Raw genomic sequence first — 288,358 nt, 5'->3', positions numbered from 1 at the left:
CACGGTTGCGATTTCTCAGTTTGGAGCTGCCCTGCACATTTTCCTCAAGCATGGCAATGAAGGGGAAATTACACTACGGTTTGTCGACAGCAGCATGGAGGTCCTGGTGGATGCGCTAGTACAAAAGGGGACCATTCTCTTCCCAGAGGGGGCCACACTACCAGATCCACCGAGCATGGGCTGAGCTCTCCACCCAGCTCAGTGCAGTTTCTGGGGTCTGAAGAAATGTCCAGCAAAACAGGACAAGCATCAATAAGCTTCCCCACTCTGTAGGGATAAGGGTCACCATATTTCCTCTGCTCCCTCACACTCACTGTATATCTGTGAATGCACCGACCCCCCGAACAAGGCTCATGCTCCACCACTCTCACTACTGCATGCAGCACCTACCCTCTGTTTCTGTCTTACCTTTCTAATGCCCCCTACGTAGATAGGGAATATTCTGCAGAATGTCAATTATGGAATTTTCCAGGTATTGTTCCAACTTCTTCCCAGTTTCAGGAAAACGGCTGTGCCCCAGTGCGTAACACGTAAGAGAATGGAGTAGAGATGTACGTTTTTCAAATCACACACAATTAAAATCCAGCATGAGGCCATTCAGTACTTCAAATATGCTCCAACATTCAACACGTTTGGGGGTGTTCTCAGCTCCATGTTACAGGAACTTCCAGTCATTCAACCCTCAGGTTCCTGTTAGCGAGCAGAAGATTCTCAGATACTTCATACCACGGGTTTCTTCTAGCATGTGTTCCGAATGCATTTCTCATGGGGACGGACTCTCTTTACAATATATTTCATCTGATTTATAAATTCATGCAACAGTCAGCATGCTTTCCACAGACCAATCAAAAACATGCACTCATTTTATGGTTATCGATATCTAATCATAATTATCATTCTGGTTATTTCACTTGTCTCACCTTACTGTATTCAGCCAAAGGCAGCTTCCAAACACTTGTCTTATTATAAAATATAATTTCTAGCAGAGAACATTTTTATCTCGAATCCATCTTTTCCCTTGTCATTAAAATTTCTCTTGCCCTTTCTTTGTGACTGATTCTGTGTGCAACATTACACAGTCTCCCACTCAGTTGGCTGGATGTTTGGTTTGTGATGCAGAGGAAGGCCACCAGCGCAGGTTCAATTCCCCTCACTGACAGAGGTTATCATGAAGGGGATGCTCTCCCAACTTCACCCCATCACCCGTGTGGTGACCTTCAACGTAAAGCACCATGAGTGGTTTCTCTAATGAGAGTTATTTGGGACTCTAATCAATCAATGTTAGCATTTTAATTTTTTAACAAAACTTTTTATTGAATAAGATATTTTATTATTATATTAAACCAATAACAAACCAATTAAATAACTGAACAAAATTATACCCATGTGCATGTATATACAAAAGAAGTTGAAGTCTCTAGACGGACAGAAGAAAAACAAAAATAAATAATAAATAATCAATAAATAATACGGCTCAGCATAATAAAGTGATAGCTCTCGTTCTTCGAGAGAATGAACTGATACACATTCATACGTTCATAATTCTTCAAATGTGATTCATTATACAATATCGTCATTGCTATATAAAAGCCCTTTTTAGAGTGGCAGATAAGCCTGTATCGCGGTAATCCAAAAAGGGTTGCCATACCTTGTATAAATCTCTGCTTTTCGGTGCACCATACTGGTGAGAACGTCCAAAGGGATATTCTCCATGACGAGCTTACAACCACCCAACAGACCCGGAGGGTTTTCAGACATCCAACACAACAGAATATTTTTACAAGCACAGGAAGTATGGGGGAGATACTAAAGGAGTATTGTGCATCAGTATTTACTGTGGAAAAGGATATGGAAGATATAAAATGTAGGGAAATAGATGGTGACACCTTGCAAAATGTCCAGATTACAGAGGAGGAAGTGCTGGATGTCTTGAAACGGGTAAAGGTGAATAAATCCCCAGGTCCTAATCAGGTGTACCCTACAACTCTGTGGGAAGCGAGAGAAGTGATTGCTGGGCCTTTTGCTGAGATATTTGTAGTATGGATAATCACAGGTGAGGTGCCAGAAGACTGGAGGTTGGCTAACGTTGTGCCATTTTATAAGAAGGGTGTTAAGGACAAGCCAAGGAACTATAGACCAGTGACCCTGACTTTGGTGGTGGGCAAGTTGTTGGAGGGAATCCTGAGGGACAGGGTGTGCATGTATTTGGAAAGGCAAGGACTCATTAGGGATAGTCAACATGAATTTGTGCGTGGGAAATCATGTCTCACCAACTTGATTGAGTTTTTTTGAGAAAGTAACAAAGAGGATTGATGAGGGCAAAGGGGTAGATGTGATCTATATGGATTTCAGTAAGGGTTTTGATGAGGTTCCCCATGGGAGACTGAATGGCTTGGTGAGATCTCATGGAATACAGGGAGAACTAGCCATTTGGATACAGAACTAGCTCAAAGCTAAAAGACAGAGGGTGGTGGTGGAGGGTTGTTTTTCAGACTAGAGGCCTGTGACAACTGCAGCGCCACAATTATCGGTGCTGGATTCACTAATTTTTGTCATTGACATAAATGATTTGGATGCGAGCATAAGAGATACAATTAGTAAGTTTGCAGATGACTCCAAAATTGGAGGTGTAGTGGAAAGCAAAGAGGGTCACCTCAGATTGACGAAATGGCCAATGGGCTGAGAAGTGGCAGATGGAGTTTAATTCAGATAAATGCGAGGTGCTGCATTTTGGGAAAGAAAATCTTAGCAGGACTTATACACTTAATGGTAAGGTTGCAGGGAGTGTTGCTGAACAAAGAGACCTTGGAGTGCAGGTTCATTGCTCCTTGAAAGGTGAGTCGCAGATAGATGGAAAGTGAAGAAGGCGTTTCCTTTATTGGTCAGAGTATTGAGTACAGGAGTTGTAAGATCATGTTGTGGCTGTGCAGGACACTGATTATGCCAGTGTTGAAATATTGCGTGCAATTCAGGTCTCCTTCCGATCGGAAAGATGTTGTGAAACTTGAAAGGGTTCAGAAAAGATTTCAAGGATGTTGCCAGCGTTGGAGGATTTGAGCTATAGAGAGAGGCTGAACAGGCTGGGGCTGTTTTCCCTGGAGCGTCGGAGGCTGAGGGGTGACATTATCGAGGTTTACAAAATTATGAGGGGCATGGATAGGGTAAATAGGAAAAGTCTTTTCCCTGGGGTCGGGGAGTCAGAACGAGAGGGCATAGTTCTTAGAGTGAGAGGGGAAAGACATAATAGAGAACTACGGGGCAACTCTTTCACACAGAGAGTGGTACGTGTTTGGAATGAACTGCCAGGTGATGTCAGGGAGGCTGATACAAGTGCAACATTTAAGAGGCATTTGGATGGGTAAATGAATAAGAAGGGTTTGGAGTGTTATGGCCCAGGTGCTGGCAGGTGGGACTAGATTGGTTTGGGATATCTGGTCGGCATGGACGGGTTGGACCGAAGGGACTGTTTCCATGCTGTACATCTCCATGACTCTATGATTCTATGACTTATATTAATCTCTATTTTTTGGTGCACCATGCTGGTGAGAAAGTCCAAAGGGATATTCTCCTTGATAAGCTTACAAAGTCTCAACAAACCCGGGGAGTTTTCAGAATTACAACAGAACATAATATTTTTCCTAGCATAGAAAGTAAGGATATACTTTTTATTCCCATGTGCATCTGTGTAAGATACCCTGGGCAGGCCCAGGAAAAGAAAAACCGGGTCCATCTTCAATTCGGTCCCCAAGACCCATTTTACCACACCGAACACAGTGCTCCAATATATACGAAGCCTGCAGCAGGACCACATGCAATGAGTAAGAGCGTCTGTAGTCATTCTGCATTTAGGACACGCTGAAGATAATCCCACTTTGAATTTTGAGAGAAAATCTGGGGTCAGATAGTACCTATGAAGATTTTTCAACTGCATGGAATGGGTTCTATTGCAGATCAAAATCCTTCGAACATTTTCACAAATATCCTCGCATGTTTCCGAAAAGATCTAAATCCCCAACTCTCTCGCAAAGACGTCACGAAGCTGCACAGTCTTTTCTGCGGGAACACTCTCCAACAAATGGTAAAGGGTACTGACAGAGAGTGTATTCTTTACAATAATCACCTGCTTATCTGTACTGGATCTATAAGTGTCTTTTAAAATTGTGTTTTTTAATCAAATCTCTAATCTGGAAAAAAACAGAAGCAGTCTCTACTAGGTAGTCCATACTTACGAGTTATTTGATCAAACATTCTCATTGTTTCTCCTTCTAGTAACACGTGGTGGCTCGGTGGTTTGCACTGGTGGCTCGGTGGTTTGCACTGCTGACTCACCGCACCAGGGTCATGGGTTTGGTTCCAGCCTTAGGTGACTGGCTGTGTGGAGTTAGCGTATTCTCAACTGTGACTGCGTAGGTTTCCTCCCACAGTCACGAACATGTGCATGTTAGATGACTTGACCATTGCTCAATCGCTCATAGTGTTCCAGGATCTGTAAGTTGGGGCATTAATCGGGGTAAATATAAGATGGTAGAGGAATGGGTGTGCGTGGGTTACTCTTCAGAGGATCGAAGTGGACTTGCTGGGCCCAAGGACCTGTTTCCACACTGTAGGGATACTATAATTCTAAATCACCCAAACAAGGTATTCCCCTCGCTGACCACAGTTTAAACCTGGAATACATTATCCCCGGTATACCAATTATAGGGGTAAGAAACATGGTTTTGGCTGTATTGCCTCGATCTGACGCATTGTCCTTCAAGTTTTAACAGTATTGATAATCATTATTTTATGACAATATTCCATAAATGTTGTCATTTTATCTAAGAACAACAGACTAACAAGGGTTCACTTTGTCTGAGAGGGCTCAATGTCTAGCCATATTGATGCCGAGACCTCAGCGGCCCAGGCACTAACATACGATGAAAAAAAACTTAATTGCTTGCTTTTAATCGGGGAGATCTACTCCTCACAAGCTGTGGGGCAGTTGCAATTTTGTTAGCTAGATAAAGAATCGCTTATGGTGCCAAATAAAAGAGCTAAACCAGCCATTATGTTTCCGAAATATCTGTCTGGGAAACATCATAGAAAGCATTTGAACTGGGTGTAGGAAATGAGCAAGGACAATCATTTTAATAACAGCTATCTGACCGAGCCAGGATATTGGAAATGCCTCCATCTTTGAAAGTCTTGTTTAATTTTGTCAAACAAATGGACATAGTTCACGTTAAATACATGATCAAAGACAAATGTAATGAAGATACTGAAATAGGGAAACGACACCCGTGACCATTTAAAAGGAATCCAGGATTTGCCCTCAGTATCAGGTATTTCCCTAAGACCTCCCGTAGGCATGGCCTCCAACTTTGTAAAATTAATCTTATCGCCCGGAAAGGCAAAAAGCGAATCAATGCATTGCATCACATGAACTACCGAAATTGCGGGATTTGACAAAAACGTAAGACCCTAATCTGCATATAATGTAATCTTTCGTGACTTCGATCCCACCTCTCAGGCAGATATGTTGGCATCCCTACGAATGGCCTCCGCCAGTGGCTCAGTTCCCAACGTAAACAACAATGGTGAAAGGTGTCAACCTTGTCGGCTGCCTGGAGAAATACTAATATTACTGGTGGGCACACCATTACTGAGAACTGCAGCCAGAGGATCGCGGTAAATGACCCTTACCCACTTGATAAAAACTTTGCATACACCAAACCATTCTTATGTACAGAAGAGATCCGGCCACTCAACCCAATCAAATGACTTCTCTCATCTAAAGAGATCAATAATCCCTGGACAGATTCTTGTTGACACTATTGGATCATATTGAGTAAATTCTTAACATTGTAGGAAGATCTGCGGCCCTTTATAAAGCCGGTTTGGTCCTCTTTGGTAACGGAAGGCAGCAAAGATTCCACCTTAATGCACGGATCTCAGACAGGATTTTGAGACCAACATTTATAAATGAGAAGCACCATCCTCCGGGGTCTTCCTTTCTTCAGCATCAGAGAGATATGAGCCTCTATTAAAGATGGAGGGAGAGATTCCTGACTGTATGAGTGACGGAACACGTTAAACATCAGCCCTGACAATAGGTTTATAAATTATTTATGAAGTTCACCAGGAAATCCGTCAGGAACGTGCGCCTTTACATTCTGAAGCTGCTTCACAACCTCCTGTGCTGACAATGGTACATTAAGGCTCAACACTTCTTCAGGGATTACTCCTGGAAGACCCAGGTTCTTGAAAAATGACTCCATCTTAATCCATCTATCCTAAAAATGTTCATTCTGAAACAATTCGATGAAAAATCTCAGACAGGAGACGTTAATCTTTTGGAATTGAAGGTAAGGATCCCAATACCTTCCCTAATTGAGGTAATGGCTTAAGAGGGGCGCTCGTTTTCCTGGCAATTTAGAATAAATACCTGCCTGGCATATCACCATGTTCAAACAGTCTTTGTTTTGCAAAAGTAAGTTCCTCCTTGGCTGTCTGTGTGAGGGTGGAATTCACTGTAGACCGAAGCGTTGTAATCCTCTGCAGCTTAGCCACTGAGCGACAATCACAGTATGCACTCTCAGCTGCCCTCAGCTTTGCCTCAAACCAGCGTTCCTGCTCCCCCTTCTGCTACACCATAAGGAATAATTATTCCCTTGGCATAAGCCTTAGCAATTTCCCATAGAGTGGATGAGTTACTGGTTGAATCTGAATTAATGGCTAAGAAAAATCGGAGTTTGTTGTAGTGGTCAGCACAGTAGCACAATGGTTAGCACTGCTGCCTCTCAGCGCCACAGACCCGGGATCAATTCCTGCCTCAGGTGACTGTCTGCGTGGAGTTAACACACTCTTCCTGTGTCTGTGTGGGTTTGTTCCCACACTCTAAAAATGTGCAGGTTATGTAAGTTGGCTATGCTAAATTGCCTGTAGTGTTAGGTGAAGGAGCAAATGTCAGTGCGTGGATCGGTGTGGACTTTTTGGGCCAAAGGGCCTGTTTCGACACTGTAATTAATCTAATCTAACTACTCAATTAACCAACTAGTCTTAAGAACAAAGGGATACATTCGGTAGTGTCTCGAATCTATTATATTGCACTTATGTTAATCAATAAGTATACTGCTTCATGGTCAGAAATGGTAATATTTCCAATTGTGCAGGATGCCATCGAATCGAAGATTGTTGCAGGAATGGGGAAAAAATCAACCCTCGTGTGGCATTTATGCCGGTTAAAGAAGAAAATAAAATTCCTACTTGTGATGTGGATCTGCCACCAGACATCCACCAGCTCTCGTTCTGCACACATATCCACTAATTGCTTACATTATAACGAGGGTATTGGGGCACCTTTCGACATTCTGTCCATAAGACTTTTGAAAACTTCTCCAATCATGTGCCACGATGCAAGATAACTGAATTTGGAGGGTACGCTAGGAGTGGGGGGGCGGGGGGCAATAAACATTCAAAATACTGTATTATTTACTATAGTTCAAGGCTTTGGGTATTATGAGCCTCCCGTGAGTGTCAAATACAATCTAGTAGGTTAAATGGAAGATTCTTTTTATCCATTATGGCTTCTCCCCTCCTCGTAATATTAAAAGTCGAGAAATAAACCCGATCAAGCCCGACCTGCTGTAATATCAAATGTTCCTTATCATCAAGGTGCATCTCCTGCAATAGGACAACATCCAACCTCTATTTTTTAGACTAGAAAGTAAATCTTTCCTCTTTTCTGGCCAATGGCTCATCTTAATGCTCCAGGTAGACCATTTAAGCACATCATTACCCAGAACACATTGTAGCAACATTTGAACTCGGGAGAGGAAGAACTAGAATTACTGATCATTACTAAACAAAGTCTCATAGAGCTTAAAAACTACACAAACTAAGGCTACTACAACTGCTAACTCTCAAAACTTTCCAAAACTAAGCATTTTAAGTAAATGGCTGGGATGGAGTGGGTTAGGGAACCACTTTGCCCGTGCAGTGATGCAGAGCCCAACAAAGCAGACCTTCCAGATCGCCACCATCTGGGATTTCCCCTTAACATTTTATCGATATTATCATTTCATTTTGCATTGTATTCCTGGATGTGCTGGAGCAGTGTGATTTTGTACCACTATCAGCATTTCCCCAACACTGCCCATTCCTGCCATTCCCCGATAATCCTTGACTCCGTTATTCTTTATGCACCTTCTGTCTGTGCCTCAAACACATTCAATATCTCTGCCTCCAATACTCTGCAGGGAAGAGAGTTCCAAATACTCTCACCATTGAGAAAACAAAAAGTAACCTCATGTGTGTGTGAGATTACTTATGTCTCCTTACCTGAGAAAGGATATATTAAGTTGGAAGCAGTTCGGAGGTGTTTCACTTCATGTATTCAGGGATGAGGGTCTTACATTATGTAGGCTTTTAACAGGTTACTCTTGGAATCAGAGGTGATCTTATTGAAACATACAAAACCTAGAGGAGAGTGGATCAGATAGATACCCACTGGGTGTTTGTATCGTCCAAACTTCTTGTTGTTTTTATAGAATCTCTACAGTGTGGAAGCAGGACATTCCGTCTATCATGTACACATTGACCCTCGGAACAGTATCCCGCCCAGTCCTGCCCCTCTACTCTATCCATGTAACCCTACATTTCCCATGACGAACCTATCTAACCTACACATCCCTGGGCACTATGGGCAATTTAGCATGGCCAATCCGCTCTAAGCTGCATATCTATGGACGATGGGAGGAAACTAGAACACTGGGAGGAAATCCACACAGATATGGGGAGAATGTTCAAAATCCACATCGAGGGTTGCCCGAGGTTGGAACTGAACGCAGCTATTTGGTGACGGGAGGTATCAGTGCTAACCACAGATCCACCATGCGCATCCGTTAGTTTTATTAGTTACTTGTGGCTAACTAAAGAAATCTGCCTGACTTGTTCCTGTCAATGAACCTTACTCAGCCTGAGAACTTTATCATCGGCCATATCACCAATCTGGTTACATTTAAAATTTAATGTGAACAGTGGAGGAATGGGACGAGAAAAGGAAACGGTGACATCCTCCAACATCTATCAGAGCAGGAATTCGAATATATCCACAAAGTGGGATTTCAGTCAAGTAGGAATTCTCTTTCCCAGAAGTTTGGGGTGGCTGGACTTTATATTATATTGAAGCTGGCTTTGTCTGATTTTCCATGGACAGGTGAATCAGGGATAATGGTACATGGCAAGAAAAATGCAGCTGGCATCACAGTGAGATGAGCCATGACCTTATTTACTGGTGGGGTAGTGTGAAAGGGCCGAATGGCCCACTTGTGTCCCTCAGCCCTATGTTCTGATGTTCCATTCAGCCCTCGGACATGCTAAACAGGGGCAGATCGAGGCCACTCCGATGGTTAGGTGTAGCTTTGGAAATGTACTTGTAAAATCCAGGCTGGCTCAGGAAGTGACCACCACCCCCACTCCCCAGTCCCTGTTTCCAGGCTTCCCCTCTCTGTAACGTCTGCTCCAGATGTCGGTCATGTTGCAGACCCAGATACGCTGGGAATAAAACAACAAATCCTCTGCTCTCCCTGAATGCAACATTGTACAACACGATTTCCAGCAAAATAACCCGTTACTTTCCAAAAGCATAACATGTGAAATTAATAAATAGGAACAGGAGTAGGTCAATCGGCCCCTCAAGCTAACACTTTCATTTAATAAGATCATGGGTGATCTACTCCAGGGCTCAACTCCACTCTCTTGCCGACTCCTTGTATCCCTCCACACCTCTCAGGGAATTCCAGACATTCACGATCTTCAGAGAGAAGACATTAATCTACATCTCAGATTGAAATCGATGTTCCTTATTTGGTATCTATATCATCGAGTTCGACACTTTGCTCAAAAATGGAAAAAACTTCTCAACATCTACCTTCTCCAACCCCTTCTGTGTCTTTAGGTTTCAGCATTATCACTCCTCATTCATTTAAACCCCAATTAATTATCGCCTCATAGAGATTCTCAATAACACAACCCTTTCTTCCCAGGAAACCGCCTAATGTACCAACCAAGTTACTTGCTGCATCAGCATGCTGACTTTATTTTTCATTCATAGGAAGACTTCAATGCCTTTCCTGTTCCTTTTCTGGAAGTCTTCTCCATTAAGTAACAGCCTGCCTTTTGATTCTCAGTGTCATCCTCAAACTCGGATGTATATTGCACTCAACTTCCTCCTTCAGGCTGTCAGCATAGATTGTAAATAACTGATGCCATCAGACTGATAGTTGTGGTACTGCAGCAGATAAACCTTTACCATAAAGATCCATTAGCCCTGACTCTCCGATTTCTGTGTTAACCAATCATTTCCCTTTCACAAAACCACCCTGACTCTGCGTGAAGCTTTTCTAAATGTCCATGCTTGCCAGGTTTTCCAAACTGTACTAGTCCTATCTGTTTTCATTAGGTCCATGTGCCTCTAAATGTTTCCCATTCATATGTTTGTCCAAATGAGTTTTAAATTTTGTAGCTGTCCTTGCATCTTCCATTCTTCTGGAAGCTCATTTCACACCGACACCGCTCTCTGTAAAAAAGCTGCCCCTTACTCCCTTTTAAATCTACGCTCTTTCACCTTAAACCTATTCCCTCTATGTTTGGATACCCCTACCCCTTGGCTAATCACCCTATCCATACCTCTCATGATTTTATAAGTTTCTATAATGTCACTCCTCAACATCTTACACTCCAACTGATGCTAACTTCAAGAACAAGCGTTTAAAGATAAGCACTGCAAAACTGAAACAATATTAAAAATGACAGGTAACCAACACTGAGCCCAAATGTCATACTATGATGTATTTTTCTCCATATTACAATAATAAGGCAGCATGAAACGCTTACTAGTGCCAATAAGAAGTCAAGCACCTGAATTCCTTTATCTAAAGGGGGTGATGACGACGACAGTGAAAACGTATCTGTGGCCAAATCTATATAATACCACATCGTCAACATTCTCCCTCCTGGCCTCCGTATAAATTTGTGTGGTTGTGTCTTTGTTATCTTGCTTTCAATAGAGAGAACCAATTTCCCCCATTCACACCTTAAATTCGACCCATTATACAGAATATCTTCTTTCACCACTGCTAAAAGCCCGTTTTTCTTTTGCCACACCCTCTTTTCCCTGCCACCCATCCTCCACATCTGGCAAGGGATGAAAAGACCATTTTGCAATTGTATTCAGTTTTGAAGAATTGTCACACTGGACTGGAAACGCTAACTCTGTTTCTCTTTCTCTGCAGATGTCGACAGACCTGCTGAGTTTATCCAGAAATGAATAGGCGCAGAACATTTTTTCAATTAAATAAATAATTATGGATACTGGAAATAAAAATTTAAAACCTTTATGGAAGGTTCACTGGACCTGAAATGTTAACTCTGCATTTACTCCAGAAAATTCTGCAACATCTTTAGCAATTTCTTCAGCAATTTCTGATTATGAACAATTTCCAACGACAATTGTCAAAGATGCCCAAACATCCTGTCCAACATGGAGCGTCGTACACTGGGAGCTGAACAGTAACGCATGGTGACAAGTTCCTTTACTCTGAAACTGCATAAGGCTGGAATCACTGATACTGCAGAGATCTGAATCATGGTCAGGGAGAAAAACAGAAGGAAACACATTCACTTCAAATCCAGAAGATGGCATTACTGAAAGGAAAAGATTCAGATTAGTACCTTAAATGGGTATTGTTTATGTAACAAATTGGAGGCGTGCCGCCAAGGAAAGACTTCCAGCAGAATGAGAATATGAAAATGGAAGTATTTCCGCATCAGAAACCAGAGCAGGTCACTGAGTACAGGGCTAATGGGTGAATGGGTCTCGCTGCGAACTGCGGAGGGGGGGGGGGAGGCAGACGGTAGAATTGAATTGTAGATATTGCAGCTAAAACTGGGTTATCATCTGATGCTGTAGATTTTAATGACAATCTGTAACTTTTTCCCCAGGATAGTCCATCCATCTACCATTTCAGTCAAGCCGATCCATGGGTCAGTGACGAGTGTGGGTGAACATAGTCGGGTCTGAATCACGTGCACCTACACCTATGACAATCCATTAAAGCTACCGCACTTGACTGGTTATACTACGAACAGCAGGACTAACATCTGATACAGAGAGAGAGAGATGATCCCAAGACTAACAAATCAGATGTAAGCTCTCTCGTCCTGTCAAATCCATGCATAAATGTCGATGGACCATTAAACAACTTACTGGAGAGGACTCCACAAATATCCCCATCCTAAATAATGGAACAGCCCTGTCCATCCATGTAAAACATGCAGTATCTGCACCATCTTCTGCCAGAAGTGTTGATTCGAGTACCCACCTCACCCTCACTATGATACCCTCAGAATCGCAGATGCTCGTCTTCAACCAATTTAATTCACTGCACGTGACATGAAGCAACAGCTGGACACTGTAGATACGACAAAGGCATTTGGCCCTGACATCATTCCTACAATAGGACTGAGGAGTTGTGTTACAAAACAAGCCGAAGGAAGCTATTTCATTCCAGCTCCATCTCTGACAACTCCCTGGCAATGTGGGTAATTAGCAACTGCAGTCCTCACTTTCTCCTAATGTGGGTAATTACTCAACTATGTCCCTTCCCCTTAGAAGGGAATAATTACAATCGGACCAATTACCACGCCCTCAGTCCCATCACGATAGTCAAATTGGTTGGGGTTATTTTTGATAGACCTGTCACACAGCACAGAAATAATCGGTTCAGTGTGGTTTCCGATAGACCGCCATGTGGAAATGGTGCTGTTGTGGAATTGTCATTGGATTGCTAATTCTCTGGCAACTGGTGCAAGTTAAAAACAATTAATAAAATATCGAGATCTAATACCTGGTGTCAGTAATAGTGATCGTGTATTCGATGTCGATAAGAGATGTTGATCTCCTTCCCCAGCGTACTTTCAGGAAGTGAATCCTCTGTGCTTTCCTGTCTGGCATAAAAGTGAATCCAGACATGTGATACAATCTTCAATGGCGTCTGAACCGGGCAGGCAAGGCACTCAATTGTATAAAACTGCTCCGAGGTCTTAAATGATAAACCCGGAGAGAACACCCGGCACCAGCCTCGTTATCAGAAAACGGAACGGGAAACACAATCCTGTCGACCCTGCAGAGACCTCCTTCCTAACATCTGAGAGCTTGTGACAACATTTACAGAGCTTTCCCACACACTGCACAGAAGCATCGGGAAAGGAATACGTCATACATCTCATTGAGCTTTCCCTATTCTAGTTAATGGCCGAATATCTCCTCAACGCAGTTTTCCCCATACAATATACATATCCCTTAATATGTTTAAACATTGTGAAACATAAAATGAGAACTGCTGTAGTCCATTCAGCCCATCAGTTTTGCGCCTCGATTCTATGTACAGGCAGTTCACTGATAATGCGTGTTAATTAAGTAGATTTCGGCTGCAATGCAATTCATGAACCATTTTCTATAAAGTGAACTGGCGTTCACTGTGACGCGATTCTTTGTCGGGTACCAGTTGAATAGCAAATCCTGCCGCAGAAACCCTCTGTCTACAAAAGGTACAATCAATGTGTTCAGCAAAAACAGGAATGAAATCGTCTCTGCAGGCCTTGAAACTGAGCCTGAAACTGGGAATTGTAGTCTATATTTCGAAAGAACTTTATTTCAAACTGTGGGGAGAATCTTGGGGAGAACTGGAATTCGGCATCGGCATCACATGGTCAGTTAGCCCCCGCGCGCTTTCTGGTGAAGATTGTGGTGAAAGATACGGTGCACCAGTAACTGACTGGAGTGTGAAAGCATTACATTTACAGCACTGTTCCATTACAACATGTAATTTAAATATTTATTTAGACTGTTCTACTGTGTGTTCGATCAAATTTGTTTTTTTACTGATATTTTTGGGGGTTCGCCACTTACCCTCTTTTTTCCATAGACCCCATTATTAATATTGCACAATTTTGTATAACACAGTGTTGCACAGGAACACAATTATTGCGTTATTGGAGAACAACCTGGACTGATATCTGATTTTCTATCTTCACACCATACTCCTGCTCTCTCCATAACCCTTTTGTTTCCAGAAATCCTCATTTATATTCAGCCCCGTGACTTCCACAGACTGATCTGGGAGAGAGTACCCCTGGTTCGCCAGTCTCCGAGTGCAGGCATTTATTCTCATCTCAATGCAAAGTGGCCTGTCTGTACCTAATATTGTGGCCCCTTGTTTTAGACGTTCCAGCCAGGTGGCACAGTGGTTAGCACTGCTGCTTCACAGCGCCGGAGACCCGGGTTCAATTCCCGCCTCAGGCGACTAACTGTGTGGAGTTTGCACGTTCTCCCCGTGTCTGCGTAGGTTTCCTCCGGGTGCTCTGGTTTCCTCCCACAGTCCAAAGATGTGCAGGTCAGGTGAATTGACCATGCTAAATTGCCCGTAGTGTTAGGTAAGGGGTAATGTATGGGTGGGTTTCGCTTCGGCGGGTCGGTGTGGACTTGTTGGGCCGAAGGGCCTGTTTCCACACTGTAATGTAATCTAATCTAATCAGGGGAATTACCATCCCTGCTTCTAATCTGTCTCGCCCTGTCAGAGTGTTATATATTTCACTGAGATTTCCACTAATTTTCCAAAACCCCATTGAATACAGGTCCAGTTGCCCCAAACGCTGCTCCCACAACAAGTCTGTCATCCCAGAGATCAGTCTGGTCATCCTTTGCTGCTCTCCCTCAATGCCAGGTTTGTCATCTATTAGGAAAAGAGACCAAAACTGCACACAATACTGCACAATGTTCGAGATGGGGTCTCACCAAGGCCCTGTACAGCTGCAGTAAGATAGATTTACTCCTGTACTCAAATCCCCCTGAAATGAAGGTGAATACATCATTTATCTTCCTTCCTGCTTTCTGCTCCTGCAATACTGCTTTAAGTGATTGGTGTACAGGGAGATCCAGATTCCTTTCAAAGTTACAGTTCCCCACCTGCTGGGCCTACATACAATGGTCAACGTGCCAATGCCATTCCCAGTATTGACTTCTGGCTTCAGAACTCACTGCCACACATGGACTCGGAGGGCGATGCAAAAATAAACAAAAATCCAGCTTAAGTTCATTTATAGTGCAAGATTTTTCATCCACTCCTTTTTCAAATGAGAGGCTGCCCGTCCATTGTTCCCATCAAAGTACACAACATCGAGTGGTGCCGAATAAACCTGTTAGACTATGGTCTGGTGTTATGCTACTTTTAGATTTGTCCACCGCAGCCCAACACTAGCACCTCCGAATCACAAAAATAAGGGACCCTGTACTGATGCCCGTGGTGCAGCATTGGACACTAGTCCCCAGTCACACAAACAGCCTTCTACCACTCCCCTCTTTCTCCTACTACTAAAGTTGATTTAAATGCAACTTGGCAAGTCACTAATGAGTCCTACGTGTTCACTGGTTATTCTGTTCCGCTTCACACACTTGTAGGTTATCTGGGGATTTTCTGTAATCTTGTCCATAAGACCATAAGACATAGGGGCGGAAATAAGGCCATTCGGCCCATCGAGTCCACTCCGCCATTCAATCACGGCTGATGGGCATTTCAATTCCACTCACCCGCATTCTCCCCGTAGCCCTTAATTCCTTGTGACATCAAGAATTTAACAATTTCTGCCTTGAACACATTTAGCGTCCCAGCCTCCACTGCACTCTGTGGCAATGAATTCCACAGGCCCACCACTGTCTCGCTGAATAAATGTCTCCGCATTTCTGTTCTGAATTTACCCCCTCTAATTCTAAGGCTGTGTCCACGGGTCCTAGTCTCCTCGCCTAACGGAAACAATTTCCTAGCATCCACCCTCTCCAACCATGTATTATCTTGTAAGTTTCTATTAGATCTCCCCTTAATCTTCTAAACTCCAATGAATACAATCCAAGAATCCTTAGTCATTCCTCATATGTTAGACCTACCATTCCAGGGATCACCCGTGTGAATCTCCGCTGGACACGCTCCAGTGCCAGTATGTCCTTCCTGAGGTGTGCGGACCAAAACTAGACACAGTATTCCAAATGGGGCCTAACCAGAGCTCTATAAAGTCTCAGTAGTACAACGGTGCTTCTATATTCCAACCCTCTTGAGATAATTGGCAACATTGGATTCGCTTTCTTAATCACGGACTCAAACTGCATGTTTACCTTGAGAGAATCCTCAACAAGCACTCCCAGATCCGTCTGTACTTTGGCTTTCTGAATTTTCTCACCGTTTAGAAAGTAGTCCATGCTTGTATTCTTTTTTCTTTATTTCTTTTGTCCTGCCTTGCCCCTGTGTTAGTCAGTCCCCTCTACGCGTAGAATTTCCTCCTTCTTGCAGTCTTAAATGGTTTGTCCCTTATCCTGTCATTATTTGCCTTGAATGTGGATTAGACAGCCTGATAAATTTTCTGTTAATTTCCAACTTGCCGTATATTTTGTGATTTTTATGAAGTTCACAGTGATCCACCACTGATTCGTTGAAACTCTAGAGAACATAGACCGAGTTTCCTTATCACGCAATCTCGCCATCTGAGGGATCTATCTGGATAATGTCCATTACACTTCCTCTGTGGTCAGTATATTCTTTCTTAGATTTGGTCACCAAATCTGTTCTCAATACTCCACGTACAGTCTCACCAACATTCTGTGAAACTGCTTCAACATGTCTTTACATCTATATTCTGACTCCCTTAAAGGAAGGGAAACCAAACTTTAAGTTTCCACTTACATATATTCCTCCAAATACCCTTCATATCATTGCATTTTCGAACTCACTGTGTGAGTTCTTATAGAAAGCCTTCTGATAATCTAAAATCTATACCAATTCTACTGGTACCCCATTATCTATGCTGTAAGAATCAACTTCAAACAATTCTAAAGTTTGTCAAGTATGATTTCCCTTTCAGAAACTCATACTGAGTCTCTCAAAGTTTGCTGTTAATGTCTAAACATCCAATATCACATCCTATATAATATATTCCAACAATTTCCCGACAAATGTCAAGTTAATTTGTCAGCAGTTCTCCACATTATCTCTTCTTCTCTTTGTAGATGCTTGGATCCCTACCATTCATCTATAGTGCTTGAATCACGTTTACTAATGTGCATTTGTCAACACCAGCTTCCAGACTTTGCAAAATGTACAGGAAAATAGAACGCAGTCATCGACAACGCAATCAATACTTTTATTTGTGATTTATTTCTGAAGATTTTGGTATGAAGTACATCTGGTTTGTCAAGCTTAGCAATGCTCAATCCAGCTGCATGTTCAATATTGCCTTGTTACTGATATGAATTGACTTTATGTCTTCACTTCCACAAGTCCGATACGATCACTTCGTATTTCTGGGTGATTTTCTGGATCTTACTCCATTAAAACAGATGTGAAGTAACTGGTCATTTGCTTTGCCATTTCCCTGTTATCCACCATAAACTCGTCTCTCCCGATTGCAAACTTCCACATTTGACTATGTTTTTCTATCTTTTGAAATATAGATAATAGATTTTTTGCAGTCTTTGTGTTCCCGTTTGTTTGCATGCATGCTCGCTTTTTGATTTCCTGATCAGTTTCATGGCCCTCCTTTTCTGGATTGCAATTTTCTGAGAATTCTTAGGATTCCACAATGTCTGGAATTCTTTTGAAGTCACTTCCTGTCATTAATATATTCTTTAGTTTGTTATGTTAATCATCATTGAGTCACTTACTCACTCTTTGGTGTTTTCACCTGAAATAAGTAGATATATCTATGCAGTATTTCTACTCAGTAATCTATTCAGACTATGCACTATTTCTTTAAATCTCCTGGTCCTGACCAGATATATTCAGGAACACTGCAGGAGGACAGAGAAGTGATAGTGGGGTCCCTGGTTGGTGCTTTTGTATTATCAGTAGCCAACGGATGAGGTCCCGGAGGACTGGAGGATAGCGAATGCTGTGCCCGTATTCAAGAAGAGCGACAAAGAAAAACCTGGGAATTATGGACCAGTAAACCTAACATCTCTAGTTGGTAAGTTTCTTGAGAAGACTCTGAGAGAGACGATATACATGCATTTGGCAAAGCAGGGTGTGATTATGAGCAGTCAGCTCATCTTTGTGCATGGGGGATCATGGCTCAAACATTTGTGAGAGTGCTTTGTTGAAATGACCAGTAACGTTGACAAGGGCATGGTGGTTACGTAGTGTAGATGGATTTCAGTAAGGCCTTCAGTAAGGTTCCACATGGTAGGCTGCTTTCTAAGTTTAGATCATATGGAATTGAGGCGGAGCTGACAAATCAGATTCAAAATTTGCTTGATGTTGGGAAACATAGAGTAACAGTGGAAGCATGCTTGTCGGACTGAAGGCCTGTGATGAGTGGAATGCCTCAGGAGTCGGATCTGGGACGATTATTGTTTGTTTTATGCATGTACATTGTATATATATTTACAGATAAGTGTCAGTTCTTGCATTTTAGAAAGTCAAATCAATGTAGGCGTTTCATGGTGAATGACAGGGTCTTAAGGAGTGTATTGAGACAAAGGGACCTTGGAATTCAGGTTAAAGGTTCTCTGAAAGTGCAGTCACAGGTAGATAGGGCAGTGAAAAAGGAATTTGGCACAATGGCCTTCATCAGTCAGAGCAATGTGTATCGAAATTAGGGATTTATGTTGCAGTTATACAGGATGCTGGTGAGGCAATACTGGTAGTGTTATGTTCAGTGTTGTTCACTTTGCTATAGGAAGAATGTTATTAAACTGGAAATTGTGCAGAAGAAATTTACAAGGATGATGCCCGGACTCAATGGTCTGAGATATAGTGAGAGGTTGGTCAAGCGAGGAGTTTTTACTTTAGAGTGTATGAGACTGAGGGGGATCTGATAGAAGTATCTCGGATCATGGGAAGCATGGATAGAGTGAATGCACTCAGTCTTTTTTTCCACAGGATTGAGCAACCCACGGACTAGAGGGCATCAATTTAAGATCCGTGGGGAAAGAGTAAAAGGGAACCTAAGGGGCAATTTATTTTACTCACAGGGTGGTATACATATGGAATGAGCTGCCAGCAGTAGTGGCTGAGGGAAGTACATTCACAAAATTTAAAATGCATTTGGACAAATACATGGATAGGAAAGAATAAGAAGGATATGGGGCAAGGGCAGGGAAATGGGGTTAATGTGAATCGACATTTTGTTTGGAATGGACCAGTTAGGGCTGAAGGGCCTTTCACTGTGCTGTCGGACTCTATGACTCTCACAATCGTTGCTTCTCCGATTGAATGTTATATTATACTTGCCCAATTCATTGGAGCGTACTTACCCTCTCGCCTCTGGGCTTCCATGATGTTTGACCAGAATGTTTAAACATTCGATATTGTATTCAGACGCCGTGTAAAAATGCAACATATTATGTCACTATTCCTCCAAAGCTGCTTCAGAGCAAGGTTATTAATTAGTCCTCCTGACAACACAACACCAAATCTGAAATAACCTGCTCTCTAGTTTGGTTCACAACATACTGTTCAACCTACCTAATACACACCTACGGAAGTTTTTCTTCACAGTATTAGTAGTCACTGCAGTTTTGGTGCAACTTGAGACCACCCATTATTACTGCAGCACCCACGGTTATTTGTAACTCATTAACATGATGAGAGCGTCGCTGGATAACCAGTATTTATTGCTCATGCCAGAGGGCAGTTAAGAGTCAGCAGCGTTGTCTTGAGTCTGGAGTCACATGCAGGCCACACTAGGTAAGGACAGCAGTATCCTTCCCTCAAGGACATCAGTGAACCAGATGAGTTTTTCCAACAATCGACAATGGATTCCTGGTCATCATAAACCCTTGATTCCAGATACATATTGAATTCAAATTCCACCATCTGCAATGGCAGGATTTGAATTCATTTCCCCAAAATATTACCTGTGTCTCTAGGTTAAGAGCCCAGCGATAATATCACTGTGTCATTGCTCCCCCTTGCATATACTTGCAAACCTAATTTCCAGAGCATATGATGTAAAGTATTTACGTGACAGATTTGGTTTTGATATATAACACAGTAATGTTTGCATCACCTTGCTATTTGCAACATCCACCCAAACTGATTCTGTGGGAAGTGAGGGAAAGGGTCGGTGGCGTTATTAGCGATAGACTTGGACAAGATGTTCAGGGAAACTCACCTCAACGCTGAGATGATCTGAAGAATTGGTCAGCAATACAGGACAAGCATCAAAATTCTTTCCCCCCACTTTGCCAGGATAAGTATCACCATATTCTTCTTCTCCCTCGCACTCACTGTATATCTGTTATAGCAACTACCCCCGAACAAGGCTCACACTCTATCTCCAAATAAGGCTCAAGCACGACCACACTCACTGTTAATTCAGCACCTTCCCTCCCCAAGTTTTTCTGTCACTGACGCAATAGCCCCGCACACTAATACTACTACATGGATACAACATTGTGGTCAGACTCCCTCCGGATATCTCACCCTTCCCCCTTCCCCTATACCAGCATTAACAGCAGGGACACCTACTCCCACCCTCACTCCCTCCCTCCTCTTCTCCCATTCCAGGAGAAACATCCTGGAATAGGACATAAACAGCCAAGCAGGTGTTAGAGTGCCCGATATCCGTTCCCTCACACTCTATGTCGAGATGTGGGGAGGATCCTGGAAAGAGCCAGAGAGGACCAGGACACCTTGTGTGGAGATTCTGAAACATCGACGTCCCACCAGCCAAGTAAGCAGCAATGTTCAGTAAAGAGCAATTCTCAATTTAAACTCGTTGGCATTTCTAATCTCATCTCTCTCACTTTTCAGGCTTAGTTAAAAGCATTAATGAAAAACTAAAAATAAAAATAATGTTTATTCTCTTCGGTAAAAATGTTAAAAAGAAAAAAAAACGATATAAGTTCATTGCGAAAAATTTAAAACATGACGTTCATTCAAAATTATGGGCAATCCTCGTAAATACTCGACATCATGTCTCTCACTAAATCTTCTTACGAGTGTTTGTATTCAAGCATCTGCTTCTTTAATTTCAACGGAATATCGTGCCTGCTATCAAATGCTCATAGTAAATGTCCCTTCCCCTCTGAACTTTTCGTAAACTGTCAATATATTTCCAAATAACTGGATGTTCCACATCAAGTTCGCACTGTCAGCACCTGTGTGCAGCTTTTGCATTATTGTTTGTTTTGTCCTCATTGTTTAAAGTTCTTTCATACAAATTCCACATTCCAACTGGAAAAAGCGGTGAACGCCGACCATTTCCTCTGTCTAATCTTCTCCCTCCATAATTATCCTCGAACCAGTCCAGCAGCGGATGCAGTTCATCTGGAAGCGCATCAGACAAATGTTCAATAGCTTCATGAATGCTTTCAATGTGAATAAATGCAAGGCCAATTATCATTTTATCTCTGAAAGAAAACTCTGAGTCAATGTTATACTTACTCAAGTGTCTTTTTAACATTTTTACTGAAGGGAATAAACATTATTTTTATTTTTATTGCTTTGATTTATGCTTTTATCTAAGCTTGAAAATGAATAAATATGAGCTGCACTCAAATAGTTCTGCGCCTAAATGGGTCTGCGGCAAAATGGGCTGCACCGAACAGGCTGCACCAAACAGAATGAAGTACTCAGTAAATTACACAGCACAGAGGGACGCTATATAACCATCCCAGGCTCTTATGCAGAAGCAGGGACGCCCTGGGCAGCTGTCAGGAAATTCAGAGTATAGATCATTACTCATTTTGTGTTTGGAAAGCTGTAACGAGTGGAATTCTTTAGGGATCTGTATGAGGTCATCAACAAATTACAATCTATTCTAATGAACCGGATGAAGGAGATGGAGCTCAGTTTGCTCATGCACCAGGATAGTCATTCAATAAGATGTCAAATGGAGACAGAGCGTCTGCAATGGGATACAGACAGGGGACGGCAGAGAGTCTGCAATGGGATACAGACAGGGGGAGGGCAGGGCGTCTGCAATGGGATACAGACAGGGAACGGCAGAGCGTCTGCAATGGGGTGCAGACAGGGGGAGGGCAGGGCGTCTGCAATGGATTATAGACAGGGGATGGACAGATCACCTGCACTTGGATACAGACGGGGGAGGGCAGAGCTCTGCAATGGGATACAGACAGGGGGAGGGCAGAGCCTCTGCAATGGGATACAGACAAGGGAGGTCAGAGCGTCTGCAATGGGATACAGACAGCGGAGGGCAGAGCGAGGGCAGTGTGTCTGCAATGGGAGACAGACTGGGGGAGGGAATCACCTCTGCAATGGGATACAGACACGGGAAGGGCAGAGCGTCTGCAACGGGATACAGACGGGGGAGGGAAGAGCGTCTGCAATGAGATACAGACAGGGGGACGGCAGAGTATCTGCAATGGGATACAGACAGCGGAGGACAGAGCGAGGGCAGTGCGTCTACAATGGGATACAGACAGGGGAAGGGCAGAGCGTCTGCAATGGGATACTGATGGGTGAGGGCAGAGCATCTGCTATTGGATCCAGACGGGGAGGCAGAGCATCAGCAATGGGATACAGACGGAGGAGGGCAGTGCTTCTGCAATGGGATACAGACAGTGGGAGTGCAGCACGTCTGCAATGGGACACAGACTGGGGAGGGCACAGCAACAAGCAATGGCATACAGACAGAGGATGGCTGTGAGCAAAGCTTCAGCAGAAAAAAGCAGTACAATATATATGTGATGGAAATTTTCTGTTTTGTGAAAAAGAAGAAACAGCAGAAATTTATTTAAATGCAAGGAGAATAGAATGCAGAACTCAGTGTGACAGAGGGATTTGTGTGTCTTAGTACATGAATCACATCAAATTAACCTGAAGATGTAGCAAGTGATTTGGAAGGTAAATGTAGTGATCCTGTTTCGTGCAAGGTGTGTTGGGTATGATCTTAGCGATGTTTTCTGCATCAGTACAGGGCATTACTGAGATTACATCTGTTGTATTATGTGCAGTTATAACTGTCTAAACTGAGAAAAAAAAACAAAATTGCTTACAAAACGTTTCAAAGATATTTCTCTTCACTCATTCTTGGGATGAAGGCATTATGTTATGAAGAATTAACAGTTCGGCCTAAGAATGAGGGATGTTTTATTGATCATATAAGACCTTGAGAAGAGTGTAGTTGGTGAATACCGGATGGATATTTCTTCTTGTATGGGAGAATAAAACCGGGGAAATACTTTAAGAATAAGTCAGGTTCAAAGGAAAGGTCATTGGACCGAAAAATTGAACATTGAATTCTGTTCCTACATGCTGACAGACAAGCTGAGTTTTTCCAGCAATTACTGTATATGTTTAAGAATATTCATTTTAACACAGATATTGTGAAGACATGAAACGCTTATTTTTACATTATGCAAGTACATATTAACACATCTTCAAAACAATTATGACCATTTATTGTTAATGAATTGATTCTGCAATAACACACTGACCTGGAGTCGAGAATGTGATGCAGTCAGATAGTTCAGACAATGTTCAAGAAGAGCTCACAGAGTCCAGTGTGGGACTGATAACGTTACTGATTTAACTTCCGGATGGAAAATGTAGCGAATCTGTGGAGAAACATTCTATTGTTCCCTTTCTGTTTCCCTATCGCTCATCACTGCAATGTGTGGGAGTGAACAAAAGCCCAGTCGTCTTTCCCACTAATGGAGGATTCCTGATGAGGATTCATTGGAATCTCCACATTGCCTGAAGCAAAACAATTCAGCCAAATTCAACTGTTTCAGGAAGAAAACCCATTGTCAGAAGGCTGTGAAAGCAGAATAACAACAGAAGTAATTATCCGACTCGATAGTGAGGGGAAGAGACAGGAGATTCTGTGGCTGCAAATGGGAATCCGGAATGGTGTGTAGCCTCCCACATTCCCAGGGTCCAGGATGTCTCAGAGCGGCTGCAGAACGTTCTCATTGGGGTTGGGGTGGGGGAGTGGGCAGGAAGCAGCCAGAAGTCATTGTGCACATTGGTACAAAGGCTAGAGTGACACAGGCAGAAATAGTGATGACATCCTGCAGAGTGATTGTAGAGAGCTAGGGAAAAGGATAAAAGACAGTGGTAATATCCAGTTTACTTCCAGTTCTCCGTGCTAGTGAGGGTACGAACAGGAGGATATGGCAGATTCAGGGGTGGCTAAAGAATTAGTGCAGGCGGCAGAGATTTTTGGATTACTGGGATCTTTTGTGGGGCAAGGTGACGTGTTCAGGAAGGACGGGTTGTACCTGAGCTGGAAGGGGACCAATATGCTGGCAGGCAGGTTTGCTACTGGGGCAAGGGAGGGTTTCAACGAGATTGGCTGGGGTTGGGGAGTGGTGGGATCCTCAACAGCAGGGAGACAAGTGCGAGGCTGGAAGGAGAAAGAGTAATCAGAAACAGTAAAATGAAGAGACAGGTCAGGCTGGACAACGACAGGGAGCAAGGAATGCCTGTTGGATTAAATTGCAACTGTTTAAAATCAAGATGGCTGACAGGTAAGGCCGATGAACTCAGGGCATGGATCGATGCGTGGGACTGGGATATTATAGCCATTACTGAAACATGGCTAAGGGAGGGACAGCACTGGCAGCTTAATGTACCAAGGTACAGGTTCTTTATGGGGAACAGGGATGGTGGAAAGAAGGGACGGGGAGTTTCATTTTTGATTAAGGCGAGTATCACAGCAGTAAACGGAGATAAAATAACTGATGGATCATCCTGTGAGGATTTGTCTGGTGTGCTAATAAATAAGAAGGCAATGGTGATAGGATTTGGATTGCAATATAGGCCCCCAAATAGTAAACGAGCAATTAGGGGAACAAAAGTATGTAGACAGACTGGGGAGACTTGCAGGGCTAATAGGATTGCATTAGTAGGAGATTTTAATTTTCCTAACATAGACTGGGAATGACAGAGAATTAAGGACTGAGATGGGGTGTATTTATTAAGTGTGTTCAGAATAGTTTCCTCAAGCAGTAAGTAGAGGGTGCAACTCGGGAAGGGACGAAACTTGACCTACTCTAAGATCGAGGGCAGGACAGGTGACTGAGGTGACGGGGGGGGGGGGGGGGGGTGGGGTGGGGGGTGGGGAGCACTCTGTGACCCGTGAACATAGTTCTATTAATTTGTAAATAATTACGGAGAAGGACAAAACTGCTCCACATGTTCAAGTTCAAACTTGGGACAAGGCGAAGTTTGGTGGAATTAGACAGGAGCTTGTCGGGGTTGGTTGGAGGAGTTTGTTTGCAGGCGAAAGGACCTCCTGCAAGTGGGAGGCCTTTAAAAGTGAAATGTCTACAGTTCAAGGTCTATATGTTCCTGTGATGGTAAAGGGCAAGGTTATTAGGAAGAGGGTACCTCGGATGTCAGGAGATATTGAGACTTTGACCAGCAAAAAGGAGGCGTGGCTCAGGTCCAGGCAGCTGGGATCGAGGTGTACAGGGGATACAGTAGTTTACTGAAGAAGGAAATCAGGAGGTCGAAAAGTGGGCACAAGATAGCCTTGGCTGAGAAGATTAAGGTGAATCCAAAGAGGTTCATTAAGTACATTAAAGTAAAAAGAATAGCTAAATGAGAATATGACCCCTCAAAGTCCAAAATGGACATGCATGTCTATAACCGTAGGAGATTTGCCAGATTCTCAATGAATATTTCTCCTCTGTCTTTACCGTGGAGAAATACATGAAACTTAGGAGGTTAACAAAACTCTTGGTGTTATCTTGGGGCGAGTCAATATCACGGGAGAGGACGTGTTGGATGCATTATAATGTATGAAGGTGGATAAATCTCCTGGTCCTAAACAGATGCATCCAAGAACACTGCAAGACGCTACAGAAGAAACTACCAGGACCCTGGTTGATATTTTTGCATCATCGTTAGCGACAGTTTAGGTTCCAAATTATTGGAGATTAGCAAATGCTGTGCCATTATTCAAGAAGCAAAGAAAAATCTGGGATCGATAGACCAGGAAGTCTAACATCTGTGGTACGTAGGTTGCTTGAGAAGACTCTGAGGGATGAGATATGCATGCATTTGGAAAGATAAGGTTTGTTTAGAAATAGTTTTTTTTGGCAGATTCCCTACAGTATGGAAACAGGCCGTGTGGCACAACAAGACCACACCGACCTTCCAAACAGTAACCCCCCCAGTCCCATTTCCCTACCCTATATTTACCCCTGACGAATGCACATAACACTATGGGTAACTTAGCATGGCCAATTTACCTGATCTTTGGATTGTGGAAGAAAAATGGAGCACCCAGAGGAAACACACACAAACACAGTGAGAATGTGCAAACTTAACACAGAGAGTCACCCGAAGCTGGAACCAAACCAGGGTCCATGGCATTATGAGGCAGCAGTACTGGCCACTGAACCACCATTCCACCCTTCCTTTTTTTTCAACACAGTTCAATGACACAGGCACAAAATCTATTCTGCCCTTCACTCATGCTGCACGTTCCAATATCACATACCATGAATAATTTATTCTCCACTGAAAGTGTCATCTTATTATTATTGATTAGTTTGATATTATTAATTTTAATAATTAGTATTAATAGTTATTTTTAGACTGGAAAGATTGCATGGCTTTGTGAGTGGGAGATCATGCCTCTCAAATTTGTTTGAGTTCATTGATGAAGTGACCAGGAATGTTGATGAGGGTAGGGCGGTAGACTGTGTGGTTTTCAGTAAGGCTTTCACAAGGTTACCATTGATAGGCTGGTCTGGAAGGTTACAATCGCATGGAATCCAGAGGGAGCTGACAAATTGGACATACAATTGGCTTGATGGTAGTAGGCAGAGGGCAATAGTGGAAGGATGCTCTCGGACTGGAGCCTGTGACACATGAAGTGCCTCAGGGGTCGCTGCTGGGCCCCTTTGCTGTTTGTTATCTGCATCAATGATATTCTTGCGAATGTACAAGGCATGGTTAGGAAACTTGAAGATGACACTAAAATAGGTGGTATCGTGGACAGTGAGAAAGTATATCAGAAATTGCAGCAGGACCTTGATTAAACTGGAGAAGTCGACTGAGGAATATTTTGGCAAAGTTAGATCAAGGTAGGAGTTTCATGGTGATTGGCAGGACCTTAAGGAGTGTAGTTGATCAGAGGGACATTGGAGTTAAGGTCCACCGTTCTCTGAAGGTGGGGTCATAGTTAGATATGGTAGTGAAGAAGGCTTTTGCCACAGTTGCAAGCATCGGTCAGGACATGGAGGAGAGCAGTTGGGAAGTTATGTTGCAGTTATACAGGATATTGGTGAGGCTGCACTTGTAGTGCTGTGTTCAATGTTGGTCACATTGCGATCGGAAGGATGTTTTTAATTTGGAATGTGCGCAGATGGAATTTACAAAAATGTTGCCAGGACCCAACAGTATGAATTATAGGGAGAGGTTGGACAAGCGATGACTTCTTTCTTTAGAGCACAGGAAAGGGGTCTTATAGAAGTTTACATGGATAGGGTGAATTGACCCAACCTTTTTTCCCTAGAGTTGGGGAATCAAGGAGGGGAGAGCATCAGTTTAAGGTCAGAGGGGAAAGAATAAAAGGGAAACTGATGGAAACTGTTTTACACAGAGAGTGGTACACAATGGGAATGAGCTGCCAACGGAAGTAGTTGAAGCATTTATATTAACGATATTTAACTGGCATTTGGGCAAGTACATGGGCAGGAAAGGTCGCGAATGCTATGGGCCAAGTGCTGGGAAATGAGTTTAGTGTGGTTTGATATTTGGGTCAGCATGGACGAGTTTGGGCCAAAGGGCCTCTCTGCCTCTCTCCATGACTCTACTTGATGACTCTACAAATAGAACAGCATTTGGGTCAAACTCTCATTTTTCCTTTGGTCATAAGTTCGAATATTTGGACAATGTTCTTTCAAGTTAACTTTGCAGATATTTTGTTTTTCAGTTTGTTATTGACAATATGTATGTGTGTGCGCGTGCGTGTGAGTGTGTGTGTGTGTGCGTGTGTGTGTGTGTCTGTGTGTGTGTCTGTGTGTGTATGTGTTTCTCAGTATTTTTCAAAGGCAAATATCACTGTACATATTTGCAATATCCTCTCGTCATTCCTCTTTCCTTCATAGTTTGTTTTGGTCATAGACATGTTGTTTTAGTAGATTAAAGAAATCTGCCTGACTTGTTCCTAACACTGACCCTGACACACTCTGAAAACTATATCATTGGCCATATCACCAACATAGTTACAATTATTTTTTGTGGGCAGTGGAGGAGTGGGGCTAGAAAAGGGAGAAGTGAGCCGAAACAACACAGGGAATTATCGACTCAATCAGCCAACGCCAGAGACGAGGAGTTCCTTGGAGGGGATTCTGAGCGGTAGAATTTGCATTTATTTAGAAAGACAAGGAATGATTAAGGATAGTCAATATGGATTTGTGTGGTGGAAATCATGTCTAATTAATGTGATTGAATATTATGAAGAGGTGACAAAGAAGATTGAAGAAAACACTGTGGTGTACAATTTTTACACAAACTTCAGCCAGGCATTTAATAAGGTTCCCCATCGTAGACAGATTACTAAAATTAGGTTATATGTAATCGAGGAAAAGCTAACCAATTGGATACAAAATTAGATTGAAGGTAATGGATTGTTTTCCAGACTGAACACCTGTGGCCAGCGGTGCGCTGAAAGGATCAGTGCTGAGCTTACTGCTTTTCATCACGAACATAAACAACTTTGATGTGATTATCGGAGGCATGGTTAGTAAGTTTACAGATAACATCAACAAAGTGGTGCAGTGGGCAGTGAAGAAGATTATTTCAGAATTTAACGGGATCCTTGGCCATCAAGGAGCCAAAGACTGGAAGATGGAGTTTAGTTTAGATATTTGTGAGGTTTTACATTTTGGTAAGTTAAAGCGGGGCAGTGCCCTGGGAATGTTGCTTAACAAAGAGAACTACGGGTGAAGATTCATAGTTCCTGGTAAGTGGAGTTTAGGTCGGTAGAGAAGTGAGGAACGTGGTTGACATGCTTGCCTTAATCGGTCAGAACATTGAGAATAGGAGTTGGAGTAGCGTGTTGCGCATGTACAGGACGTAGGTGAGGCCACTTTAAGAAAACTGCGGACATATTAGTTGACTCTATTAAAGGATGGATGTTGTTAATCTTGAAAGGGTGCAGAAAAGATTAACAAAGATTTTCTGGAAGCTGAGGTTTGAGCTACAGGGAGATGATGAACAGGTTGAGGCTTTTTCCCCTGGATTGTCAGAGGTTGAATGGTGACATGACAGAGGTTTTAAAAAGTCCTGAGGGGCATGAATAGTCGGAATGGGCAAGATCTTTTTCCCAGTGTAGGGGCGTCCAGAACTAGATGGCATAGGGTGAAGATGACAGGGCAACGACTTAGAAGGGACCTGAGGGGAAACCTTTTCATACAGAGGCTGGAGGGTGTACTGTCAGAGGAAGTGGTGAAAGCGGGTACAATTACACGTTTAAAATGTAACTGGATAGGTACATAAATAGGAATGGATCATGGGATGTGGGCCAAATGCTGGCAAGTGGGACGAGATCTGATTAAGATGCCTGATTGGCATGGACAAATTGGACAAAAGGATTTGTTTCCACGCTGTATGATTCTCTTATTCTCACAGCGGGATGAGGAAGAATTCTAAAAGGGCCATTCGAATGGGAATTCCCTCCCCGGAAGTTTGTGGTGCCTCGCTGATTACAAGTATTCACAGCTAAATTAGTTAAAGATTTGACAGAGAAGTCAGTCACGGATAATGGGACACAGACAGGACGATGAGGCTGAGACCACAATCTGATCAGCCACAATTTTAATGCCTGGTGGAGAAGGCTCAAATTCTCTAATGACACACTCCTGATCCTCAGTCCCATGTTTCTGTGTTCCATTCAACCCCTCTAGCCTGATACACAGGAGCAGTTAGAGTCCACTTATTATTATAGCATGGTGCACAGAAATAGAGGAAACAATTCGGTCCCTCAAGACTGTCCCACTCGGTTTTGGAGATATGGAAAATGTAATTGAAAGACCCAGGCTGGATATGGAAGAGGTTGCTCATTTCTCTTTACAGGGCTTCCCCTCTCTGTATCTTGTGCTTCATTTGTTGATCATGTTGAAGAGCCAGATTCACTGTGAATATAGCCCCCAAATCTCACCCAGTGATGGCTCACAAAATCCTCAGATCTCCCTGATTGCAACATTCCATAAAAGACCTTCCAGGAAAATAACACCTACTAACTTTCCAATAACAGAATGGGAGAACATCAGGAACAGGGGCAGGTCATTCCCATCCCAAGCCTGCTTTGCACTTCACTAAGATCAAGGCTGACCTGCTCCAAGTCTCAAATCTTCCTCAATGTCCAAGTCTTCTTGAGCACTTCCATAGAACACAGAACAAAGAACAGTACTGATTTGGAGATGCTGGTGTTTGACTGGGGGGTACAAAGTTAGAAATCACTTAGCACCAGGTTATAGTCCAACAGGTTTAATTGGAAGCACACTAGCTTTTGGAGAATCGCTCCTTCATCAGGTGATTGTGGATGGCTCGATCGTAACACGGAATTTATAGCAAAAATTTACAGTGTGATGTAACTGAAATTATACATGGAAAAATTGATTGTCTGTTAAGCCTTTCATCTGTTAGAATACCATAATAGTTCCACTTCTTTCATGTGTAAATCACAAAACTCTTTTTAAAAAAAAGTTGCATTCTCAGGTGAGCTGTGAACAATGGTGATAGCTAGATAAAATGTTGAAGGTGTTGGTCCCCTGTGTTCTCTGACTATGCCATGATGTTTAGATTGATTCTAAGCTAAAAAGTGAGATAACGGAGTTTTACATGAATTCATGCAGATTTTGAGCTCAAAGTTCGACATGAATGCATACAGTTAGGACCTTCAGCCCTGGACAGTGTGTTGTTTGTCCTACTCTAGCCTAGATGCTCCCGTTCACTTTGTTCCATGTGCCTATCCAAGAGACTCTTAAGTTTCCCTCACGTATTTGACTCGACTACCACTGATGGTAGTGCATTCGACACACCCACCACTCTCTGTGTAAAGAATCTACCACTGATATGTCCCCTAAAACTTCATCCAATTACCTTAAAATTATGCCACCTAGTGATAGACATTTCTGCCATGGGGAAATGTCTCTGGCTATTCACTCTCTCTCTGCCTCTCATCATCTTGTACACCTCTATCAATTCACCTCTAATCTATTTTTCCTCAAATGAGAAAAGCCCTCGCTCCCTCACAGTTTCTTCGTAAGACCTGCCCTCCAGTCCAGGCAGCATCCTGGTAAATCTCCTCTTTACACTCTCGAAACCTTCATTATCCTTCCTATAATGAGGAGACCAGAACTGAACACAATATTCCATGTATGGTCTGAGCAGGGCTCTATCGAGCTGCAGCATAACCTCGCGGCTCTTAAACTCAATCCCCCTGCATCTGAAAGCCAACACACCATAAGCCTTCTTAACAATTCGATCAACTTGGGTGGCAACTTTGAGGGATCTGTGGTCACGGACACCAGGATTCCACTGTTTTTCCACACTGCCAAGAATCCTGCCTTTAACCATGTATTCTGCATTCAGATTCGAGCTTGCAAGGTGAATTACTTCAGTTTGAACTCCATGTGCAACTTCTCAGCCCAGCACTGCATCCTTTCGATGCCCCATTGCAACCTACAATAGATCTCCACATTCTGTACCACTCCAACCACCTTTGTGTCATCGGCAAACTTACTATCCCACTCTTCAACACCCATATCCAAGTCATTTTTGAAAATAACAGAGCTGAGGTCACTGAACTGATCCCAGGGGGACACCACTGGTCCCTTTCAGTGAACGAGATCCCCGAACTCTCTGTGTAAGAGAATTCCTGACATTCACTATCCTCTGTTTGAAGAAAACCTTCTGTGCTTCTGCACCATGACCAATTGATATGAACAAAAGAGGTAACACAGGGGCTCAGGTAAGAGAGACTGACCGTGAACGCAAGGCAGTATTTGACTGAGGATGACATCAAGGAGCCTGAACAAAATCACACTAAATGAGAATTAATTATGACCTCTACACTGCTTGGAGTCATTCACGGCACAAGGGAAGATGATTATCATTGGTGGGCATCAATCATCTTAGCCGTGGGGCACATCTGCAGGAGATCCTCAGCGTAGCTTCCTCAGCCCAGGCATCTCCAATTTGTCATCATAGAATCCCTACAGTGTGGAAGGAGGCTATTCAGCCCATTGAGTCCCTACTGAGCAGAGTAGATTCCCTACAATGTGGAAACAGGCACTTCGGCCCAACCAGTCCATACCGACCCTCCGAAGAGTAACCCACCCAAACACATTTCCGTCTGACTAATGCGCCTAACATTCTGGACAATTTAGTATGGTCAATTCCTCTGGCGTGCACATCTTCGGACTGTGGGAGGAAACCGGACCACCCGGAGGAAACTCATGCAGACAAGTGGGGAATGTGCAAACTCCACACAGACAGTTGCCCAAGGCTCGAATCGAACCTGGAACCCTGGTGCTGTGAGGCAGCAGTGTTAGCTACTGAGCCACCGTGCCAGCAGACGATTGGGCATTCACTGAAGTTTACAAACTTTTCAGGACAAGTTGTCCCTCTTCAGCTCTTGAAACAGTCTGTGACCATGTGCAGCAAGACCTGGACAACATTCAAGATCGTGCTGTTAAAGTCTGGGTAACGTGTATGTAACAGCACAGTACATTTACACAGTGAAAGGATGAGTTCGTTCAGCACCTCAGTCTGGTTTCACAAGAATGTGGTGAAGCCATTCATCCCATCAAAACTACTGGGCAAAAAGAGGGATAGACCATTCAGTCCCTCCTGCCTGTAACGTACATGGGAACAGAAAGAACCATTTCACATCCGGAGTCACTTGCAAAGGAATAGGAAGAGGGAATTCAGCTGGCCAAGCCACTAACGCAGGAGCAGGAAAATGTAAGAGATGCTCCTACATCACAAACAAATGGAGCAGGGGCTACACAGGCAGACTGCTCCAAATTGATCCACATGGCTTAATTACTCATGGTACATATGTGTTACTTTAACATGGTTTTCTGCCAGTCGGAATGAAGCCAACAATTTTTAGCCATTCTCCAAGTTATCTTCCATCTCCAAGAAGGCAGTCCCATGGTCTCCGTGGAAGTCAGAAACCGGTGGGGAATAACTAACTGTTTCAGAATGAAGGCATTTTGGCTGATGACAGGGTTGTGTACAAAGTGACATTCAATGCAGTGTCACACAGTAACTGTGCATTCAAGTGTTCAGAGTTCATTCAGAGCATGTACTTCTCTGTCAATCGACATGGGGGCTCTGCGGATGCATGTAAACTGTCGTGAATCAAAAACCTAATGAAAAGTATGAACTTTTCACCCTATTCAGTTTCTGTCCATACCCATCAAGCTTCAGCTTCTTATTCTCTCACACCGCTTCAGATTAAACGCATAGTTGCTGCAGTCTCACCTCATGGTAACATCGTGCCAGTGTTTACTCTGGTCAAACTACTTTGCACTCTCTCAGTGACAAAGGGATCATTGTTTATAAAGCAGACCAAACCTTTACACAATGCACCAAATACTGTCTCAACAAAACACGATCAGTGGGAAAGATATTCTAACTTTTGTACTTCAATAATTTTGCCTGAAGAGCCACATATAATTTACTTCCTGCCCCTGTATGAATTCTGTCAGTGACGTATGACCAAGGACATCCAGGTCCTTTTCAACAAAAGCACTCGCCAACCTCTCTACCGTTTAATAAATATAAATGTACATGTTGATATTTGTTGTTCACATCTAAATCATTTTTATACCCATTGAACAGCTATTGTCCAAACACTGATCCTGCTGCCACCCATTAATCCTTCAGTCCAGTGAAAAACAGTATTCGTCTCGTATCTCCATTGCCCAATTTTTAATCCATATGGTATATATTCCACCCCTACCTACCCATGGACTCGAATGTTCCCCAATCACCTGTATGCAAACATGTCAAGCGTCTTCTAAAGATACAAATACTCCATTCCCATTGGTTCTCAACTGTCGATGTCACAACGGATAGTATCCCCAAACAGGTTTATCAAAGACCATTTCCCTTTCCTGAATCTAGGCCGAATATACTAATCATATCATTATTCTCCAAGTATCTAGTTGTCACGTTCCTTATATAACGTTCCAATATTTTTTCTCATAGCTGACATCAAGCTATTTAGTTTTCTGTTTTCCCTCTCCATCCTATTTTAAATATTTAAGTTTACAATAGTTGTTTTACAGTCTGCAGATTTTTTTCCAGAATCTAACTAGCTTTGAAGAATAATCAGTAATTCTTTCATTAGCTCGGTTCTCATCTCAATCACTCTGGGATGTAGCTCATCAGATGCAGCAACTTATGAAACTTCAATTCAATTAGATTTCCAATAACATACGCTTCAATTCAAATAGATTTCCAATAACATACGCTTCATTAATTCGGATTTCCTGCAGTTTCCATTTTTACCAATCACTCTGTTCCCTAATATTTCTGGATGTTAGTTTCTGTACCTTCCCCTGTGGAGATGGAACCAACGCATTCCTCTCAGCAGGCAGCTGGTTTCTGATCGCTTTTGAATACATTGGAGGACTGCACTTCAGAGATGGTGGATATCTTACCCACTGATGCCTGCAAAGTTCCAGAATCAATCCAATTTAATTCATCGTGAGTGTCAGCTCAGTCCTGTCCCTGGTGTGAGACGATAGGTTATACTGAAGGAGGGGATACAGCTCAATGGCCACCTCAATTTTGAGACAAGCTGGTTTTAATTTTTACACCAGAATGGGTGCAGCTTACACAAATCTTCCTGGAAATCCCAGTTTACACAGCTTCCCTTCTTTGATTGGATTAGATTACTTACAGTGTGGAAACAACAAGTCCACACCGCCCCGCCGAAGCGCAACCCACCCATACCCCTACATTTACCCTTTACCTAACACTACGGGCAATTTAGCATGGCTAATTCACCTGACCTGCACATCTTTGGACTGTGGGAGGAAACCGGAGCACCCGGAGGAAACCTACGCAGACACGGGGAGAACGTGCAAACTCCACACAGTCAGTCGCCTGAGGTGGGAATTGAACCCGGGTCTCTGGCGCTGTGAGGCAGCAGTGCTAACCACTGTGCCACCGTGCCGCCCACAGAAAGAAGACTTGACTCAGCAGATATCCGGAGTGAGCGCATGCTTTTCTTGATTGGGATTAGGCGAAGTTAACTTCAGTGAACCTGACACGACTTGAACGCGCAACCTTCCAATCGGGAGTCAAACACGCTTACGTTGTGCCACAAGCTCTCAAGGCTTTGGTCTCAGCTCCATTTGTTTACTATGGACCCAGCCTCACTGTAAATGCAGTGTTCAGAGTGGGGTCTCCAGACCCTCGGGGCTCCCTGAATGAACACAGTAGCTGACATCACAATCCTGAGAACACCATCCACAGAGCCTCCACTGACTTTCCAGATGATAGCAGCAAGTCAATTCCCCACAACTATAGTACATCCATTCAATGTTGAAAATGCCTCGGTCTCCTCAGTTTCTATTCCTGGCTGAGAAAGCTGTTACATCTCCACACAGTCGCACAGTAACAGTTCCTCTCTCCAGAGAAACAGTTGACAATGGAACATTACGTTTCTCTCTATCTCAGCGACTATAAGTATTGCTGATGGAGTTGATCACCACACTCAGAGACGAGAGATAGTGGAACATAACTCACGGTAAGCAGGGACATCCCATAATAAATATGATATTCAGGAATATGTGAAAAGGGGTATTGTTAGAATAACTTCCCATTCTGTTTTCCTTCCAGTCCATCATCAGCAATCATGTTGCTTGCTTTTCCTCTCTCTCTCTCTCTCTCTCTCTCTCTCTCTCTCTCTCTCTCTCTCTCTCTCTCTCTCTCTCTCTCTCTCTCTCTCTCTCTCTCTCTCTCTCTCTCTCTCTCTCTCTGTCATACTGGACATCATCCACTCAATACAAACCTCCCGCTCAGCCTTCCAACCATCCCTGATATAATAATATTATTTCTCGATTGTATTCAGTTTTGATAGGTTAACCGAACTCGAAACGCTATTTGTGTTTCTTCCAACAGACTGCCATACCTGCTGAGATTCTCCAACATTCTTTCAGACGGTGGAGAATTTTATTTCAGATCGCCAGCAACCACATTTCCTTGGTTAATTCACCTTTAATGTTGTTGTTTCGCGGGATGCAAGCATCACTGGCAAGGGCAGCATTTGTTGTCCATCCTACCTGCCCTTGACTACGCGGCCATTTGTCAAGGCAATATGGAGGAAAGAGCTGAAAATGTGTTGCTGGAAGAGCGCAGCAGGTCAGGCAGCATCCAGGGAACAGGAGAATCGACGTTTCGGGCATAAGACCTTCTTCAGGAACCTCCTGAAGAAGGGCTTATGCCCGAAACGTCGATTCTCCTGTTCCCTGGGTGCTGCCTGACCTGCTGCACTTTTCCAGCAACACATTTTCAGCTCTGATCTCCAGCATCTGCAGACCTCACTTTCTCCTCAATATGGAGGCAACCATATTGTTGTGGGTCTGAGGTGACACTTAGTTCAGACAGGGCAAACATGTTAGGTTTCTTTACCAAAGTTTATTAATAAAATAAGAAAATAAATCCTGATGGTTTATGGTTGCCATGAGTGAAATTAGGTTTCATTCCAATTTTTGTCATTGGAATTTAAATGTAGTCATCGACTGTGATGGGATTTCAGACAATGCTTTTAGAGTCATAACCCGTGCCTCTGAGTTACACAGCCAATGACATTATTACTCTGTTTAAGAGTCCCTCTTGTGAAGCAATGCAGAGACAAGAACAAGCTTGTGGTCAAACTATTTGTAACTGGAAGAGAGGTCAGAAGAGAACTGGAGCCATAAAACCTGTTGTTAACGAAGGAGTAGGTGATGGCGAAGTCAGCAACAGAACTCAGGCAGACCTGGAAATTGTGGATATTATGAAGGGGGTGTCAGCAGGTTTGATGACAGAGAGAATATGGAGGCATAAAACAGTTCACGGTAAAAAGGGACTCAACGTTCCGAACAGTCTTGTTCCTTATCTGATGTTTATGAGTAAGTCGTTTGGAAATACTAGAGAAGGGAGTGGCGTTTGTGACTGAAAGTTGATGTATTTGTTAAATATAATCAACCAGAATAGCAATAACATTCAGCATCATTTATAGAATTGACAGAGATAGACTTACCAGGAACACCAATAACAGCGAGGATGGGACAGTACCCAGCTTGAATAATCATCAGTACGGCTCGTATCCGCAACTTTAACCGTGGCCAATCCTGAGAAAGCCAATAAAGTCCCCAGGATAAACTCCTGTCCATTGTTGGAACATTCCAGTCTAATGTTCTCAGATTCTGATCCATTGATGGAAGGTTCCAGTCTAATATTCTCAAATTCAAATCCATTGTTGGAACATTCTAATGTTCTCAGATTCCGATCTCTCTCTCTTTCTCTGTAGCTTCTGATCCCAATCTTGTTGAGGTTGACTCTGCGCCGAATATTATGGCATAACAAGTTGAAAAAAGTCTCTAATTATGGAAGAGGGAATTACTCCAGTGACCAATTAGGTCCAGGAAGACTGATATTAATCACAGTCACTGAACAAACAACTCCAGTTAACCCATTTCAGGGCAACTCTGATATATCACAATAATACTTGGTGTGGGTGGGATTTTGAAATCACTGATTATTGGTCTAATGGCATATCCCCAGTTGTAAACGTAGAGGTGAAGGAGCGAGATAATTCTTTCTCTTCAAAAGCTCGATGATTCTGCTGTGTTTTGGCCGAGTAGGAATTGCTGGGCTCCCGAGGCCGTCTGTGTCTGATCACCAGGCCTGCTGCATCTTTTAATTTTATTGATTTGTGCTTATCTTTGACATTTGTCTGTCCAGCATTTAACGGCTGAGGTGGTTTAGGAATTTTTGAGAGACACAGAGCCATAGACGATGTAGATACAGTCCATTCCTTGTGTTCTTGCAGCCACGGCATGGTCCGGTGAATTGATAGTCAAACTCTCACAGAACCAGGCTTCTTAGTTTTACATTTCAGTATGTATTGCTGGGGTCTCAGCAGCGTTGGAAGTCAGGAAATCTCTCCCGGGTGCTACACACTCTATCTGTGATTTCTCTCGGAACTGTCTTTTGATGTTCTTTTCTCCTGGATTGGACAACTGCAAATGAGACAATCTGTTTCCTGCATTTGCTTTTTGATAATTGTGTGCTTATTGGACGATACCATATTGGAGCAGTGACTATACAGCTATTACGTAAACTATTATTCTTCTAAGTTTTCCAACAGAATTAAATTATTGCAAATTCCTCTTCCTTTTGTTATCTTTTATCGACAGTATTCGAATAAATTGTGTTTTGCTTAATGTCGAATATTTTGACCAAGTAAATTCTAACTGAAACATATCACCTCACATTTACCAGCGGAATGGGCCGAGCTGGAGGAGTGGTAATCATGTCAGGAATTATATCGGATACTGAATCCACCTCTCAGATCCAGCCCGGAGACGTATTAGCTTCTTCAGCATGAAGCACTGCGTAGACCAGGCTGGTGTACTGCTCAGCAATCCGTCCAGGATCGAACACTGTTTGGAACACACCAGTTCACTACTTATCGGTCCAACAGTGCACTGATCTATAAACTTGGACTAGATAATCTTTTCAGCACAGGGCGTTGTGCAGAACACACAAAGGCATTGTTGTATACACACGGACTGGACATCTGTGCAGCATGGGGAGCTGTTTAGTGAATAGCAGTGAATTTAACGATTAATCTGGAGCAGTTACCTTCCCAGCATACACAGCTGTGTACACCAATCACTGCATTGCTGAGTAACACTGTGTTAGATCACTGTCCAGCGTGGGGAAACTTGCAGCTCATGTTACAAGTGACAGGATGTGCAGCTCCCTCCATTTACAGCTCCATATCAACATTGTGGCATGACACAGGAGTGCTTTGGATGTGAAACTCTCTGCCAGAGAGAGATGGCGGGGAAATCAGTTTTAATACCAACAAATGGGAGGAGCTTGGTTAAAAGCGAGGGGGAGATTGAGAGAGAATTTCACAAAAGGATCTGATGGTAGGTTTAAAATTGTGAAATAAAAACATTTCGGTAGCATTTTGCAATATAGGTCACTGTTTCCAGGAATGATGGGTGAGCAGGATATTGGTGTAAGTTTAGATGATGGAGAGTTTTGGATAAGCATTTGTCCTGCAGTTTTGCAACTGGGAGTAGGATGAGCAGAGTCTTCGACTCATTGGGCTAAATCGAACAATAATTTGTCTCAGTGCCATTTTCATTGAGTGCGACAGAAGGAATGTCTGCACGAGGCAGAGCTAATTTCCTTGTGTTATCTTACGAACTCACCTCATTAACTACCCACCCCACCCCATGATGTCCCTCCCATTCAATACCAGCCCGACTTTCCCACCCATCATGGTTGGAGTTACACACCATCGCCCGGGTATCCCTGGATATTCTATGATCCCTGGCACTGCTGCCAGTATTAAAAGGCCAATGGGCACACGGTTGAGCTTTCTCAGTTTGGAGCTGCCCTGCACAGTTTACCCCGAGCATGGCAGATTAGGGAAATTACACCACATCTTGTCATCAGGGGCATGGAAGTCCTGGTGAATGGTCTAGTATAGAGCGGGGCCATTCTCTTCCCAGAGGGAGCCGCACCACCAGACTCATCGAGCATGGTATGAGCACACCACCCAGCTCAGTGCAGTATCTGCGGTCCGAAGAAAAGTCCAGCAATACAGTAAAAACATCAATAATCTTCCCCGCTCTGTCAGGATAAGGGTCACCATATTCTCTCTACTCTCTTACACTCACTGTATATCTGTTAGCGCCTTCCCCAGAATAAGGCTCCATCACTCTCACCAATGCTATGCAGCATCTTCTCTCTCTCTCTCTCTTTCTCTCCTACGCAATACCCCCACATGGTTATAAAATGTTCTTATGAGTGCTGTTTTTTGAATTCTCTGGATGATGTCGTTTGTACAATGTTCCAGATAATTTTCAAAATAATTCAACTTTAGCAAAGTGTTCATCCCCGAATATGTAACGCATCAGAGGAAGGAGCAGAGGTTTACATTTTTCAAAATCACTCAGGATGAAAGTGCCTCATGAGGCCATTAAGCCTCTCAAATATGCTCCATACTTCAGACAAAGGGAGCACCTAAAAACTTGAAGACTCACTCTCTTCGCGAAGACAGGCGCCACATTGGGGTTTCGCCAGTTTCACTGGAACACGCCTGTAATCCCGAGAGTAATGGCATATTTCACATAGTACCATCAGTCAATCTGTAACCACTTCTATTAAAGCAAGCTATGAATTGCTAATGAGTTGTTTACCCTTGGTCTTTTCTGTTTGAGAAAGGCCTTGTTCGTTTTGTTAGAGACTATGCAAAACATTCATCTGACTACAATTTTGTTTATAATGTTGAAACACTTTGTGCCTTCCCCTGTCAGGAACGATGTAAAATACTGTTTTAAATTCTCTGCCTGTTCTCTGAAACCAGTTCCCCAGTCACATCCTCCAGGTGTCCCACATTTTCTTTTCTGCCTTTCTTCCAAGGGTCACACATACATCATGAACGTTTTTTTTTATTTGATATGCGAAAACTCTTGCGGTAAGTTCCTTTTCATATTTCTTGCCAGTTTTGGAATATTTGTCTTTGTATTTTGTTTTATACAATCTGCTCTGGTTCCAAAAGTAAACTTCCCAAATGTGGCCGACGCCAGAGCGCCCCAATCTGAATTCTTCAGCTTGTGATTGATTAGTATCCTTCACAGTCTTTGTGCATCATGGGTGGTTCATCTTCACATCTTCATATCATCTTCTATTTGACCAGAGTAAATCAATACTGAGCGTTATTAAGCAGTACCTGCTTAAATGTACCCCCCTACACACACACACACACATCTGCTGACCTTCACCTATGTCTGTTTTCACACTCCTTATTTGACCAGATATATGACATAAATCTGCATTGTAATGCCTGGCACTTTTCACTCATTGAGGGGGAACCTACGTATGTGGCTGAACACATGATCAGCTGAGGATGCCTCCATTCTCCCAGTTTCCCTGCCTCTGTCATTTCTGCTCGATAATGCCACATTCCTTTGAGAAGCTTCACATGTCATCCTTTTCACTCAAACGAGTAATCCCTTCACTCTGATGGACTGAGCTTTCAACTGTGTCTGTCCCGTCTCCCTCACTTCTGCCCTCACTCCGTCCCCTCCTTCGCAGAACAATGATAGATCTCCCCTTGTCCTCACTTCCTACTGCACTAGAATCTACATTCACTGAATAATTCTCCGCCGCTTCCACCACCTCCAGCAGGACAGCACCATCCCCTCCCGTCCACTTTCAGTATTTCACAGGGACCACTCCTTCTGTGGCACCCTCCATTATCCCGAATACTTCCCCACATCTCCATTGCACCTTCCCATGTAAATGCAGAAGCTGCAACATTTGCCCATTCACCTCTTCCCTCCTCACTGTCCAAGGCCCTAAACACACCTTCTAGGTAAGCAGCATTTCACTTGTACACTTTCAATCCAGTCTCCTGTCATTGCTGCTCACAATGCAGTCTCCTTTACACTAGTGAGCCAAAGAGAAACTGTTTTGAGGAACATCTCCACTCTGGCTGTAGAAATGACCCTGGCCTTCTGATTGCTCCCCATTTCAATAACCTACATTGCTCTCACGATTATGAGAATTCTTTGAGGAGTTAATGATGGGTTGGACCAGAGAGAGTTACTTCTCTGAACTTCCAGAAGGCCTCTGATATGTTAACGCACAGGAGGCTGCAGAGTAAGATAAGGACCCATGCCGTCCGAGGCCAGGTACTAGGATGGATAAAAGGTTGGTTCTCTGGCAGGATGCAGAGTGAGGATAAAATTGTCCCTCTCAGGACGGCAGCCAGTGACTACCAGTGTTCCACAAGAGCTGAAAATGTGTTGCTGGAAAGTACAGCAGGTCAGGCAGCATCCCAGGAGCAGGAGAATGGACATTACGGGCATCAGCCCTTCTTCAGGATTCCTGAAGAACGGATAATGCCCGAAACGTCAATTCTCCTGCTCCTGGGATGCTGCCTGACCTGCTGTGCTTTCCAGCAACACATTTTCAGCTCTGATCTCCAGCATCTGCTGTCCTCACTTTCTCCTCGATGTGTTCCACAAGAGCCAATGTTGGGACCACAACATTTCACTTTATAGGTTAATGATCTGAGTGGCGGGGCAGAAATCATTCTGGCTACGTTTGCAGATGATGCAAAGGTAGGTGGAGGGGCATGAAGTTTTGAGGAGGCAGGGAGCCTGCAGAATGATTTCGACAGTTTAGGAGAGTGGAAAAAGGAGTAGCAGGTGGAACACAATGTGGGAAAGTGTGAGGTAATGCACTTTGGTAATGAAGAACACAGGCATGGACTATTTACTAAATGGGGAAAAAATCAGAAATCTGAGTAATAAAGGGACTTGGATTCCAAGCCCAGGATTCGCCTTAGATAAACTTGCAGGTTGAGTCAGTTAAGAAGGCAGATACAATGTTGTCATTTATCTCGAGAGGAGTAGGATATAATGGTGGAGATTCTGAGACTTTCTCAGGCTCTAGTCAGACCACATTTCCAGTATTTTGTGCCTCATACATCAGGAAGGATGTATTAGCCTTGGTGTGTCAAGAGAAGGTTCACCAGAAATGAAAAGCTTAACACATGAGGAACATTGGAGAATTCTGGGTTTATACTCGATGGAGATTAGAAGGATGAGGGGTGATCCAATTGAAACTTACAGAATACTGAATGACCTGGGTACAGACAACATTGGGAAGCGGTTTGCACTGGCAGGAGGGAGCAGGCTTAGAGCAAAGGGAAAATCCATTAGAATGAAGATAAGAAGAAACGTCTTTAACCAGAGAGTGGTGAAATTGTGGAATTCCTTGCCACAGAATGCTGTGGAAACCAGATCATTTGGCACCAACGATATAGCCAGGAAAGGGACTGAGGATCTGAAAAGTGACTACAAAGAGTTAGTTTGGAAGCTGAAGAGCTGGACGAGTCGAGTAGTAATCTCAGGTTTGCTACCAGGGCCACGAGCTAGTGAGATGAGGAACAGTCAGCGAATGCAGCTTTACACGTGGTTGCGAGGCTGGTGCAGGAGGGAGGCCTTCAGATACCTGGACCATCGGGATAGCTTCTGGGTAAGGTAGGACCTGTACATGAAGGACGGGTTGCACCTGAACTGGAGGGTCACAAATGGCCTGTTTGGGAGGTTTGCTTGTGCGATTCTGGCGGGTTTAAACTAGTTTGGCAGGGGGGGGTGGGAATCAGGCCACATGTCTGAGAGGGGGTTAGTTGCAGACAGGACAGTGGCAGGATATATTGAACTTATCAGGAAGGTTTCTCACTCGATGAAACAAAGTGATCAGGTAAATTGCATCTGCTTTAATGCAAGGAATGTCCGAAATAAGAGTGACAACCTTCGAGCATGGATCAGTACTTGGGGCTACGATGTCATGGCCATAGCGGAGACGTAGGTTTCACAGGGGCAGGATGCTTGCTTGATGTTCCAGTGTTTAGAACGTTTAAAAATCTTTAGGGGCGGCACGGTGGAGCAGTGGTTAGCACTGCTGCCTCACAGCGCAAGAAAAACGGCTTCAATTCCCACCTCAGGGAACTGTCTGTGTGGAGTTTGCCATTTTCCCCGTGGGTTTCCTCTGGGCGCTTCTGTTTCCTCCCATAATCGAAAAATGTGAAGATATCCTCTTAGATGTAGCGGTAAATGCAGGGGAATGGTTCTGGGTGGTTTGCTCTATGGAGGGTTGGTGTGGACTTGTTCGGCTGATGGGCCGGTTTCCACACTGTAAGTAATCTAATCTAAAAAAGAAAAGGGTGGTGGAAAATGAGGAGACAGTGTACCATTACTTATCAGAGAGTGCATCACAGCTACAGAAATGAAGGTTGTTGAGGAAGATTTGTCGACTGAGTCAATATAGGTGAAGTTAGGAACAGCAAGGGAACAGGCACCACATTTGGAGATTTTCTACAGACCACCTAATAGCAGTAGAAAGATTGAAGATTTCATAGGCGGGAAGATTCTGGGAAAATGCAAAAGTTACAGGATTATTGTTATGGGTGATTTCAACTTTTCCAACATCGACTGGAACCTCCTAAGGTGCAGATGGTATGGATGAAGCCGTTTTTGTCAGGAGTGTTCAAAAGGGTTTCCTTGCTCAGTATGGAGACAGACCGACGTGGGGAGAGGCCATTTTGGATTTGGTGCTCGACTACGAGCCAGGACAGGTGTCAGAAATCACAGTGGGAGACCACTTTGGTGAAAGTGATCACAAATGCCTCACATTTAGCATAGTCTGGTAGAGTAAAAGGAGCAGTTTCGGAGGCAAGATATTTAATTAGGGAAAAAGAAATTATGATGCTATCAGACAGGAGTTGGGAAGTACAGGCTGGGAGCAATTGTTCCACAGAAAGGGCACAGCAGACATGTGGAGACTATTTAAGGAGCAGTTGTTGCGAGTGATACACAAATTTGTTCCTCTGAGACAGGTAAGAAGGGGGAAGATTAAGAAACCTTGGATGACGAGAACAGAGGAACGTCTCGTCAAAAGGAAACAGGCAGCTTACGTAAGATGGGGGAAGCAAGGATCTAGCACAGCTTTAGAGGATTACAGGCTTGCTAGAAAGGAGATCAGAAATGGACTAAGGCGAGCCACGGTGGAGCACGAAAAAGGCTTGGCAAGAAGGATGAGGGAGAATTCAAAGGCATTTTTCTCATACGTGAGGAACAAGAGAATAATCAGTGAGGAGTTCGGGCCGATCAGGGATAGAGTAGGAATGTATGCGTGGAGTCTGAGCAGATCGGGGAAACCCTAAATGAGTTTTTTGCTTCGATTTTCATCAAGCAAAGGGAACTTGTTGTAAATGAAAACTTAGAGGAGCTGGGCTAGATCAGTCTTGACCAGGTCAAGATTGATGAAGTTGATGTGCTAGAAATTTTGGAAAACATTAAGATGGATACGTCCCCAGGGCCAGACGGTTCACGGACTTCCCTCCTATTAACATTTTGTTTACATCATTGAAATACTTACTGTACCTTCCCCTGTGAGGAATGCTGCAAAATATGGGTGTAAATTATCTGTCGGCTCCCTGTAGCCAATTCTTCAGTCACACCCTCCAATTATCCTCAGTATACTTTCCTAATTAATTTCACCTAAGATCACACACTCATCTTGAACTTTTTTTATATGCTCCGAAAAGCTCGTGCTGTTTGTTTTTGTATTTCTTGCCAATTGACTACATCATGTCTTTTCCCACTTTTCCTCGCTTTTTAGATTCATACAGTCATATAGCGCACAAACAGACCCTTTGGTCCAACTTGTCCATGCTGACCAGGTTTTCCAAACTAGCTAGTCCCATCTGATTGCATTTTGTCCATATGCCTCTAAACTGTTCCCATTCATATGTTTGTCCTAATGAGTTTTAAATGTTGTAGCTGTACTTGCATCTCCCACTCTTCCTCTGACAACTCATTCCATATATACACATCACCCTCTGTGTGAAAACATTGATCCTTCGTCCATTTCAATCTTCCCTTTTTCACCTTAAACCTATGCCTTCTATGATTGAACTCCCCCATCCCGTGGAAAAGACCTTGGCTGGTCACTCTATTCATGCATCTCATGATCTTATAAACTTCCACAATATCATCCCTCAACCTCCTACGCGCTATCTGACACTAACTTTATGAACAAGCATTTAAAGATAAGCACTGCAAATTTAAAGCAGTATTCAAATGGCAGGTAAATGACACTCAGCCCAAGCTTCATACTGTGATTTGTTTTTTCTCCATGTTATAATACTAAGGCAGCAGGAAACTGTTACGAGTACCAACAAGAGGTCAAACACCTGAATTGCTTTGTCCAAATGGGGTGATGATCTCTACAGTGAAAGCGCACCACTGGCCTGAACCATGTTAGAAGGGGAATTCTTGTACCATACAGTCAGCGTGCAGTTGCCTTTAGCAGAGTGAGATGAAGGCTGAGTATACCTTTTGAAATTTGGATCACAGTGTGAATTCAGTGCAAAGTGGGAGAGGTGTTTTCAATAAGGTTTACTCAAAGAAGGAAACTTTCCGGAGTGAGATGTGTGGGAGGTGTAAAACAGCATGAATGGAGAGGCCGAGCCACACTGACACCAAAGACTAAGTGACAACACTAAACGCAGCTTGATGCTACTGAAGAGTAGGTAGACTTGATCAAGGAGATTCAGGTGAAGTGATGAGGGACCATAATGTAAGAGAATATACTCTACAATTTGAGAGGGAGAACCTGGAATCACGAAGGGGACACAAGCAGGGAAGAGGATGGAGCAGAATGGCAGCAGTTTCTGGGGGGAATTCAGAAAGCATAGCTGAAATTCATGCCTAGCATCTGCTTCTGGCCCCTGAAATAAACATCCTAAATCTGGAGCTGCACTAATGCTCATCAATGGTATCCTTGAGAGCCTTTGTCAACCATGGGTGCTTCATCTTCTTATCGAGTTCTTGTTTTGAACAGAAACAATAATTACTGAGCGGTTTGAGATATCTGTTTGAATGTCTGCTCACGTATACTCACTGGCCTTCCTCTGGGTCTATTTTCACATTCCGTTTCAGACCAGATGTGAGGTCGAAATCCTCAAATTAGATGCCTGGTTCATTTCAATCATTCAGGGGGAACTTCTGCCTCTGGCTGAACAGCGGAGGCTGACTCCATTCTCCAAGTTTCTGCATCTCTGTTGCTTCTGTTTGACGATGCCACATTCCTGTGAGCTGCGTCTAACGTGACCTCATTTTCCTTCAAACCAGAAATCCCCGAACTCTGGTGGACAGGGCCTTCAGCTATGACTGTCCCATCTCCCACGGTATTGCCCTCAATCCGTCCCCTCCATCCCAGAACAATGATAGATCGCTCCTTGACAACATTTCCTCCTGCACGAAAATCCACATTCACATATTCATCTTACGCCATTTCCACCATCTCCAGTAGGTCAGCATCATCAAACACATCTTCCCCTCCCACCCACTGTCAGTATTTCACAGGGACCATTCCATCTGTGTCACCGTCCATCACCCCGAACGTTTCCCCACTCCCCCATCGCACCATCCCATGCAATTACAGAAGCTGCAACACTTGTCCAATAATCTCAGCCCTCCTCACTGTCCAACGCCCCAAACATAGCTTCCAGGTGAAGCAGCATTTCACTTGTAAATTATCAATCTGATCTCCTGTCATTGCTGCTCATAATGCAGTCCCTTTATATTGGCCAGACCAAATTGAGATTGCTTTGAGGAACACACACACTCTGTCTGTAGAAATAACCCTAACCTTCTCATTGCTTTCCATTTCAATAATTTACCTTGCTCTCATGCTAACATTTCAGCCCTGGGCTGCTGCAATGTTCCAAGGCAGCACAACCCAAGCTCGAGTAACAACTCCCTTTACATTTTCATACGTTACAGCCTTTAGGAGTTAACGTACAATTTCATAATTTCATAGTCTGACCCCATTATAACTGTTCTCCAATTTCCGTACAATCTCCCTCCTGGCCTCCCTATGACCTTATGTGGTTGTATCTTCTTTATCTTTCACTGAATAGAGAGAACCCCTTTTCCCCATTCACATCTTAATTTAAAGCTATTTCACATGATCTTCTCGTTCACCACTACTAAAAGCATGTTTATCTTTTGCCATACCCTCTTTTACCGGCAAGCCTCTCCCCACATCTGTCAAGGGATTATAAAGGTCATTTTCCAATCCTTTTCAGTTCTGAAGATGTGTCATACTGCACTTGAAAGGCTAACTCTGTTTCTCTGTCTCTGCAGATGATGCCAGACCTGTTGACTTTCTCTGGAAATGAATAGGCTCACAACAAGTTTTCAATTAAACAAATAACCATGGATACTGGAAATGAAAATGCAAAAATTGCTGGAGAAAATTGGAGCTTTGTAGAATGGTCACTGGTCCAGAAAGATTAACTCTGCTTTCACTCCACAAGATGCTGCCAGACCCGCCGAGTTTCGTCAGCAATTTCTGTTTTTGAACAAGTTCCATAGACGTGTGTTAAAGCTGCTCAAACGCTCTGTCTCACACGGAATGCACTGGGATGTGACCGATAATGCAAAGTGCACAAATTCCTTGATCTGAAACTGCATAAGGCTGGCATCTCTGTCACTGCAGAGCTCTTAATCATGCTCAGGGAGAGAAACAGAGGGGAACACATTCACATCAAACACAGAACATGGCATTGGGGGACTGGAAAATATTCAGATGCATATGTTAAGGGGTTTAAGTAAAGTAACAAATTGGAGGCGCGACATCAGGGAGAGACCCTCAGCAGAATCAGAATAGGAAAATGGAAGTGTTACCACATCAGAAACCAGTTTAAGACACTGAGTACCGGGCTGATGTGTGAATGGGTCTTGGTGTAAACTGGGGGACGTCGGTAGAATTGAATTGAACATATTGGAGCTCAAAGTGGGCATTCATGTGGTGCGGTAGAATCACAGCAGCAGCAGAATTGTATTCAACTACAATCTGTAACATTTTCCCCAGGATAATCCCTCATTCTACCATTACCATCAAGCTGATCTATGGGTCAGCGACGAGTGCGGATGGACATGATAGGGTTCGGAAACATGTGTACCTAAACCTGATGACAACTCATTTAAGCTACCGCACTTGACTGGTTACATTCGCAACAGCAGGACTAACATCTGACACAGAGGGCGAAATGATCCCAAGACTAACAGATCATATCGAAGTTGTGCAGTGCTGCCACATCCAGACATAAATGTCGATGGACTATTAAACAACTCACTGGAGGAGAGGATTCCTTAAATATCGCCATCCTAAATAACGGGACAGCGCTGTACATCAGTGTAAAAGACATGGTTGTATTATTTGCACCGTCCTCAGCAGAAGTGTTGAGTTGATGATCCACCTCACCCTCGCCATGCTGCCCGCAGAATCACAGATGCCAGTCTTTAATCGATCTGATTCACTGTATGTGACATGAAGAAACAGCTGAACACAATAGATACGACAAAGGCAATGGGCCCCGACACCATTCCTGCAATATGACTGAAGACTTGTGCTGCACAACAAGCCGTGTATCTGGGGCAGGTGTTTCATTCCAGCTCCAACTCTGACATCTCCCTGGCAATGTGGAAAATAACTCAGTTACGTCCAATCCCATAACAATGGAATAACTACAGTCAGACCATTTACCATGCCTTGAGTCCCATCGCAATGGTCACATTGGTGGGAGTTCTTTCTGGCAGATCTGTCAAGCAGCACAGAAATAACCTGCTCAGTGTGGTGTCAGATAGGTCCCCATGTGGAGATGGTGCTGTTGTGGAAATATCACTGGATTACTAATCCAGACCAAGCTAATGCTCTGGCAGGTGGTGGAAGTTATAATTAATAAAATATCGAGACGTAAAACCTGGAGTCATGAACAGTGACCTTGAAGCCAATGTCGATTGTAAACACTAATTTCCTTCCTCAATATACTTTCAGGAATTGAATCTCGGGTGCTTTCCTGGTCTGGCCTAAAAGTGAATCCAGATATACAGATATGTGGAAAACTCGTCAATGGTCTCAGAAACGGCCAAGCAAGACACTCTATTGTATCAAACTGCTCCGAAGTCTTAAAGGATAAAGCCGTACAGATCACCCGGCACCAACCTCAGTATTGGAACGGGAAACACTATCCTATTGACCCTGCAGAGACCTCCTTCCTAAAATCTGAGAGCTGGTGGTTTCACACAGACTGCACAGAAACATCGGGAAAGGAGTAGTTCATTCAACACACAGAGCATCCTCCATTCTAGTTCATGGTGAAAATCTCCTCAATTCAGTTTTCAACACACATATCCTTTAGCATGTTTAATCATCGGAACACATAAAATAGGAACTACTGTATTCGCTTTGGTCCATCAATTTTGGTCCTCCATTCAATATACAGGCAGTTATCCAATAAGGTGTGTTTATTAAACGCAATTTCGCTGCAACACAATTAGTGAATTGAGCCCCTTTCTTTATAAAACGAGTTCCCGTTCACTGTTATGGGAGTCCGTCTCTGGCACCAGCTGAACAGCAAATCCCAGCCTCAGGATCCCTCTGTCTGCCAAATGCACCCTCAGTGTGTTCAGATAAAGCAGGAATGTAATCCGCTCTGCAAGCCTTGAAACTGTGCCTGAATGTGGGATTTGTAGTCTACATTTAGAAGGAACTTTATTTCAAACCGGGAGGGGAATATTTTGGAGAGAACTGTAATTCTGCATCACGTGGTCTGTCAGCCCGCGCGATTTCTGGTGAAGATCTTGGTGAAAGGTACAGGGCTGTAGTCAGTGACTGTAGTGTTAAAGTGTTGCATTTACTGTACTAATTCATTACAATATACGGTTTAAAGATTTATGTAGCCTGTGCTATTGTTTGCGTTAGGCCAACTATTATTTTTGTTTTGATTTTTACTTGTAATTTGGGGGGTTGCACCGAAGCCTGTTTTTTCCATTGGCCCCATTATTTATATTGCACCGTTTTCTATAATACGGTATTCCACAGGAACACAGCTGCCACAGTATCGGATAACTACCTGTAAGTATTGCTGATTCTATATCTCCACACCAATTCCTGCACTCTCCCCATCCCTTCTGTGTCCTGAAATCCTTATTTATATTCAGTACCTTAGCGTTCATAGCCTGATCAGGGAAATAATCTCCCAAGTTCATCAATCTCTGAGTGCAGACATTTAGTTTCGTCTCAACGCACTTTGGCCTGGCTGTACCCAATACTGTGAGCCCGTGTTTTGGACATCCCACCCAGGGAAATTATCATCCCTGCTTCCAATCTGTCTCGCCATGTCAGAGTTTTATATAGTTCACCCATTTTCCTAAACCTCATGGAATACAGGCTCAGTCGCCCCAAACTCTGTTCCCACAACAAACCTGTCATCCCAGAGATCAGTCTGGTCATCCTTCGCTGCTCTCCCTCAATGTCAGGTTTGTCCTTTATTAGGTAAGGAGACCAAAACTGTACACAATACTGCACAATGTTCAAGATGGGGGTCTCACCAAGGGCCTGTACAGCTGCAGTAAGACGCCCTTACTCCTGGACTCAAATCATCCTGAAATGAAGGTCAGCACACCATTCATTTTCAACAAAATTGTGTATTCCCGTGACAGCTGAGCCTGCTCTAACCTGAGTGGGAACCTTACAACAAGCTGGTAAAGTGTGGCTGCTGCTGTACAGGGTCTTAGTGAGATCACGTCTGGAGTAATGTGCACAGATTTAATCTCCTCACTAAGAAAGGGTATTGGTATTAACTCAGATATTATTCCCTCAACTGATTTCTGCAATGAAGGTGTTAATTATAGAATCCCTTCAGTGTGGAAGCAGACCATTTGACCCATCGACTCCACGCTGATCCTCCGAAGGCCATCCCATACAAACCCCATTCTCCAAACCCCTTCCCAACCCAATCTCTGCAATCTAGCATTTTCCAGAACGAATCCACTAACTGGCACATCTGGGGACTGTGGGAGGAAACTGCAGTACACGACAGACACCCTTGCAAGCACAGGGAAAATGCGCAAACTCCACACAAACAGTGACGCGAGACTGAAATTGAACCCAGTTCTCTGGTGCTGGGAGGCAGCAGTGCTAACCACTGAGCTACCCACTGTGCGCAACGCAACCTGCCTGCACAATTCAACACTCGAAATGTGGCATAACAGCAGGGAGATTCCATAAGTCCCCAAACTTGTCATTGTGCAACAGGATGAGGACAATGATATCTTGAGTGGCTTGCTCAGGAACAGGCGCAGGACATGGAAGACATCGAAGCGAAAGTGTAGGATCACCAGGAGGACATTCAGCCCATCGTGTCTGTAAAGCAGGAACACAATGAGTCCAATCAGCCACCCATGCATCTTACACAGCAATTGGAGCCGATCTTTTACAGCCTCGTGCCTATTTCACAGGAATTGAAACGGACTGTCGAGGTTATGGAAAGGGAAGAAGTTAGGATAACCAACTTCAATCGGGAATGAAAAGTTATGAGCAAACGATTGAAGACAAATTGTTTGAATCTGTTATTAAGGAATTAACAACGGGAGACTTTTAAAGTCAAACCACAACCCATCAAAGTCGACATGATTGTATTAAGGATAAATCATGTTTGAATGATTTTCCGAACTTTATTTTAATTAAAACGTGTGACAAACAAGTTGAATAACGGGGATCTGAAAGATGTATTATATCTGGAATTCAAGAAGGCAATGCTTGACGAAAGATTAGTATGGAAGTCAAGAGCACATGAGTTAGGACAATTTATTTGCTTGGAGAGAAAATTGGCTAACCAATAAAAAAAAACATGATATAGAGGTGCGAGCTTTGGACTGGGTTGAGTAAAGTCAATAATCATATGGCATCAGGTTATAGTCTGACGGGTTAATTTGAAAACACAAGCTTTCATTGTCCTTGCTCCTTCGTCAGGTGTTAGAGAGAAAAGACCTTAGGCACAAAATTTATAAGGAAAAGATGAAAGGCTTGTACAACACATGCACATGAATTGAACACATCTAAGATGGTTGCTAAATCTTTAATCGGTTAGAATGGAGATGCAGATATTGATTGATGAATATGCAAATCCAAGAGTTCCTTTCAAGTCCTGCCTGGAGATACCTTCAAGTATTATCGATGTAAAGGAGGTGACCCCTCCAGTCAGATATCGCATTTTAGGCATGTTTGGAGTCTGTATGTGTCTTCACCTGGAACCAGACTAGGTTTATTTCCAAAGTAGGAGTTAATAAAATATCATATTGACAGACTGTCTACAAATTGTATTCTTTTGAGAAAATATAATGCATCTGGAAATACAAACCAGCAAATGAAAATTCATCTTACAGATTAGATGTGTGTGTGTTTGCGCGCACGTGCGTGTGTGTGATTGGGTTGGAGTGCAAGACATTTCTGTAGTGCAAGTATAGTAGCAATATGCTAGCAAAGGTTCCCACTCCACAAGGTGGAGTGTCTGTGGGAAGGATAGAGAGTGTGTGTGTGCGTTTGTGAGAGAGTGAGGGGGAGTATGCAAATTAGATTACTTACAGTGTGGAAACAAGTCCACACCACCCCGCGGGGGTTGCAACCCCACCCATACCCAACACTACGGGCACAATTTAGCATGGCCAATTCACCTGACCTGCACATCTTTGGACTGTGGGAGGAAACCGGAGCACCCGGAGGAAACCCACGCAGAAACAGGGAGAACGTGCAAACTCCACACAGTCAGTCGCCTGAGGCGGGAATTGAACCCCGGTCTCTGACGCTATGAGGCATAAGTGCTAACCACTGTGCTGCCGTGCCTTTGGGAGGGAGAGAGAGGGTATGCGTGCGTGTGAGAGTGGGGAGAGTGTGTTTGTGTGCATGTGAGAGATGGAGAGTGTGTTTGTGTGCGGGAAGTAGAGGGTGAATTTGCATGGGTGTTTTTAAAGGGGAGAGGGAAAGGATGTGTGTCGCCTCGTTAAAACACAGGCAGGTTTGGCAGATCCCTTTCCCCATAAACACTCTGTGGTTTCAGAGCTCCCCCTCTCTGCAACCTCTGCTCCATTTGTTGTTCATGTTGCAGACCCAGATGCTGTAACTACATTCCCCATGCTCCATCCAGAGTTGGTTCAACAAATCCTCAGGTCTCCCTGAATGTCTAAGGCAGCTCACAGCACAACCTCCAGCAAACCATCTCCATCACCTCCACTAACCTTTCCATGACACGAGGCAGTCAGATGCCCCTCAGCTCCTGTTCCTTGACAATAATACTCGAGGGGTTTCCTCATGTTATGGTCTGCACAATCAACTGAGAGGGACATACACAGGCCTTCAGAGGTCAGGCACAGACCAAGTTTCAAAGACGTGTCTCAAAGCTGCTGGAACCCTCTTTCCAACTTGGAGCAACAGCCTGCCACATACTATTTCATTTTTTACTGAGCTTCACAATGCGAGCACTCGATACACTCGGGAGTGAAAAAACAACACCAGGGAAAGGTACAGAAAAACAAACAATTAATTAACTGATAACATGTTGTGAAACTATGGATAAGGAGACAGGGGAGTGAGAGTAACTGGAGAAGTGAGACAATGGTGGGTCCAATCACAAGAATTGGAGCATTCAATAAAATTACTGCCAGATCGGTTGAAATGGTTAGTTACATCAAATTGTGAATCTGTCTCACAGAACCATCCAAGACACCATAAACTAGGACAAGGGACTAGCCAGAATGGAGAGCTGTGCAGACCATGCTAGTGGACTACTCTATAAACTGGACTACAGCATGGGAACCATTGCAAACCTTTGCCAATATATTGCTACTATACTTGCACTACAGAAATGTCTTGCATGGGAAGATGAGTAACCCATGCAGTGACAGTAAATGGACTCCCACAAATGTATGGCTCTGTATCTCCACTGCCGAAATATAAGATAAGAGATCGTGTGTGTGTGTGTGTGTGTGTGTGTGTGTGTGTGTGTGTGTGTGTGTGTGTGTGTGTGTGTGTGTGTGTGTGTGTGTGTGTGTGTGTGTGTGTGTGTGTGTGTGTGTGTGTGTCTGTCTGTGTGTGTGTGTGTGTCTGTGTTTGTTGGTGGCAGTAGATATGAAAATTATTATTTGAGAGAGATTAGACATAGAGGAAATTAGTTTAAATGTGAACAACTGACAGGGTTTTGTGTCATTAAACGAGGGAGACTGAGGACCGTGTTATAGACAGAGGTGACAACATGCTTGTGAATACTAAAGTAAAGGCATTGCCAGACCCAACAACAATATAAAGCAATCCGTACAGGAATGATGGGATTTTGGTCTGCCTTTAGATACAAGCCATGGAATACCGACTCAGATTTGGATAAACAACAGCAGATTATTGGCTTTATTAAGATTGTGTTTCATAGCTGAAGGTTCAAACAGCAGATGGGATGAACCAGTGAAGTATATTCTGCAGTTGTCAATAGTTAAAATTAGGAATGGTCAGGATATGGTGTCAGTAATCAGCTTGTGGCCAAAGGGATCACCGTAGTTGTGACTCGTCTGTTTCAGCCTCAGTTATTGGCCAGATATGAGATGGAGGTTGAAACTTTATTGCTGGAACAGCACAGCAGGTCAGGCAGCATCCAGCGAACAGGAGATTCGACGTTTCGGGCACAGGCCCTTCTTCAGGAATGAGCAGAGAGTGTTCAGCAGGAGAAGATAAAAGGTAGGGAGGAGGGACTTGGAGGAGGGGCGTTGGAAATGTGATAGGTGGAAAGAGGTCAAGGTGAGGGTGATAGGTCGGAGTAGGATGGATGCGGAGAGGTCAAGAAGAAGACTGCAGGTCAGGAAGGCGGTGCCGGGCTGGAGGGATCCGGCTGAGACAAGGTGGGGGGAGGGGGGATGAAGAAACTGGTGAAGTCCAAGTTCATCCCCTGCGGTTGGAGGGTTCCCAGTCGAAAGATAAGACGCTCCTCCTCCGACCGTCGGGTTGTTGTGGTTTGGCGGTGGATGAGTCCAATGACCTGCATATCCTCGGTGGAGTGGGAGGGGGAGTTGAAATACTGTGCTACAGGTTGGTTGGGTTGGTTCGTCCGGGTGGCCCAGAGGTGCTCTCTGAATCGCTCCACAAGTAGGCGGCCTGTCTCCCCAATATAGAGGAGGCCACACCGGCTGCAGCGGATGCAGTAGATGATGTGGGTGGAGGTGCAGGTGAATCTGTGGCGGATATGGAAGTTACCTTTGGGGCCTTGGAGAGAAGTGAGGGGGGAGGTGTGGGCGCAAGTGTTGCCCTTCCTGAGGTTGCAAGGGAAGGTGCCGGGAGTGGAGGTTGGGTCGGTGGGGGGTGTGGATCTGACAAGGGAGTCGCGGAGGGAGTGGTCTCTACGGAAAGCTGATAGGGGAGGGGAGGGAAATATATCCTTGGTGCTGGGGTCTGTTTGGAGGTGGCGGAAGTGACGGCGGATGATGCGCTGTACATGGAGATTGGTGGGGTGGTAGGTGAGGACCAGTGGGGTTCTGTCCTGGTGGCGGTTGGAGGGGCGGGGCTCAAGGGCGGAGGAGCGGGAAGTGGAGGAGATGCGGTGGAGGGCACCGTCGACCACGTCGGGGGGGGAAATTGCGGTCCTTGAAGAAGGAGGCCATCTGTGTTGTACGTATTTTGAACTGGTCCTCCTGGGAGCAGATGCGGCGGAGACGAAGGAATTGGGAGAATGGGATGGCGTTTTTACAGGGGGCAGGATGGGAGGAGGTGTAGTCCAGGTAGCTGTGGGAGTCGGTTGGTTTGTAGTAGATGTCCGTGTTGATTCGGTCGCCTGAGATAGAAACAGAAAGGTCTAGGAAGGGGAGGGAGGAGTCCGAGACTGTCCAGGTGAATTTGAGGTTGGGGTGGAAGGTGTTAGTGTAGTGGATGAACTGTTCAACCTCCTCGTGGGAGCACGAGGTAGCGCCGATACAGTCATCAATGTAGCGAAGGAAAAGATGGGGGGTGGGGCCAGTGTAGTTGCGGAAGATGGATTGCTCCAGATACACTACGAAGAGGCAGGCATAGCTGGGGCCCATGCGGGTGCCCATGGCTACTCCTTTTGTTTGGAGAAAGTGGGAGGATTGGAAAGAAAAGTTGTTCAGGGTGAGGACCAGTTCGGTCAGTCGAAGGAGGGTGTCGGTGGAAGGGTACTGGGTGGTCCGGCGGGAAAGGAAGAAGCGGAGTGCTTTGAGTCCTTCGTGATGGGGGATGGAGGTGTACAGGGACTGGATGTCCATGGTGAAGATGAGGCGTTGGGGACAGGGGAAGCGGAAATCCTGGAGGAGGTGGAGGGCGTGGGTGGTGTCACGAATGTAGGTGGGGAGTTCTTGGACTAATGGGGACAGGACCGTGTCGAGGTATGCCGAGATGAGTTCGGTTGGGCAGGAGCAGGCTGAGACGATGGGTCGTCCGGGGCAGTCAGGTTTGTGGATTTTGGGCAGGAGGTATGAGATGGAGTCAGAGGAAGGAAATGGAGTTTGCATCCAGAACCGAAGACAGTGACCTCCAAGCTTTCAATATTTAAATAGCAAGCGCAGTGATGCAATGAATCCTGGTTCATACCTGAAAGTGAGTCGGTCAATCAACAAGGCCCAGTGCCAGAACTAAAGAAGGAGACCCTGGTGTTGTTTGTTGTGGTTTGGACCGTGAATACTTACAGAGTAGAGTAAATGAAAAGAACAGTAATACAGTCGCACATGGTTAATGCAAATAATATATCGACAGTGAAACTTACCAGGGACACCAACAATAGCCAGGATAGGATAATAAAAACATCGAATAATGTAAAGTGCATATTTGATCCGCGATGTTAACGGCCACCAATAAAATGTGGAAAGAATCCAAACATAATAGGATAACCTCCTGTCCATTGTTGGAACATTCCAGTCGAATGTTCTCAGATTCTGATCCACTGTTGGAACTGTCCAGTCGAATGTTCTCAGATTCTGATCCACTTTTGGAACTGTCCAGTCGAATGTTCTCAGATTCTGATCCATTGTTGTAACATTCCAGTATAACATTCTCAGATTCTGATCTACTGTTGGAACTTTCCAGTCCAATGTTCTCAGTTTCTGATCTCTCCCTCTCTCTGGAGCAGTCGATCCCAGTTAGTGCTATCTGTGATTCTCCCGCCCATACCATGGGATAACATATTGAATGGAGCCCTTTTATCTTGAAAAGATGGAAACCCTCCACTGGGATAATTAGAATCCATGGAGACTGACATTAATGACAGTCACCAAACAAACAGGTTCAGTTAACCAGTTCCTTAAATCATTTTACATAACACAATAAAAGGGAACATTTACTTGGTTTGGATGGAATGGATGAGGGTTGCTGAGGGATAGACCATAAATCGTTCAATCTTTATAATCTGTCTTCCCTGTATGTGGGAGTATTGTCGGACCACTGCACTGTTGTATACGTTTCACCCTGTTTATAAAAGGAGGCAGGAATAAAGTAACAGCTGCATAAAATGTTTGGTGGAGACGTTTCTAGATATCTTTGTGTGATGCTGCTTCAAGTTTGAAATTCCCTGTTGTCAAGTCCTTTCTTAACCTTGTGACATCATTCAGAGCATTGAAACTGCTGCTCAGGAACAGGGAGATACAGGAAGTAGTCACTCAACTGCTCAAGACTGGGAAACAGGGACGGGGGTAGACACTCAACTGCTCGAGACTGGGACACAAGAACAGGAGACAGTCTTTCAACTGTTCGAGACTGGGACACAGAGACAAGAGACAGTTTTTCAACTGTTCCAGACTGGGACACAGGGACAGGAGGTAGACATTCAACTGCTCGATACCGGAACACAGAAACAGGAGGCAGTCACTCAATTGTTCGAGACGGATACAGGGAAATCTGGAGGCTAGTGAGGCCCCAGATTTCTGTTCCCCAGGAACAGGAGGAGGCGACTCACTATCCACCAGTCTGGGACACTGGGAGAAAAGGGAAATTGGCTTGTTACTAACAGGAATATCTGAATAAGTTGCATTAGCGAGCAATTCAATCCTGCTCCAACGGTTTTCAAAACCATGGCTAATCTGATTGTGATTCCCTCATCCCATTTTACAGAGATTCCCCTCTCTGCAGCCTCTGCTCCATTTGTTGGTCATGTTGCAGATCCAGATTCTGCAACTACAGTCACCATGTTTCATCCACGGTTGGGTCACCAAAGCCTCTGGTCTTCATGGATTTCCACAGCAGCTTAAAACCCAGCCTCCAGGAAACCAGCCCCAGCATTTCCACGAAGGTACAAAAATTAGAGTTAAGTCAAATGTCAGTCAAATTCAAGTGAGAAGTCTGGTCTAAATCACTAACATGTTACTGAGTACATGAGCAGCAGAGAGTGATTAACACAGGCTTTCAATGGTTCGGCACAGAGCAAGTTACAAAGGTGTGACTCAAAACTGCTAAAACCCCACTATCCAACATGGAGCACAGGGCAGGACACTGGGAAGTCAAAGAAAATGCAAGCAATGCTTTTTGAACATTGTTTCTAAGCTTCTTAGTGTTGGAAGCTGATGCTCTTGGATGAGCAACATTCAATGGCAGTAAAAGATATAGGACAATTATTCACATTAAAACTGGACAATTAAAACTGGATTGTGGGGAAGCAGTTTAAACACCAACCAATGGGAAATAGACAGAGGGAGAGAGACTCTGAGTCAGTGTTATGGAAGGATGTGTTTGCAGGCTTCAGAATGCTGAAATGAAGACATTTCGATCATATCTAGCAATATAGGTTAGTATGTTCGGGAATGATGAATTAATACGATATTGGTGCAAGGTCAGATAGAGTCAGAGTCTCGGAGGTGTACAGCACGGAATAAGACGCTTCAGACTAACTCGTCCATGCTGATGGGATATCCCAAATTAAACTAATCACATTTGCCAGCATTTGGCCAATATCGATGTAAACCCTTCCTCTTAATGTACACATCCAAATTCCATTTAGAAGTCGTAATTGTAAAAGCCTCCACCACCTTCTCTGGCAGCTCATTCCACACATGCAGCACTCTCTGTGGGAAAAAGTTGCTCCTTAGGTCATTTTAAATTTTTTTCCCTCTCATCGGAAATCGATGCCCTCTAGTTTTAAGGAAAAAGACCTTGGCTATACACCCTATACATGCTCTTCACGCTACAGGAATAAAAGAACCTAACCTACTCGCACGCTCCCTATAGCTCCAATCCTGGCAACATCCTTGTAAATCTTTACTGACTCTCTTCAATTTTCACAATATATTTCCAAAAGGAGGGAGACCAGAATTGAATGCAGTACTCCAAAAGTGGCCAATGTAATGTGCTGTACAGCAGCAACATAACCACCCAATTCAAATAGTCAAAGCACTGGCCAATAAAGGCAAGCATACCAAATGCCTTCTTCACAATCCTATCTACTTGCGACTCTTCTTTCAAGAAGCTATAAACCCGCATTCCAAGTCTCTTTGTTGAGCAACACTCCCCAGGACCTTACCATTAAGTGTATATGTCCTGACCTGATTTGCATTTCCAAAATGCAGCACCTCCCATTTATCTAGATTAAAACCCAACTGCCAATTCTCAGCCCATCTGCCCATCTGATCAAGTTTCCATTGTACTCTGAGGTAAACCTTCTTTACTCCCCACTACACCATCAATTTTGGTTTCAGCTGCAAACTCAGCAACTATTGCTGCAATTTTCACATCCAAATGATTTATGTGAATAGTGAAAAGTAGCGGATCCAGTACCAACCCTTGTAGCACACCAATGGTCACAACCCTCCTGTTCGAAAAACAATCCTTCACCACCACCCTCTGTCTCCCGCCTTCGGACTAATTATTATACCTATGGCTAGTTCTCCCTGTATTCCATATGAGCTAAACTTGTTAATCTCCCTACCATGCAGAAAGTTGTCAAATGCCTTACTGAAGTCGATAACAACAATATACACCTCTGCCTCAATGAATCCTCTTAGTCACTTCTTCAAACATACTCAGTCAATTTAGTGAGACACAACTTTCCATGCTTCGAGCCATGTTGCCTATTACTTATCAATCTTTGCTTTTCAAATTCCATGCAAACCTTGTGCCTCATAATCCTTACCAACAACTTGCCCTCCACTGAAGTCAGGCTCACTAGCTTTTCCTTACCATCCTTCTTAAACATTGTCAGTAATCGCACCAAGTTCGCAAGCCTCCTATCTTCCAGAATCTCATCTGTGACAATTGACGATACAAATATCTCAGCAATGGGCCCATCAATCACTTCACTCGCTTCCCACAGTGTTCTAGGGTACATCTGATCAGGTCCTGGAGATTTTCCCACCTTTACGGGCTTTACGAACTCCAGCATCTCCTTCTCTGTAATGCAGGTACTTTTCAACATGTCACGGTTTATTTCCAAAGTTCTTTAGCTTCCATGTCCTTCTGCACAGCCAATACTGACTCACAATGCTTGTTTAGTATCACCTCCATCTCCTACGGTTTTGCACATCGGCAACCTTGCTGATCTTTAAGTGGCCCACAACTCTCCTGAGTTACTCTTTTGTCCTTAATGTATGTGTAGAGTCCCTTTGGATTCTCCTTAACCCTATTTGCCAGAATTATCTCATGTCCCCTTTATGGCTTCCGGATTTCCCTCTTATGTATACTCCTACTAGCTTTCGACCCTTCTCGACAGTCACTTTAAATCTGGAATTAAGAGCCAAATGACGATGATGAATCCATTTTCGATTTTTGGAAAAGCCCATCAGCTTCGCTGATGGCTTTGAAGGAAGCAAACTGCCTCCTTACCCGGCATGGGTTACATGTGACTCCAGACCAACAACAATGTGTTTGTGTTGAGTAATGAATGCAGGCCCAACTAGTGATACCCGCATCCCGTGAATGAGTATTGAAAAAAACCTTGACTCCTGCTCTCTCTCTCTCTCTTTCTCTACTTGACATATGCTTCCCTCTTATTTGTAACCTGATACTCAATTTCTCCAGTCCTCCAGCATTCTTATACCGACCAGCCTTGCCCTTCACTCTAACAGGGATAGACTGTCTCTGTGATTTTGACATCTCATTTTTGAAGGTTTCCCTTTCTCAGCTGGCCCCGTAACTGCGAATATCTGTTCCATACCCGTTTGGAAGTTCTTGCTAATATCATCAAAATTGGCCTTCCTCCAATTTAGAGCATTATCTTTTAAACCCAGTTCGTCCTTTTCCATCTCTATTTTAAAACTAGTAGAATTATGATTATGTGTCCAAAAGTGCTTCCTCACTGATACCTCAGTCTCCTGCCCTGCCATATTTCCCAAGAGGAAGGTGAAATTGAGTTGCTTCTCTGTGATGGAAAGCAATGATCAAGCAGCTGCAACGTTGTAACTGGGAATGGGGTCAACAGTATCTTCGTCTCATTGGGCTGAATCGAACAATAAATTATCTCAGTGCCATTTTCATTGAGTGTGACAGAGGGATTGTCTGCACAACGTCGAGCTAGTTTCCTGGTGCTACCTTATCGAACTCACCTCATTAACTACTTCCCCTTCCCATGGTGCACCTCTCATTCAATACCAGCCCTATTCTCCCACCCATCACGGCTGGAGGTACTCACCATCGCACTAATACCCTTGGATATTATGTTATCCCTGGCACTGGTGCCATCTTTAAAAGTCCAGTGGGCACACAGTTGAGCTTTTTTGATGTCGGAGCTGGTTTGTACAGTTTACCCCGAGCATGGCAGATAAGGGGCACGGAGGTCCTGGTGGATGGGCTAGCACAGAGGGGGACCATTCTCTTCCCAGAAGGGGCTTACATTATCGGACACACCTGGAGTGGTCTGAGCTCACCACCCAGCTCAGTGCAGTACCTGCGGTCTGAAGAAATGCCCAGCAATACAGCACAACCATCAATAACCTGCCCCGTTCTTTCAGGATAAGGGTCACCGTATTCTCTCTGCTCCTTCACACTCACTGTATATCTGTTGCAGCAGCGACACAGAACAACGTTCATGCTCCACCACTCTCATTGCTGCTTGCAACACCTTCTCCCTCTCTCTCTCTCTCTCTCTCTCTCTCTCTCTCTCTCCTCATTATTCCCCCTCCCCCGCCACACGCACACACGAATAACATTGCATGAATACGCCACTGTGGACTGACTCCCTGCAGACACCTCACCATATCTCCCCCCACCTACACCAGCACTAACAGCAGGAGTACCCACTCCCACCCTCCCTCCCTCCCTCCCTTTCTCCCATTCCAGGAGAAACATCCTGGAATAGACAGAAATGACCAAGCCTCATGTGGAGATTCTGAACTATCCACGTCCCACCTACTGAGTAAGGAGCAATATTCAGTGAAGGGCAATTCTCACTTTAAACTCACTGTCAGTTCCGTTTCCCCCCAGCACAATTAGAAGCCGTGGCCCTGATGTCATCTCCCTTTTGTGTCGAGCTGGTATAAATGGAATCCCCACGGTCTCGGTGGGCAGGAAGGTGGACTCACATCACATCGTCTCCATCACATCTCAGGAAGGGAGCACGGAAACTCCCTCGTACACCTCCTCCTGTAAACAGCTCAGATGCTAAAACTAATCTGTGAGATATACTGCTCTCCCCACCTGTCCTGACATCTTCAATAATCGGTTCTCATATACACCCTGGGCCCCCTGTTCCTGCACCTCCTTTATAACGGTACAACCTATTTTATGTTGTCTTTCAATGTCCTTTCTACTAAAGAGCATCACCTCACACTGCGCTGCATTGATCCTCATCTGCCATACACCTGAACACTACACCAATTTATAACTTTCCTGTTGGAGTTCCACAACATTCTCAACAAACTTTACAATTCTTTCAGGTTTGGTATCTGCAAATATTGAAATTGTCCTACAGTCACACTCCACCCAAAAATAATGACACACACCAGACAGAGCGAGTGAAATATTGACACACTCCCCATGTCTGTATTACTGTCAATGTATAGTGAGTGCCTCTATGTGTCTGTATTCGTGTGTGTATCTGTGTGGGGCGGGCTTGGCAGTCTGTGATGTTTAAAGTGATGTAATATCCCCCGATATGAGTTCTGAGTAAGGGTCACTCGATCCAAAACGTGAACTTTCATTTTTGTCCAAAGATGCTTCCAGAGCTGCTGAGATTTCTGTTGTTGTCAATCTCTGTTGCACCCCCACCCCGATGCCCCACCTCACTGTAGTCGTGGTGCTGAAGTGTGTAAACGACCAGGGATTCAGTCTGAGAGGGAGAGAGAGAGGGCAGCAGATCACCGCACAATCCAACCTGAATTTTGATTGCACCAAACACACACACTCGCGCATACACGCGCGCTCGAAAATACATACACGCACATGCACACACTCGGTTGGTTTGGAGAGGATTGTCATTGCACTTAGGCCCTCAGAGTGGAACACAATCATGTGGAGAAATGTCTGCCCTCTTTCGGCAATGTGGAAATGGTTTGTCACTGGGTAGTATTTCCAACACACAGTGTACACATTAAAGCATATTTCCATCGCAATTATAACGAACCAATTCCGAGTGAGCCGTTTTCCAAGGTGATGAGATTAATTTTAATGCACTTCCTTTGACTTGGAATTATTAATGTTTTACTCTTACAAGTAATCTTACCTTTGAGAAAGGATTGAAACGACCTAAACCAGACCAGCAGATTGTGGACTTGTATCACTTGAAAGAAAAGAGGGAAAGGGAGGGGAAGGGAGAGTAGTTTTGACCCCGTTTCAGTGATTCACACCAAAAACAAGGAGAGTTCCCATTGCACAGAGATGCAGAGACAGAGATCCACACACTAATGCAGGAACATATGTACCAAGCACAGAGAGATAGACATGTGCACAGAGGTTGGCAGAGACATATATAGACACACAGGAATCGACAAACACGAACAGAAGTGTGCAGATACATACTTGGACATACAAACACACATAGACTCATCGAGTTTTTCAGGGTATTGGCAAACAGGCCTATCGGCGCATAAGTCCATGCTGACTATAATCCCAAACTAAACCAGTCCCACCTGCCTGCGCTTGGCCCAAATTTGTCCAAATGTTCTCTTATTCGTATACTTAACCAAATACGTTTTAAATGCTATAATTTCACCCACAATCTATCACTTCCTCAGGAAGTTAATTCCCTTCACGAACCACATGCTGTGTAAAAAAATGAATCACCTCAGAGGTCCTGATCAGGTGGACCCAAGACATTTGTAGGAAGCTAAGGAAGTGATTGCTGGGTCCCTTGCTGAGATGTTGCCATCATCAATAGCCACAGGTGAGATGCTGGAAGTCATGAGTTTGACTAATAATGCTGTTAAACAAAATAGAAAGAAAAGCCAAGAACTATAGATTGGGGAGCCTGACATCAGTGGTGGGCACTGTGTTGGAGGGAATCATGAGCTACAGGATTTAAATTCATTTGGAAAGGCAAGGACTGATTAGGGATAGGCAAAAGTGAGGATTACAGATGCTGGAGATCAGAGTCCAGATGAGAGTTGTATTGGAAAAGCACAGCAGGTCAGGCAGCATCTGACGAACAGGAAAATCGACGATCTGGACAAAAGCCCTTTATATGGATAGTGAAATGGGGGTGTGCGTGGATAATCATTTCTCACTAATTTGATTTTGTTTTTGTTGAGAAGTCACGGACAGGATTGATGACGGCAGAACGCTGGATGTGATCTATATGGACTTCAGTTAGGCATTCGACATAACTCCCCATGGAGTCTGGTTAGCAATATTCGATCACATGGGATACAGGGAGAATTACCCGGTTGGATACAGAACTGGCTCAAAGGTAGAGGACAGACAGTGTTGGTGGAGGGTTGTTTTGCAGACTGGAGGCCTGTGACCAGTGGAGTGCCACAAGGATCTGTGCTGGGTCCGTTACCTTTCGTCATTTATATACATGATTTCGATATGAACATAGGACAGTTAGTAAGTTTGCAGGTGACATAAAAATTGGAAGTATAGTGGCCAGCAAAGAAGGTTACGTCAGATTACGACGGGATCTTAATCAGATGGGCCAATGGACCGAGGAGTGGCAGACAGTGTTTAATTTAGATAAATGTGAGATGCTGCATATTGGAAAGGCATATCAGGGCAGGACTTATACACTTACTGGTAAAGTCCTGGGGAGTGTTGCTGATCAAAATGATCTCAGAGTACAGGTTTATACTTCCTTGAACGTGGATTTGCAGGAAGATAGGATAGTGAAGAATGTATTTGATATGTTATTGGTCAGGTGCATTGTGTATATGCGTTAGGAGACTGGATTACGACTGTACAGGACATTGGTTCGGCCACTTTTGGAATACTGTATGCAATTCTGATCTCCCTGCTCTGTAGGAAGGATGTTGTGAAACTTGAAAGGGTTCAAGAAGGGTTTACACTGAGGTTGCCATGTTTGAAGGGTTTGGGTTGCGTGAGAATCTGAATAGGCTGAGACTGTTTTCCCTGGAGAATCAGAGGATGAGGGTTGATGTTAGAGGTTAGTAAAATCATGGGTGCAATGGATAGATTGAAAAGCCAAAGTCTTTTCCCTAGGGTAGTGCAGTCAAAACCTAGAATGCAAAGGTTTAAGGCGGGATGGGAAAGACAAAAAAAGGGCTCTAATGGGCAACATCTTCATGTAGAGAATGGTCCGTGTGTAATGAGCTGCCAGAGGAAGGTATTGAGGCTGGCACAATTACAACATTTAACAGGCATCTGGATGGACAGATATATGGGAAGCTTTTAGATGGAAATTGACCAAATGCCGGCAAATGGAAGGAGAATAATTTTGGCTATCTGGTTGGTATGGACACGTTGGACCAAAGGGTCTGTTTCCATGCTATACAGCTCTATGACGCTATGACTTTTAAGAAACTTCCTCCTCTTATCTCAAAACAATCCCCCACTCGAGGGAAAAGACAGCTACCATTCAAAATTACCGATACTGCTCATGATATTATAAACCTCTACAAGGTTACCTCTCAGCCTCCTACGCTGCAGTAGAAAGTGTCCGAGTCTGTTGAGCCTGTCCTTATAATTCAAACACTCCATTCCCAGCAACATCCTGATAAATCTCTTCTGATCTCTCCCCAACTTGATAATATTCTCGATAAAACATGGCGACCAGAACTGCACACAGTCCTCCAGGACATGCCTCATGAATGTCCTCTGCAACCTGAACATACCGCCCCAACTCCTGTACTCAAAGGACTGTCCACTGTTATTCGTCATTTATATAAATGATTTGGATGTGAACATAGGAGATATAGCTAGTAAATTTGCAGATGACAGCAAATTTGGAGGTGTAGTGAACAGTTAAGAACGTTACCACAGAGTAAAATGGAATCTTGTTCAGATGGGCCAGTGGACTGAGGAGTGGCAGTAGAAGATATATTAAGATAAATGAGAGGTGCTACATTTTGGAAAAGCAAATCAGAGCAGGACTTATACACTTAATGATAAAGTCCTTGAGAGTGTTGCTGAACAAAAAGCCCTTGGTGTACAGAGTCATATTTCCTTGAAAGTAATGTTGCAGGTAGAAAGGATAGTGAAGTAAGTGTTTAATATGCTTTCCTTTATTATTCAAACCACTGAGTACAAGAGTCGGGAGGTCATGTTGCGTCTGTACAGGACATTGGTTAGGCCACTTTTGCAATATTGTGTACAATTCTGGTCTCATTCCTATCGGAAAGATATTGTGAAACTTGGAAGGCTCAGAAAAGATTTACCAAGATGCTGCCAGGGCTGGAGGATTTGAGGTACAGGGAGAGCCGGAATAGCCTGGGGCTGCTTTCTCTGAATCATTAGCGGCTGAAAGGTGAATTATAGAGGTTTATAAAATCATGAGAGGCATGCATTTTGTAAATAGACAATGTCTTTTTCCCGGGGTGGGCGAGACCACAATTAGAGGGCAAAGGTTTAAAATGAGAGGGGAAAGATTTAAAAGCAACCACAGTGTCAATTTATTATCCATAGAGGGTTGTATGTGTATGGAATGAGTTGCAATAGGCTGGTAAAATTAAAGTATTTAAAAACATCTGGATTTAGTATATAAATAGGAATGGTTCAGAGGGATATGGGCAAGTGTTGGCAAAATTGACAAGATTAGGTTAGGGAATCAGGTCGACATGGACAAGTTGAACCAGAGGGTCCGTTTCCGTGCAGTACATCTCTATGAATCTATGTCTATATAATGAAGGGCATCAAGTGAAACACCTTCATAACCGCCCTGTATATATATGAAGCAAACTTCAAAGAATTATACATGAAACCCTAGGTTGCTCCGTTCTACAACACTACCAATGGCTCAACATTTAATTATATATGTGTTTTTTTAGGAGAAAGTGAGGACTGCAGATGATGGAGATCAGAGCTGAAAATGTCCCCCCACCTTGTCTCAGTCTCAACCCTCGGACTCAGCACCACCTTCCTAACCTGCAGTCTTCTTCCTGACCTCTCCGCCCCCATCCCCATTCCGGCCTAACACCCTAACCTTATCACCCTCACCTTAACCTGCTTCCACCTATCGCATTTCCAACGCCTCTCCCCCAAGTCCCTCATCCCTACCTTTTATCTTAGCCTGCTTGGCACACTTTCCTCATTCCTGAAGAAGGGCTCATGCCCGAAACGTCGATTCTCCTGCTCCTTGGATGCTGCCTGACCTGCTGCTCTTTTCCAGCCACACATTATCAGGTATGTGTCTTTTTAGTTTGTTTTACCAAAGTACAGTACCTTGCATTTATCGACATTAAACTGCATCTGCAATTCTTTAGCCCGAAGAGTGATAATACTGGGGAAGAAAGGCTGGAAAGTAATCAGTTGCCTTGTATCATTTAATGGATTTAGGAAGAGGGCAGTCACACGTTAGAGATGGGAAACAGCGATCGGCGTTTCAGGCCAGAAAGTATGCTCAGTCTTTGTCTATGATGTTCAGTATTGCCATCTATTCTAGATCCTTCATAGTGCAGTGTGTGTCTGCAGGATTTCATTCCCTCATATTGCAGGCTACAGATAATGGCCATTTAAACTGGAAATAATAGCCAAGTATTTAAAGATGTTCATAGTTTATCTCGAAGGCAGAGCACATAAACTCGACATCCTACAGTTGAGGCAAGTACTTTGCATTTTTTAACAACGTTATTACTTTTACTGGGTAATTCAGTAAAGTGAACCAGATTTCAATAAATGCATACCGATCTGAAAGCTGACATTTAATGTTCAAAATTTGGGCATGGTTTAGATTTTGTGTAGTCGGTAGTTTCCCTGCTTATGAGGCAGAGCTCTGGATTCTCTTCCAATTCCTGAACTTGTCTGGGAGTGTCCCTAGCTCTAGACCAGATTGTCTGGATTCAGGTGCAGCATGTCAGAACAGGCTGATGAACGAACACACAGGAGAATAATGTTGCAACGTTTGGGGCTATTGTGGAGTGGTGGTAGTGTCCCTACCTCTGGCCCACTAAGTTCTAATCCTACTAGAGGTGTTTGATAATATGTCTGAACGCGTTGATTAAAATGATTTCAAAATTGTGGTTTGATCGAGATGGAAGAGGTGTCAGTATTGAATTTCAGAATTTAAGCGCCGGATGACTGAAAGCATAGACCCAGGCTGGGAGGCTCATTTGCATCTTCGAGAGGTTTATAAATTTATGAAGTGCTTGGATAGGGGATGAGTAGTCAAGATCTTTACCCCATGCTTGTAAGTCCAAAATTAGAAGGCATAGGTTTAATCTGAGAGAGGAAATATTTGAAAGTGACGTCGGGCAACTTTTTCACTCAGAAAGTGGAGCGTGTACCTAATGAACTGCCAGAAGACGTTTTCGAGGTTGCTATAATCACAACATTTAAAAGGCACCCAGATGGGTATATTAATAGGAAGGATTTAGAATTATATGCTCCAATTGATGGCAAATAGATTAGATTCCCTACAGTGTTACACAAGTCCACATCAACTCTCTGAAGGATTACCCACCCAGAACCATCTCACCACATTTCCCTCCTGACTAATGCACCTGACATTATGTGCAACTTAGCATGGCCAATTCACATAACCGGCACAACTTTGGACTGTGGGAGGAAGCCCACTCAGACACAGCAGACTCAGCTGAGCCAGCAATCAAACCCACGTTCCTGGTACTGTGATGCAGTAGTGCTAACCACTGAGCCTCTACAGCACCCCAAGTAGGGCACGATTATTTTCAGAAATCAGGTTGGCATGGACGAGTTAGTTAAAAGCGTTTGCTTCGGTGCCGTACAACTCTTAAGATTCATCAAGCCATTTGATCTAGGTCCCTGTGCAACCTTCATTGTCCACTATATAGCCAAACTTGGTTTCATCCACAATCTTTCTAAACACGCCTTCTATAATACTCATCTGAATCAGTTGCATAAATGTCAAAGAAAAATGGATTGAACACAAGTCCCTGTGGAACATCACTGTGCACAGTGTCACAAAGCTGGTACCTTTTCTCTAAAAGCTTCCTTTTCTCAAAGATACTGCGTCCTTGATTTTTTTTTCAGAGGGGGCGTAAATAGTTCCCGGCTCCAAGGTGACTGGTTTGGTACAGAGATTAAACGGTTTTGTGATTAAAAGTATATTAAAAGGGGAGTGGTCAGCTTTCGAGTTAAGCAGTTCAGTTCTGAATCAGTTTGGAGTTCAGCTGTGTGGACAGTCTCTCTCTCTCTATCTATCTATCTCTCTCTCTCTCTCTCTCTCTCTCTCTCTCTCTCTCTCTATCTCTCTCTCTCTCCTTCTGCCCTTCTAACTTCAACCTGAAAGCATTTGTTCCATTTTAACTGTGCTTAATGGAGGGTTGCTTATTGGAATGTTTGTGTACTTCCAGAACAGCTAATTAAGTCTAGTTTGAATAGATTGAGTTCTGTAGGGTTTCTTTATTCTGTTCTTTGTGTTTCATTGCATAGTTTTTTGTGAATAATTTTTGTCTATTTGAAAACCTGATAATTTTCACTGCGCACTTACTCAAACAAATTTCAAAGTTATGGTCAGCGCTGCCTGACTAAGAATATTTTGAGTGGTCTGGCCTAGTCCATAACAACAGGCCTCCAGTCTGAAAAACAACCCTCCTAGATAATGCTGTCTCCTGCTATTCGGTAAACTCACACACACATACACTGACACATACTCACGCACACATACACACACACCCAGACACACACCCAGAGACACACACAAACGCACAGATGCACATACACAGATACACACACGTTCAGATACACACACAGAGGCAGACATGTGCATGCGCATACCACACACACACACATACACACACATCTTAGCGGCTTTAGGATATAATTCGATAAGTTATGATTAAAGATGGGCTCAAGGCTTGTTGTGAGAGGGTAGTAGAACTGGCTTGAAAAACATGGCAGCCATGATCAATAGTTCAGTAAACTGGATGGGCCAAATGACCTTTTTTCTTCTCTAATTTTGTACGCTCTATGGTACGTGCATTTGTCTGTGCTAATGTGTGTATTTGCATCTGCATGTGTGTCTGTGTGTTCGTGTTTTTGTGTGTCTGTGTTTTTGTGAGGTTGAGTGTGACTGTGTGTGCACGTCTGTGTGTGCGTGTTTGAGTTTGTCCGTGTATGCATGTCTGTTTGTGTGTCTGCATATGTTTGTGCTCATCATTATTTTTAGAAATGGAAATATCAATATACATTTTTGTAATTTTTATACTGTTTGTCATTCATCTTTTCATCAAAACTTGAGGAAAATTGTTTTCGTCATGAATTTATTATTTTAACAGACGAAGGAAATCTACATGACTTCTTCCTATTACGACCCAGACCCAATGTGAGGCCTATATCAGAGGCCATATCATCAAACTGGTTACACCGATAATTTGCTCTGACCAATGGAGAAGTGACAGTATAAAAGAAAACAGTTACTCAACAACCCATGGAACTCTGGATTCGTGAGCCTGACATCAGTGGTGGGTGAGTCATTGGAGGGGATTCAGAGGGATAGCCAATTGCATGCATTTTCAAAGGCAAGGATTGATTGGGGATAGTCACCATGGCTTTTTGAATGAGAGTTCGTGTCACAATGACTTGAATGAGTGTGTTAAAGAAGTGACAAGGCAGATTGATGAAGGCAATGTGGTAGATGCTTTCCATATGGACTGGAGCATGTTCTTCGATAAGATTCTGCATATTAGGCAAATTAGTAAGGTTAGGTCACATGGGAACCAGCGCACCCAAGCCAATTGAATACAAAATTAGATTGAAGGGAGGCAACAGAGGTTGGTAGAGGATTGGATTTCAGACTGGAGGTCTGTGAACAGTAGTGTGCCTCAAGGATCAGTGCTGAACCCACTGCTTTTCGTCATTTATATAAATGAAGTGGATGTGACCATAGGTGGTAAGGGTAGCAAGTTTGCAGATTACACCAAAATTGTTGGTGCTGTGGGTAATGAAGAAAATGATCTCAGAGTGCAATGAGACCTCGATCATATGGCAATGGGCTGACGAGTGGCAGATGGTGTTTAATTCAGATAAATGTGGAGTGCTGCATTTTGGAAAGCAAATCCGGGTACTTAATGGAAATTTCTTGGAGGATGTTGCTGAGCAACGAGAGAGAGAGAGATGCAGGTGCAACGCTTCATCAAAGTGAACAGGATAGTGTACAAGGTGTTTGGCATGTTTGACTTAATTGGTCAGAGCATTGAATTCCAGAGTTGGGATGTCATGTTACAGCTGTACAGGATGTCAGTGAGGCCACAGTTTGGAATACTGTGTGCAGTTCTGGTCTCCCTGCTTTACGAATATTGCTGTGAAACTTGAAAGGGTTCAGAAAAGATTTATAAGGATGTTGCCAGGTTTGGAGAGTTTGAGCTATAAGCAGAGGCTGAATAGGCTAAATCAGTTTTCCCTGTAGAATCACGGGCTTAGGGCTGATCTTATAGAGTTTTATAAAATCATAAGTGGGATGGATTTTGTAAATAGACCAGATCTATTCCCAGAATTGGGGATTCCCAAAATAGAGGGTATAGGTTTAAGGTGCGAGGGGAAATAATTTAGATGTAACTTAGTGGCAATATTTTCATACAGAGGAAGGTGTACATATGGAATTATCTGCCAGAGAAAGTGGTGAAGTCTGGCATCTTGGTATCTGAATAAGGAGGTTTTGAGGAATATGAGCCAAATGCTGGCAAATCAGACTCGATCAGATTGGGATGTCTGGTCAGCACAGACGAATTTGCATGCTATATGACTCTTATAAGAGGGATGAGGAGACATTCTAAACAGGCATTTCAAGTGGGAATTCTCTTCCCCATAAGTTTGAGATGCCCCTTTGTTTGCATTGATTCAAAGCTGAGTTAGTTAAATATTTGACAGAGAAGTGAGTCATGGATAATGGGATACAGACGGGAAAGTGGGGCTGTGACCATAACCTGATCAGCCACAATCTTAGTGCCTGGTGAAGAAGGCTCTGAGTGTCTAATTACCCATTCCTGCTCCGCAGTCCCATTTTCTGTGTTCCATTAAGTCCCTCAAACCTGCTAGACAGGAACAGTTGGAGGCTACCTACTGCTATACCCTGGTGCACAGAAACAGAGGAGACCATTCAGCCCCTCAAAACAGTCACAAACAATATGGGCTGGTTTGGAAAATCCAGACTGGGTATGAAAGACGTCGCTCATCTCTATCTACAGAGCTTCCCCTCTCTGCAACTAACTCATTTGTTCGTCATGTTTTAGACCCAGTTTCACTTTGAATACAGTCCCTCCCATACCTCAACCAGAGGTGGTCCAGATAATCTGGCAACATTCAGTAACAGAGCTTCCAGGAAAATAGCACCCTCTACTTTCCAATAGAATGTGAGCACGCCACAAACAGGGGTATGTCAAACATCCACACGCCCCCTTCCCACCACCACGCAAACATATCTTCACCCTCAATAAGATCATAAGGTCTAATATCCTCTTTCATGTCCAATTCTTCACAGCCCTCAACTCTGACTGATCAAAAAGCACTCCCACACACTGCCCTCACACTGTGATCTACTGATATGAGCAAAATACGTGAACACATGGGCTCAGGGAAGAGTGACCGTCCCTGTCATCAAGGCAGTATTTAACTGAAGTTGCTCTCAAGAAGCCTGAGCAAGATTGCACTTAATGGCAATGAATTTTAAGCTTCCCTGGTTAGAGTGATTTAAAGCATAAAGCACAATGATTGTGGGTTGTGTACAAAAATCGACGCAGTCTTGGACATGTCTGCAAAAGATCCTTAAGGTAGCTTCCTCAGCAAAAACATCTTCAGCTGCTTCATAAATGTCTTGCCCACATCATAACATTAGAAGTGGGGGTGTTCACTGAAGATCACACACGAGGATCACAACCAGCAGAGCACTGCAGCAATGGATACGCCCGCGGCTGTGACGTCGGCCTCTGCGAACGCCCCAGGGGACTTATCTGTGGAGTAGAGCCTGGTCTCGGAGTTCAAAGCCTGCGAGAGAAGATTGATTCAGTATTCTATCTATGGCCTAACCAATGGTATGTTTAACTCATATTATGTCGCCTCGATGAATAAACATTAAGCCTACAGTCCCGTGTGATTTCTTAACTGGCTATTACACTGTCCAGTCACATTCAGGTACGTGTGGTGAAACACCCTCTGACCTCCAAGCATTAAGTGCAATCTTGCTCAGGCTTCATGAGTGTTCTGCTATTCATTGAGTACTCCCCTGTCTGGTTCCTTCTTCCAAAGTGCATCACCTCATATTTATCAGGGTTCTATTCCATCTGCCATTGATCTGACCATCTGACCACTCTACCTGTATCTTCCTGTAACATAAGGCCTTCTTCCTCACGACCAACCACCTGTCCAATCTTTGTGTCAAACACAAAATTCCTTATTACGCTCGGCCCCCACCCCCCACCACCCCCTCCACATTCATATTTACAAAATTTATGAATACCACAAGTAATTATATACACTGCCTTGTTCGCTGTGAAACACTACCAGACACAGGTCTATCTCTACCACATTTCCAGTAAGCTGGGACCACACAGCTGTTCTCCAGTCCTCGAGTACCTCCCTTGTGTGGTCAGATTCGACTTAAACATTTAGGTCAGCACATTTCCTCTCTCGTCTCCAACAGCATCCTGCGATACAACTCATCTGGACTTTACATCATCCAAATCCATCAATCACAACTTGCATCTTATATCAATCTGTTCGAGAGCTTCCCAGTCCATGTTCTTGAATTCTGTGCCTGTATCTTTCTTCTCCCAACTAAAACAGGTGTGAAGTTCTCATGTCACAGTCTATCAATGTTCCCCAGTTTCATATACTGATTACTCCCTTGGTTTCGAAATGGGTCCTAATTTTTCCTTGGTTATTCTGTTCAGCTTGATGTTTGTGTAGAACATCTTGGTTCCCCCTAACTTTGCCTGCTGTAATGCTCCATGCCCCTGTATGAGTCAGTCTGCTGTGGGTGAATTTTCTAAGATCCCCTGACATCACCTTTCATTGTTTGAAACAGTACAGAACACAGGTATAATCTCATCCACACTGCATGCAGTCTGTGCAGAATGCCTTTATTTCGATATTCCAATTTCCGTTAAATGAAGGCCAAATTCACTTTTACCTTTCCATTACCAAAGATCGCCCCTGACCCACGTTGATTCAATTTTATTCACTATTCACTTTGTGAACTCTTAAACATCCACCTGAATTTTTAATTATATCACATCCAATAGTTCTCCATTTTCTCCCCCGACAAGGAACATCTTCAAAACATTTCAAAAAAAGTTTGTTAACATTGATTATTCGGGTGAGATCCAAGATGGCGGCGATCCAGTAGGTTTACCCTGCTGAGCTCTGCATCAGAACCCAGTCAAAGTGATGCATTCACCCTCTCTTTCTTCCCTATTGTGGTAAAATCGGTCCTTTTTGATCCCCAGTATTGCTCTATGCCATTTTAAGTGAGTAAGGAAAATGACTAAGGGAAAAGGACCACGAGGATCACAACCAGCAGAGCACTGCAGCGATGGATACGCCCGCGGCAGTGACGTCGGTCTCTGCGAACGCCACAGGGGACTTCTTTGTGGAGTAGAGCCTGGTCTCGGAGTTCAGAGCCTCGGAGAAGATTGATTCAGCGATGGATCAGACCAGAACCAGGCTGGAACTGCTCTCAGCCAAGCTGCAGAAGCAGGACCAGGAGACGAGGCGTCTCGGGCCGCGCATCATCGAGGTGGAACAGCGGACCGCGGCTTCGGAAACCATGGCAGAATCCTCGGCGGGTCGGGTCCAAGCCCTGGACTGGTAGGTTACGGCCTTAATAGAGTAGGTCGAGGACCACGAAAATCGGGGCCGTCAGAAGAACATCAGCCTGGTCGGGCTGCCGGAACGAGAAGAAGAAGGCAAGCTCGACAGCTTCTTGGAGCAATGGCTCATACAATTTTTGAAGCTGGAAGTCAGGGGCAGACTGGGTGCGGGTCGAGTGGGCCCGGATCAGACCAGCACCCCCACCCAGTTCAAGTGCAAGTCCAGCACGATAAACAAAAAAAAGTGCCGTACGCTTCTCGAGCTCTGGGGAAGGATCCATAGGCTCTGATCTACTAAGGATCTCGAATTATGTTTTTCGAAGACCTTTCTACGGCTGTGACCCGCAAGAGGCAGGTCTATGATAAGATAAAAAGGAGGCTGAGGGATGTGAATATTCTGGTAGGGTATCCGGCAATATTATGTTTTAGCCATGGAGGGTCGGTATTTAAGTTTGACTCACCGGAAAACGCAAAGGACTTCCTGTACACCTTAAAAAGTCTGTCTGGTTCAAATAATATGGAAAATGATGTTCTCTTTGATTTCTCTGGGGTTTGCCTGGTTTACCTCGCTTTCCTTTTTAGTATGTGGATGTTCCATTTTTTCCCTTTTCTCTCTTTTCCTTTCTTCCTCCATTCCCATTATCCTTGGTTTTTCTATCATTTGCTTTTCGTTTCTCTCACTGAGCTCTGAATGGGAAAGGGTTTGGGGGATGGTGGGGGTGGTTACATTTTGTTTCTCCAGGTCAGCCTCGGGTCAAAGTATGGATTGGACGGATTGAACACCCACTTTTAATTTTCTTGTTGTAAGACGCGTGCAACTTTTTTAAACTTTGTTTTGCCTGAGTTTGCGGAGCAGCTTCAGCTAGGAGGAGCCATGGGAGATTAGTGGGTAATATGAACACTGTCTGCAGGAAGGGGGAAAGTCTCCACTTATTTGTGTTATATGTTGGTTCTTTGTCGAAATAGTTGTTAGAAGTTTTGATTTGGATGTTATTGTAGTTATATTTTCAAGTTTGTATGAACTGTTTACTGCTTTCTCTTGATCCGCTATAAATGGGTTTCTTCTCCCAGTGGGTCATGGGCTGCTTCGGATGGCTATGGCTAACCGCTCGTTTAAATGCTGCACTTTGAACATTAAGGAGAGTCGCGCACCGATTAAGAGAAAAAGATACTTTCAAGCCTAAGAAACAAGGGGTCGATGTCGCCTTTCTATAAGAAACACATCTAACCGATAAGGAAAACTTACATTTACAGCAAGGAAGGTTCGGACGGGGGTTTATTTAATCCTTTAATTTGAAAAGTAGAGGAGAAGCTTCACTCATTCATACAAACCTGCCACTTCAGTTGTTTGACCAAATTAAGGACGAACGTGAGTTGTTTCTGATCCTTAAAGCTTTAAAACATGGAGAGGAATACGGGACTTTGTATAATATTGCCCCAGCACACCCCCTCAAATTTCTAATGGATGCGCTCTTCAGGTTGATGACCTTTGGGGAACATTGTACAATTAAAGGGGAGACTTTAACCGACTTATGGGCGCCGAAGTGGATAGGATGTCAAGGGGTCTCACGGGTATTACCCGCCACCAAGGCAGCTGGTGGACCTGAACAGGGAGCTACGTTGGTGGACATTTGGGATGTCTTTACCCTGAGGGTAGGGACTTCACCTTTTTTCTAACCCACGTAAGTGCTATACCAGGATTGACAATGTTTTTGCCCCATTGGCCTTTTTAAATTCGATGCTGCCCTGCAAAATTCTGATCATGCAGCAGTGTACGTGGATGTTAAGGCCGATGGCGATGGGACAGGCTCACAGCACTGGCACATGGATCCTTGCCTCCTGAAAGATAGCAAATTCATTGAGTACTTTTCGCGGGAATTTAAGTCTTTATTGGGATATTAACTTGGATACGGCCAGTAATCCATCTGTGTTCTGGAAGACTGCCAAGGCCTATGCCAGGGGTTTGATTATTTCTTAGTCGGTGACTCAGAAGCAGCAGAAAGCAAAGCAGTAGCGTATGCTCAAGGCTTGGCTGAAGGCAGCTGTGACAGCATACTTTGACAGGCTGTTTGTTACTAAATTGCAGCAGATTACAGTCCTCTGGGCTGCTCTGAACACTGCGCTTATCCAGACAGCAAAGAGGGAAATTTCCTTTGCGAATCCGAGGTTATTCGAATATGGTGCTAAACCGAGAAGGTATGTGGCGCACTTGGCCAGAAAGAATAGCGCCCCCAATCTATTACATCCATTAGAGAGGGTGCTGGTAGTATCACCTGCGCTTCCAAAAGGGTTAATGCAGCATTCAGAAAGTTCTACTCTGGGTTGCTCCAATCAGAGGGATGTGCGGACAGATTGGTGAAAACGGAGTCCTTTTTAAGACCCTGGACCTCCCAGGAATAACCTCCGAGCAGGAGTCTCTTTTGAATGCCCCTCTGTCATGCAAGAAATACAGGATGCGGTACGGCAGCTCCAGAGTGGCAAGCCGACCGGCCCAGATGGCTTGGGAGTGAGATTTATAAGTGTTCATAGACATGATGGTTAGGCCAATGTTGTATGTATTCAATTATTCTTCTAGACAGGACAGCCTCACATCCTCTCAGAGAGAAGCAAACACTTCTCTTTTTCTTAAGAGAGGGAAACCCAAGAGGATTGCCCATTTGTATAGGCCTATACTGTTATTAAACGTGGAATTTAATTTTTTTCGAAAATACTCGCGTTGAGGCTGGAGAAGATCTTGTCCTTCATTGTGAAAGAGGACCAGACACGTTTTATTAGGAGCTGCAGGTCCTCTATTAGTATTAGGAGAGTGCTAAATATGGTTCAGGTGTGCCAGCAAGGTCGATTCCAGTCTCCCTGGATGCAGAAAAAGCATATTATTGGGTGTAGTGGCCATACCTTTTTTTTATGTGTTGGAACCGTTTGGCCTTGGAGGTGTCTTTGCCTGGTGGATGGCTAAATTATATAGTGACGCAAAAGCAGCAGCAGTTCTCACTAATGGTATAAGGTCTAATGGTATAATTTTAGCACCAGCAGAGGCAGCCGACAAGGGTGCCCCTCTCACCATTATTATTTGCATTCGTGATAGAGCTGATGGCGGAGGCCGTCCATAGGGACCCCAATATAACTATCTTGGAGGTAGGGTCAGGAAGGCATAGCATCATCCTTTACACAGATGACGTTTTTCTCTTTCAAACTAACCCGATGACATCTGTGCCCCGTTTAATAGAAGTGACTGATTTATTTCGATCTTTCTCGGTGTATAACATCAATAATATGAAATTGGAGGCCATGCATGTTGGGGGTGTTATTCGAGTACCTGATCATGGGGGTGCAATCCGATTCCCTTTCAGATGGTCACAAGGGGGCTTCCTCTATTTAGGTATTTATATTGCACCGGCCTTCGGTCGATTATATAAAGCAAACTTCGTGCAGGTGCTCGAGAAGTTAAGACAGGACCTTCGGCTCTGGGAAGATATTCCAATATCCTGGTTGGGTAGAATACCTCCGGTTAATAGGAATGTAACTCTTCGTTTCTTCTATCCCATGCGAATGGTCCTTGTGATGCTCTCCAGGCCGGTGCTATGGAGGCGTTACAGTTGGTCAAGCTCGTTTATCTGGCACCACACATGTCCTCTTATGAAGCTCGCCAAATTGCAGCTTCTGCAGGAGATGAGGGGTGTTAATTTTCTGGACTTTAAGAAATACCAACTAATTTCCCTGCAATCGTATGTGGCTGATTGGGCTTGCAAAGACTCGCGGTCAGTTTGGATGGACATTGAGACATCCTCGGCAAAATGCCCCCTCATTAATCTATTGTTCATGGACAAGATGAGGACTGTTCTGGACCATTGCAGAAGTCCAATTGTCCTTAACATAGTTAAAGCATGGAAAGTAATGCGACAAAGTGAGAGCAATGTACAAGAAAACCTCCCCTTTTAGTCCCATTGTAAGATTGGTAGGTTTCCAGCTGGGATTGATGGATTCTGGCTTTTGGATCTGGGGGTCCAGAGGAGTTTCCTGTTTGGGAGAATTATTTGACGTGGTGGTCATGATGGCTTTCGAGCAGCTGAGCCAGAAATATGAGTTATCTTGAAGGGGCCTCTTTCGTGAATCTCAGATGAGGAATTTTATACAGAAAAAACGACTACATTAATGGTCAGTCCCTAAAAGTCGGAAATGGAGAGAAGCATGCTTCGGTCCACAGGTGCTCTCTTGGTCAGTGCCCTTTATCATTTATTAAGAGGTAGTGTCTCAGAGGACATAGAGCGGTTGTATTGAATCTGGGCTCAGAATTTATGGATGGAGATCTCACCAGAGGAGTGGGAAGATATTTGGGAGAAGGTAAGGAAGATTCCAATTTGCAATAGGACGTAGGCTATGTAGTTGAAGGTACTCCATTAGGTTCAATTGACGCCGGTACAGCATTTCATATTTAAGACAGGAGCGTCCCCAGTGTGCCCCAGATGTACAATAGATGTTGGTACTCTTACTTATTGCTTGTGATCATGCCACAATCTTCGTAGGTATTGGTGCACTATAGCAAGTGTTTTGGAAGGGGTCTTGGGAACCGAGGTCAAGGCAGATCTGGTGTCCATCCTATTGGGTTCGCTGAACCTCCCCTCTTTGGACTTGCATGGGAAGAAATTATTTTGTATTCTTTCATTTTGTGCGAGGAAAAACATTCTGATGAACTGCCTTCCAGTAAACTTCCCAGGACTCTCATCGTGGTGCAGGTTAGTTATAGAGCCCACCCCCTGGACTTCCTTACGAGCATGGGCATCAGAAATTGGAACATTTGTATAGGACGTGGCGGCCCTATTTCAACCTAATAGACATGGTTTTATTGGCTATATTGGTCAGGGCATTTGTGTAACAGTGAGGGCTGTGTCTGGTGGCCCAGGGGCCTCTGAGAAGAAGAATTCTGAACAAATACGGGTATAGCAACTCATGCTACAGGTGATGGGGAGCTTTGGTATGATTGTGCCGGGTGTTATAACTTCATGTAATTTAATTTAATTTGCCTTGGTTCAGCTCGGTTTAATCTATGTTTCGTTTTGATTTTGTTTTGATTTTGTTTTGACATCAGCCCATTGATTTTGTGCACAAGGAAGAAAATGAGCCCATTCAGCCACTCATGGCTCTTACACAGCAACCAGAGTAGGTCATTTCTCGCCATGTGTCAATTATACAGGATTGGAGCGAACGAAGAGAATATAGAGAAGTGAGAATTCAAGCTTATTGCCTTCACGGTGGAATATAAAGTAGTGAGAAAACTGCTGGAATTTGAGAAAATTGTTAAAATCGATTATCCAGGAATTAATGAAAGGACATTTGCAGAGTCAAGCCACAATCCATCAGAATCAATATAATTTTACAAAGGATGAATCGTATTTTCATTATTTTATTGCGTCTTTAAGAATGTGACAAGCAAGCTGCATAATGGGGATCCTGGAGATGTAAAATCTGGACTTGCAGAAGACATTGAATAAGGTGTGCACAAAAGATTAACCTGCCGAATAAGATCGCATATGGTTAGAAGTAATTTATTCACTTGGACATAGAATTAGCAAAACAAAGAATTGCAGTGAGATGGAATAACTGGTTCATTGTCTGTTTCCAAAAATACCATAGGGCTCAGTTCCAGGCCCCAACTATTAGCAATCAATGCTATCACTTGTTTGAGGGGATAGACAGCTATAATCAGTTTTTCAGAAGACACTGATTCAGGTGAGTAATTTTAATGAATGGATAAGGATAGGTTGGGCCATTATTTGGCAGAGGAAACGAAACAGTGAAAAGTATGAGGCCGTTTTGGTCGGTGTTACAGAAGGCAACTTATTATCCAAACAGAGGGAAACTACACAGTGCTTAGGTGCAGAGGGATCTGGTATCCTCAGCCATATCGCAAAAAAACACAGATGCAGGTTTTGCAGATAATGAGAAAGGCAACTGCAAATTTGGCATTTATTTCTGAAAGAATAGATTATAAAGCGAGAGGGGTGTTGCTGCAATAATGCCAGGCATTTATAAGATCGAAATTGAGTACTGTGTACAGTTTTGGTGTCCTGACTGCAGGAGGGATGTAATTACCATGGAGGCAGTTCAGCAGACGTTTACTAGATTTATTCCAGAGATAAGGAGTTTGTCATCTGAAGAGAGATTGAGAAGTTCAGGCCTATACTTTCTGGAGTTTAGAAAAAAGAGAGGAGATGTCACTGACGTCTGGACAATGTTAAAAATGATTGATAATGTCAATATCCATTGGGTATTTCCTCATGTGGGACAACCTACATCAAGAAATCATAGTTTTAGGATAAGTGGAGAGGAATTATAACAGTGATGAGAGAACTTCTCTCAAAGGATTGTGAATCTGTGTAATTCACGGTTCCAGAGTGCAGTGGATGGTGGGGCATTGAATAACTGAAGGAATATGGTAGGTGGGCCGGAAAGTGGGACTGAGACCTTGATGACATCAGATATGACTGTATTCAATAGTGGAGCAGGCTGACATCAGATATGACTGTATTCAATAGTGGAGCAGGCTGACATCAGATATGACTGTATTCCATGGTGGAGCAGGCTGACATCATGTATGGTTGTATTCAATGGTGGAGCAGGCTGACATTAGCCATGATTGTATTCAGTGGTGGAGCAGGCTGACATCAGCCATGATTGTATTCAATGGTGGAGCAGGCTGACATCAGCCATGACTTTATTCAATGCAGGAGCAGGCTGACATTAGCCATGATTGTATTCAGTGCTGGAGCAGGCTGACATCAGAAATGATTGTATTCAATGGTGGAGCAGGCTGGAGGGGCTGGATTGCGGACTGATGTTCCTCGTCCTTTTTCAGCCCTTCGAACGTGTTACACAGGAATGGGGGAGGGCTGGTTATCGGACAGAAAGCAGGTACTCCGGATAAATCAGATTTAATCAGTTTAAAACCGGTAGCGTCACGCAGTGACCAGTGCAGGGTCCTGAGCTATTTACCATCTATATCAATGACCTAGAGGTGTCGAACAAATGTACTGTAACTAAGTTTGCCAATGGAACTAAGATAAGCAGGAAATTAAATAATCAATGGAAGTTGTAGAGTCTGTAAATGGATATGGACAGGTTAATCAATGGATAAAGTTTGGCAGGTTGGATTTAACGTCATATATAACCTGTCATTTTCTTCCAGGAAGAACGGCAGGCAGTATGTTACTGAAATACAGAGGGATTACAGGACTTAGTGACACCGTGTGTACTGGAGGGTTCACTCTGAACCGTTCAGACATGGCAAGTGTTGCTCCATCACACTGATCGTCTGCTGCCTGATGTTCCCAGCGGGCCTATTGCTCTCATCCATCATATATCCTCCGTCACAGAATGCTGGCCCTGATGTTGAGATCGGAGAGATGATGGAGCTGTCACCCACTCCTGCCTGGAAAGTTCTGGAACATAGAAGCTGAATGAAACTGTGACCTAAAAGCCACTAGCAGCACCGTCCTCCCCCTCGTGTGAAGCTGTAGGTCGTGTTAAAGGTGGTGACACCGCTCTGTGACCAGCTCCTTGTTCAGTCAGGGCCCCTCACCCTCTGCTCCTGGCTTAAGTGAAGCTTAGGAAGCTGTTCCTGGAAAACCCGGGTGGATCCAGCAGATCCCTTTCCACACACACACTCACTCCGTAGTTTAAGAGCTTCCCCTCTCTGCAGCCTCTGCTCTATTTGGTGTCCATGTTGCAGACCCAGATGCTGTTACTATCGTCCCCATGCTGCTTCCAGAGTTGGATCACCAAATGCTCAGGTCTCCCTGAATGTTTGATGCAGCTCACAGCACAACCTCCAGCAAACCATTCCCATCACCTCCACTAACGTTCCAATAACAGGAGTCAGTCCGGAGCCCCTCAGTTATAAGTTCGATGCCTGGTACTTAACAATATTAATCTAGTGGCTTCCTCGTGTAACTGACCACATGATCAACTGAAAGGGACAGACACAGATGTTCAGTGAACAGGCACAGAGTAAGTTTCAAAGACTTGTCTCAAAGCTGTTAGGACCCCCTGTCCACCATGGAGCACTACATGGGACACACCGGGAAGTGAACAACAGCCCAACACACACTCCACTGTCCATGGAGCACCACATGGAACACACCAGGAAGTGAACAGCCTGAGACACACCATATCATTGTTTCTGAGCTTCACAGTGCCAGCTCTTGATACACTAAGGATCTAAATGGGACCCACAGCCGTGATGTATAGAAGAGCACGAGCCATGCACTTTGCACATTATTTCTGACCTTCGTAATTACATCCCAGGGGATTTAGGGATATGAGCACCAACGCCCAGATGAAGGTACGGAAAGACGTATATTCATGTAATATTTGGATTATTGCTTGATCAACAAGTTGAATAAATATGGCTCTTCTCAGAGAAATGGGATTAGCTGGAGGAGTCAGAAACTGGCGGATCCAGTGACAAGAATAAGAACATAAAAGAAATATGCTGACAGATCAGCTCAAATGATCAGTTATGCCAGACACCAAATCCACCTCACAGAATCAGACATCATAATCCAGATGAGATATCTATTCAGCGAGAAGCACTGTGCAGACGAGGCTAGTGTACTGCTCAATACAACCCAGCAATTTGTACAGACTGTGCAAACCACATCAGTCCATGGGGAGCTGTGCAGTGAATAACTCTCTAAACCTGGAGCCGTTACCTTCCAGCATGTCGAGCTGTGTCCACCATCCCAGTGCATTGCTCAGTAATATTGTGTTTGATCACTGCCCAGTGTCGGGAAACTTGCAGCCCATGCTGGAAGTGACAGGATGTGCAACTCCCATCCATTTACAGCTCCATATCTTCATTGTGCCAGGCGCTTTAGAACATCTAGTCAAGAGGAAGGATGAAGCTTACTTAAGGTTAAGGAGGCAAGGGTTAGACAGGGCTGTAGAAGGTTGCAAGGTAACCAGGAAGGAACTGAAGAATGAACTCAGGAGGGATTAAGGGCATGAAAAAGCCTTGGTGGGTAGGATTAAGGTAAAACCTAAGACGTTCTACACTTATGTGAGGAACAAGAGGATGGCCAGAGTGAGTGTAGGGCTGATCAGGGATAATAGAGGGAACTTGCGCCAGGAGTCGGAGGAGGTAGTGGAGGTTCTTAATTAATGTTTTGCTTCAGTATTCACTAACGAAAGGGACATTGCCGTTTCTGGGGACAGCATGAAACAGACGGATATGCTAGAACAGGAGGATGTGCTGAAAATTTTGAGAAACACACGGATAGATAAATTTCCTTGGCCAAACAGGACAAGCCCGAGGATACTATAGGAAGCGAGAGATGCATTTTGCGATGATCTTTGCATCCTCACTGTCCACAGGAGACTTGCCAGATGAAAGGGTGCTGGCAAAAGTTATTCCCTGGTTCAAGGAAGGGATTAGGGATAATCTTGGGAATAATTGGCCAGTCTTACGCCAGTGACGGGCAAAGTATTGGAGAGGATTTGAGAGGCAGAAATTATGAATACTTGGAAAACTATAAATGATTAGAGACAGTCAGCATGTCTTTGTGAGGAGCAGGTCGTGCCTCATCGATCTTATTGAATTCCTTAAGGATGTGACAAAACACGCTGATGAATTAGAGCAGTGGATGTGGTATATATGGATTTTAACAAGGCTTTTGATAAAGTTCCCCACGGTAAGCTCATTCACAAAGTAAGGAGGCATGGCTTACAGGGAGATCTGGCTGTCTGGATGCTGGATTGGCTGGCCCACAGAAGACAAAAGGTGGTGGTAGATGGTGACCAGCTTGGTGATCTGTTCTGGGACCTCTGCTCTTTGTGATTTTTTTTAAAATAAGAGAGTTGGATGACGAATTGGAAGGATGGGTTCATAGGTTTGCCGATGCCACGAACTTTGGTGGAGTTGGTGGTTAGTATGGAAGTCTGTTGTAGGTTGCAACAGACATTGTCAGAACTAAGCTGATGAGTGACAGATCGAGACAAATCTGGAACAGTGGGATCTTGGGGCCCATGTCGATAGATCCTCAAAGTTACCATCCAGGCTGATGCTGTTGTTTAGAAGGCGTATGATGTGTTGGCTTTCACAGCCGAAGAGCTCAGTTTTGCTGCAACTCTATAATTCCACTGTTTAACCCACTGTGATGAAGTTGAATGCTGTTCTGCATTGAGAGCTTGCAAGTACTTGTCATATGGCTAGCTAATATTTTCACAGTGTACTGGACAATTGAAACTATGTTACATTTGGCTGTGAAACAGATATGCTGAGCATTGGTTGCTCTATTGACAACTATTCGAATTTAACCAAACAAGTTGAAATTATATCCCACTATACTAAACCCAATCGATTTTAAGTTTATTGTTTGCCAATATCAGACCAAGGAGATGAGCTGATGTTGAGGGAATAAAGAGGCGCGCATTTCGAAAGTTAGACAGAGAGTAAACTACCATCGTGAGAGTCTGCCATGAACAACATTTTCTGCGCAAGATACATTTTTTTGGACGAAAACCCCTTGCATTAAAAGACAGAACATGATCCTGGGAGATATTCAGTGGACAGAAGGAGGGCATTGGAGACTACAGCCACTGTCTGGTTTATGTAATTTTAATACAGTTTTTCTTTAATTGGAAGAGTATATTGTTAAAGGTGGAAGAAGGTAACAAACAGTTCAGAGAAAGGGAAGCTTAGAGTTGGGAATAATTGTTATTATTCAATGTTCACTTTTAGAATTAAGGAATACAGTGATATTATTTTCTGTTAAGTAGTGGAATTTGCGAGCTCTCTGTCAATCGACTTTAACAGATTATGAGCGAGGTCAGCTTTTCTGAGTGTTTGGTTTCATTATCAGAAGGATTTATCGCCGTGTCATAACACTACACTTGTCATACCGTGTTCTAGTCACCTCATTAAAGGAAAGAGGTGGAAGCTATAGAGAGGATGCAGAGAATTACCTATGGAACAGCAGAAAGATTGACACAAGCTACACAGAGTGAGTGAAATATTGAGAAAGTCACCACGTGAAAAATAAACACTGGCAGATTCCCGATGTGTATATAAACGGCAGTGAGGCAGTGGGTGTAGTGCGTCTGTATTGATGACTGGGTATCTGTGTGTGTGTGTGCATCTGTGTATCGGTATTTGTCTTTGAGTGCCTGTATTAGTATAGGTGCTATTGCATCAGTCTCCGTGTGTGGCTATGCATCTATATTCATCTCTGTGTGTCTCTGCATGTCTGATTTTGTCTCTGTGTATCTGCGTTTCTGCATTCATCGCATCGCTGTGTGCATCTGCATGTCTGTATTTGTCTTTGTGTGTATCTGCATGTCTGTATTTGTCTCTGTGTGTATCTGCATGTCTGTATTTGTCTCTGTGTGTATCTGCATGTCTGTATTTGTATCTGTGTGTATCTCCGAGTCTGTATCCATCTCTGTGTGTATATCTGTGTGTTTCTATTCGTCTCTGTGTGTATCTGCGTGTCTGTATTCATCTCTGTGTGTATCTGTGTGTCTCTATTCGTCTCTGTGTGTATCAGCGCATCTGTTTTTGTCTCTGTGTATATCGGTTTATCTGTGTTCAACTCTGTGTGTATACGTGTATCTGTATTCGTCTCTGTTGGTATCTGTGTGACTTTATTCGTCTCTGTGTGTAACTGTGCGTCTATATTTATTTTCTGTGTATCTGCGTGTCTATATTTGTCTTTCCGTGTATCTGCGCGTCTGTATTCGTCTCTGTGTGCATCTGCGTGTCTGCATTCATCTCTGAATCTGTGTGTCTGTATTCATCTCTATGTGCATCTGCGTGTCTGTATTCATCTGTGTGTGTCATTAAATTCGTCTCTGTGTGTATCTGCGAGTCTCTATATGTATCTGTGCGTCTGTGTTTGTCTCTGTGTGTATCTGTGTGTCTGTTTTCATCTCTGTGTGTATCCGTGTCTCTGTATTCGTCTTTGTGGGCATCTGTGTTGCTCTATTCGTCTCTGTGTGTATCTGAGTGTCTCTGTGTGCATCTGCGTGTCTGCATTCATCTCTGAATCTGTGTGTCTGTATTCATCTCTATGTGCATCTGCGTGTCTGTATTCATCTGTGTGTGTCATTAAATTCGTCTCTGTGTGTATCTGCGAGTCTCTATATGTATCTGTGCGTCTGTGTTTGTCTCTGTGTGTATCTGTGTGTCTGTTTTCATCTCTGTGTGTATCCGTGTCTCTGTATTCGTCTTTGTGGGCATCTGTGTTGCTCTATTCGTCTCTGTGTGTATCTGCGTGTCTCTGTGTGTATCTGCGTGTTTCTGTTTGCCTCTGTGTGTATCTGCGTGTCTGTATTCATCTTGCGAGTATCTGTGCGTCTCTATCCGTCTCTATGTGTATCTGCGTGTCTCTGTGTACATCTGAGTGTCTGCATCCTTCTCTGTGTGCAACTGTGTGTCTGCATTCATGTCTGCATCTGCGTGTGTATATTTGTCTCTATGTCTATCCTTATGCCTGTATTCATATCTGTGTCTGCATGTGTGTGTTCGTCTCTATGTCTGTATTCATGTGTGAGTGTCTGTATTCGTCTCTGTGTATCTGCGTGCCTGTGTTTGTCTCTGTGTATATCTGTGTGCCTGTGTTCATCTCTGTGTGTATCCTTGTGTTTGTATTCATCCCTATGGGCATCTGTGTGAGTCTATTCGTCTTTGTGTGTATCTGCGTGTCTATATTTGTCTCTGTGTGTATCTGCGTGCCTGTCTTAATCTCTGTTGTGTATCAGCCCGTCTGTATTTGTGCCTGTGTGTATCTGTGTGCCTGTACTTGTTTCTGTGTGTCGCTGCACGTCTGTGTTTGTCTCTGTGTGCGCCTGTGCATCTGTATTTAGCTCTGTGTGTCTGTATTTGTCTCTTTGTGAATTTGCGTGTCTGTTTTCATCGCTGCGTTTTGTCTAAGTGACTGTATTCGTCTCTGTGTCTATCTGTGTGTCCATGTGCACAGCGGATCTGTCAGGCTCTCTGGTGTTTACAGTGATCCAATGTCCCCCTCTGCCGACCTTCACACTCCTCTGCGTTGACAGCACCGCAGGGTGACAACCATCAGGGAATTCAGTCTGGGAGGGAGGGGGAGGGAGGCCCCTTCATACTGAGGACCCTTAGAGTGGAGAATGTTCATGTAAATTAATGCCTATGCTCGCTCTGCAATGTGGAAGTGATTTGTCTTTGAAGATTATTCATGACACAGATTGCACAAATTAAAAAGTATTTCCACTGCAAATGCTTCCAAGCAAGGTCGACGGAACTATTTGTAAGTTGATGCAATGAATATATTGCACGTTAATTATCTTGAAATGTTTTACAATACACTCCTACAAATGATAAATGAGAAAAGATTGAAAAGTCCTGAAACTGACACAGTGGTGGTGGTAATATCTCAGGAACGATATCTCTAGGTATCAGATGAAACTGCTCTGTGCTTCCAATGACGTTATTTGAAAAACGAAACAGCCATGCAATGTGAGAGATTGACAGTATTTGATGTCCTCTGAAAGAAACAAAATAAATGACACTAGTGCAAAGGCATGGGGAGGCGAGCAGAGGGTGGCATTGTATAACTGTAAACTTAACAGGGACAGATGTAGAGGTGTGGAGGTGGTGAGGGGTTGATCGCAATTTTAATGGATTTACCCCAAAAAACGGCAAGACCTCATCTCACGGAGATTCACACAAACATACACAGACGCGTTAAGCACACAACACATATACATACAGATATGGACACACAATTAAACACATGCACACTCCTGCACATAGTTTCTTTAAGATAGTGATGAAAACGCTTATCATTAATTCGGGAATCAATTATCATTAGGGAAGGCAGGAGAATGTAGGTAAGAAACATTTCAGCTGTGATCCAATGGCACAGCAGATCCAATGGGCTAAGTGGCCTGATTCTGCTCCATTTTCCCATTTTCAGGAGAGAGTCGCTTTCAAAGGTTGAATTTGAATTCAGATTTCAGGGTTAAAGGTAGGATTCTTGGCAGTGTGGAGGAACAAAAGGATCTTGGGGTCCACGTCAGTAGATTCCTCAAAGTTGTCAAAGTCCTCAAAGTGACAGGGCTGTTAAGAATGTGTATGATGTGTTGGCTTTCATAAACTGGGGGATTGAGTTAAGAGCTGCGAGGTTATGCTGCAGCTCCATAGAGGCCTGATTAGACCACACTTGGAATATTGTGTTGAGATCTGTTCGCCCCATTAAAGGAAGGATGTGGAAGCTTTAGAGAGGGTGCAGACGGGAGTTAGCAGAATGTTGCCTGTCCTGTAGGGCATGTCTTATGAAGAAGGTTTGAGGGAGCTTTAGCTTTTCTCATTAGCGTAAAGAAGAATGAACGGTGACTTGATAGAGGTGTGCAAGATAATGAGAGGCACAGATAGAATGGATAAGTAGAGTCTTTTTCATAGGGTGAAATGGCTAACACGAGGGAAACATAATTTTAATGTGACTGAAGGAAGGATTTGGGGAGAGTCAGAGGCAGGTTGTTTATACAGACAGTGATAGCTGCGTGGAATTCACTGCCAGCAGCGATAGTAGAATCAGTTACATTAGGAATATTCAAGTAACTCTTGGATAGGCACATAGATGATAATAAGATGAAGGCTCTGTAGTTTAGTTTAATCTTAGAGTAGGATAAAAGGTCGGTACACCATTGAGGACTGAAGGGCTCTAACTGTGCTGTACAGTTCAATGTTCGCTGTTCTAATTTCGTGAACTCTTGTGAACATATTGTACCTGGAATTCCTTTAACTTCAGTGGAGGTTAATCTGGTCAGTGTTTGATTGTCGAGGGTTAATGGAAATTTGGGGAGGTTTGAGGGGCTTAATGGACTATATCTGTTCCTAACCGTTGTGTCCTTGTGTCAAAAGAATGATGATTGGTTTGAGGGGAACTCATTTTGAGAATAAAATCATTCCTATTTCAGACTGTGAAAGGGATGTTCCTTTCTCTTTAGGATTGTGTGGTCTGTGGTCTTCTCATACCCAAGGAGCAGTGAAGACTGGGTTACTGAAAACACTCAAGGCGGAGTTATATAGATCTTTGATGAAGAAGAGAATCAATGTTTATTGGGAATCAACAATGAGCATTCTGAATTGTGCAGCAGGCTCGAGGGGCTGAATGGCCACCTTCTGCTCTTACTTCATGTGTTGTTCACTCACTCAACCCCTCGATGCTGTTACAGAAAGTGAGGAAGATCGCATTCAGCCATTTAGGATCGATTTACTGAGACATGAGGAGAACTTTCTGCCCCTCTAAGCATTTACAAAGCATTAGGATGAAGTTCTTCAGCCATTTCAGTACATTACGCAGCACAAGAGGAGGTCACACCTACTTTCTAGTTTGCTACACAGGAACAAGGGAGCCCTGGGTAACTATCAGAAAATAGACAGTCGGAGGAAATGTTTATTTTCGGGGTTGGAAATCTTTAACTTGGTAAAGTGCCTCAGAGACCAGTGCAATATCAAAAACTATGTAGAATCTGTCAATGATTTGCGTGTGGGAACTGATTGGATGGAACTCAATTGGCTCAACCACTAAGATAGTCATTCGATAAGATGTCAAGTGGAGGTAGAGAGTCTGTAATGTGATATAGACAGGGAAGGTTGGTGTGCAAACCTTCAGCAGAAACATGATAACATGGACTACCGAAGTTTGTGCTGTGGCAGAAGGGTAAAACAACAGTAAACTAATTAAAAGAAGAGAGATCAAAAAACTCAGTTGTACAAAGACATTTGTTCACCCTGGTACATACATCACACGGGGTTATTATGCAGATGCTGCATGTAATTAGGATGGTATATGGAATGATTACTTCATGAAAAGGCTATCAGGATGTTTTACTGCATCTGCACAGGGGATTTATGAGTCAATACCTGATGTATTGTGGGCAGTGATGATTCCATAAACTGAAAAATAAATATACCCAGTAGCTTTGCGAAGATGTTTCACTGTAATTGCTCCTGCATAGAAGGCCTTATTCTGTCATACAGCACGGAAACAGACCCTTTGGTGCACCATGTCCATGCCGACCAGATGTCCTAAATTAATCACGCTCATTTGCCAGCACTTGGCCCATATCCCATAAAACCTTCGTGTTCACTCAAATGGCTTCATTCAAATAGCTTTTAAATACTGTAGCTGTCCCAGCCTCCAATATTCCCTCTGGCAGTTCATTCCATACTCTCTGTGAAAAGTTACCACTTTTGTCCCTTTTAAATCTTTCTCCCCTCACGTTCAATCGATGTGCTCTAGTTTTGGACTGCCATAACCTAGGAAAATGTTCTTGGATCTTCACCATGTCCTTGCTCCTCATGATGTTATAAACCTCTACAACACTAGAGCATTTCAGGGTTGAGAATGAGAGGCGTTCGTATTGAACCGGATAAGATATTGAGGAGAGTGTATGTGGTGCATAGCCTATGGACATTTCCTCTGGTATGGGAGTCTAGAACTGAGGATTCAAGTTTAAGGAAACAACATGTATATGTTTTATACTCTTTTCGTAGTATAAGAAAACAGATACGATGAAGACATGCTTTTATTGGACAAAAATATGAGGACACATACAAACGAAAAGAAAGAGTGGGTGACGGTGTGAAACAGCGTGCTCCTCTCTCTTTACAGAACTGTCTTCATTTGTTGATCATGTTGTAGACGTAGAGTCATTGTGAATACAGCTCCCATAACTAACCCAGCATTGGCTCACAAAACCACCAATCGCCCTGACTGCAACATTCAATAACAGGAATTCCAGGAAAATAACTTTACAATAACAGAATGAGAGAACATACCAAACACGAATAGGCCATTCAACTCCCTCAAGCTTCTTTTTCCCTTCAATAAGATCATGGCTGACCTGCCGAGATTTCAACACCTCTTTTATCCCCAATCCATGCAGCCCTCGACTCTCTGATGCCTCAAATGTTCATTGTGCCCTCCTTCCAAATATCTCAGTGATCTATGTACCCTAAATCTCTGGAATAGAGAAGGCCCGACCGTCAATACCTTCTGTGAAAAGGAAACACGCCTCACATACAAACTGTGACATATTGACATGAATAAAAGATATAAACAAAATGTAAGGGTTACTGGCCCTGTTGTCAAGACAGGATTTAACTGAGGATGGTATCAAGGAACCCGAACAGAATTCAATGTAATGGGAATGAAGTGTAAACTCCCCACTGGCTCGAGGCCATTCAGAGCACAAGGGAACATGTTTGTGTTTGGGGAGGATCAACCATCTCAGTCACAGGACATCTCCGCAGGCATCCTCTAGGTAGTTTTCTTCAACAGCTTCAACGTCTTTCCAGCATTATACTGTCAGTAGTGAAGATGTTCACTGAAGATCACATCATGTTCAGCTCTCTGCCGCTGAAGAAGTCTGTGTCCATGTGCAGCAATAACTGGATACCATTTAAAATGTCCTGTTAAAGTGCATTCATGTAACAGTCCTGCTAGACATTGCTCATTTCCACAGTTAAATACGAGGGGATCACATAGCACCTCACAGTGGTTTCAACAGAATGCAAGGATGCCATTCAATCCATTGAAACTATTAGACAAGAATATGGATAGCCCATTCAGACCCTCCTGACTATTACACAAGGAGGGAAGGAGTGTACTCAGCACATCGAGATGTTAAACAGGAATCGCATTCGCCTTGTCAGGTCCTTGAGCCGCTTTCATGTGACCAGGACGAGGCCATTCAGCCTATCAAACCACGTATACAGAAATAGGAAGATGTCTTTGATGCCCCAATATGACAAAGAGTGAAGCAGAGTCTACACAGATAGACTGCTCTATGTTGTTCCTCCTGGTTCCTTTGCTCGTGGTACACATGTGTCACTTTAACTTGGTTTGCTGAACGTGAGGGGGGAAAGAGAATGGTTTTTGCCAAGTCTCAAGCAAATACCTTCTATCTCCGAGAAGACATTATTGTACTCCTATAGAGGTCAGAAGCTGGTGAGAATGGCGAAATATTTCAGGAGTAAGGCATTAAGGATGCTTTACGATTTATGAACAGTGCAGAGATACACACCCACTGCACATTGAGACTGTGAGAATTCATTCAGAGCCTGGAGCTCCCTCTCAACCAACATGGGTTTCTCTAAACTGAAATGTGAACTATTGGAAATTACATATCATGGGGAAAATGCAATTTGTCACAAAATCACCATCTTTTTTCTGGACATAATAAATATTAGTCCATAATCCTCAAGTTTAAATGTTATCGCTTGTTATTCTCTCGCAGTGCTACAGATTAAACATTCACTTCCCTCCCACTCTCCTTATAAAGCAGGATTTAGTCTTCTGAAACTCCTTTGCACTCTCAGTTACAACTAAATAATTCCTTATAAAAGTGAGAAAATCTGTCACCAGTGCCCCAACACTGTCACAGCAACACTCTACAACTGCAGGAAGATGTCGTTCCTCCTTTACTTGAATCATTTTCCACTGAACGACAACATGCCATTCACTGTCCTGATTACTGGCTGGCCTTTATAAATTGTGTTAGTCACTCAAGACCAAGAACACACAGGTCCTATTCAATAACTGCAGTTGCCAATCTCTCATCTTCGAATAAATACAAAATGAAAAGGACTGCATTTGTTGCTCACATTCAAATCATTTCTTTGCCTTGTGAACAGCAGTGCTCCAAGCACTGATAGATGTGATCCCTGTGAGCAATGAATTTCAGTCCAGAGCAAGACTTTGCTCTCTGTATTCTCCCCATTATCCAATTCTTAATCGATGTAGGATATTCACCCGTTAAACAAGGACTCTAAACTTCTTCACTCACTTGTCAAAAGTCTTCAGAAAATTCAAACAAACCGTTCCCATTGGTTCTCATTTGTCCATGTCACAATCAACATCCTCCACAAACTCCAATTAATTTATCAAAAATGATTCCCCTTTCCTGAATCTAGGTTGACTCTGCAAATCATATTATTATTCTCGAAATATCTAGTTATTATTACTTACTAAAAGCATCTAATATTTTCCTGACAACTGGCATCAGTTGATATTCTGGTTTCCCTCTATCTCCTGTTTTACATATTTGCGATCACAGTCGCTACTTTCAAGTCTGCAGGACCCTTTCCATAATATAAAGAGCCTTGACGAACTTTGACCCCCCTCATAGAGTTAAGGAATTGACAGTACAAAAGAAGGCCATTGACCCATTGTGTCTGTACCTACTCCTGAAAGAGCTACCCAGCAGCGCAACTCTCCAGCCCTGAATCTGTTGCCCTCTCAGTCAGTACACAGAGACAATCGAGACGTTTCTACCACACTGAAGTCTCCTCTACCACAGCAACATCCAATATAAAAACTGTCTCTGGGCACAACTGCCCTGAACATATACAAGAAATACGGATTTTACTGGATTCTACTCTCATACCTCTTATCAGTTAATTACCATTTACACACTGTAATTCAATAATTTGTTTGCAAAGGTGCAAACATCTTATTGCACAGCCTGTATGCCTTTTCTTTTTTAGATTTGTTGCAGCCTTAGCCCAAAAGCAAATGTTTTGCTAACTGAACAGCGTTGGGTAACTGTGTGACGTTTGCACATTCTCCCCGTGTCTGCGTGGGTTTCCTCCGGGTGCTACGGTTTCCTCCAACAGTCCAAAGATATGCAGGTTAGGTGAATTGGCCATGCTAAATTGCCCATAGTGTCAAGGGTGATAGAGGGTAGGGGTATGGGTCTGGGTGGGTTACTCTTCGGAGGGTCGATGTGGACTTGTTGGGCAGAAGGGCCTGTTTCCATACTGTAGGAAATCTAAAAAGAATTGACCTGTTTATTGGGATTCAAGGGTCAGACACAGTATGTATTTCTCATGGGCTAAGAAACAGAAAGGAATAGAAGACAGTGACTGTGGAGACTGATGAATAGTAAAGTAACATTCCCCCCAGTCAACAATGTCTTCCTGACAGACAGAATAAAATCAAATATAGAGAAAGAAAGAGGATCGGTTGTGTTTCGGCAAGGCGGCACAGTGGTTAGCACTGCTGCCTCACAACGCTAGAGACCTGGGTTCAATTCCCGCCTCAGGCGGCTGACTGTATGGAGTTTGCACGTTCTCCCCACGCCTGCATGGGTTTCTTCTGGATGCTCCGGTTTCCTCCCACGGTCTAAAAATATGCAGGTTAGGTGAATTGGCCATGTTAAATTGCCCGTAGTGTTAGGGGAATGGGTCTGGGTAGATTGCGCTTCGGCGGGTCGGTGTGGACATGTTGGGCCGGTTTCCACACTGTAAGTAATCTAATATTCGGAAGAAGGAATGGCAAGTGACAGTGTAAACAAAACAGGATAACTTGAAATGGAATGGCCGAACAGTGATTGATCTGTCTGTGTGTGTGCAGATAGATAAGATTGTTCATATGTGTGCACCATATTCAGAATGAACAGGAGAGACATAAAAATTATGCATGCGATGTATAAAATATTAATATGTTATTTAATCTTCAGCTGAGATGTTATGTTCCCCTTCTCTCAACGCACCCTCTGCCTCCTGCCTCTTTCTTGTATTCCAAGACCTAATCTCTCATTCTTATCGGGATGGATGTTATAAATTCCTGCTTCTGGTGTTCCAGTTTATTTCCGTTAATAAATTTTCTATCGAGAAACATATACATTGGCCTGCTGGTTCTGTCAACAGCTGTTGCTTGTCATATTGATGGAGATAAAAGTTCTGGCATCAGACCCACATTTCAACATATTAATCTGTTGCACATATACTGTACAAAGGACCACGGTACACACGAATTATCAAACCAAATACAGAAGTACATCTACTTCTATCAGTCATGTAGTCTTCTCTATTTTTACATCTCCATGTCTATATTGTCTCTCTCTGTCTCTCTCGATCTCTCTTTTGAACTAATTAATAAATCCTCCAATCGATCTTTCAGTCTCATGCCTCAGACGTCCCTCCTTCAGTTTACATCTATTGCTAACTTTTGGATATGATGTCTTATAATTGAGTAATGTAACTACAAACATGAGGGAGCAGTTGGCCAGAGTTAGTTGGAAGGGAAGCTGAGCACGGGAGGATGGTGATGCAGCAAGGACAGGAGTTTCTGTCGATAATTAAGCTGCACATCAGAAATTCATCCCAAGTAAGAAGAGCGATATGCAGCAGACGACCAGTCAGCCGTGAGTAACAACGAATTCAGGGACAGCATAAAAACATAAGAAAATGTACACAATGTGGTGAAGATTATTGGGAATCCAAAGGATTACGAAGTCTACAAAGTCAAGCACGGATAATTAATAACAGCAAATGTGAGGCTTCTTACGCTTATTACGCTTCTTAATCGTGTAAAAGAATGTTGAAAGCGATTTTTAGATATATAACAAGGAAGGTAAGGAGTAAAGAACAAACAAAGGAAAGTTGTAAAATGAGGCTGGAGTAGTTATGGGAAGCAATGGAATAGCAGATGAATTAAATAGATACTTTACATCAGTCTTCACGGTGGAAGACACCAGCAAAATGCCAGAACTTCAAGACAGTCAGGGGATTAAGGTGAGTTTAGTGACCTCAGTAAGGAGAAGGTGCTGGGGAAGGTGAAGTTGGATCAATCAGCGAGACCAATTGGACAACATCTCGTATCGAAGGTGATTGTGGAGGCTTTGCTGGTGATCTTTCTGGAAATTTTGAATTGAGGGAGGACTGGTAAAATAACCTCCCCGTTTAAGGAGAGAGGGACACAGAAGACAGGAAATTATAGAAGCACTTAATGGATCTTTGGGTTTATGAATAGATGTGTGGAGAATAAGAAAACGGAAATTGTGAAGTATATTGGAAATGGTGTGATTAAGCTACAGCATAACAAGAGTTACACTTACAATGCCATTGCGAACAGCAGAGTTGAAATACGGTTAACACAAAGGAAATCAGTTCTAAGCACACAGGAACATTAGTGACAAAAAGACTGTTTCCTAGATCCTGCAGTGAGAATGTTGAGATAAGCTTGTCAGTAAACAGACAAAAAAAGAATGTATGAAAAGCACAATAAAATCTGTTGCTGATAAGATCTCAACGTGCAACTATGTAGCAAATACATATGAAGCTGAAAAAGCACAGCAGGTTAGAAAGACTTCATCAGGATTGGAGTGGGGGAACGGGATCCCGGCAGTAAATAGAGAGAGGGGCCTATGACTGGTGAAAGGATAGGCGGGATGACGATAGGGGGATGCCGGCAGTGGATTATTGTGATTGGTCAGTGGGAAGTGTGCAACAGATATGCGAATGGGAAGATGGACACCTTAGGTCAGGTCAGGGAAGGGAGATATGGGGTAAGGCTGTGGGTGAAGAGACTTTGAAGCCAGTGAAGTAAACATTGAGACCATGGAACTGTAAGTTCTCCATCTGAAATATCAGGTTGTGTTCCCTAGTTTCTGTTTGGCCTCACTCTGACAGTGGAGGAGGCCAAAGATGGACCTGTTGCCGGATGAGCATGGGGGTACGGGGAGTGATTGAAATGAATGGCAACTGGAATGTTGGGTTGGTTAAAGCGTGCTGAGAGCAGATGCTCCATTAATATGTCCCTGAGTCTCCCTTTGGTCTCCACAACATAAAGAAGACCACGTTGGGAGTTGGAGACGAGCTCTGTGGGCTAGGATCATGATCTGTGTGGGGCATCAGTGCTTTGCACGAAACAACCAACCCGACTTTCCAGTTACTATTCATTTTCATTCCCCCTCCCAGTCGCCCGGCGACATGCCCATCCTTAGCCTGTCCACTGTCAGAGGAACACCACCTGAGAGTTTACCTTTGAAGCTGATAGCCGAATGGCCTCAATATTGACTGAAGCTGCTTCAGAATCCCTCCACCCACAGACTTATTCCATGTCCCTTTTCCCTGACCAGACCCACCTGTCCATCTTCTCACTCACGTATCCGGTCCACCCTTCCCACTGACCAATCACAGTAAACTCACACCTGCATGTACCTACCACCACCATACCTACTCGCCGCCCTTCCAAATCCCATCACTCCACCCCGCCCCCCCCCCCATCCCCACCAGTCCTGACGAAAGGTCCAAGATCAAACTATTGCCTTTGCTGCTCCTCTGATTCTGTCTGGTCTGCTGTGTTGATCCAGTTCCACGTTTATTAACTCTGGCCTCCCGCACCTATAGTACTTACTCTCTCCAAGTTGTGGAACTAGGTAGTCTACATATAAGAAGAAATAAATTTGGACATTTGAAAAGATCGTGGACACATTCGTTATTTCTTAACAAACCAATACACGCCTTCCAGATGAAGCAGCATTTCATTTTTACTCTTTCAATCCAGTCTCCTGTCATTGCTGCTCACAATGCAGTCTCCTTTACATCGGGAGACCAAGCAGAAACTGTTTTGAGGAACACTCCCACTCTATCTGTGGGAATAATCCTGACCTTCTTATTGCTTCCCATTTCAATAAATTACCTTGATCTCATGCTAACATTTCAGTCCTGGGCTGCTGTAATGCACCAGTGAAGCACAAAACAACCTCGAGTAACACCTCACTTTAGACTTTGGTACGTTCTACCTGAAGGAGTTTTTATTCAATTCCATACTTCCACAGCCTGACCGCATTATGGCTGTTCTCCATTCTTCACACATTCTTTCTCCTGGTCTCCCAATGAACTTGCCCTGTTTGTGAATCGTTTGTCTTGCCCTTAATTAAGGAACCCATTTCCCCCCTTCGCAATCTAATTAATACTCATTTTACATTTGATTCTCTTTTACCAGAAATAAAAGTCAATTTGTCAGTGGCATTGTTCCTCCACACCATCTTGCTTCCAGTCACCCCTCCTCTACCTCGGTCAAAGGAGTTAAAAGCCCATTTTCCAATCCTTTTCTGTTCTGAAGAGGAGTCACACTGGACTTGAAACGCTAACTGTGTTTCTCTCTCTCTGCAGATGCTGTCAGATCTGCTGTGTTTCTCCAGAAATGAAAAAAAGCACATTTTCAATAAAACATATAACTCTGGATACTTGAAATCTGAAACGATAACAAAACAAACCTGTGAGCCTTGAAGAACGGTCACTGCACCCAAATGATTAAGTCTGCTTTCACTCCACTGAAGCTACCAGACCCGCTTAATTTCTCTTGCAATTTCTGCTTTTCCCCACGTTTCAAAGACATGTGACAACGTAGCTCAAACGCCCTGTTCAACCTGGAGCGCCATATACCGGGAAGTGAAAGATAACACAAGATGCACAATTTCCGTGTCTCTGAAATGACGTAAAGCTGGCGTCACTGACACTACAGAGTTCTTACTGTTAGTCAGGGAGAAAAACAAATGAACATGCATTCACTCTAAACACAGAAGGTATCACATACTGGAAAGGAAAGGATTCAGATGATTATGTTAAAGGGTGTTGGGCAATGAGACAAATTGTAAGTGTGACACCATGAAGAGACCCTCAGTAGAATGAGAGTATAAAATTAGAAATGTACCACATCAGAAACCAGAGTAGGTCACTGAGTACAGGGTTGATGGGCGAATGGGACTTGGTATGAGATGGGGGACAGGCAGCAGGACTGTATTGGCGATATTGCAGCTCAAACAGTGTGTCCATGTGATGTTGCAGACCACAACAGCAACAGAAGCAGAATTATATTCAACCATAATCTGCAACTTTATGCACGGGATAATCCCTCAGTCTACCATTCCCAATAAGCGGATATCTGCTTCAGCGACGAGTGTGGTGAACATGCGAAGGCAGAATTATGTGTACCAAAAACTGATGGCAAACCATAAAGCTACCACACTTGACTGTGTACATTCCAAACAGCAGAACTACCATCTGATAGAGAGGGCGGAATGATTGCAAGACCAAAAGATCAGTTCGAGGCTCTATCGTCCTGCCACATCCAGTCGTAAATGGATTAAACAACTCACTGCAGGAGAGGGCCCAACTCATGTCCCCCTCCTTAATAATGGAACAGCCCTGCACATCAGTGCAAAAGGCAACTATACTCAGCCAGAAGTATTGAGTCAATGATTTACCTCACCTCGTCAGGATGCCAACAGAATTACAGATGGTAGCTTTCAAACAATCTGCTTCACTCTATGTGACATGAAGAAACATCTGAACACAGTAGATATGACAAAGACAATGTACAACAAGCCGTGTCCCTGGGGAATCTGTTTCATTCCAGTTCCAACTCTGACATCTATATGGCAATGTGGAAGATTACTCAACTATGACAAGTCCCTTAAGAGGAGAATAATTACAGTATGACCAACATCACCCCCTCAATTCCATCATGACAGTCAAATTGTTGGGGGTGCTTTTTGACAAAGTTGTCAGTGTGGTTTGCGATAGGTCCCCATGTGGAGATGGAAATGTCACTGGGTTACTAATCCAAACCAGACTAATGCTCTGATAGCTGGTGGAAGTTAATAACAATTAATAAAACATCGATATTTAAAATCTTGTGTCAGTAATAATGACATTGAACCCAATGTCAATTGTAAATACCTATTTGCTTCCCCAATGTACTTTCAAGAAGTGAATCTTCCGTGTTTTCCTGGTCTAGCCTAAAAGTGACTCCAGACACACAGACATGTGATAAACTCTTCAATGATCTCTGAAACAGCCAATCAAGGCACTCAATTGTATCAAACTGCTCCAAGGTTTTAAAGGATAAAACCGGACAGAACACCGGGCACTTCTGTATCGGAAAAGGGAAACAAAGGCCAGTCAATCCTACAGAGACTTCCTTCCTAACATCTGAGAGCTTGTGACAACATTGACAAAGCTTTCCCATAGACTGCATAGAAACATTGGGAAAGGAGTAGGTAATTCAACACAGTGAGCCTCCCACGTTCTCATCATGGCCGAGAATCTCCTCAATACATTTCTCCTGCAGCAGACTAAGATATATTGCAATTGATTCCGTCACCAACTGTTTGAGATGTTTGCAAATAGCTGGGACCCAAGGACATTCCTGAGATACTCCACGAACCTTCATCTCCAATAGAAGGATCATTTTATTCCTGTGTTTCCGGTCCAACGGCTCCTTTGCTGGAGCCTATACACTCTGACCTGCTTTCTTTTTCTTATTTTCTCCTCCACTTTTCTTTTTGTAATTTACTGACCTCAAGCTGGACTCAGGGTTTGGACCTCAAACTGAGCCCAGTGAGGAGGAGAGTGAGTCCTTACTTAATTTTCTGGACAAGGACATGACCTGGAATTGGCAGCTGCTACATCAGCAGAGGCAACGTGAGTGAGATAGGGCCCAGCAGCACTTTGTGGCAACAAGTGAAAGCTTTTCACTGTATTTTATTGTATTTCTCCTGTAAAATACACCTGATCATTAAATCAAAATCAAAATCTTCTACTCACTCTTTCCTGCCATCTGTCCAATTCTGAAACTTTGTCCAAATATTTGCCACAATCCCAAAATATTTGATTTTGTACACTGGGCTTGGGATTTCAGCAACAGTCCTTGGATGCTGCCTGACCGACTGTGCTTTTCTGAACTACACTTCTTGATTCTGATCTCAAACATCTGCAGTCCTCACTTTTTCCCTAACCTAGTAACCTGTGCAGTCACATTCAGGGATCTGTGGAGAAACACCGTCTCAGCTTCCTAGTATGTTGCCATTCATTGCATACCCTAATTTTTGGTTCCTTCTTCCAAAGTACATCACCACAAGTATATCAGGGTGCATTCCATCTGATGATCTGACCATTCCATCTGTATCTTCCTGTAACATAAGGCCTTCCTCCTCACTGTCAACTACCCAGCCAATCTCTGTGACAAACACAAACTTAATTATCACACTCCCCACACCCCTACGCATTCACATCTATCTAGATCATTAATGAATGCCACAAATAATAAGATACGCTGCACCAGCAGACACTCGTCTCCATCACACAAACAACCTTCTGCTATCACCCTCTGTCTCCTGCCACTAAGACAATGTTTGATGTAACTCACCAAGTTACTCTTGATGTCATGACTTTTTAAAAATCAGTTTCCCATATGAGGCCTTGGCAAAGGCCTTGCTGAAAAACCATATAAACAACATGCTCAAAAATATGCAATAAATTTCATTTGGTAAGACTTCCTCCTGATGACGTCATGCTGACCATTCCTGATCAAACCTTGCCTCTCTAAATGGAGGTCAATTTTGTCCTTTCCTATTTCCTCCAATACTTCTCCTAACACTGATCTACTAGTCACTGGACTACAACTTCCCGGTCTATTTCCACCAACCTTCCCATAAAGTGGGACTACATCCGTTGTTCTCCATTTATCTGGCATCTACAACTTCTCTGTGGCCAGATTCGACATAAACATTTGAGTCAGGGCATTTTGTCCTTTGTCTCCAACAGCAGCCTGTGATACAACTCATTCAGACCTGGCAATTTTATACCAGCCAAAGCCTCCAATCCCTGCTCGCATCTTATATCAATCTGTTCAAGCGCTTCCCAATCCATCTTCTTGAATTCTGTCCCTGCATCCTCCTTCTTCCAAGTAAAGCAGATAGGAGCTTTCATGTCACAATCGATCAATGTTCTCCAGCTTCACACACACAGCGTGCTCCCTTGGTCTCTAATGGGCCCTGGTCGTTTCCTGGTTATTCTGTTCTGATTGATGTACGTGAAGAACATCTTGGGACTCTCCCTAACCTTGTCTGGCAACACTTCTCCATGCCCGTGTGTCAATCCGTCTCTCTATGTGAACTTGCTAAGCTTCACTGCGATCTCCTTTCATTTTTATCAATCATTGGAGAACACAAACTGAGTTTCTCCGTCAGTTAATCTTGCCTCTAATAAGATTGACATGAAAGTAACTGTTTAGTTTCTCTGTAATTTTCTAGTTCTCGCAAGGAATTATCTTGTGTGGATATTCACCATTCCGCACGTGTCCTTGCCTTCACTTTCCCATCAAGTATCGAGAGAAGGATTTGGTCATCCTAATGTTTCTTGTTCGTTTGCGTTTCTTTAAATTTCCTTATCAGTTTATTGGTCCTCAAATGTCTCTGAATCCATGGCATACAACAGTATCTGGCAATTTCCTGAGCTGCTTCCTTTGATCTAATGCAACCTTTAATTTCATTTGTTAGCTATTGTTAAGTCACCTCACCCCTTTGTTGTTTGAACTGTGGTGGTCATGTGCATATTGTACATTTTAACAACCATTGCCTGTCTTCCAGAAAATCTTTTTCATGTACTTCTCCAATTCACTAAAGCTAATGTGCCCCTCATACTTTCGTAACTTGCACGACTCAGATTTATAAACACAATTTCAAAACAAACTGTTTATATTCAGATGTCATATAAAGTTCAATATATTATGATTACTTCCCCAAACCTCCTTTTCAGTAGGGTTTTAAATTAGAGCTTCTGATCACATAACATCAATTTCAAAACTGCCTTACCTGTGCCTCAGTGCTCAACATAGTGTTAAAGGAAACCATCTCAAATACGCTCAAAAACCTATTTTCACAGCATTATTATTCACGTGGGTAACACAGTTTAGATGTAGCTTGAAACTGTTCATTATTACTGTGGTACCCACAAAGCTGGATATCTAATTTCCTGTTTTATAACATACCCAACATTTGTATTGCAACTTCCGCTTTGATATATAACTCCTATCAATCTTTGCTTCTCCTTGCTGTTTCTAAGCTTCACCCTACCAGATCATGTGGAATCTGAGTGATGTGGCCTCTGGGGAGATTATTGGTAGATTCAGGTGAGATATTTGGTGAAGCCTATTTGGACGTTGAGTTAATTTCTTCACGTTATTCATTCTTCTCAAGTGTTATTATGACATTTTCACCAGATCTCTCGTTGTGCTGGTGGGGTAGAGAAGGACAATGATCTTTCAACAATGCTTGCATTCCCTCAGACAGCTGAGACTGCTCTAACCTGGGTGGGAACTTTACAGCAGGCTAGTAAAGTGTTGCTGATGCTGTACAGGATCTTAATCAGATCACATCTGCAGTAGTGTGTACAGATTTAGTCGCCTCACTGAAGAAAGGCTGTTGTTACACTGGAAGCAGCTCAGATATGGTTCCCTCAACTGATTCCTGCAATGGAGGTGTTATATTATATTGGAATGATGATCAAGTTGATCCAATACGCATTAGAGTTTACAAAATGAAAGATGATCTTATTTTTACATCAAACACCGGAAAGAGTCAGCAACAGAAGTCAATTACAGAGCCAAATCCACTTCTCCAGTCTGTTACACAAGAATAGCAGAAGAATATTCAGGCATTCGACCCTGTCACACCAGAACAGGACGAGGTTATTCAGCCCCTGGAGCCTGCTATCCAGTTACAGGAGGAGGCCAATCAGCTCCTTGAGTCTATAACACTGCACTCAGAGTAGGCCATGAGGCACCGGTATCCTGTTATACAGCAACATGATCAGTCCATTCAGCCTCCTCAAATGTCTAACACAGGAACTGGAAGAGCCTGGCACACTAGAATAACAGGAGGCTATTCAGCACGAGAATTAAAGAATGAGATAAAATTATTTGAGACTTGTTAAGGAAAGGAGGAGGCAATTCCCTCATGTACATGTTGTATGGGAACAGGAGGAGACAAATGAATCGTTCGATCCCATTTCAGGGATGCAGGAGTTGATTGTTCAGTATCTCGACCCTGTTAGGAAGGAATATGAAAAAACCGTTCAGCTCCTCAAAATGTTACACAGCAACAAGAAGATTCCACAAGCCCTCAGGCTTCAGACATATTATCAGGAGAAGCAGATCATGAATCTGTAAATCAGGACATTCCGGCCATCGACTCTATAATGTAGGAACACCATGGGGACATTCAGCCCATTGAGTGTGTAAACCAGGAACTGAGTGAATCAATTCTGACACTCATGCCGCTTACACACCGATTGGAGTAGATCTTTTAAAGCTTTGTACCTGTTACAGAGGAACACGGGAAAGGGAACGTAGAGGTTACAGAAAGATTAGGAATTAGGATAATCATCTTCATTTGTCAATAAAAGGTTGCCGGCAAACTGTTGGGAATTAAGGGAAATTGTGAGAATCCGTTATAAATTAATTAACAACAAGGGATTTGCAAAGTCGAACAAGAATATATCAGAATCACCATGATTTTTTAAGGTTTTGTTTGCTCGAATTCTTTAAAGATGTGACAAGCAAAGTAGCCAATAGAGATTCTGTAGAAGTATAGTACCTGGACTTTGAAAAGGCATTGATTAAACGCTGCACAAAATACTAAGCTGTAAAGTAAGAGGACATGGTTTTGGGAGGAAGTTATTCGCCTGGATAGAGGGCTGGTGAGTCAACAAAATGCAGAGATGGATTAGCTATTTCGTTAATGGTTGGCAATTTTGGGGTTTGCATAGATCTCAGACCACATGACCCGACAATTTACCATCCATTGTATTACTTGGCTGAGAGGAGAGAAAACACTACATCTACATTTTCAGCTGACACTAAAACAAGTGGAAAAGCAGGTTGATGCAATGAAGATATAGAAAATTTGCATATTGACGTGAACAGTTTCGATGAATGTGCCGACATCTGGCAGCTAAAGTTTAACGCGGATAATATGAGATTAACCATTTTGATCAGAGGAATCCAACATGCTATGGAAATGGAGAACAACTTCAGAGTGCTTACGTGCAGAGGCATCTGGGTGTCCTTGTGCAGACCACAGAAAACGCATATGCAGGTAAAGCAGGGAATGAGAAAGGCAAGTACGATTTCAGTATTTACTTGTAAAAGAATAGAGTATAAACGGAGGGAAGAATTACTGAAATTCTGCGAGGTATTAGTGAGACTGTAACTGACGTACTGTGTTCAGGTTTGTTGCCCTGACTGCAGTAGGGATGTAGTTACAACGAAGGAAGTTCAGAACAAGCTCATTAGATTGATTCCAGAGATGAATTTATATTTTCAAGAGAGTTTGAGCAGTTCAGGCCGATCCAATCTAGGTTTAGAAGAATGAGAAGAGACATCATTGAGGTCTGAAGGATGTTAATGGTGATTGACTATGTCGGTGTGGAGTGGATATTTCCTCATGTGAGGCAGACTGGAACAAGCGATCATAGTTTTAGGATTAGGCAAAGCAGATTTAAAACAGGGGTGAGGGGAACATATTTCCCTCACAAGGGTTGTGAATCTGTGTGCCGAGGATGCTGGGGCATTGAGTCAATGAAGGTATATGGAGAGCAGGCAGGGAAATGGAACTGAGTCGGCGATTACATCAGCCATGATTTTATTCAATGGCGGAACTGGCTTGAGGGGCTGGATTGTTCCTCTTTCTTATTCAGCCCTTCGACTGTGCTCCACAGGACCGGGGAAGGACTGGTTATCAAACAGGAAGCAGGCAGTCTGGATAAATCAGTCTTAATCAGTTTGACAGAACGTAACCAGTGGAGTCACACAGTGACCAGTGCTGGGTCCTCAACTATTTACAAACGATATCAATGATCAGGACGATAGAACATATGTACTGCTACTAAGTTTGGTGGTGACACTAAAGTAAGCAAGACATTAAGTTATCAAGAGAATATGGAGAGTCTGCAAATTGATATGAAAGATAAAGTCAATGAATAATTCTTTGCCAAGTGGAATATAACGGAATGTATAACCTGCCAGTTTTTTTTCAGGAAGAATGGAAGGCAGTATGTTACTGAAATGGAGAGGGATTACAGGATATAGTGATACAGTGTGTTATGAAGGGTTCACTCTGACCCGTTTAGACATGGGAAGTGTTGCTCCATCTCCCTGATGGTCTGCTCCCTGATTTTCCTAGCGGTCCTATTGTTCTCAGTACACACGGGATAGTTTGATGTGATTAGTTGGCGGTGGAGAGTGGTGAGGGGGAGGGTGTTTTCAGCCGTGTATCAAGGGGACGGCCTTTAGCCGACAGGCTAACCTTTCTTTCCGAATGGAGACCCAAAGACGATGGGGATGGCTGGCTACTTCTGAATGAAGAGGCTTCGGCTGCTGCCAGGACATTGGGTATTCACCAAAATAATGTACTGTGAATAGACACACTGTAATATTACTGAGGTGAGAGTTCCTTCAGTTCCTCTAATTCTCGCTACCGATATTAGGACCCTGATATTGTCATCGGGAATCCTGCCATACTGGGAAAACATGGATACACCTGGCATCTCCTTGCTGAGGGAGAAAATATTCACCTCATCCAGCATATATATCCTTCATCACTGAATGGTGACATTGATGCTGAGATACTGGGAGATAATGGATATGTCACCCAGTCCTGCCTGGAAAGTTCAGGAACATAGAAGCTGAATGAAACTGTCATCCTAACAGCCACTGGCAGCACCGTCCTCCCCCTGGTGTGAGGTTGCAGGACGTGTTGAAGGAGATGACACCGCTCTGTGACCAGCACCTTGTTCAATCAGGGTCCCCTCACACTCTGTTCCTGGGTAAATTGTAGCTTGGGAAGCTGTTCCTGGAAAACCCGGAGCAGATACAGCAGACCCCTTACCCCACCCACATTCACTCCGTGGTTTCAGAGCTTCCCCTCTCTGCAGCCTCTGATCCATTTGTTTTCTTGTTACACACCAAATGCTGTAACTGCAGTCCCCCTTGGCAAAATGTAAATTCAAACACAAAATCGTACGTACAGTACTCCAGTCCAAGTGGACGCAACTTCAAGATAGTTTTCAAAGAGATTAGCTGTTGAGGATTATGTATTGAAACTTCCTACCCTTCTGGGACACCGAGCTGCTTCTGAATGCTGCGGCTAAAAATAAAACGAGAAGACCTGGTCTGGGAGAGCTGGCCGCTGCCCTTCCATTACTCCCACCGTTTTAATAAAACAGAAAGGCCTCCTCAGTTATTTACTTCAGCCGTTTTCAGGCGGAAGTTCTGCATCTCAGCCTTTAAGATGTCTCTTCAAAAAAACACAAGAGAATTTTTCATTTTTAAAGTGACAGTATCGTCACCCCTCCCCTTTGACAAAATAAACCATCAATACACAACGGTGGTTTTATTTTAAACACATTATTCTTACTGTTTTAGTAGACTATAATACTTATATATGACATTGACACTAAGCATGCAAACATTCAGAACTCCATTCTATTTCAGCCAGTTTACACCTGCCACAGAACACCTTTGTTTTTCTTCATCCAAGTCTCGACAACTTGTCAGCAAGTACAGCTATTCGTCCAGTCACCTGTATAACTTCCAAATTGAACAGACTAGACGTTTCCTCCCTAAATTTCTCCAAAACGTTTCGGCGTTATGATCAGTATATAGATTCGTCTTAGACACGTTATTGGCAATTTAAATTCTGAAATGTTGTAACACCAACACCAAGCTTAAAGTCTCCTTCCCAGTTGTGAAATATTTCTCTTGATGGATTCACCGGACACTCCAACCACACGTTACATAATGGAGGACTTGTCATCTCTCCAATAGTCAATGACATGTCTCCTCATAAACGAATTACACGCTAAATGCTGTAAATGTACCTCTAAATGCTGTAACCTCTTTACCCGCTACTCCTGGTCTATGCCAGTAAACCTTACTCACGCAGGTAGATATTTTAAGAAGATCTCACACACTCTTCTCAATCCTTCATGAAATCCAAACTTTGATTGTGGATAAAGTCAAAATCATCACCCATTTCAGTCATCTTGCCATTGTAACTCTCTGCTCTGCTACACGAGTTCTCACTATTCCAGGAAGTGAATTTTTGAACTCCTTCGAAATAAGAATTTCTCTAAGACTGTCATGGGTTTGCTCTGTTTTCACTATCCTTACCCACTTTTCAAAGTTACTTTGTTTGATTCTGTCAAACTCACGCTTAACCAGGGACATTTATTAGATTCCTGAAACACTGTAGGTTTCTGGCACAAGCTCATATGCAATTCAGATGGCTTTCTTCAACTTCTTATACTCTTCAGATACCTCCTCCGATAGGGATGCAAATAAACAACAGCCTGACATATACCCCACTGTCCATGGAGCACCACATGGGACACAACGGGAAGTGAACAACAGCCTGATACGCACCCCATTGTCCATGGAGCACCACATGGGACACAACGGGAAGTGAAGAACATCCTGATACACACCATTTCGTTGTTTCTGACCTTCACAATGACAGCTGTGATACACTAGGGAGCCAGAAACCAAGGCCACGGAAAGGTACAGAGGGTCAGAGGGATCCACATTAAAGACAGAAACTGATAGTTAAGTACCTGTGAACATGTTGTGGAAATATGGAGAAAAAGACAGGGCAGTGGGGCTAACTGGTGGAGTGAATCCTTCAATAGCAAAATTACAAGATTGAGAACATTGATTAAAGGTATTTTCAGATGAGCTGAAATGGTTTGTTCAATCAAATTCTGAATCTGCTTCACAAAACCCTTTAAACAACATAAGCTAGGACAAGATGACAAACCAACACGGAGAGCTGTGCAGACTATGCTTGTGTATTCGTCAGTAAACTGCACTATCTGCCCAGCATGGGGAGTATTGCAAGACATTCCTATCATATAGGAACGATACACACATCGGATTACTGTCTATAAGAGGAGAATTTCTATCTCCATTGGACCAGTATAAGGGAAGGTGTGCGCGTGCGTGCATGTGTTTGTGTGTGTGCGTGTGTGTGTGTGTGAATGTGTGTGTGTGTGTGTGTGTGCGTGCGTGTGTGTTTGCAGGCGCACAGGCGCTTGCGTGTGTTTGTCTGTGTGTGATGCATTTGGCGTGCTTGAATGCAAAAATCATTGCGTGAGAGAAAATACACATGAAGTAAACCAGGAAACCAGGGATTTGGATAATCGACACAGAGAGACTGAGGGAAGTTTCATGAACAGATGAGTTGAAGTGTTTGAGAATATTTAAGTAGAGGCATTTGCAGACACAATAGCGATATGGATCAGCGTGCACAGGAATGTCAGAAGGATGGGATTTTGGTCTGAATTATAATCAGATTTGTTTCTCCAGGTTTCAACCTGCGAGTGTCAGCAGCAGATTTTTGTCATCATTAATTCTGTATTTCACAGCTCAAGGTTCAAACAGCAGATGAGTCAAGCCACTGAAGTATACTCTGGAGCAGTGAGTAGTTAAAGTAAATAATGTTCAGGGCATGGTGTCAGAAATCAGCTCATGGCCAAAGGGATCATCAAAGTTGTGATTTGTCTGTTTCAAGCACCACCTGCAAATTTCCCTCCAAACCACTCACTACCCTAATTTGGAAATATACTGCGGTTCCTTCACAGTCCTTGGGTCAAAACCCCTGGAACTTCATCCCGACCGACATTTTGAGTCAACTGACAGGAAGTGGACTGCAGCAATTTAAGAAGGCAGCTTACGACCACCTTCTCAAGAGTAAATAGGGACGGGCTATCGATGCCAGCCAGCGATGCCCAAGTCGAAGAAATGAATGAAAATAAAGTATATTGGCCAGGGATGGGATGGAATCCGGGAGAAAATGGAGTTTGTAAACATAATAGACGACAATGACATCCTAGCTCCCAATATTTAAATAACAAGGACAGAGAGACAATGGTTCACATCTGCAACAGAGTAGGTCAACGTAGAGACCTATGAGTAATACAGCCAGATGCAAGGAGGGAGACAGGAATTGAACTGGATTCAAAGGATCAACAGGAACACTATTGGTGGCAAGAAGTGTAGATTATATGAAGCAACAGAAATACAGTTGTAACTGGTTTTTAGAAAAAAAAATATCTGGACAGTGAGACTTACCAGGGACACCAACGATAGACAGAAGAGAAGTGCATAATAGATTCGCGACGATAATGACCACCAATCAGAATTGGTCGAAAGATACCAAACCAAATTGGATAAACTCTTGCCCATTGTTGGAAAATTCCAGTCTAATGTTCTCAGATTATGTTCCATTGTTGGAACATTCCAGCCTAATGTTCTCAGATTCTGATCTCTCCTCGTTCTCTATCTGGAGCCACTGATCCCTGTTCGTGCTGTTGGTGATGCTTCCACTGATACTGAATGATAACACATTGAACGGAGCCCATTTATGATTAAAAGATGGAAACGCTCCACTGGATAATTACAACCCGTGGAGACTGACATTAATCACAGTCACGGAACAAACAGGTTCAGTTAACCACTTCCTTACTTTACATTTCATATCACAATAAAGGGGAATATTTACTCAGACTGGATGTAACGGACGAGGGTTACTGATGGATAGACTATAAATCTTTCAATTTTTAAATATTTTTCCTTGAATGTATGGATATTGTAAGAGAACTGCAGGATCATACATTTCTCACTCTATTTATAAAAAGAGACAGGGATAAAATATCAGACTAACTGCGTAAGATGTCTGGTGGGTAATTTCTGGATACACTAAATCAAGGGAGAAAGTGAGGATTTCGGATGCTGGAGATCAAAGTCGGGAATGTGGTGCTGGAACAGACTGCTGGTCAGAGAGCATCCGAGGAGCAGGAAGATCAACATTTCGTGTGTAAACCTTTCATTAGGAATTAAGCTTGTGGCCCAAGGTGGCTGAGAGATAAATGAGAGGGTGATGGGGTTGGGGAAGGTAGCTGATAATGTGATAGGTCGATGAAGTTATGGTTGGATTGATATGCGGGTGGAATGGACAGGTGGGAAGGAAGATGGACAGGTAGGACACCTCAACAGGGCCGTACTGAGTTGGAAGGTTAGATTTGGGATAAGGTGGGGGGACGGGAAATGCAAAAACTGGTGAAATCCACGTTGATCCTGTGTGGTTGAAGGGTCCCAAGGTGAAAGATGAAGCTTTCTTCCTCCAGGCGTCGGGTGGTTAAGGAGTGGCGGTGGAGGAAGCCCAGGTCCTTGGCGGGGTGGGAGGGGGAGCTAAAGTGTTCAGCCATTGCACGGTGTGACTGGTTGGTGCGGGTGTCCCACAGATGTTATCTGGAGTGTTCCGCAAGGTGGCGTCCTGTCTCCCCAAAGTAGAGGAGACAATATCGGGAGCAAAGGATACAGTAGGTGACATGTGTGGAATTGCAAGTAAAAATCCGGTGGATGTGGAAGGTTCCTCTGGGGTTTGGACGGAGGTGAGTGGGGAGGTGAGGGTGCAGGTTTTACAACTCCTGAGGTGGCAGGGAAGGTGATGGGAGTGGAGGGTTAGTTGATGTGTGCCATGGACATGACAAGGGAGTCGCGCCAGGAATGTACTTTATGGAGCACAGACCGGGGTGGGGAGGGAAATACATTTTTGGTGGTGGAGTCTGTTTGTAGGTGGCACAGTTGGGGAAGGATAATGCATTGTATCTGGAAGTTTGGTGATGTGGAAGATGTACTCCCTGCATAACTACGGCTCTGTCCTCAGGCGTTACTTCCCTGTTGCGTTTGGAGGGGTGGAGGTGTGGGAAGTGGATAAGATGCACTGGAGGGCATCAACCAAGTGGGAGGGGAAATTGTAGTCTTTGAAGAAGGAGGTCATCTGGGATATACACTGGAAAAACACAGCAGGTCAGGCAGCATCAGAGATAGCTTTTGTCTGAAACATCGATTTTCCTGTTCCTCAGATAATGCCTAACCTGCTGTGCTTTTCCACCACCACATTATCGACATTAATCTTCAGTATCTGCAATAGTCATTTTCGCCTGCACACTAGCTTCAGCGACTTCTGTAATACTGCCTTGAGTTCTGTTCTCCCTGCTATAGGAAAGATGCTGTTAAACTTGAAAGAGTGCAGAAAAGTTTTCCAAGTATGTTGCTGGTGTTAGTAGGGGGTAATGTTGAGCTACACTGAGAGTATGAATAGGCTGGGGCTATATCTCCTGGAGGGCTGAGTCTGAGGAGTGACCTTACTTTTTTCGCGATGAATCCCGATGTTCCAGGGTGAGCAATGCCAAAGGCCAGGAAAATAGAAAGAACAGTTTTACTCACATTAGAACTTGACAATTACTCATGGGACAACAAGTTACTGAACTATGGAGGTCGACTGAAGAATGGGACTGGCCGGAGGATTCAGAATCTAGAGGGTCCAATCACAAGAATTAGAACAAAAGCAAAGCCATTGCCATATCAATTGAAATCATTAGTTCTATCACATTCTCAATCCACCTCAGAGATTCAGCCCAGACAACGTAAACCCAGACGAGATAACTATTCGGCATGGAGCACTACGCAGACCAGGCTCGTGTATTGCTGAACACAACCCTGCAATCGGTACAGAGTGGAACACTGTGCAGACCTCAGTAGTGCATTGATCTATAAATCCAGATGAGATATGTGTTCACCAGGGAACACTATGCAGACCTGACTGGTGTACCGTACAATACAATCCCCAATCTACCCAGGGTGAAAAGATATGCAGACCACAGCAGTGCATTGATCTATAAACACAGATGATATATGTGACCAGGGTATGGAACTGTGTCCACCATCCCAGTGCATTGCTCAGTAACATTGTGTTAGATCCCTGCCCAGTGAGGGGAAACTTGCAACCCATGCCAAAAGTGACAGGATGTGCAGTTCCCATCTATTTACAGCTCCAAATCTCCCTTGTGCCATGACAAGGGGTGCAGTGGGTGTGAAAATCACTGCCAAAGAGAGATGGCGGGAGAAATCAGTTTAAATACCAACACATGGGAGAAGTTTGTGGATAGACAGAGAGGGAGAGATTGAAAGACAATGTAATGGAAGGACTTCATCCACTTTACTAACACCTTCCACTCCGACCTCAAATTTACCTGGACCATCTCAGACTCCTCCCTCCCCTTCCGAGACCTCTGCATTTCTATCTCGGGCGACCGATTCAACACAGACATTTACTAGAAACCGACCGACTCCCACAGTAATCTAGATTACAACTCCTCCCACCCTGCCCCCTGTAAAACGCCATCCCATATTCCCAATTCCTTCCCCTCCGCCGCATCTGCTCCCAGGAGGACCATTTCCATGACCGAACACCTCAAATGGCCTCCTTCTTCAAAGACAGCAGTTTCCCCTCCGACGTGTTCGACGACGCTCTCCACCACATCTCCTCCACTTCCCATACCCCCGCCCTTGAACCCCGCCCCTCCAATCGCCACCAGGACAGACCCCATCTGGCCCTCACCTTCCACCCCACCAACCTCCAGATATATCGTATTTCCGTCATTTCCGCCACCTCCAGACAGACCCCACCACCAGGGATATATTTCTCTCTCCACCTCTATCTGCATTCAGGATAGACCACTCCCTCCGCAACTACATCATCAGGGCCACTCCCCCCACCAACCCAACCTCCACTCCCTGCACCTTCCCCTGCAACCGCAAGAATTGCAAAACTAGCGCCCACACCTCCCCGTCAGTTCCCTCCAAGGCCCCAATGCATCCTTCTATACCTGTTGCAAATTCACCTGCACCTCCACACACACCATTTACTGTATCCACTGCACCCGATGTGGTTTCCTCTACATTGGGGAGACAGGCCTCCTACTTGCGGAAGGTTTCACGGAACACATCTGGGACACCTGCACCAACCAGCCCAACCGCCCCGTGGCTGAACACTTTAACTCCCCCTCCCACTCCGCCAAGTACATGCAGATTCTTGGCCTCCTCCATCGCCAGACCCTGGCCACACGACGCCTGGAGGAAGAGTGCCTCATCTTCTGCCTAGGAACCATCCAACCACACAGGATGAATGTAGATTTCTCCAGCTTCCTCATTTCCCCTCCCCCCACCTTATCTCAGTCCCAACCCTCGGATTCAGCACTGCCCTCTTTACCTGCAATCTTCTTCCCGACCTCTCCGCCCCATCCCCTCTCCAGCCTATCACCCTCACCCTCACCTCCTTCCAACTACCGTATTCCCAGCGCCCCTCCCCCAAATTCCCTTCCCCTATCTTTTATCACAGCCAGCTTGGCATACCAGCCTCATTCCTGAAGAAGAGCTTATGCCAGAAACGTCGATTCTCCTGCTCCTCGGATGCTGCCTGGCCTGCTGTGTTTTTCCACCACCACAATTTTCAACTCTGGTACTCCAGCATCTGCAGTCCTCTCTTTCTCCTGATGTAATGGAAGGAGGTGATCACAGTTTCCAGAATGCTGAAATGTCGACATTTCGTCAGTATCCTGTAACATGAGCCAGTGCTTCGAGTAATGATGGGTGAACAGGATATCGGTGTAATTTCAGGAGAGTTTTGGGTTAACATTTGTTCTGCAAATTTGTAACTGGGAGTAGGGTCAGAACAGACTTCGACCCATTGGGCTGAATCTAACAATAATTTGTCTCAGTGGCATTTTCATTGAGTATGACAGAGGGATCATCTACACGCGGCTGAGTTAGTTTCCTGGTGCTATCTTATCGAACTCACTTCATTAATTACCCATCTCACCCCATGGTGTTCTTCTCATTCAATACCAGCCCGATTCTACCAACCATCATGGCTGGAAGTACTCACTATAGTCCGGATGCCCCTGGATATTCCGTGATCCCTGGCATTGGTTCCATCTTAAAAAGCCAAGCGGCACACGGTTGACCTTTCTCAGTTCGGAGCTACCCTGCAGAGTTTACCCCGAGCATGGCAGATAAGGGGCAATTACACCACGGTTTGTCGACAGTGGCACGGAGTTCCTGGTGGATGGGCTAGCACAGAGGGGGACCATTCTCTTCCCAGAAGGGGCCACAACACCAGACCCACCGAGCATGATCTGAGCTCACCAACCAGCTCAGTGTAGTAACTTCGGTCTGAAGAAATGTCCAGCAATACAGGACAAGCAACAATAACCTTCTCTGCTCTGTCAGGATAAGGGTCACTGTATTGTCACTGCTCCCTCACACTCACTGTATATCTGTTATAGCACAGATCCCGAACAAGGCTCATGCGCCATCACTCTCTCTACTGCATGCAATACCTTCCCTCTCTCTGTCTCTCTCTGCTTCTCTCAAATCCAGTATATCCCCTACACTAATAACACTGCATGTGTACATCACTGTGGACAGACCCCCACCGAAAACCTCTTCATTCCGCCCCCCCCCCCAACCCCATCTAGAGCAGTATTATCAGCACGTCCCACATTCACTCACTCACTCCCTTTCTCCCAATCCAGGAGAAACAGTCTGGAATAGGACAGAAAGGGCCAAGCCGGGTGGTGGAGTGCCTGATATCCGTTCCCTCACCCCCTCCCCCCGCGATGTCCCTGGTACGAGCTGGAGAGGACAGGGACACCTAGTGTGGAGATTCTGAAACATCCACGTCCCACCGACCGAGTAAGGATCAATGCTCAGTGAAGGGTAATTCTCACTTTAAACCCACTGGCAGCTCCGTTTCCCCCCGGCACAACTTAGAAACCGTGGCCCTGATACCATCTCCCTTTTGTATCGAGCTGGTACAAATGCAATCCTTACGGTCTCGGTGGGCAGGAGGGTGGGCTCATAACACATCGTCACCACCACCTTCCAGGAAGGGAGCACGAAGGCTCCCTCCTACTCTACTCCTGTAAACAGCTCAGATACTGAAACTAATCTGTGAAAGTTACTGCTCTCCCCACTTGTCCTGACACCTTCAATAATCTGTGCTCAAATACACCCAAGTCCTTCTGCTTCTGCACCCCGTTTATAACGGTACAGCCTGTTTTCCTTCCAAAGTGCATCACCTCACACTGTCCTGATTTGATTGTCGTATGAAATATACCTGAACCCTACACCAAGTTAGCGTTGTCCTATTGTTGTTATACACCGTCCTCCACACATCTTACTATTCTTCCAGGTTTGATGATATCAACAAGCATCGAAGTTGTCCTAGTGTCACACTCCAGTCAAAATAACTGAAAAAGAACGTGGTGCTGGAAAAGTACAGCACGCCAGGTCAGAAGCAGGATTACAGACAGGACTGATGAACGTCTTATGCCTGTATTGCCAATTCACCTGGTCTTCGGATGCTGCCTGACCTGCTGTGCTTTTCAGGCACCACACTCTCAGCTTTGATCCCCAACATCTGCAGTCCTTACTTTCTCCTGCAGAACAATTGAAATACTGACAGACTCACTGGTGTGATCAAGGCATACACTGATACCACACGAGCGTCAGAAATAACAACACACAACGCAAGGACCCAGAGAAAAAAAAAAGACATGCTGCAAAGAGAGAAATAGAAACAATGTGGCACACCTTACAGAATGGGTGAAAATTTGCCACAGAGCAAGAGAAATACCGATCGACTCCCGTGTCGTCTCATGTCAGTGTATCTGTGTGTGTGTGTGTGTGTGTGTGTGTGTGTGTGTGTGTGTGTGTGTGTGTGTGTGTGTGTGTGTGCACGCATGCCCATTTATTAGTATGTCTGCATCTGCGTGTATGTATTAGTGTGTGTAACTGTGTATTAGCTTTTGTGTGTATCCCTGTGTGGGACTGGTCTGATGGTCCCTGCGTTGCTTAATGTGATGGAATTCGACATTCTGCTGGCCTCTCTACTCTACTGCACAGACAGTGATGGAGGGTGAAAACCGTCTGGAATTCAGTCAGAGAGGGAGGGCAGCAGGTCACAGCATCATGCAAGCTAACAGCAACATCAATAGGGATACACACAGACACACACATACACCAACATATACACACACACCAACACACACACGCTCTCTCACACACACACACACACAAACACACACACACACGCAGTCTCTCTCCAGAGGGGTGCGGAGAGGATTGCAGTTGCACTGGGGCTTATATAGAGAAACGCCTGGGCTCCCTCTGCAAGGTAGAATTAATTTGTCTTTGGGAGGTATTAATGACAAACAGTGTACATATTAAAGAGTGTTTCCACAACAGTTGTCTTCAGTGAACCATTGATGAAAGGAGACGAGATAATTTGATTGCACGTTCTGCTACTTGCATTTTATTTGCTCTACACTCTGACAAATGATAACTGTGAAAGCATTCTCAATTACCCAATGGTGCCAGCAGGTCAATGCTAGACATGTCCACCTCCTTCTCTAATATCTCAGGGACAGCATTGCAAGGGATCAGACAAACTCCTCTCTGTTGCCAAGGCTATTCTGTGAAGCATCGCACAGTCGCACAATGTGGGTGATGCACAGTCATTGATGCATTCTCAAACAAACGATGTAGTCTAAAGATGGGCACGTTAGGTAGATTGACCATGCTGAATTACCCATAATGAATAGGGATGTGCAGCTTAGATGGATTAGTCATGTGAAACACAGGGTTGCCGGGATGGGAAAGATTGTACGACATTCTATGGCAGATCAGTGTGAACTAGATGGACTGAATTCCTCACTGATCGGATTCTATGAAACGTGCTGCTTGCACAGCGGGGTTGGTGAACCAGCAGAGGGCGATATTACATCATTTTGAACACACGAGGAAACAGGGTTATTTCCCCCATTTCAATTAATCCACTGTCCCCAAAATAAGAGTGATCCCATTATGCAGTGTTACAGATGAGATCAGAACTCTGAAAAGGGATTAAGAAGTTAGCCTGGACCCTAACGTTTTCTTATTTTAAAGGTAAACGTAAGGTGCTGTGTTCCAGATCCAATTCAATTGATCAAACTAATTGACATTACGCAAAACACAAATTATTCGAGTACTACAGTAAAAGTATAATCAAAGAAATATTAACGTGGAATAACAACTCTATTGGAAAACTTAGCAAAACTTAAATAATTATTTTACTACTAAACAGTAACTTTTCCAATGTGGGATCAGCTCATAAATGCACCCTGGGCAAAAAATTCAGAAAAACATATTGCAGGACACGCAACTCCTGCAACCCTGAAGGGAAAATTCAGAGAGAGTAGCAGCCAGCGACATGTAGTACAGTTACCAACCCTGTTGAGATTACGGCTACAACTGCTGCAAACTGCCGACTATACGCCCTGGTTCTGTGAGACCTTGACTGTACTCATTGAGGCTGCTTCTATTGTGGGACAACTTTAAGAAAAAACTAAGGCCTCACAAACTATTTGCTCTTTTTGCTCTGGAAGATTGCTCGGTACCTGTGCCTGGAAACAACTTTAAAGAGTCCAGGATAACATAATTTATCAAGATAGCCATTCAATACATTGTCAACTGGACGCAGAGAGTCAGCAATGGGATGCAGACAGGGGTAATCTAGTTTGATAACCTTCAACAGAGACTGCTTAATGTGAATTATGACAGTTAGTGTTTTGGCAGAAGGATATAAAACAGTAACTGTTTAAATGTGAGAGATTGCGGAACCTGGGACAGAGAAGGATTTGTGAGTACAGTTGTATGAATCATGTAAAGTTAGTCAGCATGTGCAGCAAATGATTAGGAAGGTAAATGGAATGATGCTGCAAAGGGTATCTGGTTTAATCATAGGAATGTTTTACTGCATCAGGAAAGGGAATCTCTGAGATCACACCTGATGCAGTGTGAACTGTTTTGAATCTTAAACTGACAAAAAGAAAGGTTCAATCTGACGAAGAACACCATTCAGAGGAAGGTTCACCAGACCCAAAATGTTAACTCTGATTTCTCTTCACAGAAGTTGCCAGATCAGCTGAGATTTTCCAGGAGATTCTTGTTTTTTGATTGTTTCTGATTTACAACAGGATGTTGTGAGTAGAGTTTTATATTGATTTTCTGCTTGGAAAACTGAAGCCAGTGGAGTGCTCCAAGGATCAGTCTATATCCGTTATCAGCAGTTTTTTTGGTTACCAGAAAAAAAAATCATTTGATTTAGAAACTTCCAAAGGTACTTCCCTTTATTGTTTCTGAGTTGCAGTCTTGTATTATGAAAGATGTGCATTTTAGGTCTCTGTATAGGTGATTTTCTGCTGTACTAAACAAGATCTTGAAAACCGTGTATCAGGTGAATACCTGATGGACTTTTCCTCTTGTATGGGAGACTAAAACTAGGAAATCCATTTTAAGAATAAGTATTCACTTTGTCACAGATATTGGAAAGTCATTAACCTTTTTTTTATAAAAAGCAAAAGAATCATAGTCACAGAATCGAACAACATGGAACCACACCTTTTGTTCAACTAAAACTACCAGCCTAAGTTTGGCCCATATCCCTCCAAACCTTGCCCATTCCTGTACGTACGCAAACATCTTTTAAATGTTGTAACTGTACCTGCACCCGCCACTTCCTTTGAAAGAGCATTACACACACTAATATCTCTACGTAAGAACAAATTGCCCCGCATGTACTTTTGAAATCTTTCTCTTCTCACTTTAAAGTATTCTCGCTGGTTTAGAATTCCTCCGTCCGAGGGAATAGAAACATGCCATTCACCTTATCAATATCCCTCATGATTTTATAATGTTACCCTTGGATCCTCTGTGCTCCAGGGAATAAAACATATGATACGATCCAATCTCTCCTTGTACCCCAATCCCTCCATTCGTAGCAACATTCCGGTAAATATATTTTAACCCTAATCAGCTTAATAATGTCCTTCCTCTGACTGAGTGATCAGAACCGGACCCAGTACTCCAAAAGAGGCCTTATCAATGCCCTGTACAACCTCAGTATGAAATACCGCCACCTATAGTGAAACGTCTGAGTGACAAAGGCAAACGTACTAAATGCCTTCTAACATACTTTTACACTTTTGATATAAAGTTCAAAGAATTATGTACCAACATCCCTCGATCTCTATGGCCTAAAGTACTACTTGGGACCACATAATTATTTGTTTTACGTCATGCACTTGTTTATTTCACCAACATGCAGTACCTCACATTTACTTTACTTTATCTAATCTCCATCTGTCACTCCTCAATCTATTGACTTAATTGAACAATATCTCTTTGCAATCTCAGACAATTGTCTCACTGCCCAATATAACAGCAATTTTGGTGTCATCTGTAAATATACCAACCATGCCTTCGATAATATCATCGTGACCTTTTACATTAATGACAAGTGAAAGTCCAACCAGTACTGATCCCTTTGGAACACTGCTTGTCACAGGCTTCCAGGCCAAAGCAAAATCCTCTATTCTGTCTCCTTCTGTAAAACCGAATTTACATCCAGTTGTCAAGCTTACCCGCAATCCCATGTGCTCTAACTTTATTAATTAGTCTACCATGCAGAACCTTATCAAAGGCTTTGCTAATGGTCATTTAAACAACATCTACCATTTTGCTACAATCAATCATTCTGTTCACTTCATTTAAAACAAACTAAAATCATGTTTTTAAGACATGATTCCTCTCATACAAAACCTTTCTGACCAACACAAATCAGCCCTTCCCTCTCCATGCATGTAAACCTTATCTTTCAGAATCTCTTCCAACAACTTACTCATCACCAATATCAGACACAGTCGATCGTTTCCATGCTTTTCCTGCCAACCTTTCTAAAGGCGCAGCATTAGCCACCCTCCAGTCCTGCAGAACTTCACTTGTGTGTATTACTGATTCAACTATATCTGCTCGGTTCCCATAGTTTTAAAGAACAAAAGAGCAAAGAAAAAATAACGAAGAATATTACAGTACAGGAACAGGCCCTACATCCCTCCAAGCCTGCGCCGATCCAGTTCTTCTATCAAAGCATATTTTCTAAGGATCTGTATCCCTTTTCTCCCTGCCTGTTCATATAGTTGTCTAGATAGATCTTAAATGTCGCTATTGTGTCCACAACTAAACCACTACTGGCAATGCGCTCCAGGCACGTCCACCCTCTGCATAATGAATCTACCACATATACCTCCCATCAACATATAAAATCTCACGTTGAACTCGTGGCCCCTAGAAATTCAGTACGCCACTCTGGGGGGAAAAATATTCTTGCTATCCACGCTATCATGATTTTGTAGACCTCATTCAGATTCCCCCTCCCCGACCATTGTCTTCGTAATGAAAATAATCCTAATCTACTCAACTTCTCTTCATAGCTTGCACACTCCATATCAGGTAATATCCTAGTGAACCTGTTCTGCACTTTTTCCAAATCATCCGCATCGTTTTGGTAATGTGGACGACCAGAAATGTACCAGATATAATGCTGAACCGTAGTCTTATTGAACTGTAACATGACCTGCCAAATCCTGTACTCAATACCTCGTTCGATGAAAGAAAACATTTCATATGTCTTCTTGATAAATCTGTTGACCTGCATTGCCATCTTCAGGATCAAAGGACTTGAACACCCAGAGATCTCTCTGTACGTTAATTTTCCTCTGGACATTTGCACTTACTGTATAATTCGCTCTTGAATTGGATCTTCCAAAATGCATGACCTCGCATTTGACAGGATTGAACTCCATCTGCAATTTCTCACTCCAACTCTCCAAGCTACATATCTTTCCTTCCACAATACCCTTGCATACACATGATCCAGTCCTGGAAATTGATCAATCCTTATGGTTTCTCAGACCTTGCACGCACAACAACACCCAAATCTCTCTGCGCGGGTCTTTTGTTTTCACAGTCTCTCTCCATATAAATAATCATTTGCTTTCTTATTATTCCTTCTGAAGTGCTTGATCTCACACATTATTACAATGAACTCTATCTTCCAATTAAATAGTGCAGATTTCTTACATCCTTATCACACCATGCACTTCACCCTATCTTTACCATCATCAACTATGCATTAATTGCATTTTACATTCCCCCCAAAAAAACCTTTAATGCAGAGAGTAAGCAACTGGGAGTCCAAGGGCTGACATTTGTGACACTCCACTTATTATATCTGTCTGAACTCACACAGACATGTTCACTCCTTTGTGTCTTCACAAATGTTCAATCTCTGAACAATAACCCACAGGTTCCTACCTTGTGCAATACACGCTTTATATGGTACTTTACAAACTGCTTACCAAATCGAATTACACAATCTAAGGGTTCAATTTTATTATCACTGCTTCTCCTTTTCAGATAACTCAGTTGAGTTTGTTTGATTCCATTAAATTATTGTAAATCTCCTCTTTTCTCCTGAATAATGGACTTGAGCAGTTTCCTAATAATAGACATAAGGCTACCTGGCCTTTATTTTCCTGTTTTCAGCCTTCCTCCCTTCTTGAAAACAGGCATCACAGTAAGACCTTTGAATCCACTGACATCCCCTTGGACTGTAGTGATATTTCAACAAATGCCAGGAAGATGTCTGGAGCACGTTCTTTCGAAATCCAGGAAACAGGCTTTTGATGGATAGTTTATTGTCATCATATCCTTTATCAAAAAGGTTGTCCTGAAGATAAGGTCTGCGATCCTTTGGGATCTTCTCTGTCGAAACATTGTCACAACCAATATAAAATAGTTGTTTGAGTTATTTGAGAGTTTCCATTTTTCCTGTATGGAATTCCCCGATGTCATCTTCCAATTGTTCCAAGAAAAGGTTTTAGCTATTCTTTTTAATCTTATTTTTATTTGCACATGGAGCCTCGTGCTATTTTTGGTTATACTTTGCAACAATTGACCTTCCTAAATGAATTGTCTCCAACTTTATTCGCTTTACGTAATTCAACTGGTGGGCTCTAAATAAAAGTCCCAAACCTCTGGTCTACCAGCAGTTTTCATCATTTGTGCGCCTTTCTTTTCATTGGGTACTCACCCTGAATACATTTGCTTATCATACAATTTTTCCATCTCATCACTTTTTGATGTTTTTTAAATTTGTTCTCGGAATTAGGGAATCAGTGGCTAGGTCAGCATTAGTTGCCTATCCCTAATTACACAGAGGGCAATTATGAGTCAACCACATTGCTGTGGGACTGGAGTTACATTTAGGCCAGACCAGGTAAGGATGGCAGAATCCTTCCCTAAAGGACTTTAGTGAACGAGAGAGGTTTGCCCAACAATTGACAATGGAATCATGGTCATCATGAGATTCTTAACTCGAGATTTTTAAAATTGAAATCAAGTTTCACCATCTGCCATGGCAGGATTTGAACTGGGGTCCCAGAACGTTATCGGGGTCTATGGATTAACAATCTAGCGATAACACCACAAGGCCATAAGACCATAAGACATAGGAGCGGAACTAAGGCCATTCGGCCCATGGAGTCCAGTCCACCATTCAATCATGGCTGATGGGCATGTCAACTCCACTTACGCACATTCTCCCCGTAGCCCTTAATTCCTTGTGACATCAAGAATTTATCAATTTCTGCCTTGAAGACATTTAGCATCCCAGCTTCCACTGCACTCTGTGGCAATGAATTCCACAGGCCCACCACTCTCTGGCTGAAGAAATGTCTCCGCATTTCTGTTCTGAATTTACCCCCACTATTTCTAAGGCTGTGTCCACGGGTCCTAGTCTCCTCGCCTAACGGAAACAATTTCCTAGCATCCACCCTCTCCAAGCCATGTATTATCTTGTAAGTTCCTATTAGATCTCCCCTTAATCTTCTGAATTTTTTGAATACTATCCCAGGATCCTCAGCCGTTCCTCATATGTTAGACCTAACATTCTAGGGATCATCCGTGGATCATCCGCCATCGTCTCCCCATCATGTTGGATCATTGTGAATTATTAATTTAAATATCTGCCAATGTTATCAACTGAACTTCGTTTCAGTCTATTTTCCCAGCTCATTTTCCCAACAAGTGCCTAAGCTATTGATTATAACAGAAGAACTAGGAGCAGGAGTAGGCCGTCCAGCCCTTCGACCCTGCTCCATCATTCAATAAGATCATGGCTGATCTTTTTGTGGACTCAACTCCACTTACTCAACCTCTCACTGTATCCGTTATTTTCTTACATTCTTAGAAAAAAAAACCTTACTTTAAAACAGTTTCCTGAATAGCGTCAATTACTTCACTGGGCATGGAATTCCACAGATTAATAATCCTCTGGATGAAGACATTCTTTCTTAAATCAGTCCTAAGTCTGCTTCCTCTAGTCGTGCAGCTGTGCCCTCTTATCCTAGCTTCACATGTCTGTAAAAACATCCTCTCTATTTCTATCTGATCCATTATCTTCATTATTTTATATGTTTCTATAAGATTCCTCCTCATCGTTCTGAATTCCAATTACTATAATCCCAATTTACTCAGTTTCTCCTCATAAATCAACCCCCCTCAACGCCGGAATCAACCTTATCTGCACTCCCCCCCCCCCCCCCCCACCCAGTGCCAGTACATGCTCTCTCAAGTACGGAGACGAAATCTGCACACAATACTGCAGATGTGATCTCACCAGCACCTTGTACAGCTGCATCATTACCTGCCTGCTTTTAAACTCAACCCCTTTAGCAATGAAGGAGAAAATTACATTTACCTTCCTAACCACATCTTGTAGCTGCAGACCAAAAGTCATGCCTGATTCTTCTCAAACCTCCAAGGGGCTTTCTCATGTGGATTCAAGTATGATCAGCTGACGATGACTAACATGGAGTTTCAATGGATTGACAGAGAATAATTGTGAAAGTAATGAGTCAAAGTGTGCTGATATCCCAGTCTGACAGGGAGCTTCACATGTGATGCTTTGGGAAGTGAATGAAAATACAAGCAATGGCACAGTACCACCAACTGTACAGGGGCTCAAATCATGGTCAAGGAGGGAAACAGAGAGAAATGCATTCATTTTAAGCAAAATTCTGGAAGCAAAAACAAATTTGTGGGATCTATGAGAAATGATTTGAGGAATGAGACTAATTGGAGAAGTGATGCTCGCGCGAGACACTGATAAGAATGAGAACTTTAAAATGAGATATTACCACACCAGAAGCCACTGTAGGTCAACGATAATAGGGGTGATAAGTGAATTAGACTCCGTGTGAGTTGATGGACAAGCAGCAGAGTTGAGGATAAGCTGAGGTTCATGGAGGGTATAAAGTGAGACGCCAATGAGACAATTATTTGAATAGTTGAGACTGGAGCAGACCGAGACATAGATGAAGTTTTCAGAAGCAGAGTGTCTAAGGCAGGGATACAGATCGAGGCTGCAATAGAGCTGGGAAATGGGAAACGTTTTGGTGACAGATACGAAAGTTAGGAAGAAACTCAATTCACTTTAAAATAGCATGCTGACATTATACACAAACTTGTTCAGGCTCAGGTAAAAGCTGGGAGAGGAATATAGTCAGTACATGTGGGAGATCACAGCAGAGTTTGATGATACGGGCTCCTGTATAATAACAGAACAGTCAGTACTGATTAATACAGGAATCATCTATGGAGCAGAAGGCAGAAATAGAAATGAATTTATAAAAATAGAGCATGTCACTAATTCTATCATTTTGATACGATACTTAGAATAAGGACTTAACTATTTAGACAACGTTATAGCTTCTAAACGATTGATCATCAAAACAAAAGCATAGCCTGTGTAAGATACAGAGCAAGCTCCCTCATTGTATGTGTGTGCGGAGATGGGGGTGGGGGAAGTGGTATTGAACATTTCAGTAAGGATGCTGGACTACAGTTGTGTAGGAATTCGTGAGTTTACATCTTGAATCCTATTTGCAGATTTGGTAAGTCGCTTTTGTAAGTATGCAAATACCTTGTATGCTGTCCAGAGGAAGTTTACTCATTTGAAGCTTCAGATATTCAAGTTATCTTTTGAGAAAAGGTGATAGCTGGCCTTGTTTACATGACTGTGCTCAGGCGAGAGGAATGAATTTATAAAGCACTGTATAATATTCACAATGTGCATATGAAAATGATGATGTAAATTATTGGTGGGTCCACCTACAGTTTTAACATTGCTATTTATCTTTTGATATCATAGATGAGTTGTGTACGATTTTTTAACACTATGTCAAAGAATGTACAAACGTAGGCAGCCGAACTGGGAGCACGCCATTCAGCTCCTTGTGTTTAACCTGATTGAATAAGGTCACGCTGAGCTGATTATAGCATTGAACCTGCATTCCCAACTATGCTACAAATCTATTCAGCCCTTTCCTGACTTAGAACCTATCTACTTCTGCCTTAAAAAGGTGTTTTGGGTCTTTGCTTCCACTAAATGTTCGGGTAGAGAAATCCAAAATAAAATCACCTGCAGAAAGGAAAGTTAATTGATGTTTTGAATGGATGATCCCTCATATTTAACAAATGAACAATCAGCTTGCATGTTATACATAAGTCAAAGCATTCTATTCAGAGCTAATCTGACAGGATCCAGTAGGATGTTTATCAGATCGTGAGTCAACATAGTCTATTCAACAAATCAAGTCTGCTCCACAATTCATTACCATCATGGCTAATTGATGATCCTCAAATCCGCCTTCTTGCCTTATCCCCATAGCTCATGATTCCCTCACTGCTTAGAAATCTGTCCACCATCTGCATTGATTAGACTTAGCGACAGGGTTTCAACAGGCCTATCATTCAGTAACCCTCTGAGAGAGAAGGTACTCCTCACTTCCATCATGAAGATATGCTCCCTTTGATTGAGGCTATACCCTCTGGTCCTGGACTCTCCCACAAATTGAGCCAACCTTGTTGGCAATGAGCCTGTCAAGCCTACTAAGAAACTGATTTTGTTTTCATTAAGATCTCCTCTCATTCTTCCAAACTCCAATGAGTTTTTGACGAAGCTACTCAAGATCACTCCATAAGAAAATACCTCAATTCTCAGGATTAATTCTGTGGAGCTTCTCCCATCTGCTACCAACACGTCTGTTATCTCCTCTACATATTTCCTTCGAAACGTAGACCAGAACCGTTCACATTTGTGCAGGTTCAGTCTGCGTAGAAACGTGTACGTGTTTAGAATGATATTTATGCACCACCACGTTTGAAATAATAGATAATAGTGCAATCCAATTTTCTATTATTGCTGCATTGCAAGCCAACCTTTTGACTGTCAAGCCGAGGGCCTGAAATTCCTGAGTCCTTTCTCTTGTAAATTAGATTCAGCTCTTCTATTTTGCCTGACAATGTTAATCAGTACAAACTTTCCAATGCTATATGTCAGATGCAAAGTTTGTGTGCACTCACCTTATTACTTTCTATCTCATGTTAAACTCCTTGCATTATCCTCACCATTTGCCTTCCCACTTCTGTTTGCGTTACTCGCAGATATGGAGGTAGTACTTTCTTTTGTGTCACCCAAGTCAATGTGCATTTAATAATTCCGGCCCCAGCACTGATCCCTGTGGCACTGCACTGGTTAAAGGTCATCATCCCAAAAATAGTTTCTGGATGCTTCTCTTTCAGCGGATCCTCTCTGCAGACATGTTATACTCAATTAAATTATCAATTTCCACAGAGAGAGCAGGAATTCAACCCATGCTATTAGTATCGTTCTGTTTGATAAACTAGCTATCGTGGCAACTTAACTTACCAACTCCTTCCCAGTCCCTGACACAACTGAAACATTAACATCTACATTTACATTCAATGTTTCTCACAATAATTGATACAATTCTGTGACGTTGCCTCATTGCTTATTGTACCTGCATAAAACGTTTTCCAAATACAGCAAAAGTGCACCCAGATTGCATTGCATCCTATAACCCTGTCATCGCTCATCTTATTTTCTTTCTTCTAATTGACTATTTTGCAATTCCTCATCTCATACGTTTGCTTCAGCTTGTTCATCTGACCTATCATTACGTTTCTCAAACCATAAAAATGTGATGGAGATGGATTATTTGCACATATTTAAGCGTTGGGTATATGTATTCATATTCCTGTTAAGAAAGCGATCAAGCATTTTTGAGGGTAGAGGAGAATGTTGGATACAAATCATAAAATAATCAATCAAGGTCTTGCTGAATGTCAGAACGCGATGGTCCAAATACCCACAACAGCTCCTAGTTTCTATGCATAGTCCAGTACAATTACGTTCTGGATGACCTCCTTTTCATCAATATTACCCAGACCTTTACAGCACAGTATAGGCCCTTCGGACCTCGATGATGTGCCGACCCACGGATTAAAGTTCAAAAAACCATCTAACCTACATTATTGCATTTTCATCCTTATGTCTATCTAAAGGTCATTTAAATGTTCTTAAAGTTGGCATGTCTAATTCTGTTGCAGGCAGGTCATTCCACACCCCTACTACTCTCTGAGTACAGAAACTATCTCGGACATCTGTCCTATCTACCCACCTCAATGTAAAACGATGTCCCCTTGTGCTAGCCATCACCATCCATTGAAAAAAGGCTCTCACTGTCCACCCTTTCTAACCGTCTGATTATCTTATATGTCTCAGTTAAGTCACGTCTCAGCCTTCTTCTCTCGAACGAAAACAGCCTCAGGTCCCTCAGCCTTTACTCGTAAGACGTTCCCTCCATATTGAGCAGCATCCCAAGTAAATCTCCTCTGAACCCTTTCCAAAACTTCCACATCCTTTATATAATGCGGTGACCAGTGCAGCCGCACCAGATTTTTGTACAGCTGCAGAGTAACCTCATGGTTCCGAAAATCAATCTCTTTACCAATAAAGAGATTTTTCGCAACAGAGACCGGGGGAAGCTGGGCGGAAGTTCAGACGGAGCGCAAAGCCGGTCGGGAAGGTAAGTGATTACTATCAGAGTGGGTGTGTTCTAAACCCCAGGTCCTACAAAGTAGGGTCTCCCTCCCTCCCTCCTCCTCTAACCTTAATTAAGAGTCCACAGACGTGCCACAAAAAGAGGGTCTAAGGAAGATTAGATCGAAGAGTGAGGCTTCAGCTCAGGACTCTTTAACAAGGAGGTTGAGTGAAGTGATTACACCACAGTTGAAGAGTGTGAAGACATGACTGCCCAGCTGGTTCAGTGCGCTACGTGCTTGATGTGGGAGGTCAACGACTCTGGTGTGTCTGGCTCGTATATGTGTGGAAAGTGTGTGCACATTCAGCAATTGACCGAGCATATTGCAGCGCTGACGAAAGAACTCAGAGACCTTAGGCTCATCCGAGAAAACGAGATCTTTCTGGACAAGACCTTCAGCGATGTTATTACACCAATCATGCCAGAAAAGAGCAGAAGCGAGCAAATGATGAGGAAGGCAGAGAGGAGACAGGTGCAAGAGATCCCGGGAGAAGTACCTGTCAGGAACAAGTTGAAGCTTTTGGAAGCAGAGATTGATGACACTGCCAGTTCGTTTGTCAATCAAAAGTTGCCGCAGAGGCAGAGCGGAAGAGTCGGACATCGCACGGAGCCGTGGTAATTGGGGACTCCATCGTGAGGGGACCTGACCGGGGTTTTTGTGGCAGCAGACGGGATTTAAGGATGGTGTGTTGCTTTCCTGGTGCTAGAGTGAAAGACATCGCGGACAGAGTGCAGGAAATCCTCAAGGATGAGGGTGAAGAGCCAGAGGTGGTGGCACATGTCGGCACAAATGATGTCGGGAAGAACAGGAGGAACATACTACAGCGAGACTTCGGAGAACTAGGAAGAAGGCTGAAAAGCAGGACGTCCAAGGTGGTTATCTCCGGTTTGCTTCCAGTTCCTCGGGCTAGTGTGGCCAGAAACAGGGAGATAATGGACTTGAACGTGTGGTTGGGGAACTGGTGCAGAAAGCAAGGATTTAAGTTCTTGGATCACTGGGGTATATTTTGTGGTAAACATAAATTCTACAAGAGAGACGGCTTGCACCTTAATAGGTTAGGGACCAGTATTCTGGCAGGCAGGTTTTCTACTGCAACACCGCTACATTTAAACTAAGTAGCGGGGGGGAGGGGACAAGCTGGATGTTTAAAAAGGAAATTGAAGGGAAAGAAGTCAAGAAAGATAACTGTATTAATGAGGCAGAAAACTCGGAAAGGTACATGCTGTAAGGTTGAGTGAAATAAGGGTTGATGGGAACGGTGAGAGCAGTAACAAATTAATAATACTATACATGAATGCACGAAGCATTAGACATAAGATGGATGAGCTTGAGACTCTTTTGGAAATTCGCAGATACGGTATTGTGGGGATAACTGAGACGTGGCTTCAAGTGGATTGGGCCTGGGAAATGAATATTCAAGGATACACGTGTTATCGTAAGGACAGACTGACGGGCAGAGGGTGGCCTTGTTGGTAAGGGACGATATTCAGTCCCTTGCGCGGGGGGACCTAGAGTCAGGAGATGTAGAGCTTCGAAATACTAAGGGCAAAAAGACCGTCTTGGGAGTCATCTACAGGCCCCCAAACAGTAGTCTGGATGTCGGATGTAAGTTAAATCAGGAGCTGAAATTGGCCTGTCGCAATGATGTCACTACAGTTGTTATGGGGGATTTTAACATGCAGGTAGACTGGGAGAATCAGGATGGTATTGGGCCACAAGAAAGAGACTTCGTGGAGTGCCTCAGAGATGGATTCTTAGAGCAGCTGGTGCTGGAGCCGACCAGGGAGAAGGCAATTCTGGATCTGGTATTGTGTAACGAACCAGAATTGTTCAGAGACCTCGAAGTGAAGGATCCATTGGGAAGTAGTGACCATAATACAATAAGCTTCAATCTGCAATTTGAGAGGGAGAGGGTACAGTCGGAAGTGACAGTACTTCTGTTGAATAAAGGAAATTATGGAGCTATGAGGGAGGAGCTGGCCAAAGTTCAATGGTGCAATACCTTAGCAGGGATGACCGTGGAGGAACAATGGCGGATATTTCTGTGTAAAATGCAGAAGTTGCAGGATCAGTTCATTCCTAAAAGGAAGAAAGATCCCAGGAGGAGGCATGGGCGGCCGTGGCTGACGAGGGAAGTAAAGAAACATATAAAGTTAAAAGAGAAAAAGTATAACATAGCTAAGATAAGTGGGAAAACTGAGGGCTGGGAAGCTTTTAAAGAGCAACAGAGGATTACTAAGAAGGAAATACGCAGAGGAAAAATGAAGTACGAAGGTAAACTGGCCAAGAATATTAAGGAGGATAGTAAAGGCTTTTTTAGGTGTGTGCAAGGCAAAAAAATGGTTAGGACAAAAATTGGGCCCTTGAAGACAGAAACAGGGGAATATATTACTAGGAATAAAGAAATGGCAGAGGAATTCAATGGGTACTTCAGATCTGTGTTCACTTGGGAAGACACAAGCAATCTCCTTGAGGTAACAGTGGCTGAAGGACCTGAACTTAAGGGGATTTATATTTGCCAGGATTTGGTGTTGGAGAGGCTGTTAGGTCTGAAGGTTGATAAGTCTCCGGGGCCTGATGGTCTGCATCCCAGGGTACTGAAGGAGGTGGCTCGGGAAATCGTGGATGCGTTGGTGATTATTTTCCAGGGTTCAATAGATTCAGGGTCGGTTCCTGAGGATTGGAGGGTGGCTAATGTTATACCACTTTTTAAGAAAGGTGGGAGAGAGAAAGCAGGAAATTATAGACCAGTTAGTCTGACCTCAGTGGTGGGAAAGATGCTGGAGTCTATTATAAAGGATGAAATTACGACACATCTGGATAGTAGTAACAGGATAGGACAGAGTCAGCATTGATTTATGAAGGGAAAATCATGCTTGACTAATCTTCTTGAATTTATTGAGGATGTAACTATGAAGTTGGACGAGGGAAATCCAATAGATGCAGTGTACCTGGACTTGCAGAAAGCTTTTGATAAAGTCCCACACAGGAGGTTAGTGAGTAAAGTTAGGGTGCATGGTATTGGGGGCAAAGTACTAGATTGGATTGAAAATTGGTTGGCTAATAGGAAACAAAGGGTAGTGATAAACGGCTCCATTTTGGAATGGCAGGCAGTGACCAGTGGGGTACCGCAGGGATCCGTGCTGGGACCACAGCTTTTTACAATATATGTTAATGATATAGAAGATGGTATCAGCAATAACATTAGCAATTTTGCTGATGATACAAAGCTGGGTGGCAGGGTGAAATGTGATGAGGATGTTAGGAGATTACAGGGTGACCTGGACAGGTTAGGTGAGTGGGCAGATGCATGGCAGATGCCGTTTAATGTGGATAAATGTATGGTTATCCACTTTGGTAGCAAGAACAGGAAGGCAGACTACTACCTCAATGGAATCAATTTATGTAAAGGGGCAGTACAGAGAGATTTGGGTGTTCTTGTACACCAGTCAATGAAAGCAAGCATGCAGATTCAGCAGTTAGTGAAGAAGGCTAATAGCATGCTGGTCTTCATAACAAGAGGAATTGAGTTTCGAAGCAAAGAGGTGCTTCTGCAGCTGTACAGGGCCCTGGTGAGACCACACCTGGAGTACTGTGTGCAGTTCTGGTCTCCAAATTTGTGAAAAGACATTCTGGCTATTGAGGGAGTGCAGCGTAGGTTCACGAGGTCAATTCCTGGAATGGCAGGATTACCTTGCACTGAAAGACTGAAGCGACTGGGCTTGTATACCCTTGAGTTTCGAAGATTGAGAGGGGATCTGATTGAGACGTATAAGATTATGAAAGGATTTGACACTCTGGCAGTAGGAAACATATTTCCACCGATGGATGAGTGCCGAACCAAAGGACACCGCTTAAAAATACGGGGTAGACCATTTAGGACAGAGCTCAGGAGAAACTTCTTCACCCAGAGGGTGGTGGCTGTGTGGAATGCTCTGCCCCAGAGGGCAGTGGAGGCCCACTCTCTGGAATCATTTAAGAAGGAGTTGGATAGAGCTCTCAAAGATAGTGGAATCAAGGGTTATGGAGATAAGGCAGGAACAGGATACTGATTAGGAATGATCAGCCATGATTATATTAAATGGCGGTGCAGGCTCGAAGGGCTGAATGGCCTACTCCTGCACTTATTGTCTATTGTCTATTGTCTAAAGGCTAACACACCTTATGCCTTCTTAACAACCCTATCAAGCTGCATTGGAATTTCCATGTACATGGACACCGAGATCTCTCTGTTCATCTACCTTGCAAGTAGTCTTACCGTTAACACATTTCTCTGCATTCGTGTTCCTCCATCCAAAGTGAATCACCTCAAACTTTTCCGCATTAAACTCCATTTGCCATCTCTCAGCAAAGCCCTGCATCTTATCTATGTCCCTCTGCAACCTACAACATCCTTTGGCACGATCCACAACTCTACCGACCTTAGTATCATCCGCAAATTTACTAACCAATCTTTCTACGCCGTCATCCAGTTCATTTATAAAAAGGACAAAGAACAATGGATAGATACTTGCAGTACCCCACTGGTAACTGAACCCCTGGATGAACATTTCCCATCAACGATCAACCTCTGCCTTCTGTCAGCACGCCAATTTCTGATCCAAACGCTAAACAACCCTCAACCCCATGCCTCCGCATTTTTTGGAAATAGGCTACCGTTGGGAGCCTTACCAAGTGCCTTACTGAAATCCATATACACCACATCAACCGCTTTACCCTCATCCAGCTGTTTGGCCACCTTGTCAAATGAACCTCCCCTTCACAAAACCATGTTTATTAGCCCTATCAATTTATACCTTGCTAGATGATGTTAAATCCTATAACTTATAACCTTTTCCAATGCTTTATCCACAAATAAAGTAAGTCTCACTGATCTGTAATTCACAGGGTTTTCTCTACTCCCCTTCTGGAACAAGAGTACAGCATTTGCTACCCTCCAGTCTCCTAGCACTATTCATGTAGACAATGACGACATAAAGATCGAAGCCAAAGCGTCTGTAATCTCCTTCCTGACTGTCCAGAGAATCCTAGGATAAGCCCATACAACCCAGGCGATTTATTCATTTTGACGCTTTCCAGAACTGCTCACACGTCTTCGTTTTGAACCTCAATCCCATCTAGTCTAGTGGCCTGTATCTCAGTATCCTGCTCGACAACATTGTCTTTCTCCAGCGTGAATAATGATGTAAAGTATTTATTTAGCGCATCCCCATCTCATCTGACTCAATGCACAACTTTCCACTACTATCTTTGATTAGCCCTAATCTTACTCTAGTCATTATTTTATTCCTGATATACCTAGAAAAATCCTTAAGATTTTCCATGATCCTATCTTCTAATGGCTTTTCATGTCCTCAGTGGCTCGTCTTATATCTTTCTTTAGGTCTTTCCGGGCTATTTTATAGCTCTTAAGCGCTCTAACTGAGCCCTTCATGTCTCACCATAACATCAGACTTATTCTTCCTTTAGACAAGAGATTCAACTTCCTTAGTAACCACGGCTCCCTAGCTCGACCATTTCCTCTCTGTCGGACAGGTACATACTTATAAAGGACACATAGTATTTGTTCCTTGAATAAGCTTCACATTTCAATTGTACCTCATCTCTTCAGTTTCCTTCCCCATCCTATGCATCCATAATCTTGCCTCATTGCATCATAATTAGCTTTCTCCCAGCTACAACTCTTGCTCTGCCGTATATAGCTATCCCTTTCCATCATTCAAGTAAACATAACCAAATTGTGGTCGCTATCAACAAAGTGCTCACCTACCTCCAAATCTAAAATCTTGTCCAATTCATTACCCAGTACCAAATCCAATGTGGCATCGCTCCTTGTTGATCTGTCTACATACCGTGTCGGGAAACACTCCTGTACACACATTTGACAAAAAATGACACATCTAAAGTACTTGCACTATAATATTCCCAGTCAATATTTGGAAAACTAAAATCCCCCATAAAAATTACGCTGTCACTCTCGCTTGTATCAAGAATCGTTTTTGCTATCCTTTCCACGACGTCTCTGGAACTATTTGGAGGCCGAGAGAAAACTCCCAACAGGGTGACCTCTTCTTCCCTGTTTCTAACCTCAGCTCTTATTACCTCAGCAGATGAGTCCTCAAACGTCCGTTTTGACACTGTGATACTGTCCTTGATTCACAATACCATACCATCCCCCCAACGCCCCCATCTCTTACCATCTTCCCTCTTCTTAATTAAACATCTCAATCCCGGAACCTGCAATAACCATTCTTATCTCTGCTCTACAATGTCTCTAAAATGGCCACAACATCGAACTCCCACGTAGTAACCCAGGCTGTAAGTTCACCGACTTCATTCTGGATGCTCCTTGCATTAAAGTAGACACACTACAAACCAGCTTCTTCCTTGATGGTGGCCTCTTGCGACGTTGAAACCATTTTTCTTACCCTCACTATTGTCAACCTCCTGTATATTGGAACTACAATTTCAGTTCCCATACCCATTTGAATGAGCTGAAACTGTTCCGGAGAGTATTAGCAAATTCCCCCTCACCCAATGAAATTGGTATCCCTCTGGTTCAGGTGAAGACCATCCTGTTTGGAGATGATCCACCTACGCCAGAAAGAGACCCAATTATCCAGGAATCCAAAACCTCAATCCTACATCTTCCCTTTAGCCTCGTGTTAACTCCTCTTGCTCCCTATTTCTCGCCTATTAAATTCATGCAATTCTTTGTAATTACTTGTCATGGAATCTGCACTATGCCTCAGAGGTAATCATCACATTTCTTTAGCCAGCACCTTCAAAACCTACAAACACATCCACCCATAAGGACACGTGCAAGAGATACATAGCAACACCATCATTGACAAGTTTTCCTGAAAGTCACTTGCCCATCCTGCCTTGGAAACATATCATTGTTCATTTAGGGTTTTTGGGTCAAAATCCTCGAATTCCCTCTGAATGGCATTTTGGTTCTATCTACACCAAATAGCCTTCAGCAGACTAAGAAACGATCAATTCCAAGGCAAACTGGGATGAACAATAAACAATGGCCCCATGGACACATTCAAATAAATACAAGTTACTCAGTTCACCCGTAGTTCTGAGATTATTTTCTGTCATCCACCCAGAAACCAGAAACAATGTGTGCACCTCGCCTGGAATAGGTTATCTCCATCAGCTAATGGATACATCGATGGACGGCATTGTGGGAGATGATAGAATTCACATCTACTCCTGCCTGGGAAGTTCTGGATCATAGGCACTCAATGTGACCTTCATGGTTAATGTGAGCCCTGTCTTCGCCTGGTGTAACTCTAAATAATTTGTTGAAAGGGATTGGGTGACCCAGCTGTGACACAACCTCGTCTTTGAACAAGACTTACCTCACTCTGTGCTCCTGCTTTCCCAATTTGTTGGGGAAGTATTCCTGGAAAACTCAGGATGTATTGGTCATATCCAACCTGCCTCAACTCCCTGCCCTAGCCCGACATCAGCCTCCTACTTCTTTACACGGCATTCCCCATTCTACAATGTTTTCTTAGTTTGTCAGTCACATTGGATATCCTCAGTGAATCTATGCTGCAGCTGAAGCACAACTGAGGAAACCATTCCCACCCAACCTCTCCAATTACTTTCCACAGAGATAAGTATGTTACATTCCACAAATACACAGCATGACCACTTATTGGTGATTAGAGTAGTTCCATTCCCTGTCTTTGATCTCTTCTGTTCATTTCCCTTGCTTTGGAGACAGTGTCAGATGTTCAAGTACTCTCAACAATCTGAATATTGGGACACTTCATCTCTCCAGAGAAATGAATGACAGTGTATATTGTACCATTTTCTGATGGTCAGCATCTTGAACACTAACACCAATGGTGCCTGTGGATGTAACATTGAAACATAGAAAACGTAGAAACACAGGCGATAGTCGGAGGCTATTTGGCCTTTCGAGCCTGTTCCATCATTCATCGCAATCATGGCTGATCATCCAACTCAGTAGCCTAATGCTGCTTTCTCCCCATACCCTTTGATCCCATCGACCCACCTCTTCACAGCATTCAATGTTTTGACATCAACTACTTCCTGTGGTAATGATTTCCAGAGGCTCACCACTCATTGGGTGAAGAAATGTCGCCTCATCTCTGATGTAAATCATCCACCTTGAACCATTAGACTTTGTCAGATTTGGACACACCCACCATCGGGAACATCCTCCCTGTATCTACCTGTCTCGTCCTGTTAAAATTCTATTAGTCACCCTGAGATCCCCCCAACTCGTTTGTCTGAACTCCAGTGAAAACAATCCCTAGCCTGTCAAACACTCCTCATACATCAGTTCTGCCAAACCCGGAATCAGCCTGGTAAAACGTCGCTGTTATCCCTCAAGGGCAACAATATTGTTCCTCAGACAAGGAGACAAAACTACACACAGAATTCTAGGTGTGGCCTCACCAAAGCCCTGGAAACCTGCAGCAACATATCCCTGCTCCTGTACTCGAAATCTCCCACGGTGAAGGCCAACATACTATTTGCTTTCTTTATCCCCTGCTGAACCTGCATGACAAACTTCAGAGACTGATGAGGCACGACACCAAGGTCCCACTGCGAACTCCCGTCTCCCAATTTACAGCCATTCAGATAGTAAAATGCCTTCTTGTTTTGCTTTAATAGTGAATAACCTCCCATTTATTCAAATTATACAGCATGTGCCATCGATTTGTCCAACTCACCCAGATTATGCTGAATAATCTCTACATCCTCGTCACTGTTCACCCTCCGACCCAACTTGGTTGCATCTGCAAACTTTGAGATGTTAAATTTTGTCTCCTTCATCCAAATTATGAATATGCATTTTGAATAGCTGGGGTCGCAGCACCGTTCCCTGTGGCAACCCATCACTAGGCCTAAATCTCTCTTCACCCTTCCTATTCATATAACCATCGAAATGCCTTTTTAATGCTGTATTTTTAAAAGGCACCAATACTTCCTTTCGCAGTTCATTCCATATTCGTATCACCCTCTGCATGAATAAGTTGACTCCTACGCATCTTTTAAGTCTTTTCCCTCTCACCCTAAACAAATGTCCTCTAGTTCTCGGCATGCCCACTCCAGGGAAAACACCTTGTCTATTAACACTATCCCTGTTCCTCATGATTCTATAAACCTCTACAAAGTCACCCAGCAGCCTCCTGATGTCCAGGAAAAACAGCCACAGCCTATTCAACCTCTCCGTATAGTTCAAATCCTCCAACCCTGGCAACATTCTTGTAAATCTTTTCTGAACTGTTTCAACTTTCAAAACATCCTTCCGATAATAGAGAGACCAAAACAGCAAACAATATACCAAATATGGCCTAACCATTCCTGCAAAGCCCCAAATTGACCTCCCAAATCCCAACTCAATGCTCTGCCCAATAAAACAAAGCATACCAAATGCCTTCTTCACTTTCCTATATACCTGCGACTTCAATTGCACTCCAAGGTCTCTGTTCAGCAACACCCCCAAGACTTTTCCATTGATTGTAGAAGTCCTGCTATGATGTGCCTTTCCAAAATGCAGCACCTCACATTTATCTAAATTAAACTCCATCTGCCGCTCCTCGGTACATTTTATTCTGAGCTAACGATCTTTGCTGTCCACAACACCTCCAATTTTTGTGTCATCTGTGGATACCTATACTACAAAGTCACTTTCAAACCATTTATATAAATGACGAAAAGTAGTGGAAACAACACTGATCATTGTGGAACACCACTGGTCACAGGCCTCCAGTTTGAATGGCAACTCTCCACCACCACCATACACTGTCTTCTACCTTTGAGCCAGTTCTGTCATCCAATGGCTACTTCTTCCTGTATTCCATGAGGTCTAACCTTGCTAACCAGTCCAGCACGAGGAACACTGTCGAACGTCTTAGTGAAATGTATATCGATCACACCTCCCACTCTGCCCTCATCAATCCTCTTCATTACTTCTCCAAAAAACTCAATCAAGTTTGTGAGACATAATTTTGCACACACAAAGTCATGTTGGCTATCCAACACCAGTCATTGTCTTTCAAAATACATGTAAATCCTGTCCCTCAGGAATCCCTCCAACAACGTGCCCATCATTGATGTCAGACTCACTGGTCAATTCTTACCTGGTTTTTCCTTACCACCTTTCTGAAACAGTGGCACATTGTTAGCCAACCTCCAGTCTCCTCGTCCCTCACCTGTGACTATGACTGATACAAATATCTCAGCAAGGGGCCCAGCAATCATTTCCCAAGATTCCAATAGAGCTCTAGGGTACGCCTGGTCAGTTCCTGGGGATTTATCCATCTATTTGCATTTAAAACATCCAGCATCTCCTCCTCTGTAATATGAACATTTTTAAAAAAAAAGATTTCACCATCTATTTCCCACATTCCATATCTTTCATGTCCTTCTTCACAGTAAACATTAATAGAAAATTTTCAATGAAATCTCCCCTATCTCCTGCGGTTCCACGTGTAGGCCGCCTTGCAGATCTTTGTTTATAGCTTTAAACATGTTTGATAAGAGATAAAGCTAACAAATGGATAATATGGCACTTGCTTCAATCCTTTTAGAATTTAAAACATAAAGGGCAGTAATTCTGTGCAACATGCTTAATACAGTAAACAGTATGATAGAGACACTTACCAGGGACACCAACGATAGCGAAGATGGGATAGTAACCACCTTGGATCATCCAAAGTACACAGGCGATCTGTGTTGGCAAGGATAGACAATCCCGAGAAAGCCAGGAAAGACCAGTGGATAAACTCCTGTCCATTGTAATAACATGCTAGTTTAATGATGTTAGAATCTGATCCATTGCTGTAACGTTCCAGTTTAATGGTCTCATATTCTGATCCATTGCTGTAACATTCCAGTCGAATGTTCTCAGGTTCTGATCTCTTCTCTCCATTTCTAAGGAGCTGCTGATCCCTGTTAGTGTCTGGATGATGTTTCTACAGTTGCTTTAGGGTACCTCATTGAAAGGACTCCAGTATTAGTAGAAGAGAGAAACTCTCCAGCGATAATGTTAGAATCCATGGAGACTGTCAGAACTCGCTACACATTCCTCACGAATCCATCACAGTCTCTGAGCGAAGAGCTCCGGTTAACTTCTTTCAATCTAACACCTTTTCTATCAAAATGAAGCAGAACATTTATGACTCTAAATAGAAGACATTGCAGCCATTGAGGGAAGAATGACTGGAAATACTGGGGGGAATGACCAGAATCATTCTAACTTCCATCAAGTTCATTATCAAGTTGATTTCGGAATTTGCAGAGTACGAAATCTGAAAAAAAAAGCTGTTGCTTAGAAAGTATACACACACACACACACACACACACACACACACACACACACACACACACACACACACACACACACACACACACACACACACACACACACACACACACACACACACACACACACACACACACACACACACACACACACACACACACACACACACACACACACACACACACACACACACACGGAAAAATAGAACAATCTGGAGATGTGAGTGGAAAATTGTGCATGCCGAATTCCATTCCTTCTTTTGACACATTGGGCTGAAGGGCCTATCTATGAGTTGGAGATCTTTATGATACATTGTGCATCAGAACGAAATATGATCAAATGTTATTGAATTAAATTTGTTTAGGAATTATAATCCCATTGATTAAAGGCGAGTGAGAATCTGCATATCCCATTGAACAAAAGAACAAACACAAACACAAAACGGTGAGAATGTTGTTTAGATACTGTTCCTCAGTCATCGGGGTTTGAGCAGTCCATTTTTGGAATCATGTCAAATAAACTCAAATAAACTCAATGCAGAGTCGAGTGATGGATTCGTGAGGAATGAGGAGCGAGTTCTGACAATATATACGAAACAAAGAAGGTTTAAAACAATGAGCAGCAACAGTACAAATTGATGAGAATGTTTATAACATTGAAGCATTTTCAGAGCCAGTTTACTTGTTTGGTTCGTGGGGTAGTGTGTTGATCATCTATGGGAATGGTGCGAGTTGGGGCTATACCCAGGGGAGTTTATGTGAAGAAGCAATGATCTTATTCAGATGGAAATGTTACATAAGTTATTTGACAGGTAACTACTAAGATCATGTTTCCCCATTTCCGAGCGCCAGAAGTAGGTTGCACAGTTTATAGTCTGGGTCCCACAAATTTCAGGTGTACATAAAGAGATATTTATTCTCTCAAAGGTGTTATGGTTCACGCCAGACCCCTCAATACATTTTTTTAAAAGAACGCAGCCTGGACACTAACGTTTTCTTAGTTTAAAGTCAGATGTGAGGTGGATTTTCCAGGTGTGATGCAGCTGGTCAAGCTACTTGGTATTAAGCAAGCAGAATTTATTTAAACACTACAGTTGAAACAAGAAAACAGAATTAGAACAACTTTACTATTGATAACGTTAACTGATGCGATACAGCAACATTACTGATGCATTGTTCCAATCCAGTTACATCTTGTAAACACACCCCTTGGCAAAAAGACAAATTCAAACACAGATTCTTGAAGGCAGGAGGGCACATCATGCAGAGAGATTTCAAAGACAACGTCAGCTAGGAATCATTTTCTGAAGTTGACAACCTTCCAGGTCTCCAGCACCTTGTGACTGCCAGAGCGAAACGAACATGAGAAGCAAACCTGAACGAGGAGAACTGACCACTCACGTGCCACTGCTTAAGTGGGCTCTTCCCTCGAAACCTCTGCCTTTAGGACCTCTAAAAAAAAGACAAAATCACCACATTAAAATGACCGCAACTTCACCCTCCTTCCTTCAAAAACGAAACATCAAAGTATAAAGTTGGCTTCATTTTATACTCTTTATCCTTAATCTGTTGATACACTAAAGCATACATACATCACATTGACAATGATCATAAAATATTCACTAACACAGTTTATTTCAGTATGTTTGCTCCTGCCAACGAATGCCTCCATTTTTCATTCGAGTGACCACAACGTCATCAACAATTAGATTTTCTCGTCCTAGCATATGTATACTATTCCAATTGAATAGCTTTAATAATAAGCTTCATCTCAACAGTATGGAATTTTCTTCAACACATTTAATTGGTTATAATCAGCATATATGATTGTCGCAGGCCCATTACTCGGAGAAAGTGAGCACTTCAGATGTGGAAGATCACAGTCCAGAGTCTGATGCTGGAAAAACACAGCATGTCAGGCAGCATCAGGAGAACTTACGTTTCAGGCATATACCTTTTAACAGGAATGAAGCTTGTTGGCCGGTGGCCTGAGAGATAAATGGGGTGGGGTGGGGGAGAATGTAGCTGAGCATGCAATAAGTAGATAAAGATGGGGGAGAGGTCATAGGTCGGAGAGGATGGTGCAGCGGATATGTGGGAAGGAAGATGTACAGATAGGACAGGTCATGAGGGCGGTGCCGAGTTGGAAGTTTGGGTTATGGCTCAGAGAATATCTCCAGGATGAATGCACGAATCAGCCCTTCTGCCCCGTGGCCGAACACTTTAACTCCCCTTCCCAAGGTCATGCAGGTCCCGCGCCTTTGCCATCGCGAAACGCTATTCAACCGACGCCTGGAGGAAGAACGTCTCATCTTTCGCCTTGGGACCCTCCACCACACGGCATTAATGCAGATGCCTCCTGTTTCCTTAGTTCCGCTCCCCCCACCTTATTTCAGATCCCATCGCCAACTTGGCACCAACCACTTGACCTGTCAGAGCTGTCCATCTTCCTTCCCAACTCTCCGCTGCACCTTTTCTCCTACCTACCTCCTTCACCTCTACCTTCATCTACCTATCACACTCTCAGCTACATTACCGCCAGCCCCACTTCCCGCCCATTTATCTCTCAGCCAATCAACCTAGAAACCTCATTCCTGATAGAAGGCTTATGATCAAAACATCGATTACGCTGGTCCTCGAATGCTGTCTGACCGGCTGTGCTTTTCCAGCACCACACTTTCGAAGAAGGAACATTACGAGTCACATCAATGTTTAAATGTTGTAATGTCGATACCAAGTTCAAAGTCTCCTTCTCAATTGCAGTATATTTCTGTTGATGAATTTTCAGTTTCCTGGAGAAACATCCAACAGGTCTTTCTAACTTCTAGTTGTCGTCTTGTAAGAGTACAGCACTTACACCCACATCACTCACACCTATAGTCACCTTGAAATACTTTGCATAATTAGGTGTGACTAATACAGCAGCAGTGAGTAACACAGCTTGCACGCTGTCAAATGTTTTCTGACAGCGTGCCGTTCAATGAAATTTCCTGCATTACTTCAATAATTCAGTGAGTGGAGCAGCCACACATTTAAATTTCTGAATGAATTTCCAACATAACCCCCTCAATCCCAGCAATCCATTTTTGTACAGCGTATGGGTATCTCCACAATAATCTGTGTTTTCACATTCCGTGAGGTCCTATAACGTGACCCACATACGTGACTTTGGATTTGGAGAATTCCCTCTTAACCAGGTGTATCACCAAGCATTTCTCTTGAAGTCGTTCGAACAATTTGCTGAATTCTGCAACCCTGCTACTGACAAAGAAGTGAATCTGCACAGCTACTGCCTTTTCTGCTTGAGTACATGGATCTCTGGACATCGGAGTGCGTCTAGAAAAATTAAAAAACAGTGAAATTCAAAGCTGACCATGGAGGAAGAGACTCACAGCACAGAAGCAATAAGTTATAATTTTTTTAACATGTAACCTTACTTTATGATTACAGTAGTAGGTTGAAGTAGTGAGTGGTTCTTTTTCTTGATTACGTGATTATTTTCTAGAGTTCGATGGATTTGGGATCTGTTGCTGCGGATTGGAGGGTGGCTAATGTTGTTCCACTTTTTAAGAAAGGTGGGAGAGAGAAAGCAGGAAATTATAGACCAGTTAGTCTGACCTCATTGGTGGGAAAGATGCTGGAGTCTATTATAAAGGATGAAATTACCACACATCTGGATAGTAGTAACAGGATAGGTCAGAGTCAGCATTGATTTATGAAGGGAAAATCATGCTTGACAAATCTTCTGGTAGTTTTTGAGGATGTAACTTTGAAGATGGACGAGGGAAATCCAGTAGATGTAGTGTACCTGGACTTTCAGAAAGCTTTTGATAAAGTCCCACATATGAGGTTAGTGAGCAAAATTAGGGCGCATGGTATTGGGGGCAAAGTACTAACTTGGATTGCAAGTTAGTTGGCTGACAGGAAAAAAAGAGTAGTGATAAACGGCTCGATTTCGGAATGGCAGGCAGTGACCAGTGGGATACTGAAGGGATCAGTGCTGGGACAACAGCTTTTTACAATATACAATAATGATATAGAAGATGGTATTAGTAATAACATGAGCAAATTTGCTGATGATGCTAAGCGGGGTGGCAGGGTGAAATGTGAGGAGGATGTTAGGAGATAACAGGGTGACCTGGACAGGTTAGGTCAGTGGTAACATGCATGGCAGATGCAGTTTAATGTGGATAAATGTATGGTTATCCACTTTGGTAGCAAGAACAGGAAGGCAGATTACTACCTAAATGGAATCAGTTTAGGTAAAGGGACAGTACAAAGAGATTTGGCTGTTCTTGTACATCAGTCAATGAAGGTAAGCATGCAAGTACAGCAGGTAATGAAGAAGGCTAATAGAATGCTGGCCTTCATAACAAGAGGGATTGAGTATAGAAGCAAAGAGGTTCTTCTGCAGCTGTACAGGCACCTGGAAAGACTACTCCTGGAGTATTGTGTGCAGTTCTGGTATCCAAATTTGAGGAAAGGCATTTTGGCTATTTAGAGAGTGCAACGTAGGGTCACGAGATCAATTCCTGGAATGGCGGGATTACTTTACGCTGAAAGACTGGAGCGACTGGGCTTGCATACCCTTGAGTTTCGAAGGCTGAGAGGGCATCTGATTTAGACATATAAGATTATTAAAGGATTGGAGACTCTGGAGGCAGGAAACATGTTTCCGCTGATGGGTGAGTGCCGAACCAGAGGACACAGTTTAAAAATACAAGGTAGACTATTTAGGACAGAAATGAGGAGAAACGTCTTCACCCAGAGAGTAGTGGCTGTGTAGAATGCTCTGCCCCAGAGAGCAATGGAGGCCCAGTCTCTGGATTAATTTAAGAATGAGTTGGATAGAGCTCTGAAGGATAGTGGAATCAAGGGCTATGGAGATAATGCAGGAACAGGATACTGATTATGGATGATCAGCCATGACCATATTGAATGGTGGTGCAGGCTCGAAGAGCATAGAGGCCTACTCGTGCACCTATTGTCTATTGTCTATTGTCTATTTATTGAAATCATTCTGTTCATTAAATTAAAAAAATATAAAACACAAGTACTAAGTCAGGCCGAAGAATGTTTTTGGAGCAAAAGACGTTCCTATTCACTCCGTCTGTAAATTGTGATGGAGAAAAGATGGCCTTTCGTAGATTGAAGGGCTCTTCTTATCGGATGCATGAGTTTAGGGAGATTTTACATGTGACTTATAAAACATCAGATCGTTTCATTGTTTTTAACGTTAGCAAAGTACTAAGTTCAAATTTTATTGGATTCTAGAATCTTGGGGCATAATTTAAACTGCTTGGTCAAATTTGAATTATGTTTCCACAGCAAAACAGCAGTACAATTGGTTTTGACCTAGTTTTATATTGAAACTTCGTTCAGAACAATTTGTACTGTGATAGGAAGTCCTTGCTGGTTCTTCAAATTTCCTAAAGGTACAGTACATCTACATATTCATAACTGGATAAATAGACAAAGTATTAAACGGATATTTGACCATTGCTGGCAAATGTGATGAGATTAGTTTAGGACAACTTATCAGCATGGATGAGTTGGACTGAACAGATAACTAAGATTGACATAAAGATATTATTTTCTCCTGAGGTCTGTGCTGACTGTAAAATTCTCATTCCCAGGATGCAGGACTGTCTGGCTTACGGAAAGTATTCAAGTTTGAGCTTCATAGTTCACGGATAGACAAAGGAGCCAATCTTTGTTTAGAACAGACAGGAGCGGTATGTTCAACCACAATCAGATCAGCAACGATCTCTCAATAGTAAAGCAGGCTCGACGGACACAATAGCCAGATGCTGCTCTTAACTTGTGTAGCTTTCCGAGCAAATACTTCGAGGCTGCTATTGTGGCCGAAAAAAAAATTCAACCACCCAGAATTGTTACCCTCAAATAGAACATTTAATTTCTCTAAAATGCAAAACCGAATTAAAATTACATAATTGAGCACAGAATTAGCCCTTTAACGCTTCAACACTAAGGTAGTTAAAACGTCGGGATAAATGTGCAAATGTAGGGTTTGAAAAGTTGTAATTAGTGGAGAGTCATATGTATCAGTGTAGGCTACTCAACACATTTCAATCTTTTTGAATGATTTGGATGAGGGCAGTGAATTTATAGGTGTTCAATTAACTTATGCATTGAGATGGTCATTCAGTAAGTTGTCAAGTGGAGTGAGACACTCCAATGGGACATAGGGAGGGGAAGTGAGTGAACGAGCATTCGTCAGAAACAGTAGCATTACATACGTTATAGGAACTGGAATATTATGACACGAAGGATAAAACAACAGTAAAAAATTGAAATGGAGAGACATCCCAGAACTTGGTGATCCCAAGAGATTTGTCTCTCCTCGTTCATTAATCTAAAAAAAAAGTTATCATGCAGATAGAGGAAGTGTCAGAAGATAACGAAATGATGCTTTGTTTCTGCAAAAGTATTGAACTTTCAAACAGTCGTTTTCTTCGTGCGTTGTGCAATTTGATCTCATAAACTGAAGTGAATAGACAAAATTGCTTTAGAAGCAGCCCAGGCATATCGCCCTCACTCATTCCTTGGATGAAGAGTTTATGATATCAAAATTTAGTTGGTGAGATCTGAGAATGAGTGGTGAAATTATTGAATAATGGAAGACCTTCAGCAGTGTGGATTGAGTGCTTAGTCCATGGATACTTCTGCTTTTGAAGGAGACTAAATTTTGGGGAAATAGTCATTGAATAAGATCTTTTCATTTTAACACGTATTATAAAAGCATGAATCTTATCTTAAAAATAAAATCTCTTTACCGACAGAATAATAATAGTACTGCTAAAAATGGCAGGTGTTTCACTCTGGAAACATTTAGAGAGAGTTCATGACATTCAGTCTGGGGTTGGCGTAACACTATTGCATGTTGGAACTCAGAGAAGGACAGAATTTATGCTGCCTGTGAAGCAACAGCTAACAGCCCTCTGTCTCTCTTTACAGCAGCATGGAGAAGCTGAGAAACCCAACGTCATCTTTCCCACTCGTGGTGAATTTCTGTGGAGTATGCTTTGTAAAAATCCCCGGCAGCTGACGCAAACGTCATTCAGCCAAATGCAACTGGTCAAGGACGGGAGTCCAGCACCAGCAGCTTGTGTGAGCCCAACCGCATCTAGTATTATCTGATATTTCTTCTTGGTCATGAGTTTAACTGTCATTTGGTAGAAGTGTTTCAAAGTGAAAAGGTGTGGCACTGGAAAACCACGGCAAGTCAGGCCACTTTCGAGGAGCAGCAGAGTCGGAATTTCGGTAATAAGTGAGGAGCTTATGCTTGAAGCATTGATACTCCTGCTCCTGGGATGCTGCCTGATCTTCTGTATTTTTCCAGCTCCACACATGTTGCCTCTGCTCTCCAGCATCTGTAGTCCTTACTTTTTCTTCCAAAGAGTTTCAAAGATAACACGCTGAAGAGCTTTACTTTTCCTCATTGTACCTTTGTTTGTGGAGTTTTAGCTTGAAAATAACTACGACGTTTTTGCTTAATGTGTAAACTTGGCAGACTTGGTAATGCTGAACTAGATAAAGTCTGAGACCTGTAGTTATTTTCAATGTCACCAACGCAGTTATATTTTCAATAGTAGTGATTGGTGGGGAGATGTGACAAGAAGTGAAACAAGGATCATCAAGACTGGATGGAAAAATCCAGCATTAATCAGTTTGAACGTGCTCCCCTATCAGAACGATTATATTATCAATACCAACAGCATATTCCCACGTTCTATCCCTTCTACTTGATTATCATGAAGATCGATTTTAAACCAATCTGTTCCATGCTTTAATGTATACAGTGTCTTGGCTTTTCTCATCTCACCCATTTGACAGAACATTAAAACATGTTTTAGACTCCCCAAATATTAATAACATGCCGTTTGTATGTAATCTCTACAGTCATAGATTCAAAGGGTTATATAATCCAACAACACAGAGACAGACCGTTTTGTGCAAATGGTCCGAGCTGACCAAACCATCCATCCATGCTCACCCTATTTCCCTGCACATGGACCATATCCTTGTCAACCTTTCTTATCCAAGTATTAATCCAAATACCTTTCAATAGTTGTTAACATCCCTGCCCCAACCATGTCCACTGGCAAGTCAATCCAAAATCGTACCGCCGTCTGAGTAAAAGAGTTGCCCTGCAAGTTCCCTTTTATTCTTTCCCCTCTAACATTAAACTGATGCCCTCTAGTCCTCGATTCCCCTGGTGTGGGAAAAGACTGAGTGCATTCACTCTATCCATGCCTCTCGTGAACGTATACATTTCTATAAGATCCCCTCTTACTCTCCGAGGCTGTAAAGAGAAAAGTACTCGCTAGTCCAACCTTTCCCTGTAGCTCAGACCGTTAAGAGCATGGCAACGTCCTTGTAAATTTCTTCTGCACGCTTTCCATTTGAATAACATCCTTCCTACAGTAAGGTGACCAAAACTGAACACAATATTCAAAGTGCTCGGAAACGCTCGGGCGCCATTAACCACACGGCCGCTGCAGCAACCGCCGCGCGAACCATGGCGTCACTTCCGCACCCACCGACCATGCAACATCGAGGATCGCCAGGAAGACAATCGCCGACAGATTCGAGGCCTCCACGGGGTCCACAGCCACCGGGAACAACATCGTTTCTGCATTCGCCGCAGCCACTTTCACCCCCAGTGTTGCCGTCGTAGCATCTACTTCCGCCCCCGTGACGTCACTCGCCTACATGCTGACCACGCCGAATGTGTCTCCGCTCCCCGCCTAAACCCGCCCCCACTCCCAGCTCCAGCCCCAAACCAGATCCAAGCTCCCAGCCCTGACGTATTTTCACCATCCCTCCAGACCTTCCACTCTCTAAGGATGAAAGATCAGTCCTCAGCACAGGCCTCATCTTCATTCCCCTACGCTCTCGGATTAACGAGTTCAACATGCGGCGTAACATCGAACAATTCTTCCGCCGCCTTCGCCTCCACACCTACTTTTCCAACCAGGACTCCCGCCCACCCTCAGACGACCCCTTATCCCGCCTCCAACACACCCCATCCACCTGGACACCCCGTGCTGGCCTCTTACCCACCCTCGATCTCTTCATAGCCAACTGCCACCGCGACATTAACTGCCTCAACCTCTCCACCCCTCTCACCCAATCCAACCTCTCACCCTGGAACGTGCAGCCTTCCACTCCCTCCGCTGCAACCCCAACCTCACCATCAAACCGGCAGACAAGGGAGGCGCAGTGGTAGTTTGGCGCATCGATCTTTATATTGCTGAGGCTAAACGCCAGCTAGCAGGCACCTCCTCCTACTGCCCCTTGACCATGACCCCATCTCCCACCACCAAACCATCATCTCCCAGACCATCCATAACCTCATAACCTCAGGGGATCTCCCATCCACCACCTCCAACCACATAGTCCCAAAACCCCGTACCGCCCGTTTCTACCTCCTGCCCAAAATCCACAAACCTGACTGCCCCGGCCGACCCATTGTCTCAGCCTGCTCCTGCCCCACCGAACATATTTCTGTATACCTTGACACGGTCCTGTCCACCTTAGTCCAGATCTCCCCGCCTACGTTCGGAACACCACCCACGTCCTCGACCTCCTCCATGATTTTCGCTTCCCCGGCCCCCAACGCCTTATCTCCACCATGGAATCCCATCCCTATACACCTCCATCCCCATCACGAAGGCCTCAAAGCCCTCCGCTTCTTCCTTTCCCGCTGAACCAACCAGGACCCTTCCACTGACACTCTCCTTCCACTGCCTGAACTGGTCCTCACTCTTAACAACTTCTCCTCCCAATCGTCCCACTTCCTCCAAAAAAAAGGAGTAGCCATGGGCACCCGCATGGGCCCCAGCTATGCCTGCCTCTTCATTGGATATGTGGAACAGTCCATCTTCAGCAGCTACACTGGCACTAACCCTCACCTTTTCCTCCACTACATCGATGACTATATCGGCGATACCTCGTGCTCCCATGAGGTTGAACAGTTCATCCACTTTACTAACACCTTCCACCCTGACCTCAAATTTACCTGGACTGTCTCAAACTCCTCCCTCGCCTTCCTAGACCTCTCCATCTCTATGTCGGACGACCGACTCAACACGGACGTATACTATAAACCGACTGACACCCACAGCTAACAAGATTATACCTCTTCCCATCCCGCCCCCTGTAAAAACGCCATCCCTTATTCCCAATTCCTTCGCCTTCCCCGCATCTGCTCCCAGGAGGACCAATTCCAATACCGAACAACCCAGATGGCCTCCTTCTACAAAAACCGCAATTTCCCCTCAGACGTGGTTGACGATGCTCTCCACCGCATCTCCTCCACTTCCCGTTCCTCCGCCCTTGAACCCCGCCGCTCCAATCGCCACGAGGACAGAACCACACTAGTCCTCACCTACCACTCCAGCAACCTCCAGATACATCGGATCATCCTTTGGCATTTCCACCACCTCCAAACGGACCCCACCACCAAGGATATATTTCCCTCCCCTCCCCTATCAGCGTTCCGGAAAGACCACTCCCTCCGCGACTCCCTTGTCAGATCCACACCCCCCACCAACCCAACCTCCACTCCCAGCACCTTCCCCTGCAACCGCAAAAAATGCAAAACTTGCGCCCACAACTCCCCCGTCACGTCCTTCCAAGGCCCCAAGGGATCCTTCAATATCCATCAGAAATTCACCTGTACCTCCACACACATTATTTACTGCATCCGCTACACCCGATGTGGCCTCCTATACATTGGGGAGACAGTCCGCCTACTTGCGGAATGTTTCAGAGAATATCTCCCGGACACCCGCACCGACCAACCCAACCGTCCCGTGGCTGAAAACTTTAATTCCCACTCCCACTCCACAGGACAGGCAGGTCCTTGGCCTCCTCCATCGCTAGACCATGGCAACACGACGCCTGGAGGAAGAGCGCCTCATCTTCCGCCTCGGAACCCTCCAGCCACAAGGGATAAATACAGATTTCTCCAGCTTCCTCATTTCCCCTCCCCCACCCTTTGTCATTCCCAACCCTCAGACTCAGCACTGTCTTCTTGACCTGCAATCTTCTTCCCGGCCTCTCCGCCCCCACCTCGTCGCCGTCCTATCACCCTCACCTTAACATCCTTCCACCTATTGCATTCCCAACGCCCCTTCCCCAAGTCCCTCCTCCCTACCTTTTATCTTAGCCTGCTTGGCACACCCTCCTTATTTCTGCCCTTTTCCAGCAACACATTTTTAAGCTCTGATCCCAAAATCTGCAGCCCTCACTTTCTCCTACAATACTCAAAGTGCAGCCTAATTAACGTACTTTACATCTGCAACATAATTTCCCAATTTCTGTACTTACTGCCCTGATTTATGAAGGCCAGTGTGTCAAAGGCCTTCTTCACTGCCGTTCTTCTAATTTTGACTCCACTTTCGTAGAGCCGTGCACCTGAACTCCACTACACTCCTTAACGTCCCACCATTCACCAAGAAATTCCTATCATGAGTTGACTTTCCAATATGCAAGAACTCACACTTATTGGATTAAACTTCATTTGCCGTTTCTTGGCCCACTTCTCCAGCTGATCAAGTTCCTATTGCAATTTCTCATAACCTTCCTCATTGTGCATGTTACCAACGATTTTAATGTCATCTGCAAACTTACCAACCATGTGTTGTGCACTCTCATCCAAATCATTGATATAGGCAACAAACAGCAATGGGCTCAGCACCAGCCCATAGGCACTCCACTAGTCACAGGCCTCCAGTATAAATGCATCCTTCTATTGTTACCGTCTGCTCCCTACCATCAAGGTAATTGTGTATCCAATTTGCCATATTGCCCTGAATTCCATGCAATCTAACCTTCCAGAGCAGCCTATCAAAGAGAACCTTATCAAAGGTCTTCCTGAAATCTATACAGATTACATCGACCAACTCATCAACATTCCTTGTTACTTCATCAAAGAACTCTAACAACTTTGTCAGGCATGATCTCCCACGTACAAATCCATGCTGATTTCTCTGAAACAAACCCTGCCTCCCCAAGTGCATTTCTGCCTGATCTCTCAGAATCTTCTCAGAAAACGAACCCACTATAAACATCAAGCTTATTGATCTGTAATTCGCAGGCTTTTCTTTGCAGTCTTTCTTGAATGTTGTCGTAACGTTCGCTACTCTCGGGACCTCACCTGTGGCTAACAGTGTTGCAAATAAATCTAGCCAAGGTTCTGCAATTTCTACACAACCCCTTTGCAGTGTTTCTCGATATATCTGGTCAGGACTATTGAAATTAATAAACTCTAATACATCCAACAACTCTTCTACTGTAATATAGAATGTCCCCAAGATATCACCAATAACTTGCCCAAGTTCCCAGGTATTCAAATGTTTCTCCACAGTAAACACAAAGGAGAAATATTCATTGACAACCTTACTCCGGTTCTGCACAGACATTTCCGCTTTGGTCCTTAAGGTCTCCTATTCTCTCTCTAGTTATTCTTCTTCTTTTAATATATAAAAGAACCTCTTTGGATTCACCCTAACCTTCTGAGCCAAGACTATCTTGTTCCCCCCATTCACCCTCCTGATTTCCTTCTTCAGTAAACTCCAGTATCCTTTATATACCTACAGGGTTTCCCTTATTCCCAGCTGCCTATATCTGAACAATGCATCCCTCCTTTTTCTGGTCAAGGTCTCAATATTGCTTGTCATCCAGCGTCCCCTTTTCTTGCCAACGTTGCAATTTACCCTTACAGGAACATATAGATCTTGAACTCTAACTATCTCACTTATAAAGGCCTCCCAATTATCGGAGATCAGTTTATGTATAAACAAACTTTTCCCATCAACCCTGCAAGATCGTGCCTACTTCTGTTAAAATTCGTCTTAGCCCACTTTATAAGTGAACCTATGTACCAGTATTATCACTCTCCAAAATTGTTTTGAAATTAACACAACCATGTTCACTGGTCCCAAAGTGCTCCCCCACTGTCACCTTAGTCACCTATCCTTCGTTATTCCACAAAAATAGTTCACCTTTTGCCCCTTTTGCACGTAGGACCCCTTATTAAATGCTTGAGGAAACATTCCTGAACACACGTAGCAAATTCCACTCCATCTAAGCCTGTACGCTCTGGCAGTCCCATTCTATGTTAGAAACATTTCAATCTCCAATGATTGCAACCGTATTGTTTCTGCAAATCTCCCCTGTCTCCCTGCATAGTTGTTCTACTAATTCCCTATTTAGGGGTCAATAGTACAAACCCAATAACGTTACCAACCCCTTCTAATTTCTTAGCTCCACCTAGAAAGCCTCACTGGATGAATCTTCAGTTATTTCATATCTGATTACTGCTGTAAAACCTTATCAATTTCCCAAAATATATTTCACTTGCTAACAAAATTTTGATAGTAGACTCTAACAGATTTCCTGCACTGACGTTAGGCTGACTGTTCCGTCCATCACTGTTTTGTTTTCCTCTCTCTGTCATGTTAAACAGTAAAATTGCATTTCCCACCATCCAATCTGCAGGAACTGCTCCAGACCCACTGGAATGTTGGAAGAAGGCGACAATTGACCATGTATTTCCAGGCATCTGTTGACCTAAACAATCAGAAATGTCGGCCTAAAGTGTTTAAAAGTTTACGCTAAGCCAACACCTTCATACCAAAAATCAGTCGAGTGAAGAAACCTAGTTTTTTGCTGTGCCCCGGAGTAAATCTTCTGTTTTTTTTCATATACAGCAATAAATTACCTGTGACTTGTTTTTTGATTCTCTATTTAAAATATGATCAGCTTTTTGAGTTTTGGTGTGAACGCATTCACATTGTTTTACAATTTTTCCTCACTTACTGAATCTGTCTATTTCACATATCTTCCTTATGTTCTTAACATAGTTTGTTTTCTTGTGTATCAGCTTCTACCTTGTGCAATGGCATGTCATCCAAACTTTCATCATCAATTTGGTTGTTTTGCAAATATACGAATACTAACGTATCCTTTGGCAAGATGTCTCACAGCAGGCTCAAAATGCATTCTATGCAGTCAAAACTCTCTGTGTAAAGAACCTACCACCGACGTCCCCTCTATACCTAATATCTTAAAACAATGAAGCCACATGTCAGTCAATCCTGCCCTAGGGAGAGGTCTCTGGCTATTGACTCTATCCATGCCTCTCATTACCTTGCATACCTCGATCAGGTCACCACTCTTCCTCCTTCTCCCAGAGAGAAATGTCTGCGCTTCATCAACCTGTATCCATAAGGCAAGCCCTCCAGTCCAGTCAGTATTTTGATAAACCTTCTGTGCACCCTCTCCAATGCCTCTGTCTCTTTTCTATAGAAGAGCGACCAGAACAGGAGACAAGATTCCAAGTGTGGTCTCAACAGGGACTTGTAGAGCTGCAGCAAAACCTTGCAGCTCTTAGTCTCAATCCTCCTGTTAATGAAAGCCAAAACAGTACTTGCTTTCTTAACAGCCTATCCACTTGGGGGACAACTTTAAGGTGTCTAAATACTTGAACACCAAGATCCATCTGTTCCTCCACACAGCCAAGAAACCTGTCTTTAATCCTATATTCAGTATGCGAGTTTGAACTTCCAAAATGCATCACTTCGCATTTATCCAGGTTGAACTCCATCTGCCATTTCTCAGCCCAGCTCTGCATCCTGTCTATGTCACACTGCAGGCTGCAGTAGCCCTCTATACTAAACGACGACACCTCCAATCTTTGTGTCATCTGCATATTTACTAACTCACCCCTCAACCTCCTCATCCAAGTCATTTATAAAACATTAGAAAGAGCAGAGGCCCAAGAACAGAGCCCTGTGGGACCTCACTCAACACTGACCTCCAGGCAGAATACTTTACATCTACAACCACTGTCTGCCTCCTGTCAGCCAAACAATTCTGAATCCAGATAACAAGATCTCCCTGTAACCCATACCTCCTGATTTTATGAATGAGTCTAACATGTGGAACCTTATCAAAAGTCTTGATGAAGTCCATAACGTGAAGTGTGAATTGACTTGGGAATCCTCTTTCACTATTTTCTTATAGTTATCAGTTGGCAGTGAGGAAGGCAACCTGCGTTTACTTCGAGAGGGTTAACTTACAAGAGCATGAATGCATCGCTGAGGTTGTATAAAGGCTTGTTGAGGCTGCAGTTGGAATATTGGCAGCAGTTTTGGGGCCCCTTAGCAAAAGAAAGATATACTGGTCTTAGAGGGGTTCTAGAGGAGATTTACAAGAATGAAGAAGGGCTTGGTATTGAGGAGGATTTGAGGATTCTGGGTGTGTACTCGATGGAGTTTGGAAGAATGAGGGTAGGGTCTGTTTGAAATGTAGAGAGTACTGAGGGGTCTTGAAAAAGTGAATGTCTAAAAGATATTTTCACTCCGAGGTCAGATTAGAATCCGAGGGCATAGACTGAGAGTGAAGGTATGATCCTATAGAACTGAGATGGGGAGGAATTCCTTCAGCCAGTGAGTGTTGAACCTGTGTAACACATTGCTGCAGAATGCTATGGAGGCCAAGTCCTTTTGTGTATTTAAGACAGATAGATCTTTTCTTGATTCAGAAGGGACTGCGTATGAGAGAGTGAGATCTATATGCTTGTTCGCATGCAAACGGGATTGATTCCGGGAAAAATCTGAAAATGTGTTGCTGGAAAAGTGCAGCAGGTCAGGCAGCATCCAAGGAGTAGACGAATCGACGTTTTGGACAGAAGCCCTTCTTCAGGAATGAGGAGAGTGTTCCAAGCAGGCTAACATAAAAGGTAGGGAGGAGGGACTTGGGGGAGGGGCGTTGGAGATGCGATAGGTGGAAAGAGGATAAGGTGAGGGTGGTAGGCTGGAGTGGGGGTGGGGGCGGAGTGGTCGGGAAGAAGATTGAAGGTCAAGAAGGCCGTACTGAGTCCGAGGGTTGGGATACAGGGATAGTTTGATTGCGTAAGAGAGATAGAGATAGTGAGATTTTGTATGATGGAAAGATAGCAAGATTGTGTTTGACAGTCAATGAGATTTTGCATGATGTAGTGAGATTATGCAAGACAGAGAAAGTGAGACTGCATGAGAGAGATCATGAGATTTTGTATGAGTGACAGAGAGAGAGAAAGACAGAGAGAGTGAGGTTGTTTTTGAGCGAGGCATAATGGGATTGTGTATGAGGGGCAGAATGAAAGCTCGTGAGGTTTTGTTTTCATTTATTCATTCTGTTGGCTGACTGTCATATATTGCCCGTCTCTATTTGCCCTTGAGAAGGTGGTAGTGAGCTTCCTTCTTGCACCGCTGCAGTCCAACTGCTGTGTGTTGAGCCACACCAGTATATTTCTCAGGCAGGGCGATTAGTGGCTTGGAGAGGAACTTGAAGGCGGTGGTGTTTTCATATATCTGCTGTCCTTGTCCTTCTAGGTGGAAGTGGTCATAGATTTGGATCGTTGTTGAATTTCTCCAGCATATCTTGTAGATGGCGCACACTGTTGCTAGCGAGTGTCTGTGGTGGGGGGACTGGATGCTTGTGGGTGCGGTGTCAATCAAGCTGAGCTGCTTTCTCCTGGATGGTGTCAAGCTTCTTGAGTGTATTTGATGCTGCACCTATCCAGGCAAGCAGGGAGTCCGCAGATGACTTACTCGCCACAGTATTTCTGGCCTTGGACTTGCTCTTCTGGCCACTGTGGTTAGTCCAGTGAGTTTCTGATTTATGATAACCCCAGGATATTGATAGTGGGGAATTCAGTGATGGTAACACCATTCAATTCCAAGACATGCTGGTTAGACTATCTCTTAATAGTGATGGTCATAGCTTGGCATTTGTGTAGCATGAATGATACTTGCCCCTTGTCAGCCCAAGCCTGGATATTATCCAGATCTTGGTGCACTTGAACATGTTCTGCTTCAGTACCTGAGGAGTCATGATAGGTGCTGAACATTGCATAATCATTGGCGAACATCCCAATTCTGACCTTAAAATGGAGGGGAGGTCATTGATGAAGCAGCTGAAGATGGTTGGACCTAGGACACTACCCTGAGATACTCCTGCAGAGATTTCCTGGAGCTGAGATGACTGAACTCCAACAACAACAATCATCTATCCATGTGTCGGATGTGATTCGAACAAGTGGAGAGGTGCTTCCCTGATACACATTGATTCCAGTTTTGCCAGGGCTCCTAGATGCCACACTCAATGGAATGCTGCATTGATGTCAAGGACTGTCACTCTCACCTCCTCTCTGGAATTCAGCTCTTTTTTCCATGTTTGACCCAAGGCTGGCATGAGATCAGGAGCAGAGAGGCCTTGGTGGAACGCAAACTGGTCGTCACTGAGCTGGTTATTGCTGAGCAGCTGTTGCAGGATTACACTGTTGATTACTTCTTCCAGCACGTTACTGATGACCAAGAATAGACTGATTAAAGGGAATTATCTGGGTTTAATTGGTACTGGTTTGCATGTGCAGGATATACCTGGACAACTTTCCATATTGTTGGCTAGATGCCAGTATAACTTCTCTGGAATAGCTTGGCTCGGGAAACAGAAAGTGTTGAAGCACAAATCTCCAGCATTATTGCTGACCATTACCAGGACCTATAGCCTTTGCTTGAGAACACGTGCAGTGAATCGAATTGGCTGAAGACTGGTATCTGTGATGCTGGGGACCGTTGGAGGAAACCGAGATTAATCATCCATTTCCGAATAAGTATTACAGCAAAAATGTTCAGCCTTATCTTTTGTAGTAATGTGCTGGGCCCTTCCATCATTCAGGATGCAGATACTCGTGGAGCCTCCTCCTCCAGCGAGTTGTTTAGTCTTTCACCACTATTTATGATTGGATACGATAGGACTCATTGAGTATCAGAAAGGGAGAGTGAAATTGTTCGTCAGAGAGATAGAGAGATAGTCAGTTTGTGCATGAGAAAGCGTTTGTGAATGTGCAGGATGAAGAGAGAGAGAAGTAGTGAGATTGTGTGAGAGCTTGATTAGCATCTCTGTCTGTCTATCTAGATCTATTTATTCTGTGTGCATCTACCTGTGTACCTATATATCAATATATGAACAAACACACATAATTTGTGGAGAGGTCAAATGTATGCGTATGACAGAAGAAATTAGCATGATTGAGTATCAGAAATTGATCGTGAGATTACATATATGACAGAGATAGTGAGATTGTGTATGAGAGAGAAACGAAGTGAGATTGAATATAAAATAGAGTGAAATTTGGTTTGAGAAAGTCATTGTGTATGAAAGACAGATTGAATATGAGAAAGAGATAGCGAGATTGTGTACACGAGAGAGGAAGAGACAGTGAGATTGTGAATGAGAGAGAGATAGCTAGATTGAGTATGAGTGAGAGTCTGCATAAGAGAATGTGGTCATGACATTGTGCATGAGTGGGAGGGAGAGAGAGATTGTACATGAAACAGAGATAGTGACATTGGTATAAGAGGTAAAAAATGAGATTGTGCAGGAGAGGAGGACAAAGTGTAAATGTGTATGAGAGATTCCTAATAAGATTATACATGATAGAGAGTGAGATTTTACATTAGAGATGGAGAATGGGATTATGCCGGAGAGAGAGATTGTAAGATTTTGCTTGCAAGAGAGGGGCGACAAAGAGAGATGGACAGACATGGAGAGAGAGAGAGAGAGAGAGTTTATGCATGTGGAAGAGGTAGGGAAAGAGAGGTAGAGCGAGAGGGAGGGATAGAGAGGGACAGTGATATCGTCTACGAGAAATGTTCCTCTCCTCCTGCCCAGTCAGCGACCCTGAGATGCTCCAGTATCACACACCATATTGGAATCAGGTGTTCTGTTTGGGAGCACAAAACAGAACATGGAATTAGGACGTGTTCGTGTGATGGTCATAAGATCCATGAATTTGACGGATAATCAGAACAGAACAAAGAATGCATAGAAAAAGGCTGTACGGACCAAAGGGCTCACACCGACCTTCCAAAGAGCATCTCACCTAGACACCTGTAAATCCGCATTTCCCATGGCGATTCAACCTACACCCCAGAATTCTATGGACAATTTCCCACGGCCAGTCCAGCTAACCTGCACAACTTTGTATTGTGAGAGGAAACTAGAGCACCCAGTGGAAAAACACGCAGACACGGGGAGAACATGCAGTCTCCATACAGACAGATTTCTGGGAGTAGAATCATCTGGCGTGGTGAGATGATGGTGCTAACCACTGAGACATCTTTACTCGCTACCTACCACTGTGGAGTGCCTATCATGGGAGTATTTCTCGGAAGAGAATGCAGATTCAGCTTTATTTTGTATCTAGCCCTACACTGTACCCGTCCAGACCTAGTTTGATGGAGACATTGCAGATAGTGAGATTAAAAGAGTAGAAGGAGCTTTAAGCTATATCTAGTTTCATCATGGATGTTTTCTGATGTAGAAAATCTTGAGTGAGACTTACTTTAAGTATACTTTCAGTTTGAAACTGTTCAGGAACAACATATTGTATCAAACCTCTGCAGTCTACATCGTAGGAGTGTTCAATGGGGATAACATTGAGGGAGCTGGACTTAATTTTAAATGAGTACAGATATTTATTCTCTATCTACCCTGGGCTATGCCTGTCCAGGGATTATTTGATGATGACGGTGTATGGTGTGATTACATGAATATCTAGCTCTATGTTGAACATGGCCGGAGGATTTGAAAATGCTGAATGTGGAAAGCGCTTTACAGTATATCTGAATCCAGGCTATATCTGTTCTAGAGTAATTGATAGATATGATAACGAGGGAACCTTATTTTCCATTTAATATTACGATAAAAGAGAGGGACATCTCCTTTGTATTTAACCAGATGTATTGTCCATGATATGATGGATCATGCCAGAGTCATCAAAATAATTTAAGAAGGTAGTCTTGACCCTAACATTCTTATTTCAAAGACGATGTGGTGAATATCCCAGGAGTGATGCAGCTGGTCAAACCACTCGGCTTTAAGCAAAACACAATGTTATTGAAATACTACAGCTGAAACAATAAGAAAACAGAATTTAGAATAACTTCATTATTTGAATACTCAAGCACCTCAGTACTGCAACTTAACGAAAGAGCTGTTCCAATTCCTGTAACATCCCATAAACACACCATTTGGTGAAAGGTAAATGTAAACAAGGACTTTACAGGCAGGAGAGATTTCTGAGAGAAAAATCAGTCAGGGATCATTTACTGAAGCATGGAACCTGTTTCAGCTGCAACAGCTTCTGTGCCTGCTATCGACAGCTTCTCTGTTACAAATAAACCAAATCAAAACAAAAACCTGAACTGGTCGAACTGGCCACTCCTCTACCATGGTTCAACTGGGCTCTTTCTGACACATTTTGACATCTCTGCCGTTACAATTTCTCATTTACAATAAAACCCAAGGACAAAATAACCTTCTGAAAGTGCCAGCATTATTTCACTGACCTGAGAGTGTTTGATAGATTGGTTAAAGCAATGCAGAAAATATTTACGTAGAAAATTCCATTTGTTTCCAAACCCAGACAGTTGTTTAGTTCAATTTTACGATGAGAATATAATGAAAAGAGTGAGCAAATCACAATGAGGGACTTTTAAATGCTCAGTCTGGTCACTGTTTGGATACTGACATTGTGGAGCTGACGTACACTCGATATGGTTTTTGAGGGTTCGATGTAAGACGCCATGTGCTGCAGGAGTCCATCAAATTTAGAACATCTTGAGGGGGATTGGGTCCAAGGTGCAGAATTATATAGCTTTGATGACACACTTGAAGTCATCAGCAGCGATAACATTGCATGACATGGTTGTTGGCAGGTCATTTATACAAATGTTGAAGTGCATTTAGACCAGAATGGAGCACTGTGATAGTCCTTTGAACAGGCTGTCTCATGCATTTCCTTGTTGTTTCGGGCTGTTTCTATTGTAAGGGATAGTGTGAATAACAGTCCAGCTCAAGTTTGGAAGAACTCTGGACAAACTTAGTAGATAGTCAGTATTTTGCAGATTGTAGTGGTGAGGTGTGGAGCACTGTTTCTGAATCCAGGTTTTGTTTTTTTTAAAAAAATGTCATGTGCAGGAGATTTCCTGACTGCCAGGTGGTAAATTCACTGATCTGAAGATGTTTACTACAGTCACTGAGTTGTATAATAATTAGGTGTGTACTCTAGTAATTTAATTTTTGTTCACTTCAATTATTTATAACTGAGAAGCAATGATGTTTGGTTAATTTTCAAATACATAAGACATAAAGTGATAGCAACGCTCTATGATACAAAATGTAAAAGTGACTTGCCATATATTTCAAACAGACTAATTAAGCAACACTCAGGTACTGTCTGTAAAGCAGGATTCTGTGAACAGGACTATGACTCCGGCAACATCATCATACTCTCTGTCCCACTGACAGGAAACAGTCAGGCAGAGGGGGGCATATGTTTATAATATTAGTATAAATATATTCAACAGAGTGCTCAGCATTGATGCTGGATCCTGTGGCTGCTAGGCTGCTTCGTGGCAAGTTATGGGGCAGTCAATAAAAGGGAAACATATAAGTGACCACATCATCACCGATCTGCCTGCTGCAGATACACCTCTCCATTTCATATATTAGTAAGAAAGATCACTGCACAGTCCTTATAGGGAGGAGCGGCTATCTTCATTTTGTCGACCTTCCACCGTTTTATGTAGCAATCTGTGCGCTGAACCGCACAGCATTTGAACAGATTGAGCAACTAACAACGAGGAGTCAATGAAATGCAGTGGGCCATCGGCAGCAGCACAACTCATACAATCGGCAACCTCACGGCCCGGCATACTTCCCACTGTATAATAACCATCACGGCTAAACATACCTCTCACTGTGTAGTAACCATCTCGCCAGGGATCCTCGCTGGGTCAGTGAAGAGTACAGAAGGATATGTTGGGAGCGGAACCAGCCAGACCTAGATATGAGGGGACAACCTAGAAAAAGATCTTACTGCCTTCAACTACAAAGCAGGGCAACTTGCATGCTAAGAAGCATAAGCAGCCAGTGCTGGACAGAGCTCAGTGATCCCACAGTCAATGGTGCAGATCTATCTTTACAGTCCTGCCACATGTAGTTATAAAAGACAGTGGAAAATTAAAGAGAACATTGAAGGAGGAGGCTGCTCTCCAACAATGAAATTCCCAGTTATGGGGGAGTGCAACACATCAGGGAAATAAAATAAAGCTGCTGCATTTGGAACAATCTTCAGCCAGAAGTGCTGAGCAGATGATTCATTTCAGCCTCCTTGAGTAAGCCCCAGCATCACAGACACCAACCTTCAGACAATTCAATTCACTCCACACAATGTCAAGAAATGGCTGGAGACACTGCAAACTGTGTTTTAACTCCAGAGATTGCCACATCTCTAACCAAGCTGATCCATTTCAGCAAGAACACTGACACCTACCAATAAAGTGCCCAAGTGTGTCCTGTACACAAAAAGCAGGGCCCTTGTATTCCAGCCAGTCACTGACCCATCAGTGTAGGTTCTACCATGGAAATATGATGGAAAGTGTCAGTAATAATGGGATCAATCAGCAATAACCTGCTCACTGTCATTCAGTTAGTGACTCGCCAGTCTCTCTCAGCTCCTGAGTCCATTGCAAGCTCAGTTCAAAAGAGTGGAACTTCAAAGGGACATTGAGCGTAATTACTCTTCATATGAAGGCACCATGTAACAGGGTGTGACAATAGGAGCCCAAGTGTAATTATACTTACTCGGAATCTGGAGGAACTACTCTCCTGGTTGGAATTATCCCCAGCAAAAATAATGCCTGTTGTCAATGTGAGTAATTATCCCCGGCAACAATGCAACAAGAAACAAAAAAAGGAAAAAACGTAAACAAGGAGTTAGGAGAGGGAAAAGCCACCATGAGACAATTCAGTCTTTGGCAAACAGGATGAAGGAAAATCCCAAATTGGTTTATCAGGATTAAGAGCGTAGCCAGAGACAGTAGGCACACTCAAGGACAAATGATGGGAATTTCAACGTGGAGCTGGAGGAATTGTGTGAAGTCCTTAACAAACACTTTTCATTCGTATTCAAAATGAGAAGGACGTGGTTTATGGTGAGTTGAGAGAAGGATATGTTGATATTACAGAGCATTTTAATATTCAGTCACAGGAGAGATTCCAGAGAACTGCATAATAGCAAATATTGTTTCCTTGTTGAAGAATGGCAGCAGGGTAATCCTGGAAATTTTAGGTCGTAAGCCTTATGTCAGTGGCAGGGAAACTATCAGAGGTTCTTAGAAATAGAGCTGCCTCACATTCTGAAAAATACAGACTTACGAACGAAAGGCAACATGGCTTTTTGCGGTGAAGATCATGTCTCAGAAAATTGAGTGGATATTTTGAGAAAGTGACAAAGGTGATGGATCAGGGTATGGGGCTTGACGTTGGCCATATGGACCTTAGTAAGGCCTTTGATATGGTTCCTTATGGCAGGCTCATACAGTAGTTGGAGTCAAAAAGTATCAGCGGTTCCTTGGTAAAATGGATAGAGAACTGTTTCGTCATATAAGACAGAGTAGTGGTGGAAGGGTGTTTTTGTAACTGGACATCTGTGAATAGATCGGGTGAGTTGTGGATCGTGTCGATGAATGCCAGAGGATGCAGCAGCTGGAGTCTTGGATAGAGAAAAGGTAGATTTAAGTTAATGTGAACAATTGCGGGAGGAGGCACTTTAGAAGGTCGGCTGCATGAAAGAAATACACAGTAGATGGAAAAATTCGTACTAGCATCAATATTCGAAGACATCTCAGGTTACAGTTCCATCGTCCCCTGAAAGTGACAACAGGGATGGATACGGTGGGAAAGAAGACTTATGGCAAGCTTGTGGACATCTATCAGAGCATACAGTATAAACATTGACAGGTCATGTTGCAGCTCTATTTACTATGGGCACATTTGAAACATTGTTGCCACACCAGCAAAACAACGTGCAGGTGTTTGAGATGGTATGGAAAAGTTTTACCAGGATGTTGTCTGGGTTGGAGAGCATTAGCCTTAAGAAGAAATTGGACAAACTTGGTTTGATTTTTACTTGGACATCAGTGACTGACGGGCTATCTATCAAAGAAAAAGAGAGAGCCTATAAAGTGGCCAAGAGCACTGGGAAATCAGAAGATTGGGAAGGCTACAAAAACAAACAGAGGATAACAAAGAGAGAAATAAGGAAGGAGAGGATCAAATATGAAGGTAGGCTAGCCAGTAATATTAGAAATGTGAGTAAACGTTTCTTTCAATACATAAGAAACAAACGACAGGCAAAAGTAGACATTGGGCCACTTCAAACTGATGCTGGAAGCCTAGTGACGGGAGATAAGGAAATAGCAGGAGAATTAATAAGTACTTTGCATCAGTCTTCACAGTGGAAGACATGAGTAATATCCCAACAATTAAAGGGAGTCAGGGGGCTGAGTTGAGTATGGTTGCCATTACAGAAGAAAAAGTGCTAGAAAAGCTAAAAGGTCTTAAAATTGATAAATCTCCTGGCCCTGATGGGTTACATCCCAGAATTCTGAGGGAGGTGGCTGAGGAAATAGTGGAGGCATTGGTTGAGATCTTTAAAAAGTCACTGGAGTCAGGGAAAGTACCGGATGATTGGAAGATCGTTGGCGTAACCCCCTTGTTCAAGAAAGCATCAAGGCAAAAGATGGAAAATTATAGGCCAATTAGCCTAACCTTGGATGTTGGTAAAATTCTCGAATCCATCATTAAGGATGAGGTTTCTAAATTCTTGGAAGACCAGGTTGAGATTAGAACAAGTCAAAATGGATTTAGTAAGGGGAGGTCGTGCCTGACAAACCTGTTGGAGTTCTTTGAAGAGGTGACAAGTAAGTTAGACTGGGAAAACCCAGTGGATGTGGTCTACCAAGACTTCCAAAAGGCCTTTGATAAGGTGCCACACGGGAGGCTGCTGAGCAAGGTGAGGGCCCATGGTGTTCGAGTGAGCCACTAGTATGGATTGAGGATTGACTGTCTGACAGAGGCAGAGAGTGGGGATAAAAGGTTCTTTTTCGGAATGGCAGCCGGTGACAAGTGGTGTCCCGCAGGGTTCAGTGTTGGGGCCGCAGCTGTTCACATTATATATTAATGATCTGGATGAGAGGACTGGGGGCATTCTAGTGAAGTTTGCCGATGATACAAAGTTAGGTGGACAGGCAGGTAATACTGAGGAAGTGGGGAGGCTGCAGAAGGAACTAGACAGTTTGGAGGAGTGGTCCAGGAAATGGCTGATGGAATTGAATGTGAGCAAATGCGAGGTCATGCACTTTGGAAAAAAGAATAGAAGCATGGACTACTTTCTAAACGGTGAGAAAATTATTAAAGCCAAAGTACAGAGGGATCTGGGAGTGATATGTGAGGATTCTCTAAAGGTAAACATGCCGGTTGAGTCCGTGATTAAGAAAGTGAATGCAATGTTGTCAATTACCTCAAGAGGGTTGGAATATAAAAGCACTGTTGTGCTACTGAGACTTTATAAAGCTCTGGTTAGGTCCCATCTGTACTTCAACGCTGCAGCTCAGGGTGCACTGACAACTCTCATTGCAATGCTGCTGCAAGGACACTGTGCTCAGGGACATACACCCAACTCATGGACTGTCCCTCTGTGCTGCTCACTCCGTGTTTATACACACTCAGTGCTGCTGCAAGGACACTGTGCCCAGGGACACACACCCAACTCATGAACTGTCCCTCTGTGCTGCTCACTCCGTGTTTATACACACTCAGTGCTGCTGCAAGGACACTGTGCCCAGGGACACACACCCAGCTCATGGACTGTCCCTCTGGGCTGCTCACTCCGTGTTTGTACACACTCATTTTGAGCTGACTTAACTGCTCACAGAATTATTGCCTTGCCTTACCCTGCCCTCAGCAGTGTTTCCCCTCAGCCAGAGCTACCAGGCTCATCCGCCTGCGGTATTGTCTTGGTGTTTAACACTGACACAAACCCTGGAAGTTTGGTATCATTGTCCACAGTCAGTCACGGTGCCCAGCACAGTGAGCCAAGGGGAGTCTCAGATCCCAGTCCGGGAGCTTGGACACGGTCAGACAGCCTCTTGTTGTTGTTAGGGTCAGGATCCTTCCCCTGTGATGGGGTGAGAAGCTGAATGTTGGGGAGGCCCCTATCCCTCTTGGCTCTTTCTGCTCTCGTGTGGGGTGGTTCCTTCCGAAATGTGAGAATTACCAAGCGGTATTAAGGGAGGTGGAATTGTTTGTTACAGCTGGTACAGCTGGGGGAAATGTAGAGAGGTGTCCTGAGTGAGTAAGTGGGCAGCACAGACACAAGGTAGTGTTGGGGAGAGGGACAGAGAAGAGGTTAGAGAGAGACCGAGAGAAGGTGCTGCATTCAGTGAGAGTGGGAGAACATGAGGGATGTGGGTGCAGTAACAGAGAGAGAGGGCGAGGTCACAAAATGCAGATGGTGGCACTTACGCTGGTGGAGTGGAGAAGGTCACTGACCTCCTTGCTAAACTGTTACCCAGAAGGCTGACACCTCACTAATATAGGGGTCAACCTCAGGCGAAGCTGGCAGGATCTGGTGCCGTGGCCTCTCCTGCCAGTCCTGGAGGAAGATAATGTCCCACTCCTGTATTATGACATCCACCAGAACCTCAGGGACGTTTCCCCAAAGTGAAGTCACAGTTTTATCCCCTCTGCCATGTCCAGGGCAGCTTTGGCTTGACAATCCAAGAGTGCAATTTTTTAAGATGGCCCCTGGAACAGGGAGGCTTGTGCATTCTGGGATATCCAGGTAGTGGGCAGTTGTTATGATGAAGGGGAAAATCATCGCGTTAGTGTCAGAGGAGAGGAAGACCATGTGGCCAGGGAAGGTAGTTAATGAGGCAGATTGGGACGGTATAATGAGAAAATGGACTTCACCTTGTGGAGAGAAACCTTCCATGAAACTGGTCTAAAATGGGACTTGACCAAATCATAAGGTTTAGTCCTCTGTCTGCCTGAATCAAAATAAGGATGCATGTTAAATATTGGGAGCACCAACTTGGAGCAGAGAATTATACAGGAGATTCAAATCCTTAAAATAGGGGTAACACAATGTTCCAGACTGTTAAAAGGAGCCGGCGAAAATTCCCTGCCTTGTCGTTACCCCCATTATCCAATCCTCCCTGCATGCAGGGATGGTGCCGGAGGATTGGAGAACAGCTTACAGCACAGCTTTGTTTAATGTGAAGCAAGGGACTGACTGAAAATTTCAAGGCTGGAATCTGCGATAGTGGATAAACAGTCACTGAGGAAGTCCCAGGGACTCCAGGACAGTCGGTCTGGATTTGTTCAAGGAAGATCGTGTGTAATTAATCTGACTGTATCGGTCTGAGGCAGTAACGTGTAACTGCATGTGACTTATTTGGATTTGGCGAGAGATCCCATGGCAGAGTGTTTAAAAACAGAAACTATGGGGTCCAGGTGAATGGAGCAAACAACCCAGAGAAGTGCAAGACAAGGCATTTGGGAACCTCGACAATAGAGAAGAATGTACAATAAACGAGAATATGGTCAGTGTGGGTAGGTAAATTAAGGAAGCTGGAAACACCAATAATCTCGTTAATGAGCAAATGGCACCATTTCCTCTATCAGCCAAAGTGCAGAATTTCAGAACAGGAAATATATGCAGGAACTGTATAAATAATGAGTTCAGTCACAGCTTGGGGACTGTGTGCAGTTCTGGTCACCCCATCACATGGAAGGATGGCATTGGTCTCGAGAGGGTACAGAGGAGATTCTCCAGCCTGTGACAGTGGAAGTTCAGTTATGTGGAAATATTGGAACGGAGGGTGCTGAGAGGAGACTTGATTGGGGTGCACATATTGTCAGGGACCTGGATAGAAAAGGAGACAACATCTTGTTGTTGTTGGAGAGCTCAGTCACCAGCGGTGAATCTTTAATGTAATTTGTTTAAATATGACAGAAGTGGTGAGCTAGGTTGTTATTTCACCCAGAGACTGGTCGGGATCTGGGAGTCACACATGGAAGTGGAGTAGATGCAGAAACTCTCAAACCATTTTAAAAACGTGCCGGGATCTGCACCCAATGTCCTACAGTATCCGGGGAGACAGAATTGGGCTTTAAAAAACAACGTTACATCTTTTCCAATGCAGACCGTGGACAGAGTGATCTCTATACTGTGCTATTTTCTGAAGTTTTCAAAGGTTACTAATATCTGATAGGATCAATACGCAGGGATGAAGTGAGAGGGCAGGAAGGAGCAGTGTGTGAATTGATTAGCATCACAATAATACTGATCCCATCCTTTATACACAATGCTACTTCACTGTGTTGGCCTACTTATCCTTCCTGTAGAAATCGGGAAAACCTTTGATTATTCAGTTCTCAGTCGTGGTCACACTGCAACCCCATCTCCATAATCCCAGCTCAGTCTGACGTGGTTCACACGATTTAAAGCTACCATTTCTCTGGCGTTGTTGAAAAGTCCCCAGCTTTATTCTTGCCCCATTGAAGGCTGCTCTCAGTCAACTAATGTTTCTCGCTCTCAATTATTGCATATCATTCGTTACCATCATCCTGAACTTTACAATAAAATGATTGCTACTCCCCATATCGTTCCCCGACTGACGTTGGATCCAATTGCCCCACCTTTTCCAAAGGACAAGGTCCAACAGTACATGCTCTCTTGGGCTGGACACATACTCCTGAAGTGATCTCTCCTCCATGTAATCCAGGGATACTGGCCCCTCATGACCCTACACCACCAATAACCCAGTCAATATCTGGATAACTTCAGTTTCTCAGTATACTTAATCTGTAGTATTGTCATCGCTCTCAAATGACCCTGCATATTTATTCTTTCTACACTTTCCAATGATTGCTGGCCGACAGACTGTACCTCACAGTTTAATTGTACAATTTTTGCTCTGTACCTCCAGCCAACTTCATTCTGTCCTTGAACGATCCTCTTTCTCTTGGACTCCTTAACTAACGCTACTCTAAACTAATACTTCTACCTTCACCTTTCCCTTCCCTTCTATCATTTTGGAATGCTTTATACCCAGCAATATTTAACACCAAGGCCTCCCATTCCTTGAGCCAGCTCTCGGTGATCAGTATATCAGATTTCCACACACCAATCTGCATCTGGAACTCCCCACACTCCAAGTATTTATGTTTATGCAGACTACCTCAGATTAAGGCTTTCTTTCTCAACCCATCTTCCACTGTTAAACTTGTTGTTGTAAATTAGTACCAATTGCATCTCCCACTATTTTGAGAATCCTGGTAGTCTCCTCTACTAATCCTTTCTGGGTCCCATACACACGCCAAGTTATTTTCAATCGCTCCCAAACACCTCAGAAGGAATTCAGTCCCATTCTGTCACGTTAGCCCATCCAGCTTGCACAGTTGCTGCTTTCCCCAGAACAAGCCCCAATGTCTCAGGAATCTGAAGCCCTTCCTGCCGCAGTATAGTTCCAGTCACACTCTCATCTACCTAAAACTCCGAGTTCTGCTCTCACTGGGAGTATTCCAAGGATTGCTACATTTGAGGCCCTGCTTGCTAACCATCCAGCGAGCTCCCTAAATTCTGATTCTCATACCACTTCACCCTTCTTACCCAGGTAATTCCTACCAACCTGGGCATGACCTTTGACTGCTCACTGTACCCCAGACGAATGCCCTGCATACACAGTGACGTTCTTAACCCCACTATCCTGGAATTGCAGAAACGCTGACACCATCACCAGTTTCCTGACTCTCCTGTGCCTATTGCCCCTCCTTCCTTCTCCCTCCCTTCCTGTACAGTCAGGCTGCTGGTGGTACCACAGACATGGCTCTGACTGTCCTCCCCTGAGCAGGCCACAACTTCATCAGCTTCCAAACTGGGAAACTGAATTGGGAGGGAGATATTAGGATATTCTTGGATTCCCTGGTTGTTTCTCGTCGATTGCCTAGTCCCCCATCCCTTACTTATTCCAGGCTGTGATGCCTGCAGGGTGATTTGCTATGTGTGCGTGCTATCCCCACAACTCTCAGCATCACAGAGTCTCTAGTCACTGTCTGAGCTCCAAGACCCCGTGTTCATCTAGGACACGAGTAGGGGCCATGACTTCCCAATGTAACAGAACACATTTTCCATCTGACAAATATGTCTTGCCATGTCCTAAAATGCAACATGTCTAGAGTAACTTACTTAATCACTTCGAATAAAGTTAATATCTGTGGCATCATAATATGGTTCAGTCCCTTATTCAACTGTGGCTTACTGAGGGTAATTTATTATATTGGCTCAGAATTTCACTTCTCCCTCTTATTTCGGAGTTCAATCCTTACTTCATAAGTTAAAAAATAAATTTGCTGACTTACAGCAAATGTATGACAGTCACTAATAATGGTTTATTATCAGCCAATGAACATACAGCCTTTTCTGTGATGGCTCTTGCACTTCTTTCAAACTCAGTGCAGGCAGGTCCCATCAGCAGATGGTTATCTCCGTGCCTTCCTGGTACGTGTAATCCGCCAGCTCCCACTCCACTCGGCTCCCTCACAGGGTCACCGTCTCTGTGACACCCAGGGACGTGTAATCCTCCAGCTCCCAGTCCACTCTGCTCCCTTACAGGGTCAGTGTTTCTGTGACTTCCAGATACGTGTAATCCTCCAGCTCCCACACCACTCTGCTCCCTCACAGGGTTACCGTCTCTGTGACTCCCAGATACATGTAATCCTCCAGCTCCCACTCCACTCTGCTCCCTCACAGGGTCACCGTTTCTGTGACTCCCAGATACGTGTAATCCTCCAGCTCTCACTCCACTCTGCCCCTTCACAGCATCACCGTCTCTGTGACTCCCAGATAAGTGTAATCCTACAGCTTCCACTCCACTCTGCTCCCTCACAGGGTCACCGTCTCTGTGACTCCCAGATACGTGTATTCCTCCAGCTCCCACTCCACTCTGTCATTCACAGGGTCACCGTCTTTGTGATTCCCAGGTACGTGTAATCCTCCGGCTCCCACTCCACTCTGTCACTCACAGGGTCAACGTCTCTGTGTTTCCCAGGGATATGTATTCCTCCAGCTCCCACTCAAATCTGCTCCATCACAGCGTCACCGTCTCTGTGACTCCCAGGCATGACTAGGCCTCGATCCTCAGTGCTGATTTATATCCTCCCACTTTGGTGCCTCTGTAACTCCTAGGAGTGAGCCTCAAGGTCCTGCTCCAAGATGCCCCTTCACATGGTCACTGCCTCTGTGACTCGGTGCTGATTTCGAGACTCCTGCTCTGCTGTTGTTCCAAATCCAAGTCGGCCCCGATCCTCACTGCTGATTTATATTCTCCCGCTCTGTGCAGCTTTCTCTCAGATTCTTTGTGACATTGTGACTCCAAGGTAATGAGATTTACAACATCCCATTCCGCACTGCTCTCTTCCAGGATCGTTGTTGTGCCTGGAAGACAGTGGAAAAGAGGAGGATTAGACAGAGCGGAGGGTGTTACAGTGATTCACTGAGGTGTATGGGATGGAACAGGTTATCTGGGGAGCTACGCCGACCTGCAGCAACTCAAGAACGTTACTAGAAGATACAGCGAGTGTTGCAGACACTGAAGAAGGCAAAGAAAATAGAGAGAGGGTGGCTTGTTCACAAAGGACCTTTTTAGAGCCTAAAGGCCTTTTTCTGAGCTGCTTACAGAGATGCGTACACTTCAACAAATGCAAATTGACAGCTAGCAAGTGTTGTATGGTAGTGGAGACTGTTGGATGCTACAGAGTTAGAAGACTTGCAGTAACTGGGAGGAATATAAACTTTTGGAGCACTGGTGGTGTCAAGGACCCTCAGGACATGGGAAGGTGCAGAGAATGGGAGCATTCCTAATAGTGGGATTGTAGGGGCTGGAAGTCCTGAGATGGATAAGGAGGAATAAAATTGCCAATTTAGCACATGCAACCATTGTAATTATAGAGATTTAGGAAGGGAGCCTGTGCTGTAATTGATTACAGTAATATGGAGAGTTACAGAAGCTGAAAGTTTACAAATTTAGAAAGGGAGAGATTTTAGGTGATCAGAAGTTTAAACAAGAATAAAGAAGTTTTAGCGATCTCAGGCACAGATGGGAGTAGAGGAGGTGAGATAATGTGAAGAACTATAAGAGTTATAAATCGGGGAGAATGTCATATATGAAACTGAGAGCTGCATTGTCTGTATGCAGTTACAGACATGAGGAGTGTTGGAGCGCCTGCTGGAGGGTACACAGATAACAACAGTTCCAACGGCAGGTGCAGTGGCTCAGGAAGGCAGCTCACTACCACCTTCTCAGGGACAACTCCAAATCAACAATAAATGCTGGTTCAGCCACAAAGTTCATGTTCACGAATGAATGAAGGAATAAAAGATCGACAGGTAACTCTGAGGTCACTCAGGAAGGCACTTTCAACATGACTTTACAAACCCGGAACCACTATACCCTGGAAGGACAGGAGCTCCAGGTGCACGGGAACACCAGCATTTCCAAGGTGCCCTTCAAGGCACGCTCCATCCTCCCAGCTCTGAATCTGTCCCGACATCCAAAGGACTGCAATGGGTCAGGAAGGCAGCTCACCACCACCTTCTAGAGGGAATTACAAATGGGAAGGTAATGGTGAACTCTGCTGTTTATAGCCAAACTGAAAAATAAATCCAGCCGAGAGTGTGAAATGAAATTTCCCTTTCAGAACAACATGCTGAACATGGATAGAGGATTTGTCTGATTGGCACAAGACAGAGAGTGTAAAGAAAGGGGTCTTTTTCACGATGGGAACTGGTGATGAGGGCAGCTCCGCAGGAGTAAGTGTTGGGACTACACTCTACACGTTATTCATTCAGACTCTAGACAAAGGATGTGAAGGGTATGAGAAATGGGTTTCCAAGAAAGATCCCAGGGATGAAATTCGTGTCACGTGAGGAGCAAGTGAAGTCTCTGGGTCTGCACTTGATGAAGTTTCAGAGGCAGAGGCAGAATCTCATTCAACCTCACTGAATACTGAGAGGACTGGATGGAGTGGACGGGGGCAAGATGTTTCCACGAGCAGGAGAGACTACGGGCCAAGGGCACAGCTTCAGAGTGAAGGGTCAACCCTTTAGAATAGAGATGTGGAGGAATTTATTCAGCCAGAGGGTGATGCTCTGTGGAACTCACTGCTTCATGGGGCTATGGAGGCTAAGTAATTTAGTGTATCTAACTCAGAGATATCTAGGTTCTTGATAAGTAAGGAGATCAAGGGTTACAAGGACTAAGTGAGACAATGGGGTTGTGAAACAATTCAGCCATAAGCAAATAGTGGTATAGACCCGATGGATCGAATGACCTAATTGTACTCCTATAAATGATGGTCTAATGGACTGTGCTTATTCCATAGGTTTCTATGTGTGCATTTATCATTTCTGGCATCTTGTTTCCCATACATTCCAGAACTTTCCTGATTATTACTGTCACCTCTTGGTTTCAGGACAGCTGCAGAAAGCTACACCATGGAGTAACTTGGGAATCCTTGTGTATAAATCTCAGAAAAGTGGCATACAGGGTCAGCAGAACATAGAGAAGGCAAAGGGAATGCTGGCATTGATTCCAAAGGGAATGGAGAATAACATCTATAGAGGACTCCAATCAGCCCACAGTGAGAATACAGTGAACAGGTTTGGTCCCCTATCTGGAGGGAAAATGTCCTTGCATTGGAGGAAGCCCAGAGAAGGTTCACCAGGCTGTTCTTCAAAAGGGAGGGATATTGATGGGAAGAGGTGGAGAAGGTTGAACTTGCAATTGTGAAAATTTAGAAAATGAGACAAAAGTATTGATACACCGAAGATTCTTGTGTTCTTACAGATTCGGTGTTTTCCTGAGCAAGGATCTGTAACCGGAGATAAAGGGGAATACAGACAACAGAGAACCTAATAGAGAAAAGCTGGGTTGTAGAGACTGGACAATATTACAGAGTTCGGGTGGTTTGAGATCACTGTTGGTGGTTAGAGGTCAGATCGGTTGTCGGGTTTAAAGATGTCAAGGAGAGTTACAGGGTTATCAGTCCTGAAGGAGTTAAAGAGATCAGGAAGAATATAGGGACTAGAGATTACTCAGATAGGGGTGGTCACTGGATCTTCAGGAGATACAGAGACTGGGAGAGTTGTCGCGACTGGAGATTACACAGATATTGGTGGTCGTTTGAGCTAAAGAAGCTTTGAAAGAAAGAGAAGGTTGTAGGCACCGGAGATTACACAGATTGGGTGGTATTTGGAGCTACAGGAGTTTATAGCGAAAGGGATGATTATTGGTGCTGGGGATTACACTGACATGCACAACAGTTAGAGCTGCAGGAGTGAGTGAGATAGGGGGAGTTGAAGGGGCTAGATCAGTTCACACAGCCAGGGAGAAGTGTAGGGATTGGAGGGACCAGAGATACTGAGGGTGTAGGGCTGCAGGAGTTCAGAGAGTTAGTGAGGAATGTGAAGGCAGTTTGGCAGCATTCCCATCAGTTACACAGAGATGTGGAGTGCTGTTCTTGAAGAGGTTACAAAAATCAACAGGGTTGCAGATACTGGAAGATATTACAAAGACAGTGAGCTGTACAATTTGAGGAGGTTACAGCGACAGGATGCATTGAGGAGTTGGAGGCTGCTACAGGTATTAAACATGCTGCAAGGGATCAATAACCTTACATCGATCAGGAGGATTGGAAGTTCTGGAGATAAAGAAAAAGAATTGCAGCAACTGAAGAATATCACAGAGATGGGGAGTAACATATGAGTTAGAGGAGTTATACCAGAGATGAGCTGTATTCAATGGAGTCAGGAAAGATACAGGGCAATCTGAAGGGACTACGGGTGATCAAAAGGACAGTGAGGCTTCTCAGTGTAGGATTGGGACAGTTTACGCAGAGAGGGAGAATTTTATGGAATGTTGCTAATTTATGAGATTATGAAGTTGTATAGAATTGAGGAACGAACAGAGATAAGGAAGGCTGTAGTTAATGATGACATTTGTTGATGTTGGATGCTGAGGTTCTAGAAATTATATGGACCGGAAAGCTGGACAATCTGTCAGAATTTACAGACACAGGAACAGCAATAGAGCCTGGAGACACTAACACAGATAGGAAGCATTGCACTCACTGGAGGAGATTTCTGCTTTAGTGATGGTTGTAGGGGAGTGTAACGTTTACACAGATAGGGGTGCAAGAGCTGGAGAAGGTTAGATCGGTGGGGAGACTGGAGGAGCTTACATTGACAGGGTGGGTGATAGCAACAGGAGGATGTTACATAGATAGTAAGTCTTGTAGAAACTGATCGGTAGAGTCACAAGCATTGGAGTTGGTTCCAGAGATCGGTGGTGTTGCAGGGACCTGAGAGGATTACGCAGCTCGGGAGGATTGTAGGATGTCCACATTTTTAGAGTGTTTCACGACTGGAAGCGGTTACACAGTTAAGGAGGGATGATGGAGCAGTGGGAGTTCACAGGGACTTGGAGGTTTGAAGGGTTTGGGGCTGCTTATGGATAGAGGTGTATATTTAGGGACAGTAATATCGAACGCAGAGGGAGAATTTAGATTAGATTCCCTAGAGCATGGGAACAGGTACTTCGACCCAACAAGCCCACACCAACTATCCAAAGAGTAACCCACTCAGACCCACTTCTCTCCGACAATGCACCTAACACTATGGGCAATTTAGAAAGGCAAATTCACCTGACCTGCACATTTTTGGACTGTGGGAGGAAACCGGAGCACCCGGAGGAAACCCACGCAGAAACAGGGACAAAGTGCAAACTCCACACAGACAGTCACCTAACGCTGGAATCGATCCTGGGTCCCTGGCGCGGTGAGGCACCATTGCTCACCACTGAACCACCATGCTGCCCCAAATTGCAGAATTACGCAAAGAGAGAATGTTTGAGGTGCTGGGAGGACTGTAGGGAGTGGAGGAGCAAATAGAGATGTGGAGTGCTCTTGTGGTTTGAAAAGGGTCTGGAGGTGTTCATACAGATACGAAGATCGGTAGGGATGGGAGAAGGTTACTGAGGTCGTGTGGTGCTGTAGGCCAGGAGGCAGGTGTGTTATAGGGTCTGCAGAAGGTTACAATGATAGCGTGTTCTCCTGGGGCTTGAGGAAGGTGCACAGGTGGATATTTTGCTCCAGGCTGGAGGATTTTACAGAGACGGGGGCACTGTAAGTATTGTGCAAGACGACAGAAATAGGAATTATTGTACTGAGTGCAGGATGGGATTATTGAGATTGGGCATGTTATCGACACTGGAGCAATTTACACAGAGGAAGAGTCGTCAGCATTGGAGTAGGCTTCAAATATGCAGCAGGATTATGGAAGGAGTGGAGGTTACAGAAATAGGAACGTTTCTGGGAATTACAAGCATTCACTGGCACAAATGAGTTGGACTGAAAGGCATGTTTCCTTGCTGTATGACTGTATCACACAAGAGACAGCGTGAGGGGTGAATAAAGAACAGAAAGATCCCAGGTTTCAATGCGATCTCCTTGAAGGAGGCCTGCTTTTCCCTCTGTTGTACTGATCCTCACTAAGTCAGCACAGGCCTGGATTGATAACTGTCAACTTCCTATATTGACACAGTAAGGCTCAGTACAGCAGAGATGAAAGTAAATAAGAGGGTGGGGTTTGAGCCTTGGACCATCATGCTCTGCATTATGTACTTCAACACTGTATCTATGTCATGTCTTCTGGGCCAAAGTTCGATCCCTTAAATACACTCTGCTCTGTTCACTGTGAGTGATCTTACCTCACTGCAGGATTTACTGAAGGCTCCAGATCTCACTTTCCATCTCTCTGGCTGACCAACTCTCTTCAATGTGGTGATGAATGAAACAGGAATTGGGAATTCTGCTGAGTCAGGAGCATCCTGAATACCTACAGGAGACAGAGAAACAGGCAGAATGGGAAATTAGAGTGAAGCAGTGAGGGTTACACACGGAGAATGGCACTGAGTCCCACAGAGATCTGGAAAATCCCAGTCTCCATCCATAACCTGTGCTGCTGCGTCTCTCTGGAGTGGCGAATTCTGTTGGCTCAGGATCTGGCGTAGCGGCAAAAGGTGCAGTGACCGGCAGCAATTAAACCCTCACAGTGAGGGATACCACATGGAGAGATACTGAGTGATATCACCAGAGTGCAGGAATGCACCACGATCAAACCACGGTCAGGAAGAAGGTGCACTGGGAACAGTACTCAGGGATGAGTGAGCAATCAATGGAACACGCAATAACCTCGTGTTACTCTCACTAGATTCTTCATCCAGAATTTAATGCCGGTGTCAGGGATACCCATCTAAAAGCTTAATACCCTCTCAGTCAGGAAATCTGTTATAGGCTGCCGGTCTGGCCTACATATGAATCCAGACCCAGAGCAATAGGATTAACGCTCAAATGCCCTCTGTAATGGTCTGCCAAGCCACTCAGCTCTAAGGCTGGTCAGGGTGGGCATGCGATGCTGGCCAGCCAGAGACAGCAATATCTCACGAGTGATTTAAAACCAACACTGTTGGGAGCAGTGTCCTGGCCAATCATGTCGGTAGGTTTATGGACAGGGCTTTAAACTGACAGAGAGGATGCAGGGACAGGATTCAGGTGAAAGGAGCTTTCCAAATCCAACGAGAAAATGTGAAGCCTCGGAACAGCATGGGAATGTGGCTGAAGACAAGCAGAAAAGAACAGGGTGGGACAAAGTTTAACTAAAACTGTACATCAATGAATCGGTTTGTGACAGGACATTGTGGGGAATAGGAAATTATAATGTTTTTTTTTCGGAATGGACAAAGTATCTACAATAAGGTAATAGACTTGTGACACAGAGATAAATGAGACTTAGTCACCAGACAGACGCGATTACAAGTTGAACAAAAGGTGGAATATAAATATTCAACAGTAAACAACCTTACAGGACCTCAGGGAGAATGAAAAGCAAGATGGGAACCCTGATACTAATGGATAACAAAGGCATTACAGAGAAAGCATTTGGTCTCAGATTATGCAGCTGAATCAGCCTAAATGCAAATTCTGGGTGATACGTGTCAAAAACAAATGCAAGAGAACAGTTTTTAAGCTGCCTCGAATTATTTCATTGCTCATCCCTGCATTAAACAGGAATTAATTACACTTCGTAACAAAGGTGGTGTGATGATTTTGGGAGATTTCAATGCTTGTATTATCTGGGACAGACACATTGGCAAGAGTGATATTATCGTGGATCCTCCTTGAATGTTTTAGTCAGTGTTTCTTGGAATAACACATTGTGCAACTGGGTAGGGATATAACTATTTCAGATCGACCGTTGGGTGATGAAGCTGAGTGAATGAGAAATATTGCATTTAGATCCTCCAAGAAATTATACCGGAGTTCAAAGAGATTATGACATTTTAAAATGGCCATAAAGCACACCCGAGCATCAGTAACAAAGCCAATTACATAATTTTGAGAGAGAACTGACCAAGGTAAACAGGGGAAACAGACTGAAATGGCAGGCTGTAAATGAACAGTGGAAACCATTAAGAGCCAGAGAGTCCTAGAGACTTACAGCACTTAAACGGACCCTTCGGATCAACTCATCCATGCCACCCAGATATCCTATCCAAATCTCTTCCCATCTGCCAGCACTTGGCTCATATCCCACTAAACCCTTTTTATTCATATACTAATACAGATGCCTTTTGAATGCTGCAATTGGAGCAGCCTCCACCACTTCCTCTGGCAGTACATTCCATACATGCACCACACTCTGCGTGAAAAGGTTGCCCATTAAGTCCCTTTTAAATCTTTCATCTCTCACCATAAACCTATGCCCTCTCCCTCCGGTCACCACCATTCCATGGAGAAGACCTTATCTGTTTATTCTATCCATGCTCCTCATGATTTTATATACCTCAAGATTGTCACCCCTCAGCCTCTGACGCTCCCGGGAAAACAGCCCCAGTCGTTTCAGCCTCTCCTGATAGCTCAAATAATCTAAACCTGGCAACATCCTTGCGGGCGGCACGGTGGCACAGTGGTTAGCACTGCTGCCTCACAGCGCCAGAGACCTGGGTTCAATTCCTGCCTCAGGAGACTAACTGTGTGGAGTTTGCACATTCTCCCCATGTCTGCGTGGGTTTCCTGCGGGTGCTCCGGTTTCCTCCCACAGTCCAAAGATGTACAGGTCAGGTGAATTGGCCATGCTAAATTCCCCGTAGTGTTAGGTAAAGGGGTAAATGTAGGGGAATGGGTGGGTTGCGCTTCGGCGGGTCGGTGTGGACATGTTGGGCCGAAGGGCCTGTTTCCACACTGTAAGTAATCTAATCTAAAAAAAATCTTTTCTGAACACTTTCAAGTTTCACAACACCTTTCCAATATTAAAAATACCAGAATTGCACGCAATATTCCAAAAGTGGCGGAACAAGTGTCGTGCACAGCTGCAATATGACCTTCAAACTCCTGTACTCATGATCTGACCAATAAAGGAAAACATACCAAACACCTTCTTCACTATCCGCTTACCTACGACTCTACTTTCAAGGAGCTATCAACTCCAAGGTCTCTTTGTTCATGGAACCTTCCCATTAAGTGTATAAGTCCTGCTCAGATGTGCTTTCCCAAAATGCAGCACCTCACATTTATCTAAATTAAACTCCATCTATCATTCCTCAGCCCATTTGCCCATCTGATCAAGATCCCGTTGTAATCTGAGGTAACCTTCTTCACTGTCCACTATATCTCAAATTTTGGTGCAATCTGCAAACTTATTAACTGCACCTACTACGTTCATGTCCAATCATTTATATAATGACGAAAAGTAGTGGACCCAGCCCCGATCCTTGTGGCACACCATCGGCCTCCAGTGTGAAAAGCAACCATCCGCCACCACCCTCTGTCTTCTACTTTTGAACCAGTTCTCTAGCCAAACAGCTAGATATCTCTGTATTCCATGAGATCTAAACTTGCTAACCAATCTCCCATGAGGAACCATTTCAAGCACATCACTGAAGTCCATATAGATCACATCCAATGATTGGCCCTCTTTAATCCTTTTTGTTACTTCTTCAAAAAACGCAATCAATTTCTTGAGACGTGATTTCCAACACACAAAGCCATGCTGACTATTCCTAGTCACTCCTAGCCTTTCCAAATACATGCAAATCCTAAATCGCAGGATTCCCTTCAACAATTTACCCACTACTGATATCAGGCTCACTGGTCTATAGTTCCATACCACCTTATCACCTTTCTTAAATGGTGGCACCACGTTAGCCAACCTCCAAAATTCAAGCACCTCGCCTTTAATGATCGATTATACAAATCTCTCAGCAAGGCGTCCATCAATCACTTCCCTAGCTTCCCACAGAGTTCCAAGGTACACCTGATCAGTTCCTGGGGATCTATCTACTTTTATGTGTTTCAAGATATCCAGAACATCCTCCTCTTTAATATGGACATTTTCAAGTTGTCACCATCTATTTCCCCACATTCTATATCTTCCATTTCCTTCACCACTGTAAACATGATGCAAAACACTAGGTTAGTATCGCCCCCATTTCCTCCGGCTGTACACAAAGGCTGCCTTGCTGATCTTTGAGGGGCCCTATTTTCTCCCTCCTTACCCTCTTGTCCTTTATGTATTTATAAAAACCCTTTGTTTTCTCCTTTACCCTATTTGTCCAAACAAACTCATGTCCACTTTTTACCTTCCTGATTACCTTCTTAATTACACTCCTCCTGCCTTTATAGTCTGAGGATTCTCTTGATTTCTCGTGTCTATACCTGACAAATCTTTCCTTCTTTTTCTTAACCAAAAGCTTAGTTCTCTCGTCATCCAGCATACCCTACACCCACCAGCAATTCCTTCCACCCTAATAGGAATTTTGAATAATGTCTCTGGAAAGCCGTAATCTCATTTTTAAAGGCTTCCCATCTTCCAAAAATAAAGGTTTTATTCTCCCAATCCCCAATTCCTGCATCTTACGAAACTGTCATTTAAAAATAATGAAAAAACAAAGCACATTCTAAATGAAGGCTTTGATGAGATGAGCTCTGGTTCGTCCTGTAGATCTGGAGGCCACCAGATGCACGGAGAATGCTTTCCATCAGAGCAGCACCAGGTCAGTATTAGGCACACAGACAGAATGTGCAAATAGATTCACATCTGAACTCCCATCTTCCAGCCTGGAAATCTGAAGCTGTGCACAGACATTCTGGTAAACATCTCCAAAATTCGGTCATCAAGATCGGCCCAACAGTCTAATCAAAAATAAATCAGTCATTCAGACTAAAATATCCTTCAGGTTCCACACCCCATTCCCGGTACCATCCTGCAGGTTCTATGAATCTCGCTCCCTCTAACCTGCTTCAGGATCCCTATCCCCTCATACATTTGTACAACCCTCCAGGTTCTTCAGCCTTTCCTACCTTGTAACATGACCCGGAATCTAAAACTCTTCCTTCCTCTGCAATGTTCCCAAGAAGTGTACTAGAGGATGGTGGAGGTTAGAGTGAGGGAGGGATATCAGGATTGGAGGATATTACAGTTATTAGTAATATTGAAGTGCCTAAAATTGGCTTTGGTAATTTTGAGGGTTCACGCCAATAAAGGAGGTTACGGAGCTAAGGAGGATTGTAGGGACTGGAAGACAGTCTATGGGTTTCACAGTCTATGGGTTTTGTGAAGTCTGAAGGAAAGTAGCAAAATAGGGACGGGTTAAGATTGAAAGTTTCTGCTGAGAAGCTCTATTGGGTTAAACGCAGGGTTCTTGCTTGTGTGGAGTAAGAGAAGAATCTTTGGTTCCACGTCCACAGATCTTTCACATATGCCAGCCGTGTTGAAAGGGTGTTAAGAAGGCGTGTGATGTATTAGCATTGATTAGCAAGGGGATTGAGTTTAAGACCTGTGACGTGAGGCCGCATTTCCATATAGCCCTAGTTAGTCCACTCTTGGAATATTGTGTTATGTATTGGTCGCCTCAATATAGGAAAGATGTGGAAACTTTGGAGAGGGCGCAGAAGAGATTTATCAGGATGTTTTCTGGATTGGAGGGTAGATCTAATGGAGAAATGTTGGGGAAGCCAGGGATTCTCCCATTGGAATGAAAAGGATCAGAGCTGACTTGATTGAGGTGTACGAGATGATGCAAGGCTTACAGAGAGTGGTGGCCCGAGAATTTTCCCATTCTGAAAATGGCTATTACGATGGGGTATAATTTTAAGGTAATTAGAGGTAGGTTTATGGGAGATGTTAGAGGTAGGTGCATTACGCAGAGAGTGGTGTGTGTGTGGAATGCACTGCCAGCGTTGGTGGTAGAGGTAGTTACATGAGGGACATTTACTTAACTTTTGGACATGCACATGGATTATAGTAAAATGAATTTCTCAAAATGGAGACCTGTGCCCAGTGCTGTTCCACAAGGTTCCGTCCTGGATCCAATGTTGTTTGTGATATACATAAATAATTTGGGGGAAGGTATAGTTTGCCTGATTAGCAAGTTTGCAAATGACACTAAGATTGGTGGAGTAGCAGATAGTTAAGGGGAAAGTCAGAGAATACAGCAGTGGAGATGGGCAGAGAAATGGTAGATGGGGAGTCCAATCCAGGCAACTGCAAGGTAATGCATTTCAGAAGATCCAATTCAAGACCAAACTAAATGGAAAAGTCCTGGTGAAATCTGACGTACACAGAGATCTGGGTATTCAGGTCCATTGTTCCTTGAAGTTGACAACGCAGGACAGTAAAGTGGTTAAGGCGGCATACAACATGATTTCCTTCACTGAATGGGATATTGAATAAAAGAGCTGGCAGGTCATGTTACAGTTGTATTGGACTTTGTTTCGACCATATTTGGAATAATACATGCAGTTCTGATCACCACATTAACAAAAGGATGTGGATGCTTTGGAGAGGGTGCAGAGGACGTTCACCAGGATGCTGTTTGGCACGGAAGGGGCTAGTTATTTAGGACGTTTGAATAGATTCAGATTATTTTCATTAGAAAGACAAACCTGATTGAGGTCTACAAAATCATGGAATGTACAGACAGGGTGGATAGCAAGAAGCTTTTTTTCCCCAGAGTGCGGTGAATGGAACAGATGACAGAGATAAAGTGGGTTGCATAGACTGGAGGACCAAACAGAGACAGGGAGGGTAGTCGTGACTGAAGATGTTCATAGATACAGGAAGGTTTACTTCTGTAGATTATTTAGACATGGAGGGTGTGGAGTCTGACGGATTTTCCAGAAGGACAGTAATTTTGTTTGGAGACAGTTTCACAGATAAAAGAGCATTAGTAACCTCCTCCAGTTTGGTCAATTTGGGAAGGTTTGTAGGGGAGGGTGACATCTACTAAGATAGGGGTGAAAGAGCTGGAGAAGGTTATGGAGTAAATGCATAGAGATACAGGAGGACCTTACATTTATATGGTGGGGTGCTGGCGACAGGAGGATGTCACACAGATAGTGAGTCTTGTCGAAACTGGATTGGGAGAGTCACAGGCTTTCATTGGGTTCTGCAGATCGAAAGTGCTGCAGGGTCCTGAAAGCATTGTCGAGTCTCCAGCGAGTGATCGTGTCTTTAGGACTGGAAGAGGTTACGTTGATACAGAAACATTGAAGACAATGTATGTTGTTTTCTTTTTTCTTGAACAGAGCCTCAATATCTCTCATCAGCCATGGATCGCTAAACCTGCCAGCTTTTCCCTTAACTCTAACAGGAACACACTGACCCTGGATTCTTGAGATCACACTTTTAAAAGCCTACAATTTGCCAGCCATTCCTTTTCCTTCAAACAGACTCACCCAGTTGATGGGAGCATGATGTGGAGGAGTCTCTGTTGGACGGGTGTGGTCAAAGTTAAAAATCACACAACACAGCTTCCAGTCCAATAGGTTTATTTGAGGCACTAGGTTTCAGAGCGCTGCTCCTTCATCAGGTGGTTGTGGAGCCCAATCATAAGACATATAATTTATAGCAACAGGATAGTAGTGTCATGGAATGTAATATCAAACAAATTTAGTGTTAATTTTATCTTTTAGGATGATCACCTGCGCTTTTAAAGCGAGTGTTTTGAAATAAACATGTTGGACTCTAACCCGATGTTGTGTGAATTTCAATTCACTCAATCGACCTCTGCGCGATCCTGCCTAATGGCCCCAAACCTGGCCCTGCTCCAGTTTAAGACCTTAATCTGTGGAGCTGTCTGATCTTCTTCCATAACTATGTTAAAACGAAGACAGTTGTGGTCACTGGACCCAAACTGACACTTCAGTCACTTGCCCGACTTCGGTTTCTGAGGGGAGGTCCAGTGTTGCTCCTGCCTGAGTAGAGTGGGGCCCTCTATATATTGATCTGGGAAAATTTATTGGACACATTGAACAAATTCCACCCGAAACGGGCCTTTTACACTCTGGGTGGCCCAGACAATACAATGGAAGTTAAAATCTCCAAACAGTACTATTCTGTTATTTCTATAGGTACCTGCAATCTCTCTACACATCCGCTCCTCTAGCACTCGCTGGCTATTTGGAGGTTTAGAACACGATCCTCGTCGACTGACCAACCCCTCTTTGTTTCTAACTTCTCACCATATGTCCTCATTTGATGACCCCTTAAGAGTATCATCTCTAAGCACTGTTTTATGTCCTCCCTTATCAAAAGGACAACTCCCCTTCCTCACTTACTTGTCCCTCTGTCACGCCTGGAGCTTCTGTATCCTGGGACATTGAGCTGCCAGTCCTGCCCTTCTCTCAGCCATGTTTCTGTTATGGCTATAATATCCCGGTCCCTAGAGCTAATCCATGCTCTGAGCTCGTCTGCCTTACCAGTCAGGCCTCGTGTGTTGAAATGAATGCCCTTTAAACCAAATGTCTTTTCCCTCCCTTGACGGTGCCGCAGAATATCCTGAATATGAAACTTGCTCTTGATGGCTAATATATTTTCCCCTGACTTTTCAATTGTCCCTCTCTAATTAAGAGTCCCAAACTCCTACCTAACTAGTTTATACATTCCACAGTAACACTACCAAATGTCCCCGCAGTGATACTGCTGACCCTCTGGTTCAAGTCCAACCCATCCTCTTGTCCAGGACACCCCTAACCCAGAAGGGATCCAATGATCCAAGAACTGAAAACCCTTGCCCGTACACCAGCTCCTCAGCCGCACATCCACCCGACCTGTCTTTCTATTTCTATATCCACTGGTGAGTGACACTGGGAGTAATCTGGAGATCACTACCATTGAGGTCAGCTTTTTAATTTCTTACCTAACGCGCAATACTCATTTCACAGGATATCATTCCCTTTGTCTACCTCTGTCATGTGCACTGATGTGCACAATGACCTCTGGCTGTTCACTCTCCACCTTCAGAATGCTCTGTAACCGCTCAGAGACATCCTTGACAATGTTACCCGGGAGGCAGCACACCATCCTGGTTCTGTAGTCACACAATCTCCTGTCAGTCCTCTTCACAACGGAGTCCCCTGTCATTACTGCTATCATTGGACAGGGTCTGACAAACAGACTGGGAGGAAATGCCTGCAGTTGGGTCTTTATTTGCAAAGTGGGAGTATTGTAAAGTGGTACCGTGAGGATCCATGGCCAGTGTGTTCCTTGAAGAGTGAATGGCAAAGGCAGCAAGACCAGCAAATACTGATCAAGTGATATCGTGAGTTTGATAAAGAAAATACAGTGCAATAAACACAGGTGAAGCCCTTTACAAGTATAGAGAGGGGAAGGGGGTCCTTAGAAAAGAGGGTCAAACAATGGTCATGAAATATCCTTGGCAGATAGTGTTATGGAAAAGCCACAAGGTATTTTACCAGTACAGTTAGAGTCAGAGGATTGCTGGTGAAAGAGTGAGGCCTGTTAGACACCAAAGGGACGATCTGTGCATGGAGCCAGAGGAGGTAGATGAGGTCTTCAATGAATACTTCCCATCTATATTCACACAGGAGAAAGGCATTGTAGCTGGAGATTTCAGTTGGGATTGTGAGGTTGTGGAACATGTTAAGATCAATCAGGAGGAGGTATTAAAAGTTTTAACAGGCATAAAGGTTGAAGAATCCCCAGTGCTCAATGAGATGCATCCCAGGATGCTAAGGGAAGTAAGGGAGGAGATTGCTGGGGCCCTGGTGGATATATGTAATACTTTACTGGCCACAGGTGAAGTGCAAAATGACTGGAGGATAGCTAATATGGTTCAGTTGTTCAAGAAGGGCGCAGGGATAGGCCAGGTAATTACAGAGCAGATAGTCTGACAGCAGTGGGACGGACATTATTGGGAACAATTCTGAGGGACAGGATGTATCAACACTTGGAAAGACAGGGATCAAATTGGCTGCATCATCACGGATTTGGTAGAGGAAGATACCGCCTCAGGAATTCAGTTGAATGATTTGAAGTGGCCTCTCAAAATATTGAGGAGAGCAGTGCCAATGATGTGGGTTACATGGAGGTCAGTAAGGTCTTGGACACGGTCCACATGGAAGGCTGGTCCAAAAGGGAAGAGTCCATGGATTCAAGACAAGTGGGCAAATTATTTCCGCACCTGGTGAAGGCCTGTTTTTGTATTTGGAAGCCTTTCACCAGCTGGTGTACCACAGGGATATGTGCAGGAACCATTGCTGGTTATTATGTACATTAATGACTTGGATGTGAAAGCAGGAGGTATCATTAATAGGTTTGCAGATGACATAAAAGGTGAGGGTGTTGTTCACAGTCAGGAGGATGGTCTCACGTTCCAGTCTGAAATCGATCAGATGATAAACTGAGCAGAGTAAACTCAAATGTAGTTTACTGCTGATCAGTGTGAGGTCAACTCCTGTGAAAGGTATGATAAGCGAAGGATAGACAGAATGAACAGAGGTCCTTGTGGAGCATTGAGGAACACAGGGGGCTTGGTATCCAAGTCCATAGATCCCTGAAGGTGTCAGCACAGATCGACCGGGTGGGGAAGGCACCTGAACTGGGAATGGGAGAGTGATCCATATCCTGATGGGGTGAGTTGCTGGAGCTGCTCGAGAAGATTTAAACTAGTCTGGCAGGGATATGGGGCCCTCAACAGTTAAGGCAGATGAACCCAGTGCACGGATAGGGTCCTGGAAATGAGATATAATAGGTATTGTAGAATTGCACAACAGATGGACTGGCAGCAGTTCATTGTTCCATGGAATAGGTGCTGTAGGAAGAATTGAACAGGAGGCAGAAGAGGAGCAGTGGTGATGGGTTTGATTGGGGGAAACATCACAGCAGTGTTTAGAGAGAATATTCACGCGGAATCACCCAGTTAAACAATATTAGTGGAACTGAGAAAAAAAAAAGTTCATCATTTTGCTATGATTGTACTGAAATTGTACTACAGCGGTAGTCAGTGGGAGATGGAGCAGCAAATCTGTCAGGAGATCTCAGATATGTGTTAGAATAAGAGAATTGTAATCGTAGGGGATCTCAACCTTTGCAAACCTGGACTGGGATTGCTACCGTAAAAAAAAAAAATTTGGATGGAAAGAATTTGTTAAGTGCGTTCCAGAAACTCTAGTCAACATGGAAACGGCCCAACTGGAGAATGAGGCTAAGCCCCTTGGTAAACAAAGTAGGGAACGGGTCTGAGGTGTTCGTGGGGGAGCACTTTGGAAAGTCACCACAATTGTATTAGTTTAGAAATAGCTTTGGTGAATCACAGGGCTGGTCCACAAGTTCAAGTTAGAAAATGGAGCAAGACCAGTCTTGATGTTATGAGAAATGATGATTTTTAAACGTGGAAGCTATTTGCAGGTAAAGGAAAGTCTAGCAAGTGGGAATATTTTAAATGAGAGATAAAATGCATGGTTCCGTTTGTGTGCAGCTCTATGCTGACAGAATTAGGAAACACTGGCTGACTGTGCATGTTCTGGTAAAGAAGAAGAGAGCACATGTCAAGTAGAGATAGCTGGATCAAGGGAATCCCTGAGGATCACAGGGGCTGCACGAATACACTTTGGATGGAATCAGGAATGCAAAAAGGGTCATAAGATGGCTTTGGCAGATAAGGTTAAGCAGAATCCAAAGACAGTTTACACATGTGTTAAGAGAAAAAGAATAGCGAGCCACAAAACCAGTATCCATAATGATCAACGAAACCAACGGTCTGTGAAACCACAAGATCCGAAACAAGTAGTTCACCTTGGGACTTACTGTGGATAAAGACTGAGAAGCTCTGGCAACTAAACAGTGTTTGGCTTGACCATTTCTGGAATACTGTGTGAAATTCTGGTCTCAGTACCAACAGAAGGATGCTGTCGAACTTGAAAAGGTTCAGAAAAAATGAGCAATGATGTTGCCAGCGTTGGAGGGTTTGAGCTACAGGGAAATACTTAATTAACTGGTGCGATTTTCACTTGAACATGGGAGGCTGAGGAGTTATCGTATAACGGCTTTTAAAATCATGATGGGCGTGGATAGGTTTTTAGACAACACATTTTCTCCCTAAATGGGGTGTCCAAACTACAGGGAATAGCTTTAAAGTATGCGTGGAACTGTTAAAAGCGACCTGAGAGACAGCTGGTTTCCACAGGGGTGGCACATGTATGGAATAAGCTGCCAGAGGAAGTAATGGAGGCTGGTACAGATTTAACAGGCTTCTGGATAGGTATATGAACAGGAAGGGTTTACAGGGATTTTGGCAAAATTCTGGCAAATGGGACTAGAAACATCATTCAGGAGTTGGTACGAAGGGTCTGTTTCCATGCTGTACATCTCTATGACTCTATGTTTTGAAATGAGTCCACATTATAGAAGAGGAGGTGCTGCAAGCTGTAAATCTCAAAGGTAGATGAATCCCCAGGACTGATCCAGAGTATCTCAATACATTTGGGAAGCTGGGGAAGAAATTGCGGCAAGATGATCAAATATATTTGTGCCATTGACACCATGTGCGTCATGTACTGGAGGACTGGAGGGTGGTAAAGTGGACAGTGAAGGAGGTTTGCTAAGATTACAAAAGGATCTTGAGGATATGGGTGAAATGGCTGAAAACTATTGGATGGAGTTCAATCCGAATAAATATGAGGTAATGCAATTGGTACAACAAACAAGGGTAGATCCGATTTAATAAATGTCAGGACCTTTGGTAAAATTGTAAAACAGATACACCTCGGGGTTCAGGTACATAATGCTTCGAAGTGTGCCACATGGAGAGACAGGATGGTTATGAAAGTGCTGCCACACTTGGTTTCATTGCTTAGTCCTTTGGGTAGAGGAGTTGGGAAGTCACGTTTAGATTGTACAGACCATTGGTGGGGCCTCTTCTGGAATACTGTATCCAGGTCTGGTAGCCAAGTTATAGGAATGATATTATTAAGCTGGAGTGTGTTCAAATGAGCTGTACCAGGATGCTGCTGGGTGTGGAAGGTTTCAGTAATAAAGAAGCGCTGGATAGACTGGAATTTTTCATTGAAGCCTGAATGTTGAGAGGCGACCTGAAAGAAGTTAATACATTAATGAGGGAGATAGATATAGTTATCTTTTACCGTGGACAGGGGAGTTTCAAAACGGTGGACTTTTTTAGGTTTAGATGAAAGACATTAAAAAGAAAGACATGAGGGGCAAATTGTTGCACAGTGGGAGGTTTGCATGTGGAATTAATTTTGCGAATAAGGGGTGAAAGTCAGGACAATTACAATATTGAAAAGACATTTGGATTAGTACAGGAATAGGAAAGATTTGAAAGGATATGATCCAGAAACAGGCAGGTGGGATGATTAGTTTTAGATTTTATTCAGTTGACGTTGAACAGCTTCCATGCTGTATGACTCGAAATATAATGTTGTGTCATTATTTGATACGGAATGCAGGGGAAAGCCAGGGAACAACAGACCAAAGAGCCAGACATCAGGGTGGTTAAGTTATTGGAGATCATTCAGAGAGGTAGGATACCCATGCATTTGGAAAGACAACGACGGAGCACGGACAGTCAGCATGGATTTGTGAATGGGAAAACTTGTCTCATAAACTTAACTAAGTTTGTTGAAGATGTGGATGGGTATATGAATAGGAAGGGTTTGGAGGGAAATGGGCCGGGTGCTAGCAGGTGGGACTAGATTGGGTTGGGATATCCGGTCGGCATGGACGGGTTGGACCGAAGAGTCTGTTTCCATGCTGTACATCTCTATGACTCTATGACTATGTGAACAAGGAGAGAGATGAAGACAGAGCAACAGACGCCCTTTCTCGATTCAGCAAGGGAATGAAAACGGTTGAGCATGATATATTGGTTATTTAGATTGGATCCCAAGGGATCAGGGAGAGCTAGCCATCTGCATACAAAATGGGATGACAGTGGGAGGCAGAGGGTGGTGGTCGAGGGTTGTTGTTCAGACTGGAAGCCTCTGACCAGCGGTGTGCCATAAAGACTGGTGCTGGGACAACTATTGTGCATCATTTACATAAAAGATATGAGTGAAAATATAGGAGTCCCTGTTAGTATGTCTGTGGATACCAGGATTAGTGGGATAGTGAGCAGGGATTACAGTTATCGAAGGGGGTCTTAATCAACGGGGCCATTAGTCCAAGTAGTGAAAGATGAAATTTAATTCAGGTGTTGGATTTTTGTGAAGACAAATCAGGGAAGACTAACACAGTTAATGGTCGGGCATGGCCAGTATGGTCGAATGGAGAGAGACCAAGCCGTGCAGTGACATTGCTCCTTGGAAGTAGCATCACAGATGGACAGCGTGGTGAAAGGAGCATTTGGTACACTTCATGGGTCAGAGCATTGAGTACATGAGTTGGAGATATTTGTAACATTGTCATCAATATTTCTCCTGGGCAGAGGATGCTACGGGGTGACCTTATACAGCTTTGTAAAACCGTGCGGGCCATAAGTCAGGTGAACAGCCAAGGGTAGGTGAGTCCAAATCTAAAGGGTATAAATGTGAGGTGAGAGAGCAAAGATTTAAAGAAGGAGCTGAGGAACAACATGTTCCGCAGAGAATGGTGCATAGACGGAACGGACTGCCAGAGGAAATGGTAAAAACAAGTACAATGACAACATGGAAAAGATACTTGGGCAGGAACATGGAGAGGAGATGGTTTGAAGGGCCATGGGCCAAATGCAGGGAAACGTGACTTGTCACATTTAGAAACGTTGCGCAGCATGGACAGGTTCAGCCAAAGAGTCAAGCAGCACAGAAACAGACCCTACGACTCCAGTTATTGGAGGAGAGACGATCAAGACAGACATGTTGTCAAGACTGAAGCAAGTTAGAGAGATATGGATGGTAGCCTGGACTGGAACAGAATTCAAATATGTGAAGGGATTGGTGAGAGAGGAGGAGATGACAGAGATAGGAACCGTTTTTGGCATTAGAATGATTAAAGTCACTGATCCACGAGACATGCATAGATACAGTGTTGGAGAGGGAACACAGAGCAGAAAGTTCCCAGACAGCATTCCCACCCTCTCGTGGGAGGTCTGCTTTCTCCTCTGTTGTACTGATGCTCACTAAGACAGCACAGGCCTGGATAGGTAACTGTGACACTCCCGATGCTGTCCAAGTACAACGATATTTAAAGTAGGGGTGGTGATTGAGTCTGGTGTGTGTCTGTACTGTGATCCTCCTCTAGCACTGTATCTGTGTCATGTTTTGTTAGCCAATGTTTGGAGCCCTCTCATTGCTCTCTGCTCTGTGCACTGTGAATGATCTTACCTCGCTGAAGTCTCCAGATCTTCCTGCCCTTCGTATTTCTGGCTGACCAATCATCTTCAATGAGGTGATGGATGAGACACCCAGCAGTTGGGAAGTCTATTGAGTCAGGAACGTCCTGAGTACAGGAGACAGAGGAATGGACAGAATGGGAAATTAGACTGATGCAGTGAGAGCTACACGTGTCGAACGGCATTGTGTCCCACAGAGATCTGGAAAAGCCCAGTCTCCATCCCTGTCCTGTGCATCCTCGTCTCTCTGGAGTGAAGAATACTGTTGGCACAGGATCTGGAGTAGTTGCAAGAGCGAGAGGCGCTGACAGAGGCAGCAATTAGACTCACACTGTGATGGATACCACATGGAGAGATACTGAGTGATATCACCAGCGAGCAGGAAGGTGTCAGTATCAAATAATTATGCAGGAAGAAAGGGTTTTGATTCATATTGCACTGGGATGAGCAACCTGTGAGCAGGCGAAGTGATGGCCGTGTGGTATTATTGTGAGGCAATTTATGCAGAAACTCAGCGAATGTTCTCTGGACACAGGTTCAAATCCCACCATTGCAAATGATTGAATGCGAATTAAATGCTTCAAAAAAGATGTAATTAAAAACCTGTAAGTGAGGCTTAAACAATTGCTGAAGTTAAGAAAAATCCATCAGGTGCATTCAATTCTTTAGTGAAGTAATCTAAGATGGGATATCACAGGTATTACAGAACAACAGCGAAGGGAGGGACAGGACAGGACAGGCAGCTCAATGTTCCAGGGGACAAATGCTGCAGGAAGGACAGAAGAGGAGTTGAGAGAGGAGGAGAGTTGCTCGTTCTGATTGGGTGAAACATCCCAGCAGTGCTGAGAGAGGATATTCCTGCGGGATCGCCCAGTGAAGCTGTGTTCGTGGAATTAATCAATAACAATGGATCTTCCCTTTCCTCTGATTGTTCTACAGACCCGGAGAGCCCCGCCCTCCTGCGCTTTGACCTTCTCAAGATGGCGGTCCTGAGGCCCGTGCTCCCTCTTCCCTCAAACAAATGGCGGCAGTGACCCTGGGCCACTACCCTGATCAGAGACTGCAACCTCCTTACCCGAGCGTAGAGGGTCTTTTTGACCTTTTTCCAGGATTTGTGAATTCTCTCCGCTCCTTGCTCCCAGCGAGGCTCCCACACACCGCCTGTGGGCGCCGCTCTCTGAAGCCGATCGGAGCCACTGCCGGAGAAAGCAGCTCCATGTCTCTCTCTCTCTCTCTCTGTCCTGATCAATGTGACACTGCGCATGCTCTTCATAGAAACCAAACTGCGCATGCGTCGGAGGTTATCGGTGAGTTCATAGAGAATATGCATATCTGCACAGGTTCATGGGTGAAATCCTAGACATTAACATTTGCTCTCTCGAGATATAGTCATAGAGATGTCTAGCATGCAAATATACTGTTCGGCCCAACTCAACCATAACGGTCAGGTACGTAAATTACCAATCATTCTGGGAGTTTGAAAAGAAGTTTCTTACTCGAGTTGTGAAAATCTATTGGAAACATGTACGTTATCAGATTTAATTCTCACCTATTTCTCAAAATCTCATATTGATTTATGCTCCACTATGCAGTGAAAATGATCAATCCTGCAAAACAGTTTGCCTTCTGACAAATCCTGAAGCGTACACTCCCCGAGAATGTGTTGACCCCGCTCCTCACTCACTCTGGTTGGAGGACTGGCCGCTGCTCGGTCCTCCAGTTCCACTCCTTCCTCCCAATTGCAGAGTTGAATCAGGCATGACTCAGAGGCTAAGCGACAAGGAAAGTTAGAGTCGATGCCTTGTGATGCGGTGAAAATACCCCGAATCTTGGACAGAGAGGTCTGGGTTCAATTCACAGCTTATGCAAGTGTGTGTAATAATAACTTCGAACAGGCTCATTAGTAAAAACAAGGGAAGGCAGCAACAGAGTTAAAACAATAGAAAATGCATGCAATGTGGTGGGGCTGTCAATGTCAGATGGTTTTAGCCTTTACCAAGTGTCTCAAGGCCCCTGAACAGACGGTTGCACTCCGAGTGCATAAATAGATACCACGATTGTGGGGCAAAGTGTTGTGGTGGGATATAGAGGTGCTTTTGTGGAAGGTGCTCGATTTTGGAGATGAAAATATGTGAGAAGGGTTTGTATGGAGCTACCTGTTCCCCTCCTGTTGCAGCATCGTATTATTGCCCTGGCTTTACCTCGTACATGTTTGGTAGAGATCAGTGACATTTCATAAACCCACAATACAAGATCTGTCACTCTGGTTAAGACAGCAGAAATCTCTTGTAGCACTATAGTCACAGAACAATACAGTTCAGAACAGGCCCTTCAGTACTTGATGTTGCGCCGACCTGTGAACTATTCTCAGCTCGTCCCCCTACACTATCCCAAACTCACCCACGTGCTGAACTAAAGGATTGTTTAAATCGACCTAATGTGACTGAGTTAACTACATTGTTAGATAATGCATTCCACGCCCTAACCACTCTCTGAGGAAAGATCCTGCCTCTGACAACTGTCTTAAATCTATCACCCCTCAATTTGTAGTTATGAATCTTGTACACACTGATGTCACCATCCTCGGAAAAAAGACTTTCACTGTCTACCCTATCTAAGCCGCAGATCATCTTGTATGTCTCCATCAAATCCCCGCTTAGCCTTCTTGCCAATGAGAACAGGTTCAAGTTTCTCAACCTTCCATCCAGACAAGGTAACATCCTGGTAAATCTCCTCTGCACCTTTCCAATGCTTCCACATCCTTCCCGAAATATGGGCACCAGAACTGCACACAATATTCCAAGTGTGGCCGCATCAGCGTTTTGTATAGTTGCAGCATGATATTGCGGCTCCGGAACTCAACCCCTGTATGAATGAAACCTAACACATCTTATGCCTTCTTAACAGTACTATCCACCTGGGTGGCAACGTTCAGGGATCTATGTACATGGACTCCAACATCCCTCTGCACATCCACACTACCAAGAATCTTTCTATTGACCCAGTACTCTGCCTTTCTGTTATTCTTCCCAAAGTGCATCACCTCACATTTAGCTGCATTGAACTCCATTTGCCACCTCTCAGCCCAATTCTGCTGTTTTTTTCCAAGTGCCCCTGCAACCTGTAACATTCTTCTACACTATCCACTACACCAGCGACTTTAGAGTCGTCTGCAAATTTACTAATCCATCCACCTATGCCTGCGTCTAAGTCATTTACAAAAATGACAAACTGCAGTAGTTGCAAAACAGATCCGTGTGGCACACCACCAGTAACCGGACTCCAGGCTGGATATTTTCCATCAACCACCACTCGCTGCCTTCTTCAAAAAACCAGTTTCTAATCCAACCTCCTTAATCACCCTCAATTCCATGTCTCTGCATTTTCGCCAACAGCCTACCACGTGGAACTTTATCAAAGGCTTTACTGAAGTTCATGCATACCACGTCAACTGCCCTACCCTCATATACATGCTTGGTCACATTCTCAAAATATTATTGAAGTTTGTGAGACACTACCTGCCCTTGATGAAACCATGTTGACTATGTGATATCAAAATGGTGTTTGATAGATGATTATAAATCTTATCTCTTATAATCCTTTCCAAACACATTTCCTGCACAGAAGTAAGGCTCACTGGTCTATAATTAAATAGGTCATCTCTACTGTCCTTCTTGATCAAGGGCAGAACATTTGCAATCCTCCGGTCCTCTGGTACTAAACCTGTAGATAATGACGACTCAAATATCAAAGCCAAAGACTCTGCTATCTCTTCCCTAGCTTCCCAGAGAATCCTTGGATAAATCCCATTCAACCCAGGGCACTTGTCCAGTTGCCTCATCCCCTCCAGTCAAAGTTCTGACCAATGAAGGCAAGCATGCCAAATGATTTCTTCACCACTATTTCTGCCTGAAACTCCACTTTCAAGGAACTGTATACCTACATCCCGAGATGTCTTTCTTTTTTCAGCACTACTCCCCAGAGCCCTACCATTAACTCGACAAGATTGTAACAGGGTGGAGAACTTTAAAACCAGATTTCTTTGAGAAATTTAAAAATGAAGGTGCGTAAACTACATGCAGGAAAAATATTTTTAATTGTGAGGCTGACCTGAACAGAAGTTAATATTAATGAATCAAATCAGAAATTCAAAACAAAACATTCTCCCCTGACAAAGCTGACAACATGCAACAACATGACATCTAGTACCAGGAATGCTTAAGTTGAATATCATGAATATGTTTAAGGGGAAATTGGATAAGTACCTCAGGGAGAAACATACAGTAGGATACACTGATGGGATGAGATAAAGTGGGAGTATACTCCGATGGAGACTAAATATCTGCACTCACCTGTTGGGCCAAAAGGCACGTTTCTCTGCTGTAAAGTCACTGTAAATGTCCTGGTCTCCTTAAGTAAAGAATCATTTAGTCACCCACTAATTTGGAAAAAAGTGTTCCACTAGCGTATATAAGAGGCATCCCTTCATAAGGTTATACAATTAACATCCATTACTGAAGGTATTCTGCAGAGAGAGAGAGCGGTTTAATCTTTGGCTTCTCAGTAGCAGTAGAGTACAGAGTTTTAATCTGTGCTTTGGTCTAACTTGAGCTGGCAACATCAAGATCTTTACTGAGTTCAGCTTGGGCCGCCTTAATAAACCCATCATACGACTGAAAGCAACATGGTGAGAAGATGACATTAAACTTTGGGATGTAATGAAGTACGCATGACACTACTTTTCTAACTGCAGAAGACAAACCACAAATACTTTTCTGAATGAACAGATCTAATTTTAGCTATCTGCAAAATCTGTTAACCACAAAATTAAGAAAGATTAACAGGGATAACAAAAAGCACAGTAGGTTGAATGTCATCAAAAACAAGTTTATTTATTCCAGATTTTCCTCTCCAACCCTTGTACACACCATTCAACATCACAGCAATTCATATATGCAGCATTTAACAAGAAAGTGGCCCCAAAGCTGTTTTATTAAAGAAGAGTGAGACATTGGTCAGGAAAAAGGAAGTATAAGGTCAGAAATATACAAGACCCCATTGAAAAAAGGAAGCTCTTGAAAGTAGGAAGAGAGGAGGCTATGTAGAGGAATTTGAGGAATTGGGTTTGAATGAACGTTGGGCAGAATATATAAGCTCTTATTCATAGCAGAGAGAAAGAAAAAGAAAAAGGAAACCTGCTAGATCACCTTTCCTTAAGATGTCAAGAACAAAACTTCATAGCCGTCAACAATTTTTAATTAAAGGAGATGGATGCTGATTCGGTTTTGGGAAGGCAGTATGGAAATCTGTGAAATGTTCTGAATTGCAATCCCTTCAAGATCGCATGTTCCATACATCCCCAGCTGAAATCTGCAGCGTCGTGGTGGGTTTAATCTTACCTCTAGTTGTGTGATGAGGGTGGCCTCCTGAGCTTTCAATCGTTCCTTTTGACGTTTCTTCTGTTCATTCTTCAGCTTGTCCACAATGGTCTAGTTTTAAAGATATGCATTTGAAGGACAGGAGAGGAATGGGATTTAGAAAGGAATTCTGCAATGAGGCTACTATACATGGCCAGGATTTAGGTTAACTCTGGAAGAGGTGCACCAGTCAGAGAACTTAAGATCGCAAGAGGTTGGAGGACGATGTTAGACTAAACGTCATAAAGTAAGGCAGGGATTTATCAAGAAAGAGTTCCAAAAATATGTAAATTGGATTGGAGAAGTTAGAAGTTTAGGAGGCAAAAGTCATTAAGAACAGGCTGATTGTTTTCACAATAAGAGCTCTTTCCAGAATACAGCCAGAAGACTTTTGGAAGTGCTCACATTTATGGAGTATAAGGAGAAACACCTGACCAAAAGAGGATGGAATTATCAAGTCTGTTGGTGAGAGTTATGGATGATGAGGCATGATACATGTACCTTTCCAGAGACAGATTATGGTCAGTAAATGCTGGGTTCACTCGAGACTGGAATATGCTGCTGAGATATAAAAGGGTATGGAGCATCTGAGGATAGCAAATGGCAGGCTGGCGTGGAAAAGGGATACAGCTGGGGAGACAAAGATAGTATGAGTTTATTTTTCTTTGTTGAATACTTCCATTGCATTTATTTTTTTTCCGAAAAACTGGTCCCATTCTTTCTCCAATTTCGACAGATGTAACATGACCGAAGTTACAGACCAATGAAATCAAACTAGCATCAGTATTAAGCTCTTACTGTTTCAACTCAAGAGCTTCCAAATGAAACTGACATAACTAGATGTTAACAGACAATCTAGCACAGTATGCTGACTTACTCTGGGCTGTCGGCCTCAATGATGGTGACAACACAGTAATTAGCAAAACAAGAGGGAAAACCTTCTGTGACAGAACTCATGTCATCATTCCAACACGAATTCAATAAAATAAAAAAATCTGGAAGTAAGAGTCGAATGATAACAATTAATTCATTCTCGATTGCGAGAAAACAAACCCCATCTGGTTCACTAATGTTTTCCAGGGAAGGAAACTGACATCCTGACCGGATCTGCTCTCCATGTGACTCCAGACCCACACCAATGTGGTTGACTGATACTAAACTGCTCTGTGGACAATTATGGAAGGGTAATAAATACTAGCCACCCAGCAATGCCCACATGCTACAATAAATTACAACAAAACACCCTGACTGAATCCGACAGCAAGCCGAAATCAGGTGCTATTCTCACTTTCAGACAAAACAAAAGGCTTGAGAATCACCATTCCTCAGTGTTGTGCTATACTCTCAGCCATGCTACATTTTAAAAACAAATGCACATTGTGTTTGAATTTCGAAGCACACCAAATGACTTGAGGAAACGTCTGTGAATCTTGGTTATAGTCCAACAGGTTTAATTGAAAGCACACTAGCTTTCTGAGCGAGGCTCCTTCATCAGGTGATTGTGGAGGGCTCGATCGTCACACAGAATTTATGGCAAAAATCTACAGTGTGATGTAACTGAAATTATACATTGAAAAATTGATTGTCTGTTAAGCCAATCTGTTAGAAAACAGTGATAGTTTCACTTCTTTCATGTGTAAATCACAAAACCTTTTTTTCAAAATTTGCATTCTCGGGTGAGCTGTTAACAATGGTGAGAGCTAGACAGTATGTTGAAGGTGTTGGCCCTCTGTGTTCGCTGTTTATGCCGTAGTGTTTAGATTGATTCTAATCTAAAAAGTGAGATAACAGAGTTTTACATAAATTCATGCAATTTTTGGGCAAGATACTATGTAGCTCTGCCAGTACAAATTCACCCCACAAAATATGTGTGCATGTGGGTCTTTGTCGTCTGTGTGTGTGTGTTTGTCTGGGGTGGGGGTTGTGAGTGTGAGAAAGTCTGTGTGTGTGTGTAGTGAGTGCAGAGTGTCTTACGTCTGTGAGGGGGTGCATGCGTGAGTGTGGGAGTGTGTGTGTCTATAAGGGTATGTGTGGGTGTTTGTGTGCGCGTCTGTATGTACTGTGTCCATGTGTATGTGACAGTGTGTGTGTGTAGGAATATCTGTGTGTGTGTGTAGTACAATGGTGATCACCTATAATGTGACATGAACCCAAGGTCGCGGTTGAGGCCCTCCCTATGGTTACCGAACTGAGCTATCAGCCTCTGCTCAGCCACTTTTCTCTGCTACCTGTCTCGAAGTCCACCTTGGAGGATGGTCACCCGAAGGTCCGAGGCTGAATGTCCTGGACCATTGAAGTGTTCCCCACTGATCAGAACTTTGGATCCAGTCCTCAAAGTTCCCTAAGCGCCCTCATCCCACGTACTTCTCGTGGAGGTGACTTCTACTGCCTTCCGAAGGTACACAAAGCCAACACACCGGGACATTCCATCATGTTGGGCAATGGGACCCCATTGAAAATCTCTCTGGCTATGTGGAAGGCATCTTGAAACCTATTGTACAGGGGATCCCCAGCTTCTGTCGTGACACTACGGATTTCTTACAGAAATTCAGCACCCACGGACCAGTCGAACAAGGAACATTCCTCGTCACAATGGACGTTTCCGCATTCGACACCAGCATCCCCAACAATGATAGCATCGCGGCAACAGCCTCAGTACTCAACACCAACAACTGCCAGTCTCCCAACACCATCCTAAAACTCATCCGCTTTATCCTTGGTCACAACGTATTCACCTTTGACAACCAGTTCTTCATCCAGACACACGGAACAGCCATGGGGACCAAATTTCACCCCAAAATGCCAACATTTTTATGCACAGGTTCGAACAAGACTTCTTCTCTTTGCAGGATCTCCAACTAACATTGCACACCAGGGACATTGACGACATTTTCTTCCTCTGGACGCATGGCGAGGAGTCACTGATAACACTACACAGTGACATCAACAAGTTTCATCCCACCATCAAACTCACCATGGACTACTTTCGACTATCTGTCTCATTCTTGGACATATGCATCACCATCAAGGATGGACCCCTCAGCACCACACTCTACCCCAAACCCACAGACAACCTCACAATGCTACACTTTTCCAGCTTCCACCCAAAACATATTAAAACAGCCATTCCCTATGGACAAGCCCTACGCATACACTGGATATTCTCAGATGTGGAGGAACGTGGCGGACCTGGAAGTACGCAAGGGTACCCTCAGAAGAACGGGGTATGATGCTCAACTCATCGACCGCCAGTTCCGACGTGCCACAGCAAGGAACTGCAATGACCTCCTCAGGAGACAGACGCGTGCTGCAACTGACAGGGTACCCTTCGTTATTCAGTACTTCCCAGAAGCTGAAAAATTACGCCATGTTCTTCGTGACCTGCAACACATTATCAATGAGGATGAGCACCTCACCAAGACCTTCTCCACACCTCCACTACTTGCCTTTAAACAACCGCCAAACCTCAAGCAGATCATTGTTCGTAGCAAGCTGCCCGGCTCTCAGGACAACTCCATACAACCCTGTCACGGTGGACGCTTCAAGACGTATCAGATTGCGGACATTGATACCACTATTACGCGTGGGAAAACCTCCCACCTTGTACATGCAGGTACTCATGTGACTCAACCAACATTGTCTATCTTATACGTTGTAGGCAAGAATGCTTGGAGCCATGGTACATTGGGGAAACCGAGCAAAGGCTACGACAACGGATGACTGGACACCGCATAACAATCAACAGACAGGAGGGTTCCCTCCCAGTTGGGGAATACTACAGTGGTCCAGGACATTCAGCCTTGGACCTTCGGGTGACCTTCCTCCAAGGTCGAGTTCGGGACAGGCAGCAGAGAAAAGTGGCGGAGCAGAGGCTGATAGCTAAGTTCGGTACCCATAGGAAGGGCCTCAACTGAGACCTTGGGTTCATGTCACATTACAGGTGATCACCATTGCACTACACACACACACACTCTCACATACACATGGACACAGTACACACAGACGCGCACACGGACACCTACACACACCCTTAATGACACACACACTCCCACACTCACACATGCACCCCCTCACAGACTGAAGACACTCTGCACTCACTACACACACACACACATACACAGACGTTCTCACACTCACAACCCCCACCCCAGTCAGATACACACACACACAGACGACAAAGACCCACATGCATACATATTTTGTGGGGTGAATTTGTACTGGCAGAGCTACATTGTATCTTGCTCATAAAATTGCATGAATTTATGTAAAACTCTGTTTTCTCACTTTTTAGATTAGAGTCACTCTAAACACCACGGCATAGACAGAGAACACAGGGGGCCAATACCTTCAACATACTGTCTAGCTCTCACTATTGTTAACAGCTAACCCGAGAATGCAACTTAAAAAAAAGGTTTTCTGATATATACATGAAAGAAGTGAAACGATCATTGTATTCTAACAGATAAAAGGCTTAACAGACACCAATTTCTCAATGTATAATTTCAGTTACATCACACTGCAAATTTTTGCAAAAAGTTCTGTGTGACGATCGAGCCCTCCACAATCACTTGATGAAGGAACGTCGCTCCGAAAGCTAGTGTGCTTTCAATTAAACCTGTTGGAATATAACCTGGTGTTATGTGATTTATAACTTTGTCCAACAGCGGCATCTCCAAATCTGTGAATGTTGGTCATGTTTGAAACGTCTGACTGTGTCACAGAAACAGGCTGATCAGACCTGCTGCCAGTTGCGTGGTGGGATTTTAGAATAGGTCTGCCATGCGCACAGACTCTGGAGCTGATTAACTATCCATCTGGCTTTGATGTACACTCAGGCACTTTTGAGGATGGAGACTGAAAATCCAGAGAAGAAAGCAAACATTGATTCCAGTCTGACATTATTTTCCAAGTTTATGAAAAAGGAAGAAGGAAGGATAAGAAAGGAGATTGATTTTAAACTTCCCCCTGGGTGTCATGGTGGCTCAGTGGTTAGCACTGCTACCTCACAGCCCTACGTATCTGGGGTCAGTTCCTCTCTTGAGCAATTGTGTGTGGAGTTCGCACATTTCCCCTGTACCCATGTGTGTTTCCTCTGGGTGCTCCAGTTTCCTCCTACAGTCCAAAGATGTGCGGTTAGGTGGATGAGTGACGCCACCACTAGGCCATCCACAATTATGGGGGGCACAGGGTTTGAACAATCTCACTTCCTTAGTTCTTGAATTGTATTTGCTCCATAATAAAAAGCACAGCTTTTGTGATCAAGCTTTTATTGCCCTATGAACCTGCTGTTACAAAGCAGCAGGACTGCTCACACTCAAATTACAATTATTGCTGGTACTTTTAATTTAAAATGTAAACAAATACACTGCCACACACATAAGATTATTAAAAGATTGGACACTCTGTCGGAAAGAAGTATGTTTCCGCTGATGGGTGTGTGCCGAACCAGAGGACACAGCTTAGAAATACGGGGTAGACAATTTAGGAAAGAGATGAGGAGAAACTTCTCCACCCAGACAGTGGTGGCTGCGTGGAATGCTCTGCCCAAGAGGGCAGTGGAGGCCCAGTCTCTGGATTCATTTAAGAAAGAGTTGGATCGAGCTCCCAAGGAGAGTGGAATCAAGGGTTAGGGCGATAAGACAGGGACAGGATACTGATTAAGAATGACCAGCCATGGTCATATTGAATGGTGATGTAGACCAAAGGGCAGAATGGCCTACTCCTGCACCTATTGGCTATTGTCACACACACACCCGCCAACACAATTCTACCTGTCATTTTTAAACTATTTCTGCTTCTTCTCAAACCTCCTTACAGCTTCCTTAACTATTCTAAAACACTAATCATATTTTTTATTTTACAATATTCTGATTTTCAACGCCACATGCTGGGCACACAACAAAATTATGAAATTAACACCGAAAAGAGAAGTGCTGTGAGAATCAAGCCCTATCAGACACCACTACTTACGTGTACCACTCTAGAAATTCCACAAGTCGTTTTCCAAATTTCCACCCTTCCATTTAAATTCAGTTTTCTATCCCTGCCTTAATTCCGTGCCAATTAATCTTATGGTTGATTCCTTTTCACATAGTATTTTTTTAAAGAAGTGCATGTACACACCCATCATATCTGCACATCTTAAATTTGCGATTTTTCAAGCATAGTCATCACTTTTGAAATTTACTGTGACCATTTCATTTCGTAGTCACCTGTTTCTTCCTGTTCTATCTTTAAAAACGTGCATTTCCAACAAATCTTTCATGTGATAAAACAAGCCAAATAACTCCACATAAATAGAATAAAACATATTACTGAGCCTTATAGAGATCCAAGGGTCGACGTGAAATATTTCATACAGTTTGAGTGTATTGAAGGGGAAAAGCGACATATACAGAAGCAAAGTTCAGGGAAGGAATTAAAAAGGTCACTGTCTTAGTAAATGAAGGCACTTCCACTAATGGAACTATTAAAATTGAAATTCTCAAAGACTGTAATTAAAGGAATACAAATCTCTTGCCTGCAATGTATAACCATGTACATTAACTTTACTGGTGCAGTGATTGGTTCTACCTGGAATAGAACAGGTAGTGTAATACAATCGTCAAGTCTCGAAGTAAGCAAGGCATTGACGAGGTTTTTGCAGTGAAAGAACGGAGTTGGGACGGAGATCGATAATCAGAGATTTGGGAAAGTATTGAAGCAGGCCTTTTGGCCTTTAGAGTCCACATCAACCCTCCGAAGAACAGCCAACCCAGGGCCCCCTCCCCCAGCTATACACCTGCATTTCCCATTGCTCATCCACCATGCCCAGACATATTTCCCATGCCTTCATAAAATTCCTATACTTTCCCACATTTTATTTCCAATTCCATTTCAGAATTCCCATTCTCTACCACGCCCGTTTTCAATTGCCTCTCAGAATTTCTATTTCATCCCACTCCCCTGTATCCCATTCCCACTCAGAATTCCCATTCCCTCTCGCACTTATATTTTCCATCCAGCCTCAGATCTCCCATCCTGCCAACAGTTTTTTTTCCAATTGTCTCCGCCTCCTGTTTCACATTTTCTGTCAGAACATCCATTCTCGGCCACTCCTATTTCAATTTCCGTCTCAGAAGTCTTATTCTTCCACTTTCCCATGTTTTATTACCTCGAAAGAATTCTTATTCCCAAACAATTCCTAATATTCCTTGCTTGCCATTGCTCGCTGTGGCACAATAGTTTAGTCTGTTCGACTGCTCACGGGAAATGTAGTATTGTGAAATACTGTAGAACCAAAAAACTTCCTTACTTTTGCCCCGACTGACCATACTCAATGAAATATTCCCAGATCCTCAGTTGAGGATGTTGCTGCAGGAAGTTACCTCGGAAACCCTATCAACTCTTAATGTGTTGAGCGAATGGTGAAACAGAAAGCATTTAACACGGAACACAAACAAAGCTGGCTTACCTAATGCATTTTCAGACACAGAGAAGCATGAATGCCAGATGTGAGACAGCCCGGCGGCATGAGCCATAAACTAATCTCACAACTAACAGCATGGCTATCCCAAACTACTTTTTCAAACATATTGGAGCCTTAGTGCACCACCACGTCCCAGAAGAGTGCTGAAAAGAGAGAAAGAAAGAACATAATAAGAATGGGCCATAAAAAAGTGAATTTCACCAATCACAGTCTCGATTAGATTACCTTTCCCTTCCGATGTCTCCAGGACAGAAATGAAGGAAATGAGAGAAATTTAAGAACATATGACGTCGCAATTCATTGGAATTATTTTCCCATTCGCCGGAACATCAAATAACGACAAATAGAGTCACCGCAGGACTTTGTTTCACAACAGCAAGGAAGTAACAGCCTCCATTCGGTTCCAGTAAAAACTCAAATTGCCTGGAACATAACGCAGCAGTAGAGCTGTCTCAGCCTGTGATTTACCGTGTGGGAGGCGAACATGTCATGACAACACGGACACTGACCCATTTTAGAGAGTCTGCACTCTCCCACACTGCAGTTAACTCTCCAAGAAGCAGACTTGCAGTTTTGCTTTGACTACGGCACTTCAACCCGCTGCAGCTGATGCCCAGAAATTGCAACGGTGTGATTCGTACTTTTGCTACCTACCAACCATGAACTTGAATTCAGCTTCTTAGGCTGTTTGGCCACGCTACAACAGTGAAGTGTGCCGTGTCTGATCCGCAGGACACCAGCGCCATCTTCCCTGTGACATGTACGTGCTGGCTAAGATTCTGTTGTGTGGACGTGTCCAGCCTTTGCCAATATCACCGTTGTTTAACTCCCTACATCCTGTTGGTCGAACTGTGTTTCCACTCAGAATCACAAATATGTCACAAACCACCTTGGCTGTGCTGGCTCTCCACAGAGATAAATGTTTTTTTTCTTTTGGTACCATTCTCTTGCCTTCTCCCTGTAACTCTGCACACTTTTACTTTCAACATAAACATCTAGTTAGTTTTTAAATAACTCGATTGAAACTGCGTCTTTGTCAATGTCAGGCAGTGGTTTACAGAACCTAACCAATCCCTATGTGAAATAATCTCTCCTCATGTACATTTTTCTTCTTTTACTAATGACTTTAAAACTCTGCCGAATCGTTCTCGATCCTTCCAGGCGTGGGGAGCATTCTCCCTTCCTTATTTCTACTGTCAAAACCACTCATGTCTTGGAAAGGTTGAACAAGGCCAGCGCTCGTCCTTCTGCTCTCCAAGGAGACCTGTCCCAACTTTGTAAATGACCTTTATTATTGGCATTCCTCATATACCACACCATTCCCATCTCCATCTGCTGTGCTGTTTCCAATCATTTCACGTCCCCACTTCCTAAAGTTTCACACCAAGAATTTTGAAAACATCCAGATGTTGGATTTATTCAGAGCGGGACTGTGTGGGTGAACATCCTGAAACACTTGTTTCACTTTCACCACATGTGGTACTGTGCCATGCCCACTACAATGACACTTCTGACCCCAAAACTCAATGGTATTTCAAGGGGTGCAACTTAATGATTTACATCATTTTATCAAATAGTTGATAGGACGAACGAGCAAAAGTGAAATTAAACAACCAAGGCTCGATGGCGACTTGAAGTCAGGCATTCTCACATGCCAGTATTAACATAAGCTCCTAAGCGAAGATCATGCCCGAGACATTTCCAACACCAAACCAGCTGAGAGTCGTTCAGGTCCAACTACATCCCACTGTGCTTTCAAATTTCTACGCACCAAAGTGTCTCAAGAACATCGCCTTCTCATTCGGTCTTCTTGTTCAAGGGACAGTGCTGTTTATTCCTTACTGAAAATGTGCTGCTGGAAAAGCGCAGCAGGTCAGGCAGCATCCAAGGAGCAGGAGAATCGACGTTTCAGCATTATTCCTTCTGCTTGGACTAAGTTGTCTCCATCGGCAGACTATTCAGCTATTTCCCTCCACCTGCAAGCATTGTGAGGAGAGGCAAGCGCAGATACACTCTAAAGCTCGCTCTCATCGGCACAGACAGTTACATCAAGTGCTAGAAATCAGCAAGTTTGATTCGGAACTTCCTCCAAATATCATTTATCTGAGACAGCGATAAAGATGTTGAGCTGATGGGAAAGACAGAAATGTACTGCGGATTCTCTGACCACAGGTAAATTTATGTGAGGGCATCTTTGTGCAGTCTGTTGGGTGTTCAGAATCCATCTTCACACAGTTTTCCTGCAGAAAGGCTTTTGTAACAGTGACATCGGTTTCTTTGCTGTAATCAGGCAGCAGTGAACACCTGAGCCCCAACTGTCACAGGTGAAGACAATCTGAGTGAAATCCTCACTCACTGAGAGTCATCCCCATGTCCCTGAGCTGCGGGGCTGCAGACTGTCTAACGCAGACGACAGGTTAACAATGTGACATTGTTTCACCCTCTGCCACTCTGTCGCAGAGACAGGAAGAGTGGCAGCATCAACGCGTGGCGTCACTCACGCGTCGACAGAAGGTGTTCAGCCCATCGAATCCATGGCGACACTCTGTCGCTTGCATATCTCTGTGGTTATTCATAGTTCGTGATGTATGTCATAATAATGCGAGCTGTGTCCGTATCGTAAGCGGTCTCCAAAAAGTTGACCTATTGTTACTCACGGCTTTTTATTTCACGGGGAGGATACTGTTGTGTGAAACAGCGTGGGGAATAACTGCAGGGCGTCATGCGCATAGAGCACTCTGCAACTGATATATCTCACATTCTCCAGTTTCTTCCCAGCTCTGGCAAGTTATTTTGCGAATCAGATCCGACCAGACCGACAATGAACAGGAAAAGAGCTTCCAGAACTTCACAAGTGTGTTCTCTTACTTGTGTAAACTTCCCTGGCTTATCAGTACGAAATATTCATTTCAGATACATTGCGTGAAAGGAAGCGGAAAGTGAAATAACATGCAATACGTGGAATTGAGCTCTGTTATAGAGAAACACTGGCAGGGGCAGTACACACACTGAAAGCGGGAATGGTCAACGAGCAGATGATGTTTTCAATCCACGAATTTTAGGGCTATCAGCCGAATACGCTCTCCAGGGCCAATCTGTTAGCGCTGACCATAGAAGTTTCACACAGTCTTCAGCTTTTCTTCTGGCATGTGGCATGAACCTCAGAGGATGATTTCAGAAGGACTTCACTATTACTGTGTGATACTCTGTGGCGCAGATGTATTTTGGCTGTGTCAAGATAACCTGTGAGTAACTTCTCACATTCTGTTGGTTTAACTGTGATTTTACTCAGTATCCCAAAACATGTCACAGTGCAAAGTGAGGCCATGCAGCCCACCTTCGCTGTGCTGGCATGAAACAATAAGGAAATATAGCGTGTAGGTTTGCTCGCTGAGCTGTCGGTCTGATATCCAGACGTTTCATTTCCTGGCTAGGTAACATCATCAGTGGCGACCTCCAAGTGAAGCGAAGCTGTTGTCTCCTGCTTTCTATTTATATGTTTGTCCTGGATTATGTTCCTGGGGTTTGTGGTGATTTCATTTCCTGTTCGTTTTCTGAGGGGTTGTTAGATGGCATATAGATCTATGTATTTGTTTATGGTGTTGTGGTTGGAGTGCCAGGCCTCGAGGAACTCTCTGGCATGTCTTTGTTAAGCCTGTCCCAGGATAGATGTGCTGTCCCAGTCGAAATGGTGTCTTTTTTTCATTCGTGTGTAGGGCTACGAGGAAGAGAGGGTCGTGTCTTTTTGTGGCCAGCTGGTGTTCGTGTATCCTGGTGGTTAACTTTCTTCCTGTTTGACCTACGTAGTGTTTGTGGTAGTCCTTGCATGGAATTTTGTAGATGACGTTGGTTTTGTCCATGGGTTTTACTGGGTCTTTTAAGTTTGTTAGTTTTTGTTTGAGAGAGTTGGGTTCCTGTGCGACTAGGAAATGTTTGTGTGGTTCGATTGATTGACTTTATTTGATTGATTGATTGTCACATGAACCTGAGTATAGTAAAATGCTTTGTTTGCGATTGGTAGAGGCAGATCATAGTAATCAAGGGCATGCAGATCACAGCATGAGAAAAACAAAATTTTGAACAAATTAAGGCTTTCAGGTTACTCCGCACAGGACGTGCACTCGGCAAAGTCCACATTAACATCATCATCATCATTTGAAGTTAGAGAATCCATTTCTCCGCCTAGTGACGGCCTAAAAGAAGCTGCTGTTGTGTGTCTTTAAGCTTTGGTAACTTGATCTGACCTCGATATCATCACAATTATACTTTCTGAGGCAAAAATGGAACTGGATGCAAAACTCCAGGGCTCACGTGTAACTTCTCGCACTTACATCATTCACCCGAGGCGATATCACACCCACGACCAACAAGTCAGACCGCAGCAGAAGCATGATCCATAAACCAGGTGAATTTGCTTGTTTAAAAAAAAATTCTTGTGTTTCGGAGTGAGGGTAGCACGAAGTTTTAATAACAGTTCCTTGCCATTCCGAATTCCGATTCCCCGGAGGCAGTGCTAGCCACTTTCCCCGCGAGTGGGCTCCCACCATTGGCAGCTGGACGAACTCATCTTTTCTTGGCAATTAGTCTCGTGGGAGAGCAATGTGAGCCCGCTCTTCAGCTTCCTATCAAACACGGGCTTGTGGAGCGCGGGAGGGGGCTACTGGGAGTGGGAGTTATGGAAACTCTGGAAAGCGGAACAAAAGGAGATTGCACATTCACAGGACCTCATATTCCTCTGGGAACCTTGTGCAAATAACGCTCTCTGAAACAGATAAAAAGTGCAGAACTGCTGGGAAAGAGAGAATCTCTCGCAGTCATCCGTAAACCTGCTTGTGTCCTTCTCGAGGTCACAGCGAGGGCTCTGCTGTCTGAATCAGCATGGGATATTACTGCAGCGAGTCCCGTCGCTCAGGCACACTGCACCTGATGAGTATAAGACATATCACGTTACCCCCAGTTCAGAGAACATATTTCACAGCTCACATCATCCCAGAGTGACAGGGAACAGAAGAAAGCGATTCAGACCATCATCTGAAGAACTCCTGAAAAGAATACGGATGTGGGAGAGCAAACAGTTTCGACCAGTGCATGTTTCCAGCATTTACAATCTTGGCCTGTGTGATAACAAAAGGAGGAACCAGAAACTGTTTATCTTGCTTCTTAAAATAGACGTGCAGAACATAGATACATTTACCTGCTGTTAGTGAAATGATGAAGAGCAGATTAACGTTCGCAGAGTATGGTCTGACCTCTTGGTTATGGGCTCAGCACGTTCCAACTGTGACCCTCTGCTCAAACAAACAAAGAAACGACTCAGTGACAAAATCTGTTGAAACGGATCCTGTGAGGAATTGAAAGCGATGGAATGAAAAGCGGGATGTAACATTAACTGTGAAGGGATTGTTTTCTAGACTCGAGGAGAGTGTGCAGTGCTGTTTCCATGGGTCAATATCAGGACAGATAGATTGAAACAGCGTCGAATGTTATTGTAGGGAGCCATGTCGCTGAGACACACTGCACCTTTTGTAAAATGGTGCAAAAGCACGGACCTTTTGTGTAAAGGGGACAACTTGAAAATCGGTAATGAGGCAAAATGCACGAATGAGCGAAATAATAAAACAACCACAGAAAATGGCGTTACGTGACGGGGTAAACCCCCTCTGCTAATGTAAAACAGCAAAACAGAAAAGATTCCCCCCGTGCTGTGTTCTGTTAAAATTCAAGAGGCAAAGAACTAGCCCAAAAACCACTATTCAAAGTAAAAAATAACAACTTTATTGTGTTTTGTTTAAACATTTGACAGAGAAAATAAACTTAAAACTACTTACAACTCCTTTCTTTGAACCGGTCTTTAACCTTCTGCTCTACAGTACCTTCCCCATCCCCGACCCATTAACATTTACAAAAAAAATCAAATTTAAAAACCAACCAGTTGACGAATCTTCTCTTTGTATCTTCCTCCGTAGATTTATTTCTCCAGGTCGGTGTTGATGATTTTTTTCTCTATTCAATCTATTTCTCCAGATCGGCACCTCTTGCAGATTTTCCTAACATCCTTCATCTGTTGGTCTTTTAGCTGCTCTCTTTGCTGTTCTTTGTCGCTCTGGGTAACTGTTCAAAATGTCCAATATTTGTCTCACAAAACGTCAGATCGTTTCAATGGTTTTAACATTGCAAAAATACCAAATTCAAACTTGATTTGGGCATAACTGATTGGCCGAATTCGAATTTGTTTTTCGTATCCATGTAACACAGCTCTTAGTTGTTTCGACCAAATGTTATGTTGTTACCTTGTTCTGGACTCCTTGTGCTCGCCAGACATTTCAGCACCATTAAAAGTACAGTACACCCAAAACTTCATAATACTGGCATTTGCCAAGACAGTCGATTTCGCACCACATCAGTCTCTATCAATCTCATGTGCCGAGATTTGAACCACCTCTGGTCTATGTTAATCGAAACTGCCCTATTCACATAACCTCAGATTTAACACACCTCCTGATGTATGCCTTACAATATTAGTTGATTCCTCACTGTGTTACTTCAGCAGACGTTGAGAAGAAATAAAATTGAGAACAACAGTCACCTGTGTGACTGCAATTTGACCCAATGTTGCTGCAGCCAACCAATTCGGCTGTAAGTGAAATAGCCCACACCTTTCCTGTACCGGTAATGTGGTAAGTTTTCATGAGATGAATTAGACTCAACAACATTTCTCAGGACGAAATTTACTGGGATATAAAGACATGATGAAATACACGGGGGTTGGGTGGGGGGGGGGGGGGGTGGAATATGGATAGGAAGGATATGGTCAGAGTTCCCTTGATACAAAATCGTTAGAGAAGACGGAAATGAGATTTACTGGGAGATAAAGCCACGAGAAAAGAAAAGACGTAATTTAATGGGATGGTGGAATAGATGTAGAATTGCACGACACAAATCAGGAATGACTGAGTTGTGTCCTAATGGAGGTTCTCCAGCTGATGTGAGGTTGGTAAGGGTAAATAGGAGGGAAATTCCCTCGTTCAGATGAGAGTATAACCAGAGATTAGAGCTTCAAATCCAGCAAGGAATGACAAAGAAGTTTACATCAGGTACTTTTCATTCTGAGAGTTATTGAAATCGGAGATAATTTTTGCAGAAAGAAAAGAAAACTTTTTAGAAGATGATTCCAGCATATTTGAAAGGCCACGTGCAGACACACAAGGAGCGAATTTAACAGGGACAGGGATTCTGGGCTGCCTGGATGGGGAAGCAAAAGTGTCACACTCACGAATTGTTTAGCATTCATCGGAAAGAAATTACATAACACCGACAACTGAACATGTTAAATGTAAGAAGAGCTGGTGGTGTTGAAAGGTGTAGCAGCTGGTTCTCCGTGAACTACTACAAATTGTTCATGTGCTGAGCTGTTTGTTTTAGCTTTGCATTAAATAGAAGCCGGTTAGCTCAGTCCGCTGGCTAACTGGTTTATTGTATAGAGTGAGACTAACAACGTGGGATTATTTGTCGCACTGTCTCAGGTTGCCATAAGGATCATCATCTCCTCTGCTCACGTGTTCTGGAATACAATGGTGACTCTAGTGATTAGGAATGGACCTGTCGATGTCAAGCATCATTTTCATTGCCATCTGTTGCCTTGAAGATTTGTTCACAATGACCAGGAACGGGACTGAGTCCATTGAATACTCACTGATCTCCTCCCGAAAAATCCAGCGACAAGATTCGTCCTTATTCCTGTTTGAACTCTCTGTTCTGCACAGCAGCAAAACTATATGTCATGGCCTTACCAGATTCACAGACAACATTCAGTCTACTCAAAGATATAAATCTAATTCCTTTCGAACGGCATAATGAGCTGTGTGAGTTTGCAGCAAACAGGATTATATGAAACGAGTTTAACAGCCTTTCCAAGAATGTAATCAAGAGTGTCAGAGATTTGAAAAAGGTCATCAAGCTAAAATATCACCTCTGCTTCTCGCTCCACAGATGGATAATCATCCGGGGAGTATGTGCAGTTTTACCGTTAATAATTGATACCTTTCCCAAAGACAGAACAATCCCACAAATCGGAAGTTGGAGTTTTAGAATACATGCTGCTTTATTCGACATTATTCTTCAACTACGCTTCAGTCTAGTGTTTAACGTCAGTAAAAGCAGTTTTAGACAAGTATTGAAATAACAACTGAGGCATTTTTACATGCTGTTAAGTACCAAGCTCTGATCAGTTGCTCCACTGGAGTCACCGGCAGCAAGCCTACAAAGTATCCTACTCGTACCTCTGGGACCCGCCTGTTCTACATTTGCAGTGGTTCTCAAATTAAAGCTAAGGAAGTGGAGGAGGAACTGATATGGACCTGTGACTATTGAGTATCAGGTTCAGGACGTGGGAAACAGAAAAATGTTGTGCAAAATAGACTTGATTGAAAACTGGGTTCCTGTGGGTTGCTGCGTTGTTTACAGACAATGTGATATTATCGCTGTCACAGGGCTTCTCATTCGGTTCGCTTCAATTTGGGGCAGAATTCGATTCAACGACTCTTCATTAACTTCCTTCTGCAAGTTCCTACAGACAACATGAAACATACTGCACTCATCATCAATTTCACCAGGGCTACATCCAAGGGATATGTTGCACAGTTTTCATGAATACTGAAGATATAAGAATGTTACGCAAGAGTAAATTGAATTTCAGTTTAAATTGGAAAGTGATAAGAATCCTGTGGGAGCGAAATGTGTTTAGTGTCAGTGGGCTTCTGCAGTAGGTTTTGTGAGTGAGAAGCCGATTCTGGGCTGATCATGTTTCAAGTGATATGATTCACACAAAACTCACGACCCAGAAAGTGAGGAATCTTCTCTGGTCAGTAGCAGATACAAGAACTCCAGACGCCGGTAACTAATGATGAATCAGCAGAACAATCATTCATTCAGCTGAAATCTGAAATAAACTCCGATTCTGGTGTAACTCAAACCCACAAACTTTGAAACGCAACCTTAATAATGCAGTAAAAGTCCAACACGTCTTTCATTGTGCCACAGAGCTGTGCTAGGCTCCATGTTATTGCACCCAACGTTACGGTGTTCAACTATTTCTTCAAACATCGGGCGGCACGGTGGCACAGTGGTTAGCACTGCTGCCTCACAGCGCCAGAGACCTGGGTTCAATTCCTGCCTCAGGAGACTGTGTGGAGTTTGCACATTCTCCCCATGTCTGCGTGGGTTTCCTGCGGGTGCTCCGGTTTCCTCCCACAGTCCAAAGATGTACAGGTCAGGTGAATTGGCCATGCTAAATTCCCCGTAGTGTTAGGTAAGGGGTAAATGTAGGGGCATGGGTGGGTTGCGCTTCGGCGGGTCGGTGTGGACTTGTTGGGCCGAAGGGCCTGTTTCCACACTGTAAGTAATCTAATCTAATCTGTTTATCCTCGCCCAACTTTCCAGTGTCTGCTCCTTATCCATGCATGCTCTAGCTCCTCAAGTGTTCGGGTAAATGCTCCTGAAGTGTTTTGATGACTCTCAGCTTTACCATACGTTCAAATAGTGATTTCGTGGAATGGTGCCAAATGGGGAAGTGCTGGAGGTCAAAGAGGATTGGAGGATCGTGTCCAGAGAGAAATTGTCCTCCATAGTGCCGGTATTCAGTGTTACCAGCTCGTGGGGAATGGGCAGTAGATTGTATATCTTCCTGCGCTTCCTGCTATAAGTAAACACCTCTCTACGAAGCAAAACTACCTAATGATTTTCATTCCAACACCAACATTAGGTACGGCTTACAGAAGACACGTGTTTGCACTGTCACCATCAATCTGTCTACCCGGTAGTAGTAGTACTCCCCCACGCAGATTCAGACAGCCCAGTTCTTCCTGTGACATATCCCTTCGAGAATGGAATGACTGGTATTAATAACCTGCACTTGGAATGGAACATCTTTATTGCTCAATAACAATCGCTTAACTATCATAACTCCTTTTCAAATCACTTGACTTATATCCTGGCATGTCTTGGCATCACAAACTCACATATCAACACTTCGGAAAGTTATGTGGATTTCTGCGTCTCCGAGCCTTGCATACACTGTGTTTGAAAACGATTTTCCACGCATTCACTGTAATCTTTCTGCCTCTGACCTTAAATCGATGGCGCACCGTGATCGAAATCTCCATCAAAGTGAAACATTTATTTCAGACTATGCTATCCATATCCCTTAGTATTTTGTACATCTTAAACAAGCCCACCTCAATCTACTCTGCTTTAAGTAAAACAACTTCAGTTTGTCCAATCTCACTTCTTCAGCCCAGACAATATCCTGGCAAATCTCCCCTGCATAGTTTCCAGTGCTGTCACATCCTGCAATGTGAACCGTATAACTACAAACAACAATCTCGCTAGAGGCTGAAGATTCAATAATCGCTGGTCCATGTCAGTAAAAGCTGCTACATCATGATTGATCTCTTAACTGCGGTGTCGAAATGGATCAACTGGTTTGAAGGTCCCGATGGTGAGACTTGGGCGTTGTGACCCAGCAACAGTGAGTGCAGCAACACAGACTGAACGGGGTCAATGTGAAAATGATTGCAAGGGAAATGGGAGGGGGAACTTATAGGAGGTAAGTGATTCTGAGAGGCAGAGAATTCTCCGAGAATGGGTGAGTCTGAGTCCTGATATATGACTCGCAGAGATGTGTGTGAGAGAGGGGTTTAATGAAAAAAAAACACATAATCTCAGAGAATGCCTTCATGTGAAATCAACTAATTCCTTTCTGTGTTTCTTCAGCATGAGTCACAAGGAATAAAGTGCAGTGACTCTGATTCGAACGATCTTACTGCGGCCACAATGCAGAATATTTTAACACTAATACCATCACTGAGTCATGCAGAGACACGTGTTTAAAAACAGCAATTATTACAGTGACAGAGGATATGTTAGGAAGAGTAGCAGATGCACAACAGGAATATTAGGCGAGCAATAACAGACATGTGGGAATTCAGAATTAGCTGAATCTTTATATCCGATATCCCAAGACGCTGTGGTGGTTCCATCGAGGACTGCACGTTGAGGACTGAGTCTGATAGATTTCGAGAAACAAAAAGGTTCAGGGGATAGTGCGGGATATTGGTGCAATGTATGTTTCAATAACAATGAGTTTTAACACGGTTGCTTCACCAACTTCCCAACACATTACTGGGACTACCCATTGCTGCAGTCAGTCACATAACCCGTGTTCCGAGAACCGGAATCAGACATACATTGCGGCACAGCCGCTAATACTAAAGCGGACGTTGGGGTGGAAATGAGCACGTGAAGCTATTCTGTGGCACCAGTGACATGATTGGGAAAAGCCCGGTCATAGAGTAATAGAGTTATAGAGATGTATGGCACGGAAACAGACTTTTCAGTCCAACCCGTTCATGCCGACCAGATATCCCAAACCAATCTAGTCCCACCTGCCAGCAACCGGCCCATATCCCTCCAAACCCATCCTATACATATAACCAACCAAATGCATTTGAAATGTTGCAATTGTACCAGCCTCCACCACTTCCTCTGGCAGCTTATTCCATACACGCACCACCCTCTGTATGTAAAAGTTACCCCTGAGGTCTCTATTATATCTTTCCCTTCTCAAACTAAATCTATGCCCTCCAGTTCTGGACTCCCTGTCCCCAGGGAAAAGACTTTGTATACTTATCCAAGCACGTGAAGTGCTGTGGCTGGGAGTGCTTCTGGTCAAATGCGAGGTGGAAGCGCATATTGGTCTCAATTTATTATATTGTTAAGATTCAGCAGCAGCATGAACCCGCACTGAGGATTGGCTCAGAGGAAATGTGCTGGAGCCTTAAGAGAGAGGTCGTTGTATTGAAAGCATTCTAAGAGATTTTCCTCAACAAAGTGGTGTTTTGTTACTTTGTCAGTAAGAAATGCTTTTGCTTACATCGTCTCCACATCATTCTCTTGCTTCAGTAAACACTCAAATCCAGCGTACATTGCTTCCATTCCAACACAGAAACGCGTCCTATTCTCTCTCCATTTGGGATAATCTGATTTGACAATGTCGTTGCTTGAATGGAGAAATGCAGCAGGGAGTTGTTAGTGCAGCAGCGATATATTGGGCTAGTAATCTTTGGTGACTGGAACGTGGTAGCTGCTGTTATTTAAATTCGCTGAGTAAAATCTGGAAAATACACGCAATCTCAGGAACAGAGACAATAACTTTATATTGCTAAACTCATTCATTCATGTCCTTTCGAAAGGGAAATCTGCCGACCATACCGAGTCCTGTCAACATGTGACTCCAGAGCCACAACAATGTAGTTCACCCATGAATGCTGTCTGACTCAGTTCAAGGTGAATTAAGAATGAACAACAAATGCTCTTCAGACCAATGATAACAACATTCCGTGGGAAAATAAGGAAGAATAAAAATACAGGGACAATGGGGAAAATGGGTACATTGTCTGTGTGTACTCGAATTCAACTGATTGTCAAACGAAATAGACACAAGGATACCCGCAGTGCCAAGAAGTCAGGGCCATGGGGTGACTGCAGGAAGGGATTCAATTATCCGCAGAGGTGTAAACTCACTTGCTCAGTCACAATGCGCACAGGTCATTCACCACTTCCATATGTGAGAAGTGATCCCTAAGGCGACCAACTGACAGAGTCGACAGCAAGTTTACAAATGACTCCAGGAGATTGAAACAGCTGATATTGCAGCTGTTAATCCCAACCAGCAATGAACCCTGTTTGGATGCATGTTTCCAGTGGAGTTCCATTGTTTTCTGATGTAGATCAATGATTTAGACTTAGTAGTAGGAGCCAAAATTCAGAAGTTTGCTGATGATGCAACAATTGGTTGTGTAGTTGACTATAATGAAGAATGTCAGAGACTTCAGGGATGTATCAATCAGGTCGAAAGGAAAAATGGCGAATGGAATTGAATACAGACCAATGAGTGTTAACGAAATTTGGGAGAAGAAACAAAAACAGTGAATACTCTGTGTGGTGTAGACAGATAAAGTGATCTTGGAGTGGACATTCATGATCGCTGATAATCAATGGACAGGGGAATCAGTTGGACGGAAGTACATACTGTAGATGCTGGAGATCAGAGTCAAGAGTTGAGTGGTGCTGAAGAAGCACAGCAGGCCAGGCAGCATCCGAGTTGCAGAAACAAATGAAGTTTTGGGCAAAAGGCCTTCATCAGGAATAAGGCTGGGAGCCTCGACGTCGGAGAGATAAATGGGAGGGGTGTGGCTTGGGAGTATTTAGCTGAGAGTGCAATAGGTGGATGGAGGTGGGGATAAGAGTGTTAGTTCGGAGAAGAGGGTGGAGCTGATAGGTGTGAAGGAAGATAGACAGGTGGGACATGTCAGTAGGACAGTGCCAAGCTGGAAAGTTGGAACTAGCGTTAGGTGGGGGGCGGGGGGGGGGGGGGAAATGAGGAAACTGGTGAAATCCACATTGATGCCATGGGGTTGAAGTGTCATGAGGCAGGAGATGAGACAGTTCTTCCTCTCGGCGTCGGGTAGTGATGGAGTGGCATTGGAAGAGGCCCAGGACCTGCATGTCCTCGGGAGAGTGGCGGGGTGGGGGGTGGAGTTGAAGTGTTCAGACACGGGGCGTTGGGATTAATTGTTGCTGGCGTCCTGAAGACGTTCTCTGAAGCGCTCTTCTGGTGGCCCCACTGTAGAGGAGACTGCATCGGGAGCAATGGATGCAATAAATGACATGTGTGGAAGTGCAGGTGAAACTTTCATGGATGTGAAAGTTTTCTTTGGGGCATTGGGCAGAGGTGGAGCGTGTGTGAGCGCAGGTGTTGCAATTTCTGTGGTGGCAGAGAAGGTGCCAGGAGGGGTCGGTGGGCCATTGGAGGTTGGGGACTTGACTAGGTAGTCGTGGAGAGAACGGTCTTTGCGGAAAGTGGATAGGGGTGGGGAGGGATAAATAGCCCTGGAGGTCAGTGTTACTGATATTTTTTACAAACCCACTGACACCCACAGAAATGTGGATTCCATCTCCTCCCACCCCACCTCCTCCACAAATGCTTTCCTGTGTTCCCAACTCCTCTGCATCCGCTGCATCTGCTCCCAGAGGACCAGTTCCACCAAAGAAGGCCTTCTTCTTTAAAGTTCGGAAATTCCTCTCCCATGTGTTTGAAGATACCCTGCAATGCATCTCATACATGCCCCGCACCTCCATCCATGAACCCCACATCTCCAATCACAACATGGATGGAACAAGGACAGAGGAAAGTCCACACCTTCCATTCCACCAACCTCCGCATAAATCACATCATCTGCCGACATTTTCGCCACCTCTAAATTGACCCCACCACCAGGGATATATTTCCCTCCCCAAACCTATCCGACTTCCTCAAACACCTTTCCCTCCACGACTACCTAGTCAAGTCCACGCCCTTCAATGACCCACCATTCGCTCCCGGCACCTTCCTTTGCCACCACAGGAATTGCAAATCCTGCACCAACATCTCCCCCCTCACCTCTATCCAAGGCTCCAATGGAGCCTTCCACTTCCATCAAAGGTTCACCTGCACTCCCACACGTGTTATTTGTTGTATCTGCTGCTCCAGATGTGGTCGGCTCTAAATTGGGGAGACGGGATGTCTTCTGACAGAGCCCTTCAGAGAACATCTCCAGGACACCTGAAAGAATCAACTCCACTGACCCATGGCCAAACATTTCGACTTCCCGTCCCACTCTCCCGAGGATATGTAGGCCCTGTGCCACCTTAATCGCCACTCCCTCACAACCCGACGCCTGGAGGAAGAACACCTCATCTTCTTTCTCGGGACCGTTCATAATCATGACATCAATGTGGACTTCATCAGTTTCCTCATTCCCACTCCCCCATCTTACGCCAGTTGTAACCTTCCAGTTTGGCACCGTCCTCCCGACCTGCCCTACCTCTGTATTTTCATTCCCAACATTCCCTCCACCCTCCTCTCTGACACATTGCCTTCACCCCCTCCTCCATCCATTTACTGCACTCTCAGATATCTTCTCCCCAGACCCACCCCCTCCCATTTATCACTCCATCCCATAGGCTCCCAGTCTCATTCATAATGATGGGTTTTTGCCCGAAACGTTGATTTTTCCTCAGATACCGCCGGACCTGAAGTGCTTCTCCAGCACTGTTTTCATCTTGAGGGGAATCAGTTGATTGAGAGGGTTTTTGGATATTTTCTGTTGTTGACCACAGTTTGTGGATGATAGTAGAACTTTAGCAATCACTAGTTTAGGGAATAGTTAAAAGACTGAGCACAAGTCTGGTCTCTGCATTAATCAACATTTATTAAATGTTAAGATAAAAGATGGAGGGCTGAAGTATGCAACTTTGCCAATCAAGACTGCTTCACCACTCAATGAGTTGACAATGATTCATTCACAAGTCAGGGTACTATGGGCCTTGGAGGATAACTTGCAAATGGTGCCGTTTCGTTGCATCTTCTAAGCTTGTCCTTGTAGTCAGTATAGCTGTTGAGCTTTGAAAGTTCCGTTAAAAATTCCCGGATGACTTTCTACAGTGCATCGTGTAGTTGGTGCACTCTGTTGCAATTGTGCCTTAGCGGTGAAGGAAATAAATATTCTGGTACTGAAGAATGTACAATCAAGTGACTGCATTATTGTGAACGGTGTCCAATACCTTAAATGTTGTTGAAGTTACACCCATCGAGCAAATGGAGAGAGTTATGTTCCACATCTCATTTGTGCCTTGCAAACGGTGTAGGATTCACGGAGCAATGACTTAAGTTTATAATCAAAAACTGTCTACCAACGGACATGTTTTTGTTGTCAAAGTGATTCTATAGCCAGTCTCAATCGTCTTTCCTAAATACTAGCCCCGTGGACGATGACACGGGGTAATTTGGTTAAAGTAAAACCATTGAATTACAATGGGATATGATTAGGTTCTCATTTGTCAGAGTTATCATTAGTGTATTTCGTCCTTGTGTGGACCAATCTGATTCCAATCGCTATCTGATTTCAAGTTCCAATTCCCGTCTGTGCTTGAAATTTCAACAGTTGCCTCACAGAAATTTCTCCACTTGGCTTAATAACGTATAAGGACGCTGCAGGGGACAGCAGAGATTTGCGAACATGTCGTTAACACTGGAGAAAATGTAGCTTCGTGGAATGAATGGTTAGGCTGGGATTAATCTACTTGAAACAAAAGAGGCGTATGGGACCTGTATAATCACATAATAACATTTATAAACGTTCAATATTCATAGGATCTTGACAGGGTAGGTACAGGCATGTGGTTTACCTCTTGGTATGAGGAGAGCACCAGAGTACATGAATTCAGAATTAGATATTGCCTATTTAATTCAGAAATGAAGAGTCATTTCTTTGCTCAGGGGCCAGTGAATCGGTGGAACACTTTATCGACACTGTTGTTGAGGCTGAGGTGTGTATTTTCAAACTGTGCCAGACAGATATTTAACCAGAAAGACAATGAAGCTCTGTCGAGGTAAGGCAGGAGAATGGAGTTGAAGATTATCAGATCAGCCATGAGTTCTTTGAATGGTGGAGTAGTCTCGTGGGCTAAATAGCCGACTTCCAATCCTATATCATTTGGTCTAACTCAATATTTTAACTTTATCAATTTAGAATTCTGAGGGGATGGGATGATGTGACAGTAAAGTTTGATCAAACTGATCAGACAGATCAGGAACCCGGCTCATAAACTGAAGAACAAGGAATGTGCTGTGGCCTGGAGACAACAAATGGCACTGGTCATACCACAGACAGATATGTGCAGAAGGTGTGATTGCTAAAGAAAATTCGTGGATCTAATGTTGTTGGCAACTTGGTGATCACGCTAGATGATGGATCGCGGTATGATCCACCAGCAGTAGTTTGTGAAAGAATGAAAGATTGGTTTCATTTGAGAAGTTTTCTGCTGTTCCAATTCCAATTGACTGTTTAAAATACTGATCAGAACTTTGTGTGGAGTGTTGCATTAAAATTCACAATCCCACTGAATAAACTATTGCACCCGATCTTTCTTTATTTGTTTTACTTTCATTCGATGTAAATTCATAGAAAGTCAAGATGGAATGAAAGGAGGAAGTAACGTTGCACTCCTTTTCATTATCCCAAAGTAACTTACAACAGAAACAAATTGGTGTATTTCTACTTTGATATGGCATCGATTTATCACCAATCTCCGGTGCAATGAAGGGCATGGGCAAGAATCTCCATCCACTGTATACTAAAGATGCGGGGCACAAAGGGAAACCATAGCTGCGTTTGATAGAAGTAACAGCCAGAGTAGGATTCAAATCCACACATGCACAGTGACAGAGCAAATCGCCGCCTTGATCTCTGGGCCGCTTCAGCCCATTGCAAAGGGGATCACATGTGACCATATCAAGATTACATGTGGTGCACCTAGGGGATAAGGCATTCCCTGAGCGGAATCGAAACCACACAATTATGTTTCTGCTTTCAGTGCAATAATAATACCATCAAAATCCAAGGAATTGACCTCGTCCTGGGAAGGAATACCTGTCATTGATTTATTCCGAGTCGGAACTGTCTCAGAATGAACCAGCAAACATGAAATTCCCGTCACATTCACACGCACATTTAGTCTTGACGCATAATTTCTTCAGACAGTTTCTCTCTCACATGAAGAAGTATATATGGAGAGAGAAGTGAAGGTGATGTTTTAGCTCGATGGTCTTTCTCATATGGCTGAACCTGAACTGGGTAAAATTCCCAGAAATGCAGTTTTGTTCGTTTCATTTTATTAAATTTGCTGCAACTTCACTCTGTTCATTCCAATGTTCGGAGGTGAATTGGATTTATATGATTTGAACGTTTAATGTTGTATTCAATTTTGCTCCGAATTTATTTCAGTTTAAAGAAAATACTGATGAGAAAAACGGAAGGTTCAGCTACAAAACAAGATGCCAGTTTTGATGTTCAGTTACATTGGCAGATTTCAGTGCGTATCAAATGAACCCAACATCATGGCGATTGTCCTCCCATCTTTAAGGCATGGGATTAAAGCAGGAAATCGATCTCCAAGAGACGGGTCACTTCCTATTCATTATAGAATATCTTCCCTTGACAATATACAAAATCTGCTCAGTTCCATTTATAATGCTTCATGTGGAATATTAATAGAAAACTTTCAAAACTCTGAGTTTTTTTTGCTGAATCTTATTCAGCTGCATACGTTTCCGATATTTCTTTACATCCAGAGTCGTCCAAATTAGACTTTGTTTCCTCGCACCTTCCACCCCCCACACCCCAATATTACACTTTTACCTGGCCACAGGCTGTCTCTCCTGGTGAAACTCACTGCTTGTGTGTCTCTAAATGTGCCTTTCCAAATATTTTGGAAACGGATTCTCTGAGTGACAGAAATTCTGCTCCCATTATTTCTTTGTCTTACATCGATGGTTTCAAAAGTCTGACGTTCAGAAATTTGCGAATTTGAAAGAGTGAATTTACCACCTATTTACTCTCTCCATACCTGAAATACTCTGGAAAACTTCCATTCGGTTTTGCTTGGTTTAGTTTTAAGTTTTCCAAAACACAAATAAATAAAATTCCATCCCCACTAAACGCCGTCAGCATCGTCTCTAATGTCTTAGCAGCCCAGTAAACGCTGGCAGTGTCCTCTCTGATAGAATCACAGATTCCCTACAAGGCAGAAAGTACAATTTAGCCAATCGATTTTGTAGAGAAACTCTGAACAGCATCTCAACCAGACCTACCTCCCTTCTCAATACCCGCAGTCCTGTCTTGTGATTTCAAGTAAACCTGCTGGAATAAAACCTGGCATCGTGTGACTACTGACCTTATAACTGCGTTACCCATGGCTAATTCACTTAACTTACTGAATTCACTCCCTGGACATATCAGCGCAATTTAACATGGCCAATCCACCTAACCTACAGACTTAACAGCAGTGCGAACCACTGAACAAATGTACCATCACATTGAACACTATCTGTAGCATGTGTAATGGCTTGACACACTGGTAACTCAGCCTAGTGATAGCAAGCTGCACCCATCAACACAAATTCAATGCATCCAAAAGCGGTTCTACGCGGTACAACCTCATTAGTGCTGCTGGAAATGTTTCTGCACTCAGATCTGAATGGATTTACTCTGTTTTCTTCCTCGGATTCCTGCTTTAAATAAACATATCAGTCAGGAACAAATCTATATAATGGTTTTCATTCCAACACAAACGCAGTGTGCAGTTTGCAGAAGTTACGTGTTTGCACTTTCACTGACACTCTCTCCCCAGGAGCTGCAGTCCTTCCCCAGCTGATTCAGACAGCACTGTCCTTGTTGTGACATGTAACTTCGAGAATGGAAGGCCAAGCATTAATAACCTTCACTGGGGAACAGAGCGACAGGTTTAAAACATTTACGATGCCCCCAGCGGAGAATTGAGACCTCTGACAGGAGGGGACACTAACCACGATACTGTGGAGGACAACAACGGCGAAGGAGGCCCTTCAGCCAATTGTGGCCGCACTTGTCCAACACAACTGCTGAACGACATGAATCAAGATTTCCATCGTTTAGCCCATAGTCTCATATGTCTTGGCATCACAAATTCACATCTGAATTATTTTCAGGTTAAAAGAGTTTCCCCTTCTCTGACCCTTTCCGCACATCTACTCAAACCTTTCTGCCTTAACCCGAAATCTCTTGGCCCCGGTGTTCGATCCATCCATCAATAAGAAACGCTTCTTTCAGTCTATCCTATCCATATCCCTCAGTATTTTGTAATTCTCAGTCATGTCTTCTCCAATCTGTGCTGCTCGGCGACAAACAACCCCAATGTGCCCAATCTTTACTCAATTCTGAAACTCTTCAGCCCAGACAATATCCCAGTGAATCTCTCCTGCAAGGTTCCCAGTGCGATCACATCCATGCTATATTGTGAATTGCAGAACTGCACACAGTAATCTAGCTAGAGCCGAATGAGCTTTTTTTCTATTCTTTTACAGTATGAGGGCGTCGCTGGCTCGGCAGTATTTATTGCTATCCCTAATTGCACACCGCCAGTTGAAACGCAACTGTATTGCAGTGAGTCTGAAGTCACATGGAGGCCCCACCAAGTAAGAATGGCAGTTTCCTTCCTCAAAGGACGTCAGATTTTTTTTTCAACAACTGACCATGGATTTATAGGAATTATTAAATTCGTAATTCCAGATATTTATTGTATCCCAATGCTACAACCAAGCATGGTCGGAGTCAAACCCGAGTCCCTGGTGTCTGAATTAGCAGTCCAATGGTCAGTGGTAATAGCGCTCGGCCATTGTAGAAAACCGGTGAAACTGATCTTTTCCAGTGAAGTCGCTTTTCCCCGATACTGCCCTGCGTAATTTTCCTGAGCTTGACCCCCCAATATTCTCTGGTCCATGTCAGTAAAAGCTGATACATGAGTATTGATCTCACAACAGTGGTAACCAATCGATCAACTGGTCTGCAGGTCCCGATGATAGGGTTGGGGCACATTCACCCAGCAACAGTGACCACAGCAGCACAGACTGAACGGTATTAATGTGAGAGTCAGTGTTAGATTCTGCAGTGCCTGAGTGAAATAGGAAATGATTCCACAACTACATGATGAAAGAGCAGTGCTCCGAAAGCTAGTGCTTCAATTAAATCTCTAAGACTATAACCTGCTGTTGTGTGATTTTTATGTTTGTACACCGGCATCTCCAAATTAATGAAATTGGGGTGTGGATGGAAATTTCAGTTAGTGATCATAGGAGGCAAGAAATCACTGAGAACAGGACGATTTGAATTCTGACATATGAATCACAGAGATGTGAGCGCGCAGAATTTGAAGGGAAAAGAACATCACCTTGGAGAAAACTAACATGTCAAAACAACTGATTCCTTTGTGTTTCATAACGACTGGGCCAGATAGGGCAATAACTGCCGTGACTCAGATTTGAACCGACGTTGTTGTGGCTACAACGCAGAATAATAACCACTATACAATCACGGCATCCCAGAAACGAACATGTGAAAAGTGCATAATAGGTACAGTAGCAGAGGAAATGTTAGGCAGAACACCAAATGCACAATATCAGTGCTTAGCGAACAGTGACAGATATGTGGGAACTCAGAATGGGCTGACCGTTTAACATTGATGCCCCCGGAGGCTGTGGTGATTCCATCATTAATATGCTGAAGGCTGAGATAAATAGATTTCTCCAAAATATAAAAGACTCCGGGGACAGTGCAGGTTTTGTTGAAATGTATGCTTCAATAATAATGCAGATTAACATCGGCTACTTCACCAGTTTCCCCACAAAGGCAGTATCCACTGCTGCCACAGAGTCCCAGTTCCCAGTACCAGAATCAGAGGAATTGAGTGGCGCAGCCGTGAAGTTCCAACTAGAAATCGGAATGGGAATAAAGTCGCAGACCATCTCGATGGCTCAAGTGACACAACCAGTGAATGCACAGTACTTCTATGACGGTTTAGAGGCGCAAACAATTCAGAGGTTGGGAGTGCTCCTGGTCAAAGGTGGGACAGGAGGGAACATTTGTTCCCGTTTATAATGACATAGCAATCTACAGTGCATCTTGCTGAGACAGCTGAGTGCCACAACTGGAGCGTGGGCGGGTGGTTTGAAGTTTGATCTTGCTTCACTCTCACCCACTTCCCTGGAATGAATTGCTTTCACCATTTTTCTTTCCAATTGTTTGATATCTCCCTGCAGTCTGCGGCCTTCTTCCTCATGTTTAATTGTATGACTAACTGCTGTATGATCTGCACACTGCTACATCACGGCCACTCCAAGTAAATATGAATCTATATGAGAAAACAGTGGAAATCACAGCAGGCATCCTTCGTAGGTTTGCAGGTGATACCAGAATTGTAGACAGTGAGGAAGATTATCTCAGATTCAAAAGGATCTGAATCCAATAAGTCGTTGGACTGAAAAATGTAACATGGAGTTCAATCTGGATAAACGGAAGGTATTGCATTTTGGTACAACAAAAAGTGAAGGGCTTATACAGTTACTGATAGGGCTTTGCGTAGTGTTGGAGAACACTGAATCTCGGGCTGCAGGTACATAATTCATTGTAGTTTTCTGGCCTTCATAACAAGAGGGATTGAGTATAAACTCAAAGAGGTTATTCTCCACTGTACAGGGCCCTGGTGAGACCACACCTGGAGTACTGTATGCAGTTCAGGTCTCCAAATTTGAGGAAAGACATTCTGGCTATTGAGGGAGTGCAGCGTAGGTTCACGAGGTCAATTCCTGAAATGGCGGGACTATCTTATGGTGAAAGATTGGAGCGTCTGGGCTTGTATACCCTTGGGTTTAGAAGACTGAGAGGGGATCTGATTGAGACGTATAAGATTATTAAAGGATTGGACACTCTGGAGGCAGGAAACATGTTTCCGCTGATGGGTGAGTCCCGAAACAGAGGACACAGCTTAAAAATAAGGGGTAGGCCATTTAGGACAGAGATGCCTTAGAAAAGCCTTCACCCACAGAGTGGTGGGTGTCTGGAATGCTCTGCCCCAGAGGGCAGTGGAGTCCGAGTCTCTGGATTCGTTTAAGAAAGAGTTGGATAAAGCTCTCAAGGATAGTGGAATCAAGGGTTATCGAGATAAGGCAGGAACAGGATACTGATTGAGGATGATCAGCCATGATCATAATGAATGGTGGTGCCGGCTCGAAGGGCAGAATGGCCTACTCCTGCACCTATTGTCTATTGTCTATTGTCTATAATGCCGATAGGGGTGGGGAGGGAAATATATCCCTGGTGGTGGGGTCTGACTATATGTGGCAGAAATGGTGGAGAATGATTAGTTGTAGCTGGAGGTTGGTGGGATGGAAGTTGAGGACCATGGGGTCTATTCTTGTTGTAGTCGGAAGGGTGGGGTGCAAGTACAGAGGTGTGGGAAGTTGAGGAGATTCGGTGGAGCACCATTCTGCAAGTTCGCCACCTCTTCAATGCTATCCGACCCTCTTCATATCTTTGTACTGTCTGGAGATCAGGTTGTGCGTTGCATGGTGGCTTAGTACGGATACTTCACAGTGCCAGGGACGCAGGTTCAATTCTCTCCTCGGGTTACCGCCAGTTTGGCGTTTACATATTCGCCCCATGGGTGCTCTGGTTTTGTCCTGCAGTCCAAGCATGTGCAGATTACGTGAAACTGGTATGGTAAATTGCCCAAAACTTTTTTTATTAGTCAACAGAGAATGGGTCTGGTTGGGTTACTCTTCGGTGGGTTGGTGTGGGCTTATTTTGCCAAAAGGCCTGTTTCCAAACTCTAGTGATTCTAATATTAAAAATTAGCCAAAGTGCCCTCAGTTCCTTCATCTAAATTATTAACTGCAAAATGTGATAGTTTGTGATCACAACATTGAGTCTTGTGGAACAATGCTTGTCACTGACTTCCGTCTTGAGAAGGCACATATTATCCTTGCTCTCTGCTGGCTTCTATCGATGCTAGCACGTTGCCTATGACACCATGGGTCCCCTTTCTCAATAACCTCTCGTGTAGCAATTTGTCAAAATACGTCTTGAGGTTCAGGTAGATAATATCCATTTGTTCTCCTGATCTGCTCAGTACTTCCTCAAAACATTCTAGTGGGTTTGTCAGGCATGACCGCCCCTTGATGAAACCATGCTAACTCTGCCATATTTTACCAGCTACATCCAAGTATTCAGAAATCGCATCCTTCACAATGGATTTCAGGATCTTACCCAGAACTGAGGTTAGGTTAATCAGTCTGTAATTTTCCGTCTTCTGCCTTAATCCCTTGTTACACGGGGTGTCACGTTAGCGAGTTGCCAGTCCACTTTGCCCTTTCCTGATTCTAGGCATTCCTGAAACATCACAACTAACGCTTGCTCTACATCTTCAGTTATCTCCCTTACAAGGCTGGGGTGTAGTCCATCTGGCCCAGATGATCTATCTGCATTCTGGCCATTCGGTTTTCTAACACGTTCTCTTTGGTGATGACCACCATACTCCGTTCTGCCCCTCACCCTGTTGAATTTTTGGAAATTAATCATGTCTTCCACTGTGATGACTGACGCAAAGTTCCTCAGCCATTCCTTTGTACTCCACCACTACCTCTCTGGTATCATTTCCAATGTCCAATTTTGCCTTTCTTTTGAACTTTATATATTTGTAAGTGGCTAGCTTACCCCCTTATTTAATTTTCTCCCTGGTTATACATTTTCTTTGCCCTCTCCTGGTCTTTGTAAGTTTCCCAATCCTTTGGTTTCACACTGTCCTTCGGTACGTTATATACTTCTCTCTTTTGCTTTGATGCTATCCCTGACTTCTCTCGTCAGCCATGGTTGCCTCATCGTCCCTGTACATGCTTATTTCTCCTTGCAATGAATATCTGCTGTGTCTCCTAAATTACTCTTAGAGTCTCCTGCCATTGCTGTTCTACTGTCTTTTCTGCTAGGCTACTCTCCCAGTCAATTCTACACAGCTTCTCCCTTATGCCTCTGCGTTTGCCTTTATTCAGCTAAAGTACTGTTGCCTCTGATACTATCTTCTGCTTTTCAAATTGCAGAATAAATTCAACCATGTTGTGATTGCTGCTTCCGACACCTTACTTCAACTTATGCTCCCTTATCTAATCTGCCCCTTTGCACAACACTAACACAGGAATTGCCTGCTCCCTCGTGAACTGCACCACAAGCTACTAAAAAAAAACACCTATTAGAAATTCTACGAATTGCTTTTCTTACAATCCACTACCAATCTGATTTTCCCAGTCCCCCTTCATAATAAAATCCCCCATGATCACTGTAACCTTGTCTTTCCTACACATCTTTTCTATCTCCTGATGTATCTGATGGCCCAGCTCCTCACTACTGTTTGGAGGCCTGTATAAGACTCCAACTGTCGTTGCTTTAACATTGGGTTTCTTCAATTGTACCCGTGCAGAATCTACACCATCTGACCCTATGTTATTTCTTGCTATTGATTTAATTTCATTTCTTACTAATACGGCAACACCACCTCGTCTGCCCAGCTGCGTATCTTTTGGATAGAGTGCACAGCCTTGAATATTTATCTCCCCATCCTGATCTCCTTGCAGCCATGTCTCCGTGATGCCCATCACGTCATACCTGCCAATTTCGATCTGGGTCAGGAATTCATTTATCCTATTTCTCATACTGCATGCAATCAGATATAACACTGACAGTCCTGTATTAACCAACCCTCTTCTCATGGTCATTCGTGTTCCAGTGTGCTTGAAGTTTCTTTGTTAATCATTTCTAGATACTCTATCCGATTAATGTCTGTGCTGGAGATTTTAATAATATATCCTGATTTCTGGACTCTTGCCTCCTCTTTTAATTCAGCTTTTCTAATTTCCCCGTAACTGATTCACGTTTCCCCACCACCACCACCACCACCACCCCTATTCCATTTACATTCCTGTCTACCACCCTAGTTATGCGATTCATTCGGACTCTGGTCCCAGCATGGATACGATGAAGGCTGTTCCATCAGAACAGGTCCTTTCTTCCCCCGAAATGAAATGTGTTTATTCAACACAAACTAGACGGACTAAATGATTTTCTGGACAAACCAAAATATGAAATGTACAAAGAGATAAGATTGTTAAAATACACTCATTATATCGAGCTATATGAAGTGAAGTGTGGATTACGAAACCATGGAAGTGGTGTGCAAACTTTTTCAGTCATTACTTGACCCACAGCTGAGATGCTGATATCCCCTCTGTCAGTGATCCCTCTCACTGAGATTCTCTGGCCCAGTCTATCGCACAGTGTCTCAGGGGGTTATCAGTTTCTGCTATTGTTGGCACAGTCTATTTCAATTAATCCACCATTTCTTTGGATACAGTCAATTGATCGATTGGATTCTGTTTAGTTGTCAGCCACTGAACTCTGTGATATTATAGGAGATAAATGATCTGGGATCACAACCATTATCAGCATGGGTGTCACAGGGTATGGCTCCCAGACAGAGAGATTGCGGTTCAGGGGAATTTCTAAATAAAACTCCTATCTTCTGTCTATTTCTCCTCATGCTGTCTCCTGATCAATCTAATTTCATCCCCGTTTCACAACCCTTCATTTCTCACTCACTCTGTCACTCATTTTGTCTCCTATTTGTTTATTTCCCTTCGCATTCTTTCTGTCTGTTTCATTCTCTCTCTCTCTCTTACTCTTTGTCTATCTCCAATAACTCTCTCTGCTTTCAGATAGTGTAATTGGAGAGCTTGTGGGTGTACGAAGGACTGAATGGCTTCCGTCTGTGCTCTATTAGTTCTGAGGTTCTCTGACCCACAATAAAAACGTTAGGAGCCTACAAAGACAAGCTGGTTCAGTGAAGGACACAGAGCACAATCATCCATTATCTCTTCTTGTTCTCTGGAATACAGCGGCCTCGAAATATCTGTTCAAACAAAATAGATTGAAATTCGAACAGTCGGGAGGACGTTCACCTGATGATATTGCAATCAGGATTTAATAAACAGTTGCCACACACAAATTGTGGATTTGCCTGATAGCAACTCCTCCCAATTAACACCTCTAGTACCTGCCTGATACTGACATAACTTGCCTTACCCCAATTCCATAGCAGCTCAGAAGGTCCTGACTTATACATGTTTTTAGCTATCTTAAAACTGAAGGAGTTTCCAAAATGTTTCCAAACTACTGTCCCCCTGAAATGTCAGTCACCTGTCCAGGTTCAGTAGCCAATACGGGGTCCAGTATGGCCCTTCCTGTAATGGACTATCCCCATACCGTTTCTAATAACCCGCTTGAATGCACCAAGCAAATTCTGCCCCGTCTAAGCCACTTGCTCTGAGGGAGTCACAGTCAATATTGGGGATGTTGAAGTCACTCACTCTGACAACTCTGCTTTTATTACACCTTTCCATAACTGGCCCACACATTTGTTCTCAAAGTCTCAGTGGCTGTTAGATTAGGTTAATCAGTCTTTAATGTTCTCAAAGTCTCGGTGGCTGTGACGTTAGGTTAATCAGTCTATAATGTTCCGTCTTCTGCCTTAATCCCTTGTTAAACGGGATGTCACGTTAGCGATTTTCCAGTCCACTTTGCCCTTTCCTGATTCTAGTCATTCCTGAAAGATCACAACTAACGCTTGCACTATATCTTCAGTTATCTCCCTTACAAGGCTGAGGTGTAGTTCATCTGGTCCAGATGATTTATCTGCATTCTGGCCATTCAGTTTTCTAAAACGTTCTCTTTAGTGATGACCACCATACTCCGTTCTGCCTCTGTGCTAAACACTCCCTGTGTGAAAACCTTCCTGTGTGAAAACCTTCCTCCTCATGTCACTTTTACTTCCTTTCCTAATGACTTGAAATCTGTGCCGAATCGTTCTCGATCCTATCAGGCGTAGGAGCATTTTCACTCCTTTATTTCCGCTGTCTAAACCCCTCATCACTTAGAAAGCTTCAACCAGGCGATATATCAGCCTTCGGTTCTCCAAGGAGAACTGTCCCAACTTTCCAATACACCTTTGTTGCTGACATTCCTCATATACCGCACCATTCCCATCAACCTGTTCAGCGCTGCCTCCACTTATTCCATGTCCTTGCTTCCTAAACCTTCACACCCAGAACTGTGTGAACATCCAGATGGTGGATTTATTCAGCGTGGGATTGTGTGGGTGAAACAGTTGTTTCGCTTTCACCATGTGTGCTGCTGTACCATGTTCACTACAATGGCACTCTGGTCCCAAACTCAAACTTATGTCAAAGAGACCAACCTCATGAAGGGCATTTTTTTTTAAAAAAAATCGAACAGCTGACAGGGCGACCTGGCAAAAGTGAAATCAAACGACCAAGGCTCGATGGCAATTTGAAGCAAGGCTCTCTCATATGCCAGTTCAACACAAGCTCGGGGAATGTCATGCCCCGAGACAAACGAGCCAGTGACACTCTTACATTTCCAACACCAAACCAGATGAGAGCCGCTTAGAGCGAACTACATCCCACCTTGCTTCAGGAATTCTAAGTAGCAAAGCGTTTCAATAACATCTCCTTCTCATTATGTCTCCCTGCACACGGGATAGTACTGTTTATCCCTTCCCCTTGAAGTGAGCTGTATGCATTGGTGAAGTATTCAGCCATTTCCCTCCACTTGCAGGCGGTGCTGTACTGGAATCAGTTAGGAATTAGAATCGGATTGGTCCACATAAACACCAAACACAATAATGATAATTATGACAAATGAGAATCTAATCATATCTCAGTGACATTCAATAGCTTATTGTAACTGTATTCCCTCGTATAATCGTCCAGGGAACAAGTATTTGTGAGAACCGGAACTTGACCAGCTATATAAATACTTTGGCAACAAAAACAAATCCGTGGGTAGGCATTTTATGTGGTTAATAACTCAGCTCTTAAATCCATGAAGCCTGCATGGTGATGCAAGGCGCAAATCAGACATGTAACAGATATTTCGCTCTCCATTTGCCTGGATGGGTGAAGCTTAAATAACATTTAAGGAACTGGACACCCTTCACGATAATGCAGTCACGTAACTGCACCCTAAACAGTAACTGCAATCATTACTCCCTTCACCGCTAAGGCGCAATTGCAGCAGAGTGCATGACTTACACAATGCACTGGTGTTACTGAGCCAGGCTTTGTTGACAGAAGCTTCAAAGATCAACAACTGCACCGACGACAAAGACAAGGTGGGAAGATGCATGGAAACGCCATCATTTGCAAGTTACCCTCCAAGGCATATTCCACCATGACTTGGAGAGAGTTATCAGTGATAAACGCATTGATTTGTGAAGCGGACGTGATGGGCATAGTGGTCTACTTTAGCTCTCCGTCTTTTATCTTACAAATTTAAAAAATGTTGATTGATGTAGGGAGCAGACTTGTGCTCAGCCCTTTAGATTTTCCCTCAACTGGCGGTTCTGGTATCATCCCCAGCCAATGGTCAGCAACAGAACATATCCAAAAGCCCTCTCAACTAACTGACTTTGCTGTCCAACAATCTTCAGTGATCTGTGAATGTCCACTCCAACATCGCTTTGTGCTTTTAAACTACTCAGAATCCTCACTATTATTGTTTCCTCTTCCCAAATTCATTACCACTCATTACTCTGCATTCAATGCCATTCATCATTTTCGCTTTCCACCTGTCTGATACATCTGTCCAGTCCCTAGCAATCTTCGTTATTGTCAACTACTCGACCAATTGTTGCATCGCATTGCAACTTCTAAATTATGACTCGGCAAATAATTGTAAATTTTGATAAACATCAGAAAATGGTGGAACTCAACTGGAAACAGACGTCCAAGCATTGTTCATTGCTTAACAGCTGCAGTCATATCAGAATCGAACCCCTCCTGTTATTTATAAACTTGCAGGTGACTCTGCAGTTTGGTTTCCTGAGTGATTACTTCTCACATTTGGGAATGGTGGACGGCCTGTCCGCAGTGTGACTGAGCAAGTGAGTTTACACCTCAGCGGGTAATTGCATCATTTCCTTCAGTCCCCCCATTGCCTTGACTTCCGGGCGGCGTGGGTATCTTTGCGTCTACAGGTTTATGCTGCTCATTTGAGTCAGTCGAGCATGTGCAGAGGCTGGCTGTTTAAAGGAACACTGACCTTCTCTGCTGTTGTCATTTAAAGGGATGGAGACATTGCGTGTGTGAGAGACTGATGTTAACCTGGAGAGCAGATAAATCAGATCCTGAGCAGACACTAATAATATAAATAGTTAGACAGTGTTCTCAGTTCTTCCTGCAATCTTACTGCAATAATGACAGAGATAAACTTGTTTTACATCGAAAGGATTCACAGATGGGAAATTCAGACTTTAAATCCATCTGAGAGTCACCAATTTACCCAATATGGAAGGGGAAAACAGCAATCCCAGCCCAGAGAAACCACTCCCATGTTGTGTCAGTGGTCGAGGATTTAACCGGTCATGTGATCTGGGAAGACACCAATATGACAGTACCAGGGTGAGGCTGTGTAAATGTGGGGACTGTGAGAAGGTATTTACTTTCCCCTCCCATCGGGACACTCACCGACAGTCACACTGGGGAGAGGTCAGTCACCTGCCCCACGTATAGGAAGGGATTTATTCGATCTTACAATCTGCTGATGCACCGAAGAGGGCACAGAGGATTGAGACCCTTCACCTGCTCCATATGTGAGAAAGGGTTCATTCAAATCTCCCAACAGTGGAGACATCAGTGCATTCCCACTGGGGAGAGGCCATTCACCTGCTCCGTGTGTGGGAAAGGATTCACTCAGTCCTCTGACCTGCTGAAACACGAGTGAGCCCACTCTGGGGAAAGGCCATTCACTTGTTCCCAGTGTATGGTGAGATTCACTCAAATGCCCCACCCGCTGAGAGCCCAGTGACCCCACACAGGGAAGAGGCCATTCAGATGGCTAGTGTGTGAGAAGGGATTTAGTGATTCATCCCGCCTGCGGAGACCCCAGCGGGTTCACACTGGGCCGGAGCTATTTACCTCTCCATGTGACAAGGGATTTACTGAGTCTTCACTACGACTGAAGGGAAGTGGTCATCCACCTGCCCCGTGTGGGGTAGAGTTCAGACATCACTGCAGGACTCTGAGTCTGCAGTTATTGTTCATCAGAGTCAGGACTGGACCTTGTACAAGATGAAAATGTTGGAGTATTGATGTTTGGATTGTTAATGACATTAACTGGGCTGGTGTTGACTAAATTTATAATAACTATATTCTGAACCTCAGGATGTCTCTCTGAGCAATAAGTCTCCACAAACAGCAATGTGACAATGAACAGGGATCATCTGTTTTGATTTAAATTATGATTGTAGCACTGCCGCTTCACAGCACCAGGTACAAGGTTGGAGTCCAGCCTTTGTAGACTGCCTGCGTAAAGTTTGCACATTCCCTTATGATAGTGTGGGCCCCCTCCAGGTGCTCTGGTTTCCTCCCACAGTCCAATGATATGGTTAGGTGGATCGGTCGTACTAAATTGTACAATGTTCAGGAATGTGCAGACTAGGTGGATCATCCATAAGAAATGCAGTGTCACAGGATGGAGTGCTGTGGGTGGTAGGTTCTTCGGATAGTAGGAGGGATTTGATGGACCATTGCTTTCCTTCCACACTGTTGGGATTCTATTCCATGATTGAGAATAAAGACTACACAGTGGGGTGTCCTTAGAGAAGGAGCATGTGGTGTGTATCAATGCTCTCTATGCCTTTAGATAGAGGTGGGCACCGCAGGGGATACAGTGCTTTATCTCCACCGCTGCCCCCTCACCCCCAACTCTACTTTGATTTAGTCCTTTCCCGCGCTGTCACTTGTATTGGTTTGCTTTGCCTATATAGGCTTTCTTTGGTTACACGGGTGTTTACTGCTGGTGATTATATATTAAGCAAAGGCAAAACGACGGAATGATGATTTTGATAGTGGGACAGTTGCCCAGCTTTGTGTGATAACACTTCTGGGTAGGAGAAATGGGGAAAAAATTAACGCTTCACAGCTCACAGAACGAGAACTGAAAGCAGTTAAATCAAACCAAAGGTTCAGATAGGGAAGGAATATTTCCCTGGAGTTTGAGTAACTGGAAAGTGATGGGGTCTGGGAGTAGACAGGATTTTGTTTTACAGGGCGTTTGAAATTTTTAACACTGTTATATTCAGATAGTTTCGTTTATTTTCTTTAATTTTATTTATTGTGGAATAAACATCTACAATATTTTAAAACCAAATTCACAAACATTCTGTTAAAGACAAAAGTTAAATAAAATCCACTAAACCATCCCTCACTGAAAACTGATGTGGAAGAGCAATCTCTTGGAGAATCCCTGCCCTGCCCACTTCTGCTTATCTCGGCTCCATGGCTACATACATTCCTGGGAGAGAGCAGCAGGAGGAGACCATTCGGCCTTTTGATCCTGCTCCACCATTCAATGGGAAACAGCTGATCATCCAGCTCAGTCTCCTGTTCCTGCTGTGCTCCAATACCCTTTCATGACTTTATCTCGAGGAACTACAATACCCTTTCATGACGTCTACATCAGAAGTCCTCCTTTGGATTCACTGCCTTTTGTTCCAGTGATGTTTCTGTGTTACTGTGTGGGTGTAGGCAGGGGTAATGTGATGGTTCTGCCCCCTGGAGGATGCAGTCAGCATCCCTCATCATCCTGCAATAACATCAACTGGGTTTCAGCAACTCGAGATAGAAACCATTTCCAGGATATGGGCATCACTGGCTCAGACAGTTTATTCCCCATCTCTAAATACGCTTTAGAAGATGGTAGTGAGCTGCTGTCTTGAACCATTCGCAGTCCATTTGGCGCAGATAGACCGACAATGCTGTGAGGGAGAGTATTGCAGGATTTTGGCCGAGTGATTCTTTATCTTTGGTTCTTCGAATGCTTATTAACATAATAACGATCTGCACATGATTTTGAGATTTCAATCTGCAAATATTCACCACCTATCACCCTGTACAAAGGATTAAATACAGATCAGAAATTCAGAACAGACAATTCTCGTTTCTCTGTAATATCTTTTTCCCATTTCTCCAAAGCTGTAACCCTCCAGCCCACATACTTTCTTCCACCATTCTGCCTCTGCTGTCTCTAATGTATCCCCTCCCCATTCTCATGGAGTTACCGGTAAACAGATCCATGCCACCACTTCCTGTCCCTGGTTAGACTCTGCACCCTTTCTGGGTTCACTTCATTTCCCTTCAGTTGCTGTAGTTCAATGATGTAACAGCAGAATGAAACAAAAGGAAACAGAAAGGAAGGTGGCAGATCCTGGACAGAAGAGGAACCTTCAGTCTGGGAGAATGGGTCAGATCCTTCTTTGTTTCCCATTGGTCGATTCCCAGTGTTATGACAAGTTGGGGACGGAACTTCGTCCCATGTGGGTGTAGTGACACCTTGACCACCAACCGATTAATACTAGAAGCAGATACGTTCCTCCTCCAGCCAATCGCACTGTGAAATGTTTCCCACTGGTTACCCAAAGCACATACTCGAAAGCCCGCCCACATTCTGTAAATGTGCAGTGCCGGGTTTCCCCACACACGTGTGGTCCCTTCCTCAGGGAGTTGTAGTCCCCATGAAGTACTGGAGCCCTGTCTCTGGAAAGTGAATGGAAAGTGTGGGCTGGAGGATGTTGTGTATAGGATACCCATTCAGACACACAGGACATGTGGATTGTTACTGGGTTTTACTGAGACATCTGGTTAGACAACCCAATTTCTGATGTAAGGAGCATAGATTCATCCAATGTTGGTGTGGAGAGGTTAATAAGGGGTAGCAGATTTTAAGCAGAGGTGGCTTAGAGGTGGCTGGCACAGCTGCCTCACAGCGGCTGGGACCTGGATTTGATTCCAGCCTGAGGCAACTGTGTAGAGTTTACACGTTCTCCCCATGTGTACGTGGATTTCTTCTGGGTAATCCAGTTTCCTACCAAAGTGGGCGGCACGGTGGCACAGTGGTTAGCACTGCTGCCTCGCAGCGCCAGAGACCCGGGTTCAATTCCCGCCTCAGGCGACTGACTGTGAGGAGTTTGCACATTCTCCCCGTGTCTGCGTGGGTTTCCTCCGGGTGCTCCGGTTTCCTCCCACAGTCCAAAGATGTGCAAGTCAGGTGAATTGGCCATGCTAAATTGTCCGTAGTGTTAGGTAAGGGGTAAACGTAGGGGTATGGGTGGTTTGCGCTTCGGCGGGTCGGTGTGGACTTGTTGGGCCGAAGGGCCTGTTTCCACACTGTAAAGTAATCTAATCTAATATAAAGATGTGCAGGTTAAGTGGATTGCCCATGCTAAATTGCCCACAGTGTCCATAGATTTGCAGGTTAGGCCATTAGCCATGAGAAACTCAGGGTTACTGGAATGGGTGGGTCTGAATGGGATTCTCATCAAAGGGTTGGTGTGGAATCGATGGATGAATACCCTGTTTCTGCACTATAGGGACCCTATTCTGTTTTCATGAGGAAGAATGTACCTATCTCGATATGATTTGAATTTATGGAATTCGCAATTTAAAATGCAGTGCATGCCAGGACAATGAAAAATTTAATGAAGCGATACAGATGCTTAATTTGCAATGCGTTGAAGGGTGAGAGAGAGCAGGCAGGAAAATCCAGCTGAGACCGAGGTGAGCTCCATCATCACCGTATGAAATGGTGGAGCTGGTTCGAAGGGCTGCATTGCCTCTCCTGTGTCCAGTGCTTGTCTTCTTACGGTAATAACTGGAAAGCTGAATCCAAAACTCACCACCTTCACCAAAAGAGATTTTCAGAAAATGCAGGATAGTCAGGTGGATTAGCGTTCCAAACTTAGATGCTGAGAAAGCGTGCAGGAGACAATGATTTAGCAATTTTACACTCAGGGGAGGCTGTGATTTATGGTCTGAGACTGTGCAGTACATTCACACCATCCAGAATACTCTGTTGTGATTTTCTATCCTATACTTTATTACAAAGCCAAGGTCTCTGATAATGAAAAACAAAACACTCAGGAAACATCGCCTCATCTCGTAATCTGAGAAAAGATTTGTGATAAGTCTGTTTGAATTTAGAACAAGATGGAAAGTGGGAAGATTAAATCCAATCCCAAGACCCTGTGCTTAAACAAAGGAGAGTACAATAGAATGAGGTAGGAATTCGCTAATGCAAACTGGAAGCAAAGACTTTACAGAGGGTCAGTTGACAGACAGTGGAGAAATATCAATGCATTTATTTCAAACTGCTCAGCAATAATATATGCAAGTGAAAAGGGAGGACTGTAGGAAAAGTAGTAATCTGCCATGGGTGGCTAAGGAAATAAGGGAGTCTATCAACTCGAAATAGAAGGCATACAAATTGGCAAAGACCAGCGAGAAAATAGGAATTAAGAAAAAACTTTAAAGATCAACAGAAAGCTTTATGGGATTGGGGATTGACAGTGATGAATAGCTATCCACAGGGTCAGACTAGCAGTTTACACTGCTAGAGGGGAACCTATTGTACGGGGAATATATGACCTCTGTAATTGTTGAAGTACTTGACTGAAGAAGTCTGTCACCGTAGAGATAATCCTGCTAAGTTAAAAATCACGCCGTGCTCTGAAAGCTAGTGCTTCCAAATAAGCCTGTTGGACTGTAACCTTGTGTTGTGTGACTTATAACTTTGTCCATCCCACTCCACCACTGGCTCCTCCACATCAGTATCCTGACAGACAACCCCACTGAAACTGAAGCGCCTGTCAGGTACTTGAGTGAGCCAGAGGGCTGTTGGGGAGGGGTGTGTTGTTTAAACACAAAGTGCTCAATTGAACTAGACTTTTTAAACTGCCGTTACCATGTAGATAATCCTGATAAACAGCTTCCAATCAAAGCCACAAACCACGCTAACATGGACTTGGCTTTGTCTCAGTAATTTTTTCCAATCACACTGACATTTGAAATATTCGCCCACGGATAGAATACAGACCTTTCTATCCAGATGAAAAGGCCAATGATATTCAGATCTGCACGGACCAAGCAACTATCAGATCTGAACATGAAATTCAATTTGAATTTCTCATCCGCAAATCTACTCTTTCAGTATCCTACAACAGAGAAAACAACTCACCACGTTAATACAGGATGGAACTTCATAAGACAATGATAGTATTAAATTGTAGTTTTCTTGCTCCCTCAAAGATTTAAATCTCAGTCTCACAATTTCACTCTTCTGTTAACTGAAGACCAAACCAATCTCCTCATTTCTTTCCTCCACACAGAGTTCTCACACTCTCTCTCCTCTCTTTGAATTCAGTTTCCTAGCTCCTGTTTGCAGACTAAGAAACAACTCAAATGAGTCTGACTTGCAGGCTCCCGGGTGTTGTGAATCCTCTCCCCACCAACCCCCCCCCCCCCCCCCCCGCCCCCATCTCAGGGTTTCCTCACTGGTCAGAACCACGTTGGGGAAAAATCAATCTGGAACCTCTTATTTCTGTTCCCCTGGGTCCTGTTCTCAGAGGGAGGAAGGGAGGGAGCTGCCAATGACAGATTAATCCCACACACCCACAGCCTCTCTCCCTGGCACTGACCCGTACTGCACAAGCGCCAAAAATTGGCCAGCACTGTGCCCGTGCACTGGTCTCCCCTCCGACAGCATATGCTCCAGATCACACAGGAGGCTGGGTGGTTGACAGCAGCTGCTGCCTAATAGAGTGGAGGTGGCGGGGCTGGACGACGAGGACAATGGGATTGTAAACAATGAACAAATGTGGAGGACACTGGGGGATGGGCAGGTCAGTAAGGGACAGGATCAGTGCAGCAGCAGGAGGGGATCCGAGGCAAACTGAGCAATGGGAGAGTCTGACAGGAGAGAAACGACAGGAAGGTTCTGTTCGGAAGCTCAGGCAGGGACAACTGGGAGACAGTATGGCCTGGAGGCTTGGGCATGTTTTCTAATCAGCATCTTCAAAGATGGTGTTACTCATCTCTGAACCCGATCCTCCTGATCCAGAGGTAAGGACACTTCCACCATTTTCTGGTGGGCTAGTGGAAAGGAGGGAAGATTTTCTCAATCTCACTCACATGGAAACTGCATGAGCTCCTCCCACTTCTTGTCTACGGTGGGGATTGAGGAGAGAGAGCAGATGGGAGTGGGTGAGGGATATAACAACTGCTATTCGAATGGAACTAACCCGTGTTGGTGATATTAATAATAGTCAATGCACAGTCACTGACACAAAGCTGGTGTATGTGAACTTTATCGAGAATATTAACACCGATAACCGAGTAACACCTGCGCAGACACCAATGTACAGAGTTAAGTTCTGGATATTAATAACAGCTTTGCGCGTAGAAAATCATGTCTCATGAACTGGACTGAGTTCACTGAAGCAGTAACAAATAGGATTGCTAAGCAACGAGCAGTGGACATGATCGACATGGACTTAAGTAATGCATTCAACAAGGTTCCTCATGGAAGACTGGTTAGCAATGTTAGATCTCATAGAATACAGGGAGAACTAACCACTTGAATGCAGAACTGGATCAAAGGTAGAAGACACAGGGTGGTGCCGGAGGAATGCTTTTCAGGCTGGAGGCCTGTGACCAGTGGAGTGTCACAGAGATCGGTGCTGGATCCACTACTTTTCGTCATTCATATCAATGATTTGAATGTGAACATAAGAGGTATTGCTAGTAAGTTTGCAGATGACACCAAAATTGGAGGTATGGTGGAAAGTGAAAAAGGTTACCTCAAAGTACAAGCGGATCTCAATCAGATAGAATATAGAACATAGAAAAATACAGCGCAGAACAGGCCCTTCGGCCCTCGATAATGCGCCGACCTGTGGACTTTTCTCAGCTCGTCCCCCTTCACTATCCCAAAATCATCCATGAGCTTACTTAAGGATTGTTTCAATCTCCCTAATGTGGCTAAGGTGACTACCTTAGCAGGTAGGATAGTGAAGACGACAGTTGATCTGCTTTCCTTTACTGGTCAGAGAATTGAGTTTCGAGTTGGGAGGTCATATTGCGGCTGTACAGGACATTGATTAGGCAACATTTGGAACATGACATGCAATTATGGTCTCCTTCCGATCGGAAGGGTGTTCTCAAACTTGAAAGGGGTCAGAAAATAATTACAAGGATATTGCCAGTGTTGGATAGGATATTTTCGCTGGGGCATCGGAGGCTGAGAGGTGACCTTATAGAGATTAAAATAATCAGGCCAGACATGGGTAGGATAAATAGCCAAGGTCTTTTCCCTGTGGTTGGGGAGGACAGAACTAGGGGATAGGGACGGGGGCTGGGCAGAGGGTGGGGGGTTGGACAGAGGGTATGTGGTTAGAGAGGGGTGGCGCAGAAACGGGTGGGGGGAGAGAAGAGGGGAACAGACGGGGGGACATGCAGGGGGAGACGAGGGGGAAACAGAGGGGGGAAACAGAGGGGGGAAACAGAGGGGGGAATAGAGGGGGTAACAGAGGGGGGAAACAGAGCGGGGAAACAGAAGGGGTAAACGGGAGTGTGAGGGGTAACAGAGAGACGGGGGAACAGAGAGAGGGAGAACGGAGAGGGGGAAGAGAGGGGGGAACAGAGAGGGGAAAGGAGAGTGGGAAACAGAGAGGTGGAACACAGAGAGAGAGGACACAGAGAGGGAGACAGAGAGAGGGGGGCACAGAGAGGATGATACAGAGAGGGGGGCACTGTTATTATATAGATCTACAACTCCATCCTGTTCCTGTTTTCTCCTCCTCACCTGCAATCCCTCTGAAGGGCTCAGAACAATTGCATAGTTCCTGGAAAGTAGAGTTTCAGGGAGATCAGGTGCTGATGGTGGCATTGGGACGCTGACCTTTATTGGTCTGTGAACTGATCAATAAAGGGACCCGGGTTCGATTCCACTTTGAGTGGTGATTGCATTTCTCCCTCTGTGCGTCTCCGTGCTGTTCCTCTGGGTGCTGTGGTTTCCTTCCACAATCCAAAGTCGTGCGGGTTAGCGGGATTAGCTATGGAAAAAATGCTTGGTTACATAGTTCAGGTGGGATGCTCTTCCGATGTTTGGTATGGCATCATGGGCCGAATGGCCTGCTTCCAAACTGTAGGGATTATGTCACTGAGTACCGGAGTTAGGAGATCATGCTGTGGCTGTATAGCGTATTGGTGAGGCCAGTTTCAGACTACTGCATTCAATTGTAGTCTCCCTCATTTCGGAAAGATGTTTCCAGGATAGGACACAACCTCGTAATGGTAGGTTCCTGGGAAGTGCTGACGAAAAAATAGACCATGGAGTGTGGGTTGTTAGATCTTTGGAAGTGGGGTTGAATGTATCAGGGTCGAGTCTAGAGTGGTGTTGGAAAAGCACAGCAGGTTAGTTAGCATCCAAGGAGCAGGAAAATCGACATTTTGGGAAAAGCCCTTCATAAAGAATAGAGGTAGGGTGCCTGCAGAGTAGAGAGATAAATGAGAGGGGGTGGGGGTGCGGAGAAAGTAGCATAGAGTACAATATGTGAATGGGGGTGGGGATGTAGATTAATAGGCCAGAGAGGAGGGTGGGGGAAGGTAGCAAAGAGTACAATAGGAGAATGTGGGGTGGGGATGGATGTAATAGGTTAGAGAGGAGGGTGGAGTAGAGAGGTGGAAAGGAAGATAGGCAGGTAGGACAGGTCATGAGGGCGGTGCTGAGTTGGACGACTGGAACTGGGGTGAGGTGGCTGAAGGGGAAATGAGGAAACTGGTGAAATCCACATTGATACCATGGGTTTGAAGTGTTCCGAGGCAGAAGATGAGGCGTTCTTCCTCCAGGTGTCAGGTGGTGAGGGAGCGGAGGTGGAGGAGGCGCAGGACCTGCATGTCCTCGGCAGAGTGAGTGGAAGGGTTGAAATGTTGGGCAACAGGGTGGTGGGGTTGATCAGTTCGGGTATCCCGGAGATGTTCCCTAAAGTGCTCTGCTAGGAAGCATCCTGTCTCCCCAATGTAGAGGAGACTGCATCAGGAGCAACGGATACAATAAATGATATAGATAGATGTGCAGGTGAAACGTTGATGGATGTGGAAGGGTCCTTTGAGGCCTTGGATGGAGGTGAGGGAGGAGGTTTGGGCGCAGGTTATGCAATTCCTGCAGTGGTAGGGGAAGGTACCAGGATGGGAGGGTGGGTTGTAGGGGGGCGTGGACCTGACCAGGTAGTCACGGAGGGAACGGTCTTTGCGGAAAGTGGAAATGGGTGGGGAGGGAAATATATCCCTGGTGGTGGGGGCAGTTTGGAGTTGGCGGAAATATTGTTCCATGTTGTGGTTTATGCGAAGGTAGGTAGGTTGGAATGTGAGCACCGGGGGGTTCTGTCCTTGTTACGGTTAGAGGGTTGGGATTTGAGGGCAGAGGTGCAGCATGTGGACGAGATGCATTGGAGGGCATCTTTAAACATGTGGGAAGGGAAATTGCGGTCGCTAAAGGAGGCGGCCATCTGTTGTGTTCTGTGGTCGAACTGGTTCTCATGGGAGCAGATACGGCGAAGGTGGAGGAATTGGGAATGCGGGTGGCATTTTTGCAGGAGGTAGGGTGGGAAGAGGTATAATCCAGGTAGCTGTGGGAGTCGGTGGGTTTGTAAAATGTGTCAGTGTCAAGTCGGTCGTCATTAATGGAGATGGAGATGTACAGGAAGGGGAAGGTGGTGGCAGAGATGGTACAGGTGAATTTAAGATCGGATGGCAATGTGTTGGTGAAGTTGATTAACTGCTCAACATCCTCGCGGGAGCAGGAGGTGATGCCAATGCAGTCATCAATGTAACGGAGGAAGAGGTGGGTAGTGGTGCCGGTGTAATTACAGAAGATTGACTGTTCTACTTAGCCAACAAAGACAGGCATTGCTGGGGCCCATACGTGTGCAAATGTCTACCCTTTTGATCTGGAGGAAGTGGGAGGAATCAAAGGAGAAATTGTTAAGGGTGAGGACCAGTTCAGCCAAACGGAAGAGTGTCGGTGGAAAGGTACTGTTCGGGACGTCGGGAGAGGAAGGATTGGAGGGCTTGGAGGCCCTGGTCATGGCGGATGTAGGTGTAGATGGATTGGATTTCCATGGTGAAGATGAGGCGTTGGGGGCTGGGGAAACGGAAGTCTTGGAGGTAGACTTGGGCGTGGATGGTATCTAGAACATATGTGGCAAGTTCCAGGATTGGGGGGTGAGGACAGTGTCAAGATAGGTGGAGATGAGTTCGGCGGGGCAAGAGCATGCTGAGACAATGGGTCAGCCAGAGTGGTCAGGCTTGTGGACCTTGGCAAGGAGATAGAACCGGGCAGTGCGGTGTTCCCGAACTATGAGGTTGGAAGATGTGGGTGAGAGATTTCCTGATGTGATGAGGTTCTGTATGGGCTTGGATTTGATGGTTTGGTGATGGGGGGTGGGGTCATGGTCGAGGGGTCGGTAGGAGGAGGTGTCTTCGAGTTGGCCCCTGGCTTCAGCGGTGTAGCGGTCAGTGCGCCAGACTACCACAGCACCCCCTTTATCTGCTGGTTTGATAGTGAGGTTGGGATTGGAGCAGAGGGAGTGGGGGGTTGCGTGGTGTGAGGGTGAGAGGTTGGAGTGGGGGAGGGGGGTTAATGTCCTAGCTGCAGTTGGAAATGAAAAGGTCGAGGGCGGGTAATAGGCCAACATGGAGTGTCCAGGTAAATGGAGTGTGCTGGAGACAGGCGAAGGGGTCCACGGAAGGTGGGTGGGCGGGAGTCCTGATTGTAAAAGTAAGCTCAGAGACGGCAGAAGAAGTGTTCGACGTCTCGGCTTGTAATAAATTCATTGATGCGTGGACGGAGGGGGAAAAAGGTGAGGATGTATACAGGTCAATGAGATGGTGTTTGGTATGCAAGCTGTTACTGGGCAGTGTATTGAGTATAAAAGTTGGGAGATCATGTTTCAGCTGTGCAGTGTATTAGGTCGGCCACTTTTGGAATTCCCAGACTGCTTTCACTTTCAATCTCCCTGCGAAAGGATGGATGTTGGGAAACTTGAAAGAGTTCAGAAAAGATTTACAACGGTGTTGCTAGGATTGGAACATTTGAACCATAGGGAGGGGCTGAGGATATTTTCCCTGGAGCAGTGAATGCTGTGGGATAGCATTACAGAACTTTATAAAATTGTGAGGAGCAATGACAGGGTGACTCGTCACAATTTCTTTATTCCCAGGGTAGGGGAGTCCAAAAGCAGAGGGCATAGGTTTAACGTGAGAGGAGAAAGACTTCAAGGGGACCGTAGGGACAACTTGCTCCACACAGACAAAGGTTGGTGGATGTATAGAATGGGCTGGTTGGCATGGACGAGTCGGACTGAAGGGTCTGTTTCCATTCTATACATCCCTGAGTCTGTTTTGCTGAACTTGAAGGGTTTCAGAAAATATCTACAACGTTGTTGTTAGGATTATGCAGTTAAAGGGAGAGGTTGACCTCGCTGGGGCTTTTTTTTAAGATTAGATTACTTACAGTGTGGAAGTACGCCCTTCGGCCCAAAACGTCAATACCAACCCATTCCCCTAACCCTACAGGCAATTTAGCATGGCCAATTCACTTAATCTGCACATTTCTGGACTGTGGGAGCAAACCGGATCACACAGAGTAAACACATACAGACACGGGGAGAATGTGCAAACTACACACAGTTTGTTGCCTGAGGCGGGAATTGAACCCGGGTTTCTAGCGCCAACCTGTGGCGCTTCAGAGACTGCAGGATTACCTTATAGAGGAGCTTCACCTTCTTCTTGTCTCACATCGCTCTGTTTACACCCAACTCCAAAACACTCTCATTGAGTCAAGCAGCACTCACAGTGCTGTCCTGTCATTTCCATCGTCTGTTCACACCGACACTGCCCTCAGCCTCCTGTATAGCAGGTCAGGCAGCATCGGATGAGCTGGAAAGTTGACATTTTGGCTCAGGACCCTTTGTCAGTCCTGAGGAATAGTCTTGACCCGAAACGTTGACTTTCCAACCCCATCGTATTCATGCTGGTCATCTAGCATCTATTTATTCGAGTTCCACGTTCTGGCACTCAGCATGTAGTCGATATTGTAGTGCCTGGTGTGATCATCTCAGCACTTCTTCAAGGGTGCAATGTTCCTGCAAATGGCACCATTTCAGATGCTGTCAGTTCTGCTGATGATCTCCAGCAAATTTCGTATTTATTGTAGATTTCCACCATTTTGCTGAAGCACTTAGAGAAAGAGAGCTGTCGAGCTAAATATTTTGTTGACTCTGATTCCTGGGATGTCAGGACTGATGGATGAAGAGGGACTCAATTCTTGTTTAATCCTCCCTCCCTTTGGCGTTCTGAGCTGGTGACTACATCACTGATATCCTACCTCCCATTCCCTGACTTGAATCTGAACCATCTAAGCCTACACTTTAGTTCATATCCCCCTGCCAGACTAGTTAAAACCTCACCAATGGGACTGGCATCAGGAGATTTCTCCCAGCCCTACCCAGGGGTAACCGGTCAGGCTTGTACAGGTGCCAACTAATCCAGAAACTGTCCCAATGCCAGAAGATTCTGAACCCTTCTCTGGTACACCATTTCTCTAGCCACACATCCAGTTGATCCACCCTCTTGTCCCTGCTCTCAACAGCACGTGACTATTAAATCCCCTGTCACGATAGCCCTGCCACTCTCATTCCTCCTGTTCTGTGCAGCAGAGTTCTCTGTGGTGTCATGACCCTGGCAGGTGCTGATTTCCCGAGAGGCCACCCTATCCATTACCGCCCTCTACAGAATCCCAAGCGGTGTACAGTATCTGTTTGAGAGGGGCATAACCATTGGGGACTCCTGCACTCCCTTTCTGAGCCTTTTACTTAATCTGGTGGTCACCCATTCCCTTTCTGCCTGTGTAACCCTCACCTGAATTGTGACTAACTCACCAAATGTGCTGTCCATAACATTCTCAGTATCGCAGATGCTCCATAGTGAGGCCACTCACAGCTCCACCTCTGACAAGCAGTTTCCCAGTAGCTGCAGATGGACACACTTCCGGCGCTCATAGCCGTCAGGGACACTGGAAGCGTCCCTTATTTCCCACATGGCGTAAGTGGAGCACGCCACTGGTCTGGGGGCTACTGTCACAACATCTCTCTTGATTCAGCTAGTTACTCCCTTTAAGAGAATTCAAATGAGCTAGCAATCTTCCTTAACTTCAAACATTTCCATTATAATCAAAAGCCCCGATCTTTACTTAAGCTGATATGTTAATTTTAAAAATTGTTCGAAAATGCTCCGTAGCATCGCTTACAAACTGGCTGCTCTCACTGGGACAATGTGAATTTCTCAATGGCCTGAACTAAAACTGAGTTTCCGCTTCACCTTCTCCTTGTCTTAAATCACTTTGTTTACACCCAAGTCCAAAACACTTTCATTGAGTCAAGCAGCACTCACAGTGCAGCCCTGTCATTTCCGTCGTATCATCACACCTACACTACCCTCAACCTCCTGTAGTGTTGCAATGCATCTCAATCGGAGCTCAAGAACAGCATCTCATCTTTCAATTCTGCCCTTTGTATCCCCAGAGTCAACATGGCGCAGTTTCTAAATGAATGGACAGTTGTCAGAATCTGGAACATTCCACCTGAAAAGGTGCTGGAATTTGAGTCCATAAGGAACTTTAATGAGTAGTTTTCAGGGATTTGAAAATAAGGGGTTTACAGGTTAACATCATGAAGTAAGTGGCTGGGTCTAAATCTGAAAGTTCCCACAAAGAGACGAGGTGTAATTTGGATAACTCTGTGCTCCTCTCAGGGCAATATCTCCTTCCTCAACTGCAGGGCCTAGAACAGAACACATACCCCAAGATGATCCAACCAGGAACATGAACAACATTTTGCTATTTGCTTGACAAACAAATATGAGATACTTTCCCACAGACAGAACAGGCAAACCTTTCTCTTTCCACAGCTAAATGACAACAATATTCAGATCCTGATGACCCCGCTGACTGTAGAAACGTGCTTCAATTAATATCCTATAAATAGAATTCACAAAAGAAAACTCAGTCAGTGCAGGGTGAATGGTAAAGACAAATATTTCTCTGGTATGTGTTTGATGTGTAAATGCTCCTCTTCAAATCGACCCCCCCTCCCACCCAGGAAGAGGACATGCGCGTATGCCTCGCTCTACCTTGTCCCCAGTAATGACGGTGACCATAACCCAGGACATATCACTGCCTGAGTGCCGCAGACATTTTCCAATTTGCTATAAATGTGGGGCCAAGAGTTTCTGATTCAGGAATAATGACCAGCACAGCGTGCAATTAAACACTCCCAATCTAAACTGAATTATTTCATCCGGTTTCCGCTGCCACTCTCCCTTTTCCCGTTTTCGCCTCCTGCACACACCAAGGGTCATTCCGGATCCAGTGATCCTGCCTCAGAACCGATGGCAACTGGGAAAGTTAGAATCCCTACAGTGTGGAAACAGGACCTTCGGTCCAACAAGCCCACACCCACTCTGTGAAGAGCATCCCACCCAAACCCATTCCCTGACCCTCTTACTCTACATTTCCCCTGACTAATGCACCTATCTACACATCCCAGAACACGACGGGAAATTTAGATTGGCCAATTCACCTATCCGGCATATCTTTGGACTGCAGCAGATAGGAGTTAAAGAGTGAATAATAGGTGGCGACAGAACCCAACGGAACATTTGGAAAGACAAAGGAATGGATTACAATCTGGCTGGGAGGGTGCATAGCTGTTAATGGAGGGGACATTAATGTGTCAGTCAGCATCTCAGTGGAGGTGGTGGAAATGGTGGCTGATGATCATCGTTCTGCTGCAAAAATACTCTGAGCTTCCAGTTTCCTGCTACTTTAACACACGAGCCTGTTCCCTGGCCAACATCTCTGTCTCATGCTTACTGCAGTGTTCTAGTTAAGCTTGATGCAATCTGGCAGAACACCCGAGAACATACCAAATGGCCTCCTATTGCAAAGACTGCAATTTTCCCTCCCATGTGGTCAACAATACACTCCAGTGTATCTCCTCGACTTCCCACAACTCTGCCGTTGAAGTACACCCCTCCAACCCCAGCAAGGATAGTACCCTCAGTCCTCACTTTCCACGCAAATACAACTCATTATCCTCTGCCATTTCCACCACCTACAATCAGACCCCACCACCAGAGATATATTTCCATTCCCATCCCTTTCAGCATTCTGCAGAGACCATTCCCTCTGCGACTTCCTCATTAGATCCACGCTCCAGACCAACCCATCCTCTGCTCCTGGTAACTTCGCTTGACACTGCAAGAGTTGTAAAACCTGTGCCCATACCTCCCCCCTCACCTCAATCCAAGGCACCAAAGGATTCTTCCACATCCAGCAGAGACATTCCTGCACATCCAAACACTTCACCTGTTGTGTCCTTTTCTCTCTCCCCTGCACTGGGGAGACAGGACGCAAACTTGCAGAACATTTCAAGGAACCTTTCTGGGACACATGCATCAACCAACCCTAGTGACGTGTGGTCAACCACTTCAACTCCCCCATCCATTCCACCAAGGACATGGAAGTCCTAGGCCACCTCCAATGCCAAATCCGAGCCACCCGACGTCTGGAGGATAAGGCACCTCATCTTCCACCTTGGGAACCTTCAACCACACGGCATCAAAGTTTCCTCATCTCCCCTCCCCCACTTTATCTCAGATCCAACCCTCCAACTTGGCACTGGCCTCCTGAACTGTCCCACCTGTCCATCTTCCTTCCCAATTATCCAGTCCACCCTACATCTACCTATTCCCTTGCCAGCTACCTTCGCCCACAACTACACACATTCCTTCTACTTATCTCTCAGCCCTCTTCTTCATCCCCCACATTCCTGATGAAGGGTGTATGCCTAAAACATCAATTCTGTGCGAAGACTTGTAGCTCGGGTGCTCGTTGTTGTGGTTCTGTTCGCTGAGCTGGAAGTTTTTGTTGCAACAAAAACTTCCAGCTCGGCGAACAGAACCACAACAACATCAATTCTCCTGCTCCTTGGATGCTGCCTCACCTGCTGTGCTTTTCCAGCACCACACTTTAATGTAAGCTGGAAGAAGAACAACTCATCACCCACTTGGGGACCCTGCAACCCTCTGGTGTCAATATCAAATTCAATAATTTTAGGTCCTGAACTCTCTCACGTCCTAGCGCCTTAGCCCTCACCCCACAGGCCAGTCCTTGTTATTACATAGCCTGCCAATGCCGACTACATATGGTTATCCACTAACAGTCCCCATAAACAGCTATTCACCCTCCCCAGCCAAATCGTTATCCATTCCTTTGTTCAACTGCTCCCGTCTATTTCATCGGACTCTATCCCCAACTATCTTTTACTCCTTAACCCCTACCTTGTGCATATAAACTGACAATTGTTTCTCAGTTACATCAGTTCTCAGGAAGGGTCATAGGAACCAAAATGTTAACTGTGATTTCACTCACAGATGCTGCCAGACCTGCATTGATTTACCAGTACTTTTTGATTGTTGTATGATTTACAGCATCTGCAGTTCTTTTGATTCTAATTTTCCCAGAAATTCTAATTCAGGTCGAGCAGCCTACACTGTATGTTTATTAACCCTCCCACTCTCTCCCACTCCCTTCACACTCACTGAGTCCCCCCTCACAGTGACACTGCGCCTGCACAGCTAGGCATGTATGGGCCTGCTTGAGCCAACTCCTTATTCACTCCCATTGGCTAGACGATCACGCCAACTCTCCTATTGGTTTGAAGCTGCCGTCAATCAGCCGGGTCCCATTGTGACATGGTGTTGGGCTCCGCCCAGGAGCATCGGAGGATGTGGGTGGCCTCATTGAGGTTTATAAAATCATGAGGAACATGAATGGGATAAATAGACAAGGTATTTTCCCTGACGTGGGGTGTGGGTGGGGGGGGGGGGGGGGGAAGAGTCCAGAATGAGACAGCATAGGTTTAAGATGTGAGCGTAAAGATTTAAAAGGGACCAGAGGGTCAACATTTTTGACACTGAGATTGCTGAGTGTATGGAATCTTCGGTCAGGGGAAATGGTGGAGGCTGGTACAATAATGCCATTTGACATCAGGGTTGGTATATTAATAGGAAGGGTGGAGAAGAATATGTGCCAAGTGTTGGAAAATGAGACTAGATTAGTGTAGGTTAATTGGTCAGCATGGACGAGTTTAACCAAACGGTTTGTTTTCGTGCTGTACATCTGTATGCATCTGCCCTGGGATGAGCTTCAACATTCAAAGTGAATGGGACAGTATCACAGAGCGCGGGGTCTGGGGGCTATTCAGCCCATTGGGGCTGTACTCTCTCCCTCTGGAGATGGCGCCAGTCAGTCCCAACTCACCTTCCATTTGCCTGTGGCCCTCCAAAGTCTTCCTTAAAAACGTTAAATTCCAAATTTGGTTTGACAATAACTATGGAATCTGCATCCAGCCTCAGTTCAAACTGTTCCAAATGCTCAGAACTTAGTGAGTAAAATAATCTTTATATTTTTACACTGCATTATTTGCCAGTTACCTGAAAGTAGTTACTAAAAATTATGACGTTAATACTTTCTCAGTCTGTCTCTCTGCAAATTAAATATCCTGGAAACAAATCTGCTCCTGGTTGAAATCACAGCTTAACTTTCTCAGCTCCAAGGAGAATTGTCTGACCTTCTGCTGCCTCTTCATAAAAGAGAAACCAATCTTAATTTTAATATATTAGTATCATAGAGATGTACAGCATAGAAACAGACCCTTCGGTCCAACTTGTCCATGCCGACCAGATATCCTAAATTAATCTCGTCCCATATGCCAGCACTTGGCCCGTATCCTTCCAAACCTTTGCTAATTACATACAACATTTCAAAGTCATAATTGGGTAATTATACCAGCCTCCACATTTTCTCTGGCAGCTCATTCCCTTCACATATCACGTTCAGCTTGAAAACATTGCCCATTAAATCTCTGTTACAAATTTTCCCTCACACATTAAGCCTGTGCCCCCTAGTTCTGGACTCACCTAACCAGGGAATAAGACCCTGACTGTTTACCCTATCCATGCCCCTCACGATTGTATCAACCACTAACGTCATCTCTCAGCATCGGATGCTCCAGAGACAACAGCCCCAGCCTATTCAGCCTCTGTCTATATAGCTCAAAATCTCAACTCTGGCAACATCTTTGCACATCTTTTCTGAACCCTCTCAAGTTTTACAATATCCATCCTTCAGCAGGGAGACCAGGACTGAAAGCAGAATTCCAGAAGTGGCAGAATCAATGTCCTATGCAACCACAAAATGATGTCACAACTCCTATACTCAATGCAATGACCAATAAAGGCAAGTACACCAAACACCTTCTTCACTACGCTGCCTATCTCTGATTCCACTTTCAAGGAACTATGAACCTGCACTCCAAGGTCTCTTTGTTCAGTAACACTCCCGAGGGCCTTCCCATACAGTGCATAAGTCACGCCCTGATTTGTTTTTCCAAAATGCAGAACCTCACATTTATCTGAATTAAACTCCATCTGCCACTCCTCAGCCCATTTGATTGAAGTCCCATTGTACTTTGAGGTAACCTTCTTCGCCATCCACTGCATCTCCAATTTTAGCGTCTACTGTAAACCGACTAACCATACCTCCTATATCCACATAAAAATCAATTATATAAATGATGAAAAGCAGTGGACCCAGCACTGATCCTTCCAGCATATTGCTCATCACAGGTCTACAGTGCGAAAAGCAACCATCCACCATTATTCTCTGTCTCCAAGCTTCTAAACAATTTTGTATCCAAATAGCTAGTTCTCCCTGTATCCCATGTTGTCTAATTTGCTGACCATTCTGTTATGTGGAACCTTGTTGAACATCTTTCCGAAGTCCAAGTTAGTCATTTATCTACAAAACCATGCTAACTATCCCTAATCATTTCTTACCTTTCCAATTACATGCAAATCCTGTCCTTTAGAATGCCTTCCAACAACTTGCCTGCCACTGACTTCAGCCGCACCGCTCTATACTTAACTGTGTTTTCCTTATCACCTTTCCCAAATAATGGCTCCTGTCTTGCAGCACCCCACCTGAGGTGATCGATGATACAAATATCGCAACGAAGGGCCCAGCAATTACTTTCCTAGCTTCCCACAAAGTTCTGGGATATATCTGATCATGTACCAGAGATATTCAGCTTTATGTATTATAAGATATCCAGTACCTCCTCCTCTGTAAAATGGACACCGGTCAAGTTATCACTATTGATCTCTCCAATCTCTCTGGCTTCCATATCGTCTTGCAGTAAAAGCTGACATGAAATCCTCGGATAGTTTCTCTCCCACCTCCTGTGGTTCCACAGACACCCTTGCTCGTCTTTGCGGTTCCTTATTCTCTGCCTGGATACTCTTTTGTCCTTCGTGTACTTGTAGAATCTCTTTTGATTGTCCTTAAACTCGTTTTCCTGAGCTATCTCATGTCCTTTTTGTGCCCTCCTGGTATACTCTTACTGCCCCGTACACCTCCAGGTATTCACACAAACCCAGCTTTATTTTCTCTGCCAGAGCCTCAATTTCTCTTGACAGGCAGCATACCCTACACCATCCAGCCTTGGCCTTAACAGGAACATACTGTCTGTGTACTCACATTGTCTCCATAGGCGTGATAAATGAGACAATTTGAATAAGTAATCAGTAAAACAGCAATGTTGGGAAAGATAATAGTCTAAAGGTAGATGCATCTCCTGGCCATGATGGAATGTATCCCGGGGGGCTATAAGAGACGGTGAATGGAATATTGTCCTTCATTGCTAGAGGGATGGTTATGCTGAATCTGTATAGGGTGCCAGTGAGGCCACACCTCGAATACTGTGTACAGGTGTGGTCTCCTTACATCAGCAAGAATGGACTGGCACTGGAGGGAGTGCAGAGGAGGTTCACTAGATTCAGCCTGGAGTTGAGAGGGTTGGCGTACGTGGAGAGATTGATTAGACTTGGACTATATTCTTTGGGATTTAGAAGAATGGGAGGTTGCATCGGAAAATAATAAATTTAAGAAGGGAATAGATAAGATTGAAGCAGGGTGTTCATTTCCACCGGGGCGGGTGAAACTAGACAACATAGCGTCAAAATAAGGGGGAGTAGACTTAGGACTGAGTTCAGGAGGAACTTCTTCAGCTAAATGGTTCTGAATCTATGGAAGTCTCTGCTGAGTGAAGCAGTTGAGGTTTTCATCCTGAATGTCTTTTAGGCAAAAGCAGATTTGTGAAATGGAAAGGAATTCAGGGTGATGGTGAGAGAGTAGGAAAGTGGAGCTGAGGCCATGAAAGGATCAACCCTGATTTTATTGAATGGCAGAGCATGCTTGAGAGGCCAGATGGCCTCCTCCTGCTGCTATTCCGTATATCCTTATGTTCCCACTTTCCAGCCGTTCCTTTACCTGGGAATAGCAAAGAAATATTGAACGTTCTCGCCTTGTGCCGTCAAAATTCGCCTTTGTCAAATTTAAAACACCAACTTTTAGGTCTGGTCTATATTTTCTGTAACTATTTTAAATCTAGTAGAATTATCAGAGAATCCTGACAGTGTGGAAGTAGACCATTCGACCCATCACATCTACAATGACCCTGACAGCCTCTCACTTTACCCCTGTAACACTGCAATTCCCATGGCTCATCGACCTAATCTGCACATCCCTGAACACTATTGGCAATTCAGCCTGGATAATCCACCCACCCGGCACACACCTGAACACTATGGACAATTCAGCCTGGATAATCCACCCAACCTGCACATCCTTGAACACTGTGGGCAATTCAGCCTGGATAATCCAGCCAATCTGCACACCCCTGAACACTGTGGGTAATTCAGCCTGGATAATCCAGACAACCTGCACATCCCTGAACACTGTGGGCAATTCAGCCTGGATAATCCAGCCAACCTGCACATCCCTGAACACTATGGGCAATTCAGCCCGGATAATCCACCCAACCTGCACATCCCTGAACACTATGGCCAGTTGAGCCTGGATAATCCACACAACCTGCACATCCCTGAACTCTGTGGGCAATTCAGCCTGGATATTCCACCCAACCTGCACATCCCTGAACACTGTGGGCAATTCAGCCTGGATAATCCACTCAACCGGCACACCCTACAACACTATGGGCAATTTAGTCTGGATAATCCACCCCAACCTGCATATTCCTGAACAACATTGTCAATTCTGCCTGGATAATCCACTCAACCTGCACATCTTTGGACTGTCGGAGGAAATCAGCGCACCCAGATGAAATCCACGCAGACAACTCCAAAAAGTGATCATCCCTTTTTTAGTTCCCAGTTCCACCCAAATAACTTCACCGGACGTACTCCAGGAATATCTTCCCTAAGCACAACCATAATCAAAGATACCACTCTGCCTCCTCTCGTCTCCCTTTCTGTCCTTCCATAGCATCTATACCCTGGAATATTAAGCTGCCAGTGCTATCTATCCCTGAGCCACGTTTCTGTAATACCCATGATATCCCAGTCCCATGTTCAAAACCATATCCTAAGCTCACCTGCTTTCCCTGTCAAACTCTTGCATTGAAATAAATACAGTGCATTGCTATCGAAAGGACAGACCGATGGGCAGATGGGGGATGGTGGCCCTGTTGGTGAGGGATAATATTCAGTCCCTTGCGAAGGTGGGCGCGTGGGGAGGGGCGACATAGAATCAGGAGATGTCGAGTCAGTATGGATAGAGCTGAGAAATTGGAAGGGTAGAAAGACACTAATGGGAGTTATCTACTTGCCCCCAGACAGTAGTCAAGACGTAGCGTGTAATTCGAAGAAGGAGTTGAAATTGGCCATTGCAAATGTATTACGACAGTTGTTATGGGGAATTTCAACATGCAGGTGGACTGCGAGAGTCAGGATGGTACTGGACGCCAAGAAATGGAGTTTGCGGAGTGTCTCCGAGATAGATTCTTAGAACAGCTTGTACTGGAGCCTACCAGGGAGAAGGCAATACTGGATCTGGTGTTGTGTAACAACCGGATTTGAACTGGGACCTCGAAGTAAAGGAGCCATTAGGAGGTAGTGACCATAATATGATCAGTTTTAATCTGCAACTTGAGAGGGAGAAGGGCGAATCACAAGTGTCAGTATTGCAGTTGAACAAAGGGAACTATGGAGTTGGTCAAAGTTCCATAGATCAATCGAGGAGAAAGTGAGGTCTGCAGATGCTGGAGATCAAAGTTGAAACTTTATTGCTGGAACAGCACAGCAGGTCAGAATCTCCTGTTCCCTGGATGCTGCCTGACCTGCTGCGCTGTTCCAGCAATAAAGTTCCATAGATCAATCGCCTAGCAGGGATGGCAGGGGAACAACAATGGCATGTATTTCTGGATATTATTCAGAAGGTGCATGATCCGTTCACTCCAAAGAGGAAGAAAGATCCTAAGGGGAGGCAGGAAGTTAAGGACAATATGAAGATAAAAGGTAAGAATAACATAGCAAAGATGAGCGGGAAGCTGGAGGACTGGGCAAACTTTAAAGACCAACCGAGGATAACGGGAAAGGCAATACGTGGTGAGAACATGACGTACAAAGGCAAACTGGCCAAAAATATAAAGGAGGATACTAAAAGCTTTTTCAGGTATATGAAAAGAAAAAGAATTGTTAAGATTAAATTTGTCCCTTAAAGACAGAAACGGGTGCATTTATTACGGGTAAGAAGGAAATGGCAGAAGAGTCGAATTGGTACTTTGGATCGCTCTTCATTGGAAAGACACAATCAATCTCCAAGATGTAATAATGGCTGAAGGACCGAGGGTAATGGATGAACTGAAGGAAATGTATCTTAGGCAGGAAATGGTGTTGGATAGACTGTAAGGTCTGAAGGTAACTAGTCCCTGGAACCTGATGGTTTGCATCCCACGGTACTTAAGGAGGTGGTTCTGGAAATCATGGACGCATTGGTAATCATTTTCCAATGTTCTATAGATTCAGGATCAGTTCCTGCGGATTGGAGGGTAGCTAACATTATCCCACTTTTCAAGACAGGAGGGAGAGAGAAAACAAGGAATTGTAAACTGATTATCCTGACGTCAGTAGTGGCATAGATGCGGTAGACAATTATAAAAGATGAAATTACGACTCATTTGGAGAGGACTAATAGTATTCATCAGAGTCAGCATGGGTTTACGAAGGGGAAAGCGTGCCTGACTAATCTTCTGGGATTTTTTGAGGATGTAACTATGAAGATGGACAAGGGAGAACCAGTGGATGCAGTGTACCTGGACTATCAGAAAGCCTTTGATAAAGTCCTACATAGGAGATTAGTGAGCAAAATTAAGGCACATGGTATTGGAGGCAAAATACTGACTTTGATTGAAAATTGGCTGGCTGGCTGGAAGCAGAGAGTAGTGATAAACCGGTCCCTTTCAGAATGGCAGGCGGTGATGGGGTACCACAAGGTCCGGTGTTGGGATAGCAGCTGCTTACAATGTACATTAATGATATAGATGAAGGCATTAAAGTAATATTAGCAAATTTACTAATGACACAAAGTTGGGTAGCAGGGTGAAAAGTGAGGAAGATGTTATGAGAATACAGGGTGACTTGGACAGGCTCGGTGAGTAGACGGATGCATGGCAGATGCAGTTTAATGTGGATAAATGTGTGGTTATCCACTTTGGTGGCAAAAAGGAAAGGCAGATTACTATCTAAAAGGAGTTACATTTGGTAAAGGGGAAGTACAATGAGATCTAGGTATTCTTGTACATCAGCCAATGAAAACAAGCGTGCAGGCAAGGACAAGTGAAGAAAACTCATGGCATTCTGGTGTTCATAACAAGAGGAATTGTATCGAAGCAAAGACGTCGTTCTGCAGTTGTATAGGGCCCTGGAGAGAGCGCGCCTGGTGTACTGTGTGCAGGTTTGGTCTCCAAATTTGAGGAAGTACATTCTGGCTATTGAGGGAGTGCAGGGTAGGTTCACGAGGTCAATTCGCGGAATGGTGAGGCTATCCTACGCTCAAAGATTGGAGCGACTGGGTTTGTATATGCTTGAGTTTAGAAGGATGAGAGGGGTCTGATTGAGGCGTATAAGATGATTAAAGGATTGGACACATTGGAGGCAGGAAGCATGTTTCCGCTGACAAGAGAGTTCAGCACAAGAGGATATAGTTTAAAACAAGGGGTAGGTCATTCAGAACAGAGTTGAGGAGAAACTTCTTCATCCAGTGAGTAGTGGACACATGGAATGCTCTTCCCCAGAAGACAGTGGAGGCCAAGTCTCTGGATACTTTCAAGAAAGAGCTGAATAGAGCTCTTTAATATCGTGGAATCAAGGTTTATGGGTTAAGGCAGGAACAGGATACTGATTGTGGATGATCTGCCATGACCATATTAAATGGTGGTGCTGACTCAAAAGGTCGAATGGCCTACTCCTGCACCTATTGCCTATTGGAACTTGTCAGTCCTACGTTATTCTGTGCCTTGCCCTTGCCTGTCCTTGCTGTATAACCTCTCAACTGTACCACCCTCAGACATACCTCTTTTCTCACTATCTCTTTGGGTTTTGCCCCCCTCCCTCACTGGTTAAATGCCTCACGAGTAGCGCTAGCAAATCTCCCTACCTGGACTTTAGACACCTTCCAATTCAGGTACAATCCATCCTTCTTATGCAGAACAATTCTACCCCAGAGATTCCAATGGTCCAAAAATGTGAATCCTTCTCCCCTGCTCCAGATTCGTAGCCACACATTCTTCTGCTCTATCATGTTTTTCCTACTCTCACTAGGATGTGGAGAAAGTGAGGTCTGCAGATGCTGGAGATCAGAGCTGGAAATGTGTTGCTGGAAAAGCGCAGCACGTCAGGCAGCATCCAGGGAACAGGAGAATCGACGTTTCGGGCATAAGCCCTTCTTCAGGAAATCTAGGATGTGGCACCAGGAGTAATCCAGATATTACCACTCACGAGGACCTACTTTTTATCCTCCAGGCTAACTTGCTATATTCTTTCATCAGGACTACATCCTTTTCTCTTCTGATGTCATAGGTAACAATGTACAATGATCTCCCACTGATCAATCTCCACTTTCAGAATATTCTGCACTCCATCCTTGACCCTGTCACCAGGAAGGTACCAACCCATTCTGATATCTCACTGTCAGCTGCAGAAACGACAGTCTGTGTCCCTGACTAGAGAGTCCCCAATCATCATTGATCATTTGGAACCTGATATATCTCTCATTACATTCGAGCCAGTCTCAGTATCAGTAACTTGGCTGTCAGTGCAACATTCACACAAGAGTCTAGGACAGCCTATATTTTCCGAAACAGTATACTTGTTTGAGATGGAGAGAACCACAGGAGACTCCTGCACGACTTGCCCTCCGCTCCTACCTTTCCCAGAGGTGTAACCCATTTATCTGACTACATCTGCAGTTTTCCTACTTTTCTGAAACTGCCATCTATCACCACCACTCCAGCTCTGGCAAATTCTTCATTCTTTAATCAAAGTTCCATCTGATCCATGAATTCCTATAGGATTTGTGCCCTCACCTCCTGCAGACAATCATCAGTACCATTGAAACGTTCCCTAATCTCCTACAGCCGACAGGAAGAGCACATCCCCGTATGAATGGTCATCTCTGCACCTTAACATTCCACAGACCCAGACAAAGGCACAGTCTTGCTGCTTCACAAAACACTACTCTAGCATCAATTAAGTACCAATATGTTATATTTAAAAACTTAATCAAAGTATCATAAGATGTGAATATAAATAAATAAACCCTCACCTACTGAATGTCGTAGCTTTACAAAAATAAGACAGTCGAAGATTTATCTTTGAAGAGACCGAAACCCACTGAGCTGAGAGTCACAGATGAACAGCACTAAACAGAACCTTCAGTCAAATTAGTCTTTGCCGACCAGATATCCGAACGTAATCTAGTCTATTTTGCCAGCACCTGGGCCATATACCTCTTAACCCTTCCTATTCATAAGTATCCAAATGCCTTTAAAATGCAGTAATTGTACCAGCCTCCAACATTTTCTCTGGCAGCTTATTCCACATACGCACCACCCTCTGAGTGAAAACGTTGCTCCTTAGTTCCCTTTCGTATCTTTCCCCTCTCACCCTAAACCTATTACCCCTATTTCTGGTTGATAGTTCCCTGGCTTGTCCTTACCCTCTTTCTTGAATAGCGGCAACACGTTAACCTAACTCTAGTCTTCCGACATCTCACCTATGACATTCAACAATGCATTGATGGGCGGCATGGTGGCACAGTGGTTAGCACTGTTGCCTCACAGTGCCAGACACCTGGGTTCAATTCCCGCCTCAGGCGACTGACTATCTGGAGTTTGCACATTCTTCCAGTATCTGCGCGGGTCCCCTCTGGGTGCTCCGGTTTCCTTCCACAGTCCAAAAACGTGCAGGTTAGGTGAATTGGCCATGCTAAATTGCCCGTAGTGTTAGGTGAAGGGGTGAAATGCAAGGGAATGGGTCTGGGTTGGTTGCGCTTCGGCAAGTCAGTGTGGATATGTTGGGCTGTAGCGTCTGTTTCCACACTGTAAGTAATCTAATCTAAAATATCTCTGGAAGGGGCCCAGCAATCGCTTCTCACAGAATTCTAGAGTACACCTCATCAGTCCTGGGGATTTACTAAGCTTTACGCGTTACAAGACACACAGCACTACCTCCTCCATAAGATGGACAGTTTCAAGATATCACCATCTATTTCCCCACATTCTATATCCTCCACGTCCTTCTCCACAGTAAACACTGATGCAAAATACACGGTTAGTATTTCCTGTGGCTCTACACATAGGCTGTCTTGCTGATCTTTGAGGGGCCCTATTCACTCTCTAATTAGCCTTTTGTTCTTAATGTATTTATAAAAACCCTTTGGATTATCCTTAACAATTTTTGCCAAAGCTATCTCATGTTCCCTGTTTGCCGTCCGGACTTCCCTATTTAGTGTGCTCCTACTGTCTGTAACGCTCAGGATTTTTTGGATTTTTGGATTGGAATAAATGCAAAATATTACATCTTGATAAAACAAACGAGGGCAGGCACCGATTAAAAGTAGGGCCTCGAGTAGTGAAATGGGAACACAGAGATGGAGGGTTTCAGGTCTTTGAAGCCTGTGTCACATGTAGACAGGGTGGTTCAGAAGGTGTTTAGCATGCTTGCAATCATTGCACAGACCTTTGAGTATAAGATTTGGGATATTATGTTGGAGGTTGTACAGGACGTTCTGGAGGCCTCTTCTGGAATACTGTGCCCAGTTCTGGTTGTGTTGTTTTCGGGAGGACATTATTAACTTGGAGCGGGTTTAGAAAAGATTTACCAGGATACTGGTGGGAATGAATGGTTTCAATTATAAGCAGTCGCCTGAGGCTGGATGGGCTGTGCCGTCTTTCATTCGAGTGTAGGAGGCTGAGGGGTGATCTTATCAGAGGTTTATAAAACCATAAGGGATACAGGTAACAAAAAAAGGAGTACAGGTTTAAAAAAAAAGCGAGGAGCGGACCCGGAAGCTGTTGTAGCGCAAGCTTGCCTGGGTAGGTTTTTTTTCCCTATAAAAGCGCGCAGGAGAGGAACCCGAGGCACTACAGAGGTAGTGCCTCCCACCCGTCGTGGTAAGTAGGTAAGTGCTGCATTTTGCTTGTTCTATTCTTGGACCTAGTTTGTTTTTAAAGGTTGCTTTTAAAGGGATGGCAGTGTAGGCAGTGCAATGTTCCTCTTGCAACATGTTTGAGATGAGGGATGCCATGGTCGTCCCTGCTGATTATACTTGCAGGAAGTGCACCCATCTCCAGCTCCTCCAAGACCGTGTTAGGGAACTGGAGCTGGAGTTGGATGAACTTAGGATCATTCGGGAGGCAGAGGGTGTCATAGATCGGAGCTTTAGGGAAGTAGTAACTCCAAAGATTGCAGACAGATGGGGGACTGGGAGGAAGCAGCCAGTGCAGGGACCCCCTGCGGCCGTTCCCCTCAAGAACAAGTATACCGTTTTGGATACTTGTGGGGGGTAAGACTTACCAGGGGTAAGCAATGGGGTCCAGGCCTCTGGCATGGAGCCTGTCCCCGTTGCTCAGAAGGAAAGGGTGGAGAAGAGCAGAACAATAGTTATTGGGGACTCGATAGTTCGGGGCACAGATAGGCGGTTTTGTGGGGGCAAGAGAGACTCACGTTTGGTATGTTGCCTCCCAGGTGCAAGGGTACGTGACGTCTCTGATCGTGTTTTCCGGGTCCTTAAGGGGGAGTAGCCCGAAGTCGTGGTCCACATTGGCACCAACGACATAGGTAGGAAGAGGGCTGAGGATATTAGGCAGGCTTTCAGGGATCGTGGTTGGAAGCTGAGATAGAACAAACAGAGTTGTTGTCTCTGGTTTGTTACCCGTGCCGTGTGATAGAGAGTCGAGGAATAGGGAGAGAACAGTTAAATGCGTGGCTACAGGGATGGTGCAGGAGGGAGGGATTCTGGTATCTGGATAACTGTGGTTCTTTCAGGGGAATGTGGGACCTCTATAAACAGGATGGTCTACACCTGAACCTGAGGGGCACCAGTATCCTTGGGGGGAGGTTTGCTAGTGCTCTTGTATACTTCAATGCAAGAAGTATACGGAACAAGGTAGGCCAACCTGCAGCGTGGGTTGGTACCTGGGATTCAGATGTTGTGGCTATTACGGAGACATGGGTAGAACAGGGACAGGATTGGCGGTTGCAGGTACCAGTGTTTAAATGTTTTAGTAGGGTCAGAGGTTCGGCTAAAAGAGGGGGAGGCGTGGTAAAGCTTGTCAAAGATAGTATTACAGCGGTGGAAAGGACGATGGATGAAGACTCGCCATCTGAGGTAGTTTGGGCTGAGGATAGGAATAGGAAAGGTGAGGTCACCCTGTTAGGAGTTTTCTACAGGCCTCCTAATAGTCCTGGAAACGTAGAAGAAAGGATTGCGAGGATGATTCAGAAGAGTAAAAATAATAGGGTGGTTGTTATGGGGGACTTAACTTTCCAGATATTGACTGGGAAAGCGAAAGCTAGAGTTTGTTAGATAGGTCGGTGTTTGTCCAATGTGTGCAGGTGGGTTTCCTGAAACAATATGTACACAGGCCAACAATAGATGAGGCCATACTGGATTTGGTTCTGGGTAACGAACCAGGCCAGGTGTTAGCATTGGAGGTAGGTGAGCACTTTGGGGACAGTGACCACAATTCGGTGACTTTTACTCTAGTGATGGAGAGGGATAAGTGTGCACTGCAGGGCAAGTGTTATAGCTGGGGGCAGGGAAATTATGATGTGGTGAGGCACGACTTAGGATGCGTGGCTTGGAAAAGTAGGCTTCAATGGAAGGGCGCAATTGATATGTGGAGCTTGTTCAAGGAGCAATTATTGAGTGCCCTTGATAAGTATGTACCTGTCAGGCAGGGAGGAAAGGGTCGTGTGAGGGAGCCGTGGTTTAATAAGGAATTGGAATCCCTTGTTAAAGGGAAGAGGGCGGCCTCTGTAAAGATGAGGCATGAAGGTTCAATTGGAGCGATTGAGAGCTATAAGGAGGCAGGAAGGACCTGAAGAGAGCTAAGAGCAGCAAGGAGGGTACATGAAAAGTCCTTAGTTGGTAGGATTAGGGAAAACCCTAAGGCTTTATATAGGTATGTCAGGAATAAAAGAATGACTAGGGTAGCAATAGGCCCAGTCAACAATAGTAGTGGGAAGATGCGTGTGGAGGCTGAAGAGATTGGGGAGACACTGAATGAATACTTTGCGCCAGTTTTCACTCAGGAACAGGACATTGTTGCCGATGTGAATACTGAGTCAGAATTAATTAGAATGGATGGCTTTGAGGTATGTAGGGAAGAGGTGTTGAAAATTCTGGAAAGGGTGAAAATAGATAAGTCCCCTGGGCCTGATGGCATTTATCCTAGGATTCTCTGGGAAGCAAGGGAGGAGATTGCAGAGCCATTGGCCTTGATTTCTATGTACTCGTTGTCTACAGCAATAGTGCCAGAAGACTGGAGGATAGCAAATGTGGTTTTCTTGTTCAAGAAGGGGAGTAGGGATAACCCTAGTAACTATAGGCTGGTGAGTCACACTTCTGTTGTGGGCAAAGTCTTAGAGAATTGTAAGGGATAGGATTTATGAACATCTGGATAGGAATAATGTGACCAAGGATAGTCAGCATGGTTTTGTGAAGGGCATGTCGTGCCTCACAAACCTTATTGAATTCTTTGAGAAGGTGACTAAGGAGGTGGACGAGGGTAAAGCGGTAGATGTGGTGTATATGGATTTTTGAAGGCGTTTGATTAGGTTCCCCATGGTAGGCTACTGCAAAAAATACGGAGGTATGGCATTGAGGGTGAGTTGGAGGTTTGGATTAGGAATTGGCTGGCTGGAAGAAGACACAGGGTAGTAGTTGATGGTAAAGGCTCATCTTGGAGTGCAGTTACTAGCGCTGTTCCGTAAGGATCTGTTTTGGGACCATTGCTGTTTGTCATTTTTATAAATGACCTGGAGGAGGGGCTAGAAGGTTGGGTGAGCAAGTGTGCTGATGATACGAAAGTCGGTGGAGTTGTTGACAGTGAGGAAGGATGTGGCAGGTTACAGCGGGATATAGATAAGCTGCAGAGCTGGGCAGAAAGGAGGCAAATGAAGTTCATTGTAGGTAAGTGTGAGGTAATTCATTTTGGTAAGAGTAACAAGAGGATGGGGTACTGGGCAAATGGTCGGATACTTGGTAGTGTGGATGTGCAGAGGGATCTTGGTGTCCTTGTACACAGGTCTCTGAAAGTTGCCATCCAGGTGCATAGTCATGTGAAGAAATCATATGGCGTACTGGCTTTTATTGGTAGAGGAATTGAGTTCCGGAGTCCTGAGGTCATGTTGCAGTTGTATAAGGCTCTGGTCCGGCCGCATCTGGAGTATTGTGTGCAGTTTTGGTCGCCATACTACAGGAAGGATGTAGAGGCACTGGAATGGGTGCAGAGGAGGTTTACCAGGATGTTGCCTGGTATGGTAGGAAGATCGTATGAGAAAGGCTGAGGCACGTGGGCTGTTTTCATTCGAGAAAAGGTTTAGGGGTGACTTGATAGAGGTGTACAGGACGATTCGGGGTTTAGATAGGGTTGACCATGAGAACCTTTTTTTTACGTATGGAGTCAGCTATTACGAGGGGGCATAGCTTTAAATTAAGGGGTGGTAGGTATAGGACAGATGTTAGGGGTAGATTATTTACTTAGCGAATCGTGAGTTCATGGAAAGCCCTGCCAGTAGCAGTGGTAGACTCTCCCTCTCTTTGGGCATTTAAACGGGCATTGGATAGGCATATGGAGGATAGTGGGCTAGTGTAGGATAGGTGGGTTTGGAACGGCGCAACATCGAGACCCGAAGGCCCTGTCCTGCGCTGTATTTTTCTATGTTTTGTATTTGATGTAATGTGAATAGCACGCGTCCTTTCCAGGAGGGGGCGCGATTCAAGATGTTAAGGATTTTTTAAAAAAGGTTTTGCACAGACAGTGGTTCATATGTGGAATGAACTTCCAGAGGAAGTGGTAGCTGTGAGTACAATTACATTTTGAGGGAGGCACAGTGGCTAGCACTGCTACCTCACAGCCTGGGGCCGATTCCAGCCTGGGGCATCTGTCTCTGTGGGGCTTGTATGTTCTCGCAGTGTCTGCATGGGTTTCTTCCAGGTGTCAATTTCCTCCCATAGTCTAAGCATCTGCAGGTTACGTGAATTGGCCATAGTAAATTGCACCGAGGGTTCAGGGATGTGTACGTTGGGTGAATTAGTCAAGGGTGGATGTAGAATTCTATGAGAAAGACATTTGGGGCAGCTACATTATTGGATGTGTGTGGACCAAGGAGAGGCAGGTGAGATTAGTCCAGTTTGGAAAGATAGTAGAAATGGATTGGTTGGATCTCAGTGTCTGTTTCTGTGTTGCTTATCTGTATGACTAGCTCTCACTATCTGTTAATTCCTGTATTCTCACAACTCCATCACTGTCCCGTCATCCAGCCTTACAACTCTTCCTTATATCTAATTCCTCTCCAGCCTCAAAACCCTCACTATCTCTGCTGTCACAAACATCGCTATCTCTAACATCCTTCAAACTCACAATCCTCCTGGACTCTTCCAGCCTCATTATTCTCCTACCTCTAATCTCGAGTCTCTCCAAGCTCTGCTATGTGTGCCTTTCTTTAATTCCAGCCTTGAGGATACCTCACTTTTATTTCACCCGTGATGATGGCATTATCAGATTCTTGCGCCCAGAGTAGCAGAATTTACTCCTGAACCTCTCCGTCTCTTTCCTTCCAAAAATCGTCAAACAATCATGTCTCATCTGATCTAACATTAACTTCTCAGACCTAATTTTAAATTCGGCACCTCGTATTCCTATATTAGGCATCTCAGTCGTCTGCAGCACAGAAAACGTCTCTGCGGTCCATCAGGTCTGTCTGTGACAAAACGAAAACAACCTCTTTACTATTCTAATCTATTTTCTAATATTTGGTCCAACATTTATCTGTAGTGGCGTCGCAAGTGTACACCCAAATACACCTTAAATGCTATTGGGATTTCTGTCTCCCACCCTTAGAATCAGTGAGGTTTAGTACAACTGTTGCTCTATGATGAAACGACCCACAGGATCACAGAGCAGCTGGGTCTGTGCAAACTAGAGGTTCCCCACACATTGGGAAGTTTGGCAGGGTCCCTAAGATGGGGCACAAGAGATTTACCAGGATGGTTCAGGAATGGGGGATTTTAGTTGCAGGGCATCAGCGTTAATAATGCACAAAAATGTTCATTTCCAATGGATGGACTCTCCATCCCAACCTCTCCCCTTGACTGGGCTGTAGTAAACATCATGTTAAACCACCAGCAGACGTATCTCCCTTTTGAGAGAGCAGCCCAATGGTCTGGTAGGACAATGCTGACTTTCCTTTTTACACAGTGATGCCGCTGTGCCTCGGGGGTGGAAAGAGAGATTGCTGAGGTTGGTGGATGGGACACCAATCAAGCACAGTGCTTTGTCCTGGAGGATGTTCACTCTCTTTAATATCATTAGGGCTGCACTGATGCAGGCAAGTGGAGACTGTCCCATCACAATCCTGATGTGTGCCTTATAGACAGCAAACAGACATTGGCGAAACACGGGTTTGGGGAAACTGTGATCGTTCTCCTTGTCGCAAAGAAAATTGAGCGGAGCTGTCATAGAGAGTTTCACAAGACATATACATCAAGATGATAAACTTCACACTCGTCAGCTCATCATAAAAGGATTTACAGGACACATATTGAAGATTTGGTGGAAGACCAACTCAGAGAATGGGATGATTCAAAGGAGAACTTTTATGCAGCAAGTGGGAATGAGCTGGAACACAATACTCTCTCACAATGTGAACATCCAGGTCCTGGTGAATTTAGTAATTCTGTCAGAGGTTGATGTTACAGTTACTAAGATGCCCATCTGAACGTCCACCTGTAGTATCCTGAAATACAAGTTTATAAAATCCGTCACTGTCAGTTCAGATTGGAAACTTACACCATCCCCTCCTCCGAGCACAAGATGACTGTTCACATTCCCCTCGTGGAGACCAGCAGTTAGTTCAGAGGGAAATGTATGTGGGTTTGTATGAGTTTCCAACTTGGGACTACATGTGACTAAACAGTGCAGATCTTTTTCACATGGGGCAGAATATTCCAAGATTCAGTGAGATGTGGAGAGCTGGATTTGCTTCCTTTTCTCTCATTCTGTGCTGCCGCTGTGCCTCATCAATAAGATATGGGGGGTGAAAGGCTCATGCAGCTTGATAGGCAAGTTATCTCTATTCTGACCAATGGGCAGCAAGCTCCTCCCAGTCATCCCACAGAGTATCCCTAAAAACATCGCAACTTTGCACACTTTAGTTAAGGAAACATATCACGTCATCAGAAGAATTTCAGATAAGATTCACTGGGATGATCCCTAGCTGGAGGGAGTATATTTTAAGAAAAGACTGGACAAGTTGGGAAACTTCTCACTGGATTTTGGAAGAATGAGAGGTGATCTCATGGAAACATATATGACAAGGTAAATACTGAGATGGTGTGTCCCACCATGGGGGAGTCTGGAACCAGATTCTGGGTCAGTCACGGAATCAAGGTTTCTGTTTCAGATTCGTCAAGTTTAAAGCAACACAGAAATGGGTATGAGGTTTCAGTGCAATGGAGCTGGGGTGAGATGGAGACAAGCAACATGTTAGAGATTGGAATTCCTCATGTTTGTGATGACTGATCAGAAGGTCACCTTGGGGTCAGATATGAGAGCAATATTCTGAAGTGTGTAGTTCTGCCTCAGGCAGTTCTCAGTGAGAGGGAGGGGCTCAGCACTGATGGGAAAGTAATTTGTAATAGCAACTGAGAGGGAAGTTGCTGGGCTGGGGAGGGGGATGTTGAGAGGGAAAGAGCTGGGGTGGGTGAGGCGGATGTTGAGAGAGGAAGTGCTGAGGTGGGGAGGGGGACATTGAGGTGGACGTTACTAGGGTGGGGACGGAGATTTTGAGAGAGAAGGGTCTGGGTATGGGGAGGGGTATGTTCAGAGAGAAGGTGCTGTAGTGGTAAGGAGGGATGCTGAGAGGGAAGATTCTGGGGTGGGGAGGGGAATGGGTGAGAGGGAAATTGATCGGGTGGGAGTGTGGTATATTGTGAGGGGAGGGGCTTGGGTGGGTATGGGCTGTTCAGAGGGAAAGGTACTGGGGTTGGGGAAGGGAATGTTGAGAGGAATATTGCTGGGGTTGGGGATGGAGTTATTGAGGGCGAAGGGGCTGGGGTTGGGGAGGGGAATGTTGAGTGGTAAGCTGGTGTGGTAGGGAGGGCGATTTTGAGAGGCAAGGTGTTGTGCTGGGGAGGGGGATGTTGAGAGGGAAGGTGCTCGGGTGGGGAGGGGATGTTGAGGGGGAAAGTGCTGGGATGGGGAGGGGGAAGAGCTGGGTTGAGCTTTCCTCACAAAAACATTAAACAATCATGTATCATTTTTTTTCTAATATCCCCTCCCTTACCTGGTTTCAAATGTGGCCTGACATATTCCTATATTAATTGTCTTGAATTTCTTCAGTACAGAAAAAGGCTCTGTGGTCCATTGGATCTGTGCCATAAAGGAAACTACCAGATAACTATTCTGATCCCATTTTCCAGCACTTAGCCCATAGGAGTATCTGCCTTGGCATTGCAAGAGTATATCTAAATATGTCTTAAATATTGTTGGGATTTTTGTGTCTCCCACCCTTATAGACAGTGAGGTTTAGTGCAACCGTTGCTCTACGACGACATCACCCACAGCAACACAGAGCAGCTAGGTCTGTGTAAACCAGAGATTCACCACACATTGGGAAGGATGGCAGGGTTCCTGAGAGGGGGTACAGGAGATTTACCAGGATGGTTCAAGTAATGACGTTTTTCGTTGCATGATGAGGGTTTTTTTACATGAGTCAGTGACACTGTGCCTGCACGGCTCATGGTCACGTGTTGTCCACACCAACTCACATCCTATTGGTCTTGAGCTACCATCAATCAGCCGGGCCCTGTTGTCAGGTGAGTGGTGGAATCTTCCCTCTCTCTGCCCTGGTATGAACTTCATCATTCACAGTAAATGGGGCAGTATCACAGAACACAAGGGCTGGGGGCAATTCAGATCATTGGGGCTGTACTCTCTCCCTCAGGAGATGCTGGAAATCTGTCCCAATCCCCCTCCTATTTGTCCATATCCCTCCAAATCTTTCCTCAACAAGTTAAATTCCAAACCTTTTTAAGAATAACTGCTGAATCTGCATGCAGCTGCCATTCAAACTGTTCCCGATGCTCAGAACTTACCAAGTAAAATAATCTTCACATTTTCACTCTGCATGTTTTGCCAATTTTATTAGTTACCAAAAGTTGTGACAGTGTTAAATGATATATATCTCGGTCTCTCTGTAAATTAAGTATCCTGGAAACAAATCTGCTCCTGTTCGAAATCACTGCTTAACCTTTTCAGCTTGAAGGAGAATTATCAGACCTTCTGCTACCTCTCCATAAAATAAAAGGAAATCTATTTTAATTTGTTAGTTTCACAAAAAAATACTAAAATGTAATGCTGAAATATTCAACACATTTACTGCACTAGAAAATAGACAGGCAGAAAGGCTCAGAAAAGGGGTGAACTTTAAGAATGCCAAAAGATATTGACACCTGGGGTCAGCAAATGATAACACGATGCTGTAAGCCAATTAAGAACATTTGGCTAATTATCGATGTATCTGTGAACAGGACAGCAAGTGATAACATTGACAGGCATTCCCTTGTGAAAGTAATGACAGTGTTTGAATCTGACCCTGAAACGAAAATCAGTACTATCAAATGCGTTGCAAATATCGATCAAACGCTGCTGATTATAATGGATTCTTATTAGCCCTTGCAAGCGGGGCTGTCACAGAGAGAAAAGAAATGTTTGCTTGAGTGTTCAAAAGGACACGAGAGAGGGAGAGAGACCATTTTAGTGCTGAGGCTGTTGAATCCAGTCGCATATTATCTCTTAGTGCTCATCTATTATAGATTGAAATTAATTGCACTTTGAGACTTTTTGATGATTTTGAGCAGCAATTACTGGTTATGAAATGCAAACTCTGTAAAAGGAAATATTGATAAAGCTTTAACTTACTTACTGTTTTTACAGACCTTACAGACTGCTGCACTGTCAATTCTAACTAATCAGATCTAAAAAAAACCTTCAAAAAAGCACGATTTGTTTCCCCAAACAGATTATTCTCGCTCGACTTTTGAAGAAGTCTTTGGAGATGTCTTAATTCATTTCCTCAAATTACAAGCAAAAAAGGAGATCTTTCATTTTTGACATCATTATCGGGGTAGGCGATTACCCAAAAGGTATTGTCACCTGGAGGAGTAATCTGAACACCCAGGTAATGTTCTGGGGACCTGGACTTAAATTCCACCATGGCAAATAGTGGCAATTGAATTCAATAAAATCTGTAATGAAAAGTTTAATGATTGTCATAAAACCATTGTCGATTGTTCGGAAACACCCATCTGGTTCACTAAAGTCCTTTAGGGAAGGAAACTGCTATCCTTACCTGCTCTGGCCTACGTGAGACTCCAGACCCACGGCAATGCAGCTGACTCTCATTGCCTTCCGGGTAATGAAGCATGGGCAATGAATGCTGGCCTGGTCAGTGATACCCACATTCTCTGAATACACACAAGGAAAACTGAAATCGTGGAAGGCAGCTTTGTTTTTGAAATGCTGTGCTCACAGAGGCTTTCAAATAAACAAAAAAAATCACCTTGTTCGATGGCACTATAGACCCTGCAATAATCAGAGGGAACTTGAGGAACAATGTACAGAGAGAACTCAGGTATATGGCAGAACAATACGTTTGTAATAGTAGTGAATTCAATTTTCCAAATATTGACTGGGACTACTATAGTGTGAAAGATTTAATTGGTGACGAATTTATGTTCTTCAATGAGTTCAAGAACATTTTCTTTATCAATATGTAAATGTTCCTGTCATAGAAGGAGCAAAACCTGACTTTTTTCTCGGTTAATAAGCAGGGTAAGTAATTGAAGTGAGAGCAGGGGAACACTTTGGGTGGGACGAAATTGTCGGCTCCTTGTGCAAAGATTTGTACAATCAAAAACGGCGTGTGAGTTGTCTGATGACTGGAGAGTGGCCAATGTTGTACTGTTGTCTGTGAAGGAATATTAGGAGAAGCCTGGGAACGACAGGCCTGTGAGTCTGACTTCAGTGATGGGTACGTTGCTGCAAGTGATTCTGAAGGATACGATTTACATTTATTTGGAGAGATATGGAATGATTAGTGATAGTCAGAATTGAAATAGTCGGCGAGAGAGTAATAGTGGAGGGTTGTTGTTCAGACTAAAGGCTTGTGACCAGCGGTGTTCCCCAGGGATCAGTGCTGGGTCCACTTTTATTTGCCATTTATATGAATGATTTCAATGAGAATATGGAAAGTTTGGGTTGTTAGTTTGTGGGTGACACGAAAAATGGTGTTAAAGTGGAAAACAACAAAGGTTTTGTACGATTCCAAAGAGATCTTGATCAACTGGGTGAATGGCTGAAGAGTGGCAGATGGAGTTTAATTTGAAGAAATGCAAGATATTACATTTTCATAAAACAAATAGGGCAGGAATTACACATTAAAAGACAGGCCTTGAGAAGTGATAGAGAACAAAAAGTCTTAAGGGTTCAGGTTTTTGAAATTTGTGTCATATGTAGACAGGGTGGTGAAGAAGGTGTTTAGCACATTTGCCTTCATTTCTCAGATCTTTGAGTAAAAGAGTTGGGACGTTATTTTGAAACTGTACAGGATGTTGAGGAGGTCTCTTCTGGATTACTGTGCCCATTTCTTGTTGTGCTGTTCTAGGAGGGATATCATTAAATTGGATTAGATTCAGAAGACATTTACCAGGATGGTGATGGTGATGGTAATGGATGGTTCCAGTTATAAGGAGACACAGGGACTTATTTTCACTGGAGTGTTGGAGGTTGAGGGGTGACCTCATTAGAGGTTTATAAAATCATGAAGCGTCTAGGTAATGTGAATAGCAGGTGCCCTTTCCAGGAGGGGATGCAATTCAAGAGAAGGCTGCATAACATTATAGATGAGGGGAGAAAAGGCTTTCAAAAGATATTGGAGATTTTTTTTACACTGAGTTGGTTAATGTGTTGAATGAACTTCCAGAGGAGTGGTAGATGTGAATACAATTAAAACTGTTGGGGAGCACGGTGACTCATAGCACAGGAATTCGGTTTCAATTCCAGCCTCCAGCGTCTCTCTGCGTGAAAATTGCACATTCTCCCCGTGTCTGTGTGGGTTTCCTCCCACTAGTAAATTGGCCATGCTAAATCGCCCACACTGCTCACAGATGTGTATGTTGGGTGCATTAGTGTGGGGTAAACGTAGCGGAATGGGTGTGGATGGATATGTTGGGCAAATGGCCAGTTTCCACCCTGTAGGGATTCTACGAGACAGGTACCTAATAGGAAATTCTGGATCAGTGGTGCTGGAAGAGCACAGCAATTCAGGCAGCATCCGACGAGCAGCAAAATCGACGTTTCGGGCAAAAACCCTTCATCAGGAATAAAGGCAGAGAGCCTGAAGAGTGGAGAGATAAGCTAGAGGAGGGTGGGGGTGGGGAGAATGTAGCATAGAGTACAATAGGTGAGTGGGGGAGGAGATGAAGGTGATAGGTCAGGGAGGAGAGGGTGGAGTGGATAGGTGGAAAAGGAGCTAGGCAGGTCGGACGGGTCCGGACAAGTCAAGGGAACAGTGCAGAGCTGGAAGTTTGAAACTAGGATGAGGTGGGGGAAGAGGAAATGAGAAAACTGTTGAAGTCCACATTGATGCCCTGGGGTTGAAGTGTTCCGAGGCGGAAGATGAGGCGTACTTCCTCCAGGCGTCTGGTGGTGAGGGAGCGGCGGTGAAGGAGGCCCAGGATCTCCATGTCCTCGGCAGAGTGGGAGAGGAAGTTGAAATGTTGGGCCACGGGGTGGTTTGGTTGATTGGTGCGGGTGTCTCGGAGATGTTCCCTAAAGCGCTCTGCTAGGAGGCGCCCAATTTCCCCAATGTAGAGGAGACCGCATCGGGAGCAACGGATACAATAAATGATATTAGTGGATGTGCAGGTAAAACTTTGATGGATGTGGAAGGCTCCTTCAGAGCCTTGGATAGAGGTGAGCGAGAAGGTGTGGGCACAGGATCAGAACCCCCCCCCCCCCCCGAATTCTAATCCCCTCCAGTGTCTCAAAGCTCTGCTACATGTGCCTTTCTTTGACTCCAGCCTTCAGGGAGTCCATTTTTATTTCTCACTTGATGACGGCCCTTTCAGATTCCTGCGCCGAGCTCCAGAATTTCCTCATAAACCTCTCTCTCACTTTCCTCCCAAACACATAGACCAATCATGTGTATTCTGTTCTAATATCATCTTTTCTGACCTGGTTTCAAATGTGCCCTGTCATATTCCTACATTAAGTATCTGGAGGTTTACAGCTCTGTGGTCCATTGAGTCTGTGCCAGTAAAGAAATCTACCACCTAACTATCCTAATCCATTTTCCAATACTTGGTCCATCGCGTTATCTGTCTTGTCATCGCAAGTGTGCACCTAAATATGTCTTAAATACTATTGGCAATTCTGTGTCTCCCACCCTTCCAGAAAGTGAGGTTCAGTGCAACTGTTGCTCAATGACGACGTCACCCACAAGAACAAAGAGCAGCTGGGTCAGTGCAAACCAGAGATCGCCCACACATTGGGAAGGATGGCAGGGTCCCTGAGAGGGAGCACAGGAGATTGACCAGGATGGTTGAAGGAATGGGGGATTTTAGTGGAGTGTTTTGGATATTCTTTTTCATTATTCATTGGTATGATATAGTTGTTGCTGATACATAGATAATATCGATCTACAATAGATGGACTCTCCTTCTCAACCTTTCTCTTTGCCTGGACTGTGGTAACCTTCAGGTCATACCACCACCAGACGTCTCTCTCGAATGAGAGAGCGGTCGTACGACCAGCTAGTACAATGCTGACTTTACCTTTTCCACAGTGTCACTGTGCCTCAGGGGTGGAGAGAGAGAATGCTGAAGTTGGTGGATGGGACACCACTTAGGCACAGTGCTTTCTCCTGGAGGATGTTCACTTTCTTTAACATTGTTTGGGGTTGCAATGATGCAGGCAAGTGGAGACTGTTCCAACACAATCCTGATGTGAACCTTATAGAGACAAAGAAACATTGGGCAATAAGGGGTTTAGGGAAACAGATTGTTCTCCTTGTAGCAAAGGAACTTGATGGGAGCTGTGAGAGAGGGGTTCACAAAAGTTACACGTTATAATAATAAACCTTACACCCATCAATTCATTATACAAGGGTTAGAGGACACATTGATGGTTTGGGAAGATCTATTAAGAGAATGGGCTGATGCAGAGGAGAATTTTTATGCAGAAAACGGGTTTGAGCTGGAACACAATCCTCACAGACAATGCAAATATCCAGGCCCTGATGAATTCTGTAATTCTGTCAGGGTTTGGCACTACAATTACTGAGATTACCATCTGAATGCCTACCTGTAGTATCCTGTAATACAAGTCTATAAAGTCTGTCACTGTCAGTTCATATTAGAAACTCACACCATCCCCTCCTCCTGGCACAGGATGACTGTAAACATTACCATCGTGGAGACCAGCAGTCAATTCAGTGGGAAATCTATGTGGGTTTCTAGTAGTTTCCACCTTGGGACTTCAGGTGACTGAACAGGACAGATATTTGACACATGGGACAGAATGTTCCCAGTGTTAGTGAGATGTGGAGAGCAGGATTTGCTTCCTTTTCTTTCCTTCCGTGCTGCCACTGTGCCTCATCAATAAGACATGGGGTGTGAAAGGCTCATGTAGCTTGATAGGCAAGTTGTCTCCATTCTGACCAATGGGCAGCAAGCTCCTCCCAGTCATCCCACAGAGTAGCCCAAAAAACAACGCAACTTTGCACACTTCCCAGTGCTCCCAGTAAATGTTTAGAAGAATGGGGGTGGGGGGAGGGGAATCTCCCAGGAAAGGCATAGCTTTAAAGTTCTCAGAGGATTGTGAAGAGAGAGAGATGCACAGGAGATGTGTGCAAAAAGTTGTCAGATGGAGTATAATTTGGCAAAAAGGGAAGTTGGTCATTTTGGAGGAGACAATAAAAGAAGAGTGCTATTTAAACGGTGGAAACTGTAGAAAGCTGCACCACAAAGGGAGCTGGGTGTAATTGTGCAGGAAACACAGAAAGCTAGCACACAGTTACAACAGGTCATCAGGAAGCGGAATGGAATGTTTTGTTTCAAGGGTTTTCAGTGTGAGAGTTTGGAGTAACCTGAGAGTAACTTTATGCAGTACTGGTGAGACCACCGTATCTGGAGTAATGAGAGTAGTTTTGGTCCCTTTAGATAAGGAAGTATGTCACTTTATTGGAGGCATTTCAGGCAAGGTTCACTGGGATGATCCCTGGTTTGGAGGAATTATTTTTTTAAGCAAAGGCTGAACAAGTCGGGAATCTACTCAATTGATTCTGGAGAATGAGAGGTGATCTTGTTGAAACATATGGGATTCCTAAGGTGTTTGACAGGATAGAAACTGTGAGGATGTGTCGGAGAGTAAATACTGGGAGGGGAGTCTGGAACCAGATTCTGTGTCAGTCACTGAATCAAGGGTTCTGTTTCAGATTCGCCAAGTTTCAGGCAACACATACTCGGATAACGGTTTTCAGTAGCAATGGAGCTGGGGTGAGGTGGAGACAAGCAACGTTTTAGAGATTGGAATTCCTGGTGTTTGGGATTGTGTAGATGTCTGATCAGAAGGTCACCTTGTGGTCAGATATGACAGCAGGATTATGAAGAGTGTGGTTCTGCCTCAGATAGTTCCCAGGGAGAGGCACAGTAGTAAGGGAAAGTAATTTGAAATAGCAACTGAAGGCAATGGGTTTAACCATTGCAACATTTCATTTGAGGAAATTGTAGCGAATCGAGTAGTGGGAACAGTTTGATAACAGAGTATCAAAAGAGCAATGGAGAGGGATGATGGGGAAAGAGAGCTGGGCATTGTCAGTGTAGATGTGAATGCGAACACTGTGCTTTTGTATGATGTCACCTCCTGGCAGTATGTAGGAGAGATACAGGAGGAGCCAAGGATAGCGGTGCATCAAATACAATGAATTTAGAAAGGGAGAATGGAGATTGAACAGAATTTTCTAACGACGGTGAGGTCAAATATTAGTTATTAGCAGAATGAAAGAGAAGGACATAACCAGAAAAGACAAACACAAAAAGGAATAATTTCTGTGAATTGGCGAGGCGGAGTGATGAGGAGGAGGAAGAAACAGAGATGTAATGTTTGGAATTTAGAGAGACTAGGTTAAAAGGTCAAGATGAGCCCTGATAAGGCTTGACAAGAAACTGGAGAAAGATGTATCTTTGGGACAAAAACCAGGAACACCACGTGAGGCAGTTTGGCTCCATGGGCTAGTGGGAGGGAGAGAAGCAGCAGAGGTAACTGATCGGATTGTCTCAATCTCAGTGACGGAGAAACTCAATGTGTTCCTCGCTCTCGATGTTGGAGGGAAGGATGAAGGAGACAGGATGATGGACGATGTTTACAAAGAAACAAAACCAGGGTTAGTAATATTTAAAATGTGTGAACAAACCTGATGTATTTAACTTTTATTCAGAATATTAAAATGTACAACTGAAGTCCTGGTTCGAATCCCAGCTCGGCAGATGGTGGAATCTGAATTCAAGTAAAATATAACTGGCATTAGGAATCTCCTGATCTCCGCGGAACCATCGTCAATGGCGGAAAAAATCCTGCCAACCTGACAGTCGCCCAACAAGCTACTCACTGTATGAATCACTGCAAAGTCTCAACAAAAGAATTAAACTGGATGGACCACTCGGCATCTAACAAGGCATTAGGATATATAACCACAGAATCAGCCCTCTTGACCGTGCAACACCCTCCAGACTACCATCTGTTTTTTTTTTGTGCCAAAATGTGGAGAGGTGTCTCACAGACTAGTCAAGGAACAGCCTGACATAGTCATACTCATGGAATCATCCGTTACAGACAATGACCAGACACGGTCATCACCATCCTTAGATATCGAGATTGTGGTGATGGAAAAGCACAAACAGGTCAGGCAGCATCCGAGGAGTAGGAGAATCGATGTTTTGAGCCTAAGCCCTTCATCAGCCTGACCTGCTGTACTTTTCCAGCACCACACTCTCGACTCTCATTACCAGCATCTGCAATCTTCACTTTCTCCTGAAATCTCTGAATATGTCCTGTCCCACCAGCAGGAGAGACCAGGCAGAGGTGATGGCACAGTGGTGTAAACTGAGGAACCATTTGGCCTGGGAGTACTCAGCATTGACTTTGGACACCAGAAAGTCTCATGGCTCCTGCTGATTACCACATACCGTGCTCCCACGGCTGATGAATCAGTGCTCCTCCATGTTGAACAATACTTGGAGGAATCACTGAGGCATTAAAATGGTTTCAAACGTACTCTAGGTACAGGATTTCAATGTCCTCTACCAAGAGTAGCTCAGCAGCAGGATTACTGACTGAGTTGGTAGGGTCCTCAAGGACATAGCTGCTCAACTGGGTTTGCAGCAGGCGGTGAGGGAACTAGCAAGAGGAAAAAAGATAATAGATCATACCATTACGAATGTACCAGCTGCAGATGCATCTGTCCATGACGTATGGGTAAGAGCGACCATCACAAAGTCCTTTTGGAGACAAAGCATCGCCTTAAATTTGAGAGTACTCTCCATTGTGTTGAGTGGTACTATCACCGTGATAATTGGGACAGACTTCGAACAGATGTAGGAACTCAAACTGGATACCTCTGAGGCACTGTGGGACATCAACAGAAGCAGAACTGTACTCCAGCACAATCTGTAATCTCATGTGTTTGTAAATCCCGCAATCACACATCACAATTGACAAAAAGGAGGGCATGCCATGAGCAGCACCAGGCAGACCTAAAAATGAATTGCCAACCGGGTGAAGCTACCAAACTGGACCATCTGCCTTTCAAACAGCATCAGCAGCAAGTGATTGAGCGAAGGGATCCCACAACCAATGGATCAGATCAGAGCTCTGCAGTTGTGTCACACCCAGTTGTGAATGGTAATGGACAATAAAACAACTCGTTGCAGGAAGCACTACAGATATCCCCACCCTTACTGATGGAGGGGTCTCACACATCCACGCAAAAGATAAGATGACAGCATTTGCAGTAATTTTCAACCAGATGCAAAATGAGATGATCCATCTCAGCCTTCTCCAGTGGTTCCTTACGTCATAGATGTGAGCTTTAAGCCAGTTCAATTTAGTTTGAGTAATATCAAGTAGTGGACAAATAGTGTAAAGGCTATGGGTCCTGCTAACATTCTGGCAATAATACTGTTAGCTTGTGCTCCAGAACTTGCCACCCACCAAGCCAAGTACCGCTCCAGCACTGGCATCGACCGGCAATGTGGAACATTGCCCAGGGATGTTCAACACAAAATCACAGGTCAAATCCAACCCAGAAAATTTCCCTCTATCAGTCCACACTCGATTAAAAGTAAAGTGACAGAAAATATCATTAACAGGGCTATCAATGAGCAGGTGCTCAGCAACAGCCAGCTGAGCGACACTCATTTTAGGCTCCACCGGGACCTCTCATCTCCCGATTGTGTTACAGCCCTGATTCTTAACCTGACAACCAGCTGAATGCCAGAGATGGAGTGAGGTTGACAGCCCAGTCTCACTCCACGACCAGTATTTCCAGATGATTCCACCCTCATCTCAGCTCATATACTGAAACTCTCATCCATTGTGAGTTATCTCCAGACTTAACGATCCAAACATACTCCTGGCCAGCCTCCCAAATTCAACCTCCCTATAATCTCAAGAAAATCTAAAACTGTCGCCCACGTGCTCACTTCTCCCCAAACATGTTCATCCATCCTATTCATAAGCAACATCATATTAATAAGCAACAACAATTTAAAATTCTCACTCTTGACTTTTTTCCTGGCTGTGATCATCCCTCACTCCCCGCACCACACACCCTTTGAGACCTCGACAACCCATTTTCTTCGAGACTCCCAATGATTTGTTACTTCTTTGCTTCACCTGTGTGGCTGTTTCCACATTTGCTAAAGCAACATGGTCTGGAATTCTCAATTAAAACCTCATAGGTCTGTTTTCCACCTTTAAGACATTCATCAAAACCTGCTTTTTGGTAATGCTTTTGGTCACCTGACCTAATATCTCCATCTCTGGCTTTATGTCTAAAGTTCTCAGTAATATTTTTATGAAATTATAAGCATGATAATAAAAATACAAACCGTTGTTGATTTGGACATTATCTTCAAATGTTTACTGTTGCTGAATGAATAATCTGTAATGTCTCTTACCTAGCCACATTGTGGGAGCACCTATACCATACAAACTGCAGCTAAACAAGAAAGTTAAACATCACCCTCTCCACGGGCAACAGGGCTTTGGCATTGATCACTGGTATCTGTGGAAGGAGAAACACAGTTGATGTTTCAGGGATTTGCAAAATGGATTACAGGGAATGAAAATGGTGCAGAATGTGATAGTCAGAAATGGAAGGAAAATGCACTTGCTTATTTGGAAAAAGAATTCTTGACTGTCAAAGATATTCTAGAAAAAAATAATCTGGTAATAGAGTAGCACATGGACAGTGTCTGGGCTGCAGTGAAAAACTCATTTACAAAGGGTCTATAAAAGTAATATTACAGTACTAAACAGACCAAAAATACATCCATGGTTCGAGACCGAGTAAGCTACGACGAAGTGGTCATGAGGGAGCTCAGAAGTGAATCAGAGCAGGGTGAGCTGCTATGATCACAATGACTCTCTCCCAGGGAAAGGCTGCACATGCGCATGGCTGCACCTTTCCCCCTACAAAGGTGGCGGCCGCGCACGTGTTCAGTGATTCGTTGCCCCGAATAAAGATGACAGCACCCTGAGGCAATTCCCCGTTTACTGCAAACAATGGACTGCGACGTTCAAATTTGCGTTTTTCGACGTGCACAACATGTTTGCAAAACCTCTGTTCATAGCAACACAGTTTTCCTCCCGTTTCCCTCTGTTTATTTCTTTCCTTAACGTATCCTTTCGCTCCATAACTTCCCGAGCATTCATTGCTGCGACTCTGCGCCACGCGCGAGGATTATCACGTGGGTTAGTCTAGTTCCGCCCCTCATTCACTTTGATTGGTTGGACGCCAAACCGCCCCGCCAGGTCCTCCAGCTCCGCCAACGTCCTTTTATTGGTCTGGTGTTGACATCAAACACCCGGCGACCCTTTGTTAGCTAGAGCATGCGCAGTGCGTCCTGCTTTTGATGAGATGTTGGTTAATGTGATGAGAGAGTTAACTGAGTGTAAGAATTCCCTTTGTGTGAGCTCTGTAGGAGATTTCCTTTATTCATGGAGGGAATACTTTCCTACTCATGACTGCATAGCTTTGAATGATGAATCAGTGCCATCTGAATCAGTACATAAACACCCCATTTTCACTCCTTTTCACAACATCTGAGATCTTTAGCACATTGTATCACGGTCTTCTTTGGAGCCAAAAAAGCATGAAATGGAGCCTCAAGGAATTGAAGCAAGAGTAGGGCATTCATCCCCATCAGCTTGTTCCCCCATTCTATAAGATCATGGCTGGTCCAACCCAGGCTTCAACACCTCTTTTATGCTTGATCCGCATTGCCCTCAACTGCTCAATATTTCAAAAATCTATCTGCCCTCTTTTAAAATAATTTGAGATATAATCATAGATTCTCTTCAATAGTGGCAATTGAATTCAATAAAATCTGTAATGAAAAGTTTAATGATGGCCATAAAACCATTGTCGATTGCTCGGAAACACCCATCTGGTTCTCTAATATCCTTTAGGGAAGGAAACTGCTATCCTTACATACTCTGGCCTACGTGAGACTCCAGACCCACAGCAATGCGGCTGACTCTCATTGCCCTCTGGGTAATGAGGCATGGGCAATGAATGCTGGTCTGGTCAGTGATACCCACATCCTCTGAATGCACACAAGGAAAACTGACAGTGCAGACACTGTCAGAGAGTGTCACAGTGTGTTTCAGAGAGTGTCACAGTATGTTTCAGAGAGAGTCAGAGAGTGTCACAGTGTGTCTCAGAGTGTGTCAGGTAGGATCAGAGAGTGTCACAGTGCATCTCAAAATCTCAGAGACGGTCCCAGTGTGCCTCAGAGAGACTTAGAGAGTGTCACAGTGTGTCACAGTTTCTCAGAGTGTCACAGTGTGTTTCAGAGAGAGTCAGAGAGTGTCACAGTCTGTCACAGTCTCACAGAGAGTGTCATACTGTGTTTCAGAGAGAGTCAGAGAGTGTCACAGTGTGTCTTAGAGAGTGTCAGATAGGATCAGAGAGTGTCATAGTGCGTCTCAAAGCGTTAGCGAGAGTCAGAGAGTGTCACAGTGTGTCTAAGAGAGTGCCAGAGAGAGGCAGTGCGTGTTTCAGTGTGTCAGTCTGTCAGAGTGTGTCACAGTGTGCTTCAGAGAGAGGCAGAGAGTGTCACAGTGTGTGTAAGAGTCTCAGAGAGAGTCAGAGAGCGTCACCGTCTGTCAAAGAGTGTCACAGTGTGTCTCAGAGAGTCAGACAGAGTCAGAAGGTGTCACAGTCTGTCTTTGAGAGTGTCTCAGTGTGTCACAGTCTGTCAGAGAGTGTCACATTGTGCCTCAGAATGTCAGAGAGTCAGAAAGTGTCAGTCTGTCTTTGTGAGTGTCTCAGTGTGTCACAGTCTTTCAGAGAGTGTCACAGAGGGTCACAGAGAGTCTAAGAGAGTTTCACAGTGTGTCCCAGAGTGTCAGAGAGAGTCATAAAGTGTCACAGTTTTTCTCAGAGAGTGTCACAGTGTGACATAACCTGTCAGAGAATCTTACAGTGCATTGCAGAGTGTCTCAGAGAGAGTCAGAAAGTGTCACAGTGTGTCATAGTGTGTCTCAGAGTGTCAGCATTTAGCTCAGAGACGGTCACAGTCTGTGAGAGAGTGTTACAGTGGGTCTCTGAAAGCGTCAGAGAGTGTCACAGTGTGTCATACTGTGTCTCAGAGAGTGTCAGAGAGTGTCAACATTTGGCTCAGAGAAAGTCACAGTCTGTGAGAGAGTGTCACAGTGTGTCTCAGAGATGTCAGAGTGAGTCAGAGAGTGTCACAGTATGTCATACCTTGCCTCAGAGAGTGTCATAGAGAGTCAGACTGTATCCCAGTGTGTCTCCGAGAGTGTCAGATAAGATCAGAGAGTGTCACAGCGCGTCTCAGAGCGTGTCTCTGTGTGTCACAGTCTGTCAGAGAGAGTCACATTGTGTCTCAGAGAGTGACAGACAGTAACACAGTGTGTGTCAGAGATTCAGAGAATATCTGAAAGTGTCACTATCTGTCAGAGAGTGTCACAGATGTTACAGTGCGCCTCAGAGAGTTTCAGAGAGTGTCACAGTGTGTCTCAGCGTGTGTCAGAGAGTGTCACAGTGCTTTTCAGAGAGTTTCAGAGAGTGTCACAGTGTGTCTCCGAGAGTGTTGGATAGTATCAGAGAGTGTTACAGTGTGTCTCAAATTGTCAGAGAGGATCCCAGTTTGTTGCAGATAGTGTTAGAGTGTGTCACAGTTTGTCCGAGAGTTTCACAGTGTGTTTCAAAGAATGTCAGCGAATGTCACAGTGTGTGTCAGAGTGTGTCACAGCCTGACAGAGATTGTCACAGTGCGTCTCAAATTGTCAGAGAGGATCCCAGTGTATCTCTGAGAGTCTCAGACAGTGTCACAGTGTAGCACAGTCTGTCAGAGAGTGTCACAGTGTGTCTCAGAGAGTGTCAGATAGGATCAGAGTGTCACTGTGCGTCTCAAATTATCAGAGAGGGTCCCAGTGTGTCGCAGACAGTGTCATAGTGTGTCACAGTCTCTCAGAGAATGTCACAGTATATTTCAGAGAGAGTCAGAAAGTGTCACAGTTTGTCTCTGAGAGTGTTGGAGTGTGTAACAGTCTGTCAGAGAAGGTTACAGTATATTTCAGAGTGAGCCAGAGAGAGAGTGAGAAAGAGTCACAGTCTGTCTTTGAGAGTGTCTCAGTGTGTCACAGTCTGTCAGAGAAGGTTACAGTATATTTCAGAGTGAGCCAGAGAAAGTAAGAATGTGTCACAGTCTGTCTTTGAGAGTGTCTCAGTGTGTCATGGACTTTCAGAGAGTGTCACAGAGGCTCAAAGTGAGTCTCAGAGAGTTTCACAGTGTGTCTCAGAGTGTTAGAGAGAGTCAGAAAGTGTCACAGTGTGTCATACTGTGCCTCAGAGAGTGTCAGGATTTGGCTTAGAGAGTGTCACAGTCTGTGAGAGAGTGTCACAGTGTGTCTCAGAGATGTCAGAGTGAGTCAGAGAGTGTCACAGTATGTCATACTGTGCCTCAGAGAGTGTCAGATAGAGTCATACTGTATAACAGTGTGTCAGAGAGTGTTACAGTGTGTTTCAGAGAGAGTCAGAGACTGTCACGGTGTGTCTCAGAGATTGTCAGATAGGATCAGAGAGTGCCACAGTGTGTCTAAGAGAGTTTCTGAGAGAGTCAGAGAGTGTCGCAGTGTGTCTTATTGAGTGTCACAGTGTGTCTCAGAGCGTCAGGTAGAGTCAGAAAGTGTCACAGTCGGTCTCAGAGTGTCACAGTGTGTCACCGTCTGTCAGAGAGGGTCACAGAGTGTTTCAGATGTGCTAGAAAGTGTCACAGTATGTCACAGTGTGTCTCAGAGAGTGTCACAGTGTGTCTCAGAGAGTGTCAGAGAGTGTCGCAGTCTGTCTCAGAGAGTGTCACAGTGTGTTGGAGAGTGTCAGAGAGTGTCACAGTGTGTCTCTGCCTGTGTCATAGAGTGTCACAGTCTGTTTCAGAGAGAGTCAGAGAGTGTCACAATGTGTGACAGTCTGTCAGAGAGTGTCACATTGTGTTTCAGAGAATGTCAGAAAGTGTCACAGTGTGTCTCAGAGAGTGTCACAATCTGTCAGAGTCTCGCAGAGAGTGTTTCAGTGTGTCACAGTCTGTCAGAGAGTGTCACAGTGTGCCCCAGAGAGAGTCAGAGAGTCACAGTGTGTTTCAGTCTATCACAGCCTGTCAGAGAGTGTCACAGTGCGTCTCAGAGAGAGTCAGAGAGTGTCACAGTGTGTCTCAGTGAGTGTCACAGTGTGTCTCATAGAGTCAGAGAGAGAGAGAGTTAGAAAGTGGCACAATCTGTCTTTGGGAGTGTCTCAGTGTGATACAGTCTGTCAGAGAGTGTCACCGTGTGCCTCAGAGAGTGTCAGAGAGTGTCACAGTGTATCTATGAGGAGGATGACAGTGTATCTCAGAGAGTCAGAAAGAGTCACAGTTTGTCTCAGAGAGTGTCACATTGTGACAGTCTGTCAGAGAATGTTACATTGTATTTCAGAGTGTGTCAGAGAGAGTCAGAAAGTGTCACAGTGTGTCGTACTGTGTCTCAGAGAGTGTCAGAGAGTGTCAAATTGTCAACATGTGTCTCAGAGAGGGTCACAGTCTGTCAGAGAATGTCACAGTGTTTCTCAGATTGTGTCAGAGAGCGTCACAGCGTATCTCAGTGTGTCAGAGAGAGTCACATTGTGTCTCAGAGAGAGTCAGAGAGTGACACAGCGTGTCTCAGAGAGTGTGAGAGAGCGTCAAAAAATGTCACCGTGTGTCTCAGAGAGTGTCACAGTGTCTCAGAAAATGTCACCGTCTGTCAGAGAGCGTCACAGTGTGTCAGAGAGTGTCTCAGTGTGTCCCAGAGAGTGTCGCAGTCTGTCAGAGTGTGTCACAGTGCGTCTCAGAGAGGGGCAGAGAGTGACATAGCGTGTTCCAGTGTGGCGGATAGAGTCACAGAGTGTCACAGAGTGTCACAGTGTGTCTCAGTGACTGTCACAGTGTGTCTCAGAGAGTCAGGTAGAGTCAGAAAGGGTCACAGTCGGTGTCAGAGAGTGTCACAGTGTATCTATGAGAGGATGACAGTGTGTCTCAGAAAGTCAGAGAGAGTAAAAAAGAGTCACAGCTTGTCTCAGAGAGTGTCACATTGTGACAGTCTGTCAGAGAATGTTACAT

The sequence above is a fragment of the Chiloscyllium plagiosum genome, unplaced genomic scaffold (assembly GCF_037043375.1).
Source record: "Chiloscyllium plagiosum isolate Xiang-an unplaced genomic scaffold, Cpla_swu_hap1 HiC_scaffold_50, whole genome shotgun sequence".
NCBI classification, from domain to species: Eukaryota; Metazoa; Chordata; class Chondrichthyes; order Orectolobiformes; family Hemiscylliidae; genus Chiloscyllium; species Chiloscyllium plagiosum.
This window is presented reverse-complemented; position numbering follows the sequence as displayed.